The sequence below is a fragment of the Bombina bombina genome, chromosome 2 (assembly GCF_027579735.1).
Source record: "Bombina bombina isolate aBomBom1 chromosome 2, aBomBom1.pri, whole genome shotgun sequence".
Taxonomy (NCBI): domain Eukaryota; kingdom Metazoa; phylum Chordata; class Amphibia; order Anura; family Bombinatoridae; genus Bombina; species Bombina bombina.
The window spans coordinates 1050263953-1050552310 of NC_069500.1; positions in this window are offsets into that span (position 1 = coordinate 1050263953).

A 288358-nucleotide genomic window follows, 5' to 3' on the forward strand; every position below is an offset into this window, starting at 1 on the left:
TAGCTTTATTTAGTGACGGCAATGTGGGTTCCGGCTGTTTTAGATAATTTTGTTTCAGCAATCGCCGGCATATTAGTTATGTTAAGTTAAATCATTTTTTCGGATCCTTTCGTTTTTTCGAATCCATTCTTTATTCATATGCATTATTCTATTCTAAACTTCAGAATAGAATAATACATATGAATAGAATGGATCCGAAAAAACAAACGGATTCCGAAAAAACTATTTAACTTAACATAACTAATTTTCAGAATTTTTTTTTTTTTTAATTTAACTAAACTAATTTGCCGAAACAAAATTATTTATTTAACTAATGAAAACGAAACTAAACTATATTTTCACATGTCTAGAAATTAGTTACTGTTAGTACATTTAACTGTATATTCTATTCAATTTTTTTTTTAAAAAAAAATGGTACAAATACACATGCTTGATTACCTGGTAAGAAGTGTGGAACTGCTTTTTTGATAAGAACAACCATGGTTAGGTTTGGAGGAAGCAATTTTAAGTATGTTTACATTGAAAAAAGTAAAGAATTTTTCATCCACATTCTACTCTATTAGTAAATTATTTTAAAATGCATAACAAATAATCTAGTTAAACAAAAAAACAATACTAATTAGTCATTGGGATTTACATACAGTGGGCTTTACGTCTTTTAAATGTAGAGCAAGACATTGTCTAAAGCACCTTCTAAGTAGTAGGGCTGCTGCCACTGTAAATACTAATATTTCCATTTTCCAAGCCCTAAAAGTTATGTAATTTATTTTTCTGGTCCGACTTATATTCATACACACGTACAGGAAGTCTATTGTTTTCTATGGTAATCGAAAGAAAACTGATGTAAAATTCACATCTTGTTATACACTAGTTATGTTAATTTTTGATCTAGGGTGACTTATTTCATACAGACTTACAGAATATTGTTTTCTACAGTGTTCACAACAAGAAAAGTGCAGAATACACATATGCTATCTATGCAGTTTGTTAGACGTAAGTTATAGACAAAGCAGTGTAAAAACTTGATCAGATTTACCTTTGTATAGAAGGAAAATAGGTTGAATTGATCAGTCACAAATCCACATTTTGATTGAATCTGGCTCCAGGGAAAAAAACATTGTTTTGAATATGGTCCATAGCTTGTTAAATTTTAAAGTCAAATTACGCACGTATTTTGACGTGCGGATATAGGCGGATTGCTAGTTGAAACTTTGATAAATGGATAAAGCCTATGGCCTCTATTTATCAAGCTGTCTACTCACCTGCATTCAACGGCCCCAATATGCTCGCCTAAGATCTCCTAACATCGCCGCCGCGGACCTGAATACGTTTGCCAAATTTATCAAGAAACTAACAGTCATCTATCTCGCTGCTCTTCGGCTTTTTCACAGCTTTCTTGCTATACTGTCACTAAGCACCCACACTTAGTGATGTTGCAAACCTAAAATTTTGTGTTCGCGAATGGCGAACGCGAACTTCCGCAAAAGTTTGCGAACCGGCAAACCGGGCGAACCGCCATAGACTTCAATAGGCAGGCGAATTTTAAAACCCACAGGGACTCTTTCTGGCCACAAAAGTGATGGAAAAGTTGTTTCAAGGGGACTAACAACTGGACTGTGGTATGCCGGAGGGGGATCCATGGCAAACTCCCATGGAAAATTACATAGTTGATGCAGAGTCTGGTTTCAATCCATAAAGGGCATAAATCACCTAACATTCCTAAATTGTTTGGAATAATGTGCTTTAAAACATCAGGTATGATGTTGTATCGTTCAGGTAGTGTAAGGGTATTTTTTTCTTAAATGTACACTACTGTTTTAGCAGATATGACTTGCACTGGTGTGACACTGTGCCCTGGCAGGACCTGGAACGCACACGTGTGAAGGAAACTGACTGCTATTATTTCACAATAAAAAAGGGTTATTTTTTTTAAATGTATGTACACTACTGTTTTAGCAAAAAGTTCAAGCTGCAGCAGCACTGAATAAAAGGATTTTTATTTTTGCCAAAAAGTTAATACAACGTTTCGGACCAACTGTCCTTAATCATGTATAAAATCACACTGACACATACAGGCTTAAAATACCCTTAACCCCTCCCATTCAATTATAATACACACCTGTGATAATCTATCTACATCAGTTAACTCCACCTAGTGTTCACACACCTCTTTTCTTAGAGGTTCTCATATGACTTCACAGTTGATTTATCATTGTGTGTACACAACATAGACATTCTAAATCAAAGATACCTATACTTTTTGTTAGCTCTAAGAACTTTTTAGACCTTTTTTAAGCCTTTACCTCTTATATTAAAGGGACAGTAATCAGAAAATACTCCAATCCATTTCTCTATTCATACCTCCTGGCCACATAGTACCTAATGTATAGATCCAAAACAATTCTTTTTGCTGAAGTTTTTTCTCTCTGTTGCCCCCCCTCCTGGGTTTCTCTACATGATCTATAATCTGAAATCTAATTTGACTCAGACTATGCCCAGCTGTCAAAAAATGGTGAGCCACAGGTGCATCTACATCTCCTGTTCTTATGCTACTCTTGTGTTGGTTCAACCTCTCACGCACCTTACGGGTGGTCTCTCCTACATAGCCCCACCCACATGGGCATTTGATTAGATACACAGCATATTCTGTGTTACAGGTGAAATAACCTCTAATCAAAAATTTCTTGCCTGTACGTGGGTGGCAAAATGTAGAGCCCCGCACCATATTATTACAGTTAGTACAATTTAGGCAGGGAAAGCAACCATTGTTTTTTTTGTCAATATACCTCTGCACTTTCGTTTTACCAGATCCTATATCTGCCCTAGTAAGGGTATCCTTAAGATTTTTACCCCTCCTGTATGCAGGCATTGGCAGTACTTGAAATTCCTTCACTTTAGGGTTACATTCACTTAGTACACTCCAGTGCTTTCTTATAATACCTTGTATTTTATCACTAAGGGGAGAAAAATTACTCACAAATACCATTCTATCTGTTTGGTCCTTTTCTTTATTATTTTGTTGTTCTAACAACTTAGCCCTCGGAATGTCTAGAGCGCTATTTATGCCCTCTTGTATCATTTTAGATGGATAGCCTCTCTTTGTGAATGCATTCCCTATCTCACTAACGGCTAGATTTAGAGTTTGGCGGTAGATGGGTTGCTAACGCCACGCGTGTTTTATGTCTAACGCACGGCATTGTTTAACTCCGGTATTTAATGTTCAAATAAGACCATCTAACGATGCTCTTAACGCGTGTATGTCACACGCGTAATCCTGCCCGCGTTAGACAGTCTCCCATAGAGATCAATGGGAAAGGCAAAAAATAGCTTTTTTCACCTAACACTCGATCTCGCGAGAATACGCACAGCTCGGTCATATGACGCATACCACATCATGCACAACAATAACACGCCGCAAATGTCACAACAACAATCAATCAACAAAGCACACAAGCATTACACATTCACAAGCGGGGGAATTTGTAATAAAATTTTATACGGGGAATACGCATATACTTTAAGATGCGGAAAATCGCAAAATAACAACAAGGATTAAAAAAGATATACATACACTAGAAAAAAAATCGCATTCAATATCACTATATATTATGACAAACATACATATACAACACTTCACGAAGAACACACCATCGCAAATTCACATTTAAAAAGAATACGATTGGACAATGAAAGAGAAAACGACCACTATGACATCATCGCATTCTACACATTCCACAAATACCAACTCTAAATGAGCATGCGCAAATTCACACACTTAATACACATTGCAATAATATTAATTGCTAATAAAGCACACCTGAACACTATTTACAACGGAAATTGGGACATCATTAAACATTTACACAGGGTATATAAACACCACACAAGCAGGGCTTCTTTGACTGTGTTGCTGTTGGGTCTTTGGAGATTGGAGGTTTAAGATTAGAGAGTTTGAGAATTTTTGTTGAGTTAGTGTTAGCGTGAGAGAGTGAGTGAGTTAGTGGGAGTTAGTGGGAGTGGGAGAGAGTCTGTTAGTGGGAGCGTGAGTGAGTTAGTGGGAGTTATTAGTGAGAGTTGTTAGTGGGAGCGTAAGTTACTGGTAGTTAGTGAGAGTTAGTGGGAGTGTTTGTTAGTGAGAATTAGTAGTAGTGTGAGTTAGCGAGCGAGTGATTTTTCTGTACACTTAACACATTTACACGCAAACACATTCAATACATACATACACTTATCAATAACACTACATACACTCCATACCCCCTACCCCCTCATACTACACTCCATACCCCATTCCTTGCAGTCCCATTCCCTTTCATCCCATTTACTCTTATCCCATACCCCATACCCATCCCATACCCATCCCCTAGTTACATTTAGTTTACATATCCTCCTTTTAGTCTTCTTCTTCTTTTCGTTTATTTAAATACTCCTTACCCTCTTTGTTTTTTTACATCCCTCTCACACTTTAAGCACCTTTTTTGTCTTTTTACTTCTTTATTTTGACCCCCTTTCATTTCATCACACTCACTTTTTGTTTGATTATTTGGGGTTTAGTTTAGGGAAGAGATGGAGGCCAGGCAGGGGACAGGTAGAGGGGGGAGGAGAGGGAGGGGGAGAGGAACAGGGCAGGAAGGGGAGCAGGAAGGGGGGCAGGAAGCGGGGGTGGAAGCGGTGGGTGGACCCAGCCACTTGGTTCAAGATGACCAAGTGGCTGGGCCCAGTGGCGGTCAGAGTAGGGCTTCACAGTCCGGGAAACAGAGGGCATCATCACAGGGGAAGGCCAAGGCGACTAGGGAGGAGAGGTTTACGATGGAGGAGAAGGAGGCCCTCGTAGAGGCCTATATGGCCAGGCATAGGAGGCTGCAGCACCAAAAGACAACCCCGACTGACAAGAGGAGGCTCTGGAATGAGATCAGGAATGCAGTCAATGCAGTGGGTGGCCGGAACCGAGATATGGATTCGATCAAACATCGCTACCGGGACTGTAAACTGGAACTCAAAAAAAAGTTAGGTCTGGAGGCACGACATGCCGCAGGAACCGGTGGCGGACCTGCCCTTGAAATAGAGTACTGCCGATGGGAGGAAATGTTGCGGCCCAGCATCTCCGAGGTGGAAGTAGTCGGTATCGGAGGAATTGATACCGGGAACCTGCCACTCTCATCTGACGGTAAGCTCATTGAACAATAATTTCACATACAAATGTATTTCAATGGACACTATACGCAAACATTTACTTTCATGATTGAGGTAGCGAATACAATTTGACAAAACATTCAAATGTACTTAAATTACCTAATTTGAATCCTTCTTGAGATATATTTTAAGGAAGAAATAGCCATGCACACGGTGAAACAATCACAGGAGGCAGCTATATTCAGCTAACAATCAGCATCTTATAAGCATATTTAGATATGCTTTTCAGCAAAGAATATCCAGAGAATTAAGCTAATTAGATAAGAAAAGTACATTCGAAAGTTGATAAAAAATGTATGCTTCTAAATCATGAAAGATAAAACATTGGGTTTCATGTGTTAAGGATCCGATTAATGCTATAACGTTGTTTACACGCATTCAATTACTTTGCGGTTACATCAGTATCTAGGCTATAGGTTAGGTGTGCATTTAAACAGACTGAAAACAAACGCTAAAACATTCACATTGACCACAGATATCACAAACACGGTTTATGAAAAAGCTGAAATAGTATTGATTGTTTGTTAGATTTCTAAGTGGATTAATGATTCTGCATTTGTAATTGTATCGTAAGCTAAGTCATTTAAAGCTTGATTTGCAAATATGCTAATATATACATTTTTATTTTTTTTATTTTTTTAATATACAGAGTCTGGGGAAGAGGCAGCACAGGAAACACAGCCTCATGCATCTCCCCGGGATGAGAGTGGTGGGGTGGAATTTCCACTTCGGAGGGAAGAGGCCCCCCGTGACGAAGAGCGCACGGGAGATGATGAAGAGGCCCCGGAAGCACAGGAGGATCCCGCGGAACCCGAGGCCCCTCAAGGACCCGCACACCGCCGTGCATGGGCACCCCGCCGTGCACGGGTACAACAACAAGCACAACAAGAGGAAATAGCGGAGGTGCGGGTTCTACTGGACTACATAGACCAGATGCGTACCTCCCGGATAGAAAATATCGAAGGACGCAACAGAATACTTGATGGCCAAAATCAAATTATTCAAGGACAAAATCAAATCATCACCATACTGAATCGAATCGAAGAAGGACAAACCAGAATGTTTCAGCTTCACCAAGAAATGTTCACTTTTTTCCGGGAGGCGCATGCTGGTCTACCTCCTGGTCCGCCTCTTGTTGCTGGGCCTCTTGTTGCTGGGCCTCTTGCTGCTGGGCCATCTCCTCCTGCTGGCCCATCTCCTCCTGCCGGCCCATCTCCTCCTGCCGGGCCATCTACTCCTCCTCAGCCATCTACTCCTCCTCAGCCATCTTCTCCTCCTCAGCCATCTTCTCCTCCTCCGCCATCTTCTCCTCCTCATCCATCTTCTCCTCCTCATCCATCTTCTCCTCCTCACCTTGGTCGTCCCAGTACTCTTCCTTCCACTCTTACCACAACAGCTCCAAGGAGAACTCTTCGGAGTCGGCAGTTGCCTCTCCCAGAGCCTCAGCCCCGTGGGAAGAGGGGAAGGAAGAGGAAGTAAGTATTTTTTTTCATCTTTACTGGTTTTTTTAATTTAATGTGTAATGGATAGGTATGTGATGATGTGGTTTTCATACACTTGTGGACCACACTCTGTATATAATCGACTTCTATGGGACCGGGTCCATGGAGGGAGATTGTTTGCAGAGTGTGGGTTATAAGTGTGTGAAAACCACATCATCACATACCTATCCTTGTTCATGATATTGATTGGTTTCTGTGATGTGATGTCCAAACTGTTTCCCGAATCGCAAACAAAATTACCATTACAATTATCCATGATGGCATATTACTGTTTGAATGCCAATAACACAGCTTAAAGGGACAGTCAGAAAATTATTGATTACAAAGAAAACACTGTATTACGCATTATAAAGTTGGAAACAACAAAACATGGAGAAATACGTGTGACTTATGTGCTTACCCTTGTATCTATGACTATGAAAAATGACCACTTATTTGTTGTTCAGACATAACAACATTTTAGATATCAATGATCAATACATGGTCAATAATATGCTGTATGAGCACAAGGTTTTACATATACAAATGCTATCCAAATGCCCTCTAGTGCTCAAATTGTATAATGATTACAAGCACTCTTCAAGATCGAAGAAATGAGCACACCAACCTCATAGGTTTAGCTAGCAAATTTAAATAAACCCAGACAAATGTTCAATTGTTGAGAAACATTTGATATAATTGATATTACATAATTGACTTTTAGAATAATGAAAAACATTATTTGTTTTCGAAACTGTCCCTTTAACAACATTACATATGCTAACACATATTTGAAGCTTGTTGGTATATCTACATGTACTTTGTGAAAAAATAAATATTGAAATCACATTTATATTGACGTGTTAAATAAAGTCTATTTTCTTAAAGAGACATTATTGTGTTAATATTTTATTGTAAAGACATTTGTTTGAACAATGAATATGGTTTAAAGTCCTTTTAGGAGTGGGGGGGGGAATATGCTAACAATAATATATTTGAAGATTAAACAATGTGGATCTCATACATGATACAAAAAACAACATTTGCATTCAAGGGACAGTATACTATATTTTTAACAGAACTGTATGTAATAGACACTACTACAAACAACAAGATTAACATATACTGATATCAATATTACAAAGCTTCAAACACTTTAAAATAAAATAGGGTTAGCTATATTGAAAATATAGATGAACCCCCATTACAACCGTAAAACAAGACAATACCCCATCATTAACATATGAAAAGACCCTTTACACAAACTGGAGAAAGCTGGAGATGGTACTCACATGAAACTCAGAGGCTTTGCGAGGAGTCAGAAAATTACTTACATTTTCGTAGAACAGAAGAAAAAATAAACGTATTGGTTAAACAATGGACTATCTAACTAGAGACAAAATCAAAGCTTTTGATTTATAATGTGAGTGTCTAATGAACCTTTAATAAAATATACAACGAAATTACATTTAGAAGAAGTCGGCATTATATATTTAGCATATGATAAATATAAATGCATATTGATTACTTTATTCAAACACAATAGCGCATATTTATTAATTAGATATATTCAACATTAAACACAACAGTCATTTTTCATAAAAAGGAACATTGTTGACAAACATATTAAACATGGACTATAGAGATTTGCACTTGCCTCGAAATATCATATGCATGAAAACATTTTGCTTTCGTTCGTTTATTCAACCAGACATCCAGCAAAAGAGAATGTGTTGGTCTTTATCAGCTACGGGTCAACAATGTAACATGATGCAAATAATACATATTCGCAAGGTTTTTAAAATTGGCTGCAGTCACAAACGTTTTTAACGTGCACAAATATTGCGGGACTACGTAATCCAATCAGACGTTTTTTTACCTTTGCATGTGACGTCTTAACATGGCGCTTCCTTGATCACGTAAGAACGCCATCCAATGAAAGGCACATTATTGATCACGTAAGAACGCCCAAAAAAAAATGCGCATCCTTGATCGCGTCAAAACGCAATCCAATAAAAGGCACATTCTTGATCACGTAAGAACGTCAGTCAATACAAGGAATCATTGGACAGCCTGGCAGGTGACGTCTTAAGCAACATGGCGCATCCGAGATCGCTGAAAAACCGCAGACAATACAAGGACTCAGTGACATCTTGGCATATCACTAAGAAACGTATTTATATTTTAGGAACTAGTATGTGTCTAGATTGCTATCTAGGAATGTCACCAAATCATGAATCATCTTTTCGGACTTGACTGTCCCTTGAACTATAGCTATGGTGTATATCTTTAACATTTAAAAGATACACATGAGAAATACATATGCCATTGATGTTTTAAGATATCTTTGGATTGTTGTGGAATAACAATAGTTATACATGGATTGATTAAACGTGTCATTTATTCAAGTTTAATTATTGTCAGCCTACCTATAACCATATATGGGAGGATAAGTATTTTGTTAACATCTTTGTTAACAAATATTCATCATCTAAATTATTTGCATTACACACAGAGATTTATTTGGTTACACTTTTACAATAATATAGAATTGAAAATGAAATACATGTGCTGTCAACATTACAATAAGATTGTTTATTAATAAGATTATATGTCCTTGTTCATGTAAAAAGGACAAAAACGCTTTAGAAATGGAAATACATTCATTAACAATTGTGCTCACCATCACTTAAAGGGACATTATTTTGTTTTTAAAAAGAGCATACACATAGACAATACTATTTCAATAAAATCAACACTTTACAGGGATTATATCATTGTATCAATACTCAGATCATTTGGTAAAGGTGCATCAATTCATGCAGAGTTTCTAAATACACACATGGATCTGAACATTAAAATATACATATATACACAAACAACAATCTATATATACATATATAAAACAATTACTATGCTAATCATAATCAGGCAATGATAAAGCTAAGAGAAAAATATATAAAGACAAATAATAAGATTACATTGGAGATGTTAATCTTAAAGTCATTTACTATTGTCTTACATATATGATTTTATTATTACAAATATATTTGGTAGGTCCCTTTAAGGATCAACAACATAAACTAGAGCTTTCAAAAAATAACATGAAGAATCAGGACAAAGATTCGTGCAATAAAATGTATTTTATTAGTATGTAAGAAAACATACACAACGTTTATAAATAATCTTGTAAAAATAAGGAATATATGAGCCATATGACAAGGTAACACAGTGCATCACAGTCCATGAAGAGAGTTGCCAAGGGCCAGCATAGCCCCATTGGAGACATATGACAAGGTAACACAGTGCATCACAGTCCATGAAGAGAGTTGCCAAGGGCCAGCATAGCCCCATTGGTGACATATGACAAGGTAACACAGTGCATCACAGTCCATGAAGAGAGTTGCCAAGGGCCAGCATAGCCCCATTGGAGACATATGACAAGGTAACACAGTGCATCACAGTCCATGAAGAGAGTTGCCAAGGGCCAGCATAGCCCCATTGGAGACATATGACAAGGTAACACAGTGCATCACAGTCCATGAAGAGAGTTGCCAAGGGCCAGCATAGCCCCATTGGTGACATATGACAAGGTAACACAGTGCATCACAGTCCATGAAGAGAGTTGCCAAGGGCCAGCATAGCCCCATTGGAGACATATGACAAGGTAACACAGTGCATCACAGTCCATGAAGAGAGTTGCCAAGGGCCAGCATAGCCCCATTGGAGACATATGACAAGGTAACACAGTGCATCACAGTCCATGAAGAGAGTTGCCAAGGGCCAGAATAGCCCCATTGGAGACATATGACAAGGTAACACAGTGCATCACAGTCCATGAAGAGAGTTGCCAAGGGCCAGCATAGCCCCATTGGTGACATATGACAAGGTAACACAGTGCATCACAGTCCATGAAGAGAGTTGCCAAGGGCCAGCATAGCCCCATTGGAGACATATGACAAGGTGACACAGTGCATCACAGTCCATGAAGAGAGTTGCCAAGGGCCAGCATAGCCCCATTGGTGACATATGACAAGGTAACACAGTGCATCACAGTCCATGAAGAGAGTTGCCAAGGGCCAGCATAGCCCCATTGGAGACATATGACAAGGTAACACAGTGCATCACAGTCCATGAAGAGAGTTGCCAAGGGCCAGCATAGCCCCATTGGAGACATATGACAAGGTAACACAGTGCATCACAGTCCATGAAGAGAGTTGCCAAGGGCCAGCATAGCCCCATTGGAGACATATGACAAGGTAACACAGTGCATCACAGTCCATGAAGAGAGTTGCCAAGGGCCAGCATAGCCCCATTGGAGACATATGACAAGGTAACACAGTGCATCACAGTCCATGAAGAGAGTTGCCAAGGGCCAGCATAGCCCCATTGGTGACATATGACAAGGTAACACAGTGCATCACAGTCCATGAAGAGAGTTGCCAAGGGCCAGCATAGCCCCATTGGAGACATATGACAAGGTAACACAGTGCATCACAGTCCATGAAGAGAGTTGCCAAGGGCCAGCATAGCCCCATTGGTGACATATGACAAGGTAACACAGTGCATCACAGTCCATGAAGAGAGTTGCCAAGGGCCAGCATAGCCCCATTGGAGACATATGACAAGGTAACACAGTGCATCACAGTCCATGAAGAGAGTTGCCAAGGGCCAGCATAGCCCCATTGGAGACATATGACAAGGTAACACAGTGCATCACAGTCCATGAAGAGAGTTGCCAAGGGCCAGCATAGCCCCATTGGAGACATATGACAAGGTAACACAGTGCATCACAGTCCATGAAGAGAGTTGCCAAGGGCCAGCATAGCACCATTGGAGACATATGACAAGGTAAAAGAGTGCAACAGGCACAACAATAAACTTTTAAAAAGGCCAAATGGCAACAATAAAAAAACAAAATCAACATGTGGACGGAGGATTCTTATCTGCCACCATGGAGCATCTCCAGATCCTCCACTTACTGGTCATCCTCTTCATCGTCCTGTGCATGTCCAGCTCCAGATTCAGGCCTTGAACTTAATCTCATAATTGCACGCAGAGTCAAGTCCTGAACCCGGAGCTGGGCCTGCATGGTGTCGTTCATCCCTCTCAGGACAGCTGCATTCCTCAACACGGCCTGCTCTACTCTTGCTATACTTTCTAGCATGAGCCATGCTGAGTCACAGCCTAAAATAAAGAATACATTAAATATTAAGGATAATTACACAACAGACGAAAAAATTTTACAACATACATTGTCATCATAAAGACAAATAATTCTTTACATCAATTAGTTTACATTTATTCTTTACACATGAATTAGGTTATTCAGACAGACAGAAATCATTAAAGGGACATTTTACTCAAACATGTTGTCCCCTTTACTTGGTTTTAGATGATCCACTTATACAGCTTGAGTGTATCAAATCTTGTTAAAGGATTTACATTGTACTTACATTAGCAATTTAAAAATTTCAATTATACTGTGGTAGGCACACCTATCCTTAAACATTTTGGCATTGAGGACAAGCTGTGTAAACATAGCAACCTGAAGAAATTACATTCCCACTGGGTTAGACAAGAGATAATGTATCAACATTTGTACATTAATTGTTGGATCCAAGTAGTGGTGATTGGTATATGTAGTGATATCCAATTAAAGGGACACTGAACCTAAATATTTAATGGACTGATTCAGATAGAGCATGACATTACAAATCTTTAAAACTTACACATATTCATTAAATGTTTGAATTCTCTAGCTAGATTTGGAATGCAAGAATGTTGCTTTTTAGGGAAGCCAATATTTGTTTATCAACTTTGTTTGTCCCTGCTGGTTGATGGATACATTCATCCAACAATAAAGAAATGATGTCCAGAATTTTTTTATTGTTTAAACTAATTATAGGAATTTCTTTGTTTCAATAAAGATATCAAGAGAATGAAGAATAATTCATAAGAGTAGTAAATTATAAATTTGATTAACATTGCATGCTGGATTGGAATCACAATTGAACAAATTTAACTTCACTGTACCTTTAAGTATCTTATAACGTGTATTTTGAATGATACTTACAGCTGTGCCTCGGAAGGACAATCCGACACCCAGGACAATGAAGGTTGAGACAGGGGGGAGGGATGGGATTGGCTTGGGGAGGGATGGGAGTGGCTTGGGGAGGGATGGTAATGGCTTGGGGAGGGGTGAGCTGCCGCTCCGGGGTAGGCCGTACAGCTGGGGAGTGGGGAGTTTGGGTCTGGGCAGCTGTACGGGCCATAATACGGGGAGAGCGGCGAAGGGGGGTGTAGGTGCGTTTTTTGGGAGGGACAGGAAATGAACAATGGGAAGGGCCGGCAGTGGTCTGGGCATGGGCAGGAGTCTGGTCATGGGCAGGGGTCTGGGTCTGTGCAGGGGTCTGGGCATGGTCACGAGTCTGGTCATGGGCAGGGGTCTGGGTCTGTGCAGGGGTCTGGCCATGGTCAGGGGTCTGTGCATGGGGAGGGGTCTGTGACTGGGCAGGGGCGGAAACCAGATGACCAGAAGTGGTGGATCCATCTGAAAATTTAAAGAAAATATATTAACATCTCATACATCCTGACATCAAATCAACGCATTTCAAATTGATTATGTTTTCAATATACTTCAAAGTGTGTTTGAATTTGTAAACAATTCTGAAATGAGGATATGGTATGTATATAGGCACTCAGATGAATATCAATGACTGTCTGTACAATTATAACATTATTATTGTGTTTTGGCCTGGAATATGCATGTGACATAATGATGTCATGAATTTTACATATTTTCTATTCAAAATTTTTCATGCTGCCTGATATAGAAAGGGGGCAGTAGTGTATTTGAACAGACAAATAATATTCCTTTTTAAAGTGCAAAAGCTGTAGACTTTGAATGTCTTCAATTAAATTATTTCAAATAAAAAAACATGTTGGAAACATGATAGATATATTTCACATACCATTAGACTCCAAGGCAGCCTCTTCCTCCTCCGTCACATATGTTAAATCAATCTCTGTAAAACATAACATGTTGTGTACACGTTAACAACAGATATTATAACATATGTTACTGTTGGTCAAAGACACACATCAATGTTGCATTAAAGATATACACACCCAAAGTTATGATTTACATCATTTTGATGGAGCATACAAATTACATTAGATTTGTTATTCTCAATGATTCATATTTTCGATGTATTGTTTGGATTAATGTAAAAATCATAAAAGCATAGTACATAGAACATTTAAGATTTCTCATGTGTGTATCACTTGATGACTGTTGTCAAAAAAGAACATGGAAACAAACATATGTTATACATCTTCTGAATAACAAATGTGGAATTATTAACCGTTCAATATTAAATGAAAATTAATATATAATCAGAAGAGAATTTTTTTTTTTTTCTAATGTTATGCTTCATCAGAATCATGATCATAATATTGATTAGCAATACACCTTCAATTACATATAAATGAGTCAATGGACTTACCAGGAGACCGCAAAGGCGGCTCTATGTCACTGCTGGATTCCTGTGGGCTCACCACACCAACTCTCTCTATGAATGATATAGATATATATTATGAAACACATTTGGGATATCACTAAATCACATCTGTCTCGAATTTTACCATTAATCAACTTTAAAATGTGAAGAATAGAGCAGTCATTACACCAGAAAATGCTTGATTGAATCAAGGGGATTCTGTTAAAAATTCTGTATTGAACATATGTTTAATGTCAGACTATATTAGACATCAAAATCATCTCATACGATGCTATTGCATATCTAAATATACCCATTGATCAATGTTCTTAACCCTTTAAGGACACAGCTTTCAGTTTGCTCAATTGTTTTATGACGGAATAATTCCGTCATATGTCCTTAAGAGGTTAAAAGATTACACACAAACCACATTTTGAAGAGCATCTGTTGACAAATCTAAACAAACACATGTGTCACATCGAGCCATTTGTGCAATGTACAGTAATCTTGTTTAGGACACAACACATATTTATCACAATACAAAACAAAATTGATTATTACAAATATGTAATCATGGTGCTGTTAGAGTATGCAGATATCTATAAAGTAACTCCAACAGAGAATATGTGAATTATATATCAATATTGTTTAATCAAAAGAATGTAAAGATGAATGAATCTATTTTGTCTTAAAGGGACACTGACATGATTAATTTAAATCATTGATTTCTATGTTCAAACTGTTCAAAATGATTTAACATTGACTCCTATTATAATTAGAATGTTGCTAGATTTTAATCTTAAAGGCAGATAAGCAATATTGGATTCAATAAATATTGTTTGTTGAAGGTATCCACCAATCATCAATAAAAACCCAGGTTGGTCAACCAAAATTTAGATGCACATAAACATACTTTCTTGATTTTAAAATACATTTAGCAATAGAATATGTCACATATGATGATAGTATTATATTTTTATGTTTATTAATATTGCATACTGTATCTGAATGACAACATTAATAATTGTAGCTCAGTATCCCTTTAATCTAAAATTAAATTGATTCGACAATGTTGTTGTTAATGAATTATCTACTCCATATGTTGATGTAATGAATGGTATTGAGCATGCAATTCAAATCTAATATGTTATTTAAGGATATCCGAAGAATTATTTAATTTTCATCTATTAAAGAGACATTACATATAAATATTGAACAATGTGGATTTAGTATGTAATGTTCTGTCCATGTTTCTAAGACAAATGTCAATTAAAAAGAGACATACCATACTGTGACAAGCCCTGGCTTGAGGATCCAGCAGCCACATCCATATCTGTAATATATTAAATGAGGATTGCATATCATTAATACTAATCATGCCATGTTTAAAAACTTTACATTATTAACAAATCAATTTAAAACTATTAATCCTTTGGTAGTCCCATGAGTTAATTGTTTCCTCAATTAAATTAATGATAAATATATCCTGGACTCTTATTTTCAATCAGTTGTGTTGTTTACTGTATCTTTAATAATTTCTGGTTGTTATTTCATAATCATCAATTGATGGCCATATGTTATAATTTATTTGTATTCTTGGTTTTTTATTAGCTATAATATTGAAAATAAGAATACTGTATTCTTCACTAATATAAGAATTCACATTTAATTTTGACCAACATGTGTAAAGCAATGCCACTTACAGCAAAGCCATGTTAACGTGGATGAGAAATTCCATTTTCGCGATCATTGCGCAATGATTCCAAGCGGAATTACGCATCCGTCATTTGAACAACATGTATAAAGCAATGCCACTTACAGCAAAGCCATGTTAACGTGGATGAGAAATTCCATTTTCGCGATCATTGCGCAATTATTCCAAGCGGAATTACGCATCCGTCATTTGAACAACATGTATAAAGCAATGCCACTTACAGCAAAGCCATGTTAACGTGTATGCGCAATTCCATTTTCGCGATCATTGCGCAATGATTCCAAGCGGAATTACGCATCCGTCATTTGAACAACATGTATAAAGCAATGCCACTTACAGCAAAGCCATGTTAACTTGGATGAGAAATTACATTTCCGCTCTGTGACGCATATTCTGTAGAGCGCAAGAAACATCATTCCTATTTCATGTGTCACTAATCTAAAATCAGATATCTAAACATCATATGTAGTGTATGTTGTGAGATCTATATAGGTTTAGTATCTGACTATATACACATTTTTTGATTATAAAAAAATAAATAAGATATTATATGAAGTTGGATAATTACCTGGTTCAGATTCTCTATCTCCTCCCAGGCCACCGGACGGAGAAGCATCTGCCCTGTCCCCCGCGTCAGGACTTTCAGATCCCGCAGCTGGGAGGGAAGAAGAGGAGGCCGAGGATGGCGAGGATCGAAATCTTTTGGGGACCCGGAGATTGAGGAGCTCGCATAAAGTCACCTCATAAGGGAGTAGGTACAGTTTCCGCGGGGCCTTTCTTTGGCCCCCTCTTTTACGGGCTTGTACCCAGTCCCTTATGAGGTTGACTTTTTTGGATAAACGCAACCTCATATCTCCGAATCTCCTCATGATCTGATCCTGGGTCCTCTGGACGTCACACACCAATCTAACCGCATTGGTGATAGACTCCCAGAGGGCCTTCTTAACAGGCGCATCTGTCGAGCTCCTCTTGTTCCCAAACAGCTGGGGATAAAAGTCCTTGACGGCGTGGACCAGTGCAGCGCTCTCCTCCTTGGTGAACCTGGGAACTGACACGCCTGCTCGGTTTGATAATAATATAATATATCAATATATCAATATATATACTGCCTGCAGGCATTAGAGAACTGACAAAGATGGCAACGTGTAATGGACTTTTATATGGTGAAGTAAACATGAGATGCACCATGGGACAAGTTATCTGTACATCTAATTGGATAAAAGTTTGAAATATTGTTAGAATGTCTGTGAGACCATCCTGACTCAAGTTGTGTTTGTGTGATGAACTCTGATTGGCCGTTCCTTAATGTTTCATATCTTAGTAACTTCCTTACACATACCGCTTGGTGGTGCTGTTACTTCATTTTTCATGTAGACTTATTTGTAACTCATGGGCCTGTCATGCGGATATGTGTGACGCAGATTTAATATCCGTGATCCGTTAAATATTAATGATTAAATACTCTTTAAAATCTAATACTGTCACATTATTAAATGTTGTCGACATTTCTCGGTTTAATAACGGTCTGTTTCTTTAATACAAATACACATTTAATATTGTATGTCTTTATTGTTCTTTAAATAAATTTATTGACTTATTGTGAAGTATTGACATTGCTCTATTAAATGTATTTATAATGCACATTGATTGTGTGCTATTGCGTGACATTAGACTCTAATGTTTAAAGATGCAAATCTGGTGTTTCAAGATGCGTTTCCCACGCAATATTTCTTAATGTTCAAATTCCGGTTAGAATGTCAGTAAATTTGATAATCTGTTTATAAATGTTAAACTACAGGTTTGTTATTAGCAAATAAACCTTGAGCTTGTATTTCTCTGAAGTGCTCATATATGTTATTGTGCAATGGCGTCTTTAGTTTTAAATAGACATTACAAACAAACAATTGTATCAAATGATCTGTAGAGATAGAAGATTGTTTAGACTTTAAAATGTAAATCAATTTCTCTTAGTATTTAGATATCCTCAACAGAAGAAATTTCAATGCACATGGTTGAGCCAATCACATAAGGCATCTCTGTGCATCCACCAATCTTCATCTACTGAGCCGATCTCGATATGCTTTTCAAGCAAAGTATGTCAAGATAGGAAGAGAAGTAAATACACTATTTAAATCTCTTAAAGGGACACTGTCCAAACAAATTTAGCATTGGTGATTGAGCATGAAATGTTAATCAACTTTATTATTTAATCCGATTATCAAATGTTAACAGTTATCTTGTTATGTTTCTTTGCAAATCAATAATGATATTTTATATTACGGACAATTGTTTAAAAAAAACCTGGGTTGTCCTTGACGATTGTTGGATCAATTATTCCAAACAAAACAAGCAAATTCTGTCCAGAGTACTGAAGCAAATAAATTAGCTATTTAATGCCTTATTTTTAAAGTAATGATAGCAACATCACAAGGAGCATTCATAATATGAGACAAGTTTTAAAGTTGATTAAAATAGTATACTCATTCAGAATGTATAAATCATTATTTTTTTAACTGTCTACCTTTAAGTATATTTTGAGTTCATGTCCCTTTAAAGAAACATTTCACAATAATGCTTAAAATATCATAAACCTAGGCACCTTCCTTTTGCTAAATTAGTCTAACATATGAGTAAAGCAAATTTAGATTAACTTCTAGATTGTTTTACACACTGACTGAAATATATTTATTAAAGGAGGTATTTTGGAGCCTTCAGCTTAGAGGGACATTAAGCTATATGTTATGTATGCATTTTGTATAATATTCTTATATTTGACCAACTTAATATGTTTTGTTATTCAATCATTATATTGTAATTATATATATATATATATTCTTGAATTAAATACATCTCTACATAGGCTATTTTGATGCTGATTGTTGTTTGCATATAGATGCCTTATGTAATTGATTAAGATATGTGCATTGATGTATTTTTTGAAAAGTATATTTAAAGACTGAATGTAATTCTATAGTACTTTCTAAATATGTTGAAATTCTTGTATGATATTTTTAAAAATCTATACACAATATACTTTGTGAATGTCCCTTTAAGGACACAAACATTTGGAATGTTGATTTAACATTGACAAAATAAACTAAAGGGGAATTAAAATTCTATATAGATATTTGATGTCTAACCCAAGAGGTAAGATTTTAAAAAATACATAATATTACTAACTATAGTTAAATGACTCCACTAGAAAATTACATAGATTAACCTGGCATCCAATAACTAGCTTGTGAAAAATATCAAGTTAAATGACCTACCATTTATAAATGTAAAAATTAAAAGAATTTAGAAAATAATGTTTTGAGATACCTAAGGAAGATACAAGATCTTATAAAATTAATTTTACATTCAACAACACTGTCACTTTAATGTAATTGAACCACTTCACCTTCTTAAAAGTTAAAATAAAAAACTTTTGACTACATATCAAAAATTAATATCTACATTTTCAAAAGAAAAGCATCGAAGGATCTCACTCCAAAATTAATGTTATAAAAGATATTTTAATGTAATATTCTCGGAATCAGTTGATTTTCTAATATTAATGCATTATTTGATCTTATGCATGTGCTTGTCAAATAGCCAACTACCAGTCATGGGAGTCCAACTTTTATTTATTGACAGATTATATTGATATTTAGTAGAATCTGTTCAAAAGAATGTATTTAATAATAAAATGTTTATTATTAACATGTAAAAATAAAAAAATTAAAGTTTATCGAAAAACTAAATATATTCCTGGAAGTCATCAGATGCCAATCTGAAATGACAAATAAAAAAATGGAACAAAGTTAATACACACGTTGTCAAATATTCATAAAATACATTTAAAATCATCTTGTGTCTATGCTCTAACTTTGTTCAACATTTTTTAAAGATAATTATTAAATTGATTTAAAAAAATAAAAATACATACACCATTATATTGTTGAATCAAAATTCTATTTAAATATCCAAATTTCAAATTATACATAATAATGTATATCACATTTCAACAATATATGTATGCTGAACATAAATGTAATATTTCATGTCCATTCAAATACCTCTATATCAACTATAATATGTATTCCTTTTTCTGATTGTGATCCCTAAATATCTAATGATGAAATAAGTATGACTAATGTATGTAAGCTAACAATAATCAACATTCTTCCTGTGATTCTTAACTAGCATGCACCAACCTGGATAATGCATGGTCTTTGAAAGTCAATTCAGGGGTAAACAGTTGATCTTCAATAGGTGTCTTATTCATCAGTTCATTAAATTGAGGACTGTGAAATACCATCTAAAAAAGTAAAATCATCTAAGTGTCTGATTGTGATCCCTAAATATATAATTTAGAACTAAATATGACTAATGTATGTAAGCTACTAATATTCAACAGTCTTCACTAGCATGCATTGGTACACCAACCTGGACAATGCATGGTCTTTGAAAGTCAATTCAGGGGTAAACAGTTGATCTTCAATAGGTGTCTTATTCATCAGTTCATTAAATTGAGGACTGTGAAATACCATCTAAAAAAGTAAAATCATCTAAGTGTCTGATTGTGATCCCTAAATATATAATTTAGAACTAAATATGACTAATGTATGTAAGCTACTAATATTCAACAGTCTTCACTAGCATGCATTGGTACACCAACCTGGACAATGCATGGTCTTTGAAAGTCAATTCAGGGGTAAACAGTTGATCTTCAATAGGTGTCTTATTCATCAGTTCATTAAATTGAGGACTGTGAAATACCATCTAAAAAAGTAAAATCATCTAAGTGTCTGATTGTGATCCCTAAATATATAATTTAGAACTAAATATGACTAATGTATGTAAGCTACTAATATTCAACAGTCTTCACTAGCATGCATTGGTACACCAACCTGGACAATGCATGGTCTTTGAAAGTCAATTCAGGGGTAAACAGCTGATCTTCAATAGGTGTCTTATTCATCAGTTCATTAAATAGAGGACTGGGAAATACCATCTACAAATTAGAAAATCATCTAAGTGTCTCCAATAGGATGTCTCCACAGCCTTATTCTATCAAATAGTTGGCACTTACCATGTGAACATGTCTTTGTATGGTTTTCAAGGTCAGCAGAATTGAAAGATAATGCCAGACATGATCCCATTGGTATACTTCAATTTCAATCTTGGCTTTTTCCCACTGTCAGTCTGGGCAATCTTCACTGTCAGGCTTCTAATTGTTCCCTTTCAGTCTTTAGATTAAGTCATCTCCCTAATGGAAGAAATATTTTAAATAAAATTCATACAAGTGTGTGAATCAGTTCTGTACCCCTCTCCCACCCCCCATTTCATAATACATTTCTGTCACTAGCTTACTAAGCCTGTGTATCAACTTGTGTTATTTTGTATCAAGTGTGAAGATGAGTCATATTGAGCAGAACAAACCTCTAATGTGTGACATTGAACCATAGTCATTCTAGAGGATCCCTTTCTGAGTATGTACATTTTAAGTAATGTGTAAACTAAATTCTATTTTTGAAAATGTATGCCATATGATGTATTTGTGTACAATTCATGCCAGCAACAGTCCATACATTTCTACTTACCATCTGATGTCCTCTTTAAAAACCAGGTGGCAAAGACTCGCTACAGGACCCAATGCCCAGAGCATCACCTATATTAATAAATTAAAAATATTTTTAAAATTTGATCAATACTAACATGTTTGCACAATTCTCTACTTGTCATTTCCCTAGAGTTCACATCTATTGAAAATACTCCAGTCTAACTTCTATTCTTTACCGTCTAAAGTGGCGGTTGATGACGTCTGCTCTGACATCAAGTCCCTCGTCCTGGAATTCCCCCTCTAGAACAGGATCATCCTCCTCATCTCTGAGGAGGTCTCTGTCCACCGTGACGGCCTGCAGCATCCCAGCCCGCTGTGCAATATTATGCAGGATGCTACAGGCTACAACGATCTTAGCCACCTTCTTTGGGTTGTACTGGAGTGCTCCTCCAGAACGGTTTAGGCACCTGAATCTCATCTTCAGGAGCCCGAACATCCTTTCAACCACCGCCCTGGTTCTCTTATGAGCCCTATTGTAGCGCTCCTCAGACACATCAGTCGGGCTACGCAAGGGGGTAATGAGCCAAGGCCGGCTCATGTACCCAGAATCACCTATAAATTATGAACAGAACATAATTCAAACAGAATCCTTAAAAGTTTTTTCAGAAACATCCAAAAAAAAAGTTCAATATTATTCTGTATCTTGCCATTTCAGCTAAGACATGCTACATATGCGTATTTCTCCAAAACCAAACCTTGTGTAAAATGCTAACTACATGGTTACATTGCATTCTCTATCTGAGCACTTAAGGTAAGACATGCTACATATCTGCATTGAACTAAAACTACACATTAGCGGAAAGACAATGACATGGTTACATTGCATGAGATAATATCTTGCCATTTCAGCTAAGACATGCTACATATGCGTATTTCGCCAAAAAAAAAAAAAAAAATGTAAAATGCTAAATACATGGTTACAATGCATTCTCTATCTGAGCACTTAAAGTAAGACATGCTACATATCTGCATTGAACTAAAAGTAGACATTAGCGGAAAGAGACAATGACATGGTTAAATTGCATGAGATAATATCTTCCCATTTCAGCTAAGACATGCTACATATGCGTATTTCTCCTAAACCAAACCTTGTGTAAAATGCTAACTACATGGTTACATTGCATTCTCTATCAGAGCACTTAAGGTAAGACATGCTACATATCTGCATTGAACTAAAACTACACATTAGCGGAAAGAGACAATGACAGGGTTAAATTGTATGAGATAATATCTTCACATTTCAGCTAAGACATGCTACATATGTGTATTTCTCCAAAACCAAACCTTGTGTAAAATGCTAACTACATGGTTACATTGCATTCTCTATCTGAGCACTTAAGGTAAGACATGCTACATATCTGCATTGAACTAAAACTACACATTAGCGGAAAGAGACAATGACAGGGTTAAATTGCATGAGATAATATCTTCACATTTCAGCTAAGACATGCTACATATGCGTATTTATCCAAAAAATAAAAATAGTGTAAAATGCTAAATACATGGTTACATTGCATTCTCTATCTGAGCACTTAAGGTAAGACATGCTACATATCTGCATTTAAATAAAAGTAAACATTAGCGTCGGTAAATAACAAATGGTTAAATTGCATCCTATAGATGAACATGACGCTAACATTTTAAAACTACAGGGGCAAATGTCAAACTAATTAAACATGTTGTGCACAAATACTCACCAACGAGATAACCAGGGGGCATTTGTCTTTCCTCAAACTGTCTCCACAGGGACGACAGAGAGAGGATGCGGGCATCATGACAAGCACCTGCAAAATTCGCACACACATGCATAATCCTCATCCGTGCGTCACAAACATACTGCACGTTGAGGCTATGAAAAAGTTTGCGATTTCTGAAGGGCAAGTCATCAATTGGAGCACGCAGCGCAATGTGGGTACAATCTATGGCTCCCAAGACATTGGGCAATTGAGCAATATCAAAGAATTCCCGCTTCAGGCGCCTCCAATCACCATCATTCTGTGGGAATCCTATGTATTGCTTACTGATACGTACCATGGCGTCCAGAAAGTTATCAAACACCACAGAGAATGTACCTTGAGCCAGGCCATGCATGTACAGTTCTCCGGATTGAAAACTCCCGGAGGCCAGGACGTATAGGCAGCTTAGCATCTTACTCATGCCGGGAACAGCAGTCCTTATTTGTATACGTGGCTCCAAATGAGGTTTAAGAAGATCGTAAAGGCCAATGAGCTGTTCGCGATCGAGCCGATACTTATCAAAAACCTCAAAGTCGCTCATGTTTTCCAAGGTGGGTCTCACCCTGTAGACACGAGGACCTTGAACCAGACGACCCCTTCGTCTCAGTCTGAGCCGCCGAGGCTGCCTGATTCGACCAACAGCTAGTTCGCCAATAGCAGCACCAGCAGTGTCTACCATGTCATCGTCATCCATCTTTCAAAACAGCGTAACAAGGTATGCACTTGATCTGATGTGGATCACAAGTGATGCATTGGCCATGTTGTTTGGGGGATTTATAGTACAATTAGTCCAATGGTAGTGAGTTTGTAATGATTGCTAATTGTATTCACTTGTTTGTATGTGAGCGGCGCAAATGCTTTCAAAGTGGGTGTTTTATTTTTTTTTGTCTGAAATGTTTTTTCCCCCAATGAATCTCAATGTGAAAGTGTCAAATATCACACATACAGTGCATGTTTGTAATGTTTGATCATATGCGTAATCAATATTTCTTAAACGCGATCTTATAGTAACAAGCACACGTCCAGGCTAACATGAATGAAAGTGCATAGTTGTGTATAATGTGCATCGAATGTGATCGATCAATGTTGCTGCAATATTGTTTGTAAACGATAAAGTAACATCTGCCATCTGTATTATTGTATATATAAGTGATTGCCGAGATGTCAATATTGTATGCATCCCATTCAAATGGCACTAATACTGAAGCACTTCCGGCTGTCATCTGTAGTATTGTATATATAAGTGATTGCCGAGATGTCAATATTGTATGCGTCCCATTCAAATGGCACTAATACTGAATAACTTCCGGCTGTCATCTGTAGTATTGTATATATAAGTGATTGCCGAGCTGTCAATATTGTATGCGTCCCTTTAAAATCACAATAATAATAACGAACTTTCCGTCTGCCATCTGTAGTATTGTATATATAAGTGATTGCCGAGATGTCAATATTGTATGCGTCCCATTCAAATGGCACTAATACTGAAGCACTTCCGGCTGTCATCTGTAGTATTGTATATATAAGTGATTGCCGAGATGTCAATATTGTATGCGTCCCATTCAAATGGCACTAATACTGAATAACTTCCGGCTGTCATCTGTAGTATTGTATATATAAGTGATTGCCGAGCTGTCAATATTGTATGCGTCCCTTTCAAACCGCAATAATAATTCCGAACTTCCCGTCTGTCATCTGTAGTATTGTATATATAAGTGATTGCCGAGATGTCAATATTGTATGCGTCCCTTTAAAATCACAATAATAATTCAGAACTTCCGGCTGTCATCTGTAGTATTGTATATATAAGTGATTGCCGAGATGTCAATATTTTATGCGTCCCTTTAAAATCACAATAATAATTCAGAACTTCCGGCTGTCATCTGTAGTATTGTATATATAAGTGATTGCCGAGCTGTCAATATTGTATGCGTCCCTTTAAAATCGCACTAATACTGAATAACTTCCGGCTGTCATCTGTAGTATTATATATATATATAAGTGATTTGCGATCTGACAATATTGTATGCGTCCCATAAAACTGGCACTAATACTGAAGCACTTCCGGCTGTCATCTGTAGTATTGTATATATAAGTGATTTGCGATCTGACAATATTTATTAATTGTCCCATTGAAATTTCCATAATAATGCTGTTCCAAACTGTTGTTTACGTATATGTTGTATTGTAGTATTGAGTGTTAAAGTTCCTAAAGGGGCGGTACAGTGGTGAATCTGTGATGTGTATGGTTGAATCTTGTAATGACGTCATGATATTATTAACCTGCCTATGTAGTTGTGAAATTCTCATTGTGTTGTTGTATTGTGCTACATTGTTATTGTGTGCTGAATAAAATATAAATGTGTGCTTTGTGGTTGCGTGATGGGTGATGCGTGTTATGTACATGTACGTATATATTGTGATTGTGTCCCACATATGTTGACTTGTATATAGCGGTCTGGCATTGTTGTTCCTTCCCATAAAGTGAAATCTGTAATCTGGTGTAATGATGTTCTTGTTGTACGTAATTCCTAATGGTTTCTGGTGATGGAATCATGATGTTAAAAGTACAGTAAAATCCATATGTTCTGTTTTGTGATTCCTGTAGAGAATGTCATGTGTTTGTCCCCCATCATTTGAATGCACATGTATGAGTGAATGTTAAAAGTAATATATGTGCATCCATGAGTGATCATGTGTTAAGCCTATGTAGATATGCAGTTGCTGCAAGCATATGAGTTGAATAACAGAAATGCAATAATAAAGGTAAATGAGAGGTGTTTCCCATTGTGTACTGTTTGTGAATCCAGAAATGTTTACTGAATTTGTTTTTAATTTTAAATCAAATTTTATTTAAATAATAATGTGTTACTAGTGATGTGGATTTGTAGTTGATGTAATCTAAAAGTGTGAAACAATTTAATGGTGTTGTGAATATTCAATAATTAAAAAACATAAATCCACCATAGGGAAATAGTCATTTCTTAATCTATTTATCATAGCTGGGTCTAACGCATAAAATCATGTCTTTTCTAGCGCTGGTATTTGGAGTTTTTCAGTTTACGCTATTTGCGTGCGTTAGGGAAATGAGGGTTTCGCGTGCACGAGCACGTCTTCCCAATAGAAGTCAATGGAGGCTCTAAAGATTTCCAAATTTTTTTTTCTAAGACTGGTTTTCCTCGTAAAGTGAGTGACGTCATGAGCTTGTGTGAAAAAGTAACTAAATTGTGTTCTTTTTGTAATAAATAAATATTTTGGGTATGTCATGTGGTGTATATTGTTTGTATGCATCGATGAGTGTATGTTTGTGATAATGTTATTAGTTAGATGTAGGTATATGAGGGTCTTTTCCCGTGTGTCAATGTAAGTCAATGGGAAAATGGATTTGTGTTGTTTTTTTTCAAACACCCGAGATCTCGCAACTTTAATCCTTTGTATTTTGCTGAAAAATTATTAAATATGAAAAATAAACATAGTGTAGTGTTTGTATGACTGTAAGTGTACTTTGTGTAATATTTGTTATTTGATTAGTAGAATTTTATTTTGTTGGTATATGTTTACTACTGGGTCTGAGGTGTCGGTAGAAATTTGAGCGTTAGGTGATTTTGGAGTGGCGGTAAATAAACTCTAAATACCGGAGTGCGTAAGAAACCTGCGTTAGGAGCCTCTAACGCTGGTTTTCACGGCTAACGCCAAACTCTAAATCTAGGCCTAAGTCTCTCCAGTGCCAGACTCTCGTCTGATACTATACGTCTTACACGCAGAAACTGGCTCTTTGGTAGAGATCTAGTGAGAGTGGGAGGATGTGCACTACTGTAGTGTAATAGATTGTTACAATCTGTTTCCTTTCTATACAGATCTACTGACAATGAAGTCCCAGACTTATAAACTTTGGTATCTAGAAAGTTAATGCTTTCTTCACTATGGACAAGTTTAAATTTAATATTAAGGGTAGCGCTATTCAAATCCTTAAAGAACTGTTCCAGGGTCCCAATGTCGCCCAACCACACACCGAACACATCATCTATATAGCGCCACCATGTGGCGCCATATAGAATAAATAAAGGGTGGCTGTACACCACATGCTCTTCAAACACATTCATGAAAATGTTCGCGTATGTGGGAGCGACATTGGAACCCATGGCCGTGCCCTGAAGTTGCAGAAAATAGTCATCTTGGAATAGGAAGTAATTACACCGCAGTACAATACCTAGCAGTTCAACAATAAAATTTCTCTGTATCTCACTTATCTCTGTGCTATTGCTCAGTATTCTATTTACTGCTCCAATTCCTGCTTCATGTGTAATGGATGTGTACAAACTTACTACATCCATACTATACAGAATACCTTTTCCCTCACTCAGATCAAGACTATGTATTTTCTTCAAAAAATCACCTGTATCTCTTATGTAGGAATTAGATCCCACAAAAGGTCTCAGATATTTATCAAGGAAAATGGAGGCATTGGACAGGATTGATCCAATTCCTGCCACTATAGGGCTTCCTCGTGGAGCTACCTTGTCCTTATGGATTTTTGGTAATGTATAAAGGACAGGTGTTATTTCCTCAGTCTCCAATAGGAATTTCACCACATCCTGCCCAATGACTCCTCCTCTCTCTGCTTTAGATACACAGCTCTCTATTTCTTTCTTGATTTCAAACTTAGGATTTTTTGATAGCAACTTATACACTTTCTCATCTGCCAATTGTGCTCTAATTTCTTGAATATAAAATTCTTTATCCAAAAGGACAGTTGCACCACCCTTGTCCGCTCTCCTAATGATAATCCCTTTATTATCATTCAATTTCTTTAAAGCATTCCTATCTTTTTTAGTAAAGTTCACTTTTCTGTTAACCTTAACCTCTCTACCTTTCTTTTCTAGAATCTCTATATCCCTGTCAACCAATTGTATGAAGGTTTGTACACTGGTTTGTACACTGGGGTTAACCTGTGATGGCGTGAAATTACTTTTATTTCTTAAGTTTAACACAGATAAATTAAGTGTTTCAATACATGCATTATTTTTAATTGGTGGCACAATGCAATCTGAGAAAAAACTTTTCAGTTTAACTGATCTGTAAAATCTATGCAAGTCTTTAGAGCTAACAAAAAGTATAGGTATCTTTGATTTAGAATGTCTATGTTGTGTACACACAATGATAAATCAACTGTGAAGTCATATGAGAACCTCTAAGAAAAGAGGTGTGTGAACACTAGGTGGAGTTAACTGATGTAGATAGATTATCACAGGTGTGTATTATAATTGAATGGGAGGGGTTAAGGGTATTTTAAGCCTGTATGTGTCAGTGTGATTTTATACATGATTAAGGACAGTTGGTCCGAAACGTTGTATTAACTTTTTGGCAAAAATAAAAATCTTTTTATTCAGTGCTGCTGCAGCTTGAACTTTTTACTTATTTTTGGGTTTTTTGGTATGGACCCTTGCAGCCTGCACGGATAAATAATCTCAAAAACAGAGTGCTGAACAGTAACCTGCTGTTGGAACTGTTTTAGCAGATATGACTTGCACTGGTGTGACAATGTGCCCTGGCAGGACCTGGAACGCACACTTTTAAGGGAAACTGACTGCTATTATTTCACAGTAAAAAAAAGGTTGTTTTTTTTTTTAAATGTATGTACACTACTGTTTTATTAGATATGACTTGCACTGGTGTGACACTGTGCCCTGGCAGGACCTGGAGCGCATACTTTTGAGGGAAACTGACTGCTATTATTTCACAATAAAAAAGTTTTTTTTTTTTTTAAATGTATGTACACTACTGTTTTAGCAGATATGACTTGCACTGGTGTGGCACTGTGCCCTGGCAGGACCTGGAACGCACACGTGTGAAGGAAACTGACTGCTATTATTTCACAGTAAAAAAAGTTTTGTTTTTTTTAAATGTACACTACTGTTTTAGCAGATATGACTTGCACTGGTGTGACACTGTGCCCTGGCAGGTCCTGAAATGCACACGTGTGAAGGAAACTGACTGCTATTATTTCAAATTAAAAAAAGGCTGTTGTTTTTTTTTAAATGTACACTACTGTTTTAGCAAATATGACTTGCACTGGTGTCACACTGTGCCCTGGCAGGACCTCAAACGCACACGTGTGAAGGAAAATGACTGCTATTATTTCAAATTAAAAAAAGTTTTTATTTTATTTTAAATGTACACTACTTTTTTTAGCAGATATGACTTGCACTGGTGTCACACTGTGCCCTGCAAGGACCTCAAATGCACACGTGTGAAGGAAAATGACTGCTATTATTTCAAATTAAAAAAAATTTTTTTTTTTTTTTAAATGTACACTACTGTTACACCAGATATGAGTGGTGGCACTGGGCAAGTGGGCACAGTATACGCTGTGAGCCTGAGCTGGCAGGCAGGCTGCAATTAGATTACACAGGGAAAAAAAAAAAGCAGACTGATGTTCTAGCCCTAAAAAGAACTTTTTGGGGTGCTGTCCTTACAGCAGAGATCAGATGAGTCCTTCAGGACTGTAGTGGACACTGAATACACTAGCCTAGCTATCGATTTCCCTATTAAATCAGCAGCAGCTACACTGTCCCTCCTCTCACTAAGAATGCAGGCTCTGAATGAATCTAAAATGGATGCTGTCCAGGAGGTGGGAGGGTCTGGGAGGGAGTGTCTGCTGCTCATTGTCTGGAATGTGTCTTGTGACTGTGAGCTACAGGGTCAAAGTTTACTCAATGATGACGAATAGGGGACGGATTGAACATCGCATATGTTCGCCGTCCGCCGCCACCTACATTATACATATTAACCCCTATCCTGCTCCCCCTACACCGCCGCCACTATAATAAAGTTATTAACCCCTAAACCTAAGTCTAACCCTAACCCTAACACCCCCCTAACTTAACTATTATTTAAATAAATCTAAATAATATTACTATTATTAACTAAATTATTCCTATTTAAAAGTAAATACTTACCTATAAAATAAACCCTAAGATAGCTACAATATAATTAATAATTACATTGTAGCTATTTTAGGATTTATTTTTATTTTACAGGCAACTTTGTATTTATTTTAACTAGGTACAATAGTTATTAAATAGTTAATAACTATTTAATAACTTCCTAGCTAAAATAAGTACAAATTTACCTGTAAAATAAATCCTAACCTAAGTTACAATTATACCTAACACTACACTATCATTAAATAAATTAAATTAATTAACTACAATTACCTAACATTAATTACAATTAAATAAAATAAACTATAGTACAAAAAAACCAAACACTAAATTACAGAAAATAAAAAAATTACAAGAAGTTTAAACTAATTACACCTAATCTAAGCCCCCTAATAAAATAAAAAAGCCCCCCAAAATAATAAAATTCCCTACCCTATACTAAATTACAAATAGCTCTTAAAAGGGCTTTTTGCGGGGCATTGCCCCAAAGTAATCAGCTCTTTTACCTGTAAAAAAAGAAATACAACCCCCCCAACATTAAAACCCACCACCCACACACCCAGCCCTACTCTAAAACCCACCCAAACCCCCCTTAAAAAAACCTAACACTAACCCCTTGAAGATCACCCTACCTTGAGCCGTCTTCACCCAGCGGGCACAAGTGGACCTCTAGACCGACAGAAGTCTTCATCCGATCCGGGCAGAAGAAGACATCCAGACTGGCAGAAGTCTTCATCCAGGTGGCATCTTCTATCTTCATCCATGCGGAGTGGAGCGGGTCCATCTTCAATCCATCCAGCGCGGAGCATCCTCTTCCATCGACGTCCTAACGAAGAATGAATGTTCCTTTAAGTGACGTCATCCAAGATGGCGTCCCTTGAATTCTGATTGGCTGATAGGATTCTATCAGCCAATTGGAATTAAGGTAGGAAAAATCCTATTGGCTGATGCAATCAGTCAATAGTATTGAAGTTCAATCCTATTGACTGTTCCAATCAGCCAATAGAATGCAAGCTCAATCATATTGGCTGATTGGATCAGCCAATAGGATTTTTCCTACCTTAATTCTGATTGGCTGATAGAATCCTATCAGCCAATCGGAATTCAAGGGACGCCATCTTGGATGACGTCATTTAAAGGAACCTTCATTCTTCATTAGGACGTCGATGGAAGAGGATGCTCCACGTCGGCTGGATTGAAGATGGACCTGCTCCACTCCGGATGGATGAAGATAGAAGATGCTGCATGGATGAAGACTTCTGCCAGACTGGATGTCCTTTACTGCCCGGATCAGATGAAGACTTCTGCTAGTCTGGAGGTCCACTTGTGCCCGGCTGGGTGAAGATGGCTTAAGGTAGGGTGATCTTCAGGGGGTTAGTGTTAGTTTATTATAAGTGGTTTGTAGGTGGGTTTTCGAGTAGGGTTGGGTGTGTTGGTGGTGGGTTTTAATGTTGGGGGGGGGATTGTATTTATTTTTTTACAGGTAAAAGAGCTGATTACTTTGGGGCAATGCCCCGCAAAAGGCCTTTTAAGGGCTATTTGTAATTTAGTATAGGGTAGGGAATTTTTGGGGGACTTTTTATTTTATTAAGGGGTTTAGATTAGGTGTAATTAGTTTAAAATTCATGTAATTTATTTTTATTTTCTGTAATTTAGTGTTTTTATTTTGTACTTTAGTTTATTTTATTTAATTGTTTTTAATTGTAGGTAATTGTAGGTAATTGTAGTTAATTAATTAAATTTATTTATTTGTAGTATTAGGTGTAATTGTAACTTAGGTTAGGTTTTATTTTACAGGTACTTTTCTCTTTATTTTAACTAGGTAGTTATTAAATAGTTAATAACTATTTAATAACTTTTGTACCTAGTTAAAATAAATGCAAACTTGCCTGTAAAATAAAAATAAATCCTAAAATAGCTACAATGTAATTATTAGTTATATTGTAGCTAGCTTAGGGTTTATTTTATAGGTAAGTATTTACTTTTAAATAGGAATAATTTAGTTAATAATAGTAATTTTATTTAGATGTATTTAAATTATATTTAAGTTAGGGGGTGTTAGGGTTAGACTTAGGTTTAGGGGTTAATAACTTTATAATAGTTGTGGCGGGCTCCGGGAGCTGCGTTTTATGGGTCAATAAGTATAATGTAGGTGGCGGCGTGTAGGGGGGGGGCAGATTAGGGGTGTTTAGACTCGGGGTACATGTTAGGGTGTTAGGTGTAGACATTTCCCATAGGAATCAATGGGATTTCGGGCAGCAGCGAACATGAGCTTTCGGTGCTGTCAGACTCCCATTGATTCCTATGGCATCCGCCACCTCCAGGGCGGCGGATTGAAAACCAGGTACGCTGGGCCGGAAAAGTGTCGAGCGTACCTGGTAGGATCTTGATAACTAACAAAAGTAGTCAGATTGTGCCAAACATGCGCTCGGAACATCTGTAGTGATGTAAGCATCGATCTGTGTCGGACTGAGTCCGGCGGATCGTATGTTACATCACAAAATTCTACTTTTGACGGTCTCTAGGCTTTGATAACTAAGGCGAATCAGGCTCGCCACAAATACGCTGCGGATTTCCAGCGTATTTGCGGTTGACAGCTTGATAAATAGAGGCCCATGGATCATCTTTAGACAGGGTAACTGAAAAGTCTACCCAAGTTCCTCACTGACTGCATTATTAGATAATCAGGTGATACCAGCCATAAAGTCCTATAGATTTATACATAGAAAACATTTTCTTAAATACAAGTAAAAACAAATACTACATAATGCTTTGCTTAAATAGCAGCCATGAAGCATTGATTGCCTATATTAATAATCTATACACTTTGCAACACTTGCTTCTGCTTGTGTTACTTTTCCCAAAACCTATATTGTGATTAAATATTTTAAAAGACTGTTAATGACTAGTAAATATTTTAGTACCCAAACAACTAATTTTCACATGCCTGTCATGTAGGGAATAGCAAAATTATTTGCTGCTTAAGAAAACAAAGTGAAAATTGCATATTCTAGCATTATTATGAAGACTGAAGCAATGGGGACTTAGCTAATATATTATATAGATTTATGGCTTGGGCCCAAATTAAGCAAAACATTAACTAGTTTTAGTAATTAAAAAATATTGACCATTTGAAAATAAATAAATAAATGGTTTGTTGCTCTAAAAATTGGCTTAATGAAAGATATACATAATTTTCCTAAATACAAATGTGGAGGCTGGGAAGTTCTTTCTTCCTTAAAATTAAAAGCTTCCTTCATGGTGAAATAAATATATACTTATAGAGCATATTTTTGTCAAAAATGTTTGGGGTTTACTTTTTAAATCAAAGTAAAATAAACATTCAAAATCAAAAATATTTTAAATACTTATATTGGGCCAGATTTTAACGCTCTCGCTCACACGCTTACTTCACTAGAAATAAGTTTTTTGTGTGCATTGGGTAGTGTTCGTATTACAAGTTGAAAATAAACAGATTTTGCTTGTGTGCTGACCTGATGCAAACAAAAAGCCAAACTGGCGAGTTTGCCCATTTACGGACCCACAATAAATTAGCACTCCACTTATAATCTAGCCCTTTGTATATAGTTATCTTATTAATATTATTAGCGTATTCTTTATTTAAAAAGAGCTGTTTCTTCTTCAGATGCCATCAAGCTGAGGCAAGAATAGACAGGCACGTTCATTCAGGGAAAGACAGACGCAAAACCCTCAGACTCACGAAGAAACACACACACAGAACCACTAACATCCCCCTTATTCCAAAGTGCTTTAAGAAAGAAGTGAACGTATGAACTTACATTGTGGGTTTATGTGATAGATGCAGTTTGTTTAGTGGACTGTAGCAAAGCTACAATAAACAAAGCTACTTCCTTAAATAACTGAACAAGAGGCAGAAACCCATTATATAGTATTCTCACATCTGTTTGAGAGCTGTCAGAGAATTGCATTTACTAGAATACTTAAATCTAGACATTGTTTTTATTTTGTCATAAAGGACTAGAACATCATAACATCTTTCTCCATAAATCATTTTACAAATAGAACGGAATATCTTATAATGTAGCCAAAAAAAAAAATCAAAGAAATATTAACCTTGATAGTTCTAAGCAAGTAAAAGGTATACACAGAAAGCAAACTATTATGTTTTTTTTTTGCTAATGTAGATCATTGTGTTATTGCTCCTTTATGGCCCTTAAAATGCCATGTTTCACAGTAATACACAAAACCCCTAAATAATGCACTATTAAAACCTGGAAATTTAAAGGATTGCACTAGAAACACAGCAGTGTTGTTTTAGATGTCCAGATTGACTGGTGCCTGTGAATCAAAATAGTGTAGGAGAACATGCCTACCACTCATAAACAAAGTGTACTCTGTTATCAGCACCTGGGTCATTTTACAGAAGCCAGTCTCAAAGCGGAAAAGCTACTTTTTTATACTTGAGACACTTTGTATTGGTGGGATTTTAAAGCCCCAGTTTACTACTGACTTTTATATACCTTTAATGGCAAAACAACTCACCACACAACAAAATGTTGGCTAATCCTTAGTGCTCCGTAGATCAGAAGGACTAGTAGCCATTATGCCCCTATTTTAATTTCCCTATTTTTGAGCAAAGCATCCCCAAGTGATTTAATATTGCTAAAACCATCTGGTGGCCAAGACTCCTCAGAAGAGAGCCCATGATCACCACACCCATTGAGGCCTAACTGTTGATGCAGGCCTAACTGTTGATGCATCATATAGAGAGGCAAGGTGTATCAGACATACAGATTTCCCGCTATCCACTGGAGAAGAATGTAGAGCTGTAACTAAAATCGGAGGCTGGACTCATAAGATGCTGCTGAACTACATGAAACAACAATTCTACCCCTGTAACTAAAGCAGATATTAAATCTCTATCAACCTGGGAATATTTCCAAGCTTTCCTTTCCCAGGTAAGGAAACTGACCAAAGAAGACCTGGCAGACTTCAAAAAAGACCTAAGTAATTTTGGGTGAAAACATTTTCAAACCTAAAAAAACATTGTGACAACTATATAGATAGTAATGAACTTCCCTCTAGGATAATACTGGACTGGTGCGTGCCTTATTACTGTTGTAAAACTAACATGAGGGGATGTAAAGGGTTGCGTGAAGGATATATAAAGCTGGTGGAGGACTAAATAATTATCTAGTTAGGCATGAGGGGAACCAATTACTCTGAAAACTGCCATGCTGCCAGTCACAATAGGGCTATAATGCTGCATAGGGTACATTACACTAGTGCATTGTCTAGTATAGCTATCTAAGAGTACACAATTGTGAAGTAGATGACTGTGCAAAAACTACAAATAAAATGAGCACTCTCGCAGTAATTATAAAAACATGAATCCTTGATAACAGGACATATGAAGGTTAACATTAACTCAGAACATTATTAGTGAGAAACTATATGTACTCATATGCGGACACTGGATATGCTACAGTTGTATATGAAGCTATGAAAAGCAATCCTTAATCAAATTAACCCACTTCTAGTCTGACTTGTAAGATATTGTCCAAGGGTGACACCTCTAAGCATAGTCCTCTGTAGCAAACAAATGTCTAACCGAGTGACAACATTAAAATGGAGTAAACATCAGGGGAAACAAATGCATCAGATAATCTGATCACCATAAGGGAGGTAAATCAGCATGGAGATCAAGCTGTAACCTGGGTAGATCCACTGAAGGAAATAGGCAGTTTAAACGCCCTCCCCTGAGCTAGCATGTTAGGGCATGATTAGGAGTACCTTGTAAGAGTATCTATTAGCTCACTCCTGTTCTGGGAGATCTACACTCTCTATCTCTCCATGAGGGACAACGCACTCTCTCGGCCCTCGGTAAACACCCCCAACAGGTCACCTCCAGATATCCACACATATTAGAGCGATGCGCCATGGAGCCAGCAGCTCTCCCCCCGCAGCCGCCCATCTGCATGACTCTGGTGGATCCCATGTTCAGTCCCAATGAAGTCCCAACTCGGGGGTTTTTGTTTGACGAAGGTCCCGTTACCTTCCATAGCGATCATTCTCTGTGTCCAAGGGTTGCCATTCCAAATTGGTGTATTAGGAGCTAGCAGGCAGCTGCCGCATGACTCTATCCTCTATGTCCATCTCCATGGGCAATTGTCAGGTCAGCTCCCACTTCAGCAGGTTTTTCACATTTCACCATCTTTACCTGACTCGTGGGCTGCATGATTATAATTAGTTTATCAATCCTATTACAGAATTTCTTTTTAAAGTCTTCCGTCATGGTCTATATTGCGTTGAATACAGCAAAGTCTTTATGCTGTAATACAGTAGACACCTAAAAACAAAGAGCTCCCAAAAAACTCACAGAGCTGGAATAGGGACATGGGTAAAGATTTAGACTCACAATCATGGAACCAAATTATCACAAAAACTTAGTCCTCATCCTCCTCTAGGATATACAAGCTAAATTATAACATTATTATAGGATGGTGCCTTACCCCCTCCCATATAAAATACCTCTACCCACAATCCTCTGATATATGCTGTTTAGTTGAGTTTTAAGGGGTACTATGATCCACATACAGTATGGTGGTCATGCCCAATGCTAAAGAGCTTTTGGTCTGAAGTCGAAAAGTTGCTACATATTTTATTTAACAACCCTATTTTTGTAATAGACCTCTTTGTGGTTATAATTAAAAAGAGAGAAGCACTCAACCTGGGAACGAACAATAGCATAATAGCTTGTTCTATGGCTAGTTACCACCCAAGAAGCAGCCTCTTTTTGCTCAACATGTGCCTTTCATAGAGAACAACTTTCCTGAAGCATATCAGTCTGATCCTGATTTCACAGTACAGTCCAGCCCCAAAATACCAGGCAATCCCTCTCTGAATGAGAGAAACAGCAAAATCCCAGACGTACGTTTCGGCCTATTGTGGGCCTCGTCATTGAGGTGCAGCCATATCCCTCTAGGCACACTGAGCAACGGGTCCACGTCTGGATTCTTGCATCACACATAGGGAGACTTCCCTAAGAGTCATAATTTGCATAATTAAAAAGAGAGAAGCGCTCAACCTGGGAACAAACAATAGCATAATAGCTTGTTCTATGGCTAGTTACCACCCAAGAAGCAGCCTCTTTTTGCTCAACATGTGCCTTTCACAGAGAAGAACTTTCCTGAAGCATATCAGTCTGATCCTGACTTCACAGTACAGTCCAGCCCCAAAATACCAGGCAATCCCTCTCTGAACGAGAGAAACAGCAAAACCCCAGACGTACGTTTCGGCCTATTGTGGGCCTCGTCATTGAGGTGCAGCCATATCCCTCTAGGCACACTGAGCAACGGGTCCACGTCTGGATTCTTGCATCACACATAGGGAGACTTCCCTAAGAGTCATAATTTGCATAATTAAAAAGAGAGAAGCGCTCAACCTGGGAACAAACAATAGCATAATAGCTTGTTCTATGGCTAGTTACCACCCAAGAAGCAGCCTCTTTTTGCTCAACATGTGCCTTTCACAGAGAAGAACTTTCCTGAAGCATATCAGTCTGATCCTGACTTCACAGTACAGTCCAGCCCCAAAATACCAGGCAATCCCTCTCTGAACGAGAGAAACAGCAAAACCCCAGACGTACGTTTCGGCCTATTGTGGGCCTCGTCAGTGAGGTGCAGCCATATCCCTCTAGGCACACTGAGCAACGGGTCCACGTCTGGATTCCTGCATCACACATAGGGAGATTTCCTTTAGTGTCATAATTCGCATAATTAAAAAGAGAGAAGTGCTCAACCTGGGAACAAACAATAGCATAATAGCTTGTTCTATGGCTAATTACCACCCAAGAAGCAGCCTCTTTTTGCTCAACATGTGCCTTTCACAGAGAAAAAATTTCCTGGACCATATCAGTCTGATCCTGACTTCACAGTACAGTCCAGCCCCGAAATACCAGGCAATCCCTCTCTGAATGAGAGAAACAGCAAAACCCCAGACGTACGTTTCAGCCTATTGTGGGCCTCTTTGTGGTTATACTTAATCTATTCCCTAAATCCTGTTGCAAACTAAAACTCAGACTAATGCAATGTATCCTTAACTCAGCCAAAGTCAGGACTTATTCAGCCGATACATGGCAACCGACGACACCTTTAAGCAGATGAAGGTATGCGGATCACAGCGGTACCTTGTTACTTAGCATTAGTAGAGCTGAGTGAAGGAAGTACTGAGGGAGAGCATTGCAGCCTAATGGTGGTGTCTCGGTTATAAAAATGACCGCTCCAGTACTGATCACAATGTGAAGCGCTCTGACACTATCAGCCCGAATTTATCTGTCACGGCAATACATTTCTGGCTACAGTACTTGGTGAAGCCCTCAGTTATACATTGGAGGGTCAGGGCTCCACTCCGGAGGGCACTCTGTATACCTCACAGATTTTCCTGCACCGCCTGCAGTGTTTACGGGAGAGGAGACACTGTTGACACGATCACACTCTAATTTACAAATAATCTGCAAGATGAGTGAGTATATTGCCCTACATCTCTCTCCTGCCCACAGATGAATCAATACAAAGGCTAGAAAACACCAATTCTGATGTAATAGTATTTGTCACTGGGGCCACTCTGCTGATGCATCATTGGAAAATCTTATTTCACAAGGCCAACTTTTGTATGTTTCTCTTGCTGTTTCTCCACTGCCTGTTTACCACTGTATTGGCTGACTGAACAGACCTTTGGACTATACACTTTTTACATTGTCTTTTATGACTCAATAGGGCTCATAATGCTTGTTAGATCACGCCTGTATGATATTGGCTGAAAGACAAAACAAAGATTCCTTACTACACTTGTAAACTGCTGGCGGCCTTTATCTGTCACTAAAAATATTAAGGTAAATAAAACTCCAGGCCCAGATGGAATACACCCAAGGGTGTTAAGGGAACTTAGCACTGTTATAGACAAACCTTTACTCTTAATTTTTCAAGACTCATTATCCTCAGGCATGGTACCCCAGGATTGGCGTAAAGCTGATGTGGTGCCACTCTTCAAAAAGGGAAGCAGGGTTGATCCAGGAAGCTATAGACCAGTTAGTCTGACATCAATAGTGGGGAAGATATTTGAAGGGATTATAAGGGATTGTATTGATGAGCATATTCGTGTAAACAAGATTATGAGTTCTAATCAGCATGGCTTTAGGAGAAATAGATCATGTCAAACTAATCTAATTAGATTCTACGAGGAAGTAAGTAAAAATATAGATAAAGGGGAATCAGTTGATGTGATATACTTAGATTTTGCAAAGGCATTTGATACAGTGCCACTTGAGAGATTAATGCACAAAATTAAGGGACTGGGAATAGCTGAAAATGTTAGCTCATGGATAAATAACTGGATAAAAGATAGGGAGCAACAAGTAGTAGTAAATGGATCATACTCAGAATGGACAAAGGTAATCAGTGGCGTCCCCCAGGGATCAGTACTGGGCCCTGTTCTTTTTAATATTTTTATAAATGACTTGGAGCAAGGATTAAATAGCGACATCTCTATTGTTGCAGATGATACTAAGTTAAGTAAGGTCATAAGGTCAGAGCAGGACGAACTCTCTTTACAAAGGGATTTGCTAAAATTAGAACTATGGGCAAGTGAATGGAACATGAGATTTAATACGGAAAAATGCAAGGTTCTACATTTTGGAAGTAAAAATAAGCAGGCTATGTATTTTTTAAATGGGACAATACTTAGCCAAACACAGGAGGAAAGGGATTTGGGAGTAGTAATAGATGACAAGCTAAAGATGGGTGCACAATGCAGGGCATCGACTTCAAAGGCTAATAAGATACTAGCATGTATTAAAAGAGGCATTGATTCAAGGGAGGAAAGCATAATTCTGTCATTATATAAAGCCCTGGTAAGACCTCACCTTGAGTTTGGAGTGCAGTTCTGGGGACCAATTGCTAAAAAAGATATTGCAGAACTAGAAAAAGTTCAGAGAAGGGCCACAAAGCTAATAAGGGGATTGGAGAAATTAACCTATGAGGAGAGGCTAGCCAAACTGGGTCTGTTTTCTTTAGAAAAAAGGCGCTTGAGAGGTGACATGATTACTTTATATAAATATATTCAAGGCCCATATACAGAGATGGCAGAAGCTCTGTTTATTCCAAGAAAATTGTTTCTGACAAGAGGTCATAATTTAAGGTTGGAGGAAAGGAGATTTAATCTCCTGCAACGGAAACGTTTTTTCACTGTAAGAGCAATAAAATTGTGGAACTCATTACCAAAGGAGGTAGTGAATGCCAATACCATAGATACATTTAAAAATAGTCTGGATAAATTTCTGTATATAAACAAAATTCATGGATATGATTGCTAGTATTAAATGGGTCACATTTTAATGGGGTTATTTAAGCTTAACTGGAGCTTTTTGTAAGTATTTTAGATTTGTAAGGTTGACCTCGATGGACTTCAGTCTTTTTTTCAACCTTATCTACTATGTTACTATGTTACTAAAACAAACTACATAACCCCACTCTCTCCCCGTTTCCCGCTGTTTGTTGAAACAGCGGGTCATATCCTCCTCCCCTTCCCGTGAACGCTCTGTGAGAGCAAATTCCCTGTAGAGTGGGGCCTATATACCACGAGAGACATTAAAAGTATAGATTCACCTCAGTTGTTGTATAATATTGCAAATCCGCCAAAATGTCACAAAAAAGGGTAGCAAAAAGTGAGAAGTCACAAAAACTAACCCAAAAATCTCAAGAAGCAGTTAATGCCTTTTTTAAACAAGCAGAGAAAGTTAAACAGCAGCCTGGGCCAACTTCCCTGCATCCTGACACAGCGGATTATATAGATACTGACTCTGACAACTCAAGTCGCTCGGCTCCAACTGCTGGAGGTGTGGGAGTCGACACATCTATCACCTATAAAGCAATGGAAGATCTGATAGACCAAGTTAAGTCTTGTATAAAGAGTGTATGTGCATCTCCCAGAAGATGGCTTAGCTAACCTCCAAGGTGACACATCACCAGCAACATTTTGGAAAGTTAGAAGACAAACTGGATGACCTTGAAAATCGCACTCGACGCAAAAACCTGCGGTTCCGAGGTATACCGGAGTCCGTTCAGAGTAATAAGATACAAGATTTCCTGCAGGGGCTATTTTTGGAAATCGCAAGCGCAGCTGACTTGGACCTTTCTAACATCATCTTGGACAGAGCCCATAGGGCCTTACGTCCCAAGCCAGCTGCAGATCTCCCACCATGAGACATAATTGTTTACTTCCAGAGCTATCAACACCGTGAGGATATCTATAATCTAGCTAGGAAGCAACAACCCGTGATATATCAAGGCATTAAACTACAGATTTTCCAAGATCTATCCCCCAGGACCTTGCAGAAACGCAGAGACTTTTCAGTTCTAACTCTACATTTGAGGCATCTAAAGATCCCTTATAGATGGGGATTTCCTACCTCAGTGATTGCCACCAGAAATGGGAATAGATATGAATGTCGGGCATTATCTGAAGTAGAAAAATTCTGCACTACCATGGGCATCCCACATCCACCTACGGATTCCACACAGCAATCTCAAAACTCATCACAAAACCGACCTGCCCCGAAACCACAGATGAGGCCTTGGCCGGAAAGCCATCCAACCAACCTAAAAGGAAACAGATGGACCCAATGGATCCTGAAATACAGCAGCCAGGTTGAACTTCTTTCCTAACTCCACTGTTTCAGCTACCTTTTATTTTCCTTTTTTAAATGGAAGGGATTTCATACATTACATCAAATACTCTTCTTCAGACTGTGAAGCTTTTTGCAGAAGATCCAGTGGCTGGTGGCAAGTATTATACATGACATTACCGCATTGACATTATTGTAGTTATTGTCTAGCCTAGCTGCAGTTATTAAGAAAAGATTATTAATGCTGGTTCTATGTCCTATATACCTAATAGACCTAGTAAGTTTAATTTTATATGCACAAAGTTTAAACTGAAATGCAACGATTCTTATGGTACTTGCATACAAACTATTGGCCCCTAGGCCTGCTCCACTTGCTTATAATGGTGCTACGCACCCCTCCGTTAATAGTATATAAGGAAGTTGGACATTGTGGGATATCACCTACAAACCTCATCAGAATTTACATGACTCGGCAGTATAGATTAAGATCAATCGGTTATTAATATTTCATATGTATGTAATTGTTAATTATGTGACCAATATGTGAACTGTACTACAATTTATATTTTTTCCCCTTTGATGAACAATAAGCTCCAGTTGGAGCTTGGAGAACCACAAGGTCAACAAATCAAGAAACACTAGAAGAGCTGACTAGGGTGACGGATGAATATTTTCAGATAAACAGATCTGAGGATACGTCTGCTGCAAACAATTGGGAGGCGTACAAATGCTATATTAGAGGGTATCTGATAAAACACGCTGCTAAATTACGGAAACTAAGTTTGGCCAAATTCACTTCATTAGTGACTGACCTAGACAGAGCAGATGCCCTTCATAAGGCAGATCCAACTTCCCCTCAAACACTTTCGAATCTCTCCTCAGCACGAGAACACCTTAATAACTATTTGTCCCAAAAAACACATTTGAGAGCTCTTACTACCAAGGCTACATTTTTTGCCGAAAGCAACAAGGCGGGTCGTCTCCTCGCCAGATCACTGAAAAAACAATGTTACAAATCTTTCATATGAACTATCACACATCCCTCAGGTAGATCAGTCAACCAAAATGAAGGTATTGCCGATTCCTTCATTTCATATTACTCTAGGCTCTATAACCTTAACCTTAACATGTCACAGGAAAAAATCAGTAACATAGAGAAGTACCTACACACCTTAAAGACCCCGACACTTACAGATGATGATAGACTCTCCCTAGACTCCCCTATAATGCTCCAAGATATCATAACCACTATAAAAGCTCTCCCTAATGGCAAATCCCCTGGTCCGGATGGCCTAACGGACAATTTTTTTTTAATTATTCCAACTCCAGTTAGGCCCACCATTGCATGTGTTGTTTGCCTCAGTAGATAGAGGTGAAATTTTCCCTAGCTCACTACTGGAAGCTTTAATCACGGTCATTCCGAAGGCTGATAAACCGAGTGACCAGGTGGGTAGCTATAGACCTATTTCATTACTAAATATTGACATAAAGATCTATGCTAAAATACTTGTGAATCGTATGAACAATATCTTACCGAATATTATACATCCGGACAAGGTGGGGTTTGTTAAGGGGGGAGAAGCAAAGGATAACACTATAAGAGTGTAGCACTCCTTACAGGCCTCTCATGATAACAAGACCCCTCTCACTCTTCTATCAACAGACGCAGAGAAGGCTTTCGACGGGGTCAACTGGCACTTTATTTGGGGGGGCCCTGTCGAAATTTGGTTTCTCCAACACTTTTCTGTGTAAAATCCAGACCTTATATTCAAGGACTCAAGCTAGGGTTCAAGTGAATGGCTCGGTCTCCCAATCTTTTCCCATCACAAACGGCACTCGCCAGGGTTGCCCGCTGTCACCCTTATTATTTGCGATGACAATAGAGATTTTGGCCATAAAAATTAGAGAAAACATATATATACTTGGAATACAATATAACCACATTAATCAAAAATGCCTCCTGTTCGCGGACGATATAATATTCACTCTCCAATCCCCCTCCACTTCCCTCCCCACCTTAATACAGACCCTAGAATCTTATGGCCAGGCTTCCGATTTCTCCATTAATATGGAGAAGTCGGGGATAATGTTATTCAACACACCTTCACATGAAGCAGGCTTTATAAGGAGTCACACACTATTTAGGATAACCGACAACATTAAATACTTGGGCCTAACGATTTCCAACAACAATCAACATCTCTTCCAATCTAATTTTATTAGCCTTCAGCATTCAGTAATATCTCTCCTTGAGGGCTGGCACAGACAGGGGCACTTGTCCTGGATAGGAAGAATAAATACTGTCAAAATGTCAATAATACCAAAATATTTATATCTCTTCCAGACTTTGCTGATGACTCTACCGGACTCATATTTGCACACACAACAAAGACTGCTCAATTCCTTTATTTGGTCATACAAAAAACCTAGAGTTTCTCAAAATACTCTTTATCTGAGCAAACAGGAAGGTGGACTGAACGTACCGACTCTCATGAACTATTATAGGGCTGTCCACTTGTCAAGGGTGATCTCTTGGTCCCATTCTTACCCTAATGCACTGTGGTTACAAGTCGAGAGCTCTCTGCTTCGAGTTTCAGATATGAGGGATATAGCATGGCTACCCAAAACCCATAGACCACTTCTGGCATACCAGAATAATTATGTTAAGGCCACTCTCGATGTATGGGACTACGTGGTCACGCATACTAAAGGAATCTCTACTACAGTTTCCCCTCTCACTCCACTTTTAGGTAATCAGATTTTCCTCCAACACCATTCTTTCAGCCACCTGAATGATACAGAACATTTGCACAACTTACCTGTCTATATGTTATTAGACACAGGTGCGTTTAAAGACAGAGTTACATAATGACCTAGGCCCTCCTTTTCATAATTGGTTTGCATACTTTAAGATTAGACACGCACTTAATAACAGTATGCATAAAACTAACATCGTCGGACCATTATCGATATTTGAGCGACTTTGCATGAATCCCGAACTTAAGAGAAAACACCTCTCAACAACATATAAAATCCTTAAAGAGTCCTTTTTTACACAAAGACCTGCATTCATTCTGAAATGGAATGCAGAACTACCAGAGTTCATTGATGATGATAAGTGGAAGCTATGCTTCAAGTCTTCTCATTCAGCCTCAACCTCACTAATTATAGCTGAAATGAATTATAAAATTCTAGCCTGATGGTACCTGACTCCACAGCGTCTCAGATATATCTACCCATCCGCCTCATCGGCCTGCTGGAGGCGTTACGGAGGTATAGGTACTATAACCCATATCTGGTGGGATTGCCCTCTCATTTCTGACTTCTGGAGACAACTAGAAGTTAGTATAAATAGGATATTAGGCTCACAGATAACTCTTGGCCCTAGCCTCATTCTCCTGATCCTTCTTCCAAGACTACATTGTGCATATCGTAAGAAACTACTGCTTCTGATGCTAGCCTGTGCAAAAAGATTAATACCCAGACTCTGGAAAACTCAATAGATCCCTACACACACCCAATGGATATCAGAAGTAGAATACATACTTACTCTTGAGAAAAAATGCTACTATTATATGGGTAAACAAGATTTTATTACAGACATACTTTTTATTTGAGAGCAGGGAAATTTGTTATTTCCTAAAAAAAAGTTAAAATGCTTGGGTAAGTTGGCAACATCCATTGTACTTTCCATTATTGTTTTCAGTTCTTTGTCATCTGTATAAATGTACATTGGATGTCATTTTGTACAATTCATAAACCCAATAAAAAAAATTTGAAGCAAGCATTATGGGTGCTTAAAATGTAATTAATTAGATCAATTAAGTCATTTGTAAAGGGAATGTTTAGGAGAAATTGGACTTTAAACTGACTAAGAAATGAATAACTAGGAGTTTAAATGATGTATATAGTATATATAAGGAGTATAATGGGCCGAATTATCTATAGACCGCTTCTCCATAACTTGTCTGTCTGCTCGGAGGCAGACAGAAATCGACCCAATCAAATACGATCGGGTTAATTGACATCCCCTGCTAGCAGCTGATTGGCCGTGAATCTGCAGGGGCGGTACTGCATAAGCAGTTCCGCTTGCACTTTGATAAATATGCCACTAAGAGAGAAAAAAGGTTCAATATTAGTTTGCAGCATGTTCCACAATAATATAAAGCCAGAGATACTCAAAGATTGTTTCTAATAATTTGTTGCATTCTGTTGGAAGATATTTTTCAGGCTGTTGCCCAATATTACTTAGTTGCCGATATGTCTGCAGGTGTAAAATGGTAAAATTATTCCTACACAAAATCCTGCATGGGCTTTCATTTGCACACACTTTAATGCTTTTTCATTATATTTTACCACTTTATGAAAAACTTGTCAGGTGAAAACTGCAATTTGGTCATTATAGTCCATCAGTTATGCTTATTACAGACATTTTCATATTTATATGTATTTACAAGCCATGTGCGTGATATTTTGCCTTTCTAACATGAGGTCATAGAAATCACAACCTCAACATCTAGAAATGGCATTTAGCACTCTTCTTCTTAAACATTAGATTTTATTCCATACCCTAAATGTTCTGATTGTAATTTAAAGTACTTTCATTTTATTTATTTTACTTTTTAAATGAGGCTTCGATATCCCAAAGCATTTTAAATTCAATTGCGTTCAAACGATTGTGTTTACTTTCAACTTGGAATAAGCACGCAAACAGCTGGGATAAACCCAATATCACTTGTGTGCACGTGTTGGATTCAGATAGAGAATACAGGGCCGATTTAACAAGCGCTTACTGCATACACTGTTGGCATTTATCATTGCACAAGCATTTCTAGAGAAATGCTTGTGCAATGCCACCCCCTGCACATTTGCGGCCAATCGGCCGCTAGCAGGGGTGTCAACCAACCCCATTGTATCAGATCAGGTGGATTGCTGTCCGCCGCTTAAGAGGAGGCGGATGAGTTAAGGAGGAACTGTCTTAAGACTGCTGATTCTTAACTCCTGTTTCCTGCGAGCCTGAAGGCATTCGGGCCTTAATAAATCTTCCCCTACATCTTAAAAAAAAAAATCAATTTACAGTTTTTCTGTTTTTCTTTGTTAAAGAGATATCTAGATAGATAGCGTGCACATGTATGGAGAGCAACATTGTTGCAAAACTGCTGCCATATAATACTGCAGAGACACTTGCACGCTCCTGAGCTTACTGTCCTGCTTTTCAAAAAAGGATAACAAGAAAGCAAAGGAGATTTGAAAATATAAGTAAATTAGAAAGTTGTTTAAAATTGTATTCTCTATCTGAATCATGAAGACAATTTTTTTTTATGTCTCTTAAAGGGGAAGCAGCTGTGTATAGTTTGAAGCCATGTGATATCGGGGACTAAACAGTCTATTATCATTTATGAGGTATTTTGCAATATATTCTAACTTTATACTTATTTGGAAATATATTAGTAATGAGGTGTAGAGTAATAGGGGTCAATTTATCAAATGCCGGGTGGATATGATTCGCTGTAGCATACGCTGTCTGCATTTAACATTGCACAAGCATTTCTAGTGAAATGCTTGCGCAATGCCGCCCCTTGCACATTTGCGGACAATTTTTCGCTAGCAGGGGGTGTCAGTCATCCTCATCGGATTGGATAGGGTCAGAATGATTGCAGTCTTATAACCGCTGCTTCTTAACCTCTGTTTCCAGCAAGCCGGAAATTTTGGGCAGAGATAGCAATATCCGCTGCTTATTAAATCTCCCCCATTGTGTATATTATACCTGGATTATCTGGATATCTCCAGATTAATTTGTGAATAAACTCTGCAGCATTATCTTCACATTGGGATTGATTTTATATATATATACACAACCAGAGTGATACAGCGCTATAAACCTGGACAGTCACAATTTATAAACAAATATACCAGTATTGTCCTATGTGTATAGGTCTCCCTTTCTTTTCTTCCAATAACACCAATAGTGATGTCTGGAGGGAGTCAAAGTTGATTTCTTCCACCTGTAGCCTAATCCCAAAGGTAAGAGAAGTCCCCCTGTATACAGGAAAGCTCCTTAGGACAAGAAATTCTGGAACAGAAGAGGGAAGGGGGCACAGCAAAGGAAAACTCCTGGTGTAGTATATCTAGACACTTGTTAAAAATACTGTAGTGCAGTGACAAATGCAAACTCACGTGTTTCCACCTCAACCTTATGAGGTATAGATAAGACTCTGAGTGGTGAATGTCCACTAAGGAAGGCAATCCAATCCCCTTGCGCTTGCGACCTGTCTTTCACTCCTCATATACAGTCCTCACCTCTCCGGCAGAAACTTAACCACTTCAAGAAAGGGGGGGGCTGTAATATCTATCCTGGAGGAAATCCTTCTCACAAGCGTTGTTAATTTGGGGGATGAAGGAATAGGTGTCGCACACCACAAAGTTCTTAAAAGGGTGCTTTTATTTAAATATATGAGTCATAAATAAAACATGAAAAACTCTCATAAAAAACCGCATGTACCGGTTCAATTAAAATATGTATACATACAAACGGTAGCTATGGAAAACTCACTTATTTATATCTACACATATACATATTTAAACATGTATATGTATGTATCTCTATGTTAAAGTCCTTTGCCTGCCTTTTTTATGACATCTGGGATCTCATACTTTCGTGCCCTTATAACTTTTGTGTGCCATACTTTTTTTAAATAATTTTTATTATATACTGTTATTATGAGAGTAACTTTGTAATGTATTTCTGTTTTGTGACACATTTTAGTTTTGTGAAAGAGTTAACCAGAGCTCTGAGGATGCTGTAATCATTTTAGTGTGAATCAATATTGCACTCACGCAATCGCATTTACTTTCAACTTGTAATGCTAGCAATAAGCTCTGTGAGCTCAAGCACACACTGTAAACCCCTTATCGCTCACGCGCACAGATTTTGCACTCCACTCATAATCTTGCCCATAATGGGTCATTTCTCCCACCACCTACCTGTCTGGTCAATAGTAACCCCAAAGATTTTCCGAGTCACACTCCTTTTTTAAGGTGGGCATAGGATCTGAAACAAATTGTGGTTACTGTTTGGACAGACAGACACCTGTTTAAATTATCCTTTATATTCTATTTTTGTTTTTTAATATTTTATTAATAGTTTATTGGATTTTCAAATATTACACAAAAGAGGAGCAAGATATTTGATACAGATTCCAAGGTAGAAAATGCAAACATCTAGAAGTTTAGAATAATATAGAAAATATTACCTAAATCACTATCGGCTAGATTTAGATTTTGGCGGTAGCCGTCAAAACCAGCGTTAGAGGCTCCTAACGCTGGTTTTGGGATACCGCTGGTATTTGGAGTCAGTCATTAAAGGATCTAACGCTCACTTTGCAGCCGCGACTTTTCCATACAGCAGATCCCCCTATGCCATTTGAGTATCCTATCTTTTCAATGGGATCTTTCTAACGCCGGTATTTAGAGTCGTGGCTGAAGTGAGTGTTAGAAATCTAACGACAAAACTCCAGCCGCAGAAAAAAAACAGGACTTAAGAGCTTTTTGGGCTAACGCCGGTTCATAAAGCTCTTAACTACTGTGCTCTAAAGTACACTAACACCCATAAACTACCTATGTACCCCTAAACCGAGGTCCCCCCACATTGCCGCCACTCTATTAAATTTTTTTAACCCCTAATCTGCCGACCGCACACCACCGCCACCTACGTTATACTTATGTACCCCTAATCAGCTGCCCCTAACATCGCCGACCCCTATATTATATTTATTAAACCCTAATCTGCCCCCCTCAACGTCGCCGACACCTACCTACATTTATTAACCCCTAATCTGCTGACTGGACCTCACCGCTACTATAATAAATGTATTAACCCCTAAAGCTAAGTATAACCCTAACACTAACACCCCCCTAAGTTAAAATATAATTTAAATCTAACGAAATAAATTAACTCTTATTAAATAGATTATTCCTATTTAAAGCTAAATACTTACCTGTAAAATAAACCCTAATATAGCTACAATATAAATAGTAATTATATTGTAGCTATTTTAGGATTAAAATTTATTTTACAGGCAACTTTGTATTTATTTTAACCAGGTACAATAGCTATTAAATAGTTAATAACTATTTAATAGCTACCTAGTTAAAATAATTACAAAATTGCCTGGAAAATAAATCCTAACCTAAGTTACACTTAAACCTAACACTACAGTATCATTAAATTAATTAAATAAAATACCTACAATTATCTACAATTAAACCTAACACTACACTATCAATAAATTAATTAAATACAATACCTACAAATAAATACAATTAAATAAACTAACTAAAGTACAAAAAATAAAAAAGAACTAAGTTACAAAAAATAAAAATATATTTACAAACATTAGAAAAATATTACAACAATTTTAAGCTAATTACACCTACTCTAAGCCCCCTAATAAAATAACAAAGCCCACCAAAATAAAAAATGCCCTACCCTATTCTAAAATAAAAATAGAAAAGCTCTTTTACCTTACCAGCCCTTAAAAGGGCCTTTTGCGGGGCATGCCCCAAAGAATTCTGCTCTTTTGCCTGTAAAAAAAAAAACATACAATACCCCCCCCCAACATTACAACCCACCACCCACATACCCCTAATCTAACCCAAACCCCCCTTAAATAAACCTAACACTAAGCCCCTGAATTTAATAGAGTAGCGGTGAGGTCCGGTTGGCAGATTAGGGGTTAATACTTGAAGTTAGGTGTCGGTGATGTTAGGGAGGGCAGATTAGGGGTTAATACTATTTATTATAGGGTTAGTGAGGCGGATTAGGGGTTAATAAATGTATTATAGTAGCGGCGAGGTCCGGTTGGCAGATTAGGGGTTAATAATTGAAGGTAGGTAGCGGCGACGTTGGGGGCGGCAGATTAGGGGTTCATAAATATAATATAGGGGTCAGCGGTGTTAGGGGCAGCAGATTAGGGGTACATAGGTATAATGTAGGTTGCGGCGGTGTACGGAGCGGCAGATTAGGGGCTAATAATAATATGCAGGGGTCAGCGATAGCGGGGGCGGCAGATTAGGGGTTAATAAGTGTAAGGTTAGGGGTGTTTAGACTCGGGGTACATGTTAGGGTGTTAGGTGCAGACTTAGGAAGTGTTTCCCCATAGGAAACAATGGGGCTGCATTAGGAGCTGAACGCTGCTTTTTTGCAGGTGTTAGGTTTTTTTTCAGCTCAAACTGCCCCATTGTTTCCTATGGGGGAATCGTACACGAGCACGTTTTTTAAGCTGGCCGCGTCCGTAAGCACCGCTGGTATTGAGAGTTGCAGTGGCGGTAAATATGCTATACGCTACCTTTTTGGAGCCGAACGCAGCCCTTCTGTGAACTCTAAATACCAGCGGTGTTTAAAAGGTGCGGGAGAAAAAAAGCATGCGTAGCTAACACACCCCTTTGGCCGCAGAACTCTAAATCTAGCGGTTAGGGTTTATTTTACAGGTAAGTATTTAGTTTTAAATATGAATAATTTAGTTAATGATAGTAATATTTATTTAGATTTATTTAAATTATATTTAAGTTAGGGGGTCTTAGGTTTAGGGTTAGACTTAGGTTTTAAAGTTATTAGTTAATAACTTTAATATAGTGGAGGAGACGTTGGGGGCAGCAGATTAGGGTTTAATAAATGTAGGTAGGCGATGTTAGGGACGGCAGATTAGGGGTTAATAATATTTAACTAATGTTTGCGAGGCGGGAGTGCGGCGATTTAGGGGTTAATATGTTTATTATAGTGGCAGCGACGTTGGGGGCAGCAGATTAGGGGTTAATAAATATAATGTAGGTGTCGGCGATGTTGGCGTCAGCAGATTAGTGGTTCATAAGTATAATGTAGGTGGTGGCGGTGTCCGGAGCGGCAGATTAGAGGTTTAAAATTTTATTTTATTATTTGCGATGCGGGAGGGCCTCGGTTTAGGGGTTAATAGGTAGTTTATGGGTGTTAGTGTACTTTTTAGCACTTTAGTTATGAGTTTTATGCTATGGCGTTGTACCATAAAACTCTTAACTACTGACTTTTAAATGCGTTAGGACTCTTGACAGGGTAGGGTGTACCGCTCACTTTTTGGCCTCCCAGGACAGACTCGTAATATCAGCGCTATGGAAGTCCCATAGAAAAAAGACTTTACGAAGTTTGCGTAAGTCGTTTTGCGGTAAGGCCAAAGAAATGTGCGGTACACCTTCAAGACTCGTAATACCAGCGGGCGTAAAAAAGCAGTGTTAGGACCTCTTAACGTTGCTTTTTTACCCTAATGCACAACTCGTAATCTAGTCATTTGTATATAAGCATAACCATACCAGTAGTTCATTTAAATAGTTAATATACTAACTTGTTTCCTTCTATATTCATAACAATGTAAAAGATAAAGGAAGATGCGCTCAAGAAAAAAAGGGACCCTGCGGCCACTAAAAGTATCCATTCCAAGATAAATCAGGTTAAGTATTTAGAAAATAAAGAAAGTGACAGCGCTAATAAGCACAGGTCAGATTAATATATACAAGTATAACCGCAATTAGGTAGAATAATTAAAATCAAGTACTGAAAATAAGGCTAACAAATATAAGCTGAGGCTAGGATATATAAAACATATAAGACCTTTAATAGTGTATATTTTATAATGGGATTATAGGTGAGTCGTAGTACCTGGTTATGATTGACAAATATCTCCTCTCGTACTCCTCTTGGTGGATCACCCTGCGTTTTAAGGGATTGCTAAAGGGAGAAATAGAACTTAGATGAATACCTCCTGGTAAATGCTTTGGCTGTTTCTCAGCCAGTAACACCGCGTCCAGGTGGGTAGTGCCATTAGCTGTCCTCCTCGTGTACGCCTGTGCCACATGATCTGCTGTAAGTCATCTTGGTCATAGGTCACCGGTGTCAATTTGGATGATTGTAATAGCGCTATTGTAATTCCTTTGTTTTGTAGGTAATTGAAGCCACTTGTAGTGGTTAGTAAATAACCAAATCTCTTGTAAGATGGATATTGGTATTGGTTCCAGATGAAGGTTCTTGTTCACATATACCTCACTCCATTCAACCTTGGAACACCTCAGGATGGGTGTGCATTCAAACACTATAGCAAAGCAAAATAGGGACCTGGTCAACGCGTTTTGCCCACTTGTGGGCTTCATTAAGACATACATCCTTCTATGTTCATTCTGTACGGTCTACCTGTATTTAATGTGAAAATCCAAAAAGCTTCCTTTTTAATAATTCCCTAATCCTGTCTCCTCCCCTTGGTTTGAATATGATGAAATCAATGATCATCCATGAGAAGGATCTGGTAACTTTCTGATGTTCATATATGAAATTCTTTGCTGCTCCAGTGACTGCTTTATCACTTTCTATGTCATTGAGGTGCTATCTTATCCTCACTCGAGTCTCTTGTGAGGTAAACCCTATACACTGTACCCCTCAATCTGTACAGGTTATCATATATATGGCATATTCTGACTAAGAGACTTTAAACCTTGCTTGAGGGATAAATAGTCTCAATATGTCCACATGCAGTTTTTATTCATTACTAAGTTTGGAGGATACCGAAAAAAGCAAACCCTCATTAAAGGATACCTTTAATCCTGACAATGAGTCCAAGGATATTTCTGAAGTATTTATGTGTATGAAAAAAGCATTGATAAGAGAATATAAGAGCTGGAGGGATAAGAGATCTCTAGATAAATATGTGGATATCAGCATGGTACCAAGGGGGCTCAGAATAAGGAAGAGACCTTACTTTATGGTAACAGATGAAGCATTCATATATGAGTGGAATGATATATTGACAGAGTGTTCCATCAAGCTGATGTGTCTTATAATCAAGCATAAATAGCAAAAGCTAGAAGAAGCCAGAAATATTATTAGGGACATACAGAAAGATTTTAAATTATTTGTGGATCACAAACAATATGAGCTATTGGACAATCTGCTTAAGCAAACAGTGGATAACATGAAGAACAACATAGACCGATTGAAGTACAGGAAGTTTGCTAGAGACTCTGAGGATTACACCAATAACAGGGTCTACCAATCAAACCCTCCGCAAAATAGAAGAAATAGGCAACAGAGAAGGCAAAAGAAGGGGTCTGGTTCCAATAAGAGGGAACAACAATCAGACCTGACCTTAAAAAAAACAAGTGTCTTTCTCAGATACTGATCCAGATTCTAATGAGATAGGGGATGTTCAGGACTTTGTGGACTTCATGTCAAGTCGTCCCTCCGCATATGATGGAGGTCACAATGATGATTCTTATGAATGATCTGGTACAGATTCCTTAGTAGTTATTCCAAAACCTCCCACCTCCACATTACTATTGGTGAATACAGGAGGCAAATATAAGAACAGCAATAGATATATGAGAGTAATGGATAGTGAAGGAACCTCATGCCCCTTGGTAACTGAAATAGAATCCCAGGTTTTTTCATGAGGGAGAGGCCAGAGGACAGGGTGGAGGAGGAAGAGGAGTGGTAAGAAACAATGTTCAAGTAGCACAGGGAGAAAAGGAACAACATAGACAGAAGAAGTGTTATCCGCTTAGAAAGGGCAAGCATAACAGGTACAAGAGAAAAATATCAATGGCACTCCTATGATTAACTGGACTCTGTACCCATGATATCGCCTCTAAATTCGGCCAGGAGTGGGTGCTGTGTATTAATTTAATTAGAACAGTTCGAGAGAAAAAAGAATACACTTGTAGCACTCCGGGGTCACAATGAGTAAATGTGTAATAAGAATAAATTATCACTAACTAATCATTGAAGATTGACCAAAAAGATGGGTGTAGCAAAAATATTAAAATATAACATTTATTGGGTTCTAATAAAATTAGGAAAAATAACTAAAAACACTTTTAGGTACCTAACATTCGGCTAGATTACGAGTTTTTGTCGGTAAGGTTTGCGGTGCTAACGAGCAGTTTATGCTCACCGCTCACCTACAAACAATGCTGGTATTACAGGTTTTTACAAACCTGGCGTTAGCCACTAAAAAGTGAGCATAGAGCAAAATTTAGCTCCACATCTCACCTCAATACCAGCGCTGCTTACGGTAGCGGTGAACTGGCTAAACGTGCTTGTGCACGATCTCCAAATAGGAATCAATGGGGCAGATCCGGCTGAAAAAAACCTAACACCTGCAAAAAAGCAGCGTTCAGCTCCTAACGCAGCCCCATTGATTCCTATGGGGAAAGAAAATTTATGTCTACACCTAACACCCTAACATGAACCCCAAGTCTAAACACCCCTAATATTACACTTTTTAACCCCTAATTTGCCATCCCCAACATCACCGACACCTGCTTTATATTATTAACCCCTAATCTGCCGCACTGGACACCGTCGCCACCTACATTATACTTATGAACCCCTAATCTGCTTCCTCCAACATCGCCAAACCCTACATTTTATTTATTAACCCCTACTCTTCCGCCCCCAATGTCGCCGCCACATAACTACACTTATTAACCCCTAATCTGCCGCCGCCAATGTCGCTGCCACTATAATAAATATATTAACCCCTAAACCTAAGTCTAACACCCTAACTTAAATATAATTTAAAATAATGTAAATAAAATAACTTTAATTAGCTAAATTATTCCTATTTAAAACTAAATACTTACCTATAAAATAAACCCTAAGCTAGCTACAATATAACTAATAGTTACATTATAGCTAGCTTATGGTTTATTTTTATTTCACAGGCAAGTTTGTTTTTATTTTAACTAGGTACAATAGTTATTAAATAGTTATTAACTATTTAATAGCTACCTAGCTAAAATAAATACAAATTTACCTGTAAAATAAAAATAAACCTAAGTTACAATTACACCTAACACTACACTATAATTAAATTAATTCCCTAAACTAGCTACAATTAAATATAATTATCTAAATTATGAAAAAAAACACTAAATCACATAAAATAATAAAATCATTACAATTTCTTTAAATTAATTACACCTAATCTAATCCCCCTTATAAAATAAAAAAGCCCCCCAAAATAATAAAAATCCCTACCCTATACTAAATTACAAATAGCCCTTAAAAGGGCCTTTTGCGGGGCATTGCCCCAAAGTAATCATCTCTTTTACCTGTAAAAAAAAATACAACACCCCCCAACATTAAAACCCACCACCCATTCACCCAACCCTACTCTAAAACCCACCCAATACCCCTTAATAAAACCTAACACTAACCCCTTGAAGATCACCCTACCTTAAGACGTCTTCACCCAACTGGGCAGAAGTGGTCCTCCAGATGGCCAGAAGTCTTCATCCTATCCGCGCAGAAGAGGTCCTCCAGACAGGCAGAAGTCTTCATCCAGACGTCATTTTCTATCTTCATCCATCCAGAGCAGGGTCCATCTTCAAGACATCCGACGCGGAGCATCCTCTTCCTTCCGACGACTAACACTAAATGACGGTACCTTTAAGTGTCATCATCCAAGATGGCGTCCCTTCAATTCCGATTGGCTGATAGAATTCTATCATCCAATCGGAATTAAGGTTGAAAAAATTCTATTGGCTGATGCAATCAGCCAATAGGATTGAGCTTGCATTCTATTGGCTGTTCCAATCAGCCAATAGGATTGAGCTTGCATTCTATTGGCTGTTCCAATCAGCCAATAGAATGCAAGCTCAATCCTATTGGCTGATTGCATCAGCCAATAGGATTTTTTCTACCTTAATTCCGATTGGCTGCTAGAATTCTATCAGCCAATCGGAATTGAAATTACGCCATCTTGGATGATGTCACTTAAAGGTACCGTCATTTAGCGTTAGTCGTCGGAAGGAAGAGGATGCTCCACGTAGGATGTCTTGAGGATGGACCCGCTCCACTCCGGATAGATGAAGATAGAAGATGCCGTCTGGATGAAGACTTCTGCCCATCTGGAGGACCTCTTCTGCCCGGATAGGATGAAGACTTCTGGCTGTCTGGAGGACCACTTCTGCCCAGTTGGGTGAAGATGTCTCAAGGTAGGGTGAACTTCAAGGGGTTAGTGTTAGGTTTTATTAAGGGGGGATTGGTTGGGTTTTAGAGTAGAGTTGGGTGTGTAGGTGGTTGGTTTTAATGTTGGGGGGGTATTGTATTTTTTTTTACAGGTAAAAGAGCTGATTACTTTGGGGCAATGCCCCGCAAAAAGCCCTTTTAAGGGCTATTTGTAAATTAGTATAGAGTAGGTGTAATTAGTTTAAAAAAAATTGTAATTACTCTATTATTTTCTGTAATTTAGTGGGGGGGTTTTCTTCGTAATTTAGATAATTGTATTTAATTGTAGTTAGTTTAGGGAATTAATTTAATTTTAGTGTAATGTTAGGTGTAATTGTAACTTAGGTTTATTTTTATTTTACAGGTAAATTTGTATTTATTTTAGCTAGGTAGCTATTAAATAGTTAATAACTATTTAATAACTATTGTACCTAGTTAAAATAAATACAAAGTTGCCTGTAAAATAAAAATAAACCCTAAGCTAGCTACAATGTAACTATTAATTATATTGTAGCTAGCTTAGGGTTTATTTTATAGGTAAGTATTTAGTTTTAAATAGGAATAATTTAGTTAAAGTTATTTTATTTAGATTATTTTAAATTATATTTAAATTAGGGGGGTGTTAGGGTTAGGGTTAGACTTAGGTTTAGGGGTTATACATTTTATATTGTTGCGGTGACGTTGGGGGCGGCAGATTAGGGGTTAATAAATGTAGGTAGGTGTCGGCGATGTTAGGGACGGCAGATTAGGGGTTAATAAAATTAAACCAATGGGTTTAGGGGTTAATATATTATTAAAGTGGTGGCTTCAAAATTTTATTTAAGTGTTTGTGAAGTGGGGGAGGGGTCTCAGTTTAGGGGTTAATAGGTAGTTTATGGGTGTTAGTGTACTTTTTAGCACTTTAGTTAAGAGTTTTATGCTACGGCGTTAGACCATTAAACTCTTAACTACTGACTTGTAAATGCAGTATCAGTCTTGACAGGAGAGGCTGTACCGCTCACTTTTTCCAAGATTAGTAATACCGGCATTAGGAAAATCCCATTGAAAAGATAGGATACGCAATTGACGTAAGTGGATTTGTGGTATGTTCGAGTTGCGGAAAAAAAATGAGCGGTACACATGTACCTGCCAGACTCGTAATACCAGCGGGTGTTAAAAAGCAGCGTTGGGACCTCTCAACGCTGCTTTTTAACCCTAATGCAAGACTTGTAATCTAATTGTTTGTGTTTATACTAGTTCAGTTGCAGGGTAATCAAAGTGTGCATCTGAGTGTCATCCAGATTGTGTGTTGCTGGGTGTATCTTTGCTAGTGCTATCAATTTATTGATATCAATTGTAAGTAGAAATCTGGAGTGTGTGGCCACTATTATGTACCAAGTAATAAATTAATTATACACAGACAAAGATTAGACTGGTATACAGCTAGTGTTAGAAATGAGAACTGCTATAACCACTCCTAGTCACAAGTGAAGTTAAGATAAGACTGGTACTGGGATCTAAATAGATATAAAATGACTATAAATATATATGATTACCCTGCAACTGAACTAGTATAAACACTATCTGCTAGATTTATAGTTCTGCGGCCAAAGGGGTGCGTTTTTTTTCCCCCCGCACCTTTTAAATACCGCTGGTATTGAGATTTCACAGAAGGGCAGCGTTAGGCTCCAAAAAGGGAGCGTAGAGCATAATTTACCGCCACTGCAACTCTCAATATCAGCGGTGCTTACGGACACGGCCAGCTTCAAAAACGTGCTCGTGCACGATTCCCCCATAGGAAACAATGGGGCCGTTTGAGCTGAAAAAAAGCAGCGTTCAGCTCCTAACGCAGCCCCATTGTTTCCTATGGGGAAACACTTCCTAAGTCTGCACCTAACACCCTAACATGAACCCCGAGTCTAAACACCCCTAACCTTACACTTATTAACCCCTAATCTGCTGCCCCCACTATCACTGACCCCTGCATATTATTATTAACCCTTAATCTGCCGCTCTGTACACCGCCGCAACCTACGTTATCCCTATGTACCCCTAATCTGCTGCCCCTAACACCGCCGACCCCTATATTATATTTATTAACCCCTAATCCGCCTCACTCCCGCCTCAATAACCCTATAATAAATAGTATTAACCCCTAATCTGCCCTCCCTAACATCACCGACACCTAACTTCAAGTATTAACCCCTAATCTGCCGACCGGACCTCACCGCTACTCTATTAAATTTATTAACCCTTAAAGCTAAGTCTAACCCTAACACTAAAACCCCCTAAGTTAAATATAATTTTTATCTAACAAAATAAATTAACTCTTATTAAATAAATTAATCCTATTTAAAGCTAAATACGTACCTGTAAAATAAACCCTAATATAGCTACAATATAAATAAAAATAATTTTGTAGCTATTTTAGGATTTATATTTATTTTACAGGCAACTTTGTATTTATTTTAACCAGGTACAATAGCTATTAAATAGTTAATAACTATTTAATAGCTACCTAGTTAAAATAATTACAAAATTACCTGTAAAATAAATCCTAATCTAAGTTACAATTAAACCTAACACTACACTATCAATAAATTAATTAAATAAACTACCTACAATTATCTACAATTAAACCTAACACTACACTATCAATAAATAAATGAAATACAAATAAATACACAAACTAAAGTACAAAAAATAAAAAAGAACTAAGTTACAAAAAATAAAAAAGAACTAAGTTACAAAAAATAAAAAAATATTTACAAACATTATAAAAATATTACAATTTTAAGCTAATTACACCTACTCTAAGCCCCCTAATAAAATAACAAAGCCCCCCAAAATAAAAAAAATGCCCTACCCTATTCTAAAATAAAAATAGAAAAGCTCTTTTACCTTACCAGCCCTTAAAAGGGCCTTTTGCGGGGCATGCCCCAAAGAATTCTGCTCTTTTGCCTGTAAAAGAAAAACATACAATACCCCCCGCCAACATTACAACCCACCACCCACACCCCTAATCTAACCCAAACCCCCCTTAAATAAACCTAACACTAAGCCCCTGAAGATCTTCCTACCTTGTCTTCACCACGCCGGGTATCACCGATCGCTCCAGAGGAGGCTCGGAAGTCTTCATCCAAGCCCAAGCGGGGGGCTGAAGAGATCCATCATCGGGCCGAAGAGGTCCATCATCGGGCTGAAGTCTTGATCCAAGCGGTGGCTGAAGAGGTCCATCATTGTGCTGAAGTCTTGATCCAAGCGGCGGCTGAAGAGGTCCATCATCGGGCTGAAGAGATCCATTATCCGGCTGAAGTCTTCTATCAAGCGGAATCTTCAATCTTCTTTCTTCCGGATCCATCTTCATCCTGCCGACGCGGAACATCCATCCTGGCAGATGACTTCCCGATGAATGACGGTTCCTTTAAATGACGTCATCCAAGATGGCGTCCCTCAAATTTCGATTGGCTGATAGGATTCTATCAGCCAATCGGAATTAAGGTAGGAAAATTGGTCGTCGGCCAGGATGGATGTTCCGCGTCGGCGGGATGAAGATGGATCCGGAAGAAAGAAGATTGAAGATGCCGCTTGATAGAAGACTTCAGCCGGATGATGGATCTCTTCAGCCCGATGATGGACCTCTTCAGCCGCCACTTGGATCAAGACTTCAGCCCGATGATGGACCTCTTCAGCCGCCGCTTGGATCAAGACTTCAGCCCGATGATGGATCTCTTCAGCCCCCGCTTGGGCTTGGATGAAGACTTCGGAGCCTCCTCTGGACCGATCGGTGATACCGGCATGGTGAAGACAAGGTAGGAAGATCTTCAGGGGCTTAATGTTAGGGGTATGTGGGTGGTGGGTTGTAATGTTGGGGGGGTATTGTATGTTTTTTTTTACAGGCAAAAGATCAGAATTCTTTGGGGCATGCCCCGCAAAAGGCCCTTTTAAGGGCTGGTAAGGTAAAAGAGTTTTCTATTTTTTTTTTTTTTTTTTATAATCGAAGTTTTTTATTGAGGTAATATCAAATATACAAAACATCAAACAGTATACATTCAGCGACTTGCTATAATACATAGTACATATGTTATTAATAAAACATTGGCTGCAAATACGAAATACAACTTTTACATTCTGAGTTTACCTCTTTTCTATTTCGTTTCCTATGTCATAACACAAAAAGAGTCTTTCAGTAATTCAAGCATCCTGGATAACTTATACATCCGATAGAGTGATAGATTAAACATAATATGAAGGTGTATTTATTATCTAAAACTATACATAATATAGGAAAACATAATATGTTGCTCCTATTTAATATATACGGTAGGTAAACAGGTTATGAAATATGTAATAAACCGTCATCAGATTCTAGATAAATAAGGAAAAGGTATAGGAGCAACTTATGACAATATAATAACGACAGCAGATAAATACCGCTTATTTGTTCACAAAGAATAGGGGTGAACAATAGCCAAGTAGCTGAACTTTATATAAACAGTTTAAATAATAATTGTTATCTACTTCTTGGTATGTGATGGGGGGGGCGGAGCCATGTGGGATACCTGGATAGTGGCATGTTGCAGGCAAGACCATTAATATACTAGTTTCTGGTCATAGGTTTTCAGGTTATAGGTGAGAAAAGGAGAGGCATAGACTAAAGATGACAAATATATGTATACATTGTCACCCTGTAGGAGTATGGCTATAATAGTATGATTATTATTGGTTATAGATTTACCTGAGTCTATAGAGAATTAGTTTTAATATCTAATTTAACTCTTAATTGTGCTTCGCCCCTCTTTGTTGGAAAGAGGTAATACCAAATCCGCTGGTCCGGCCGCAACCAGCAGAACAGGCTTAGGTGACTATATAAAGCAGTGAAGGCTTTGTTACACACAATACCCACTACTAGTAGCAGGGGAAGCACGAAGCTATTTCCTTTGTGAGGGTTCAGGGGGACCCATGGGCAACTGAAATCTAAAGTTGTCCCAGTGAACAGTACAATATATACCCATCTTTTACAACGCATAATGTTCAGAGGGCCTAAGATACTAATCTCCTATAAGGCCCAAAGTGTACAAGTTCTAAAATATCTAAACGAAGTAGGGGTGACAGATATTTCTAACTTTAGGCTAAGAATGTCAAAATAGGGCTGCAAATGATAATGGAGTCTAGATGTAACGAGCCAGGGTCCCTCTTTCGAGTGATTGGGGCTTCTAAACATGAGAACTTTGTGTCTAGAAGGACTTGAGAGCTAGTAATTCCATGTGAGGACTTAAATGCAGAGGTTTATATACAGATGCAGGCTGATTAGTATAATACACATCTAAGAGCTCCAATCACATATAGTAGCCAGGACCCTCTAAGAGATTAGAGGGATAGTATAACATACTCCACAAGGTGTAACCTAAGGCCACTTAAACTTTAAAGTTGTGAGTTATAACTGTTTATGTCACATCCCCAAAATACTAGCGTATAGTCAAGGTTAGTATACGGGCATCAAGGTGTCTAGGGGATATGAAAAGGAAGTATTAAGGTAAGCACAAAAGCTATGTCAGAAGCTCTGTATAGCAAAAATATGCTACTCACTTCTATCCATGCTAGGAGGGATTTAGGCTACAGCTACCTGTCAAATGGCCAAGGGGAGCGTTCATAAGGTAGAGGCATGAGTACCAGGACTAAGCCCTTTGTTCTCAACTGGAATAGAAGTCCATATCTGAGTGAGAATTAACGCTAATCCATTCAGAACAAATAAACACACACTTATACACCTGCACTCAGACACATATACACATATAGACACACATGTAAAGTAATAGCTATCACTTAGGCTGCTATCTCTAAAACATATATAGATACATAGCATAGCCTGTCACCAATGATTATAGAGATAAAATAAGAAAACACACACATGTCAGCATAGGTGCATTAAACTATGCAGTAATAGTTCCATACAAGAGTACAAAATGCTCAGGGATTTAACTTTGCAGATATGGGTATATCATTGAAAAGAACTATATGCATAGATCTTATATGTGGAATTTAAAATTTAAGAAATATGAGAGAGAAAAAAAAAACAAGATGTGACCATTTAAACTCAAAAGTGATGATATAACCTGCATATTAGAGATTGCATTTATGCACATAAAAAGAAATAATTTACCATCCTGTATATAAATCCTCTAGGGATGGCATGCAATTGATAGAGATGAGTATACAGTAATTTACAGTGACAAAGTGAACTTAATATATACTGTTCATGAACCTTTGGCAAACCTGAACTTTAGCAACAAGTCTCTCTGAAAGTAAGAAGACAAAGCTAGTTATATGAGGGGGAGTGTAACCCAGCTTTCAGTTCCAGCATAGCAACTGAGGCACAGATAAAGGATATTGTATATATCATATGTTAAACAGTAATAGAAGATAACCCTAATAAAACACAAAACTTGTCTAGATTATTATAGAGCTGGCTTGACAAACGTTCCACAACATGCGATATAAACAATAATAAGTGTGGCTTTATTATCCTTTATTTCCAATATGCCACCGTGTGTGTAACAGTCATCCCAATAAACAAACATTATAACTGCGGTGGCCAAAAAGAGGGTAGGTAGTAATGTTATAAAAGTCATGGACTTAGCGTTTTTCTTAGTGAACTAGACCATCTGATATATGCGGACCTGCTTGCTTCTCTGTCTCAGCCAACTCCCGATCTCCTCCGGCCTCGCATGGAATCCCGTAGAAGCAGTTCACATTGTGGCCCAATGCCAAAGTTATAGTCTTGAATGGTCCGGAGAACTCCGGACACTCTTGTAACCAGGACCAGTGAATGTTCTTGTCTGCTTAGAGCCAGATGAATTTCAGTGCGCTGTGCGATGGTCAGAAGGCTCAGAGTATCCTGCAGCGATTCCAACACTGATTGAGCCTCACATGGTGTAAGAACCAGTACCGCCATGATGTATGTGTGTTTGAGGGGATTATAGAGAGAAATGCTGCAGTCATGTTCTAAGACATCTGTAAAGCTCTGCACTTATCGGTTAGACTTCATCTCTATGCAGAGATCTCCATCAACCAAAGTTCCGGTCCCTGGTCTCGCCGTGATAGGTCACTTCTCCACAGAGTCTTGTAAATTTGCGATAGCCTCAGGCAGTTTGTCCACCTTCCTATCTAGATGAGCCCAAAGGGGCACTTGAAGGTACTTCCCCTCAGCCCGCACTATCGAATCAGTAGGCCTAGTAAAAGACCGGGTGTCAGATAGTTTTATAGGATCCGGTGGCGGCATGCCAGAACTTTCCACTGAAGCAGGGAGAGAGACTGATCGACATTCGCCCTGGCTGGGCATATCTGGTGTTTCAGACCGTAAAAGAAGGATATGCTGCATTAGGTCTTTATAATGAAAGTCCATAGTGCGCTCTAGCATAGAAAGCGCATTAACGATGTTCGCCGCCATCTTAAACCAAAAGATTATGTGCGTCTGAGGGTTGATTCTTCTCACATGTCTCCTAAGGGACACAATTATGGCAAAACAGGCTTCTCTTCCAAGTCAGTGTCCTCAGAGACGATTAAGGGACTTAGGGATTTCAGACAAAAGTTAAAAATCTAACAGATAGACTGCATTATTGAAATTTAGAGCTGGGAGCTCTCCTAGACTAGGTCTTGCTGCTTCGGCAGTTGGCTCCGCCCCCCCCGAGTTTTCTATTTTTATTTTAGAATAGGGTAGGGCATTTTTTTATTTTGGGGGGCTTTGTTATTTTATTAGGGGGCTTAGAGTAGGTGTAATTAGCTCAAAATTGTTGTAATATTTTTATAATGTTTGTAAATATTTTTTTTATTTTTTGTAACTTAGTTCTTTTTTATTTTTTGTAACTTAGTTCTTTTTTATTTTTTATACTTTAGTTAGTGTATTTATTTGTATTTAATTTATTTATTGATAGTGTAGTGTTAGGTTTAATTGTAGATCATTGTAGGTAGTTTATTTAATTAATTTATTGATAGTGTAGTGTTAGGTTTAATTGTAACTTAGGTTAGGATTTATTTTACAGGTAATTTTGTAATTATTTTAACTAGGTAGCTATTGTACCTGGTTAAAATAAATTCAAAGTTGCCTGTTTAATAAATATAAATCCTAAAATAGCTAAAATATAATTATTATTTATATTGTAGCTATATTAGGGTTTATTTTACAGGTAAGTAGCTTTAAATAGGATTAATTTATTTAATAAGAGTTAATTTATTTTGTTAGATAAAAATTATATTTAAAGGGACACTCAGGTTAAATTACATTTTCATGATTCAGATACAGCATGTAATTTTAAACAACTTTCCAATTTACTTCCATTAAAAAAAATGTGCACAGTCTTTTATATTTACAATTTTTGAGTCACCAGATCCTACTATGTGCAAGAATTCACAGACTATACGTATATGCATTTGTGATTGGCTGATTGCTATCACATGGTACAAGGGGAGTGGAAATATACATAACTTTGAAATTTGTTATAAAAAAATCTACTACTCATTTGAAGTTCAGACTAAGTGCTATTGCATTGTCTTGTTATCTTGAATTTGTTGATTATGTAAATATAATGTGTTGACTGGTCCTTTAACTTAGGGGGGAGTTAGTGTTAGGGTTAGACTTAGCTTTAGGGGTTAATAAATTTAATAGAGTAGCGGTGAGGTCCGGTCGGCAGATTAGGGGTTAATACTTGAAGTTAGGTGTCGGTGATGTTAGGGAGGGCAGATTAGGGGTTAATACTATTTATTATAGGGTTATTGAGGCGGGATTGAGTCGGATTAGGGGTTAATAACTTTATTATAGTAGCGGTGAGGTCCGGTCTGCAGATTAGGGGTTAATAATTGTAGTTAGGTAGCGGCGACGTTGGGGGTGGCAGATTAGGGGTTAAAAAATATAATATAGGGGTCGGCAGTGTTAGGGGCAGCAGATTAGCGGTACATAGGGATAACGTAGGTTGCGGCGGTGTGCGGTCAGCAGATTAGGGGTTAAAACTATTATTAGAGTGGTGGCGATGTGGGGGGGGGGGGCTCGGTTTAGGGGTACATAGGTAGTTTATGGGTGTTAGTGTACTTTAGAGCACAGTAGTTAAGAGCTTTATGAACCGGCGTTAGCCCAGAAAGCTCTTAACTCCTGGCTTTTCTCTGCGGCTGGAGTCTTGTCGTTAGAGTTCTAACGCTCACTTCAGCAAAGACTCTAAATACCGGCGTTAGAAAGATCCCATTGAAAAGATAGGATACGCAAATGGCATAGGGGGATCTGCGGTATGGAAAAGTCGCGGCTGCAAAGTGAGCGTTAGACCCTTTCCTGATTGACTCTAAATACCAGCGGGCGGCCAAAACCAGCGTTAGGAGCCCCTAACGCTGGTTTTGACGGCTAACGCCAAACTCTAAATCTAGGCGTATGTTAGGTACCTAAGAGTGTTTTTAGTTATTTTTCCTAATTGTATTATAACCCAATAAATGTTATGTTTTAATATTTTTGCTACTCCCATTTTTTTGATCAATCTTCAATGGTAAGTTAGTGATAATTTATTCTTATTACACATTTACTTATTGTGACCCCAGAGTGCTATAAGTGTATTCTTTTTTCTCTCGAACTGTTATAACAGGTACAAGATCTAAAGGTGATAAATTTGTCATCAGTATCACTGAGTACAGAAGAGAAGGATGTATTTATATTGGGCCTGAACTTCTTTCCTTCCATGGATTTCAATGTTTTTTTTTTTTTTTAAACATTCTTTGATGTGAACAAATTTGTTTGATCACTCACCTTGAAAAAGTTCCTCTATAATGAAGAAAGTGAGAGTGAGCAATAAGAGACATTGGAACACATGGAGAGAACAGTGCTACATGACCATTTTCAGTTTAGAGATGCACTAGATTTCTTGACACTATATCAACTTGAGAGGGAGAGTCTGCCACTTTATAGGGCTAAGAGCATACACAGGGGCTTTAAGCCAAAATCAGTCTTTTATCCCATTCAAACAAGGGGGAATATTTTGGAACAATTCCACAGAAGAATTGAGAAAGGCCTAGTAAAACTAAGAGTGGAAAGTAAGACCTTTAGGAATAAGCTTACATCAAGGGAAAAAATAAGCCTAAAAAAACTCAAAGACAGGGAAGAAATAAAAATTAAAAATTCAGATAAAGGGGGCTCAATAGTAGTCATGGACAAAACATCCTATGTGCATGAAGCACAAAGACATCTCCATGATAAGGATGTGTATGAAGTATTGGAGTATTGACCAAAAATCCTACGTACTCCTTCCAGGTGGAGCTCAAAAATCTGTTAGATGATGAGTTGGAGCAGTGGGTGATGGACCTTATGACCTTTGAATATTTATTTGTTGATAAGCTGGTAACCGATTTTTCATCACTTACTGAAGGTACAAAAGGCCATCATCAATGTTAAGGGTAGACCAATTGTATCAGGGATTGGTTTTCTCTTTGAAAACCTTTTTAATTGGATTAAATCTCCCTACTCCAACCTTTTTTGTGGAAACTTCCACCTTTTCTTAAAGATACTAAACATTTGTTAAATCTAACCAAAGAATTTGCATGGCTATATTGCTACAGATGGTTCACAGTAGATGTGGTGGGCTTATATTCAGCCATACCTCATGCTGAATGTATAAAAGTTTTAGAATACATGATGAATCTTCTAAGTGATTATGATGAAGCACTAAAGTCCTGTGTATTAAGAACCGTAAAATTTCTGTTGACTCACAACCTTTTTGAATTTGAGAATGTTTTCTACCTGCAGAGACGTGGGACAGCCATGGGGGCAAAATTTGCCCTAGCATATGCTAATCTCTATATGGGATGGTGGGAGCAGAACATCTAAAATGAATAGTTGAAAATGACTGTTGCTTTGTTTCAAAACAAAATATAACAATAGACAATTTGGTATCACCTAGTGCACTTAAGAAGACTAAGAGGGCGAGTAGTTGACTAATATGCAAAGACCACTATAGGTGTGGAGTTTGCAGTTGTATAGCATGTGAATGTACACAAATTAGCAAGGTGTTTCAATCATATCATACACAGGGGGTGTACAATTATAATTTTTGCACTAACTGTAGGTCAGAATATGCCATATATATGAAAACCTGTACAGATGTGGGTTACAATATATAGGATGTACCTCACAAGAGACTTGAGTGAGGATAAGAGAATGCCTCAATGTCATAGAAAGAGGTAAAGCAGTCACTGGAGCAGCAAAGCATTTCATATATAAACATCAGACAGATACCAGATTCTTCTTGTGGATGGTCATTGATTTGATCATATCTAAACCAAGGGGAGAAGACAGGATTAGGGAATTATTAAAAAAGGAAGCTTTTTGGATCTTAATATTAAATACACGTAGATCATGCAGAATGAACATAGAAGGAGATATTATTAACTATTGGCAGTGACAAGTTGGTATATTAACTATTTAAATGAACTAGTGATATGGTTATGCTTATATACTTACAGCTAGATTACGAGTTTGGCGTTATGAGTGAAAAAGCAGCGTTATGTAGGTATAGGTGTACCACACACCTTTTTGGCCATCACGCAACGTCAGTACCGCACTTTTAAAAAGTCCTTTTTCAATGGGACTTCCATAGATCCGGAATTATGAGTTTGCCTGGGAGGCCAAAAAGTGAGCGGTACACCCTATATTGACAAGATCCATACCCCCATCTAAAGTCAGTAGCTATGAGTTTTACGTTACAAAGCTGTATGATTAAACTCATAATTAAAGTGTTAAAAAGTACACTAACACTCATAAACTACCTATTAACCCCTAAACCGAGGCCCTCCTGCATCACAAACACTATAATAAATGTATTAACCCCTAATCTGCCACTCCGGACATCACCTCCACTATTACAATTTATTAACTCCTATAACGCCGCCCCAGACATTGTTGCCACTATAATAAACCTATTAACCCCTAAACCACTGCCCTTCCACACCACTACATAAATATATTAACCCCTAAACCTAACCCTAACATAACCCTAAGCCTAAATCTAACCCTAACACCCCCTAACTTAAATATAATTAGAATAAATCGAAATAAACCTTAGAATTATTACCTAAATAATTCCTGTTTAAAACTAAATACATACTTACCTGTAAAATAAAACCTAAGCTAGCTTCAATATAACTAATAGTTATATTGTATCAATCTTAGGTTTTATTTTTATTTCACAGGTAAATTTGTATTTATTTTAACTAGGTAGACTAGTTTATAAATAGTTATTAACTATTTACTAGCTACCTAGTCAAAATAAATAGAAAGTTACCTGTAAAATAAAACCTAACCTGCCTTATTCTAAAACCTAACATTAAAATAAAATAAATTAAATGAATAAAATACAATTATCTAAATTACAAAAAAACCCCACTAAATTACACAAAATAAAAAACAAAAGTATCAAAAATAAATAGAATTACTCCTAATCTAATAGCCCTATCAAAATAAAAAAAGCCCACCCAAAATAAAAAAAAATACCCTTGCCTACACTAAACTGCCAATGGCCCTTAAAAGGGCCTTTTGTGGGGCATTGCCCCCAAAAAATAAACTGTTTTACCTGTAAAAAAAAATACAAACACCCCCCCAACAGTAAAACCCACCACCCAATCAACCAACCCCCCCACATAAAATGTTATCTAAATAAACCTAAGCTAAGCAATGCCCTGAAAAGGGCATTTGGATGGGCATTGCCCTTAAAGGGGCATTTAGCTCTTTTACGGTGCCCAAACCCTAAGCTAAAAATAAAACCAACCCAATAAACCCTAAAAAATACCTAACTCTAACCCCCGACGATTCACTTACAGTTTTCGAAGACCGGACATCCATCCTCATCCAGACGGCAGAATTCTTCATCCAAGCGGGCATAAGTCCTCATTGAAGCCAGCAGAAGTCTTCATCCAAGCAGGAAGAAGTCTTCATCTAGACGGCATCTTCTTCCATCCGGCACAGAGCGGGTCCATCTTCAAGACACCCAGCCCGGAGCATCTTCTTCTTACGATGGTTGTTGTAGAATGAAGTTTCCCTTTAAGTGACATCATCCAAGATGGTGTCCCTTACATTTTGATTGGCTGATAGAATTCTATCAGCCAATAGGAATTAAAGGGGAAAAAATCCTATTGGCTTTTGCAATCAGCCAATAGGATTGAATTTTCATCCTATTGACTGATCCAATCAGCCAATAGGATTGAGCTTGCATTCTATTGGCTGATTGGAATAGCCAATAGAATGCAAGCTCAATCCTACTGGCTGATTGCAACAGCCAATAGGATTGTTTTATCCTTTAATTCCTATTGGCTGATAGAAGTCTATCAGCCAATCGGAATGTATGGGACGCCATCTTGGATTTAAAGGGAAAGTTCATTCTACAGCGACCATCACAAGAAGAGGATGCTCCACGCCGAATGTCTTGAAGTTGAACCCGCTCCGTGCTGGATGGATGAAGATAGAAGATGCCGTCTGGATGAAGACTTCTGCCCGCTTGAACGAAGACTTCTGCCGCCTGGATGAGGATGGATGTCTGGTCTTCAAAAACTGTAAGTGGATCGTTGGGGGTTAGTATTAGTTTTTTTTAAGGGTTTATTGGGTGGGTTTTATTTTTAGCTTAGGGTTTGGGCACCATAAAACAGCTAAATGCCCTTTTAAGGGCAATGCCTATCCAAATGCCCTTTTCAGGGCAATGGTTAGCTTAGGTTTATTTAGATAGAATTTTATTTGGGGGGTTGGTTGTGTGGGTGGTGGGTTTTACTGTTGGGGGGTGTTTGTATTTATTTTACAGGTAAAAGAGCTGATTTCTTTGGGGCAATGCCCCACAAAAAGCCCTTTTAAGGGCCATTGGCAGTTTAGTGTAGGCTAGGGTTTTTTTATTTTGGGGGGCTTTTTTATTTTGATGGGCTATTAGATTAGGAGTAATTCGTTTTTCTTTTTGATAATTTCATTCTTTATTTTGTGTAATTTAGTTGTTTTTCTTTTGTAATTTAGATAATTGTATTTTATTAATTTAATTTATTTTATTTTATTGTAATGTTAGGTTTTAGTGTAAGGCAGGTTAGGTTTTATTTTACAGGTAACTTTGTATTTATTTTAGCTAGGTAGTTATTAAATAGTTAATAATAACTATTTACTAACTAGTCTACCTAGTTAAAATAAATACAAACTTATCTGTGAAATAAAAATAAAACTTAAGATAGATTCAATATAACTATAAGTTATATTTTAGCTATCTTAGGGTTTATTTTACAGGTAAGTATGTATTTAGTTTTAAATATGAATTATTTAGGTAATAATTGTAAGGTTTATTTAGACTTATTTTCATTCTATTTAATTAAGGGGGTGTGAGGGTTAGGGTTACTTTAGGGTTAGGGTTAGGTATAGGGGTTAATATATAAATGTACTGTTAGTGATGTGGGATGCCAGAGGTTTAGGGGTTAATAACTTTAGTATAGTGGCAGCGACATTGGGGGCGGCAGATTAGGGGCTAATTAGTGTAGGTAGGTGGCGGCGATGTTAGGGCCAGCAGATTAGGGGATAATAAATTTATGTAGGTGGAGGTGATGTTGGAGCTGCAAGATTAGGGATTAATGACTGTAATGTAGGTGGCGGCAATGTTTGGGGCAGCAGATTAAGGGTTAATAACTGTAATGTAGGTGGCGGCGATGTTAGGGGCAGCAGATTAGGGGTGAATAACATTATGTAAGTGACGGCGATGTTGGGGCGGCAGAATAGGGGTGTTTAGATGTGGTTTTTATGATAGGGTGTAAGGTTTAGAAAATCAAAAGAGAAAAGAGAACAACACACCTGTTTGTGGGGCACAGAGTAAGATTTGCTAAATCTTGTTAATCCAAATATTCATACATCCAAAGCACTCCAGCCACCAGAAGAAATCTTTGTTTAAAAGACCTTTATTTACATTAGTTGGGTCCAAAAGTTTACAGGAACAACGTTTCGAACCTACAATAGACTCTTAGACATGACCACAAGCCTATTGTAGGTTTGAAACGTTGCTCCTGTAAACTTTTAGACCCAACTAATGAAAATAAAGGTCTTTTAAACAAAGATTTCTTCTGGTAACTGGAGTGCTTAGGGTGTAAGGTTTAAACATAACTTTTTCTTTCCCCATAGACATCAATGGGGCTACGTTACAGAGCTTTTGTTTCCGTGATCGCAGGTGTAAGGCTTTTTTTTGCTGACTCTCCCCATTGATATCTATGGGGAAATTGTGCACGAGCACATCAAAGCAGCGCTTGTATTTGGGTGAGGTATGGAGCTCAATGCCACCATATCGCCCCCACAAGCCTGCTTTTTGTAAACCTGTAATAGCAGCGCTATAGGGAGGTAAAATACAGCTGCTTTTGTGGTGATCATTAATTTCCCTATAGCGCTCAAAACTCATAATATAGCTGTTAGTTAGGCAAAAATGATGTGTATGGAATTCTAGCACCTCCTAAATGACTTAGATCTTAGGACATATTTAGAAATTGATACAGATACATATTGGATGTATCAATTTTTTAATGTCTCAAATGTTCCCTTTAGTTAATATAATTTCCTTATATCTGTTACATTTAGTAATAGATCCTCTAGGTATACGAAATTCATTTGATAAATTTTGATATAGCAAAGTTGTATAAGTCAAACCAATATATAACCTATTGAACCAGCAAAATACAGTTGCAAGAAAAAGTATGTGAACCCTTTGGAATGATATGGATTTCTGCACAAATTGGTCATAAAATGTGATCTGATCATCATCTAAGTCACAACAATAGACAATCACAATCTGCTTAAACTAATAACACACAAAGAATGAAATGTTGCCATGTTTTTATTGAACACACCATGTAAACATTCACAATGCAGGTGGAAAAAGTATGTGAACCCCTAGACTAATGACATCTCCAAGAGCTAATTGCAGTGAGAGTTCAGCCAACTGGAGTCCAATCAATGAGATGAGATTGGAGGTGTTGGTTACAGCTGCCCTGCCCTATAAAAAACACACACCAGTTCTGGGTTTGCTTTTCACAAGAAACATTGCCTGATGTGAATGATGCCTAGCACAAAAGAGCTCTAAGAAGACCTACGATTAAGAATTGTTGACTTGCATAAAGCTGGAAAGGGTTATAAAAGTATCTCCAAAAGCCTTGCTGTTCATCAGTCCACGGTAAGACAAATTGTCTATAAATGGAGAAAGTTCAGCACTGCTGCTACTCTCCCTAGAAGTGGCCGTCCTGTAAAGATGACTGCAAGAGCACAGCGCAGACTGCTCAATGAGGTGAAGAAGAATCCTAGAGTGTCAGCTAAAGACTTACAAAAGTCACTGGCAAATGCTAACATCCCTGTTAGCGAATCTACAATAAGTAAAACACTAAACAGGAATGGATTTCATGGGAGGATACCACAGAGGAAGCCACTGCTGTCCAAACAAAACATTGCTGCATGTTTACAGTTTGCACAAGAGCACCTGGATGTTCCACAGCAGTACTGGCAAAATATTCTGTGGACAGATGAAACCAAAGTTGAGTTGTTTGGAAGAAACACACAACACTATGTGTGGCGAAAAAGAGGCACAGCACACCAACATCAAAAACTCATCCCAACTGTGAAGTATGGTGGTGGAGGCATCATGGTTTGGGACTGCTTTGCTGCGCCAAGGCCTGGACGGATTGCTATCATCGAAGGAAAAATGAATTCCCAAGTTTATCAAGACATTTTGCAGGAGAACTTAAGGCCATCTGTCTACCAGCTGAAGCTCAACAGAAGATGGGTGTTGCAACAGGACAATGACCCAAAGCATAGAAATAAATCATCAACAGAATGGCTTAAACAGAAGAAAATACACCTTCTGAAGTGGCCCAGTCAGAGTCCTGACCTCAACCCGATTGAGATGCTGTGGCATGACCTTAAGAAAGCGATTCACACCAGACATCCTAAGAATATTGCTGAACTGAAACAGTTCTGTAAAGAGGAATGGTCAAGAATTACTCCTGACCATTGTGCACGTCTGATCTGCAACTACAGGAAACGTTTGGTTGAAGTTATTGCTGCCAAAGGAGGTTCAACCAGTTATTAAATCCAAGGGTTCACATACTTTTTCCACCTGCACTGTGAATGTTTACATGGTGTGTTCAATAAAAACATGGCAACATTTCATTCTTTGTGTGTTATTAGTTTAAGCAGACTGTGATTGTCTATTGTTGTGACTTAGATGATGATCAGATCACATTTTATGACCAATTTGTGCAGAAATCCATATCATTCCAAAGGGTTCACATACTTTTTCTTGCAGCTGTACATTTACAGAGGACTTCCTTTACTTGGGGGCTGCTGTCTCTTTAAATATCAAGCATAGGAACTAACACAGACATTGCATGAACCAATGAGATTGTGAGGAAGTGTATGAAAGCTCCACCACAGGTGATCTAGCTAATTAAGTCTATGATTAACGCCTAGCAAAATAACCTCTTTAACGTATATGGAAGTCATAATTAAACTTAGATGATTCAGATAGAGCATGTTTTTTTAAGACACATTTAAATACAATGCTATGTTCAAATGTACTTTTTTTTCTCTTGATATCCATTGTTGAAACATATTATGTACATATCCTACATTAGTGGGGTCGAGCTGGTGTTTGTTGCATGCACACATTTGTTTCTTGTGATTGCCTGACTAGATGTGTTAAGATAGCTCTCTGTTGTCCATTGCTGCTCCTTCAGCAAAGGCTATTAAGAGAATGAAGCAGATTTAATAAAAGAAAAAAAGTGTTTTAAAATTCTTTAAAATGATATGTTATAACTGAATCCTCAATGAAAAAAATGGGTTTTATGTCCTCAAACTCTTGCAGAAGGTTAAGCAAGGAGCTACTATTTGTGCTTAGCTGAACTTATAGATAAGACCTAAACAATATACACTCACTGGCCACTTTATTAGGTACACCTTGATAGTACCGGGTTGGACCCCCTTTTGCCTTCGGAACTGCCTTAATTCTTCATGGCATATATTCCACAAGGTGCTGGAAACATTCCTCAGATATTATGATCCATATTGACATGATGGCATCCCGCAGTTGCTGAAAATTTGTTTGCTGCATGTCCATGATGCAAATCTCCTTTACCATCACATCTCATAGGTGCTCTATTGGATTGAGATCTGGTGACTGTGGAGGCCATTGGAGTACAATGTCATTTTTAAGAAACCAGTTTGAGATGATTTGAGCTTTGTGACATGGTGCATTATCCTACTGGAAGCAGCCATCAGAAGATGGGTACACTGAAGTCATAAAAGGATATACATGGTCAGCAACAATACTCCGGTAGGCTGTGGCATTTACATGATGCTCAATTGATACTAAGGGGCACAAAGTGTGCCAATACAATATCCCCCACACCATTACACCACCAGCCTGAACTGTTGATACAAGGCAGGATGGATCCATGCTTTCATGTGGTTTATGCCAAATTCTGACCCTACGATCTGAATGTCGCAGCTGAAATTGAGACATCAGACCAGGCAACGTTTTTCCAATCTTTTAATGTCCAATTTTGGTGAGCCTGTGCAAATAGTAGCCTCCTACAATTTCCTGTTTTTAGCTGAAATGAGTGGCACCCGGTGTGGTCTTCTGCTGCTATAGCCCATCTGCTTAAAGGTTTGACATGTTGTGCTTTCAGAAATGGTATTCTGCATACCTTGGTTGTAACAAGTTATTTGAGTTATTGTTGCCTTTCTATCATCTCAAACTAGTCTGCCCATTCTCCTCTGACATCAACAAGGCATCATCGTCCACACAACTGCCGCTCACTGGATATTTTTCTTTGTAAACTCTAGAGATGGTTGTACATGAAAATCCCAGTAGATCAGCAGTTTTTTAAATACTCAGACCAGCCCATCTGGCACCAACAACCATGACTCGTTCAAAGTCACTTAAATCCCCTTTCTTCCCCATTTTGATGCTCAGTTTGAACTTCAGCAAGTCATCTTCATAACATCTAGATGCCTAAATCCATTGAGTTGCTGTCATGCGATAGGCTGATTAGCAATTTGTGTTACCAAGCAATTGAACAGGTGTACCTAATAAAGTGGCCAGTGAGTGTACATGTATTATTTGAAACATTTGTGTATGTGTCTATCTATCTCTCTATAATGTACACACATATATTGTTTGAATAAACACTGCATAGCTTCAGATTATTGACCATAAGCAGACTATTCTCCACAGAAGTAGGTAGACAATATGTAGAGCAAACTTCTCCATAAACTTAATGACCAGCTTTCTACTGCATCTTCTATCCAAGCTTTTTATAGTTGGCAACTGAGAGGACACTCTGAACTGTCCACAGGGATTATTCTACCATGTAGTAGAGGAAACAGAGCACTCCATATAGTATGCAGCAAACCTCTCTGCATACTATATCAAGAAGTGATCAATGGATTGTAATAGTGTTAGGGTTTCAGAGGTGATCTTCTTCTTAGCTCAAAAAGATCAAATATAAGTAAAAGAACATATATGAAGTTAGTGCATATTGTCAGCACTCCTGCGAGGTCAGACAGACAACCTCACTAAAATCAAATAACAATAGTCATACAGACTTGTTCCTGAGCTTCTACTGGTGAAATATAGTTGTTAAACGTAAACCGACAGACACCTAGTAGAATAGGGACATGGCGTTACTCGTCAAGAGTACAGGGTTTTGAGTCTGCACTCATCCACTGCCTGGAAGTTTAACTTTTTATTGTATTTAAAGGGACAATCTAGTCAAAATTAAACTTTCATGATTCAGATAGGGCATGCAATTTTAAACAACTTTCCAATTTACTTCTATTATCTAATTTGTTCAATTCTTTAGATATCCTTTGTTGAAGAAATAGCAATGCACATGTGTGAGGCAATCACACAAGGCCTCTATGTGCAGTAACCAATCAGCAGCTACTGAGCATATCTAGATATGCTTTTCAGCAAGTGATATCAAGATAATGAAGCAAATTAGATAATAGAAGTAAATTAGAAAGTTTTTTAAAATGACATGCTCTTTCTAAATCATGAAATAAAAAAATGGGTTTCATGTCCCTTTAAATATTGTTTTATGTTTTTTTATATTTATTTAAAACATTTCTTAACTATTTATTCGTAGTCTTCAATATTCAATATTATAGACCTGTTTATTGAGAGCTAGATTTCAGTGTTTCTAACCAGACAAAGTGTCATTGTTTTGCTTACATTTCTTGGATTATTTAGCTCTGAATACAGTTTTACCTTGTACTACTATAGGCAGGTATCCTGGCGTTAAAGCTGCCTAGGGTAGCACTGCAATGACATGTGAGAGTCCATGTTTAAAAATAAATTCTGAAAGCATAGAGGCGAGGCATTCTTTACCCAGAATAATCTGCTCCAGTTGAGACTCTGGAAGCTGAGGTTTTCTATGGAGCAGATGTGCTGCACAATGCTTTTTTTGTGCATAATTACACTAAAAGTAGACTTTTTTCTTTTTCCTCATTTCTTTTTCTCACCATTATTTAGTTTGCGACTGTTTTTATATCTTGTAGAAAGAAAGCATATGTTAACATGACATGTAGAACATATCTTGCCAACCACATTATTTAATTATATCAATTCTACAATCCTATTTTATGAGACTAGGAAGAAATTCTCATGATTTTAATATATATATATATAAAACTGAGCATAGTACTTGTATTAAACTTTATTTGACTGCAGGGAACAGCATTTAAAAAAAAAAAAAAAATAGGTTTTTACTAGTTTCAAGGCTTAGTCAAAGACCGGATTTATGAAAGCTTATTTTTAAAATGTGCTGCTACTGTTAACATTGTTTTATTTATTTTGTGATTTATATTTTATATATTTTAAATGTGAATGCAAATTTAAAAGGACAAATAATTAATGAATAAACTATTCTATTGGCTAGAATAATTAATTTTAATTAACGTTCCCTGCCCTATTTAACTGTTGCTAAATGGATAGATACATAGGGAAAAGTCAACTTCTCATGAATCGAAGGGTATGGGGTATCAGTCAATCAGTACTTGTAGTAGGTCCCTTTGCAGATGTTTATTGACTGATCTGTCCATATCCTTTAATAAGTTTGTCATTGGATAACAGTTTTCCCATATGTTTACCATTTAGCATTGGCTAAACACATAAATCAGGGGGAGTCAATCAACAATATACTGCTGTAGGAAAATGCAGTCATTTATTTTGTCTATGTTGTCCAATTAAAAATTATATCAGGTAAATTAATTGTCGGCCAGATTACGAGTTTTGCATTAGAGGCTATGCTAATGAGCAGTTTTCTCTCACCGCTCACTTTCCTACAGCGCTGATATTATGGGGTTTTTACAAAACCAGTGTTAAAAGACAAGAAGTGAGCGTTGAGCAAAATTGTGCTCCTTACCGCACTCCAATACCAGTGCTGCTTAAGTCAGCGGTGAGCTGGTCGTACGTGCTCATGCACGATTTCCCTATAGGAATCAACGGGGAGAGCCGGCTGAAAAAAAGTCTAACATCTGCAAAAAAGCAGCGTAAAGCTCAGTAACGCAGCCCCATTAATTACTATGGGAAAATAAAATTTATGTTTACACCTAACACCCTAACATGAACCCCGAGTCTAAACACCCCTAATCTTACACTTATTAACCCCTAATCTGCCGCCCCCAACATCACCGACACCTGCATTATATTTATTAACCCCTAATCTGCTGCTCCGGACACCTCCGCCACCTACATTATACTTATGAACCCCTAATCTGCTGCCCCCAACATCGCCGACACCTACATTATATTTATTAACCCCTAATCTGCTGCCCCCAACATCGCCGCAATCTACCTACACTTATTAACTCCTAATCTGCCGCCCCCAACGTTGCCGCCACTATAATAAACATATTAACCCCTAAACCGCCGCACTCCCGCCTCGCAAACATTAGTTAAATATTATTAACCCCTAATCTACCGTCCCTAACATCGCCGTCACCTACCTACATTTATTTACCCCAATCTGCCGTCCCCAACGTCGCCGCCACTATACTAAATGTATTAACCTCTTAACATAAGTCTAACCCTAACCCTAACACCCCCTAACTTAAATAGAATTTAAATAAATCTAAATAAAATTGATAGTATTACCCAAATAATTCCTATTTAAAACTAAATACTTAACTGTAAAATAAACCCTAAGCTAGCTAGCTTAGTTTTTTTTTTATTTTACAGGCAAGTTTGTATTTATTTTAACTAGGTAGAATAGTTACTAAATAGTTATTAATTATTTAATAACTACCTAGATAAAATAAAGACAAACCTAACCTAACCTAAGTTACACTAACACCTAACACTACACTACAATGAAATAAATTACCTAAATTAAATACAATTAAATAAATTATATACAATTAGCTAAAGTACAAAAAACCCCCACTAAATTACAGAAAATAATAAACAAAGATATTTAAACTAATTACACCTAAACTAAATACACCTAATCGAATAGCCCTATCAAAATAAAGAAGCACCCCCAAAATAAAAAACCCTAGCCTAAACTAAACTACCAATATCCCTTAAAAGGGCCTTTTGCGGGACATTGCACCAAAGAAATCAGCTCTTTTACCTGTTAAAAAAATTACAAACACCCCCCAACAGTAAAACCCACCACCCACACAACTAACCCACCAAATAAAAACCTAACTAAAAATACTTAAGCTCCCCATTGCCCTGAAAAGGGCATTTGGATGGGCATTGCCCTAAAGAGGGCAGTTAGCTCTTTTGCGGCCCAAAGCCCTAAACTAAAAATAAACCCACCCAATACACTCTTAAAAAAAAACCTAACACTAACCCCCTGAAGATCGACTTACTGTTCTAAAGACCTGACATCCATCCTCAAGGAAGTGGCAGAAGTCTTCATCCAACCGGCCCGAAGTCCTCAACGAAGCCGGAAGAAGTCTTCATCCAAGCCAGGCGAAGTGGTCCTCCAGACGGGCAGAAGTCTTCATCCAGACGGCATCTTCTATCTTCATCCATCCAACGCGGAGCGGCTCCATCTTGAAGACATCCGACACGGAGCATCCTCTTCATCCAGAGTCTTCTTACTGAATGATGGTTCCTTTAAATGACATCATCCAAGATGACGTCCCTTAGATTCCGATTGGCTGACAGAATTCTATCAGCCAATCGGAATTAAGGTAGAAAAAATCCTATTAGCTGATGCAATCAGCCAATAGGTTTGAAGTTCAATCCTATTGGCTGATCCAATCAGCCAATAGGATTGAGCTCGCATTCTATTGGCTGTTCCAATTTCTATTTTAATAGGGCTATTAGATTAGGTGTAATTAGTTTAAATATCTTGTCATCTGTTTATTATTTTCTGTAATTTAGTGTGGGGGGTTGTACTTTAGCTTATTTAATTTAATTTATTTAATTGTTTTTAATTTAGTTAATTTATGTAATTGTAGGGTTAGGTTAGGTGTTATTGTAACTTAGGTTAGGTTCTATTTAGCTAGGTAGTTATTAAATAGTTAATAACTACTGTATTTAATTACTATTCTACCTAGTTAAAATAAATACAAACTTGCCTGCAAAATAAAAATAAACCCTAAGCTAGCTACAATGTATCTATTAGTTATATTTTAGCTAGCTTAGGCTTATTTTACAGGTAAGTATTTAGTTTTAAATAGGAATTATTTAGGTAATAATATTAATTTTTATTTAGATTTATTGTAATTATATTTAAGTTAGAGAGTGTTAGGGTTAGACTTAGGTTTAGGGGTTAATACATTTAGTATAGTGGCGGCGACGTTGGGGGCAGCAGAATAGGGGTTAATAAATGTAGGTAGGTGGCGGCGATAATAGGGACGCCAGATTAAGGGTTAATAATATTTAACTAGTGTTTGCGAGGCGGGAGTGCGGCGGTTTAGGGGTTAATTTGTTTATTATAGTTGTGGCAATATCCGGAGCGGCAGATTAGGGGTTAAAAAAATTATTTTATTGTTTGCGATGCGGGAGGGCCTCAATTTATGGGTTAATAGGTAGTTTATGGGTGTTAGTGTACTTTTTAGCACTTTAGTTATGAGTTTTATGTTACGGCATTGTACCATAAAACTCTTAACTACTGACTTTTAAATGCGTTAGGACTCTTGATGGGGTAGGGTGTACCGCTCACTTTTTGGCCTCCCAGGACAGACTCGTAATATAAGCGCTATGGAAGTCCCATAGAAAAAAGGGTTTATGAGGTTTACTTAAGTTGTTTTGCGGTAAGGCCAAAGAAGTGTGCAGTGCCTCTAAACCTGCAAGACTCCTAATAGCAGCAGTAGTGAAAAAGCAGCGTTAGGACCTGTTAATGCTTCTTTTTCAGCCTAATGCACAACTCGTAATCTAGCCATTTATTTGCTAAGCAAAACAGGCTTGCTCAACGCTTTCCTGTAGTGTGAAATTTTCTTATGAGTCAAAGTGGAATGCAAAGAATTGTCTTTTTGTTATCACAAATAAAAATCTGGCAAGTTTTCCCGACTAGATATTTATCCCTCATGACATATGGTGTACAGGGTACAGCATCTGTCATTATGTCCTTAAGGACACTCACCATACCTTGTACGGACTGTGCCCTGGGCTTTCATAAAGTGAGACATTGCAGAAATAGCATAATGGAGTCCACTAGAGACTAGTAATTGCAGGGACATGGTATCCATGTGATTGCATGCCTGTAAGTCATCAGGATCGTTGGTGGGGGGGGGCTCCATTACACCAGTGTGATAGCAACTATATGTGATTGAGATGAACTTTTTAGATTAACTAATATGCTGATTGTTATACTGAAATAGAGAGAATATATTTAAAAAAAAATACCTGACTATCTAGATTTCCTACGAAAATGGGAGAGTGGGGCGTGAGGGCGCTAGTGAAAGCCTAAGAAATCTAATGAGTGAATGTTTCACACAATATGTGTCTGTGTAGTCAATGTCTGCTCGACTAATTACTCTGAATATATAAAACCAATTTTTCAGTGTTTATTTATATGAGTATATAGTTTGTGTTGTTTAACGTTTTAAGATATAGTATGACCATAAAAAATGTGAATGAAGTGCACTGTGTAATGAATCTTATGCACCCAAAATTCTTTGATTATTAATATACAATACTATATAGAATCAATGCTACTCCTGGAAATTTCATACGTCTTAGATTTCGTGTTCCAAAATGTGTTCACCTACAAATTTCTAAATATATCGATGTTCCAAAGTATCTAAATTCAAATACTCTATAGGTATCTCTATTTCATACAAATATATACCAAAAAACAAAGAGGAGATTAAATCTTAATAAAAGTTATTTATTATAACAATATAAAATCAGATTTAATAAAGGGACGTCTCCCCAAAATGTAAAAAATAAAAACTAATATCTAATAACAATGGAATCTAAATCCTTAATAATTTCTTGCAGCTCTGTATAACAAGGGAGTCTTTGCCATCAGATTTCTAAGAATTTCCAATTGCCGTATTTTCTTGACAGAAATATTTCTTGTTATGGCAATTTAAAGTTGTTACAAAGTCAGTAAGGTTGTATAGTATGCAGTCCCAGACTTAGCGGTTCAAAGTAAGGCTAGATGAATGTTATGATACTTAGCGTATGAGTTACCTTCTCCCTTACAGCCGGTTCAGTCACTGCTGTTTTCCTCGATGCGACTGCAAACTCAGACCCGCCGCGTGTAGTCGGCGTCTGACGTCACTGCCTGGTCTTTGATCTTCTGAATCCGTTACTAAGTAACAATTTGGCTCTTTCACTTTTCAGAGCCTCTGTGTTCCAACAAGATCCTGCACTTAGTGTTGTACACGCAGGAAAGGGATGCTTGAGAGATGTTATGTGGTAGTTGTTAGTAGTAGAAAATAACCCGGGCTATACTGTCATAACAGTTTTCCAATTGCTTAGAATACAAAGCTTTTTGAACAGTCACTTAGTACCACTGAGGGTCACAGGAATCACTGGAAGCCACCAAGGGTCACAAGGGTCGACGCGTTTCGCTCTTCTTCAGAGCTTTATCAAGATACTTGTGAGTCCTGAGTGTTGATATTTATAGTTGATACTTAGTAAAGGATTCAGAAGATCAAAGACCAGGCAGTGACGTCAGACGCCGACTACACGCGGCGGGTCTGAGTTTGCAGTCGCATCGAGGAAAACAGCAGTGACTGAACCGGCTGTAAGGGAGAAGGTAACTCATACGCTAAGTATCATAACATTCATCTAGCCTTACTTTGAACCGCTAAGTCTGGGACTGCATACTATACAACCTTACTGACTTTGTAACAACTTTAAATTGCCATAACAAGAAATATTTCTGTCAAGAAAATACGGCAATTGGAAATTCTTAGAAATCTGATGGCAAAGACTCCCTTGTTATACAGAGCTGCAAGAAATTATTAAGGATTTAGATTCCATTGTTATTAGATATTAGTTTTTATTTTTTACATTTTGGGGAGACGTCCCTTTATCAAATCTGATTTTATATTGTTATAATAAATAACTTTTATTAAGATTTAATCTCCTCTTTGTTTTTTGGTATATATTTGTATGAAATAGAGATACCTATAGAGTATTTGAATTTAGATACTTTGGAACATCGATATATTTAGAAATTTGTAAGTGAACACATTTTGGAACACGAAATCTAAGACGTATGAAATTTCCAGGAGTAGCATTGATTCTATATAGTATTGTATATTAATAATCAAAGAATTTTGGGTGCATAAGATTCATTACACAGTGCACTTCATTCACATTTTTTATGGTCATACTATATCTTAAAACGTTAAACAACACAAACTATATACTCATATAAATAAACACTGAAAAATTGGTTTTATATATTCAGAGTAATTAGTCGAGCAGACATTGACTACACAGACACATATTGTGTGAAACATTCACTAATTAGATTTCTTAAGCTTTCACTAGCGCCCTCACGCCCCACTCCCCCATTTTCGTATAAACACAAAATTAGTCTGAAGGACTCATTTACTGTGAGGTGTTTGGAATCACTGTTTCCAGCGCTCTACTTACTCCACTCACACCTAGAATATCTAGATTTCCTACACTCATATTGGGTAAACACGTGAAAACCTTTATTGTAACAGATATTTTCTCAGCTTTTTCTCAGACTAACAAAAAAAATTATCAAATAAAATAGAGCCAATAAGAATGAAGCTTAATTTTCAAAAATATTTTATTATTGCAGGTAACAAAGGAATAAAGTGTAAAAGCAGCTGGTGCACAATCACACACAAACACACACAAACATACACACTGTCATGAGATTCAGGACATATGCAGGACACAGCAATGATGGTACAACTCTATTTTATTACAGAGCATGGAAACATACATCTAGTCAGGTTGATTTCACTAACTATCTGCGACACAGACTACCGGGCCTAAGCCCTGCCCCAAACTAGTGACATCACTTCCTGCTCTCATCACATCTTCCCCCTTTTCAAAGGGCGAAGCATACAGGGTTTACAAAGAGCAAACCGCAACATTTTTGAACAGTATATAGCAAATTGGTTACAGAAAAATTAAAAACATTAATTACAGCTTGACTTGGACATCAGGGTAGACTACTCTAGTCCACAGTGACCATGGGATTATTCTGCCCATACTTACGGTTACTGTTCTAGCTAAAGTCAGTCCCTATATCGGGCCGGAAGTTTCACCACTCTTCCTCTTGATGTAACTTTGCATGAACTGTCCTCTGATACAGAAGAAGGTGAATAAGAGTCCGCTGGAGGCAAAGACATATCCCCGCTGTGATCTTGCTGAGGGGAAGGCACCTCTCTTAGAACAGGGGATCCCACCGGCGGTGGTACTGAGGCATCCAGTTCCAGACTCTCTGGTACAGGCTGAAGATGTCTTTGGTTACGGCGTGTAACCGTCCCTCCATCAGTAAGGACTGCATAAGACCTTGGTTCTGGAGAGCCTCCAATTACCGTAGCAGTCGTCTTTCATTTCTTCTCATCATCCAGTTTAGCTCTGACACTTTGCCCTGCATTTAGTTCCTGTAAGGGCCTGACAGAATGTCTCCTGTCGTAGAAGAAACAATAGCCCTTTTTGGCCTCTTCATCCCTCCTAAGGGGACTTCGTCCCGAGGAACAGAGCCAGTCAGCTTGAAGACACCCACTGAGGGTAAAGTGGTGCGAATCTTGCGTCCTAGCATCAGCTGTGCCAGGCTAAACCCGGTGGCTTGAATGGGCGTTGCCCGGTATGACAAGAGGGCTAGGTACGGCTCAGATTGCTTTAAAATGAACTTTGTTGTTTGAACTGCCCTTTCAGCCATCTCGTTGGCCTGCGGGTAATGGGGACTTGACGTGGAATGTACAAAGTCATATTCCCTGCTGAAAGCACTGAACTCTGTAGAAGCAAACTGCATGCCATTATCACTCACCAGCTCCATCGGAATGCCCCACCGGGCGAACAAGCTCTTCAGACGAATGATAACGGCTTGACTTCTGATATCATTCAAAGGTGCAATTTCCAAATACCTGGAATAGTAGTCGATCACAACCAGGAACTTTTTCCGTTGCAATTCACACAAATCAGCAGCTATTTTCTGCCACGGCCCTGCAGGCAGCGGAGTAGAAATCAAGGGCTCCCTTCTCTGAGTAGGCCGGCGTTCCCGGCAAAAGGCACATTTAGACATGTGATTTGCAATGTCGGAGCTGATCCCAGGCAACCATACAGCTGTAGCTGCCCTTTCTCTGCACTTTGTAATGCCTAAGTGGCCATCGTGAATTCTGTTTAACATCTCCTTCCTCATGTTGAAAGGAATAATGATGCGGTCTTGGAACAGCACCAACCCCTCCAGCTCTGTGAGCTGCGACCTCTCTGACTGGTAAGAACTTAAAGACATCCAGACTGCTCTTGGGCTTGCCTTCTTTTATGTACTTTATAACCTCTTGCAGATCTGTGTCCAAATATGTTTCTTTCTTTATTTCTTCCAGTTTCCTTGAAGAAATGGACTATGAGGCCAGAACCTAATCAACATACACTTTCACATCAGATTCGATTGAGGATTCTTCAGCAGCAGCCAGCGGAAGCCTGGATAGTGTATCTGCCACAACCAGTTGTTTCCCCCCGCACATGCACTGCCTGAACATTGAACCTGAGTAGTCTCATTAAAAGTCTCTGGCATCTTAAGGGTGTTTTGTCGATATCATAAGAGTTGATTAGAGGGACTAGCAGTTTATGGTCAGTCTCCAGACTAAATTTCTCTAAACCCACTAGATAACGCTGAAAGCGCTCACAGGCCCAAACTGCAGCCAGGTACTCTTTCTCAAATTGAGCGTATTTTGACTCAGCAGCCATCAGTATGTGGGAACAGTAGGCAATGGGCTGTAGTTTATTTTCATTTAACTGCAGGAGAGCAGCCCCCAACCCATAACTGCTTGCATCAGCACTAACCACAGTCTTTTTGAAAGGGTCATAGAACCCCAGCACTGGGGCAGACCCCAGCAGGGACTTGGCCTGCATAAAAGATTTTTCTTGTGAAGGTCCCCAGACCCAGGCAACGTCTTTCTTTAGCAACTCTGTGATAGGGTGTAGAACTGTTGATAGATCTGGAAGAAAATTGCCCACATAATTTACAAGGCCCAATATCTGTCTCAGCTCATGTACATCAGAAGGACTTTTCATCTGTTCAATAGCACAAATTTTCTCGGGGTCTGGTTTGATGCCATCCTCATTGATAATATGCCCAAAGTAACATAATTCAGTTTTCCTAAAATTACATTTTTCTTTATTTAACTTCAGCCCAGACTCTTTGATAGCCTGCAGCACACAATTTAAACGCTGATCATGCTCCTCCACTGTAGACCCAATCACTAGAATGTCGTCCATGATGACAGCCGTGCCCACGTGGTCACTCAGGAGAGAACTCATTTCCCTTTGAAAGATTTCAGGAGCAGAGGATATCCCAAAGGGGAGTCTGCAGAAGCAAAACCGACCTACCGGTGTGATAAAGGTAGTCAGTTTGCAGCACTTTGGATCTAAGGAGATCTGCAAAAAGCGTCCAATGTAGAAAAGAACTTCGACCCAGCCAACTTTGGAGTTATATCTTCTAATGCCGGCAGCACAAATCTCTCTCTCTTCACTGCCTCATTCAACCTTTTCAGGTCCACACAGATGTGCACCTTTCCGTTTTTCTTTGCAACAGGAACAATGGGGGCAGACCAATCAGTTGCTTCAACAACCTCTTCAATAACCCCCATAGACTTCATGCGCATAAGCTCCTTCTCTACTTGAGGCATGAGCGGGAACGGAATTCTACGGGGAGTAGAAATACTGTATGGGACTGCGTCACTTTTAAGTGCTATATATTTCTGCTCAATAAATTGCTAACACAATGACCTCGAATCACATGCACCCACATGGTGAATTTCCTTTGCTTGTACTCACAGCTGGCAAGAAATTTGCCCGCACAATCAATGCGGCCACCAGGACTATGGACATTTGTAGTAACCTTCGCCAGCTGGGGCTGTCGAGGCAGTTTCATAAATGCAGCGAGAGACATTACAGTGATATCTGCTCCTGTGTCAATCTTAAAATCAACTTTGGCTCCCATTACAGTAAAAGTAACCTTCCAATCTTCCTCTGAGCTTGGCCGTTCCACAACAGACCCCACAAAAGACACTTCTTGACCCGCCTGGTCACTGTCCACCTGCATCTCCTTAATGTATTCAGTTTTACACACCACTTCAAAATGGCCCATTCTGTTACATTTTCTGCATCTTTTATCTCTGGCCGGGCATATAACACTCTGATCATGGGCACGGTAGCACTGTGTGCATTGGGCATGCTGCGCCCATCCACTTCTAGGTCTATCCATTATTTTAGATCTACCGCTCACACTGTGCCTTTCACTAGCAGTTTTCATGGACTGTTGCACTTCATCCACAATACTCTCAGACCTCAGATCAGCACTTTGCTTTTTCACCAGTTCACTATGGCGGGCCATCCTAATAGCCACATCTAATGTTAAATCAGGCTCTAACTGCAGCTTCAGTGAGACTTCAGCATCTGCAATTCCAATAACTATTCTGTCTCTGATTTGCTCTTCTTTAGCAACACCAAACTCACAGAATTCAGCTAGTTCATACAGGCTGCTCACAAATGACTCCACAGATTCTCTCACACGCTGATTACGTTTGTGAAAACAAGCTCTCTCATGAATCACATTTCTTTTGGGCACAAAGTGGGCACTGAGTTTATCCATAACTATATCAAAGTTAAATTCTTCCCCTTCTTGGAAAGTAAAAGCATTGAACACTGGCTCCACATCTTTCCCCATAGAGTATAAAAGAGAATTAACTTGTACTTCACCACTCTCCTTGTTCAGTTTGGAAGCAATCCTGAAGCGCTGAAACCTCTGACGTCATGTGGGCCAAGCTGCAGGCTGAGAGAAGTCAAAAGGCTCAGGTGGGGTAAACTTTGATAACGTCATCGATCAGGAACAAAAGCGCAGGCAAGAACTTCTGACACCATGTCATGAGATGCAGGACATATGCAGGACACAGCAATGATGGTACAACTCTATTTTATTTCAGAGCATGGAAACATACATCTAGTCAGGTTGATTTCACTAACTAACTGTGACACAGACTACCGGGCCTAAGCCCTGCCCCCAAACTAGTGACATCCCTTCATGCTCTCATCACACACACAAGCAAACTTATACACACACACAATTAAACCCCTTTAGTCACAAAAATATACATGTCATAAGACTCCAGTTTAGGTACAATTGGCAAAAGTGTATTGTTAAATGTAACTGTTCTTTTTACAAGGTTCATATACTGCTGTCCGTCATTAAAGGGACATTGTAGTCATTTTCAAGCACACGGTTAATCAAAAGCTCGTTACACGTTCCAATTTTCATCAATATACATCTAATAAATATAATTTAAGTTTTAAAGGTATTTGTCTTACAAATATTTCTTGCTTCCACTGCCCACTGAAATCTACGATTTCACATCCAATTAATCTCTGAGTCAGACGACCAGCATGTAGGTCGGAGCCTGCGCATTCCAGCATACAAGCAGCTCCTCTCCCTGTCTTCTTTTAAGCGCAGGTTGCAGCATTAAGGGAAAATGCCTATCAAAACCTTATCATGTTCCTGCAAGTTCACGAGTGAGCGGCTCAGCAATGGTTACTATAGCAAACTTTGAAGCAGACTGAAAGCTGATAATGCTCTGCATATAAGGAGCTTCATGGAAAGAAACCGTGTAGAGCTTGCCAGTGTTTCATATATTGCACTTACCTCTCGACATATACTTTTGTTTTGGTTCGTGCTGTATTATAGTTTTGTTTATTTATTATCAGAATCCCATTGTAGCAGTTTGCTGAAACAGACACGCTATTGTGTACACACTCCCGTGTTTTATCAGCAAGCCAATGCTGATTGGACATGGGAAAAGAAAAAAACGCCCATTTTTGGGGCATTTTGGAAACCTTGTCTTTGGACTATTTTATGAATATTAAAGTAACATTTTTATTATAAAACATATTTATTTAAAAAAAAAAAACATGCAAAACTATTAAATAAACCTTTATGAATTCTAATATATGTAGCATTAGGACTATTATTATGGACCTTTAAACATTGTGATTACTTATGCACACAAATTGATTTACTATCTATAAAGACAGAACAAGCTTGGAAGGAAGATAGTATATAAGAAAATAGGTGTACACAGCAATGTACAGAAAACTAAAATGTGCAAATGGAAAAGGAAAAATAAAGCCAGAGAGATTCAATTAGCTAATAATGTGAAAACAAATATAGAGCTTATATTATACGCTCAGGTAAACAAGAGTGGCATAACTATAACAAAGCAAAACATGAGAGAGATATTTTTCTGAAACAAAAAACAGCCAATGAGGAACTTAGACAGAAAGCAGCATATGGGGGCTACCCAGGGCTCTCAACCAAATATATAGCACAAATAACTAAAAAAAAAAAAGCTAATAAGGGAATTATGGCAGTAACTGTAGGAACTAATAGATATACTAATAATTCTGATATTAAAAATGTGAAATTGCATTTTTACCAGGAACTATATGCTTCGAGGCCAGTAAACTTACGCCTAGATTTAGAGTTTGGCGTTAGCCATCAAAACCAGCGTTAGAGGCTCCTAACGCTGGTTTGGGCTACCGCTGGTATTTAGGGTCAGTCAGGAAAGGGTCTAACGCTCACTTTCCAGCCGCGACTTTTCCATACCGCAGATCCCCCTACGCCATTTGCGTATCCTATCTTTTCAATGGGATCTTTCTAACGCCGGTATTTAGAGTCTTGGCTGAAGTGAGCGTTAGAAATCTAACAACAAAACTCCAGCCGCAGAGAAAAGCCAGGAGTTAAGAGCTTTCTGGGCTAATGCCGGTTCATAAAAATCTTAACTACTGTGCTCTAAAGTACACTAACACCCATAAACTACCTATGTACCCCTAAACCGAGGCCCCCCCACATCGCCGCCACTCTATTCAATTTTTTTAACCCCTAATCTTCCGACCGCACACCGCCGCATCCTACATTATCCCTATGTACCCCTAATCTGCTGCCCCGAACACCGCCGACCCCTACATAATATTTATTAACCCCTAATCTGCCACCCCAACATCGCCGCTACCTTACCTACAATTATTAACCCCTAATCTGCCGACCGCACACCGCCGCAACCTACATTATCCCTATGTACCCCTAATCTGCTGCCCCTAACACCGCCGACCCCTACATAATATTTATTAACCCCTAATCTGCCACCCCAACATCGCCGCTACCTTACCTTCAATTATTAACCCCTAATCTGCCGACCACACACCGCCGCAACCTACATTATCCCTATGTAGCCCTAATCTGCTGCCCCTAACAACGCCGACCCCTACATAATATTTATTAACCCCTAATCTGCCACCCCAATGTCGCCGCTACCTTACCTTCAATTATTAACCCCTAATCTGCCGACCGCACACCGCCGCAACCTACATTATCCCTATGTACCCCTAATCTGCTGCCCCTAACACTGCCGACCCTTATATTATATTTATTAAACCCTAATCTGCCGCCCCTAACGTCGCCTCCACCTACCTACAATTATTAACCCCTAATCTGCCGACCGGACCTCACCGCTACTCTAATAAATGTATTAACCCCTAAAGTCTAACCCTAACACCCCCATAAATTAAATATAATTTAAATCTAACGAAATAAATTAACTCGTATTAAATAAATTATTCCTATTTAAAGCTAAATACTTACCTGTAAAATAAATCCTAATATAGCTACAATATAAATAATAATTATATTGTAGCTATTTTAGGATTAATATTTATTTTAGAGGCAACTTTGTATTTATTTTAACCAGGTACAATAGCTATTAAATAGTTAATAACTATTTAATAGCTACCTAGTTAAAATAATTACAAAATTACCTGTAAAATAAATCCTAACCTAAGTTACAATTAAATCTAACACTACACTATCAATAAATTACTTAAATAAAATACCTACAATTATCTACAATTAAACCTAACACTACACTATCAATAAATTAATTAAATACAATACCTACAAATAAATACAATTAAATACACTAACTAAAGTACAAAAAATAAAAAAGAACTAAGTTACAAAAAATAAAAAAATATTTACAAACATTAGAAAAATATTACAACAATTTTAAGCTAATTACACCTACTCTAAGCCCCCTAATAAAATAACAAAGCCCCCCATTTTTACCAGGAATAATTTATTTAATAAGAGTTAATTTATTTCGTTAGAATAAAATTATATTTAACTTAGGGGGGTGTTAGGGTTAGGGTTAGACTTAGCTTTAGGGGTTAATACATTTATTAGAGTAGCGGTGAGGTCCGGTCAGCAGATTTGGGGTTAATAAGTGTAGGTAGGTGACGGCGACATTGGGGGCAGCAGATTAGGGGTCAATAAATATAATATAGGGGTCGGCGGTGTTAGGGGCAGTGGATTAGGGGTACATAGGGATAACGTAGGTGGCGGCGGTGTACGGAGCGGGAGATTTGGGGTTAATTATAATATGCAGCGGTCAGCGATAGCGGGGGCGGAAGATTAGGGGTTAATAAGTGTAAGGTTAGGGGTGTTTAGACTTGGGGTACATGTTAGGGTGTTAGGTGCAGACATAGGAAGTGTTTTCCCATAGGAAACAATGGGGCTGCGTTAGGAGCTGAATGCTGCTTTTTTGCAGGTGTTAGGTTTTTTTTCAGCTCAAACTGTCCCATTGTTTCCTATGGGGGAATCTTGCACGAGCACGTTTTTTAAGCTGGCCGCGTCCGTAAGCACAGCTGGTATTGAGAGTTGCAGTGGCGGCAAATTATGCTCTACGCTCCCTTTTTGGAGCCTAACGCAGCCCTTCTGTGAACTCTAAATATCAGAGGTATTTAAAAGGTGCGGGGGAAAAAAAGCCAGCATTAGCTATGCGGGTCGTTACCGACAAAACTCTAAATTAGAAAATAAAAGCCAATTTTGGCAAAAAATAACAACTCCAAAAATATCCTCAGAATAGTTGCTAGAACTAAATTGTCCAATTTCTATACAAGAACTAACAGAGTGCATTAATAGAGTTAAATCAAATAAAGCGCCTGGACCAGACTTTTTACCTGTCAAAATTTACAAAATGTAACAGGAACAAGTTACACCAGTCTTAGCCCAATTATATAACAAATATTATGTGCAAGGGAAAAGCTGCTCTGCAAATTTTGCAGCTTTAAATATCTCACTAATTTAAAAAAGATAAAGACCAGAAACCCCTGCATCGTACTGGCCTATATCGATACTTAATGTAGATTATAAGATATTGACATCTATCATCTCAAAAAGTTTACAAACATATGTAGACCCACTAATACATAAAGATCAGGTAGGCTTCATGACAGGCCGTAGCTCTGTCAAAAATATACGTAAAATTATATTAACTATAGACTGGTTTTGGAACAAAATTAACCTTAAAAAAACACACCACAAAACAGATTTAGCTCTATTAACAGTCGACACAGAAAAGGAGTTTGACTCAATAATATGGCTTTTCAGATCAAATTACAGAATTCATTTGTATTATATATAAGGATCCCTTCTCTTCTCTAATTATTGATGGTGAGGTAACGGACAGGTTTAAATTAAATAGGGGGACCAGACAAGGATGCCAGCTTTCTCCATTGCTTTTTTTTTTTAGAATATTTTTTTTTATTGAGATTGGGAAAAATTGTAACAACAGATAACCAGTTTACATAGGTTAAATACATAATATCGTGAAACATTAGATATTTCAAACAGCGAATATAAATTTTTCAGTTTAGTATCAAATGGTGTCTAATAATAGAGCTAAAGTTAAAGTAAAGAGAAATAACCTATGTAAAGATATTTGGAACCTCTTTTTCTGTGAACCATATACTACATAAAATAATAGATTATAATATGCTATAGGAGCATAGATTTGGAGAACCTGTTAAAGGGACATATGTCATACAGATGGCTCAAGGTTTTAAGATAATCAGTTACCCAAACAACAGCCAAAGGGTTAAATATATGGTAAGCACACCTACATGTGTGAGTAGGTAGTAATATGATTTAAGTTGTAGTTGGGATGAATCAGTGGGCAAGAGACACTATTAATTAGGGGGGAGGTAAAGTTGGGGGGCGGACCATTGTGATGGATATATGTTATGAAAGCTAGGGCAACACTATATGCTATGGCCTGAGCTAAAGTATGATAAAAGCCTCATCCTGCTTTTGTCTACAATAATCTGACATATTGTGCCATCTTATGTCCCTGTTTGATGGGTCAGGTGAATGAACTAGAGTGTAATAAGCCGAGGCATTACATGCCATGCTGATACAAGATATATTGTTAAGTCTGGGTTATAGTAGCCTTATAAGGTAAAAGAAAGTAAAGAATAGGTATACATCCAAATACTATAAAGGGCAAAAAAACATACGCAGATAGAGTAGGGTATGTTTTATCCGTATTTGGTTTGTAATAGGTATTGTAATAGGTATATTTTATACATAGTAAGAGCTGAATTACATAGATGAATGTATAACACATCATAAAGTAAAGAAAAAGACAATGCAATCAGCAGGGCTGTCAACTAGGTACTATCTTATTTAAAAGATAAACTGTTGAATAGAGGGTCCACATAACCTATATCAGGTCTCTGCAAAAAGTGGAATATAATAATGTAGGGAAACTATATGAGTAATAGATTACTAGACGTCATTCAACTTTATCCTGTTTGGAATCAGACAGATAACGTATAGTAATAAAGTCCCCCCAAGTATGTAATAGACTATGTGGAAGAGGGTGAAAAATATGTTAAGAACTCTTAAAATAGTAGTATATAAACTTAACAGTATAGGGGGATCGCAATGTACCAAAGTATTTAAGGGCCGATTGTGTCAACTTGAACCTACAGGGAGTGCAGAATTATTAGGCAAATGAGTATTTTGACCACATCATCCTCTTTATGCATGTTGTCTTACTCCAAGCTGTATAGGCTCGAAAGCCTACTACCAATTAAGCATATTAGGTGATGTGCATCTCTGTAATGAGAAGGGGTGTGGTCTAATGACATCAACACCCTATATCAGGTGTGCATAATTATTAGGCAACTTCCTTTCCTTTGGCAAAATGGGTCAAAAGAAGGACTTGACAGGCTCAGAAAAGTCAAAAATAGTGAGATATCTTGCAGAGGGATGCAGCACTCTTAAAATTGCAAAGCTTCTGAAGCGTGATCATCTAACAATCAAGCGTTTCATTCAAAATAGTCAACAGGGTCGCAAGAAGCGTGTGGAAAAACCAAGGCACAAAATAACTGCCCATGAACTGAGAAAAGTCAAGCGTGCAGCTGCCAAGATGCCACTTGCCACCAGTTTGGCCATATTTCAGAGCTGCAACATCACTGGAGTGCCCAAAAGCACAAGGTGTGCAATACTCAGAGACATGGCCAAGGTAAGAAAGGCTGAAAGACGACCACCACTGAACAAGACACACAAGCTGAAAAGTCAAGACTGGGCCAAGAAATATCTCAAGACTGATTTTTCTAAGGTTTTATGGACTGATTAAATGAGAGTGAGTCTTGATGGGCCAGATGGATGGGCCCGTGGCTGGATTGGTAAAGGGCAGAGAGCTCCAGTCTGACTCAGACGCCAGCAAGGTGGAGGTGGAGTACTGGTTTGGGCTGGTATCATCAAAGATGAGCTTGTGGGGCCTTTTCGGGTTGTGGATGGAGTCAAGCTCAACTCCCAGTCCTACTGCCAGTTTCTGGAAGACACCTTCTTCAAGCAGTGCTACAGGAAGAAGTCTGCATCCTTCAAGAAAAACATGATTTTCATGCAGGACAATGCTCCATCACACGCGTCCAAGTACTCCACAGCGTGGCTGGCAAGAAAGGGTATAAAAGAAGAAAATCTAATGACATGACCTCCTTGTTCACCTGATCTGAACTCCATTGAGAACCTGTGGTCCATCATCAAATGTGAGATTTACAAGGAGGGAAAACAGTACACCTCTCTGAACAGTGTCTGGGAGGCTGTGGTTGCTGCTGCACGCAATGTTGATGGTGAACAGATCAAAACACTGACAGAATCCATGGATGGCAGGCTTTTGAGTGTCCTTGCAAAGAAAGGTGGCTATATTGGTCACTGATTTGTTTTTGTTTTGTTTTTGAATGTCAGAAATGTATATTTGTGAATGTTGAGATGTTATATTGGTTTCACTGGTAAAAATAAATAATTGAAATGGGTATATATTTGTTTTTTGTTAAGTTGCCTAATACTTATGCACAGTAATAGTCACCTGCACACACAGATATCCCCCTAAAATAGCTATAACTAAAAACAAACTAAAAACTACTTCCAAAACTATTCAGCTTTAATATTAATGAGTTTTTGGGTTCATTGAGAACGTGGTTGTTGTTCAATAATAAAATTAATCCTCAAAAATACAACTTGCCTAATAATTCTGCACTCCCTGTATTACTATGTTACACATTTGAGAAAAGGATGAATATTATAGCCTGAATCTAGAACCCAAATCCTAGTAGAGGTAGGAAATATGTATATCTAACTAGGTAATTCCTGTAAACATTAACAGCATCAAAGCTTATATATATAATACAGGTTACTATGTAGAACAGTACTATTCTCCTAAAATCATCTGTATTAAAACATCTATAAACGACCTGAGAGATATGTATGGTATATTTAAGATTTCACTAAATACGGTCCTAGCTATAGGCATTGAAAAGGTGTATATCAGGGCACTGGTAAAAAGGATGTGACTCACTTTACCTCAGTTCAGGCTCAGTAGGTGTTAGGATAATAATAGGTAAAATATAAAACAATACTGTTAGATCAATTAGATTGTGATGTAATAGCAACTCATATATGCTAATGAGTCTTAGCTTAAAGGGTTATATAGGTAGTACTAAAGACAATATAAGACATATAGTAAAAACTGAGTTGCAGTAAAAATAAACCCCTGAGCTATTAAACACAGTGTACACTGCATTGAACATATCAGTGACAATCAGTTATGAGAACTAAGCACAGGAAAATGGTTAGAAAATAATTAAAACCAGCAACTAGTACTTTACAGATTCTATAGATCCTTTGCACATAGATTAACAGTCTAAAATCTGTTCACTTGTGTTACAGAATGAGAGTGAAAAATAAGTTATGCAAATGCCTAGGCTATAATTGTAATAAAACGTAGCGGGTTATGTCAGAGTTCTGAATAGTACAAATACCAGTCAGATCAGCGGAGACATACTCAATTTGAACTAAAGATATTCCCTTTTTCTCTCATTTGAGAAGTCTACTAGCTTATGTCATGTGTTTGGGAAATATTAAATATATAGATTCTCTATATTCTAGAGTTCCAGATGTATATGTGCAATAGCAGACCATCATTGCCGATAGGGCCTAAGATTACACATATCTCAATTTAGGGCAGTAAGCGATTACCCACACCAGTTCTTATGAAGATTGCAAGATTTAGCTTAGCGATCCAAGGTAGACCACATAGGGCCGAAGTCGTTTAAATCTAGGACCTGCATTGATCTGTGGGACAAATTTTCGATTTTTGTAGGTTAGTACAGTCTGCCTGAGGGCTCCTAAGATACTCACCTCTCTTCCTGACTATGGTGCATTGTTGGGGATGCTGCTCATTTCCTACACTTCCTTTTATGAGACAGGATGCAGTTTCAGAATTGTGATGTCATCACTTATTATTTAAAGGGCCTCTGTTCAGTATGCTTTGCCTTTGCGTTGTCTCAGACCTGTTTGTGAGAGTTCCTGTGTATTACCTGGCTGCCTGACGTCCTTCCTGGTTCCTGACCCCTGGCTTGTTCCTGACTCTGCTGTTTTCCTTGTTCCTGATTCTGGCTCGTCTGACTATTTGCTTTGGCTCCTGACTTGGCTCGTCTAACTATCAGCTCTGGTTTTGACTCCTGGCTTGTTATTTGACTTGTGGACTTTTTATTATTTTTTGCTATGAATAAAGGTGTGATTATTTTTGCACTTCTCGTCTCAGTCTGATTCCTGGCACCCTGTCAGAGATCTGGCAAAGTTTCTGTGGAGTTGACAAGTTTAAGATCCACTGGTATTATTGCCTTCCTCTCTGTCACAGCCTCTCTAAGCTCAGACTCTTTTCTCTGTGAGTTGTGACAAATAGTTGTACATGCTGCAGCTGGAGGTTGATGCTGGGGCCCTACAGTGCATCTCCGAATAATCAGAGCATCTTTGTTGGTGGTATGTAAAGCTTCGGTAGTCACCGCAAGCAAGGGAGAGCCCATGGCAGATTTCAGAGAACCCATGCAGTCTGCGTGGTGACGATATAGTCGGATGGCCAAATAGTTTAATAGAAGCATTATGGACTCCATAGTAAAATGAAAATCAGGTGCTGGATTTGCTTTTAGAAAAGTAAATAATATACGGCTGAGTTACGAGTTTTGTGGTATGAGTGAAAAAGCAGCGTTAAGGCTCTTTTTCACTACCGCTGGTATTATGAGTCTTGCAGGTTTAGGGGCACTGCACACTTTTTTGGCCTTAACACAACGTAATTACCGCAGCTTTCAAAAAGTCCTTTTTCAATGGGACTTCCTTTGCGCTGGTATTACGAGTCTGCCTGGGAGGCCAAAAAGTGAGTGCTACACCCTATACCGCCAAGATCGATACCGTAAACTGAAAGTCAGTAGTTATGAGTTTTGTGCTACAAACCTGTAGCATAAAACTCATAACTAAAGTGCTAAAAAGTACACTAACACCCATAAACTACCTATTTACCCCTAAACCGAGGCCCTCCTGCATCACAAACACTAAAATAAAATTATTAACCCATAATATGCCGCTCCGGACATCGCCGGTACTAAAATAAACATATTAGCCCCTAAACCGCCGTACTCCAACATCGCAAACACTAGTTAAATATTATTAACCCCTAATCTGCCGTCCCTAACATCGCCGCCACCTACCTTCATTTATTAACCCCTAATCTTCCGCCACCAACGTCGCCACCACTACATTAAATTATTAACCCCTAAACCGAACCCTAAGTCTAACCCTAACCCTAACACCCACTAATTTTAATGTAATTAAAATAAATCTAAATAAAACCTACTATTAATAACTAAATCATTCCTATTTAAAACTAAATACTTACCTATAAAGTAAACCCTAAGCTAGATACAATATAACTAATAGTTACATTGTATCTAGCTTAGGTTTTATTTTTATTTCACAGGCAAGTTTGTATTTATTTTAACTAGGTAGAATAGTTAGTAAATAGTTATTAACTATTTACTAACTACCTAGCTAAAATACATACAAATGTACCTGTAAAATATAACCTAACCTGTCTTACACTAACACCTAACATTACACTACAGTTAAATCAATTACCTAAATTAAATACAATTAACTAAATAAATAAAAAAAACACTAAATTACACAAAATAAAATAATAAATGATCAAATATTTAAACTAATTACACCTAATCTAATAGCCGTATCAAAATAAAAAAAGCCCCCACAAAATAAAAAAAAAAACATAGCCTAAACTAAACTACCAATAACCCTTCAAAGGGCCTTTTGCAGGGCATTGCCCCAAAGAAATCAGATTTTTACCTGTTAAATAAATACAAACAACCCCCCAAGAGTAAAACCCACCACCCACACAACCAACCCCCCAAATCTAAAAAAACCTAAGCTCCCCATTGCCCTGAAAAGGGCATTTCGATGGGCATTGCCCTTAAAAGGGCATTAGGCTCTTTTTCAGTGCCCAAACCCTAACCTAAAAATAAAACCCACCCAATAAACCCTTAAAAAAAACCTAACACTAACCCCCGAAGATCCACTTACAGTTTTTGAAGACCCGACATCCATCCTCAACGAAGCCTGCAGAAGTCCTCAACAAAGCGGCAGAAGTCTTCATCCAACCAGGAAGAAGTATTCATCCAACTGGGCAGAGGTCTTCATCCAGACGGCATTTTCTATCTTCATCCATCCGGCGCGGAGCGGCTCCATCTTCAAGACATCCGGCATGGAGCATCCTCTTCAATCAACGTTTTTTTCCCGAATGAGCTTTGCCTTTAAATGACGTCATCCAAGATGGCGTCCCTTAGATTCCAATTGGCTGATAGATTTCTATCAGCCAATCGGAATTAAGGTTGAAAAAATCCTATTGGCTGTTGCAATCAGCCAATAGGATTGAGCTTCAATCCTATTGGCTGATCCAATCAGGATTGAGCTTGCATTCTATTGGCTAATTGGCCGGGTTTTTGCAAACCTGTAATAAGAGCGCTGTAGGGAAGTGAGCGGTGACAATAACGTGCAAGTTATTACCGCACCCCTTATAACGCAAAACTCGTAATCTAGCCGAGTGTAAATAATGTATTATATCAGCCGAACAAGAGCTGCTTTAACCCGGAAAGGCCGGGAGGGGATGTTATAAGCGCAAATAAAGGCCTTCACCTAAACACACAATAGTTGGATCCGGTCCCATAAGTTATAAATGGGATAAAATTGGTATAATTTGGTCCCTCCGAGAGCAAGGCAGACGGATTTCAAAAGTACATAATGTGATAGGATTTGTCCTCTTAGATTTCCCAAAAAGTATCAGGAATGCTCTGGGAGCTTCATAATATGCATTCGATCATGGCCACTTCCAAGCCACGTTCCCTCTAGTGTCCCTTTTGAGTGGGGGGGTAAACCGTGGAAATGTGCCTCAGTGTAAGGGTGTATTAGCGTAGGGTCAGACGTTAGGGCCCTGTGATAGCAGGTATAGGTTTCAATGTTGTTGGTGAGGCTAAATTGCCATTGCTAGTAAAAGTTGTTCGTGTTTGTAAGTGAGCACGTAGTGCAAAACAGAAAAGTTCCCTTACCTTGGGACTGCGAGAGGAAATGCTCTGATCTGCAAAGTTTAGGCCGTACAGGCCTCATAGGTACTCTTGGTTAGAATAAGATTTTTATTAGAGCTGTCCAGCTGATACCTTCTTGTGTTTAGGTACGAGCTGGGTGGTGGCCTGTTATCAAGGCTGAGTCGATTCAGGCTGGAGAGTGAGGCTGATCGGTGCTGCAGCAGGTAGGTTGTCTTCACTTTACTCGCAATAAATGGGGCTTAAAATCAGTGGCCTCCCCACCAGTTAAAGTAAGGCTGCAACAAGTGTCCTCATGTAGTTAGTGAACCGAGTTGTTTGTGCCATGGGACTTTCCATTAACCAGGGTATGCACTTTGGGGGGGTTGCTAGGCCTGACCTGTCCTTGGGAGTGCAGTGATTCTGATTAGGAGCTCGGGTGTGATGGAGGAGCCTGCTGTTTTGCTCACCAGCAGTGAGTGCTCCTATGTTTTTCTTTGTGCTGGAGCAAGTATTGGCTGGCAGGGGAGTCGGATGGCAGCTGCTGGGCTGTTGAAAGTGGATCTGTGGGGAACTATGTGTTCTTTGGGGAATTGTCCGCCTGCCGTGCTTGATAGGAGGTTGATTATGCCGTGGGTCTCCACTGTCACATTGCTCATGATATTTACTTGTTTTGGGGGCTTACATGCTGTTTATTTGCAATTATATTGCCAAGGGGCCTAGGAGCTCTAGCAAGTTGCTGCCATCTGCTTGCGTTGCCAGGCTCCGCCCCCACTCTCCATTGCTTTTTAATTTGTCCCTGGAACCACTGGCCATTTTTTAAGACAAGAGTTGAAAGGGATTTATTTTGGTAAAGAAATATCAACACTGTTACTTTACGCAGATGACCTTCTTTTATTTTTGTGCAATACTGCACAGGCTATACTGTTAGTAATACAAAATATAAAAATGTATAGCTTTATATCAGGTTATAAAATTATTTTAACTAAATCAGAACTCCTTTGGATTGCCAAATCTCCTAACTCAATAATTAACCACCCATTTAAAGAAGTGAAATATTTTTAAAATTTAGGTGTAATGATTAGTAATAACCCTTTACAGTAGTATAATCTTAATTGTCCCTCTTTTTTGAATATTGCAGACAGAAACTAGATAAGTGGAAATCATTACCACTTTCTCTTACAGCGAAAATTGCAATAATAAAATTAACTTTATTCCCTAAACTGTTATACTTGCTACAAAATCTACCACTTCTTTTATCTAAAAAAGACAAAAACTTGTTCAACAGTGTGTGCTCTAAGTTTATTTGGCAGGGGAAAAAGGCTTGCATGTCGTTATTAAAATTGTCATTGGGTAGAAGGGATGAATGGAGTAATAAAGGCCTACACTATATTACGCAAATGCTAGAAACAACCACGCTATATATTAAACCTTTCCATCAATTAGTAGATGAATATCAAATTTCTAGATCAGATTTCATTGCACATCTTCAAGTAAAACACTACATCCAGTCTCTAAAGATCAATTTTGGTTTAGAATGGTTTTCACATGGTTTATTAAAAGAGTCGAAACACAAGTGATAATAGAACAAATTAATTTGGTAAGTCTGGATGATAAATACATAGAACAATTTTTGTGCAAATGGCTAAAGGTCATTTGTGCAATGTATATGGAAAAGCAGATACAAGTGATTTGACACTTTCCCCAATCTGCTTATTTCCAGTTGGGTATACTGAGTGGCAGATTTCCAACAACATTGGCAATTTTAACGGCTTGCCCTCATTTTCTCCTTTTTTTTTCTCCTTTCTCCCCATTACTTTTAGTTAAGAGTCAACTCTGATTCAATGCCAATTGAGTATTCTGTGAATGTATCATAGATATTATGATATAATTTAGAATTAGAATATTGTCTTTTTTATATACAATACAAGGAAATAGAATCTTGAAATGGTTGTATGTATAGAATTAGAATATTTTCTTTTGTTCCATATGATGTTTATATATATATATATATATATATATATATAACTTGGCTTGAGAAAGGGCAGAAGCCCGAAACGTCACCTGTATTTCACTGCTTGTAATAAATCTCTAAAATAATATTTGGAGTGCTGCAGCCATTTCTATTTTGTGTATATATGAAGGCAGAAATTATAAACTGAATACCCCTTAGTGGGTAAATTCTATGGGTTAAACACATGTATACATTATAAACCAATAATATGGAAATATTTATAATTTTCTCTGTGATATCTGAGAATGTTGTTGTACATATTCATTTTCCCTTTCCCCTCCTTTTTTTATTTATGTACCCTGCCTGATCTATAAATAAAGATTAAGAAATGGAAAAAAAAACTGTTTTAAAGACATATCAAGGAATAGGAAGCAGAAGTGCATATAATTAATTGCATTGCTTGGAACAGTAGGTAGGCTTGTAGGAATACTACAGAGCAGGTTTACACCATGCCCTGCTGTATGTTGACATCATAGGTGACAATGATCCTATTACAATGAAACGCAGCCCTTCAGCAAGAGAGCACTTAGTGGTACTGGTTTAACAAATGCACCTGCCTTCTGCTCCAAACATTGTGAAGTGAATGTCCAAAATTGATCTTAGTGATTAGAATAGAGCCCCAGCTTAAATGTGGGTTAATTAAACAGTAAGTGCAGTTATCCCAGCCAAACAGTGAGTAAAAGTAATGTTCTAGTTAAATTAAAAAATAGTCCTTTGAGGTACTTGGCTGAATCAATAATAAAAACCAGGGGCGAGATGACATATGTGGCGACGGATGCAAAACTCAGGGTCGCCAAATTTTAGTCGAATTGAGTGATCACATATACTGCGCAGTACACACAAGTTACACGTGTATATTTTACCCGTCGCCAGCAGATTTTACTCCTATAAACTATCATAGAACCAGCATCACCAGTCGGTATCATATTTTCAGTGCAAGGACTTACTCATGCAGAATGAAGAAATGTTACTCCATTTTCACTTCGCCACACATAGGCATGCGCAGCAAGTCTTGCGCTGACTATAAAAGTACCGTAAATCCCTGGAAGCCTTAACAAACACCTAACACATGCACAATATCAACCCCTAATCCACCATCCCCCCACATCGCAATAACTAATAAAAGTATTAACCCCTAATCTGCCAACCCCCCACATTGCAAACTACCTAATAAACATATTAACCCCTAAACCGCCAACCCTCCACAATACAAACACCTAAGTAACCTATTGACCCCTAATCCTACAAAGCAAAATATCTAATACATCTATAAACCCCTAATCTGCCAACCCCCACAATGCAAACTATTAACCTAATAACTAAGACCCCTAACCTAACACCCCCTAAGTTAGCCATAATTAAAATACACTAACATTACATTAAAAAAAAAACAACCTAACATTACAAAAATAAAAAAGCTAAGATTACAAAAAATAAAAAACCTAGCATTTTAGTAATTAACAAATGAAATTATCCAAAATAAAAAAGTAATTCCTAATCTAATACCCCCTTAAAAAAACTCCCCAAAATTAAAAAACCCTTAATCTATAAATAAATTACCAATAGCCCTTAAAAGGGCCTTTTGTAGGTCATTACCCTAAGTTTAACAGCTCTTTTGAAGAAAAAAAAATACAAAGTACCTCTAATATCATCCTATTGGCTGATTTGATTTTTTAAGCCAATAGGTATGCATGGATACCCCAATATAAAAGAGGTATCTTGCATTCAATCTTCAGTGCGCGGTAGACACCGATTTTGAGGTTAGTGATAGTTTTTTTTGGGGGGGTTTAGACTAGGTATATTTTTATTTTTATGGGCTGTAAAAGAGTTGAATGCTCTTTTAAGGGCAATGCACATACAAATGCCCTTTTAGGGGCAATGGGCAGTTTTTTTAGTTAGTTTTTATTTTATTTTGGGGGGTTGTAATTTTAGGGGGTACTATGTATTTTGTTTGCCAAAAGAACTGTTTAATTTAGGGCAATGACCTACAAAATTATTGGTAATTTATTTATAGATTAGGTTTTTTTTTATTTTGGGGTGTTTTTTTAAGGCTGTATTATATTAGAAATAACTTTTTTTATTTTGGATCATTTTTGTAATGTAATGTTAGGTTGTTGTTTTTTTATGTAATGTTTGTTTTTTTAATTTTGGGTAATATTATTTTTTTTTTAGTAATTTATGTTTTTTATTTTTTTGTAATTTTTTATTAATTTTTAATGTAGTTAGTATTTTTTTATTTTATGTAAGTGTATTTTAATTGGGGTTAACTTATGGGGGTGTTAGGTTAGGGGGCTTAGTTATTAGGTTAATACTTTGCATTGTGCGGGGATGGTGGTTTAGGGGTTAATATTTTTATTAGATACTTTGTGTTGTGGGGGGTTGGCAGTTTAGGGGTTAATAGTTTTATTAGATACTCTGCATTGTTAGGTGTTGGCAGTGTAGGGGTTAATACGTTTATTAGACATTACAATGGGGGGATGGCGGATTAGGGGGTCAGAATGGTGTTTTGACCTGTAGGTTTAATTTTTTGGGTCCGGTTTAGATTTTTACGTGCAAATGTAACTTATTTTTATTTTTTTGGTACATGCCGCAATATGCTATACTGCAGAAAGTTACTGGCGATGCCAGAAATGTGTAGTTGAGCACATTTCTGAACCTCCCCAGTGTATCTGACTTACTGCAGTATAGCATCTGCCAGCATGATTTATATGATTTACCCGATGTGCAAGGTGAACTTATGGGCGACGTGCGTTTCAACAGTTGTGCTGAAACTTACGCCACATATGTAATCTTGCCCCTGTTTTTTTGATGGAATAAATTTGATTGTTTCAGTGCATACCACCAACAGAAAATGTATTCAAGCGTATTGCAATTGTATTGTCAAAATACTGAAGAACTTAATTTGATAATCATTGTTCTATTTTCTGAATAAAAAAAAGTAAAATCGGGGGGCGGAGCCAACAGCCATGTAGAGAAGTTGCATTTGCTCTGGGCTCTGACCACAGTCTAAAGAAATAAAGGATAAAAACCATGAAACTACCTTTATATGGTATACCATCTGCGCTCAAGAACGGCAGGGAGGTGGATAAAACTTTTGCTTTACTCGTTGGGACCAAGTATCCTCTATAACCTACACATAACGGAACTGAACTTTGAGGCCTAAATGATATCCACGTGGATAGTTTCTACTGAAGGAGATATAGAACTCTGAAACCTTTTTGGCAACTGACCACTGCTACCCCAATATAAGATCAAGCTAAGCTGCAGCGGTACCATTGAGGTCTCCCATAATATGGCTTGCCAGATGATTACTCCGCAGCTATTTGCATCTCTCCTACAAACTATTTCAGCCCGCCTAGATTATCATCACACAAGCTGTATAGCCGTGCTGCGGGCTTCAGTCAGCTCTCCCTACCCCTTACCCACTGAAGCTTTCCCTACTAAAAGCCCCTCAGATGCCTCGAGACCACCGCACAAACTGCAGAGAGAGCATGGACTCCGGGAGGTCCTGAAGTGGAGCTCAAGGTCGGATAGTGGAGCTCAAAGTAATACGCATGCGGTGAACATACCAGCTATGAGGAGGGAGCCGCAGAAGCCTAGAAAGACGCAAGCAGCTAAGACTGTTGCCGGAGCGTTTCAGAAGTCACTTCTATACAGCCGCGCATCTGCTCAGAAGCTGAGAAAACTTGGAACGGTTGTCAGCAGAACGGCAAGATCACTACTGCAGCATACAGTGCGGGTGGGTGCTGGCAGGAGGCTGTGGTCCAGAAAAGGTTGCTTTTCCCTCAGGGTAGATCTGGGTCATCGGTATAGGAAAACAAGGCTTCCAAGGGATGCAGAAGGCATATCCATCCAGGGCAGACAGCGGAAGATGAGTACTAAAAATGACAGGCACTTGGGTTCCGTGGTGGCACCTCGATATAACGGGGTTTGGATGGCCTATAACCCTGCACAAGGTACTTTATACAAGCGGCCTATTCTAGGACTCCTGTGGGTCCAGCAGCCGCTAGTGGATAAGACATTTCTCTCCCACATTTCTAAGACTGGAATCGGCTAGATCTGTGTTCTCTTTCTCTCTACATACCAGGCTGTTGCTCTTATATGAGACTTCACCCCTAGATTTATAAAGAGAAACTACAGCATTTGATTGTACTTTCATATACTACATTAATGTTACTAAAGACACCGGACAGAGACTTTCTAGTTCCCCAAGTCATCTGTAGATCCCTAACATGAAGAGACCTAATCCCCTATTGTTATACTTGTATTTACTCTTGTAATTAGATGTCCTCTTACATTTATAGGGTGTTTCAATGCTAATGTCAATAGATCTGAACTGCTTACACAAGCCCTTCAATTGATAGGCAGGCTTATCTTTGGTGTATGAGTTTTCACATGTATTGTTTTTTTTGTTTGTTTTTTTTTTCTTCTATAATGCATCTAGGGCACTCTAATCATTGTATGTCTGTTGCAAATTTATAGCCTGTGTCTGAGCCTGAATAGTGGCTATGTTTTATTACTGATTAGTACTAATTTTCTCCAAAGGATCTAATTGCAATGTTTCTGTATTGTTTATGTTTTACTAATCTCTACATATCTACACACACCCACAGAGGGAGTAATGTCTTACCCTACTTAAAAGGTCCTGCAGCCTGCACATTTTGCAAGTCTGACTAAAAGTACTAACTTGGAACTAATTTAACCTGGCCAAAACCTGCTTATATTTCATATTCGGACCTATCTCCTACCACTATTGGTGTTGGAGTATAGTTGGCGGTTTAGATGGCACACTTACTTTAATTAGTATGCGAATCGCAGACATGGGCACTCTATGTGATTCTGCTTCCTTGTTGCCACTAGCGGGAAAGAGGGAACGTCGTTAAGGCCCCCAGCCATGTCATGATGGTTGTATTTGAAAATAGCAGGCAAGACTTTACGTACTGTACGGTGTTATCCACATAATGCATATACTTGATAGACCATTTAGCTATGATATCTTTTCCTTCTTGGGGTCCTTGTTTAGACCGCTATAGATAGCGACAGACATGTTCGGGTAATCCCATAATATAACCTCTAGATAAGAAGCACTCTGCCACTACCTAACCTCAGCTAACACATATTTATAGGGGGTCTTTAAATTTAAATTGAAACATTCCAGTAATCTACCCCCTCTATAATACAGCCCTTGGGGTCATGTAAAATACTAAGGAGCGCCATCCATGCATTTTGTATGGTGCCAAGTTAGACACCCTAGCATAATTTGTTTCTCTCAAGTTTGTGGTTTCAAGATCTTAGAATATACTCATGGGGAATTTCCTCTATAAAGCTTATATTATATGTTCACAACTACTAGACAAGTCTACTGAACCCATATTTATAACCTAGCCATCTCACCATCTCAGGTTCCCCAGAGGATCTGAGCTCACAGTAGAGTGATTCACTCTTAGACTAGCAATTTAGTTATGGCACCCATATTTTAATACCCCCGCCCTATATCACCTAATATGTCATCCGCCCGTTCTCTACTACACAACTTCATCTGGGGTGCGAATAGTGTGTTCGGCCCCCCTCCCCCCCCCCCCTCTACAACTATAGATATAACTTCCTTCACCTTATAAATATACATAGCACATGAGAGGTTTAAAACAGCCCCCTACTTGGGTCACTATTCTATTCACACCAATAGCACACATGGTCCAATGAATAAGTCCTCCCTGGTCACAGTTGGCTCCGCTCTCCTTACTTTATCCTTCCCCTCCCCTTCCCTCCCCATTATTCGAGTGGCTCTTGCCCACTGCTACACCTCTTCCTTCCCGTTCTCTACGACCTACTCAAGGTCATTTACAATGCTAAATCCCCACCCCATGATAAGAATTCCCACTTTAGTCATTTTATAGGTGTGGAGACCAGACTCCAAGGGGCCCATTTATCAAAGGGCTTGCGGACCTGATCCGACACTGCGGATCAGGTCCGCAAGACCTCGCTAAATGCGGAGAGCAATACGCTCTCCGCATTTAACATTGCACCAGCAGCTCACAAGAGCTGCTGGTGCAACGCCGCCCCCTGCTGACTCGCGGCCAATCGGCCGCCAGCAGGGGGGTGTCAATCAACCCGATCGTATTCGATCGGGTTGATTTCCGGCGATTCCTGTCCGCCTGCTCAGAGCAGGCGGACAGGGTTATGAAGCAGCGGTCTTTAGACCGCTGCTTCATAACTTGTGTTTCTGGCGAGTCTGAAGACTCGCCAGAAACACGGCCCTTCAAGCTCCGTAAGGAGCTTGATAAATGGGCCTGCAAGCATTAAAATACAAAATTAAGTTATACCTCAGTTTGCCCAAACATATATTCGACACCCCTCTAGATGTAACATAGGTCTTCAATCATTAAGACCGTCTTTGTAATGTCACTGCTGCTATGTTTATCTCTACAAGCTCTAATATTGACTCTCTTGGATACTGTGAACAGTTATCCCACTACTAGCTGCATAGATAACTTACATGTTACAATATTATGTGTCGCATTCATGTTAATTTTATAGGTGGGCAGACTTTGTGTTTTGTATTGTGTATTGTTTTTCTTTTTGAAACATCAATAAAAAAAAGCTTAAAAAAAAAAAAGTAAAATCAAACAAATATCTTATGTACATGCATATTTAAAATGACAGTGTAGAATGCTTAAAGGGATACTCACCTCACAGATCATTCCTTTCCATTTCTATAAAGTTAAAAACAAATTTGGTCATCTAGACTGAGGATTTTCCAGTAAATGTAAGTATTGATAAAAGTGCTAATACTACTAAAAATAGAAATGCATTACTAAAATGTTGTATTATTTCTGTTTTTCCTGCTTTATGGGAACATGTCTGCATCCTTCCATTATACGGCATTTACGTTTGAGTCAGCTAAAAGTTACATTCCACTAAATACATAAGTACATACAGTATATGATTTCTAAGGCTGATAAGAAAATGTGGGGAATTTCTCCAGATGAAGGGACATAAAAAAATAATACAAAAAATTTTGTTATATATCCATTATATATGTGTGTGTATATATATATATATATATATATATATATATATATATATATATATATATATATATATACACACACATACATATATATATATATATATATATATATATACACACACACACACACACACATACATACACTGTACCTATATATCAAGTTTATTGTTTACTTTCATATTAATTTCAATCTTAATTAAAATATTTTTTCCAGTGTGCTTAATTGTATTTGAAAAACTTACAGCATTTGGCTCAGTGCTGTGTTGCATTCAACTACAACATTCCAGATGGACATTTCTAGAATTGTTGTTTTTAGTCTTCAACTTAATAAATTATAGTGCTAAACATGCTTGTTATGTAAACAAAGCTGCAAAATGCAGCACTGTATTGCACCAATGTGTTTTATACCAATATTCATTTTCAAAATGTTTTAAGAGAATATGTAATGGGTTTACAACAAGATTAAAATTGTATTTAGAGGTTGCACTGTATTGTATTTTGATGGGATAATCTTCTTAAAGTGATGGCAAAAAATGAAAATGACTTTTTATATGATTGTTTAATTTCATAATGAATTTTAATTCCAGATAATATCAATGTATTTTAGACTAGAAAGCACAAAAGGCTTTTTATCATGTCTAACAATAACCATATTAACATGATTCTATCAAACAACTCAATTTAATAAGTAGTGTTTAAGAGATTTACTATACAGTGGCATTGAAAATTAATTCTGCAGACACATTGAAGCTTAATTTAGGCACACAATCCCCAAGTTCTCATTACATTTAGAAAATACCTATTTATGTATACTAGGTAAAGAATACTGCCCTTGGAAAAAAACTAAAACTAGCTCAGACTTCTTGAAGCCCTGAGGGTTTCATTAGAGTATATATAGGTAATTGTTAATGTGTTTTGTTTCCTACTATGGTACCATTTGTTCTTTTACCCCTAAAATATGTTATATTGTATAAGGTTAGAGAAGACAAATATGTTCACAGCATATTTCAGGTATTTTACCCATTGATTCAGCAACACACAACAACTGTCCAGTACAAGGTCAACTATAATTGCCTCCCTCCAGTTTTCAAGCCTTCCCAAGGGAAAGTTCAAGTGAGATCTACCTTACCTTGCATGTCCTTCTCTATAACCATTACTATTGACTAACACTGCTGGGAAATGAACTGCAACATTTCATATGCTTTACATTTTCATGCAAATGCTTAGCTTTCACAAACCATTATCAGCAAAATTATATTCTATTAATAACATGCTCATTTTAATGATGAAATCTTCCTAATATATTTTATACTTATGTGTTTACATGTCACCTCCTTGATAGTCTAACAACAATCTGCTATGAATTAAATTAAATCAAAAGGGGCTAAATTACAGGTGGAACCCAAATTTAGCGTGCGCCCACAAATGTGCAAATGTACCCGTTTACGGGTCCACTTTAAATAACCAGCCATTACTAGCTTGCGGTAGCACTTTGCACTCAATGAAATTAACCAGATGCCAGAACTCTGGTTAATTAAAGAAAATGGCCCCAAATTGCCCCCCCCCCAAAAAAAAAACAAAAAACAAAGAGTATAGTTCCTTTTTAAAAATAAAATTAATGAACATTTTTTTTTTTATTTTTTTTTTTTTAATATAACTGCACGAAGCAGTTATAAACAGTTAAAGTGAGCGGATGTTGGGTTAAAACTCCACTAAGAAGTACTTTACATTGAGGTGAATGGGGGATTGAGCTTTAACTGTTAATATAAATGTATATGCTTATGTACATATTTATGTGTTAATCTGTGTAAATACACATATAAACACATACATTTATTTGTATGTATTCATATACATATATATTTGATTCTATGTTGTTTCTATCGGAATCAGAACAAGGCTCCCATTGGAACCCATGAAAGTGCGCTCTTGTGCATTGTGCTTGACTTCTAGTGTAAATCATGCATTTTTGTGCGCTGGTATTACTGGCGGAGCACAAAGCCATTTTCTCGCTCCTCTCGTAATCTAGCCCTAGATGTTTAATTTCAAGTCTATTTGAAAGATCATCTTTTGATTTATCTAATAAATCTATTTTGATGATTTTTTTTACATAAAACATCTGTGAATTTTGAAAACTAAAATCATACAGACGCATTCAGAGTAAAATCTGTTGTTATTATATAAGTTAATAAATGAGACATTTCATGCTAAAGTTTTAAATATTGGAGCTAGTTATTTATTGCTGCATACATATGTTTCAGACATTTATCCCGATAAACTAAATTTGGAAGGTACTCTCAAGTCTATCAAGCCTTACCCATTAAACACTTTTTTTAATTTAGTTTCTTAAGAAAGAAGAGATGTGTGAGTTGGAGTGAGAGTCCACTTTAAAGGGATAGTTTACTCCAGAATTTTTATTGTTTAAAAAGATAGATAATCCTTTTATTACCCATTCCCCAGTTTTGCCTAACCAACACTATCATATTAATATACTTTTTTATCTTTGTGATTACCTTGCATCTAAGCTTCTGCAGACTGCCCTCTTATCTCAGTGCTTTTGACAGACTTGCATTTTAGCCAATCAGTGCTGACTCCTAAATAACTCCACACTTTGTAGCAGTGAAAAACTGTAAAAATGCACTAAGGTAAGAGGATACCTTCAAGGGCATATACATTAGCATATGAGCCTACCTAGCTTCAGCTTTCAACAAAAAATGCCAAGAGAACAGAGCAAATTTGATGATGAAAGTAAATTGGAAAGTTGTTTAAAATGGCATGACCTGTCTGAATCATAAAATTTTAATTTTAACTAGACTGTCCATTTAATCTTAGATATTAAAACCCTTTCATTTGCAATATCTTGTTTATGTTATATGTTTTATGTAACCCGGATGGACCAGGATCAAATGGGCTTATTAATTGTGGTTGACAAAGATTGTGATTAGTTTAATTAATGGAGAAGAGGCAGGCTCTCAATAGATTAATTTGCATGAGGGCAAGGACCACAACTAGGTTAATTGGTGATTGCGGGCATGATCATGATTAGTGTTAATTGCAGTTGGGGGTGGCAATTACATTTCTTTATATGAGGCATGTGTTACTTTTTATTTTTATTTTTCTTAATTACACAGTGCAACTATTTTAAAATTATTAATTAAGCTTACTTGATCACAGTCCTGCTGCTGCCATTAAGGAATGCCATTTTTTTTATTCTTTAATGATTTCAAATTATGGCTAACAGGAAGCCTGGCCACACAGCCAATAGCTTTTAATGGAAACAAGCTCAAGACTCACAGCAAAGATAAAGAGTCCTATTTATCAAGCCATCAACCGCAAATATGCTGGAATTCCGCAGCGTAATTGTGGCAAGCCTGATTCACCCTATTTATCAAAGCCTACAGACCAGCAAAAGTTGAAATTGGTGACGTAACATATGATCTGCCGGTCTCAGTCCGACACAGATTGATGCTTACATCATTACAGATGTTCCGAATACAAATTCGGCACTATCTGACAACTTTTACAAGTTATCAAACTTCTAACAGGTGCACTCGCTGCTATTCCGGCCCAGCATACCTGCTTTCAATACGACACCCTGGAGGCCGCGGATGCCATAGGAATCAATGGGAGTCTGAAAGCAGTGAAAGCTCATGTTCGCTACTGCCAGTTATCCCATTGATTTCTATGGTATAATAAAAGGTACGTTTACACCTAACACCCTAACATAAGACCCGAGTCTAAACACCCCTAATCTGCCGCCCCGACATCGCCGCCACCTATATAATGTTATTAAACCCTATCCCGCTGCTCCTGCCCCCCCCCCCCCACTATTCCGCTGCTCCTGGACCCCGCCATCACCTAAATAAATATATTAACCCCTATCCCGTCGCCCCAGGAACCCACCGCAACTAAATAAAGTTATTAACCCATAAAACCCTGGCCTCCCACACCACTACCACTTACTAAACCTATTAACCCCTAAACCAACAGCCCCCACATCGCCATAAACTAAATTAACCTATTAACCCCTAAACCTAACAACCCGCTAACTGTACATTAAAATTACATCATCCCTATCTTATAATACATTTTAACTTACCTTTAGAATTAAATTAAACTAACTATATTAAACTATTAATTAATCTACCCTAACTATTATACTAAAATTATATTAAAATATATTAAACTATTAATTATCCTACCTTAACTATTATTCTAAAATTACATTAAACTACGTTAAACTAATAATTAACCTACCCTTACTGCTATACTAAAATTACATTAAACTACAAATTAAATTAACTATATTATATATTTAAAAACCTAACCCTACTCAAATTATTTAAAGAGACAGTAAAGTAAAAAAAAAATCTTTCATGATTTAAATAGGGCATGTCATTTTAAACAACTTTCCAATTTACTTTTATTACCAATTTTGCTTTGTTCACTTGGTATTCTTAGTTGAAAGCTAAATCTAGGAGGTTCATGTGCTAATTTCTTAGACATTGAAGACTGCCTCTTATTTGAAAGCATGTTGACAGTTTTTCACCACTAGAGGGCGTTAGTTCATGTGTTTCATATAGATAACATTGAGCTCAGGCACGTGAAGCTCCTAGGAGTCAGCACTGATTGGCTAAAAATGCAAGTCTGTCAAAAGAGCTGAAATAAGGGGGCAGTTTGCAGAGGCATAGATACAAGGTAATCACAGAGGTAAAAAGTATACACTAAATTACACAAAATAAAAAATAAATGATCAAATATTTAAACTAATTACACCTAATCTAAGAGTCCTATGAAAATAAAAAACCTCCCTAAAAAAAAAAAAAAAACTAGCCTACGATAAACTACCAATGGTCTTTAAAGGGCCTTTTGTGGGGCATTGCCCCAAAGAAATCAGCTCTTTTACCTGTATATAAAAATACTAATAACCCCCCAACAGTAAAACCCACCACCCACACAACCAACCCCACGAAATAAAATGCTATCGAAAAAACCTAAGCTCCCCATTGCCCTGAATAGGGCATTTGTATAGGCATTGCCCATAAAAGGACATTTAGCTCTTTTTCTGCCCAAAGTCCCGTCCTTTTTTTGCTCAAAGTCCCGTCCCTAATCTAAAATTAAAACCCACCCAATAAACCCTTAAAAAAAATAACACTAACCCCTGAAGATCCACTTACAGTTTTTGAAGACCCGACATCCATCCTCAACGAAGTGGCAGAAGTCCTCAGCAAAGCTGGCAGAAGTCTTCACCCAAGCGGGCCGAAGTCTTCATCCAAGCCGGCAGAAGTCTTCATCCAGACGGCATCTTCTATCTTCATCCATCCAACGCGGAGTGGCTCCATCTTCAAGACATCTGAGGCGAAGCATCCTCTTCTTCTGATGTCTTCTGGAACAATGAAGTTTGCCTTTAAATGACGTCATCCAAGATGGCATCCATTACATTCAGATTGGCTGATAGAATTCTATCAGCCAATAGGAAATAAATTGGAAAAAATCCTATTGACTGTTGCAATCAGCCAATAGGATTGAGCTTTCATCCTATTGGCTGATCCAATCAGCCAATAGGATTGAGCTTGCATACTATTGGCTATTCCAACCTACCTCATTTTAAGCACACAGCGTATTGATGAAGAAAATATACACTTACACTGTGATGCAATGTGCAATTGAGATTATGAACAACATTGGATTTTGCTACTTAATTGTCTAATTGCTCCGGTTGCTTGTCTGGTTTGTTATCTAGCTTCCAACACTTAAGCTTTTAAATATCAAGAAAATAATTAAAGGGACAATACAATCAAAATTAAACTTTCATAATTTAGATAGAGGATGCAGTTTTAAGAGACTTATCAAATTAATTCCATTCACCAAGATTACGTGTTTTGCGCTATCCCGGATGCGTAAAGAACGCAATAAAATAAGCAGTCCCGCACTTTCCATAGTGCTGCCATTATGAGTTACTGAAAAACCTCCTTGTGCTGTGCATTATGGTGCGTTAAGCTCCATACCGCACCAAAGCCAAGGACTGAGTTTACGTGCTTGTGCACCCTTTCCTCCATAGACATAAATGGGGAGAAAGTGTTAGAAAAAAATTAACACCTGCGATCGTGGAATGGCAAATCCCTGTAATGCAACCCCATTGATGTCTATGGGGAAAAGAAAATTACATTTAAACCTAACACTCTAACATAAACCCCTAGTCTAAACACCCCTAGTCTAAACACCCCTAATCCGCCGCTCCCCGACATCGTCAACACTAAATAAAGTGATTAACCCCTAAACCACTGCCCCTGACATCGCCAAAACCTATTAACCCCTAAAGAAAGAAAAAACAGAGTACTAATGGCACTACTAGAATAATATTGTTAGGATTGTCTATCATACACTGGGTATAGTAATCAGTAATAAATAATAATCCAGAATCACTGTAGTTGTGAGGGGCAGAGGTGCTGTGTACTGTATAAATACAGATAGAGAAGAGATATCAATCCTAGGATTGATGATTTGTACACCTGTATAGCACTTGAAATTAGAATTGGGCAGAAAGAGCCATAGGGAAGGGGTCTGTTGAAATGGTTAAAATATAACCTTTATTAGGAAATTTAAAAATTATATATGTCCACATACAAACATAAACATTAAAAACACAGGGTAGTTGTCTGGTTATGTATTTCAACGTAATGGATATAAGTATTAAAGTGGTGTTATACGTGGTTAAATCTTGAAACCTAGGATGTATTAATCCATAGTTTAAGAATTTATATTAGTCTATAATAATATAGAGTTCAAATAAATGCAGGAATCCCAATAAAGATTTGTAGTTAAAGCTCGTTAGTAAGAGCAAACATTTCCAACAACATTTCCTTCTGGTATAGACACTATGCACTCAGCACTTAATATAAAATTCACATAAAAATTTTTATTGAATGAAAGTTTAAAAAGTTCACACAGGGGCTGCGATAAACACAGTCACTCACGGTAAGTAGAAAGACAGGGAGGCAAATGACGTCAACTGACGCGTTTCACGCCGGTTGGCGCTTTTTCAAAGACAGTTTGGGAGGTGACCATTCTGGGGTTAAGTACCCAATACTGCCTTAGGTCACTCCCTCAAACCAAATGTCATTGTATTGTTGTTGCAGCAAGTGAGTATATGTATGAGCCAATTATAAAAGCCAACAGCTCTTAGTAATATATTACAGCTAGATCTAGACGCAAGCATATGTAGCTCATTAAATATATTCCTCAATCTGCAAATTCAATACCAGACACAGGCGAGACAAGGAAAAAAAGAAATGAATTATACTTAGTGTATAAATATCAACAAACTTCCGCTAGTATGACAACTAAAACAGTTACCAAATCGCAATATTGAGTTTCATCAAATACAATAACTGAAACAAACTAGCCAATTTGAGAGTTAATACATGTTGATAACAATATAATAGAGAGTAAGAGAAAGAATACAACAGTAAACAAAAGAAAAGAGACTGTTACAGTATTGAAAAAACTCATGTACAAAGATATACATAAAATATTATTATTAATAAAAGCCAGTTCAGTTTGTTTATATGAAGAGAGGTATTCTATAACGATTCTGAACTCAAATTGATTCACGGTTAATACATTATATAGATATTACAGGGCGGATTGTATGTGCACATATTACAGGGCGGATTGTATGTGCACATTGCAAAATAGGGGAAACAATTGTATCGACTTCTAATAGGTATACACACAACATAAAATACAGGTTAGACTGTTGTTCTAAATATGTCATTTATGTAATGACATGTGAGGTCTGTGGAAAATAATACACTGGATCCACTAGCAGAAATCTGAAGGATAGAATACGTGAGCATTTAACATCAATTGAAAGGGATCCCCCAAAAACTCCAGTGGCCAAACATTTTAATTTGCACCCAGAAAATAAAAAAGCTTTAAGATTCCAAGCCATTGATTATATCCCTGCAGATAAGAGAGGAGGAGACAGATACAAAAAATTGTTGGATGTTGAAGTACAATGGATTTTTAGACTAGAAACAAAAGAACCCAAAGGTATTAATCTTAGGTGGGATCTAGACCTATATCAGGGTATGTAATCCTGTGAGATACAATGTAACTGATCTGTGGGGAAGAAAAGGTTAAGTTTAGACAAAAGCTAATCGGAATCTATATAATTTCTCTATGTATTAAAGGGCCATATTATTTGATATTTAATATATATCGATTATGATTGTAAATTAGATATTTTATGCCAATAGGCCATTTTAGATCTACTCAATACAAGTGCAATAATGCACTAAGGGAACAACCTCCTGTGTGTCTATGAAAACGTATGACACAAACTAACAGTTTTGTACATATACAATGGGATCTTTCCCAAAGTAATCCGCCCTGTAATATCTATATAATGTATTAACCGTGAATCAATTTGAGTTCAGAATCATTATAGAATACCTCTCTTCATATAAACAAACTGAACTGGCTTTTATTAATAATAATATTTTATGTATATCTTTGTACATGAGTTTTTTCAATACCGTAACAGTCTCTTTTCTTTTGTTTACTGTTGTATTCTTTCTCTTCCTCTCTATTATATTGTTATCAATATGTATTAACTCTCAAATTGGCTAGTTTGTTTCAGTTATTGTATTTGCTGAAACTCAATATTGCGATTTGGTAACTGTTTATGTTGTCATACTAGCGGAAGTTTGTTGATATTTATACACTAAGTATAATTCATTTCTTTTTTTCCTTGTCTAGCCTGTGTCTGGTATTGAATTTGCAGATTGAGGAATATATTTATGAGCTACATATGCTTGCGTCTAGATCTAGCTGTAATATATTACTAAGGGCTAGATTTATTAAAGCTGAGGCGTACAGGGGCACGTATACACGCCCCTGTACGCCTCAGCTCGCCTGTGGCGGGGCGAAAACACCCGCAGGTATTCGGTATTGCACACAAGCGTAATTTTGCGCTCGCCTGCAATCCCGCCCCCTGCCTGCGCACAGCCAATCACGCGCGGGCAGGAGCTGTCAATCTCCTAGCTCTGACTAGACCGAGGAGATTGAATTTCACTACATTAGAGGTGGCGAAGAAGCTAAGGAAGCAGCGGTCTGGTGACCACTGCTTGATAAATGACGGCGAGCAAGTAATTGAGAGAACTTGCTGCCGTATGGCCTTAATAAATCTAGTATTAAGAGCTGTTGGCTTTTATAATTGGCTCATACATATACTCATTTGCTGCAACAACAATACAATGACGTTTGGTTTGAGGGAGTGACCTAAGGCAGTATTGGGTACTTAACCCCAGAATGGTCACCTCCCAAACTATCTTTGAAAAAGCGCCAACCGGCATGAAACGCGTCAGATGATGTCATTTGCCTCCCTGTCTTTCTACTTACCGTGAGTGACTGTGTTTATCGCAGCCCCTGTGTGAACTTTTTAAACTTTCATTCAATAAAAATGTTTATGTGAATTTTATAATAAGTGCTGAGTGCATAGTGTCTATACCAGATAGGAAATGTTGTTGGAAATGTTTGCTCTTGCTAACGAGCTTTAACTACAAATCTTTCTTGGGATTCCTGCATTTATTTGAACTCCATTTTCAGCTGCTCCCAGTGTGTTAGCTTCACGCCGTGTGGACGACGGCGCTTGGTCTCCCAAGATAAGTGTTTTTTTACCTATCTAAACTTAACTATTCTTGTTATGTATAATAATATAGAGATCAAGAAATTTTAGTATACTAATAAAACTGTCAGTATCCATATAAAGTAAGAGTCATATTGGAATATAATATAATGCTATATTATGTTGTTAACACACAACGTCAAGTTGTAATCTTTGCTCAATCTGGATATAATAATATTGTTTGCAACTATTAGATAGTGTAACATATATTCTTTAAATAGTTTGTGTCCCAACTCTGGTAAACGTAGTGGATTCAGATATTAAATGCTGATAGTAATCCCTGACCAAGTCAGGTATAATTCAAATAAATAAAAGAACCTTATTGTTACTTTTTTCTTTGTCTCCACCTCTTATTCCAAGATTAATCTTTTGTACCCCATAACACTGTAATCCATCAGTTTTTCCTTGATGGTATCTATAAAAATGTTGTGCTAGGGAGGTAATGGCTTGACCTTTAAAGTCGTCAATCCCCGGCCCAACATAATAACGTTTATAAAAAACTTTGGTATAAAATTGGCCGCAGCCATTTTATTAAATATAATAAAATATCTTTAAACATTTTAAACAGAACCTGATGTTCTTAATTAACATTAAACATTAAAACATATTGCCAATGCCCCACAGCGGTGCTAGTTCCCAAACCCACAAAAAACAACATGGCCGTCATTCAAAAAACTGGACTCAACTATATCTACATTGAGTCCATACCAAGCACACCTCCACTTTAATAGGGAACCCCTTGTCCCTATAATAAACCAGTTGCCCGCTCACCCCATGGAGAGGCAACTTCTTATAATCCTCCAAATCACTTGGCCATATTGCTTAAAATATTTGTCTGGGAACTAGCACCCCGCCTTGCTGCGACAATCACAAAACAAGGAAGGAACACCACATATTCAGGGAGGGAGCACTTTTCCACACAAATTTTACTAACAAGCTGATAACAGATTCTCCCGCTCTTTTCTTAAGTACGCAGTAGCACGTGCTAACCCCGCCCATTACCCCTTAGTACCCAATCAGAACAAACCAGGCCTATTCCTCCAACGGTCAAGGCCCCTTTCCATTACTTTGCACTCCCAGGGGCTCCTTGACCTTTAAAGTCGTCAATCCCCGGCCCAAAATAATAACGTTTAAAAAATACATTACTTATATAAATAAGACTTACACACAAAACTTTGGTATAAAATTGGCCGCAGCCATTTTTTTAATAACATAAATTAAATATTAAATATAATAAAACATCTTTAAACATTTTAAACAGAACATACCTGATGTTCTTAATTAACATTAAACATTAAAACATATTGCCAATTCCCCACAGCGGTGCTAGTTCCCAAACCCACAAAAAACAACATGGCCGTCATTCAAAAAACTGGACTCAACTATATCCACGTTGAGTCCGAACCAAGCACACCTCCACTTTAATAGGGAACCCCTTGTCCCTATAATAAACCAGTTGCCCACTCACCCCATGGAGAGGCAACTTCTTAAAATCCTCCAAATCACTTGGCCATATTGCTTAAAATATTTGTCTGGGAACTAGCACCCCCGCCACCGACTGGTCTGCTCAAGCAGCCCAGTCCCGCCAAACCCAAAAATTTTTCCAAAGCTTCTTTTATGTCAAACAAGAATAGCTGCAGCCCGAATTGATTGAAATGAACCCCATCCTTGAGATAAAATTCCTCAGCCCCTTCAACTTCAAAATATGGGTGAAAAACACCCCCCCCCCAACCTTCTTACAAAGGAACTAATTATTTTATTAATTTTTTTACGGCTCCTTTCAAGCTTTTCATAATCCCATGCTGATTTCCACACTAGTCGTGGAGTAATCTGTGACCAAATTATCTTTATCTCAGGATAAAGATCTTTAATATTGCCCAAATCTCTTTTTATTCTTCTGACTAGTTCCTTTTGAGGAATAATACCCAAGTCATTCCCACCCAAATGCAACACTAAAACATCAGGATGATGGAAAACCTTGCTGTACTCAACAAATACTGGAAACAAAAGCTCCCAACACATGCCCCTAATCCCGAACCATTTGACTTCCCATTGACCAACTGGACACCCGAGCTGCAGGCCGCCCATTTTCTTACTGGCCTCAGCATTGGCCCTATAAAAAAATGAATGCCCCATCACCCATACGATCCTCCACCTGAAAATACAAGGATGCTATTTGCTCAGGCATTCCCACAACATTCTCCCAAATTTTTTTTTTTTTTTTTTTTAAACTCTCAAATCAGGCCTAACGTAAGATTTATAACGATTTGAACCCCATCTACCAATCTTTTTAACTATATCTTCCTTCAAACCTAGAATAGAAGCCTCAGTAGCGGCCCCTATATGGAATGAATGGGACCCAAACTCTAATGGATTAAAACCCAATAACCCAATTGATCCCTTCAAAATGGCTCTAAATTGATACTGTGACAAAAAGGAACCATCGGAATGAATCAATAACGGTCCATCTTGCGAAGGCCGTATAGACCCATAATGCATCAATACCTGACAAGGACATACCACTGTCCCACTAGGGAACTGAACTATATTCTTGCCTTTTTTATAAATGTCAGTTTTACTACTTCTCAATAAAATTTCCACCCTATTTTCATCCCATATCACATCTTCTTTTTGTAAACCCCCAGAAACCCTCCTGCTAGGGCTTACTAATTCAGATATCCTGAAGGCCCCAAAAAAGGCCAAAACAAAGGCTGTTCGAAACAATGTTATTTCAAATGCTGATGAACAAATATAAGCCAGTACCACCCAAATCTTTTCCAGCAATGTAAATGTAATAGGCCTTCTCTTATCTATATTCTTCGCCTTCTTTTTCAAACCCTTAAGGACCTGACAAACCCAAAAAACCTTTGTAATGTCACACATACCCAATAAACGGAATCTAAAAGCTAAGGCCGCCAATCTTTTATCCATATTAGATGCTGACAAACCCCAAGTTCCCCAATGCCACATCCATTCCAATAAGCAACCTGTGACATCATCAGGCCCTTCCTTAAGTTCAGCCTGATCTAACCACGTTTCCCATTCTCTCCAGACTGATACATAATAAGACCAAGTACCTGGAGCCAAAGAATTCTTAACTAACTCAGCCAATCCTCCTCCCCAAGCCTCCATAATTGTCCGGGAAATTCGCTCCGACTGCATCTGCCTGAGGCGCAAGCTCCCGAAAACGGCTCCACTGTGAACGAGATAAAGCATCTGCTATCAAATTACACTTACCAGGGATATGTTTAGCCCTGACAAAAACATTCATACTCAAACATTTCAAAACCAGTACTCTCAATAAACGCAAAACTGGCAATGAGGACGCAGATAACGAATTGATAGCAGAAACAACACCCATATTATCCGTGTGGAATAATATAGATTTATTAATCAAGTCACCCTCCCAAACAAATAAAGCTACCAATATCGGAAATAGTTCAAGAAATACCAGGTTTCGAGTTAAACCGAGACCCACCCAATCCTGAGGCCACACATCCGCACACCAATGACCCTGAAAATAAGCCCCAAAACCAACACCACCAGCTGCATCAGTTACCAAATCCAACTCAACATTGGAGATCCGAGCTTCCATGAAGATCGCAGCTCTATTAAAATTTTTAAGGAACTCTAACCAAACCCTCAAATCATCTTTGTGTCCTTTTTTAACCCTCACAAAATGATGAGGCTTGCTTACACCAGATGTGGCCAATGACATTCTCCTTGAAAACACTCTCCCAATGGGAATGATTCTGCAAGCAAAATTCAATTTCCCCAACAGTGATTGAATTTCACGCAAAGTCACCTTACGAACACCAAGAAAACGCTGAATCATTTCCGACAAATCCACAATCTTTTCCCTCAGCAACCTACATTCCATCTTAGCCGAATCAATTGTGATCCCCAAAAAATTAAGGGCCGTAACTGGACCCTCAGATTTTTCCATTGCAATAGGAACCCCAAATTCAGATGCCATTAAATAAAAACAATCCTTCAACTTCAAACAAACATCCGACTCAGGAGGACCCACAAAAACAAAGTCATCGAGATAATGTACAATAGAAGAAAATCCTGACTTAACTTTAACTACCCATTCCAAAAAGGAACTAAAACACTCAAACAATGAACAGGAAATGGAACACCCCATCGGAAGGCAAAGGTCCACATAAAAAACTCCATCAAGACAGCAACCCAAGAGATAGTGGGAAGAAGGATGAACCGGAAGCAACCGAAAGGCTGCCTCTATATCAACCTTAGCCAGCCAAGCAAACTGACCCGCTTCCCTAATCATCTTAACCGCCAGGTCGAAAGATGCATAAGACACTGACGATAATTCCTCCAGAATGCCATCATTCACAGACCCACCCTTTGGAAAAGACAAGTGATGAATAAGACGGAATTTACCCGGATCTTTCTTAGGGACCACACCCAAAGGTGAAATACGCAAATGGGGGATTGGGGGAACTTTAAAAGGCCCCGCCATTCAACCCAACAAAACTTCCTTCTCAAGTTTACTCTTAACAACATCTGGCCATTCCCTAGCTGACTACAGATTGCCTCTATAATGAACAACTCCACCAGAAGATGGAATTTTAAAACCATATTCAAAACCATGAAACAATAACAAAGCTTTCTCCCTAAAACCACATATTCAGGGAGGGAGCACTTTTCCACACAAATTTTACTAACAAGCTGATAACAGATTCTCCCGCTCTTTTCTTAAGTACGCAGTAGCACGTGCTAACCCCGCCCATTACCCCTTAGTACCCAATCAGAACAAACCAGGCCTATTCCTCCAACGGTCAAGGCCCCTTTCCATTACTTTGCACTCCCAGGGGCTCCTTGACCTTTATAGTCATCAATCCCCGGCCCAACATAATAACGTTTAAAAAATACATTACTTATATAAATAAGACTTACACACAAAACTTTGGTATAAAATTGGCCGCAGCCATTTTTTTAATAACATAAATTAAATATTAAATATAATAAAACATCTTTAAACAATTTAAACAGAACATACCTGATGTTCTTAATTAACATTAAACATTAAAACATATTGCCAATTCCCCACAGCGGTGCTAGTTCCCAAACCCACAAAAAACAACATGGCCGTCATTCAAAAAACTGGACTCAACTATATCCACGTTGAGTCCGAACCAAGCACACCTCCACTTTAATAGGGAACCCCTTGTCCCTATAATAAACCAGTTGCCCACTCACCCCATGGAGAGGCAACTTCTTAAAATCCTCCAAATCACTTGGCCATATTGCTTAAAATATTTGTCTGGGAACTAGCACCCCCGCCACCGACTGGTCTGCTCAAGCAGCCCAGTCCCGCCAAACCCAAAATTTTTTCCAAAGCTTCTTTTATGTCAAACAAGAATAGCTGCAGCCCGAATTGATTGAAATGAACCCCATCCTTGAGATAAAATTCCTCAGCCCCTTCAACTTCAAAATATGGGTGAAAAACAACCCCCCCCCCAACCTTCTTACAAAGGAACTAATTATTTTATTAATTTTTTTACGGCTCCTTTCAAGCTATTCATAATCCCATGCTGATTTCCACACTAGTCGTGGAGTAATCTGTGACCAAATTATCTTTATCTCAGGATAAAGATCTTTAATATTGCCCAAATCTCTTTTTATTCTTCTGACTAGTTCCTTTTGAGGAATAATACCCAAGTCATTCCCACCCAAATGCAACACTAAAACATCAGGATGATGGAAAACCTTGCTGTACTCAACAAATACTGGAAACAAAAGCTCCCAACACATGCCCCTAATCCCAAACCATTTGACTTCCCATTGACCAACTGGACACCCGAGCTGCAGGCCGCCCATTTTCTTACTGGCCTCAGCCTTGGCCCTATAAATAAATGAATGCCCCATCACCCATACGATCCTCCACCTGAAAATACAAGGATGCTATTTGCTCAGGCATTCCCACAACATTCTCCCAATTTTTTTTTTTTTTTTTTTTAAACTCTCAAATCAGGCCTAACGTAAGATTTATAACGATTTGAACCCCATCTACCAATCTTTTTAACTATATCTTCCTTCAAACCTAGAATAGAAGCCTCAGTAGCGGCCCCTATATGGAATGAATGGGACCCAAACTCTAATGGATTAAAACCCAATAACCCAATTGATCCCTTCAAAATGGCTCTAAATTGATACTGTGACAAAAAGGAACCATCGGAATGAATCAATAACGGTCCATCTTGCGAAGGCCGTATAGACCCATAATGCATCAATACCTGACAAGGACATACCACTGTCCCACTAGGGAACTGAACTATATTCTTGCCTTTTTTATAAATGTCAGTTTTACTACTTCTCAATAAAATTTCCACCCTATTTTCATCCCATATCACATCTTCTTTTTGTAAACCCCCAGAAACCCTCCTGCTAGGGCTTACTAATTCAGATATCCTGAAGGCCCCAAAAAAGGCCAAAACAAAGGCTGTTCGAAACAATGTTATTTCAAATGCTGATGAACAAATATAAGCCAGTACCACCCAAATCTTTTCCAGCAATGTAAATGTAATAGGCCTTCTCTTATCTATATTCTTCGCCTTCTTTTTCAAACCCTTAAGGACCTGACAAACCCAAAAAACCTTTGTAATGTCACACATACCCAATAAACGGAATCTAAAAGCTAAGGCCGCCAATCTTTTATCCATATTAGATGCTGACAAACCCCAAGTTCCCCAATGCCACATCCATTCCAATAAGCAACCTGTGACATCATCAGGCCCTTCCTTAAGTTCAGCCTGATCTAACCACGTTTCCCATTCTCTCCAGACTGATACATAATAAGACCAAGTACCTGGAGCCAAAGAATTCTTAACTAACTCAGCCAATCCTCCTCCCCAAGCCTCCATAATTGTCCGGGAAATTCGCTCCGACTGCATCTGCCTGAGGCGCAAGCTCCCGAAAACGGCTCCACTGTGAACGAGATAAAGCATCTGCTATCAAATTACACTTACCAGGGATATGTTTAGCCCTGACAAAAACATTCATACTCAAACATTTCAAAACCAGTACTCTCAATAAACGCAAAACTGGCAATGAGGACGCAGATAACGAATTGATAGCAGAAACAACACCCATATTATCCGTGTGGAATAATATAGATTTATTAATCAAGTCACCCTCCCAAACAAATAAAGCTACCAATATCGGAAATAGTTCAAGAAATACCAGGTTTCGAGTTAAACCGAGACCCACCCAATCCTGAGGCCACACATCCGCACACCAATGACCCTGAAAATAAGCCCCAAAACCAACACCACCAGCTGCATCAGTTACCAAATCCAACTCAACATTGGAGATCCGAGCTTCCATGAAGATCGCAGCTCTATTAAAATTTTTAAGGAACTCTAACCAAACCCTCAAATCATCTTTGTGTCCTTTTTTAACCCTCACAAAATGATGAGGCTTGCTTACACCAGATGTGGCCAATGACATTCTCCTTGAAAACACTCTCCCAATGGGAATGATTCTGCAAGCAAAATTCAATTTCCCCAACAGTGATTGAATTTCACGCAAAGTCACCTTACGAACACCAAGAAAACGCTGAATCATTTCCGACAAATCCACAATCTTTTCCCTCAGCAACCTACATTCCATCTTAGCCGAATCAATTGTGATCCCCAAAAAATTAAGGGCCGTAACTGGACCCTCAGATTTTTCCATTGCAATAGGAACCCCAAATTCAGATGCCATTAAATAAAAACAATCCTTCAACTTCAAACAAACATCCGACTCAGGAGGACCCACAAAAACAAAATCATCGAGATAATGTACAATAGAAGAAAATCCTGACTTAACTTTAACTACCCATTCCAAAAAGGAACTAAAACACTCAAACAATGAACAGGAAATGGAACACCCCATCGGAAGGCAAAGGTCCACATAAAAAACTCCATCAAGACAGCAACCCAAGAGATAGTGGGAAGAAGGATGAACCGGAAGCAACCGAAAGGCTGCCTCTATATCAACCTTATCCAGCCAAGCAAACTGACCCGCTTCCCTAATCATCTTAACCGCCAGGTCGAAAGATGCATAAGACACTGACGATAATTCCTCCAGAATGCCATCATTCACAGACCCACCCTTTGGAAAAGACAAGTGATGAATAAGACGGAATTTACCCGGATCTTTCTTAGGGACCACACCCAAAGGTGAAATACACAAATGGGGGATTGGGGGAACTTTAAAAGGCCCCGCCATTCAACCCAACAAAACTTCCTTCTCAAGTTTACTCTTAACAACATCTGGCCATTCCCTAGCTGACTACAGATTGCCTCTATAATGAACAACTCCACCAGAAGATGGAATTTTAAAACCATATTCAAAACCATGAAACAATAACAAAGCTTTCTCCCTAAAACCTTTTTGTTTAGCGTAAAGGACGATCCACAGCTCCATCCCACTTAACCTCACTGGAGTTACTCCCTTTTTCAGACAACTCCTGGGCTCCACCCAATTTGTTCTTTTTGAAACACTTGGAGAATGGGTGAGCACCCCCGCACCCTGAACACTCATGTCTGAATTTACAAGCAGATCCCCATTTGCAAATCTTCTCATTAAAAGCAAAGCAGAAACCTTTTTTAACTGTTGCCGACGACCCACTCTGGAGCGACCCACCGGCTCCCCCACGAAAAGGCTGCAAAGACCTTAACGGGGTCATTATCTTGAGCCAAAGACCCATATCCCGATCATCCCATTTCATCTCAGTCTTAACCGACAAACGTTGCCTAAATTGCTCATCATAAACCCACCAAGCCATACCCCCATATGTTCTCTGAGCAGCAGCAACTTCATCTAAATAACAAACAAGAGCCGCTCCCTGTTCAGGAAACTTACCAGCAAATACACTGGCATAAATAACAAAAGCTTGAAACCAATTAGTAAAGGTTTTCGGTAGCTTTCTGTACTGTTTTTTCCTCTCCTCTTCCTCCTTTTTTGACGCATCTTTCTTTGAATCCTCAGGTATCTCAAAAGATTGGTCAAGCGGTAACAGAGAAAATAACTCAATAAATTCTCTCTTCCATATCTTTTCCCTTAACTCAACCATCAAGTGCATACCTAAAGGCCTGATAGAACACAAACAAGACCTAGCCAAAGCCGTATCAGCAATTTTAAGTTCAGGGCCCCCCAACCCTTTATACTCAACATTAACCACTTTTGACTGGGGCAATCCAATTGTTTGAACCTGAATTGCTGACCCTTCACCTTTAGTTCCCACAACAGAACTCCCAACTGACACATTTTGCAATGCAGATCCAGGAGGAACCCAAGAATTGGTGACTCCTCCTGGTATTTTAGCACCTTCTAACTTAGCTAACAACTCCCTTAAACCCGCTACAACAGTTACTGATATAGGATCAACATTCACCCCAACTTTTTCAACCACAACATTCAATTCCACGGCACTAGATCCCCCATTACCTGTTCCAAGATCCTGAGCCACAGGAGACTGATCCACTTGAGATGCAGCCGTGACCTTCTCCCTACTTTGGAACCCAGAAACCCTAGGTTCCGTAATAGCCATCTCTTGTTGACTTCTTTCATCCTGTAAAACAGAAACATGTGACAAACCCCCCGATGGTGCCCAAACACCAATACCCTTACTAGACATACCCAACCCGCTATCAACCAAAACCCCTCTACCCTTCTTAGGAGCTGTAACCTCAGACACTTCCACCCTTGAGTCCCCATACCTCTTGCGCTGTCTACCTCTACATTGTATTCTCCCATTCCCAGACCTGTTTGGACGTTGAACAGAATTAACCGAACTATTAAATGTATTGCTATGACCCCTTCTCAAATTCCCCTGATGGCCAAAATTAAAATTGTTGGCCATACTCACCCCTGCTTCTTCTCCCCTCGAATTAGAACGTCCCACCATCGGAACGCCGTCCTCTATATCAAGCCTGATATTATCCGTTCAGGATTCCTGTAGGCCATACGCTTCCCCACTCAGGCCATCATTTCCCACCACCAGAAAACCAGGAGGACTCACAGGCCGTGACCCAATCTCATTCCCTTCTAAAAGATAAACATTATTAGAAACAGACAAATTTTCAACCACATCAACATTCCCGCCCCTCAAATTTCTTAACTCACCCCTTAAAATTAAATCTCTTAATGCCCTAACTGCTGGCTTAAACTGGCAAAGAGAACCAACCGTACAAGGAGAAGAAGGTATAAAATCCTCCTCAGAGGAATCTAAATATAAGGTTAATTCCTCATCGCCATTACAAGCTTCCGCATCAGGCTGATTCTCACTTACTTCAACCCCCTTAACTCTTTCATCTAATACTCGAGAAGTCTGCCCCTAAAAACTGCTACTAGGCCTCAAAACCTGGGCCGTCCTTGAAACTTTATGTACCTGCGCCTCTACCACCTGAGATAAAACAGACAAGCCTGGAACCCCTGCCTCCCTTTTATCCTCGCCTCTGTGTCTTTCTAATACACCTACTGACCTAACACTACATACTTGCTCATTACCAACACCCACTAAGCTAGGCCTCAATGAGCCGTCACCTTTATTAACTTGCCTCCTTCCTTTACTAGCCTCTTTCTGGCCTACAATGGCCGTCTTACCCTTAGGCAAAGAATCACCCTCCTTTTCAGACACTCTCACTTGCTCCGGTACAGAAACACTGCTGCTGGATTGTATAGCAGGATGCCTGGTCTCCGCTTCAACCTGCCGACTCCCAGAACCGGAACCTGTTCTCTTCTTCATGGTCGACTTTACCCCCGGACTGGGGCTGGATCTCCTGCGGCCACCGTTACTTCCTTCAGAATCCGGATCCAGACGAACCGGAGGCCTAGAACGCCTTACCGGTCTAGGAGAAGCAGCCTCTTTATCCGCCCTCTCTCCGGTATCCGGAACCAACAGTGGACGTAGCTTTTCTTCGAGCCAGGTAGGGCCCCTTTTAACAGCTTCCTCCTTAAGCTGCTCTAATAGAGCATCAAACTGCGCCATAGCGATAACGCAAACAACGAGCACTTTTCCACACAAATTTTATTAACAAGCTGATGACAGACTCTCCCGCTCTTTTCTTAAGTATGCAGTAGCGCATGCTAACCCCGCCCATTACGCCTTAGTACCCAATCAGAACAAACCAGGCCTATTCCTCCAACGGTCAAGGCCCCTTCCCGTTGCTTCGCACTCCCAGGGGCTCCTTTCTTATTGTGTAAGTACTTAGTTGCATTTTTGATGTTCCGCAGATGTTCCTGCAATCTTGCGCGTAATTTGCGTGTAGTCATACCTACCCAGGACATACTTGAAAACAAGAGAAATCTCAATGTATCCTTCCTGGTAAAATATTTCATAAATAAATAAATAGATTTTGGAGCACTTGCAGTGCAAGACATATATCACTCCTGTGGTGTTGCAGTTGATAAATGATCTGATTGGATGTATCTTGTTGAATCTGTCTTTGACTGATACTGTTCATTTCAGAAATTTGCAACTAATACAATTCCCACAGGGGTATGATCCATTTGATATGCTACTGTTAGTGGTCTTTTTATTTTTCCAAGCATAGTGACTTGGACTCACTAAGTCTTGCAGGTTCTTGGTTCTTCGGTTGCTCACTTCTATTTTAGGTCCTATTAGCTGTCTTAGTAATGTTTGTGCATTGTATGTTAATACCAGTCTGATTTTTCCATCACTTTGATGAGACTTAGGTTTCAATAGGTTCTGTCGTTTTTTTTTTTTGGCTCTTTGGTTGTCCTTTTTGATTCAAGATTTACTATACCCTCTCTGGCTCAATCGATCAGCTGTTTCTTTTGCTCTGGTTAGGTATATCTCATCTTCAGAGCAGTTTCTTTTAGTTCTTAGGAATTCACCTATCGGGAAGGACTTAATTGTGCATGGTGCATGAGCACTTGTGCTGTACAAGATTGTGTTGGTTGCTGTTTATTTTCTATAAAGATCAGTTCCTAGAATGCCATTGTTTTTCTTGAATATTCTCAAGTCCAAGAAGGAGATCTCGGTTTGGCTGCATTCGTATGTTAGTTTTATATTTAAGTTATTTCTATTCAGAATTGTTAGGAACATATCCAGCTTTTCTTTTGGTCCTTTCCAAATCATCAAAATATTGTCGATATATCTTAGCCAGAGAGGGATGTGTTCATCATTATTTTCAGTGAAAACTGTATTATGTTCCCACCAACCTAAAAATAGGTTGGCATACGTTGGTGCACAGGTTGTCCCTCTTGTTTGCAGATAGAATTGGTTATTAAAGACAAAATAGTTCTTTTTGAGTACAAATTCAACTAATTTCATCATAAAGTTATTATGATTATCATCTTCATCAGTTGCTAAATTCAGATAGTATTGTACTGCTTCAAGTCCCAAATCATGTTTAATACTACTATAGAGTGCTTCCACATCAGCGGTGACAAGCCACGTAGAGGGTTCAAGTTGGATATCTTGGAGTTGCTGGAGTGTCTCCATAGTGTCTTTTATATAGGAGGGTATTTCAGTCAGAAACTCCCTCAATCGTGTATCAATATTCTTGCTAGCTTTTTCTGTAAGGTTTTCATTACCTGACACTATGGGGCGTCCAAGTGAGTGCTTTTGGTTTTTATGGACCTTAGGGATTAAATAGAAGGTAGCTACTTTAGGATTATTTACAGTTAAGAATATTTTCTCTTTTTCAGTGATGATATTGTTGATCTTAGCATATGTGATTAATTCTTTGTATTGGGTGAGAAATTGTTCACTTGGATTACTCCACAATTTTTTATAGCAAGTCTAGTTGGTTAACTGTATATTGGCTTCTTTTAAGTTCATCTCTATGGGCCAGATTACGATATTGCCTCCTTTGTCGGCTTTGCGAATGATCACATCATTCCATTTTTCTATTTTTGCTAAGGCATGTTTTTCTCCTTTAGTTAAATTTGTGGGAGGGGATCTCACTTGTAAGTCTGATATTTCTTTACAAACAATATTATTGAAAATCTGAACACTTGGGCTTTTGGATGACTTGGGTATGTATTTAGATTTATTTGTCAGGTTATTACGCCAGTTTGTACCAGCACCTGGTTCATTCTCCTTTTCTCCCATATCCTGTAGAAGCGACAGATCTTCTATGGTCCAATTGCTATCTAATCCTGACTCTTTCTGATTTTGTATATCAATATATTGTCTTCTTAAAAGTAATTTTCTTAGATATAGTTGTATATATTCAATATTTTCAAACTTATCAAGCGAGGTACTTGGGCAAAATGATAGGCCTTTGGATAATAAAGCAGTATGATCTTCTGATAACATTTTTTTAGATTAATTCAACACTTTCATTGTTTCATTTTGATTTTTGAGAAGGGACTGGGGCTCCTTTTGTAAGGTTTGTTGCCATGTCTTGTTTCCCTGCCACTTCTTGTTCTTGTGGCTTTTTTGTTTGCCCCCCCCCCTACCTCTTCTGGTGGATCTGAATTTAAATTGGTACCCTCCTCTAAAAAACCTTTTCTCTTTTCTATTTTCTGACTGCACTGGGGTTTGATTAAGTGGTGTGTGAGATATTGATTCATCATTAGGGTTATCAGATTCCTTGCACTCTGTCTCTGTGTCACTTTGTATAATAGTAACTCTTTGGTGGTTTGTAGGAATATTGGGATTACATTTTCTTTTCCATTTGTAAACCCTATTGTTTTGAAAATCCTCCACATCTATGTTTAGTTTCCCCATTTTAGTCTGTTTAATATCTGCCTCATATTTGTCTAGTTCTTTTTGGTACTTTTTATAGGAATTTTCAAATTCTTTAAGTGTTTTGAATTGTTTAAGTTGTTCATTTTGAGTTTTTATTAAATCTTCTAGCCTATCATATTCTGCAATGTCGTGCTTTATTAGAATATTCATCAATTTATTAGAGCACTCAGATCATTCTTCCTCTCATTCAGTAGTTAGCTCTTTTTGTTTGAATTCAAATGCTGGGAAGAGTTGTATTCTGAGTCCTCTTGAGATCAGTTTTCTTTCAATATATTTGTCAAAGAAATGGTGATTCCACCATACTTTATCAAGTTTAAAAAGATTTTTGTGGAGTTCACAAAGTAATTGGTCCAACCTGTCAGAAGTAGGTTATGTGCTGTGTGATTGGGGTTCATTAAATACATCTTAAAAGTCAGTTAGACGTTTGTTGTTTCTAATTATTCTGTCCTGTTCTAATGTATTAGCCACTCTAAGTTTATTCAATATATTGTGCTCTATTAGTGTGACCTAGAGATCTAGATTGAATATTCAGCAAAGAAAAAAACAGAGTACTAATGGCACTACTAGAATAATATGGTTAGGATTGCCTATCATACACTGGATATAGTTATCAGTAATAAATAATAATCCAGAATCACTGTAGTTGTGAGGGGCAGAGGTGCTGTGTACTGTATAAACACAGATGGAGAAGAGATATCAATCCTAGGATTGATGATTTGTACACCTGTATAGCACTCAATTTCCTAAAAGGGGGGGTGGCTTTCCTAAAAGGGGGGTGGCCTAAATCTCCAACCCCCCACATCGTAACTAATAAAATAAACCTATTAACTTCTAAACTGCTGGACCCCCACATTGCAAAACACTAAATTAAACTATTAACCCCTAAACCAAACACCCCCCAACTTTAAATTAAAAGTAAAATATAAATTTCTTAAAATAAATAAAAACTTTCCTGTGAAAAAAAACCCCCTAAGATTAAACTATAAATTATCATAAGTATTCTAATAAAATAAAATAAAAATACCAATTAAAATTCTTAAATTACAAATTTAAAAAATCCTAATACTACGAAAAAATAAAAAAAAATCTAATATTACAAAAAATAATAAACACTAAAAATAAGAAAAAATAAAAAAACTCTAAGATTACAAAAAATAATAAATGAAATTATCAAAAATAACAACAATTACACCTAACCTAATAAAAAAAAACTAAATATAAAAAAATCCTAAACTAAAGGGCATACAGCTTTTTTACTGCCCTTAAAAGGGCATTCAGTTCTTTTACAGTGCCCATCCTAATCTAAAAAAAAAACCCACCCAAAGAATTAAAAACAAAACCCATAAAATCTACTCACGGTTCCTGAAGTCTGGACATTCATCTCCATCCAGGCGGTGAGAAGTCTTCATCCAGGCAACGACATGTTCATCCATGACAGGGGCATCTTCTATCCTCATCCCTGTGGAGCTGAGCAGATCTATCCAGGACTGGCGAAGACATCCTGTGCGGAGCATCCTCTTCATACGATTAACGTTGTACACTGAAGTTGAATGCAAGGTACTCTTTTAAAAATGGCTTACCTTACATTCCTATTGGCTAATTTGATTCCTTAAATTCAAATAAGCAATTAGGATAAGCACTTCTGAAATTCTATTGGCTGATTTGAGCTAGCATGAGAACTAGCACATTCGGCTCATAATAGAGTGCTTCCATATGCTCCAATGGGAGCCTCATTCTCATGCCGTGAGACCTGGCATGAGAACTAGCACAGCGAAGGGGGTAAGTAGCACAGCAATGGAAGCAAATGTTAAATTTAAATATATATATATATATATATATATATATATATACAAATATATTTATCAGTTTATATGTGTATATACACATATTAACACATAAACACATAGATATAATACAATCAATGCTGGGGCCAAACAAGTTATTGCCCTTAAAAGCTAGGGTTAAATGTCTAGACTTCGATACCATGTTGGCTAAACACAACTTCAACCAGTATTTTTTGCATTAATGCAAATGATCTAAATAACAGCATCACAAATAAAATAAATAGATGCATTCCTGAATATCATCTAAAGATGATTCTTCTGAGACTAGGTCATTTAAGAAATCACATTACAGAGAAGCAGCTATATCTATTATCATGAAACAACTATCCCCTAATAAGAAAGCCTTCCGAAGGAAACCCTCTAGTTTCCTGTCCATAGGCTCTTTAAAATAAGTGCTGTCCTGCAGAGAAATAGTAGTTATTTTAGCCAAGGTAGATATAGCACCATCCACTTTCGGATCAGTTGCCGATAGTTCTAGATTAGAATCTGGTATAGGAAATAGCTTTTTGAAAGAAGGAATAAAGGGATCTCCAGGTTTGTCCCATTTCTTAGAGATAATTATTGTAACTAAGGAAGGAACAAGAAAAGTTTAAACTACTTTGAGCTTGAAAATTATATCACATTTTTTTACAGGTTTGTTCGCAACCAGCCTAGAGTACTGAACTCCTAAAGTCTTCAAGACGTCTTTAAGTAGAGAATGCAGATGCTCTAGCTTCAACTGAAAAGTTGTATCCTCCGATTCTTTCTCTGAATCTGAGGATACATTTTTAGAAGAAAAGATGATTCATCCGAATCAGAAGTATGAGTTTGTCTAGAAATAGAAGAACCAGTAGGTAATTCCCCCATAGTTGAAATACCTGAAGAAGTAGACTTCTGTTTACGCTTGATTGGAGGTGGCATACGAGCTATAGCCTAAGTAATAGCTGACTTTAATGGCTTTTCAAATCTGGGGAAAAATCAATAATGCCACCCTGAGTAACATAGACAAGTGGCGGCAAGGTGTGGTTACAGAATTGAGATTAACTAATTAAGACTGTAGAACAGAACTCAGGCACGTGCTGCAAAGTTGCACTGGTGGGTAGACAGTGACCAATTTTCAAAGTAAACATTTATTTATAGAAAGTATAAAATCAGTAGAATTTCCCTCAGGTGGGTCAAGTTTGGCAACTGCAGCACCTGTCTGCTCCATTACACCCAGAAAGGGATATTGAACACAAAATGAAATATAATCACTTAAAGACTATCCCCTAGATTGCATGTTTTGCGTTCGTCTTTGAAAGCTGAAAAAAATGGTAATTTCAGCATTAAAACAGCACCGCAGCCATTACAAGTCTTGTCGGTGTAGCTGTACCGCAAGCCTTTTAGCCTGTAACACAACGTCAGTTCTGCACTTGTAAAAATTACGTTTTTTCATGGGTATTTCCATAGCGCAGCAATTACGAGTTTTGTGGTGAGGCTAAAAAGCTTGCGTTCCAGCCTATACCGTCATGATCCATTTTACAATTTGAGAGCAGTAGTTATGAGTTTTACGCAACAAAACTGTTACATAAATCTCATAGCTAAACTGTCACAAAGTACACTAACAACCATAAACTACCTATTAACACCTAAACCGAGGCCCTCCCGAATCGCAAATGCTAAATTAAATGTATTAACCCCTAATATGCCGCTCCCGATATCGCTGCCACTATAATAAAGTTATTAACCCCTAAACCGCTGCCCTCCCACATCGCAAACACTATTTAAATATTTTTATAGTACATCACTAAAAGTATGTGGCATACCGCTTCATAGAAAACCCACAATTTTATAGAACAACATTTAAAATCCTATGCTCAGTCTTGTAGTCAGAACTGTTTTTACTTAAAGGGACATTAAACCCACGTTTTTTCTTTCATTAATCAGATAGAGAATACAATTTTAAACAACATTCCAAATTTACTTATATTATCTAATTTGCTTCATTCTTTAGATATCCTTTGTTTAAGAAATAGCAATGCTCATGGTGAGCCAATCACACAAGGCATCTATGTGCAGCCACCAATCAGCAGCTTCTGAGCCTATCTAGGTATGCTTTTCAGCAAAGGATATCAAGAGCATGAAGCAAATTAGATAATAGAAGTAAATTAGAACTTTGTTTAAAATTGCATGCACTTTCTAAATCATGAAAGAAAAAAAAAATTGGGTTTAATGTCCCTTTAATCATAATATAAAACTGTGACAGAACTTCTAAGCTGTATAAATACACCAATAATCAATACTCTATTGCTGAACACTATTAAAATATCACTGACAGTAATCTACTAAATACGTAACATACCAGTTAACATACTAAAGGCTAGATTTAGAGTTTTGTCGGTAACGACCCGAAAAGCTAACGCCGGCTTTTTTCTGGCCGCACCATAAAAATAACTCTGGTATTGAGAGTCCACATAAAGGCTGCGTTAGGCTCCAAAAAAGGAGCGTAGAGCATATTTAACGCAGCTTCAACTCTCAATACCAGAGTTGCTTACGGACGCGGCCAGCCTCAAAAACGTGCTCGTGCACGATTCCCCCATAGAAAACAATGGGGCTGTTTGAGCTAAAAAAAAAACCTAACACCTGCAAAAAAGCCGCATTCAGCTCCTAACGCAGCCCCATTGTTTGCTATGCGGAAACACTTCCTACGTCTGCACCTAACACCCTAACATGTACCCGAGTCTAGACACCCCTAACCTTACACTTATTAACCCCTAATCTGCCGCCCCCGCTATCGCTGACCCCTGCATATTATTATTAACCCCTAATCTGCCGCTCCGTAAACCGCTGCTACTTACATTATCCCTATGTACCCCTAATCTGCTGCCCTAACATCGCTGACCCCTATATTATATTTATTAACCCATAATCTGCCCCCCACAACGTCGCCTCCACCTGCCCACACTTATTAACCCCTAATCTGCCGAGCGGACCTGAGCGCTACTATAATAAAGTTATTAACCCCTAATCCGCCTCACTAACCCTATAATAAATAGTATTAACCCCTAATCTGCCCTCCCTAACATCGCCAACACCTAACTTCAATTATTAACCCCTAATCTGCCGACTGGAGCTCACCGCTATTCTAATAAATGTATTAACCCCTAAAGCTAAGTCTAACCCTAACACTAACACCCCCCTAAATTAAATATAATTTACATCTAACGAAATTAATTATCTCTTATTAAATAAATTATTCCTATTTAAAGCTAAATACTTACCTGTAAAATAAATCCTAATATAGCTACACTATAAATTATAATTATATTATAGCTATTTTAGGATTAATATTTATTTTACAGGTAACTTTGTAATTATTTTAACCAGGTACAATAGCTATTAAATAGTTAATAACTATTTAATAGTTACCTAGTTAAAATAATAACAAAATTACCTGTAAAATAAATCCTAACCTAAGTTACAATTAAACCTAACACTACACTATCATTAAATTAATTAAATAAAATATCTACAATTATCTACAATTAAACCTAACACTACACTATCAATACATTAATTAAATACAATATCTACAACTAACTACAATGAAATAAACTAACTAAAGTACAAAAAATAAAAAAGAACTAAGTTACAAAAAATAAAAAAATATTTACAAACATAAGAAAAATATTACAACAATTTTAAACTAATTACACCTACTCTAAGCCCCCTAATAAAATAACAAAGCCCCCCAAAATAAAAAAATGCCCTACCCTATTCTAAATTACTAAAGTTACTTTTACCTTACCAGCCCTGAACAGGGCCCATTGCAGGGCATGCCCCAAGAAGTTCAGCTCTTTTGCCTGTAAAAAAAAAACATACAATACCCCCCCCCCAACATTACAACCCACCACCCACATATCCCTAATCTAACCCAAACCCCCCTTAAATAAACCTAACACTAAGCCCCTGAAGATCATCCTACCTTGTCTTCACCTCACCGGGTATCACACCGATCCGTCCTGGCTCCGATATCTTCATCCAACCCAAGCGGGGGCTAGACATCCACTGAAGAAGTCCAGAAGAGGGTCCAAAGTCTTCATCCTATCCGGGAAGAAGAGTAGATCCAGACCAGCAACCATCTTCTTCCAAGCGGCATCTTCTTTCTTCATCCGATGAGGACCGGCTCCATCCTGAAGACCTCCACCGCGGACCCATCTTCATCCGGCGACGTCCAACTGAAGAATGACGGTTCCTTTAAGGGACGTCATCCAAGATGGCGTCCCTCGAATTCCGATTGGCTGATAGGATTCTATCAGCCAATCGGAATTAAGGTAGGAATATTCTGATTGGCTGATGGAATCAGCCAATCAGAATCAAGTTCAATCCGATTGGCTGATCCAATCAGCCAATCAGATTGAGCTTGCATTTTATTGGCTGTTCCGATCAGCCAATAGAATGCGAGCTCAATCTGATTGGCTGATTGGATCAGCCAATCGGATTGATCTTGATTCTGATTGGCTGATTCCATCAGCCAATCAGAATATTCCTACCTTAATTCCGATTGGCTGATAGAATCCTATCAGCCAATCGGAATTCGAGGGACGCCATCTTGGATGATGTCCCTTAAAGGAGCCGTCATTCTTCAGTTGGACGTCGCCAGATGAAGATGGGTCCGCGGTGGAGGTCTTCAGGATGGAGCCGGTCCTCATCGGATGAAGATAGAAGATGCCGCTTGGAAGATGATGGTTGCCGGTCCGGATCTACTCTTCTTCCCGGATAGGATGAAGACTTTGGACCCTCTTCTGGACTTCTTCAGTGGATGTCTAGCCCCCGCTTGGGTTGGATGAAGATATCGGAGCCAGGACGGATCGGTGTGATACCTGGTGAGGTGAAGACAAGGTAGGATGATCTTCAGGGGTTTAGTGTTAGGTTTATTTAAGGGGGGTTTGGGTTAGATTAGGGGTATGTGGGTGGTGGGTTGTAATGTTGGGGGGGGGTATTGTATGTTTTTTTACAGGCAAAAGAGCTGAACTTCTTGGGGCATGCCCCGCAAAGGGCCCTGTTCAGGGCTGGTAAGGTAAAAGAGCTTTGAACTTTAGTAATTTAGAATAGGGTAGGGCATTTTTTAATTTTGGGGGGCTTTGTTATTTTATTACGGGGCTTAGAGTAGGTGTAATTAGTTTAAAATTGTTGTAATATTTTTCTTATGTTTGTAAATATTTTTTTATTTTTTGTAACTTAGTTCTTTTTTTATTTTTTGTACTTTAGTTAGTTTATTTCATTGTAGTTATTTGTAGGTATTGTATTTAATTTATTTATTGATAGTGTAGTGTTAGGTTTAATTGTAGGTAATTGTAGGTATTTTATTTAATTAATTTATTGATAGTGTAGTGTTAGGTTTAATTGTAACTTAGGTTAGGATTTATTTTACAGGTAATTTTGTTATTATTTTAACTATTTTAGCTATTAAATAGTTCTTAACTATTTAATAGCTATTGTACCTGGTTAAAATAAATACAAAGTTACCTGTAAAATAAATATTATTCCTAAAATAGCTATAATATAATTATAATTTATATTGTAGCTATATTAGTATTTATTTTACAGGTAAGTATTTAGCTTTAAATAGGAATAATTTATTTAATAAGAGTTAATTAATTTCGTTAGATTAAAATTATATTTAATTAAGGGGGTGTTAGTGTTAGGGTTAGACTTAGCTTTAGGGGTTAATACATTTATTAGAATAGCGGTGAGCTCCAGTCGGCAGATTAGGGGTTAATGTTTGAAGTTAGGTGTCTGCGATGTTAGGGAGGGCAGATTAGGGGTTAATATTATTTATTATAGGGTTAGTAAGGCGGATTAGGGGTTAATAACTTTATAATAATAGCGGTGTGGTCCGCTCGGCAGATTAGGGGTTAATAAGTGTAGGCAGGTGGAGGCGACGTTGAGGGGGGCAGATTAGGGGTTAATAAATATAATATAGGGGTCGGCGGTGTTAGGGGCAGCAGATTAGGGGTACATAAGTATAACATAGGTGGCGGCGCTTTGCGGTCGGCAGATTAGGGGTTAATTATTGTAGGTAGCTGGCTGCTACGTTGTGGGGGGCAGGTTAGGGGTTAATAAATATAATATAGGGGTCAGCGGTGTTAGGGGCAGCAGATTAGGGGTACATAAGTATAACGTAGGTGGCGGTCGGCAGATTAGGCGTTAAAAATTTTTAATCAAGTGGCGGCGATGTGGAGGGACCTCGGTTTAGGGGTACATAGGTAGTTTATGGGTGTTAGTGTACTTTAGCGTACAGTAGTTAAGAGCTTTATGAACCGGCGTTAGCCCAGAAAGCTCTTAACTACTGAATTTTTTCCTGCGGCTGGAGTTTTGTTGTTAGATTTCTAACGCTCACTTCAGACACGACTCTAAATACAGGAGTTAGAAAAATCCCATTGAAAAGATAGGATACGCAATTTACGTAAGGGGATCTGCGGTATGGAAAAGTCGCGGCTGAAAAGTGAGCATTAGACCCTTTTTTGAGTGACTCCAAATAACGGAGGTAGCCTAAAACCAGCGTTAGGAGCCTCTAACGCTGGTTTTCACGGCTACCGCCAAACTCTAAATCTAGGCCTTAGAGTGCGAAAAAACAGCACATATTAAGACTTTTTCAAAATTTGTTAAGTCAATAAACTCCAACAAACTCTAGCGCCTAGATTTAGAGTTTTGTCGGTAACGACCCGCGTAGCTAACGCTGGCTTTTTTCTGGCCGCACCTTTTAAATACCTCTGGTATTGAGAGTTCACAGAATGGCTGCGTTAGGCTCCAAAAAGGGAGCGTACAGGCATATTTACCGCCACTGCAACTCTCGATACCAGAGTTGCTTACGGACGCGGCCAGCTTCAAAAACGTGCTCGTGCAAGATTCCCCCATAGAAAACAATGGAGCTGTTTGAGCTGAAAAAAACCTAACACCTGCAAAAAAGCCGCGTTCAGCTCCTAACGCAGCCCCATTGTTTCCTATGGGGAAACACTTCCTACATCTGCACCTAACACTCTAACATGTACCCCGAGTCTAAACACCCCTAACCTTACACTTATTAACCCCTAATCTGCCGCCCCCGCTGTCGCTGACCCCTGCATATTATTTTTAACCCCTAATCTGCCAATCCGTACACCCCCGCCACCTACATTATCCCTATGTACCCCTAATCTGCTGCCCTAACATTGCCGAGCCCTATATTATATTTATTAACCCCTAATCTGCCCCCCACAATGTCACCTCCACCTGCCTACACTTATTAACCCCTAATCTGCCGAGCGGACTGCACCGCTATTATAATAAAGTTATTAACCCCTAATCCGCCTCACTAACCCTATAATAAATAGTATTAACCCCTAATCTGCCCTCCCTAACATCGCCGACACCTAACTTCAAGTATTAACCCCTAATCTGCCGACTGGAGCTCACCGCTATTCTAATAAATGTATTAACCCCTAAAGCTAAGTCTAACCCTAACACTAACACCCCCCTAAATTAAATATAATTTAAATCTAACGAAATTAATTAACTCTTATTAAATAAATTATTCCTATTTAAATATATATACTTACCTGTAAAATAAATCCTAATATAGCTACAATATAAATTATATTTATATTATAGCTATTTTAGGATTTATATTTATTTTACAGGTAACTTTGTATTTATTTTAACCAGGTACAATAGCTATTAAATAGTTAAGAACTATTTAATAGCTAAAATAGTTAAAATAATTACAAAATTACCTGTAAAATAAATCCTAACCTAAGTTACAATTAAACCTTACACTACACGATCAATAAATTAATGAAATAAAATACCTACAATTACCTACAATTAAACCTAACACTACATTATCAATAAATTAATTAAATACAATATCTACAAATAAATACAATGAAATAAACTAACTAAAGTACAAAAAATAAAAAAGAACTAAGTTACAAAAAATAAAAAAATATTTACAAACATCAGAAAAATATTACAACAATATTAAACTAATTACACCTACTCTAAGCCCCCTAATAAAATAACAAAGACCCCCAAAATAAAAAAATGCCCTACCCTATTCTAAATTACTAAAGTTCAAAGCTCTTTTACCTTACCAGCCCTGAACAGGGCCCTTTGCGGGGCATGCCCCAAAGAATTCAGCTCTTTTGCCTGTTAAAAAAACACATACAATACCCCCCCAACATTACAACCCACCACCCACATACCCCTAATCTAACCCAAACCCCCCTTAAATAAACCTAACACTAAGCCCCTGAAGATCTTCCTACCTTATCTTCACCATACCAGGTTCACTGATCGATCCAGAAGAGCTCCTCCGATGTCTTGATCCAAGCCCAAGCGGGGGGCTGAAGATGTCCATGATCCGGCTGAAGTCTTCATCCAAGCGGGAGCTGAAGAGGTCCATGATCCGGCTGAAGTCTTCATCCAAGCGGGAGCTAAAGAGGTCCATTATCCGGCTGAAGTCTTCTATCAACGGCATCTTTAATCTTCTTTCTTCCGGATCCATATTCATCTTGCAGACCTCCGACGCGGAACATCCTGCTGGCCCGACGGACTACCGACGAATGAAGGCTCCTTTAAGAGACGTCATCCAAGATGGCATCCCTCGAATTCCGATTGGCTGATAGGATTCTATCAGCCAATCGGAATTAAGGTAGGAAAATTCTGATTGGCTGATGGAATCAGCCAATCAGAATCAAGTTCAATCCTATTGGCTGATCCGATCAGCCAATCAGATTGAGCTTGCATTCTATTGGCTGTTCCTATCAGCCAATAGAATGCGAGCTCAATCTGATTGGCTGATCGGATCGGCCAATCGGATTGAACTTGATTCTGATTGGCTGATTCCATCAGCCAATCAGAATTTTCCTACCTTAATTCCGATTGGCTGATAGAATCCTATCAGTCAATTGGAATTCGAGGGACGCCATCTTGGATGACATCCCTTAAAGGAGCCTTCATTCGTCGGTAGTCCGTCGGGCCAGCAGGATGTTCCGCGTCGGAGGTCTGCAAGATGAACATGGATCCGGAAGAAAGAAGATTGAAGATGCCGTTGCTAGAAGACTTCAGCCGGTTCATGGACCTCTTCAGCTCCCGCTTGGATGAAGACTTCAGCCGGATCATGGACCTCTTCAGCTCCCGCTCGGATGAAGACTTCAACCGGATCATGGACATCTTCAGCCCCCCGCTTAGGCTTGGATCAAGACATCGGAGGAGCTCTTCTGGATCGATCGGTGAACCTGGTATGGTGAAGATAAGGTAGGAAGATCTTCAGGGGCTTAGTGTTAGGTTTATTTAAGGGGGGTTTGGGTTAGATTAGGGGTATGTGGGTGGTGGGTTGTAATGTTGGGGGGGGTATTGTATGTGTTTTTTTTACAGGCAAAAGAGCTGAATTCTTTGGGGTATGCCCCACAAAGGGCCCTGTTCAGGGCTGGTAAGGTTAAAGAGCTTTGAACTTTAGTAATTTAAAACAGGGTAGGGCATTTTTTTATTTTGGGGGTCTTTGTTATTTTATTAGGGGGCTTAGAGTAGGTGTAATTAGTTTAAAATTGTAATATTTTTCTGATGTTTGGAAATATTTTTTTATTTTTTGTAACTTAGTTCTTTTTTATTTTTTGTACTTTAGTTAGTTTATTTCATTGTAGTTATTTGTAGGTATTGTATTTAATTTATTTATTGATAGTGTAGTGTTAGGTTTAATTGTAGGTAATTGTAGGTATTTTATTTAATTAATTTATTGATAGTGTAGTGTTAGGTTTAATTGTAACTTAGGTTAGGATTTATTTTACAGGTAAATTTGTAATTATTTTAACTATTTTAGCTGTTAAATAGTTCTTAACTATTTAATAGCTATTGTACCTGGTTAAAATAAATACAAAGTTACCTGTAAAATAAATATTATTCCTAAAATAGCTATAATATAATTATAATTTATATTGTAGCTACATTAGTATTTATTTTACAGGTAAGTATTTAGCTTTAAATAGGAATAATTTATTTAATAAGAGTTAATTAATTTCGTTAGATTAAAATTATATTTAATTAAGGGGGTGTTAGTGTTAGGGTTAGACTTAGCTTTAGGGGTTAATACATTTATTAGAATAGCGGTGAGCTCCAGTCAGCAGATTAGGGGTTAATGTTTGAAGTTAGGTGTCGGCGATGTTAGGGAGGGCAGATTAGGGGTTAATACTATTTATTATAGGGTTAGTGAGGCGGATTAGGGGTTAATAACTTCATAATAATAGCGGTGCATTCCGCTCGGCAGATTAGGGGTTAATAAGTGTAGGCAGGTGGAGGCGACGTTGAGGGGGGCAGATTAGGGGTTAATAAATATAATATAGGGGTCGGCGGTGTTAGGGGCAGCAGATTAGGGGTACATAAGTATAACGTAGGTGGCGGCGCTTTGCGGTCGGCAGATTAGGGGTTAATTATTGTAGGTAGCTGGCTGCGACGTTGTGGGGGGCAGGTAAGGGGTTAATAAATATAATATAGGGGTCGGCGGTGATAGGGGCAGCAGATTAGGGGTACATAAGTATAACGTAGGTGGCGGTCGGCAGATTAGGGGTTAAAAAATTTAATCGAGTGGCGGCGATGTGGGGGACCTCGGTTTAGGGGTACATAGGTAGTTTATGGGTGTTAGTGTACTTTAGCGTACAGTAGTTAAGAGCTTTATGAACCGGCGTTAGCCCAGAAAGCTCTTAACTACTGAATTTTTTCCTGCGGCTGGAGTTTTGTTGTTAGATGTCTAACGCTCACTTCAGACACGACTCTAAATACCGGAGTTAGAAAAATCCCATTGAAAAGATAGGATACGCAATTTACGTAAAGGGATCTGCGGTATTGAAAAGTCGCGGCTGAAAAGTGAGCGTTAGACCCTTTTTTGAGTGACTCCAAATACCGGAGGTAGCCTAAAACCAGCGTTAGGAGCCTCTAACGCTGGTTTTCACGGCTACCGCCAAACTCTAAATCTAGGCCTTAGAGTGCGAAAAAACAGCACATATTAAGACTTTTTCAAAATTTGTTAAGTCAATAAACTCCAACAAACTCTAGCGCCTAGATTTAGAGTTTTGTCGGTAACGACCCGCGTAGCTAACGCTGGCTTTTTTCTGGCCGCACCTTTTAAATACCTCTGGTATTGAGAGTTCACAGAATGGCTGCATTAGGCTCCAAAAAGGGAGCGTACAGGCATATTTACCGCCACTGCAACTCTCGATACCAGAGTTGCTTACGGACGCGGCCAGCTTCAAAAACGTGCTCGTGCAAGATTCCCCCATAGAAAACAATGGAGCTGTTTGAGCTGAAAAAAACCTAACACCTGCAAAAAAGCCGCGTTCAGCTCCTAACGCAGCCCCATTGTTTCCTATGGGGAAACACTTCCTACGTCTGCACCTAACACTCTAACATGTACCCCGAGTCTAAACACCCCTAACCTTACACTTATTAACCCCTAATCTGCCGCCCCCGCTGTCGCTGACCCCTGCATATTATTTTTAACCCCTAATCTGCCAATCCGTACACCCCCGCCACCTACATTATCCCTATGTACCCCTAATCTGCTGCCCTAACATTGCCGAGTCCTATATTATATTTATTAACCCCTAATCTGCCCCCCACAATGTCGCCTCCACCTGCCTACACTTATTAACCCCTAATCTGCCGAGCGGACTGCACCGCTATTATAATAAAGTTATTAACCCCTAATCCGCCTCACTAACCCTATAATAAATAGTATTAACCCCTAATCTGCCCTCCCTAACATCGCCGACACCTAACTTCAAGTATTAACCCCTAATCTGCCGACTGGAGCTCACCGCTATTCTAATAAATGTATTAACCCCTAAAGCTAAGTCTAACCCTAAAACTAACACCCCCCTAAGTTAAATATAATTTAAATCTAACGAAATTAATTAACTCTTATTAAATAAATTATTCCTATTTAAAGATATATACTTACCTGTAAAATAAATCCTAATATAGCTACAATATAAATTATATTTATATTATAGCTATTTTAGGATTTATATTTATTTTACAGGTAACTTTGTATTTATTTTAACCAGGTACAATAGCTATTAAATAGTTAAGAACTATTTAATAGCTAAAATAGTTAAAATAATTACAAAATTACCTGTAAAATAAATCCTAACCTAAGTTACAATTAAACCTTACACTACACTATCAATAAATTAATTAAATAAAATACCTACAATTACCTACAATTAAACCTAACACTACATTATCAATAAATTAATTAAATACAATATCTACAAATAAATACAATGAAATAAACTAACTAAAGTACAAAAAATAAAAAAGAACTAAGTTACAAAAAATAAAAAAATATTTACAAACATCAGAAAAATATTACAACAATATTAAACTAATTACACCTACTCTAAGCCCCCTAATAAAATAACAAAGACCCCCAAAATAAAAAAATGCCCTACCCTATTCTAAATTACTAAAGTTCAAAGCTCTTTTACCTTACCAGCCCTGAACAGGGCCCTTTGCGGGGCATGCCCCAAAGAATTCAGCTCTTTTGCCTGTTAAAAAAACACATACAATACCCCCCCAACATTACAACCCACCACCCACATACCCCTAATCTAACCCAAACCCCCCTTAAATAAACCTAACACTAAGCCCCTGAAGATCTTCCTACCTTATCTTCACCATACCAGGTTCACTGATCGATCCAGAAGAGCTCCTCCGATGTCTTGATCCAAGCCCAAGCGGGGGGCTGAAGATGTCCATGATCCGGCTGAAGTCTTCATCCAAGCGGGAGCTGAAGAGGTCCATGATCCGGCTGAAGTCTTCATCCAAGCGGGAGCTAAAGAGGTCCATGATCCGGCTGAAGTCTTCTATCAACGGCATCTTTAATCTTCTTTCTTCCGGATCCATATTCATCTTGCAGACCTCCGACGCGGAACATCCTGCTGGCCCGACGGACTACCGACGAATGAAGGCTCCTTTAAGAGACGTCATCCAAGATGGCATCCCTCGAATTCCGATTGGCTGATAGGATTCTATCAGCCAATCGGAATTAAGGTAGGAAAATTCTGATTGGCTGATGGAATCAGCCAATCAGAATCAAGTTCAATCCTATTGGCTGATCCGATCAGCCAATCAGATTGAGCTTGCATTCTATTGGCTGTTCCTATCAGCCAATAGAATGCGAGCTCAATCTGATTGGCTGATCGGATCGGCCAATCGGATTGAACTTGATTCTGATTGGCTGATTCCATCAGCCAATCAGAATTTTCCTACCTTAATTCCGATTGGCTGATAGAATCCTATCAGTCAATTGGAATTCGAGGGACGCCATCTTGGATGACATCCCTTAAAGGAGCCTTCATTCGTCGGTAGTCCGTCGGGCCAGCAGGATGTTCCGCGTCGGAGGTCTGCAAGATGAACATGGATCCGGAAGAAAGAAGATTGAAGATGCCGTTGCTAGAAGACTTCAGCCGGTTCATGGACCTCTTCAGCTCCCGCTTGGATGAAGACTTCAGCCGGATCATGGACCTCTTCAGCTCCCGCTCGGATGAAGACTTCAGCCGGATCATGGACATCTTCAGCCCCCCGCTTAGGCTTGGATCAAGACATCGGAGGAGCTCTTCTGGATCGATCGGTGAACCTGGTATGGTGAAGATAAGGTAGGAAGATCTTCAGGGGCTTAGTGTTAGGTTTATTTAAGGGGGGTTTGGGTTAGATTAGGGGTATGTGGGTGGTGGGTTGTAATGTTGGGGGGGGTATTGTATGTGTTTTTTTTACAGGCAAAAGAGCTGAATTCTTTGGGGTATGCCCCGCAAAGGGCCCTGTTCAGGGCTGGTAAGGTTAAAGAGCTTTGAACTTTAGTAATTTAAAACAGGGTAGGGCATTTTTTTATTTTGGGGGTCTTTGTTATTTTATTAGGGGGCTTAGAGTAGGTGTAATTAGTTTAAAATTGTTGTAATATTTTTCTGATGTTTGTAAATATTTTTTTATTTTTTGTAACTTAGTTCTTTTTTATTTTTTGTACTTTAGTTAGTTTATTTCATTGTAGTTATTTGTAGGTATTGTATTTAATTTATTTATTGATAGTGTAGTGTTAGGTTTAATTGTAGGTAATTGTAGGTATTTTATTTAATTAATTTATTGATAGTGTAGGGTTAGGTTTAATTGTAACTTAGGTTAGGATTTATTTTACAGGTAAATTTGTAATTATTTTAACTATTTTAGCTGTTAAATAGTTCTTAACTATTTAATAGCTATTGTACCTGGTTAAAATAAATACAAAGTTACCTGTAAAATAAATATTATTCCTAAAATAGCTATAATATAATTATAATTTATATTGTAGCTACATTAGTATTTATTTTACAGGTAAGTATTTAGCTTTAAATAGGAATAATTTATTTAATAAGAGTTAATTAATTTCATTAGATTTAAATTATATTTAACTTAGGGGGGTGTTAGTGTTAGGGTTAGACTTAGCTTTAGGGGTTAATACATTTATTAGAATAGCGGTGAGCTCCAGTCAGCAGATTAGGGGTTAATGTTTGAAGTTAGGTGTCGGCGATGTTAGGGAGGGCAGATTAGGGGTTAATACTATTTATTATAGGGTAAGTGAGGCGGATTAGGGGTTAATAACTTTATAATAATAGCGGTGCAGTCCGCTCGGCAGATTAGGGGTTAATAAGTGTAGGCAGGTGGAGGCGACGTTGAGGGGGGCAGATTAGGGGTTAATAAATATAATATAGGGGTCGGCGGTGTTAGGGGCAGCAGATTAGGGGTACATAAGTATAACGTAGGTGGCGGCGCTTTGCGGTCGGCAGATTAGGGGTTAATTATTGTAGGTAGCTGGCTGCGACGTTGTGGGGGGCAGGTAAGGGGTTAATAAATATAATATAGGGGTCGGCGGTGATAGGGGCAGCAGATTAGGGGTACATAAGTATAACGTAGGTGGCGGTCGGCAGATTAGGGGTTAAAAAATTTAATCGAGTGGCGGCGATGTGGGGGACCTCGGTTTAGGGGTACATAGGTAGTTTATGGGTGTTAGTGTACTTTAGCGTACAGTAGTTAAGAGCTTTATAAACCGGCGTTAGCCCAGAAAGCTCTTAACTACTGAATTTTTTCCTGCGGCTGGAGTTTTGTTGTTAGATGTCTAACGCTCACTTCAGACACGACTCTAAATACCGGAGTTAGAAAAATCCCATTGAAAAGATAGGATACGCAATTTACGTAAAGGGATCTGCGGTATGGAAAAGTCGCGGCTGAAAAGTGAGCGTTAGACCCTTTTTTGAGTGACTCCAAATACCGGAGGTAGCCTAAAACCAGCGTTAGGAGCCTCTAACGCTGGTTTTCACGGCTACCGCCAAACTCTAAATCTAGGCCTTAGAGTGCGAAAAAACAGCACATATTAAGACTTTTTCAAAATTTGTTAAGTCAATAAACTCCAACAAACTCTAGCGCCTAGATTTAGAGTTTTGTCGGTAACGACCCGCGTAGCTAACGCTGGCTTTTTTCTGGCCGCACCTTTTAAATACCTCTGGTATTGAGAGTTCACAGAATGGCTGCGTTAGGCTCCAAAAAGGGAGCGTACAGGCATATTTACCGCCACTGCAACTCTCGATACCAGAGTTGCTTACGGACGCGGCCAGCTTCAAAAACGTGCTCGTGCAAGATTCCCCCATAGAAAACAATGGAGCTGTTTGAGCTGAAAAAAACCTAACACCTGCAAAAAAGCCGCGTTCAGCTCCTAACGCAGCCCCATTGTTTCCTATGGGGAAACACTTCCTACGTCTGCACCTAACACTCTAACATGTACCCCGAGTCTAAACACCCCTAACCTTACACTTATTAACCCCTAATCTGCCGCCCCCGCTGTCGCTGACCCCTGCATATTATTTTTAACCCCTAATCTGCCAATCCGTACACCCCCGCCACCTACATTATCCCTATGTACCCCTAATCTGCTGCCCTAACATTGCCGAGTCCTATATTATATTTATTAACCCCTAATCTGCCCCCCACAATGTCGCCTCCACCTGCCTACACTTATTAACCCCTAATCTGCCGAGCGGACTGCACCGCTATTATAATAAAGTTATTAACCCCTAATCCTCCTCACTAACCCTATAATAAATAGTATTAACCCCTAATCTGCCCTCCCTAACATCGCCGACACCTAACTTCAAGTATTAACCCCTAATCTGCCGACTGGAGCTCACCGCTATTCTAATAAATGTATTAACCCCTAAAGCTAAGTCTAACCCTAAAACTAACACCCCCCTAAGTTAAATATAATTTAAATCTAACGAAATTAATTAACTCTTATTAAATAAATTATTCCTATTTAAAGATATATACTTACCTGTAAAATAAATCCTAATATAGCTACAATATAAATTATATTTATATTATAGCTATTTTAAGATTTATATTTATTTTACAGGAAACTTTGTATTTATTTTAACCAGGTACAATAGCTATTAAATAGTTAAGAACTATTTAATAGCTAAAATAGTTAAAATAATTACAAAATTACCTGTAAAATAAATCCTAACCTAAGTTACAATTAAACCTTACACTACACTATCAATAAATTAATTAAATAAAATACCTACAATTACCTACAATTAAACCTAACACTACATTATCAATAAATTAATTAAATACAATATCTACAAATAAATACAATGAAATAAACTAACTAAAGTACAAAAAATAAAAAAGAACTAAGTTACAAAAAATAAAAAAATATTTACAAACATCAGAAAAATATTACAACAATATTAAACTAATTACACCTACTCTAAGCCCCCTAATAAAATAACAAAGACCCCCAAAATAAAAAAATGCCCTACCCTATTCTAAATTACTAAAGTTCAAAGCTCTTTTACCTTACCAGCCCTGAACAGGGCCCTTTGCGGGGCATGCCCCAAAGAATTCAGCTCTTTTGCCTGTTAAAAAAACACATACAATACCCCCCCAACATTACAACCCACCACCCACATACCCCTAATCTAACCCAAACCCCCCTTAAATAAACCTAACACTAAGCCCCTGAAGATCTTCCTACCTTATCTTCACCATACCAGGTTCACTGATCGATCCAGAAGAGCTCCTCCGATGTCTTGATCCAAGCCCAAGCGGGGGGCTGAAGATGTCCATGATCCGGCTGAAGTCTTCATCCAAGCGGGAGCTGAAGAGGTCCATGATCCGGCTGAAGTCTTCATCCAAGCGGGAGCTAAAGAGGTCCATGATCCGGCTGAAGTCTTCTATCAACGGCATCTTTAATCTTCTTTCTTCCGGATCCATATTCATCTTGCAGACCTCCGACGCGGAACATCCTGCTGGCCCGACGGACTACCGACGAATGAAGGCTCCTTCATTCCATCAGCCAATCAGAATTTTCCTACCTTAATTCCGATTGGCTGATAGAATCCTATCAGTCAATCGGAATTCGAGGGACGCCATCTTGGATGACGTCCCTTAAAGGAGCCTTCATTCGTCGGTAGTCCGTCGGGCCAGCAGGATGTTCCGCGTCGGAGGTCTGCAAGATGAACATGGATCCGGAAGAAAGAAGATTGAAGATGCCGTTGCTAGAAGACTTCAGCCGGATCATGGACCTCTTCAGCTCCCGCTTGGATGAAGACTTCAGCCGGATCATGGACCTCTTCAGCTCCCGCTCGGATGAAGACTTCAGCCGGATCATGGACATCTTCAGCCCCCCGCTTAGGCTTGGATCAAGACATCGGAGGAGCTCTTCTGGATCGATGGGTGAACCTGGTATGGTGAAGATAAGGTAGGAAGATCTTCAGGGGCTTAGTGTTAGGTTTATTTAAGGGGGGTTTGGGTTAGATTAGGGGTATGTGGGTGGTGGGTTGTAATGTTGGGGGGGGTATTGCATGTGTTTTTTTTACAGGCAAAAGAGCTGAATTCTTTGGGGTATGCCCCGCAAAGGGCCCTGTTCAGGGCTGGTAAGGTTAAAGAGCTTTGAACTTTAGTAATTTAAAACAGGGTAGGGCATTTTTTTATTTTGGGGGTCTTTGTTATTTTATTAGGGGGCTTAGAGTAGGTGTAATTAGTTTAAAATTGTTGTAATATTTTTCTGATGTTTGTAAATATTTTTTTATTTTTTGTAACTTAGTTCTTTTTTATTTTTTGTACTTTAGTTAGTTTATTTCATTGTAGTTATTTGTAGGTATTGTATTTAATTTATTTATTGATAGTGTAGTGTTAGGTTTAATTGTAGGTAATTGTAGGTATTTTATTTAATTAATTTATTGATAGTGTAGTGTTAGGTTTAATTGTAACTTAGGTTAGGATTTATTTTACAGGTAAATTTGTAATTATTTTAACTATTTTAGCTGTTAAATAGTTCTTAACTATTTAATAGCTATTGTACCTGGTTAAAATAAATACAAAGTTACCTGTAAAATAAATATTATTCCTAAAATAGCTATAATATAATTATAATTTATATTGTAGCTACATTAGTATTTATTTTACAGGTAAGTATTTAGCTTTAAATAGGAATAATTTATTTAATAAGAGTTAATTAATTTCGTTAGATTAAAATTATATTTAATTAAGGGGGTGTTAGTGTTAGGGTTAGACTTAGCTTTAGGGGTTAATACATTTATTAGAATAGCGGTGAGCTCCAGTCAGCAGATTAGGGGTTGATGTTTGAAGTTAGGTGTCGGCGATGTTAGGGAGGGCAGATTAGGGGTTAATACTATTTATTATAGGGTTAGTGAGGCGGATTAGGGGTTAATAACTTTATAATAATAGCGGTGCGGTCCGCTCGGCAGATTAGGGGTTAATAAGTGTAGGCAGGTGGAGGCGACGTTGAGGGGGGCAGATTAGGGGTTAATAAATATAATATAGGGGTCGGCGGTGTTAGGGGCAGCAGATTAGGGGTACATAAGTATAACGTAGGTGGCGGCGCTTTGCGGTCGGCAGATTAGGGGTTAATTATTGTAGGTAGCTGGCTGCGATGTTGTGGGGGGCAGGTAAGGGGTTAATAAATATAATATAGGGGTCGGCGGTGATAGGGGCAGCAGATTAGGGGTACATAAGTATAACGTAGGTGGCGGTCGGCAGATTAGGGGTTAAAAAATTTAATCGAGTGGCGGCGATGTGGGGGGACCTCGGTTTAGGGGTACATAGGTAGTTTATGGGTGTTAGTGTACTTTAGCGTACAGTAGTTAAGAGCTTTATGAACCGGCGTTAGCCCAGAAAGCTCTTAACTACTGAATTTTTTCCTGCGGCTGGAGTTTTGTTGTTAGATTTCTAACGCTCACTTCAGACACGACTCTAAATACCGGAGTTAGAAAAATCCCATTGAAAAGATAGGATACGCAATTTACGTAAAGGGATCTGCGGTATGGAAAAGTCGCGGCTGAAAAGTGAGCGTTAGACCCTTTTTTGAGTGACTCCAAATACCGGAGGTAGCCTAAAACCAGCGTTAGGAGCCTCTAACGCTGGTTTTCACGGCTACCGCCAAACTCTAAATCTAGGCCTTAGAGTGCGAAAAAACAGCACATATTAAGACTTTTTCAAAATTTGTTAAGTCAATAAACTCCAACAAACTCTAGCGCCTAGATTTAGAGTTTTGTCGGTAACGACCCGCGTAGCTAACGCTGGCTTTTTTCTGGCCGCACCTTTTAAATACCTCTGGTATTGAGAGTTCACAGAATGGCTGCGTTAGGCTCCAAAAAGGGAGCGTACAGGCATATTTACCGCCACTGCAACTCTCGATACCAGAGTTGCTTACGGACGCGGCCAGCTTAAAAAACGTGCTCGTGCAAGATTCCCCCATAGAAAACAATGGAGCTGTTTGAGCTGAAAAAAACCTAACACCTGCAAAAAAGCCGCGTTCAGCTCCTAACGCAGCCCCATTGTTTCCTATGGGGAAACACTTCCTACGTCTGCACCTAACACTCTAACATGTACCCCGAGTCTAAACACCCCTAACCTTACACTTATTAACCCCTAATCTGCCGCCCCCGCTGTCGCTGACCCCTGCATATTATTTTTAACCCCTAATCTGCCAATCCGTACACCCCCGCCACCTACATTATCCCTATGTACCCCTAATCTGCTGCCCTAACATCGCCGAGCCCTATATTATATTTATTAACCCCTAATCTGCCCCCCACAATGTCGCCTCCACCTGCCTACACTTATTAACCCCTAATCTGCCGAGCGGACTGCACCGCTATTATAATAAAGTTATTAACCCCTAATCCGCCTCACTAACCCTATAATAAATAGTATTAACCTCTAATCTGCCCTCCCTAACATCGCCAACACCTAACTTCAAGTATTAACCCCTAATCTGCTGACTGGAGCTCACCGCTATTCTAATAAATGTATTAACCCCTAAAGCTAAGTCTAACCCTAACACTAACACCCCCCTAAGTTAAATATAATTTAAATCTAATGAAATTAATTAACTCTTATTAAATAAATTATTCCTATTTAAAGCTAAATACTTACCTGTAAAATAAATCCTAATATAGCTACAATATACATTATATTTATATTATAGCTATTTTAGGATTTATATTTATTTTACAGGTAACTTTGTATTTATTTTAACCAGGTACAATAGCTATTAAATAGTTAAGAACTATTTAATAGCTAAAATAGTTAAAATAATTACAAAATTACCTGTAAAATAAATCCTAACCTAAGTTACAATTAAACCTTACACTACACTATCAATAAATTAATTAAATAAAATACCTACAATTACCTACAATTAAACCTAACACTACATTATCAATAAATTAATTAAATACAATATCTACAAATAAATACAATGAAATAAACTAACTAAAGTACAAAAAATAAAAAAGAACTAAGTTACAAAAAATAAAAAAATATTTACAAACATCAGAAAAATATTACAACAATTTTAAACTAATTACACCTACTCTAAGCCCCCTAATAAAATAACAAAGACCCCCAAAATAAAAAAATGCCCTACCCTATTCTAAATTACTAAAGTTCAAAGCTCTTTTACCTTACCAGCCCTGAACAGGGCCCTTTGCGGGGCATGCCCCAAAGAATTCAGCTCTTTTGCCTGTTAAAAAAACACATACAATACCCCCCCAACATTACAACCCACCACCCACATACCCCTAATCTAACCCAAACCCCCCTTAAATAAACCTAACACTAAGCCCCTGAAGATCTTCCTACCTTATCTTCACCATACCAGGTTCACCGATCGATCCAGAAGAGCTCCTCCGATGTCTTGATCCAAGCCCAAGCGGGGGGCTGAAGATGTCCATGATCCGGCTGAAGTCTTCATCCAAGCGGGAGCTGAAGAGGTCCATGATGCGGCTGAAGTCTTCATCCAAGCGGGAGCTAAAGAGGTCCATGATCCGGATGAAGTCTTCTATCAACGGCATCTTCAATCTTCTTTCTTCCAGATCCATATTCATCTTGCAGACCTCCGACGCGGAACATCCTGCTGGCCCGACGGACTACCGACAAATGAAGGCTCCTTTAAGGGACGTCATCCAAGATGGCATCCCTCAAATTCCGATTGGCTGATAGGATTCTATCAGCCAATCGGAATTAAGGTAGGAAAATTCTGATTGGCTGATGGAATCAGCCAATCAGAATCAAGTTCAATCCGATTGGCTGATCCGATCAGCCAATCAGATTGAGCTCGCATTCTATTGGCTGTTCCGATCAGACTTCAGCCGGATCATGGACATCTTCAGCCCCCCGCTTAGGCTTGGATCAAGACATCGGAGGAGCTCATCTGGATCGATCGGTGAACCTGGTATGGTGAAGATAAGGTAGGAAGATCTTCAGGGGCTTAGTGTTAGGTTTATTTAAGGGGGGTTTGGGTTAGGTTAGGGGTATGTGGGTGGTGGGTTGTAATGTTGGGGGGGGGTATTGTATGTGTTTTTTTTACAGGCAAAAGAGCTGAATTCTTTGGGGTATGCCCCGTAAAGGGCCCTGTTCAGGGCTGGTAAGGTTAAAGAGCTTTGAACTTTAGTAATTTAAAATAGGGTAGGGCATTTTTTTATTTTGGGGGTCTTTGTTATTTTATTAGGGGGCTTAGAGTAGGTGTAATTAGTTTAAAATTGTTGTAATATTTTTCTGATGTTTATAAATATTTTTTTATTTTTTGTAACTTAGTTCTTTTTTATTTTTTGTACTTTAGTTAGTTTATTTCATTGTAGTTATTTGTAGGTATTGTATTTAATTTATTTATTGATAGTGTAGTGTTAGGTTTAATTGTAGGTAATTGTAGGTATTTTATTTAATTAATTTATTGATAGTGTAGTGTTAGGTTTAATTGTAACTTAGGTTAGGATTTATTTTACAGGTAATTTTGTAATTATTTTAACTATTTTAGCTATTAAATAGTTCTTAACTATTTAATAGCTATTGTACCTGGTTAAAATAAATACAAAGTTACCTGTAAAATAAATATAAATCCTAAAATAGCTATAATATAAATATAATTTATATTGTAGCTATATTAGGATTTATTTTACAGGTAAGTATTTAGCTTTAAATAGGAATAATTTATTTAATAAGAGTTAATTAATTTCCTTAGATTTAAATTATATTTAATTTAGGGGGGTGTTAGTGTTAGGGTTAGACTTAGCTTTAGGGGTTAATACATTTATTAGAATAGCGGTGAGCTCCAGTCGGCAGATTAGGGGTTAATGTTTGAAGTTAGGTGTCGGCGATGTTAGGGAGGGCAGATTAGGGGTTAATACTATTTATTATAGGGTTAGTGAGGCGGATTAGGGGTTAAAAACTTTATTATAATAGCAGTGCGGTCCGCTCGGCAGATTAGGGGTTAATAAGTGTAAGCAGGTGGAAGCGACGTTGTGGGGGGCAGATTTGGGGTTAATAAATATAATATAGGGGTCGGCGGTGTTAGGGGCAGCAGATTAGGGGTTAATTATTGTAGGTAGCTGGCGGCGACATTGTGGGGGCAGGTTAGGAGTTAATAAATATAATATAGGGGTCGTAGGTGGCGGTCGGCAGATTAGGGGTTAAAAAAATGTAATCGAGTGGCGGCGATGTGGGGGGACCTCGGTTTAGGGGTACATAGGTAGTTTATGGGTGTTAGTGTACTTTAGAGCACAGTAGTTAAGAGCTTTATAAACCGGCGTTAGCCCAGAAAGCTCTTAACTACTGACTTTTTTCTGCGGCTGGAGTTTTGTCGTTAGATTTCTAACGCTCACTTCAGACACGACTCTAAATACCGGAGTTAGAAAGATCCCATTGAAAAGATAGGATACGCAATTGACATAAGGGGATCTGCGGTATGTTAAAGTCGCGGCTGGAAAGTGAGCGTTAGACCCTTTCCTGACTGACTCCAAATACCGACGGTAGCCTAAAATCAGCGTTAGGAGCCTTTAACGCTGGTTTTGACGGCTACCGCCAAACTCTAAATCTAGGCCTAGGAGAGGATCAGAACTACTATTGGATTTAATACAAGCGCAACCAGCTCATTACTGTGATCCATATAACCAATATCCTATTTAAATTTTAACTACATGCTGACACAATTGTTACAAGTTGAACAAATACATCCGTAAGTGGGCACACTCACTTCGCAAACGGTGTGAATACTCAGCTTACAGTGTTATATAAAAACATATGAGACATAATATAGTTGCATTGATTTTTAAATTAATAAAAATAAAACTTATTAATTAGTAGATAAACAGCTACCCGGCATAATATGACTCTAGACCACATTACAGGGGTTCTATTTTAATGTGATACAATATACTTAATAAAATCACAGGCCTTAAATCTGTTAAAGAATATTAACCTGTACATTAAGAGCCCCCCCCCCTACTGTATAAAAGTAGAATTTTGTGACGTAACATACATAAGATCCGCCGGTCTCAGTCGGACACAGATCGATGGTTACATCACTACAGATGTTCCGAATGCAAATCTGACTACTTTTGCTAGTTAACAAAAATCTACCAGGTACGCTCGCCACTATTCTGGCCCAGCGTACCTGGTTTTCAATCTGCCGCCCTGGAGGCGGAGGATGCCATAGGAATCAATGGGAGTCTGAAAGCAGCGAAAGCTTATGTTCGATGCTGCCAGATATCCCATTGATTTCTATGGTATAATAAAAGTTATGTTTACACCTAACACACTAACATAACCCCCGAGTCTAAACACCCCTAATCTGCCACTCCCTACACCGCCACCACCTACATTATACTTATTAACCCCTAATCTGCCGCCCCCTACACCGCCGCCACTTACATTATACTTATTAAACCCTATCTCGCCACTCCCTACACTGCCGCCACCTACCCTACACTGCCGCCACCTACCTAAAGTTATTAACCCCTATCCTGCCACTCCCGGAGCCCACCGCAACTAAATACATTTATTAACCCCTAAAACACCAGCCCCCCACATCGCCATAAACTAAATTAACCTATTAACCCCTAAACCTAACAACCCGCTAACTTTATATTAAATATTATCTCATCCCTATCTTATAATAAATATAAACTTACCTTTAGATTTAAATTAAACTATATTAAACTAATAATTAACCTATTCTAACTATTATAATAAAATTACATTAAACCATTGGCCACATTGGGTGATATAGTAGAGTGTGCCTATAAAGAAGGTATAGTAAATAAAAAAGAAAAAAATTATTTAATTCCAACTGAACCTAACAAAGCCTTTTATTACCATCTCCCCAAGTTGCATAAAGACTCCAAATGTCCACCCGGTCGCCCGATAATCTCGGGAATAGGGAGTTTAACAGATAATGCTTCATCTTACGTTGACTTCTTTTTACAGAAGTACGTAATAGGTCTAGCCTCCTATATACGAGACTCATCGGACTTGATTAGTAAACTTGAAAAAATTAACATCACTTGTGACCTAATTTGGATCACATGTGATGTACAAGCCCTTTACTCAAACATTCCACATACAATGGGTATCCAAGCTATCTCTGAAGTTCTGGAGACAGACATGTATCTACCAGATACCCAAAAAGAATTTATTCTATCATTAATTTCTTTTATTTTACACCATAATTATTTTATTTTTCAAGATGAATACTATCTTCAGGTTAGAGGAACGGCCATGGGTACCAGGTTCGCCCCTAGTTATGCCAATTTATACATGGGATCATTCGAACAACAGTATATATATGACCCAAACTTTGGGGCGAACCTGGTATACTATGGCCGTTTTATAGATGATTTGATTATCGTCTGGAAAGGCGACAAATTATCAGCAGAAAACTTTGTAAAGCATCTAAATAATAACAATAGAGGCTTAAAATTCACTAGTACAATAGATGATAGTGGTGTGGTTTTCTTGGACTTATTAATACGTTTCGAAAACAATAAAATTATTACCAGCACACACTTTAAGCAAGTTGACTGTAATAGTTACTTAGACTATAGGAGCAATCACCATCACCCATGGAAGATAAATGTACCCTACGGGCAGTTCAAACGAATCCGTAGAAATTGCAGTAACATAACGGATTATGAGTCCCAGAGCAAAATCCTCAAAAAAAGATTTAGAGAAAAAAGGTATCCAGAATATATCATTAATAGTGGATACGAAAGAGCTAAAAATGATGACAGAAATTTATATTTCTTAAAAAATTCTAATAGATCTCAAGAGAGCCGAGAAAATCAAGTCATGTTTATTACAGAATATAATTGCAATCATGATATGATCAAAAGAAGTATAGATAAACATTGGAAAATCCTTAAGAAGGACCCTATATTAGGTCAGTTACTTGATACAAAACCAACAGTAGTCTTTAAAAAGGCACCAAACCTAAAAAGGATTTTAGCACCCAGTAAAATTGTTAAAAATAAAATCAAAGTTATGCAAAATAAAAATAATGAAGAAAGACCGAATCAATTTGGAAATAAAAATATCAGTGAACGACTAAGAAAAGGGAGTTTTAAATGCAATAATAAGAAATGTAAGATGTGCAATCACATTACTCATAATGTAAACACATTTCAATCAAAGGTCACCTCGAAAACATATAGAATGAATAGTCGAATGACATGTGCATCTAACTATATAATCTACATGTTAACTTGTATTTGTGGATATCAATATATAGGTCGCACTTGCAGACGCCTAAGTGTAAGATGGTCCGAACACTTTCGTAACGTTAAAAAGAACTATAAATTACATAGTGTATCCAGACACTGTAATGCAAAACATGACGGAAATCCATGCTGTTTAAAAATAACTCCAATAGAACATATCCCTAAATCTGATCTTTACAACCGTTTTTTCAGATTGAGACAAAGAGAGACCTTTTGGATATATAGGTTACAAACCTTACATCCATTAGGCCTCAACTTGAATATAGATCTTGCAGCCTTTAATTAATCAACAAAATTAAATAATCAAACCATTGAATAAACAAAGTAAATACATTATTACATATAGAGAATAATAATCAATACAAAGACAAAAATAGGAGATAAAGACAATAAGTCTTTCTGGTCTATTAAATCATAGCCAGCTCTATTATGACACCAGTTAAGAACAATTAACCTATATCAACTGATGGTCAAATACATATGTATGAACATGCAGATTATGAACAAATATGTCCTTTTGGTCAAATGGTTTAGAAAACATAATAATTGATTTTATTGATACATAATTTTATGATACTTAATAATTATAACATAGAATTATAAGAAATAAATTCATAACCATTATTTGTTATTTTTAACGCTGTATAGCATAATGTCAGAATGTGTGTATTTTATATAAGATAATGGCATAATCATTGAGACCAAGGTAAAATTTGGGCACATTTTATATTGAGATTACATTGGAATATACTGTAGATGTATTATACATGGAGCCCTTTTTAATATAGTTTATGATAGAAGAAATAGAATAAATAATAATTATTGAAATAATCAACGAGAATTAGTCACGCAAGACAGTATAATTAAATGAAATAAGATCGAAATAAAATTCAAATTTGTAACGGATGTATATTAGCATTGTTATGATACAATACAAAGTTGAGTATAATAGCATGATTTCCAATGTGGTCTGAAATAAACGTGCTCATTGAGAATAACATATCCGCCCTCCTTAAGGGTGTGTGAGGCTTTAGATGTTGTGATTGGTTAGAAGAGGTACATAAGCAGCAGGAATATCATACTGTGTATTTAAGCCTGATGAAACGACCTTGCATGGTCGAGAAACGCGTTGCTGATTTTAAAACATTTTAAATAAATTGTTTTTAGTGTACCTTGTTTGGAGTGGGTTTTACTTTCACTCTAGTACTGTTACAAATCAACATCTTGAAATCGCAGTGTATGGGACACCTGGTTTGTCTATACTGTGATCCTACTATTTTTTGAACCGGACGTCTGCAAGGAAGGTGTGTGAGCCCAAAGAACCGGTGATTGGCTACAGCATTCACGTGACTGCGGGAGTTTGGTGCATGCCATTGGTTGGTCTTCCGGGCGACGGTTGAGGTCCCGGTCTGTCTCACTAGGCACGTTTTGGTGCCGTTTCGTTTGTAAGTATTCCATCTATATGTTACTTGAGCGTGTCTGCAGATTGTAACAATATTACCCTATGTTTGGCGCCTTCTTACTTTCAATCTAGATTCGCTCATCGTTAACAAAAATCTACCAGGTACGCTCGCCACTATTCTGGCCCAGCGTACCTGGTTTTCAATCTGCCGCCCTGGAGGCGGAGGATGCCATAGGAATCAATGGGAGTCTGAAAGCAGCGAAAGCTTATGTTCGATGCTGCCAGATATCCCATTGATTTCTATGGTATAATAAAAGTTATGTTTACACCTAACACACTAACATAACCCCCGAGTCTAAACACCCCTAATCTGCCACTCCCTACACCGCCACCACCTACATTATACTTATTAACCCCTAATCTGCCGCCCCCTACACCGCCGCCACTTACATTATACTTATTAAACCCTATCTCGCCACTCCCTACACTGCCGCCACCTACCCTACACTGCCGCCACCTACCTAAAGTTATTAACCCCTATCCTGCCACTCCCGGAGCCCACCGCAACTAAATACATTTATTAACCCCTAAAACACCAGCCCCCCACATCGCCATAAACTAAATTAACCTATTAACCCCTAAACCTAACAACCCGCTAACTTTATATTAAATATTATCTCATCCCTATCTTATAATAAATATAAACTTACCTTTAGATTTAAATTAAACTATATTAAACTAATAATTAACCTATTCTAACTATTATAATAAAATTACATTAAACTATATTAACCCCTTAATGACCACAGCACTTTTCCATTTTCTGTTCGTTTGAGACAAGGGCTATTTTTACATTTCTGCGGTGTTTGTGTTTAGCTGTAATTTTCCTCTTACTCGTTTACTGTACCCACACATATTATATACTGTTTTTCTCGCCATTAAATGGACTTTCTAAATATAACATTATTTTCATCATATCTTATCATTTACTATAAAATAATTATAAAATATGAGGAAAAAATGAAAAAAAAAACACTTTTTCTAACTTTGACCCCCAAAATCTGTTACACATCTATAACCACCAAAAAACACCCATACTAAATAGTTTCTAAATTTTGTCCAGAGTTTAGAAATACCCAATGTTTACATGTTCTTTGTTTTTTTTTGCAAGTTATAGGGCCATAAATACAAGTAGCACTTTGCTATTTCCAAACCACTTTTTTCAAAATTAGCGCTAGTTACATTGGAACACTGATATCTGTCAGAAATCCCTAAATATCCATTGACATGTATATATATATATATATATATATATATATATATATATTTTTAGAAGACATCCCAAAGTATTGATCTAGGCCCATTTTGGTAAATTTCATGCCACCATTTCACCACCAAATGCAATCAAATAAAAAAAATTGTTCACTTTTTCACAAATTTTTCCACAAACTTTAGGTTTCTCACTGAAATTATTTACAAACAGCATGTGCAGTTATGACATAAATGGTTGTACATTTTTCTCTGGGATCCCATTTGTTCAGAAATAGAAGACATATATGGCTTTGATGTTGCTTTTTGGTAATTAGAAGGCCACTAAATGCCACTGCGCACCACACGTGTATTATGCCCAGCAGTGAAGGGGTTAATTAGGGAGCATGTAGGGAGCTTTTTTTGGGGTAATTTTAACTTTAGTTTAGTGTAATAGACAACCCAAAGTATTGATCTAGGCCCCTTTTGGTATATTTCATGCCACCATTTCACCGCCAAATGCGATCAAATTAAAAAAAAAGTTAAATTTTTCCAAATTTTAGGTTTCTCACTGAAATAATTTACAAACATTTTGTGCAATTGTGGCACACATGGTTGTAAATTCTTCTCTGGGATCCCCTTTGTTCAGAAATAGCAGACATATATGGCTTTGGCGTTGCTTTTGGTAATTAGAAGGCCGCTAAATGCCACTGCACACCACATGTGTATTATGCTCAGCAGTGCAGGGGTTAATTAGGGAGTTTGTAGGGAGCTTGTAGGGTTAATTTTAGCTTTAGTGTAGTGCAGTAGACAACCCCAAGTATTGATCTAGACCCATTTTGGTATATTTCATGCCACCATTTCACCGCCAAATGCGATCAAATTAAAAAAAATAGTCAACTTTTTCACAAACTTTAAGTTTCTCACTGAAATTATTTACAAACAGCTTGTGCAATTATGGCACAAATGGTTGTAAATGCTTCTCTGGGATCCCCTTTGTTCAGAAATAGCAGACATATATGACTTTGGTGTTGCTTTCTGGTAATTAGAAGACCGCTAAATGCCACTGCGCACAACAAGTGAATTATGCCCAGCAGTGAAGGTGTTAATTAGGTAGCTTGTAGGGCTCTTGCAGGGTTAATTTTAGCTTTAGTGTAGAGATCAGCTTCCCAACTGACACATCAGACCCCCTGATCCCTCCCAAACAGCTCTCTTCCCTCCCCCACCCCACAATTGTCCCCGCCATTTTAAGTACTGGCAGAAAGTCTGCCAGTGCTAAAATAAAAGGTATCTTTTTTTTTTTTATCTTTTTTTTAAGCATAATTATATATGCTGCTGTGTAGGATTCTCCCCTTAGCCCCCAACCTCCCTTACCCCCCAAAACAGCTCTCTAACCCTCCCCCTCTGCCTTATTGGGGGCCATCTTGGGTACTGGCAGCTGTCTGCCAGTACCCAGTTTGCAAATAAAAAATATTTTATTTTTTATTTTTTTCATTTTTTTCTAGTGTAGTTTCCCCCTTCAAGACCAATCCCCCACCCCCTCCCAGATCCCTTAGATGGATTTTCTCCCCCTTTCTCCCACTTATATAAAAAAAAAAAATCTGTAGTGTAGCGGATCCCACCCGCTCCCTCCCCGTGCACGCGTCCACCCACCTCCTCCCGTGCGTGCCCCCGGTGTTACCCTCTCTGACTAAGAAGCCATCGATGGCCGCCCACCCACCTCCGACTTCAGCTCCCACCCATCAACAAATGCGGCCATCGATGTCCGGTGCAGAGAGGTCCTTGGTCGTTAAGTGACTTTTTTTAGAAGACGTACCCTGCACGTCCTCGGTCGTTAAAGGGGTTAAACTAATAATTAACCTACCCTAACTATTATAATAAAATTACATTAAACTATCTTAAATTAATAATTAATCTAACCAAACTTTTATACTAAAATTACATAAAACTATAAATTAAATTAACTATATTATATATTTAAAACCTAACCCTACTCAAATAATTTAAATCTACACAAAAAATTACTAAGTTACCAAAAACTAACAACTAAGTTACAAAAAATAACAAATACTAAGTTACAAAAAAACAAACAAACACTAAGTTACAAAAAAGAAAAAAGAAATTATCAAAGCTTGGAACTAATTACACCTAATATAAGGGCCCTATGAAAATAAAAAGCCCCCCCAAAATAAAAAAACCCTATCCTACAATAAACTACCAATAGCCCTTAAAAGGGCCTTTTGTGGGGCATTGGCCCAAAGTAATCAGCTCTTTTAACTGAAATAAAAAATACAAACAACCCCCCCAACAGTAAAACCCACCACCAACACAACCAACCCCCCAACTAAAAAGCTAACTAAAAAATCCTAAGCTCCCCATTGCCCTGAAAAGGGCATTTGGATGGGAATTGCTCTTAAAAGGACATTTAGCTCTATTGCAGCCCAAGTCCTAATCTAAAACTAAACCCACCCAATAAACATTTAAAAAATCCTAACACTAACCCCCGAAGATTCACTTACAGTTTTGAAGATCTGACATCCATCCTCCAAGAAGCCGGCAGAAGTCCTCAACGAAGCGGCCGAAGTCTTCATCCAAGCCTGCAGAAATCTTCATCCAGACGGCATCTTCTATCTTCATCCATCCGGCGCGGAGCGGCTCCATCTTCAAGATATTCGACGTCGAGCATCCTCTTCTGACAACGACTACCGACGAATGAAGGTTCCTTTAAATTACGTCATCCAAGATGGCGTCTCTTAGATTCCGATTGGCTGATAGAATTCTATCAGCCAATTGGAATTAAGGTTGAAAAAATCCTATTGGCTGTTGCAATCAGCCAATAGGATTGAGCTTTCATCCTATTGGCTGATCCAATCAGCCAATATAATGCGAGCTCAATCCTATTGGCTGATTGGATCACCCTCACACGGATTTTATTTAATTGAGTCCAAAATAAAAGTTATGTTTTAATTTATGAATCCTACCTTTTGGTTTTCCATTTAGTATGATGCCATCTAATTTAAGGGGTGTTAGAAGTGCTACATAAGTGCACCCTTTGAGTCCAAATCCCTCAGAGATTTTGACTAAATACAAAAAATAACTAACAAAATTATATAAAAAAAAGAATTACACCTAATCTAATAGACCTATAAAAATAAAAAAGCCCACCCAAAATTAAAAAAAAAACCACTAGCCTACAATAATCTACCAATAGCCCTTAAAAGAGCCTTTTGTGGGGCATTTCCCTAAGTTAAACAGCTCTTTTACCTGTAAAAAAACCACAAACACAAAACCCGAGTCTAAACACCCCTAATCTGCCGCCCCCATACACCGCTGCCACCTACATTATACATATTAGGCCCTAATCTGCCACCCCACACCGCCGCCACCTACATTATACTTATTAACCCCTAATCTGCCGCCCCCTACACCGCCGCCACTACATCATACTTATTAACCCCTATCCCGCCGCTCCCTACACTGCCGCCACCTACATAAAGTTATTAACCCCTATCCTGCTGCTCCCAGAGCCTACCGCAACTAAATAAATTTATTAACCCCTAAAACACCAGCCCCCCACATCGCCATAAACTAAATTATCCTATTAACCCCTAAACCTAACAACCCGCTAACTTTATATTAAATATTAGCTCATCCCTATTTTATGATAAATTTAAACTTATCTTTAGATTTAAATTAAACTATATTAAACTAATAATTAACCTATTCTATTATAATAAAATTACATTAAACTATATTAAACTAATAATTAACCTACCCTAACTATTATAATAAAATTACATTAAACTATCTTAAATTAATAATTATTCTAACTTAACTTTTATACTAAAATTACATAAAACTATAAATGAAATTAACTATATTATATATTTAAAAACCTAACCCTACTCAAATAATTTAAATCTACACTAAAAAATTACTAAGTTACCAAAAACTAACAACTAAGTTACAAAAAATAACAAACACTAAGATACAAAAAATATAAAAGAAATTATCAAAGCTTTGAACTAATTACACCTAATCTAAGGGCCCAATTAAAATATCCCCCCAAAATAAAAAAACCCTAGCCTACAATAAACTACCAATAGCCCTTAAAAGGGCCTTTTGCGGGGCATTGGCCCAAAGTAATCAGCTCTTTTACCTGAAATAAAAAATACAAACAACCCCCCCCAACAGTAAAACCCACCACCCACACAACCAACTCCCCAACTAAAAAGCTAACTAAAAAATCCTAAGGTCCCCATTGCCCTGAAAAGGGCATTTGGATGGGCATTGCTGTTAAAAGGACATTTAGCTCATGTTCAGCCCAAGTCCTAATCTAAAACTAGAACCCACCCAATAAACCTTTAAAAAATCCTAACACTGACAATAGGCTAGCCAGCAACAGGAGCAGAAGCAGTTTGCAGCAGCTCTGCTCAAATAATACTAAGAATAAGCTACAAAGGTGATATTTTCATTAGAATCTGTCCAAATCCCAACCTTTGGGCACCTGTGTATTGAGGAGGATCAATTTTCACAAAAATTTGCAAAGTTTGAGGAAGATTGTGGCGGGCCGGTTCACAGAACCAGAGAAAAAGTAGGAAAGGCCGGGGCTGCGGCCTACACCGGACCCCAGATCACAGTTCGTCACCGGCGAAAAAAAAAAAGAAAATTGGATTGTCTCAGATCTAAGGGCTTCAACGGAAATACACCAGAGGATTGGGGTAAGAACCCACTATTTTTATTCCCAATTTTTGACTGAAAAAGACATAACAGCTCAGAGATCACAGAGTTAAGCTGCGGTTCTCTAACAGCAAATAGAGGTTAAATACAGTTAGGATACACTTGGGGAGACTGCTGGCTTGTTCTGGGGACTTACAAATCATAACTACTACATAGACTGTGTGGCAAGAGGATACAGGAGAGGGGCTTGTGGCGGGAAAGTCGCCATTTTCTATCTGTCCTGTACATATCACTTCATCATCAAAGCCCAAATAATTTGCAAGAGTATTTATAGTATCTGGAGTGCTAACCTAATAGAACTTTTTATATTCTCACTAAAAAGACTGCTAATCTGATAGCTTGTGCAACATTACAGCGTAACACAGTACAACAGCTTTGAGTTTTTGGAACTTTGAAAACAACTAGATTTTTATCTCTCCCCCCCCCATTTCCTGCCATCCTCTGTGGTGGTGGGTCATATCCCCAATTCCTTTTTCCGTGATCGTCCTGTGAGTACAAAGCTCCTGGGGAGAGAGATTATATGGCAGGACAAGCTTAAGTAACTTGCAATACCTGAGAGGAGTGTTTGCTACAGTTAAAGGACTTTACAGACACTGGTTGCCCCTTCCCTAGCCCACAGGAGTTAGTTGGGCCTGGGATACCAAGGGAGCAGCATTCAATAAGCCTCAAAACTGGCACCCTCTAGGTACATGCTGATTTATAAGCTGCAACCTGTTCTACATATTGACATGAAGCTGAATTAAAAGCATATTCTACAAGCGGACTAAGTGGGAACCCTTTCCTATGCATTTATTATAACTGCCCTAAATATTGTGGTCTGCCAGTGCTTTGTCAATAATTATTGATTTCCAGTTTTTGTTATCTACTGTAATCTATCTAGTTTGCTATGATGAAAGGAAGAAATCAGTCAGTCAAAGACTGTCTCTCCAGATCTCAGCTAAAAAAAAAACAAAGTGCTGGGGAACTATCTATAGACGCAGAGTCCCAACCATCCTCCCCAAAAAGCCCCCACACAGCTGCAGAGGGGGGTTCACAGAGTAGTGATCTCCTATTACAGATTAAGCAAATGTTTAAGGAAGAGATGAGGGCAGCTCTCTCAGAATTAAAACAAGATATATCAGAAATTGGAGATAGGACGGCAACTTTGGAGGATAAAATGGACGATATTGCAGAAGAAATACCTATTTTGCAAAACACTATACAAACACAGCAGGAGCAAATACAGAAGTTGGAGGATGCATTAGAGGATCTGGAGAACAGATCCAGAAGATCCAATATTAGAATTTGAAACCTGCCAGAATCATACAACAACTTACCCGATACATTACTAAAAATATTTCAACAATTAGTACCGGATACAGATCCTTCATTGTTTCTGATGGACAGAGCACACAGAGCACTGGCCAGACCACCCACAACAGCGACAGCAAGAGATGTGATCACCAAGTTACATTATTATCATATCAAGGACCAAATCATGCAAGCAGTACGCAATGTTCCTAGAATAACATTTGAAGGTCATGCCTTGCAGCTTTTCACAGATCTTTCGCCAACTACCCTCAGGAGGAGAAGAGAGCTCAAACCAGTGGTTTCAGTGTTGATCAAGGCACAGATCAAATATCGTTGGGGTTTCCCATTCAAGCTTATTTTTATGTATGAGAAGTCATGATACTCTTGTTCATCTCTTTCAGAGGGACAAAGCATTTTGGAGAAACTAAAGCTAGAGAAAATAAATGAAGCAGAGTCCTCTTCCCCAAAGCCTCAACGTAAAGCGATTACGAAAGAATGGACATCTGTGGGCAAGAACAGCAAAAATGCTCGGCCTAGTAGAAATCAGGAGAGTCCTACTTGAGGAGAGCAGTTGGGGACACCCCTGATATCCATTTTTGATACTTCAACTCTAATTCTTCATGAGTGGAGAAACCAATAAAGAGTGGCTAATGTCATTATTCTTCATTCAGTTCACTGGTTCAGCTTGGAGTTCCTGGCGGACTTCTTTTCATGATAACCCTCTTGCTGGACCTTTCCCCTTGTCTTTCCTTTCCCCTTTCCCTTCCCACTGAGTCCACAAACAGTTTTCTTACAGGTTTTTTCCTGGTTGTTTTTTGTTATCCTTTTATTATGTTCTCAAACCCGGATGTCGGGGTACAAATAATGTTGTTTGTATATTCAGTTCTACAGTTTTATGTTACTGTTGGCAATGATTATTGTCTTTTCCTCGGCAGGTCAAGGTCTTCTAAGTCGTTGGTTTTCAGGTACCGAATGTATCAGAATGTGTTTAGGGTCCAATCCTTATCTTGTTTATTGTATGCAGGTTCACGTCTCCTGTCAGGGAGAGGTGCACTATGGTTATTTAAAGAAATGTATAGCAATATACACATGTTGAAAGCAGATATTAATCGTTACACATATGTCACTTAAGGTGCTTACGCATAATGTTAAAGGTCTTCATTCCAATGTAAAAAGATGCAAAGCCATTAGCATGTATAAATCCCTAGGGGCACACGTTATTCTCATGCAGGAGACACATTTCACCAAGACAGCAACCCCTAAATATTGGGACAGAGCATATCCATTACAGTATCACGCCACTTGTAGTAAGAAAAAGTGTGGGGTCTCTATTCTTATGCACAATAGTATCAATTTCCAGGAAGAAGAGTCTTTTATAGATACACAGGGTAGATACATAATTCTCAGAGGTAAGATTCATGACACCCCAGTGGTAATAGGTAATATCTATGCTCCTAATGAATCTCAGGCCCCTTTCTTGGCTAAACTCAGTAAGTTACTAACGTACTGGAAACAGTATAGGCTAATCATTGGGGGAGATTTTAACACGGTGGTAGACCCCAAAATGGACAGATCAGGGACGAGGTCAGCTTCTCAAACACAGAAATTTAGAAAAGTACTATATGATTTTTTGTTAGATCACAACCTATTAGATAGCTGGAGAGTTCACAATGGAAATAATAGAGATTATACCTTTTATTCCTCAGCCCATAAGGTTTATTCACGAATTGACCATATTCTTGTGAGCCAAATATTGGCACCATTAATTATGAAATCAGACATAATAGTTAGCACTTGGTCAGACCATAATGCGGTTTTGACGACACTTTCAGGCTTAATAGACCCGCTTAGAAACAAGAGTTGGCATTTGAACCCTACCCTATTCAAAGATAAATTGTTCTTAGAGTTTTTGAGAAGGGAAATTGGAGTTTTTATTGGCTCTAATCAACAGTCAGTAGAATATCCTTCATATGTATGGGGGGCGCTTAAGGCCTTTACAAGAGGCATATTAATTAGAGAATCTAGCTCCAAATTAAAAGCGGCACATGCTTATGGTGAGAGGCTAAAGGAAGAAATTAAGCAATTACACAACCTTCACTGCACCACTCAGAGCGCAAATACACTTAAAAGGCTAAATAGTAAAAGGGAGGAATTGGATAAAATGTTATCTCAGGAAGCATCTAGATCTTTAAAACTTATTGATACACAATATTTCATCCACGCTAACAAGCCTGACAGAATGTTGGCTTGTAGGCTGAAAGATATGACAAGGCTCACAACGGTCCCTCAGTTGCAGAAGCCAGATGGTTCTACCACTAACCATCCTCAAATTATAGCAGATACCTTTGCATCATATTACCAATCATTATATGCACTCCCTCGGGGAGACAGGAATCCCCGACAATTTGAAAACTACCAGGAATTTTTGGGCCATGACGATATGCCTAAGCTTGACGCAGATGATGTAGATGGGCTAAACGCACCTATCACATTAGCTGAAATTAGACAAACAATCAAACAACTAAAAATCAATAAAGCACCTGGTCCGGATGGATACACTGGTATTTTTTATAAGACATTTCTAGACGAATTAGGCCCCTTATTAGTGAACACCTTTAACCATATGTTAAAAGGGGGATATATCCCGAAAGAATTCTTACTAGCTCGAATTTCAGTAATTCCGAAGCCGGGCAAAAACAAGCAACACTGCAAAAATTATCGGCCTATATCTCTAATTAACCAAGACATAAAGATTTTCTCTAAAATTTTAGCCACCAGACTCAACAAACTAATGCCTAAACTAGTCCATCCGGATCAGGTGGGGTTCATAGCAAACAGGGAGGCCCTGGACAATGTGAGAAAGGTGATTGATTTGATTAATCTTGCGTCGGTTAAAGGGATGCCTTCTCTGTTCCTTTCCTTGGACGCAGAGAAGGCATTCGACCGCATTTACTGGGACTACCTCGATAAGGTGTTAGATGCATTTGGCATAACGGGAAACTTTAGAAAAGCGATTGCCACGATATACTCTCATCCCTCAGCATTTGTTAAAATTGCAGGGTATAAGTCAGGACCCATTGAAATAGCAAATGGTACTAGACAGGGATGCCCTCTTTCCCCGCTTCTATTTGCCCTGTGTATCGAACCCTTAGCAGCCAGCATCAGACGAAATGTAGATATTACAGGCATACATATAAAGGCAAAAGAATATAAAATCAGTCTTTTTGCAGTTGACATTATTCTTTCGATCACAAAGCCACTTATTTCTCTTCCAGTACTGTATTCCACTATAGATAAGTTTGCAGCAATATCAGGTTATAAAATTAACAATGACAAGTGTGAGGCTGTTAGTGTAAATCTACCAGCACACACTAAAAAACTCATGGAGATTAATTTCTCTTTCTCATGGGCTGAGAAGGGAATGAGATATTTAGGAGTGATACTTACAAATAGGACTGAAGATCTGTATCATTTAAACTACACGCCTTTGATATCACAGATTAAAAACTTGCTACAGAAATGGGAAAAGTTGAAAATTTTGCTATATGGCAGAATAATTGGAATTAAAATGACAATTCTCCCAAAAATATTATACCTATTTAGATGCTTACCAGTCTCTGTGCCATCCAAAACACTCACACAACTCCAGAAATATGTAATTTCGTTTATTTGGCAAGGTAAAAGAGCAAGAACTAATAGACAAACTCTCTGCAGAAGTAGAAGAGGGGGAGGGATGGGATTGCCAGATTTTCTAGCATACTACCATGCGGCCCGTGTGGCTCAGACTGCGTTATGGCATAACAAGACTGATAATATTCAGTGGGTACAACTGGAGTCAGATATGGCTGGGGTGGAGCCAATTTATAAACTTCTATGGACTAATAGAACTCATAGGCCTAACATATGGAAAACTTTTGCAGCAGTAGCACACTCCGTCTCGCTATGGGACTCTTTGTCTACTAAATTTAAGCTAATCTCAGATACTTCTAAGGCAATGCCATTAATAACGCTGTCTACTACACTTGACGTGGGGCTTCAGAATAAGTGGGCCAATAGGGGGCTGTACAGAATTGCTGACACTTTAAGGGGACAGAACTTTATGGACTTTAACACATATGCTAGCCTTAATGAACAAGATAGACCCAGTTGGTATCAATATCTTCAGTTGAAGGCAAGAGTTTGCGAGGTGATAGGTAACTCATACAAAGGGAGCACCACATACTTAGAACAAATTTGCTTAGCTGGACAGAGAATGAGAGGGACCATTACTGGACTGTATGCCATTTTTAACTCTCCACCAAAGACTCATAAGCTTCCTTTTATGCACAAGTAGGAAGAAGAATTTCAATTTACTTGGTCTCTAGAAAAATGGAATGATGTTTTGTTTAGGGGACCCTCCTTTTCCATATGTGCTCATTTAAAAGAAAATTACATGAAGACTGCTTTTCGTTGGTATTTTCACCCATCGAGATTACATAAATTGGAGATAGGTAATAGAAAATGTCTAAGAGGGTGTGATGAGTTAGGTACTTATTCGCACATGTGGTGGGACTGCCCACGGGTAGCAAATATCTGGTCACAAACCTTCAGTCTGTTGGGCAACATTTTTGGGCACACTTTAAGAGTGTCAGCCTCTCAAGCCCTTCTGCATGAGCCTATTCCAGGGTTTAACAGGGCACGAAACAAGTTTATTTTTACCATCTTTACTATAGTAAGATTAACAAAAGCCCAGTATTGGAAAGTTGAGATCCCTAACTTTCAGATTATTCTAAATAAAATTGGTTACTACTACCAAATGAGTAATAATGCAGCTAACATGCTTGACACTGAAGAACAATTTGTTTCTGTCTGGGAACCATGGATTAGGTTTTCTGAAGCCAGAGTTGTTAGTTAACAACCTAAGTTTCCGAGAGTATTTTTTGCTTAATGAGTATTGGTTTATAATGTGACCTGAAATGTATGGTAAAATTTATTGATGTTTATATGACATGCTGACCTGCCGAGATATACCTCAATATGTTTCAAGTTATGTTGATGTAACATTTGCATTTACTTTGTTATGTAATTAAGAAGAAAAATTCAATAAAAATATTTTCAATTAAAAAATCCTAACACTAACCCCCGAAGATTCACTTACAGTTTTGAAGATCCGACATCCATCCTCCAAGAAGCCAGGAGAAGTCCTCAATGAAGCGGCCAAAGTCTTCATCCAAGCCCGCAGAAGTCTTCATCCAGACGGCATCTTCTATCTTTATCCATCCGGAGCGGAGTGGCTCCATCTTCAAGACATCCGACGTGGAGCATCCTCTTCTGACGACGACTACCGACGAATGAAGGTTCCTTTAAATGACGTCATCCAAGATGGTGTCCCTTAGATTCCAATTGGCTGATAGAATTCTATCAGCCAATCGGAATTAAGGTTGAAAAAATCCTATTGGCTGTTGCAATCAGCCAATAGGATTGAGCTTCCATCCTATTGGCTGATCCAATCAGCCAATATAATGCGAGCTCAATCCTATTGGCTGATTGGATCACCCTCACACGGATCTAATTTAATTGAGTCCAAAATAAAAGTTATGTTTTAATTTATGAATCCTACCTTTTGTATGATGTCATCTAATTTAAGGGGTGCTAGAAGTGCTACATAAGTGCACCCTTTGAGTCCAAATCCCTCAGAGATTTTGACTAAATTACAAAAAATAACAAACAAAATTATATAAAAAAAAATAATTACACCTAATCTAATAGACCTATAAATATAAAAAAGCCCACCCAAAATAAAAAAACCTAGCCTACAATAATCTACCAATAGCCCTTAAAAGAGCCTTTTGTAGGGCATTGCCCTAAGTTAAACAACTCTTTTACCTGTAAAATCCACCACCCAACCAACCCTCCAAAATAAAAAAAATCCTAACTCTAACAAAAACCTAAGATACCCATTGGCCTGAAAACCTAAGCTACCCATTGGCCATTTATATGGGCATTGCCCTTAAAAGGGCATTTAGCTCTTTTAAGAAAAGTCCAAACCCTAAACTTAAAAAAACCCACCCAAAAAACCACTAACCCCTCTTTAAGTACTCACAGTTGCTGAAGTCTCGCTTGAAGGATCTTCATCCCGGCATCTCCATCTTCATCCAGGTGGCATATTCATCCAGACGGCTTCATCTTCATCCATCGAAGGGCCGGCATCTTCTTCAGCCCTGCAGAGGCGGAGCGGCGATGCGCAGATGTGGAGGTCCAGGCGAAGGTCCAAGGCAGAGGTCCAGACGAAGGTCCAAGGTATAGGTCCAGGCGGAGGTTCAAGGCTGAGATCCAGGCAGAGGTCCATTGATCCGACGTGGAGGTCCTCTTCATGCGATCGTCAGCCATACATTGAGGACTGAAATGCAAGGTACCCCTTTTATTCTGGGGGTACCATTGCATTCCTATTGGCTGAAAATTTTGAATCAGCCAATAGGATTTAAGCAGCTCTCATTCTATTTGAATCAGCTAATAGAATGAGAGCTGCTTAAATCCCATTGGCTGATTTAAACAGTTTTTTTTTATTTTAGGGTAGTTTTTTTTAAATGGATGTTAGAATAGGAATAATTTTATTATTTTTGATCATTTTTTGTAAATTTTTTTTTTCAATTTGGGGTGGGTTTTTCTTTTTAGAATAGCATTTTTTTATTTTTAATGGGCAGCAAAAGAGCTGAATTCCCTTTTAAGGGCAATGCCCATACAAATGCCCTTTTCAGGGCAATGGGTAGATTAGGTTTTACTTTTATTTTGTGGGTTTGGGGGATGGGGGTTTGTATACTGTTAGGGGGTGTTTGTTTTTCTTTTGTAGAAAAAGAGCTGATATCTTTAGGCCGAAATCCTAAAAAAGCCCCTTTTAAGGGCCCACAAAAGGCCCTTTTAAGGGACCTTAGTAGTTTATTATAGACTAGGATTTTTTATTTTGGGGAGATAATTTTTTTTTTATAAAGAGTAGGATACTCTTAGAATAGGAATATTTTTTATTGTTTTGGATAATTTCGCTTTTGTTATTTTTTGTAATGGTAGTTTTTTTAATTTTTTTGGTAATTTTAGTGGGTTTTTTTTTTTAAATTATTTTTTCTTTAATTTTTCTTGTGCTGTGACTAAAGTAAAAAGTTTGCAAGGCTGCAGTTAAACATTCCAGATACTCCCTCCCATCTTCATTAACTATGGCATTCTTCTCACAAACTCTTTGGGGCTAGAACAGCAATAATTGCATCATAATGGTTTCCATGAATTCAAGTTTTATAAGAAAACTGTATAATAAAATAATTAAAAAACAAACAAACAAAAAAAAAAAAAAACATAACCCCCCACAAAGTACAAATCCTGATTTGAGTAGATTAGGTTATAAACAAATAGCACGTAACTGATAATTGATGGCAATTATTCATGAGAGGGCACCTGTTTTCCAATACTCAAATAGGCACGACTTCAAGCAGTATTAAACACAAGCAAAAGTGATTTAACCCTTAAAATAAATATTCAGGAGAACTTTTCTCTACATACATGTGATAGATTATTTAACAATTTCATGCTAGGAAAAAAAAAAAAAAAAAGAGAAAAGAAGACTTTGTTCATATAAGCAGCTGAAATCTGCTGTTCCAGCCCATTGTTCCCAAGCTCAGACGGGAGCACAAACACAGTTGACTACTTGTAGCTCACTATCTTATGGCCTTTTTTTATATATATATATTTTTTTAAATTGAGACATCAGTTGTTATGTCGTTTATTAAGCTTTTTTTATTATTATTATTTTTAGTGTTTTTTTATTTTTTGTAATGTTAGGTTTTAGTGTAAGGCAGCTTAGGTTTAATTTTGCATGTAAGTTTGTATTTATTTTAACTAGGTAGTTAGTAAATAGTTAATAACTATTTACTAAATAGTCTACCTAGTTAAAATAAATACAAGCTTACCTGTGAAATAAAAAACTATTAGTTATATTGTAGCTAGCTTAGGTTTTATTTCACAGGTATGTATTTAGTTTTAAATAGGTATTATTTAGTTAATAATTGTAACTTTAATTTAGCTCTATTTTAATTATGTTAAAGTTAGGGGGTGCTAGGGTTAGGTTTAGGGTTAGGGTTATGGATAGGTTTAAGGGTTAATATAGTTTAATTTAGGTTGTTGCAATGTGGGGGCTGGTGGTTTAGGGGTTAATAGGTTTATTTAGAGGCAGTGATGTGGGAGACCAGAGGTTTAGGGGTTAATAGCTTTATTTAGTGGCAGCGATGTCGGGGGCAGTGGAAAAGTGGTTAATAGATTTATAATAGTGTGGGTGATGTTTTTGGGGTGCAGGGGAATAGGGTTTAATAACTTTAGTATAGTGGTGGTGATATCGGAAACGGCATATTAGGGGTTTATTGTTTTATTTTGGTGGCTGTGATATCAGGCACGGCAAACTTTGGGGTTAATAACATTATGTAGGTGGTGGCGAAGTTGGGGGCAGTAGATTAGGGGTGTTTAGACTTAGGCATGTATTTATCAAGCCATCAACCGCAAATACGCTGGAATTCCGGAGCGTATTTGTGGAGAGCCTGATTCGCCTTAATTATCAAACCCTACAGACCGGCAAAAGTAGAATTTGGTGACGTAACATACGATTCGCCGGACTCAGATCGATGCTTACATCACTACAGATTTTCCGAACGCAAGTTCGGCGCTATCTGACTACTTTTGCTAGTTATCAAATAACTAGCAGGTACGCTCTGCACTTTTCCGGCCCAGCGTACCTGGTTTTCAATCTACCACCCTAGAGGCAGCGGATGCCATAGCAATCAATGGGAGTCGGAAAGCAGCGAGAGCTCATGTTCGCTGCTGCCCAATATCACATTGATTCCTATGGTAATGTCTACACCTAACACCCTAACATGTACTCCGAGTCTTAACACCCCTAATCTGCCCCCCCTACACCGCCGCCACCTACATTATACTTATTAACCCCTAAACCTCCACTCCCAGACCCTGCCGCAGCTAAATAAAGTGTTTAACCCCTAAACTGCCGCTCTGCCACCTACATTATATTTATTAACCCCTAATCTGCCCGCCCCCTACACCGCTGCCACCTACATTATATTTATTAACCCCTAATCTGCCCCCCTACACCGCTGTCACTATATTAAATGTATTAACCCCTAAACCTAAGTCTAAGACTAACCTTAACACCCCCTAACTTAAATATAATTTAAATAAATTGAAATAAAGTATTTCTATTTAAAACTAAATACCTATAAAATAAACCCTAAGATAGCTACAATATAACTAATAGTTACATTGTAGCAATCTTAGGATTTATTTTTATTTTACAGGCAACTTTGTATTTTTTTTAATTAGGTACAATAGTTATTAAATAGCTATTAACTATTTAATAACTACCTAGTTAAAATAAATACAAAAGTACCTGTAAAATAAAACCTAACCTAAGTTACAATAACACCCAACACTACACTATAATTAAATGAATTACCTACATTAACTACAATTATCTACAATTAAATAAAAATAAATAAAATTATCTAAAGTACAAAAAAAACAAAAACACTCAATTACAGAAAATAATAAAATAATTACAAGTTTTTTAAACTAATTACACCTAATCTAATCCCCCTAACAAAATAAAAAAGCCCCCCAAAATAAAAAAGCCCTACCCTATACTAAATTACAAATAGCCCTTAAAAGGGCTTTTTGCGGGGCATTGCCCCAAAGTAATCAGCTCTTTTACCTGAAAAAAAGTACAATACACCCCAACATTAAAACCCACCACCCATCCCACCCAATCTCCCCTTAAAAAAAAACTAACACTAACCCCTTGAAGATCACCCTACCTTGAGACGTCTTCACCCAACCGGGCCGAAGTCCTCAACGAAGCCGGACGAAGTGGTCCTCCAGATGGGCAGAAGTCTTCATCTGAGCCGGTGCAAAGTGGTCCTCCAGATGGGCAGAAGTCTTCATCCAGGTGGCATCTTCTATCTTCATCCATCCGGCTTGGAGCGGGTCCATCTTCAAGACATCCGATGAGGAGCATCCTTCCTGGCCGATGACTAACCAACGAATGAAGGTTACTTTAAATGACGTCATCCAAGATGGCGTCCCTTCAATTCTGATTGGCTGATAGAATTCTATAAGCCAATCAGAATTAAGGTAGGAAAAATGCCTATTGGTTGATGCTGATTGAAGTTCAGTCCTTTTGGCTGATCCAAACAGGCAATAGGATTGAGCTCGCATTCTATTGGCTTATAGGAACAGTTGCAGTAATCAACTCCGTTAGATCTCCTGAGAGCTCTCCCTGCTTAGACCGAGGAGCACTAACCATGACAGTGCTGAGTGGCAATAATTTAAAGGAGCTGCAATCTGAAATACCTCAACAAAACTAATGATATCATAAAAGCATCCAACAAACCACATACACCAGTCATAGTAAAAAGTATTTCCCCACAAGGTCTTCTATCTCAAATCAAAACTTTTACCCAGTGTGCACAAACCTCCAGCTAAGCAACCTGCAGCTGTGCTCATGTGGAGATAACTGCAGGGGACCTTATTATTGCTGATGAAGGGCTAGATTACGAGTGGAGAGCTATTTATCGCTCCTGCTCATTCTGGAACTGTGCTTATCTTTGGCTTTTTGACATTAAAACATTTTTGCCTGCACGCTAACTTGACACACAAAAAGTTGTAGTTATAATATTGTGACCATGTTAACGTATTCTCCCAATGGAACGTGAAAAGTGGAAAAAACCTAGCACCCAACAAGTCGTGCATACCTGATTGCATTTTCTCAAGTGCACTAAACTGACATGAAATATTAATATTTCACATTCCAATGTTCTTCACATAGAAGAAAATGTTCTATTTATTCTTAAATACATATTTCTATATATGTCTAATGTTTTCTTGTTGTAAAATATATATGTATACATACATATATAAATATATATATACTGTATGTATATATTTATATATATATATATATATATATATATATATATATATATAACACCTGTCTGGGGTTAACTGCTTGTGGCTCTGGGGACAGCACAGCTTCCTGTGAGTGCCAGTGGCACCCAGGGTTGAGCATGTTGCAGGGTCATGGAATGTGTACCCGGTCCGGTATGAGAGTGCAGTTCCCTTCCGTGTTTTGTATATGTCTAGGGTGATTACATATTCCTGTGCACCCTTCCCTTGTTTTCAGTTTGTTTGGATTTGAAAGCTTGCATTGTGTGGCTGTTTTAGGGTCTCAGGTATTGGAAAGGACCTTGACATGGTACCTGAGCTTGTCCCATTTGGCCAGATGCGGTGACTAACCTTTCCATTTTTGCTTTTAAATCTTAGCTGAGAGCTTGTAAGTGAGTGCTGGGTTTTCTCTGTGTGTTGTATTAATTTGTTTTGTAATTTTCCCTATGGTTCCTGCACCCAGACCTGTCTGGGGTTAACTGCTTGTGGCTCTGGGGACAGCACAGCTTCCTGTGAGTGCCAGTGGCACCCAGGGTTGAGCATGTTGCAGGGTCATGGAATGTGTACCCGGTCCGGTATGAGAGTGCAGTTCCCTTCCGTGTTTTGTATATGTCTAGGGTGATTACATATTCCTGTGCACCCTTCCCTTGTTTTCAGTTTGTTTGGATTTGAAAGCTTGCATTGTGTGGCTGTTTTAGGGTCTCAGGTATTGGAAAGGACCTTGACATGGTACCTGAGCTTGTCCCATTTGGCCAGATGCGGTGACTAACCTTTCCATTTTTGCTTTTAAATCTTAGCTGAGAGCTTGTAAGTGAGTGCTGGGTTTTCTCTGTGTGTTGTATTAATTTGTTTTGTAATTTTCCCTATGGTTCCTGCACCCAGACCTGTCTGGGGTTAACTGCTTGTGGCTCTGGGGACAGCACAGCTTCCTGTGAGTGCCAGTGGCACCCAGGGCTGAGCATGTTGCAGGGTCATGGGATGAGTACCCGGTCCGGTATGAGAGTGCAGTTCCCTTCCGTGTTTTGTGTATATATATATATTTAAACATACTTAGAACATATTCCCTTATGTGTGGAACATTGAAATGTGAAATATTTACAGTACAAACACAGTTTAACACCTTTATGAAATATGAATATTGCATAAAAATATTTTACATGTTTTCAGCTACTTAAAGGGACATGAAACACAATTTTTTTCTTTCATGATTCAGACAGATGGAGCATACAATTTTATAAAATGTTCCAATTTACTTCTATTATCTAATTTGCTTCATTCCTTTGGTATCCTTTGTTGAAGTAGCAGCAATGCACTACAGGGAGCTAGTTAACACATTAGGTGAATCAATAACAAGAGGCATATATGTGCAGCCACAAATCCACAGCTCCTGAGTCTACTTAGGTATGTTTAAAATCAAAAGCTCTATCTGAATCATGAAGGAAAAAATGTAGGTTTCATGTCCCTTTAACTGCAAAGTACCCCAATGCACTTATGTAGATATGTCTATCAGTGTTCCCGCAGTTAAATAGCTAACAAAAACTTGCTGTCTGCATTGTGTTGTGTTTGCTAACTGTAAGGTGTGGTTCTCTAATTAACTGTTTCACTGCTGGGCCACTCACAAAATGTGACCTTAGAGTGAACACTGGTTGTATACATATGTATGTGTTTCTATGTGTAGATATGTCTTTAAATATATATATATATATATATATATATATATATATATATATATATATATATATATATATATATATATATATATATGTATATATACATATATATATATATATATATATATATATATACAAATCCAATGATTGCACTCTCTAGATTTAAGACACAGCAAACTTTAATGCGTGACGTTTCGGGGCATTCACCCCTTCCTCAGACAACCATAAAGTGACCAAAACAGTATTTAAATAATATAACAGGCTCCTCCTACTTCCTCCACAACCAATCACAAAGGTATTTTACAGGATACTATCATCATAGAGCAAAACTTATTAAGCATAATAACATGTAATATTAATGTGTGATAAATATCATAAGTGAACAAATACGTTTCAAGATATAGCCCCTGTACACATTGTGTATAAACTATGGCCAAACATATATAGAAACAATGGAGATCTGCATTTTAAATATATATACACACCCCTAATTAGATAGACTAAAATTTCAAACCATAATTAATAATGCCCTATAAACATATATCATAACCCTCTCTCTAACTCTTTCTATTTACATATGAACATGAAAACATAAACAGTGTCAATACATCATAAACGCCATTACCAAACTCTGGCAGCGTTTATACATCCGATAGTGAGAGATGGGGGGCGTGTCCAGTCAGGTCTTACTCTGAATCACCAGGATCAGTCAAACAGATGGCTGTGTTTACGATCATGTGTCACAATCCCCATCACACACACTAGTATGCTATGTGTTCTGTCTATTATATGCTTATTATGTTCATGTTGATGACATCCGGTGATTTCATGTTGCAATTACAGCTTAGTTCCTCTCAAGAATAAAACAGGAAGTGTTAATAAAGTTTGTTAATAAAAAGTTTACTTTCTGTTTCTCAGCAGTCATCTTAGCTTCAAGAAGCATGGAAATCAGCTCTTAATATTTGCCTCTAAACATACATATGCCTGTAAGTTATTGTTTGCTAAGAGTTCACTGTACATTTGAATTGCATTGCTATTTGCTGTAAGGATTAAATGTAAGTTCTCTGTGTTAGAAACATGTATTATTTATTGTATGTATTGCAAGCACCACATGTAACTACATATTGTAATTTCAACTTTTCTTATTGTATTGCAGTTTTACAAAATAACTATTCAGAAGTAAAATCAGTTTGGAATAAACACAAAGCTATTTCTGTCTGGTTTGTTAACTAGCTGTCTACTTATCAGTTAATGAGGACAGTACACTATGAGTAGCACCAAATAGTTATGGCTGGCTATGATCTATACTCACTGTACATAACATAGATAATCACAGCAAGTAAACAACATCAGCTATATGTGGTCTCTAGCCTTGAACTTATACAAAGTCTAGATGACATTGATATACATACTGTGAACAGATGTAAGCAAAGGTTGATGAATCTCCACCAGAGAATCCCTATTGAGTCCATTGGCACAGTGGGTTGACTACTATTTACAACCACTTGTGAAACAGATGAAGTCATGTGTTCGAGATTCCACGGACATCCTGAAGCTACTGTCTGAATTTTGTGAGTCTGTACATGATCATCCCACACCAGGATGGGATGGAAGTGGTTTGAAAGGCCCTATATGTGGGACCTGATACTGAGTAGATCATAAAGATTTTGCAACTCTGTTTGGCCTATAATTACTTTAGGTTCAAAACAAGGTACTTCCAGCAAATTACAGGAACGGCGATGGGGTCGAACATGGCCCCCTTGTACGCAAATCTGTACATGGAGGATTACGAAACTAATGTAATGAGGGTCCATGTAAATACTAATATCACCATGTACAAGTGGTACAAGCGGTACATCAATGATGTCCTTCTAATCTGGAGAGGCGAGGAAGAAAATCTTAATGTGTGGTTTAATGTATTGAATAACCAAACAACACCTGTGAAGTTTAAAATGACACACAGCATAAATTAAGTGGATTTCCTCAAATTAAGGTTTTATAAGAAAAGTTTAAGGTTGGAAAAGACAATGTATCACAAACCCACTGACATAAACTCTTTGCTTTCTTCAAGCAGCTGCCATCCACCATCCCTGCTCAGAGCTATACCTAAGGCAAAGATGTATAGAGTGGTAAGGAAGAACTCTCAGAGAGATGAAACATAAACACAACTACAGGAGATGGCAGCCAAGTTCTCACAGAGAGGATATACCTTTGATATCATCAAGGGAGCCAAGACAGCAGCCAAAGAAAGTGTAAGATCTGAATTATTGGCAAACCAACGGCAAAGGAACGCTGAAGAACGGATGGCATTTGTCACTATCTATACTTCTGCAACAGATGTGTTGGCTAAATCGATAAGGGAACATTGGAAATTACTGACATCTGATACAGCGCTCCCATTCCAGAAATCGGAGCCTCCAAGGATAGAATATAGGAGAAGTCCTAACCTACAAGATCTATTAATAAAAACAGATCCTAAACATGCTTATACCAAAGAAGGATGGCTGCAAACCTGGAAATCAGGATGTTTCAAGTGCATTAGTTGCACAACTGCAACTCCATGATTCAAAGTACCACATTTCATCATCTAATCGCAGATAGAAGATTAAACTTCATCTCACCTGTTCCTCTAAATATGTGGTTTATCTACTTAATTGTGTCTGTGGTAAACACTATGCAGGTAAAACCGATGATGATATTAAGAAGAGGATGCCATTAGAACAGCATTGGATATAAAGAAGACTGACTAACCAGTGGCAAGACACTTTTTGGAGAGGAACCATATGGTGAAGGATCTGCGTTTTGTGTTGATTGACCACATACCCCCCCCTGGGATGGGGTGGAGATAGGAAGAAGAAACTATTACAGCTGGAGACGAAATGGATATACCTTGGGGATTGTACAGCCAGGTGGACTGAATAATAATGTGGACTAACACTGCTTCTTGTAAACAGGAAACATAAGTATGAAAGTTCACTATGTAAAAATACATGTTTAGAAATCTATATGTATCTATCTTTATGTTTAAGCTCTTCACAGACTTTTTTTCTAACTCCTGAGACCCCATATTTTAAAGGCCTTAGAACTTTGTACTGAAATTTAAAATATATATATATTGAGGGGCGGAGCTAGCCGGCACCTAAGATGGTTGCAGGCTCCTAGAGCTTCGAAGTGAGGTCGGCCTAATGTTTTACTCTGAAGATGCTGGAATGTGAATTAAGGGGCAAGAGTTCCAGCATTTACCATCCAGAAACCAGGGGACCCTCTGAGTCTCTTGTGAGCCTGCACTGGAAGGGCTACTGAGTGATAGCAGTTCGCTACGGCAACAACCTGCAGCCTGTTATGAGGCCTCAGTGCACCTTTACAAGCGCCAGCAGACGGATCTACACGACACATTGCCTGTGGGCTCACGGGATCGCTGATACCAACTCGCAACTGGATGAGCACTGTCACAGACTCCCTAGCAGCGCAATGGAGTACTGACTCGGAAAGAGCAACTGCGCAGCAAAGTTTACCCTCTACACTTTGCCCATATTGGTTGTGGGTACCTAGCACACGTGGCCCACAGAATTAAATAAGCCCAGTCAAGGTGGAACATGAACACCATTATAATCTGAGGTGGCCTCTTACATATATATTACCTGTTGGGGGCAAAAATAAGCAAATTAAGACCCATAACTCTGCATGCGCTATAGCACAAAATGAAGGCCTTGTATTACTAAACTGCATAATATGCTCCTACATCTGAGAACGCTCTTTTTCACTCTCACCTACAGCCCATTAGCTGCATCCACATTGCCTGCAACAATAGGCTGAACCTCCTGACATGCTAGCAGACACTAGGTACTACATCTACAGTCCTAGGCCTTGTCCTCATAACCAACAGCTCGGTATTTTGCACTACCAAATGACAGACCTAGGTGTCCCAAGAGCATAGTAGTACCCCATGGCATTCAAGAGAGCCCCCAGGTCAGACAAATCAGGTAAAGGTCCTGCAACAACAACCCCTAAGGTACACTCCTTCTTCAAGGCAATGGATAATATTTCCATGGAAACATCTCCTCCATCAGGAAAGACACCATCTCTGACCACTGAAGCTGAGACAGTAGCCGGAGCTGAAACCATGCTCACTATAGCCGACATTCAAGGCCCTTCCTTCAAAGGAAGACTTTGCTAATTTTATAACTCAAGTGAGCTTATTGATAAAAAAAAGTCTTTCCAAAGTGAAAAAAGAGATCAACAAAATTGTTAACAGAATAATGCAACTTGAAGAGGATGTGGAACAGACAGACAGACTCCTGGATCAACAGACCCGCCAAACCTCTCATAATTCTACACATATCCAGCAACTCCAAGATCAGGTTGAAGACCTGGATAACTGGAGGAGGCAGCAAAACATTAAAATTCGGGGGATCCCAGAGAACATTAAAACTGCTGAATTGCTCCCTTTTCTCCAAAAAATATTTAATAGGCTCATGGACAATGAAGAAGTGGTTGAATATCCCCTTGATAGATACCACTGCGCCATGAGACCACCTCCTAAGGACACAGCTCCTCCACAAGATGTTGTGCTCAAATTTACAAGCTTCAGAGATAAGGAAACATTTTATCTGCAGCTAGGAAGAAATCACTTGTTACACTTGAGGGCTGCTCTCTACAATTTTTTGCTGACCTCAGTCAGCTGACTTTGTCTAAAAGATGGGAGACTACATTCCTAACACAGCACCTAAGGGACCTCAGTATTTCATACCACTGGGGATTCCCCTTTAGCCTCAAAGTGACCAAAGACAACCTTAGGGCCCTGTACAGATCACCAGAGGATTTTGATACCTTTTGCTCTCAGCTGGACATAAGGCACCCTACACTACCACTTACTCTTGACACCTGCCAAGAAACCCGGATGTCTAAACTAAAATGCCAGGAATGCATGCAGGCTACTCGAAGAAAATGAAGCAAGGCCTCTACAAAGAGCCCATAGTCCACTCTATAAGAGGGGTCTGAACTGACCACTTGAGATGGGACTCTCTTTCTTTTAACTATCATTGATTATGCTTGGAGGGAGGCCCCTCTTGCTATGTCCTTTGGATGCCACCACTCTTACTATAGAGTCTGGCCTTGTAAGGTTGGATCAGAGAGTGATACACATGGGTTTCTCCTAATATCTTTTTCCCCCCAAAACTTGCACTAACTAGAAAAGAGCAAAAGAAGTTAGTTAAGTTAAAATATTGTGAATGCTTGCTTAAAATGTGAGTCTTTTTTAGAGAGCCACAGGGGAGGCTATTACTACAGGTCCCAAGTATATATGCATATGTCTGCCCTTTCTCTAGGAAACACATTCCCTCTAGTTAAATTAGACTATAGCCGACCTGCTACCAAAAGCTGTAGTAATCACTTTTACCCCTCTCTACCTTACTCTTAAGAGTAATTAATGGTTCCTGTTACAGTTTATGTTGTATATATTGTATTACATGTTGTAATATTAATATGTGATCTTTGTTATTACAGATTTGTTTTATTATGTTCTTCTTCTACACCCTTCTTCCCCTCTCCTTCCCTTTCCCAGTCCGGTTGGGGCATCATCTCTTCAGAACATAATTACCAGGTAAGCCTGATACCTCACAAGCCATTATGTCTTTGCACCGACACACAGACCTCAATGCGACACACTTTTACCTCTTGCATAGCAGTTCATCCACTCAGTTCAATAGACCTTTCTTCATACTGTACACATGGGGCCTCACATTCACCGACAAAACGTTCAGTAGCCCTTGCCTGGTTCAAGAAAACTAAGGCCAATATAGTCTTTGTGCAGGAGACCCACTTCCCTAAAGAGTGTCCACCTAGATTTTCCAATAAAGAGTTTTCCATAAGTTTTTTGCATCCAGTATGAGAAAGGTTGGGGGCTTTGGGATCTTAATTCCTAGAGCGGTGTCCTTCTAAATGTACACTGTTGAGGCAGGCACTGGAGGTAGATGGCTCATTGTTACAGGCCTCCTCTATAATTGTCCTATTACATTAGTAAACATTTACGCGCCTAACACCAAACAAGCTCCTCCAGAGCATTACACGCAAAACTCTCCAGATTCAGAAAGGGTCCTAAGTTTTGGCAGGAGATCTTAACACTGCACTGGAACCCACTGTAGACTGCTCTGTGGGCCGTAGTGGTATTCCTCCCAAAACCCTTATGGATATGACGTCTCATATTCATCGTCTTGCATTGCTTGACACATGGAGGGTAAAACACCCTGGGCAATGAAATGTTACCTTGTATGGAGGGTAAAACACCCTGGGCAATGAAATGTTACCTTGTATTCTAACCCCCACAAGAACTACTCTCATATAGACTATGTTTTTGTGGATCAGTTCACATACAGTATGACTAGGGCCTCGGACATTAAGCCAACCAGCTGGTCGGACCATGCTATGGTCTCGGTCACCCTGAATTGGGTAGATGGGCCTTTATCCCCATTTATGTGGAAGATAGATGAGTCCCTGCTTAAAAACCATACCATAGCTACGCGATTGGCGGAGACCATACAGTAATATTTTAGCTTCAATGACACCGCTGATATACATTATGGGAGGCACACAAATCAGTGATATGGGGAGAGCTTATCAAACACAAAGCACACTGCGCTAAACAATACCGGGAAAAACATACGAATATTCCGAATATATCCGAAATGTAGAAACACAACATAAGGTAGTCCCACAAGATTGCTCCCTATTCACTAAATTGAGGCAGTTAAAGGGACAGTCTACACCAGAATTTTTATTGTTTTAAAAGATAGATAATCCTTTTATTACCCATTCCCCAGTTTTGCATAACCAACACAGTTATATTAATATACTTTTAACCTCTGTGATTATCTTGTATCTAAGTCTCTGCAAACTGCCCCTTTATTTCAGTTCTTTTGACAGACTTGCAGTTTAGCCAATCAGTGCCTGCTCCCAGATAACTTCACGTGCACAAGCACAGTGTTATCTATATGAAACACATGAACTAACACATGAACTAACACCCTCTAGTGGTGTGGTATTCAACTAAAAGAACAAAGCAAAATTTGTGATAAAAGTAAATTGGAAAATTGTTTAAAATTACATGCCCTATCTGAATCATGAAAGTTTATTTTGGCCTAGTCTGTCCCTTTAAGGAATGAATTGAACCAACTATTATATAAAGAAGCCCAGAACAAAGTGCTCTATTTAAAAAAATCGTACCTGGCTAACTCAAATAAAATTGGCCCCTCCCTAGCTAGAACTCTTAGGGAACAAAAGCTCAGCACTTATACACAAAAATTAATAGATGCATCTGGACATCAGGTAGTAAGCAGTGCCCATATCGTGGACCAATTTAGGCAATTTTATAGCAAACTATATAATTTACCAGAGCCGCCCTCTGCAGCTATCCCTGTAGTTACAGAACAATACATTTCGGAGGCCAAACTCCCTACTATTTCCAAAGAGCAGACTGGGGCATTAGATGACCCTATTAATGCACGAGAAGTACTTATGGCTATTAAATCTTTACCTCTGCACAAAAGCCCAGGCCCAGATGGTTTTCCTAATATATACTACAAACAATTTCGGAGCCAGTTAATACCTCACCTCATGTTTCAATCCATTGATAATGAGGCGTCTTGGTCCAAATATATCTCTGAAGCACACATATCGGTCATACCAAAAGCAGATAAGGATCCGACTAAAGTAGGAAATTACAGGCCCATATCCCTGCTAAACACTGACCTTAAATTATATGCCAAAATACTGGCTACATGCCTCAACACAATTCTCCCCCAGGTCATACACATTGACAAAACGGGCTTCGTACCTAGGAGAGAGGTGTGGGACAACACGATCAGAGTAATACAACCGTTTGAACAGTCCAACCGGTTGAACACACCCTCTATCTTAATCTCGACTGACGCTGAAAAGGCATTTGACCGGTTGGACTGGAACTTTCTAAGAAAGTGCCTGGCGGCCTTTGGCATCGGAACTAAAATGATTCACGGAATATTTAGCCTTTGCATACAACCTACTGCTAGGGTCAGAGTTAACAGCTTTTTATCAGATAGCTTTGAGATCCAGAATGGCATGAGACAGGGGTGCTCTCTGTCTCCGTTACTCTTTGCAATCTCAATGGAAGTGTTGACCTCCCATGTCAGGAATAACCCTAAAATTACCGGTCTCCAGCTGGGCCCTAATAATGATAAAATATCCCTATATGCGGATGATGTATTAACTTTACTTACCTCTCCGCTCAACTCCCTTCTGCACCTGTTAAGGGAATTTGACAAATTTAGTACCCACTCCAATTTTTTAATTAATGCTCAAAAATCTGAAATCCTCAACGTCAATATGAAAAAAGAGAACTTTAAGGCTCTGCAAGCGTACTGGCCATATAGACTACATAGCGACAAAATTAAATACCTAGGAAACTACATTACCCCATCTAGTAATAAACTATTCAAATATAACTATCTTCCTATCCTGCACACAATCAAGAAAGAGTTTCACACTTTGCAACATAAACCCTTGTCCTGGTGGGGAAGGATACAATCAGTTAAGATGACTATTCTCCCCCAATTACTCTATATCCTCCAGGCTGTCCCAATCTATCTGCCAATGACTTACTTGAAACAAAAAGAAAGGGCGCCTCCTAGTGTAGCCAGTATATGTAGGAATGAATAGAATGAGATATAGATTTTATACTCACATATAGTTAACGCAAAGATAATGCCTAGATGAGCAGTCTGGAAACTTATCAGTGTCCCAGTTGACTGTGCATTAGAATGCAAGGGAAGCTCCTCTTAGTAGATTCCCAAAATCATCTGAAAAGTAGAAAGATATACAGAGGGTGACTCCTAGTGCAGATTAGTAAGCAAAGTGTGTACCCACCAGCTTAACCCTTCAGAGATATACTCACAAAGTATAAAGCACAATGTAGTGCTAATGGAGCAAGCTGGGTATATTAAAGTGGCCCAGCGCACATACCACTCCGGTGAAGGATGGTCCAATATGTTTAAAAAAAAAAAATATAAAGGAGAAAAATATAACAGTGTACAATAGAAAATCAGTAAAATACGCTACGCGTTTCTCATAGCTGACCACTCTGTTTCCTCAGGCAAGTAATACTGATCTAAAACTGAAGTCTCCTATTTATACATCCTCAAATAAATTAAAACATTGGTCACACCCATTTTACCAATTATTTATGCAAATGTTGCTATGGTGACCTTCACAATACAAACTGACTTTTCTTAATACCAGTATATAAATATATAACACATTTTGTGCATAGATCTACTTTAACATATTTAGCTAGTATCAAAACAGGTGTGTAGCAGATAATACAATGTATCTCATAGACATTTTGAAAGAAAACATATACAATATCCACAATAACATTTCAACAAAAAAAAAACAAAAAAAAAAATATAGCACCCATATAGTTGGTTCATAACTTATCAACGATCTCTCTTTATGAAAGTGGATGCACTATTTATTTATACTTCATATGGTTGATAGCTTCTTTATTTTCTGAGGATTTTTTTCCCCTTTGTTCATAATGCAAGGTTTTATTTATTTATTAAAAGCATCTAGCTACTTTATTTGTATCATGTATATAGCTGTTAGCTTGTGGGTGTGTATCGTTAGCCTATCCCACACTTCCATATATATGGGTAATGGCTAGTGGGCGTGTATCATTTATCGCCGATCTTTAAGTACAATTCCTCAACTCTATTTCTAATATATTCTTACCCCTTTTGACATAGTCTCCTACAGTGAACTGTTTCTACGTTACCTAAGTTGTTGTATTGTGCTTATTGTAAGCTGATGTCATGAAGGGCTACGTCTATTTGTTTAAGCTCCCTCTCTGATTTCCCAATGCCATATGTTTAGGGGGTGGCTCGTGGGCGTGTAGCATCAACCAATCCCACATCACTATGTATGTGAGTCACAGCTTGTAGGCGTGTGTCGTCTATCGCCATAAAAAATAAACAATCTCAACTCTATTTAAAAAGTAAAAAGTCTCATTCCCGGTTCCTCACTACAACTCCTCAAACCTCCTCAAACTACCAACTATAATTAGTTATTGGGTTTTGTGGTTGCACGTCTATGATTTCACATGCCCGGCAGCTGATAAATGAACTACATTACTATTGTGGTGTATGAACTACTTTACTATTGTGATGTATTGATATCACCCTATAGCTATGTTTGAGATAACATCAGCCAATCTGTGCGGCCCTATGATACTGCTTCTCCAAAATGAGGCAGATCCTATCTTCACAGTACTCGGCAATTTATGCTAAGTTGTCATGTTAAAAATAATGCCAATCTCGTTATCGTTGTGCTTCAATCTACTAAGTGCATATACACATATGCCAATGAATCCAAATTCAATGTAATTATTATATATTAATAACCTATATAGTGTTTATGAATCAATGTTATACGTGAATTCTATGTGTGACTAGTGTCTAGTGCTCTAACTATATGTTACTTTATGCAAGTGGATGTGATAGTATAAAGACCTAAAATAATAAATATTCTATGCAATGATATCAAATGATATTACTATTATCTACTGAAATAAAGAATATAAATAATGAGATAAAGATAAAAAATAAAGATGAAAAAAATAAAAAGAATGGTTCCTATGTGACTCAAGTGGTTGTATGTGTATAGTATAACTATAATAAAATAAGTGTGTATGACAAATAAAAATAAATTGGTTCCTATGTGACTCAAGTGATTGTATGTGTATAGTGTGACAATAATGAAATAAGTGTATATAACTTATAAAAGGAATGATCTATGTGAATAAATATAAACTAAGTGTATGTCCTTAGTAATCTAGATATATATACCTCCATATATAGTGAATGTAAGTGTTTAATAGTGATATGATGCTTAATTAATATGTAGATGGAATGTGAAAGACTATATATAGTAAAAAAAGAATTGACTATAAACTATGTGTGAAATACAACGTTACTAGTTGGTTTGGTTATATACTAGGTGGTAACCTGAGATAATCTATACTTAAATTCCTTCTGAATGATGGGTATCAATATTAATATGGATATGATCCATTATGTATTTATGAGTATTAAGTGTATTACTAATGTGAGAGGAATGATATATAGCTTGTGTATCAGGACCCATGGAATAAAAGATAGAATGAACTAACTGTTTATGCTACATTGGTCTAAAAGGCTGCTGTATCTATTACTTCGTTGAGGCCTTCTGGATGTAAAGATGAAATTTATAGATCCAGAAGGTCTCTCTTTGGTGAAGTTTAATCATTCTATTTTAGGAATTACCAGTATTCACTACCTCTAATTGGGTTATCTTCATAAGGCATTTGTTAGTGCCATGTAATTCTGTATGATGTCTAGAGGTGCTGTATTTATCCAATCCTTTCGTAATGCATCTGAGATGTTCAGACCATCTCTGTCTTATCATCCTGCAGGTGCGGCCTATATAATGCAGGCCACAGATGCAGGTGATACAATAGACAACATAAGTAGAACTGCATGTTATTTTTTGTGTTAGTGTAAAAATTTCCCCTGTGTTACTTGCTTTGATGGTCTTTTGTCCATTAATTGTATACTTACACATACTGCATCTATTTTTGTGACATCTAAAAAAGCCTATTTTTGCACCTTGAGTGCTCCCTTGTGTGCTCCCTCTATTGAATGGTGCATTTGTTTCCCTTTTGCACATCACTATCTTACTAGGTGCAAGTTTTTCTTTTATTGTTGGTGCTCTCCTAAAAGTGCATATTGGTTTCTCCCCTAAAATAGATCGCAGAACGGGGTCTTTTTTTAATAATGTCCAATGTTTAGATAAGATATTTTTAATCTCCCTATGGTTGTCATTGTATCTCGTAATAAATGTTGATTCATATCCTGAATCAAATGTAGATTCTTTCTTCTTTTTACTAGTGAATAATTCATTCCTATTTTGGGCACGTGCCCTATGGTAACTGTGTTCAATGAGTGATGCAGGGTAATGTTTTTCCTTAAACCGATCTATGAGGGTCTGACTTTGGATATCAAATGTATTAATATCTGTACAGTTTCTTCGAATTCTTCTAAACTGGCTGTATGGTATGTTTATTTTCCAACTGGAGTAATGGTTACTGTAATAATCTAGTAAATTATTGCTATCGACTGTTTTGAAAAAGGTGCATGATTCAACCTTATCATCTATGCCCCACATTAGGGAAACATCCAAAAAATCAATTTTATCTACTTGTATGTTCCATGTGAACTTAATCCCAAGAGAGGGAGCTTAAACAAATAGACGTAGCCCTTCATGACATCAGCTTACAATAAGCACAATACAACAACTTAGGTAACGTAGAAACAGTTCACTGTAGGAGACTATGTCAAAAGGGGTAAGAATTTATTAGGAATAGAGTTGAGGAATTGTACTTAAAGATCGGCGATAAATGATACACGCCCACTAGCCATTACCCATACATATGGAAGTGTGGGATAGGCTAACGATACACACCCACAAGCTAACAGCTATATACATGATACAAATAAAGTAGCTAGATGCTTTTAATAAATAAATAAAACCTTGCATTATGAACAAAGGGGAAAAAAATCCTCAGAAAATAAAGAAGCTATCAACCATATGAAGTATAAATAAATAGTGCATCCACTTTCATAAAGAGAGATCGTTGATAAGTTATGAACCAACTATATTGGTGCTATATTTATTTATTTTTTTGGTTTTTTTAAAAAAAATGTTATTGTGGATATTATATATGTTTTCTTTCAAAATGCATTTTGTCATCAGTATTATCTGCTACACACCTGTTTTGATACTAGTTAAATATGTTAAAGTAGATCTATGCACAAAATGTGTTATATATTTATATACTGGTATTAAGAAAAGTCAGTTTGTATTGTGAAGGTCACCATAGCAACATTTGTATAAGTAATTGGTAAATTGGGTGTGACCAATGTTTTAATTTATTTGAGGATGTATAAATAGGAGACTTCAGTTTTAGATCCGTATTACTTGCCTGAGGAAACAGAGTGGTCAGCTCTGAGAAACGCGTAGCGTATTTTACTAATTTTTTATTGTACACTGTTATATTTTTATATAAAGTGTTTTTTATATTTCTGGAGTCTCCTTTATATATTTTTTTTTTTAAACATATTGGACCATCCTTCACCGGAGTGGTATGTGCGCTGGGCCACTTTAATATACCCAGCTTGCTCCATTAGCACTACAGTGTGCTTTATACTTTGTGAGTATATCTCTGAAGGGTTAAGCTGGTGGGTACACACTTTGCTTACTAATGACTTACTTGAATCAGATTCAGTCATTGATAAACGCATTTGTATGGGGTAACATTAAACCATGTATCAGCAAAAAGGTACTGATGACACCGCTAGGCAATGGAGGCATGGGCATACCATCGATTCTCCAATATTACAAAGCAGTAGCATTGTGAAGGGTACTGGAATGTCATGAACTGACATACACTAAAGCATGTGCGTCTATTGACTCCTTCCTGCTAACCACACCCACAATAGGCCCACTATGCTGGATAAAGCAAATGAGCAGACCCATCCTTGCTAGAGCATTGCCGACATATGCCCATGTCTTCAACACCTGGGATACTGTTCGCACTAAGGTAAAGGGGATTTCAACGCCTATCCCCCCAATGACGCCAATACCCCTAAATGCAAAATTTACAAGAGGAATCATCCCTGTTGACTCTGGCCCCAGAGACATAGGCTATTCCATCCCATTTGCTAACTTGACAGAGAGGGGGACACTACGACCACAGTCACAGTTATCTGAGACTGCCAGGGTTTTTTCTCTAAATGGCTCAAGTACGCATAGTTAATACACTTAGTAGGAGTATCACCCCACAAACAGGATTTGCTGAGGGATTTAACAAAGTCTGAGCATTTATGTTTTGGGGGAATGCCACCGCGGGGGTCACTTTTGATCGCGAAAAAGATGCTAGATGAATCTCTTTCTTTGCCACCTTCCTCTTACGATTTACACTGGCAGGTGGATCTGTGTTCTCCTATTACTAAAGAGCACTGGCAGAATATATTTCACAACACCGCAAAATCATCTTCCTCCCCTAGGATTCTTGAATTAAACCATAAAATACTATTTAGGTGGTACCTTACACCTGAGAGAAAATATACTCCAACGCTAATGTCTCCTGTTGGAGGGGGTGTGGGTCTCCTGGCACAATGATACACATTTGGTGGCGTTGTCAGATACTGCATCCTTTTTGGGAAGAGCTTACAAATCACTTGAAAATTGTCATGTGAAACTCATTTACACTACCGCCTACCACTGCACTCCTAAACTTTAGGCCAGACAAAATGTGTAAAATTAAATGGAAAATGTTACAATTTAGCCTTAATAGTGCGAGACAGCTAATAGCGCGCAAATGGAAAATATCAACAGTTCCCACGCATCATGCGTGGTTGCACAACCCAACTGAACTCCTTGCAATAGAGGAATATTCATATTTTAAAAATGGTAATCTGAAATTCTTCCATGACGTCCAGTTTTAATGGGAGACTTTACTAAACTCTCCATCCCAAACAAGTACTACATAGTAGTACGCTGTAGTTCGACAACACTTAACCCATCCAGACTCCCCCCCCCACCACCTCTCTTTCTCTTTTCATTGATACAACCATATTAGACTACATGGTGCTTTGTTTGTTCGAGACATATATCTTGGATCTGTTTCAATTGTTAATCTGTTGATTTACATGATCTTTCTAATACCGGTGATTAATTTTGTACTCAGTTGTAGATGATGTTTATAAGAGGTTATTTTCCTTTTCTTCTTTTTGTATGTGTGGATTGACAGAGTATGCTGTACAATTCAGGATGATGTAAGGACTTCTGTGTCCAGCTGATCTTTTGAACATTGTATCGCTATGGTTATTCAATAAAATGTTAATAAAAAAAAAAAATATATATATATATATATTTATATATTTTATTTAGATACTGTTATTATGAGTGTAACTGTTCTTTTAAATTTATTTTTAATGTTTTTCGTGCAACTATTTATTCAAGTGTAACAGTTAACTAGAGCTCTGAGGTTGTGCTAACCTGATGTTATATTCAATTGCGCTTGAGCAAATGTTTTTAATTTTAACTTGTAATACGCATGCTACTTCCGATAAACACAGACAGCTGTGATAAACCTGATATTGCTAGTGTGCAACAGTTGACGTGCCACTCAAAATCTGGCCCAAAATGTGTAGGCCCAGAAGTACATGCTGTATGTAGATTCTATAAGCCTGTGGGCTGTGTGAGATAAGCTATACTCACCAATACATTGTCTCCTCCACTGATCTTACCCAACTGTCCATTCAGCTGATACAGCAGAGAGCACATCCTTTACTGTTACCAACAGTAACGGATATATCAAGGGAGTACATTAGGAAGAGGCTGAATGAACTGTCCCAATGACACCCACAGATGGCTTGTAACCACAAGTCCCACAAGGAGATTTACATTGTACAGCCAGTACTCTCCTACATCCCTCTCTTCCAGGAACTTTCCATTGAGGGAAGATGGGATTAATATCCCTGAAATTCTTCTATAAATCCAGAACACCTCTATCCTTGCCTTCTCCTTGACAAAGCAAAGAACTACTGGGAGGGAGAGGGAAGAAGGAGGAATACTTAAAGCTCTGATGAAGGTTGCCTTCGCCTCCTCCTCACGGTGAAATTAACTTCTCAAAAGTAAGGTCTCGTGAACTCTCCCCACATTAAGAAAGAAAGGAAAAAGTTTATAAAATTAATCATCTAAAGATATAGTGCCTGTATATCTGCCTAATGGTCATTTGTTGTACTACATATAACAAAAAATCATAATTTATTAACAAACTTGTTTGTCTCAATGCTAAAAAATAAGATAATGGAAATAACAGAAGTTATCTTAAAGCACAATATATAATTTGTTTAAGCTATCATTGGTTCATTGGTTGATTAAATCCATCAATCCATCAGCTTCTGGTTGTGGTATATTTTAATTTAGTTACAGCAGAGAAATAACCAAAGCCTCCAATAATATACATTCTACGGTAGCACTTTGTCCTAGTTAAGGGGTTAAAATGGGCACAATATTTCTTGCTAGTTGATGATGACTAGCAATCTTTTTGAGGAAGAAGGCCATTAGTGGCATGTACACAAATGTGAGGGCTACAAAGTATTGCCAGACTATGTGATGTTGTGCTGTGAACAAGGATATTAACTGATCAGTGGCAGGAGGGGCCAAGCAGCAATAAATTAGCATGCTTATGTTACAACTTTAGAAGCTGAAGTTGGAATTTAATTTTGATTGTATTTAAACTCCCCATAGTGAAAATACACTTTATAAAGCATTTTTATTGTCCTCAGGTAGTGCAGTAATTTCTTTGTAGTAATAAACAGCTTAGAGAATAGGTTATATGTAGATTAAGGTAGAAAACACTACTGACATCCTATAGTATAATCAGCTGTGGAAGAAGATAACAAGAGAAAACACATATATTCCCACGGTATCTCTGGGTCCTTACCATATAAACTCACTTAGTAAGTTTTTTTTTTAATTCTATTTCATCTGTAGCTTGAGTAGAAAGACTTTCTAGAGGTCTTAGAATTAGAAATAGATTGTTAAATGCTTAATTATTTATGAGGTGTCCCAAATTTGGGTGTGTGAGGTGTCCTGGGTTCGAGACTAGGAGATGGGTCACCTTAATAGTTAGGTTTTGTGTGTCTTTTCTCCTATACATGCTCACAATATTATCTAAACTCATACAATTACAGCATCTAGGTGAAATGAACCCCTTTGCCAAAACCAATGTACATCTATATCATACGGTACAAGGCTCAGTGTACCACATGATGTCCATGCAGTCTCGGTTGCCAAGTGACAACCAATACTTGCTCTTTGTGGGCTGCTGGCATCTGCCTTCACATGGTAATGAAGCACTCATCATGCGCCGTTATCATATGAAGCCAGCTTATCCGATCATTACAGACAGTGAAACTGTTTGTGTCACTGTCTGTAATGATCATCTGTTGGTACCGGTGGGAGGTGTGGGAGGGAGAGAGGCAGGTAGGTGGACCAACACAGGAAGGAGAGGCGGGCCCCTACACTACGGAAAATAGTTTTGAAGTAAGAATCAGGAATATGTCACTACAATATGGTAATATATATAGGTGGGAGGGGGATCCCTACATTACTGAAATATAGCAACCACTTAGAGGGCGGAGGAGGGAATCCCTATACTACAGAAAAAAGTAAAATAAATAATAAAAAAATACATATATTTTACTGTTTCACTGTTTCTGGACAGGGGATCATCCCTAGAAACACAAATAACTAGTGAATGTGGTTCCTTGCCATGTGATCACTACAATAGGTTATTGTGACCACATTGGGTAAACTATAACAAATACAGAAAATAAAGTAACAATTCCTGTAAAGGTTTCCCACAGAAATTAGTCTCAAAGAAGCAAAAGGTATGAGAAACAGCAGCTCTACAGAATAAAGAACTCCTAACACCAAATTTAGTAACAGAAAAGCTGTTTATATATTAACAACTATACACAATGAGAGAACTAAGGAAATTACCTCCAGGGATGACATGAGACTGCTGCACCCAGTTTACATTATAGAGTACAACAAATACATGGGTGGAGTAGACCTCTCTGACCAGATATTGAAGCCATAGCTTGATGCAAGGAAAAGCAAAGCCTAGTATAACAACGTGCTGTCCATAAGATTTATATGGCAGTTTTAAATCTTACATCTTCATCTGTAAAAAAAAGCCCTCTTTCCTAAATTACCACATAGAAGTAATTGAAAGCCTTTTATTTGAGAATACAAAAATGCTGCCAATCCTTTAATGTGAGAAAATAGTGAGACTAACTGGCAAACATTTCACCAGTTCTATTTCCCTTACAGCATGTTTTTTTAAAATAAATTATCATGTGTGTCATGAATACAGACAGATGGTTGTAAAAGCTTCCCAGGGAAGCTTTTACAACTCTTTGTCTTATAGCTGCAAAATCCTTTTGTACCCCAAGAAATTTTGGCCTGCGATGAAACATTGCAAGTGGCGATTGCAGGCGAACCTGTCCGCATGCAGGGATGTTAAATGTACCCCTCTATTTCTGTTTAAAGGGAATGAAAGCAAAAATGCTAAAATAAAATCACTGGTCCTTTGAGTTTTTATCTAAAATTCCCAGAGTGAAATGGTTAATTGTTTGTTCTATACATACTTTAAACATTAAACATTGTCATTGGTTTTCTATCTAAGGAAGGTAACTGTGGTCTTCCAAATGTTATAATAATTAGCATTACTGCAAAATTCTAAATTCATTTATTTCTTCACGCAGATGGTTGAAATAATTTCTAGAATGCATCTATTCTTGCTTTAATGATGGATAGATAGATAGATAGATAAATAGATAGATAGATAGATACAAATAAATTTTAAATGCATTTAAACCAATTCACTATACTAGTTGAAAGGTTTGTTTATCTCCATCTAATTAATCTGAAAAACTGAAAGTTGTTTATTATTGGGCTTTGAACTTACACTAGAGTTTTAATATCAACAACATATTAATAAGAGGATTAATTTATTCTGCCAACTGAATGTTTTTTACATTTATGTAATTAGTTGAAGATTGAGATACACATTTATTATTCATGTGACAATTGCTATAAGCTAATGATTTATTCGTTTGATCTTAATTGTTTGCTTATATGAGTTATTATATACTGATTTTTTATTCAGTTTGATAAGCACAATGATAATGAATTTTCTATTTTTGAACATTCAATTAGATTAGCAAAAATGTCTTTATGCTGTTTGAGAAAGGTTTGGCTACTTATTTTCCTATTCAAACTCAAAACTTAATTAACCAATAAATATTAATTATGGGCCAGATTACAAGTGGCACACTAATGATAACACACACGATAACCAGTTTTGCTTGAGTGTGTTACCTTAGAGTGCAACTTTGAAATTACAAGTCCATGGTAAAACCCTTCTTTGGTTAAAGCGGCAAACTTTCCTCAAGCACATCCTTTACTTTCAATAGATATCATGTATACGCTAATTTGCGCTGGTATTTCAAGTTAAAACTTATAGTTTGCGCTTGAGCAAAAGCCGAAAATGCACTAGAATATTTAGCTTGAATTCAGACCTGAGGTAATCTGCAAGGGTTAAAAAGAAAGTTGCACAAAACACATCCAAAACACATTAAAACAAAGTATTGCACACATATATAGACTTTTAAAAAAAGGGATAAAAGGGTGTTGGTGTGGAGACTGTTACACAATTAATTTTCCTTTGAGAATAAAATATATGGACAGCAGATTGGCAGAGCGATGAGGTCTAGTTTAGCCCCATCCTATGCCCTTCTTTTTATAGCTTGGTACAAGGAACAGTATGTATTCAAGGTGAAGAAATATTATTATACATGCAATATATAGATGACCTCTTTGTGGTCTGAGGGGAAAGGAGGTACAACTTCTAGAGTGACACCAGACACTGAAAAATAACAACACATGTGGATCTAAAGTTGGAATATAATAGGGATAAGATACATTTTTTTGGACCTATGTATATATAAAGAACCAATAAATGAGCAGGTTAAACTCTATACTACATTATACTCTTAGCCTACTGACCTCAATTCCATGCTACAGGCTAGGAACTTTCACCCTCCATTCCTCAAAAAAAGCATCATGAAGTCACACTTTCTCAGATTAATAAGAAATAACTCAGACAAAACCAATACTCTTAGACAATTATAGCAGATGAAAATCAAGTTTCTACTGTGAGAACCGTTAAAGTGATATACTTTACCATTGGGCACCCTATTTTCTCTTTTGTTAATGTATTAAATTACTTTCCATCAGAAAAGTTCAAAGACCAATTCCTCTGCTAATACTCCTGGATCTACGTGCAGCTTTTAACTAGTGAACAGTCACATCTTTTCTAATTGATCTCCTCATCTGGTATCAGTGGCAATCTCAAAGTTCTCATAATTCTATTAGATCTGCTTAACCATTTTTGGTAAGATATCCTTAAATTCCCTAATCAGCTCTTGTGAGATTTATATAATCTTTATACTGAAGTCTCTCATCAACATTTTTAGTATCTCATTCTAGATTTCCTCTAGTAATCTATAGCTCAAGATCTGTACATTTGTGTTCCTGCTCTTACAACTTGGAGAAACTTACACAGAGCAAAAAAACACTAACCCACCTTCAAATCTCATTTACTGCTGAAAATGCTATTGTGACTGCACCTCTCTGCTGTATTGAGTTCAAAATCATCTTTGAACTGACAGTTACTCTTAATATTCAGTCCTTGTCAAAAAATAAAAATAAATAAAGAACTTAAATTCCAAACCTATTATACGCACTACCTACTATTAGGTCATCACCAATACATTACATTTTCTTCATAACTATTTCAAGAATATGTGAACTAATATACTAGTTCCTTGCAGTTTCCTTTCTCCAAATGTAAAACAGATCGTATTATTATTATCATTAGTATTATTTTTTTGCTATTTAATTGTTTTTTGTTTTTTTTATATAAGACACTTTATTAAGAATCCAACAAACAAAAATTAAGTCATTTTGCGAACAGAAATAGTGAGAAATGCAAAAAAAAAAAAAATAACCACATCGTATACAATTTCCAGGTAAGTTCTCAGAAATAAATATTGCAAATACCTTTGCACCTAGTTTATATCTTATTTAAATATACAAAGGAAAAAAAAACAACCAAGAAAATTTTCCCAATTCGAATTATCAAAAATAATGGATCCTATTTATCTACCTATTCACCTACTGAGTAAACCTGAAAAGGTAGATGCCAAGTGCCCTCGTCAAAGAGGGCACTCAACATCCACCAGTGCGTGCTAACCCCACTGATTCGACACAAGAAAAAAGAGAGAGGAAAAAAAAAGAAAATAAGGTTAAGAGGGGGAATATACCAACCACAGAGAGCCATTACCTCCCTCCTTGAATATTTATAACCACTGTTGGGGCAATATCTCCTCTACCACCAGCGTGATTAAGAAAAGCGAGCTCCTTAAAGGTGCAATGAACTGAGTCTGAGTTTCGGAAGGCCATGACAAAATTATATTCTTCCACTTGTTGAAAAACGATCTAAACTGTTTTTCCGACGCTCGAGCTAAGCCTTGTCTTTCTATTGTCATTTGTAGTTTCATATTGCTTATAAATTCTGCTAGCCTAGGGGGATCAGGGGATCTCCACTTCTGACATATTAAGTTATGTGCAGCCAAAATGGCCATGTTTACAAGAAGTCTATCTCCTCTTAGTCTAAGGTCTTTATCTAGAAAGAATATTTTCCACGGGGAAATTTCAACTATCTCCTGCAAAAATTTGTTTAACCAATATTGTATTTTACCCCAGAATTGTTTAATTTTCAGCACTCCCAAAGGCAATGTTTCAGGTCTACCATCTCTTGCTTACATTTTGAGCAACTCACATTTTGCCCTCCCTGCCCCCATTTCCCTATCCTATAAGGTGTAAGATAATAGTTATTCATCAGTTTAAACTGCGATTCTCTCCAGGTCACCAATAGTGTTGCTTCCTTGGCACGCTCGAAGGTCTTCAGAATTTCCTCCATTTGAATTGACCCAAAATATCTTAATATTGTCTCTTTCATCTTATTCAGATGATTTTCTCCCGACACGGCCTGTATCGCCTGATACCAGTAAGATAATGCATGCTTCCCTGCCTTATATAGTTTAAGTCCTGACTCAATTCCTGGGTCCCAAACCATTCTATGCTTCTGTAACAGTTCTGAAAGAAAACTTCTAACTTGCAAATATGCAAAAAAAGTCCTTTGCCGGTAGATGGAAATTCCTTGCTACTTCCTCATATGTTTGTATTGTCCCTCTATCCATTTGCATAATCTGTGAAAAATATGTTATCCCTTTTTGTCTCCAGGTTCTAAATACTGCGTTGTTTGACCCTGATGTAAAATCTGGGGTTCCTATAATTGGCAATTATTTTGATAATTGAAAATCTTGGCCTCTAAGGTCACAGTATTTTTGCCATGCCTGAACAACATTAGCAAATATAAGTAGATTGCTTATATTACTTGGTAATCTGCCATATGGATGGTGCAAAATTGCCTTAAGATCAAATGGGGCTGTTAAAGCAGACTCTATTCTGTAATATGTAACATAATTTGCCTCTAAGATCCAATCTATGCCAAATTTGATGTGTGACAATATTATAATAGGTAATATTTGGTAACGCAAGGCCTCCATATTTTTTGCTCTGTGTAAGTTTCTCCAAGGCTAACCTATGTCTCTTCTTTCCCCATATAAAACTCGTACATGCCTTTTTGTATTTGCCCACATCCTGTTTGGAAATGAATAATGGTAAATTCTGCATCAAGAACAATAATTGGGGAAACACTATTGTTTTTATCAACATTATTTTTGCTGATAAAGATATGTAGTGTATATTCCATCTTTCTAATTTCTCCTGAAGGTTATTAAAAAAATCACTGTAATTTAAATAGTACCAGTCCTTGGGGTTTTTACTCAATTTGATACCTAAATAATTGATATGTCTCACTTCTCTAAATATATGCTGAGTGCAACTTCTCCTTGTTTTAATAATCCAGAGTAGCTCTGATTTCTTGGAATTAATTTCATATCCTGAGAATTGGCTAAAGCTCTTAATAATTTCTAAACATTTAGGAATACTTACATTAGTTTCTTGTAGGAACAGAACAATATCGTCTGCATAAAATGAAATGGTTACCCTCTGGCCTCCCAGCGGGATCCCTTGCATCTCCTGTCTTAGCAGTACTGCCAATGGTTTGAGAGCAATGTCAAATAATAATGGTGATAAAGGGCAACCTTGTCTCGTCCCCCTTTGAAGTGTGATATAATTGGATAATTCCTCATTTACTAGGAGTTGAGACCTGGGCCTGCTGTATATCTTTTTTATCAGATTTACCAGATTCCCCTCTATACCAAATTTATTTAGAGCAGTGAATAGGTGATCCCATTCAATTGAATCGAATGCCTTTTCTGCGTCGATTGTTAAAAGGGCAAAATCCTTTTCACTGTCTATGTTACAATCTTGGTTCCTGTTGTAATAATAGTCTAACATAACTAGGACCCTTCGCATGTTATGTACCAAATTTCTTCCAGGTATAAAACCTGTCTGGTCCGTATGTATCAGGTCCCCTACTGCTCTTTTTAATCTGTCGGCTAAAATTGATGTGAAAATGTTATAATCCTGATTCAGGAGTGAGATGGGGCGATATGACCCCATGTCCTCCAGGCTTTTGCCTTTTTTATGGATTAGAGATATTATTGAGTCTGTAAAGTATGGCAAATCCAGTTTGCCTTGCGTGTAATAACTATTGTATAATCTGGCCAGTGTTCCTGTTACTTCGTCCCTTATCATTTTATAGAATTCCGCCGGGAGACCATCTGGCCCTGGCGCCTTATTAGCTTTAGTTTTATCTATCATGTACTTAATTTCTTCTCCTGTGATTTCTTGATTAATTAGTTGAAGAGCTTCTCTAGATATTCTTGGGATATCATTTTTTTGCCAGAATTTAGATTTCTCATTCTCGCTAATTTCCTCCCTAGAATATAATTTTTGGTAAAACCTGAAAAAAGCCTCCCGTATTTCAGAAGATTGTGTGAATGTTTTGGTGCCTTCCTTGATTATGGGAATCATATTCCTCCTTTTCCTGAATTTAACAATTTTGGCTAGGTATTTAGCGGAGATCCCCTGATACCCCTGGCAGAACGCTCTCATCTACATGTCTTCCCATGCCCAGCACTCTCTCATATACAACTCTCTCTCACTTTTAGCTTGCGTATACTTTTTCCATGTGTCTGATTTAGGGTTACAAATGTATTTACCGTAACAGTTTTTTAGCTGGTTAGCTAATTGTATATCTCTGGCCTTCCACTTACGTTTTCTTTTTATCATGTATGATTTAATTTCCCCTCTCAGGACTGCTTTCCCTGCTTCCCAGAAAATTTCTACTTTGGATCTATGCGCCTTATTTAGTTCATAGTAATCTTTCCATTTCTCCGAGAGCCACCTATGAAATTTCTCGTCAAATATCATATATTTAGGAAAGAAAAAAGAGTTCATATTGCTAGCGTTCTTATTTATCCTTCCATCTACCTTTAAAGTAATTATTGCATGGTCAGAAATTAATATTTCTGCTACTTGTGACTCTAGGTCACTAGAAAGAATATTTTCCTCCACCAGGAACATGTCGATGGCTATGCACAAATTTTTTTTATGTCCTTTTGATTCACATGAGAAACTACGTTCATCTGGGTGCTGTAGACGCCAGATATCTTTCAATTTAAGCTTTTTGCAAATTCTCTTAAAACTTTTGCCACTCTCAGATGTTGTCTATTACCTTTAAAACGAAATCTATCTAAATATGGCTGCATCATTGCATTTAAGTCCCCGGCCAAGATTATATTTTGCCCCAAATAAGGAGTTAATTTATTCGTCATTTTTACCCAGAAATCTCTATCTAGTCCGTTTGGACCATATACATTACAAAGTGTCCATATTCTGTGCTCAATCTCTAATTGCACGATAACAAATCTCCCTGCTGGATCTAGTTCCTGCTTATTAATCTTATATTCTAATTTCTTATTGAGCAGTATAGCCACACCGCATTTCCTACTATTGCAGGGGGTCGCTAGAATTTCCGAGATCCAGTTAAACTTTAATTTTACTAACTTTGAATCCTTTAAATGCAACTCTTGTAAAAAAATAATATCCGGGTGGTGCCTTTTGAGCAGTTTAAATATATTTTTTCTTTTAATAGGGGAGGTTATACCTCCGACATTCCATGAGGCAAAATTCAACATTTATTACTTAAAATAATTTTATTAAAACTTTTTTTCCTCTTCCTCTCTATCCCTTTCCCCTCCTACCTTCCTGGGGGGGGGGGGGGTTAAGTCTACGACCTCCATGGAAGGGGGGGGAAATGGGAAAAATGAAATAAAAAAATAAATAAGAAGGAAACACCCATATCTATCCATATTATTTCAAAAAGAAAAAAATCTGTAACAGTTACAGAACATCTCTTCCTACCGTGTGTCCTTGGACACCTCTATACCTTTCTCTATACCTTTTTCCTATACTGGCTTAATATGATCACTTTGTACTGAAAATCAAGGTACTTTATCAGAACCATTCTTGGGCGTGAGGACCCATCTGAATACTTTTTAATACTCCCAATTCTGTGTGCCCTCTCTACTCTCATTTTTTTCTGAGGTCATATTCACCCCTAATAAGGATGGTAAAGTAACTGATCCAAATAGTACTAGATCCTCAAACTCCTTGCTTTCAGGTAATCCAACTATACGGATATTATTCCTACGGGATCTATGCTCTAAATCCTCAATTTTCAATTGCATTAATTTAATCTTCTCTTCATAGTTCAACCAGTTTACATCATGAGTATTGAATCTATCTTCAAGATCAGAAACTCTTTCCTCTACCTCAGATAATCTGTTGGAGAACGACCTGATTTCCGCTGACAGAATAACAATCTCTTTTTTAATAGAGTCAAATTGAGGTAATATTAAATCAGCTAGTTGATTGTTCGATAATTGCTTATCTGTAGTAATTGTGGGAGCCTCCATTGTTCCCTCTGATCCTATCTCTAACAAAGCCTTTGCTTTTTTATCTCTCTTTGTTGGCATGGCTGGGGACCTTGTCTTAAGATTGGGTATATATTTTTCCATATATGTGACTGAGTGCAATAATGTTTAGAGAGAAAAAAAAAACAAAAACAAAAAAAAAAACCCTGAAAGATTTGACTACTCGTGCGCGGTGTGTCTCAATATTTAATTGTTATGTTGTATTTGTTATGATCAAACAATGACCATCTTTCCTTATTGAGGAAAGGTTTTATTTTCCTTTCTTTCTGTAACTATTTTTTTTATTAAAAAAAAAAAAAAAATACAAACTTCTAAAAATACTATACCAATATTAAAGTGATGGTAAATTCTCTAGCATAAAGTCACATATAATGAAAGCTTCTGTGCTAACTAGCATATCGATCTGCTTTTAGCATTAAAATGTCCAATCTACCTTTAATAATTTTCCCGGCTCCGGTAACTGCTGTAATGCAGCCTCTGTCACAGAATTTCTCTTTGGCTTCCTTGACTGGCAGTTGTTTTAGCCAATCAAAGCCTCATCATGCACACCATGTAAAGTATTGACAGCATTCTCCTGTGCTTGTAACTCTGACTGCAAGAAGAACTGCGCAACTCGCCACACCGTTTGCGCAACAATCACTGTTTACTGTTTCTGATGCGCAAACAGCTTCTTGCACGACAGTTATACTAGCAGTCAAAGTTACAAGCACGGGAGCATGCTGTCAATACTTTACATGGCCGCATGGTGAGGCTCTGATTGGCTTAAACAACTGCCAGTCAAAGAAGCCAAAGAGAAATTCTGTGACAGAGGCTGCATTACAGCAGTTACCGTAGCCAGAGAAAAACCTTAATTATTAAAGGTAGATTGGACTTTTTAATGCTAAAAGCAGATCGATATGCTAGTTAGCACAGGAGCTTTCATTATATGTGACTTTATGCTGGACAATTTACCATCACTTTAAATGTACAAATGTACTTTGTCTTTAAAAAAGTTATCATTAAAAAATATGTTACATACAAATAAAATGTGAAAAAAATATATGTATCCAAAACTGTAACCTAAAACCTAAAGTAATAAAAATACTAAATAAAATAATGTAATATTGCTCAGCTATAGAACATATTCACCTAACCATCGCAGTTAATGTTATCTAAATAACACAAATAACAGGTGCTGAGAAGAGAATTCGGGTGAAGGTCAGTTCCTATAAATGCTGTGCCAAACAAACATCTGTAAGAGCACAGGTCTACATTTAGTATTTAATGTGTTTAGTGCCACTGGGACATTAACAGATTACTATACAATGGTTATATGCCCCCTTGGGTACAGAAGTAGTTTATAGTCAAGATTATAAAAACGATCTTGCATACACCAAATATTTAAGGATATTTAAGTTTATTTTTACTTAACTCAGTGTCATGCATATAAAAACAAAGTACTTACAATTTACTTGGCTAGATTCTAAATATACAAAGTAATCTCTACAGAGAGTATTTTAAATTATTACTATATTACCCAAGGTGTTGAATTTGTTTTTCTTTTTAATTTTAAGTGAGCCTAATAACAAAAAAAATGTATCATTAGTATCATTAGTTGCATAAGCAAATTTTATTAAAATATAATATTCAGAATATATTTGAAATAAATATTATTAACTAATTGTTGTTCATCTGATGATCTGTTATTGATTGTTTTGCAGATTAAGAATATATATATATATATATATATATATATATATATATACATATATACAGTATATGTGTGTGTGTGTGTGACAAAAAGTTGAAGAGGCGCTTCAAGAGCTAGGGGGCACATTATTATAAATAACCAAATAGAATTGCACAAAAGCAAATGAGTAAAAATAAAAATAAATTAGAATAAACGCACAGAATGGTTACAATTTCAGCAAATTATGTCTCTGAGTATTTATATATGTGGAAATCTAATAAGGTGCCCATGTGGGGTTCCTACTTACAATTCATTACACCAATCTTATGAGGTAAATGCTGTGCAGTGTAGGGAGAGCCTTAAGAGGCAACTGGATATCTACCCTTCACCACTTCCTTGAGTATGGTTGTATTCTTGCCCGGTGTGGTTTCAATCATAGAAGAGAACAGAAACATCATCCAAATAGTGCAAAACTGTATAGTTATTGCATCATTAAAAACACATTTGAATTTAGCAACAGTTCTGCTCACATTTCATAACCTCAAAGAATATGAGGTATTTGTAGCGCACAATTAATCAGATACGTGTCTTTCAGGAAACATATGGTTGTGGTGCCCTTGCAATTATCCTGATGTGTTTTGAAAGTTCAAATTGTATATTGTTTCTTCATCTACATGTGCACACACACACATAGATATAGGTATAGATACAAATATTTAATAAAATGAGTACATCCTTTTTGAAAAGTACAATTTTAATCAATATCTCAATGAACACAAGAATTTCCAGAATTTTTACAAAATCTTCAGGTTTACTCAAAGTAGGTGATGCACAAATAAATACACCCCACAACAAAAATTTGTATTTTGTATGACCTCCATGATTTGTAAGGACAGCACCAAGTTTTCTAGGCATGGAATGAACATTTTGGCAACAGATTGCAACATCTTTTTTCATTCTTCAAGCATGACCTCGTTAAGGACCTGGATGCTGGATGGAGAGTGATGCTCAACTTGTCTCTTTAGAATTCCCCATAGGTGTTCGATTGGGAGGCATACTTGGCCACTGCATCACCTTTTCTTCTTCAGAAATGCAACAGTGGCCTTAGTGTGTTTTGGATCATTGTCATGTTGTAAAACTGCATGACGACCAAGGGCACAGAGTGATGGTAGCATCTTCTCTTTCAATATAGAGCAGTACATATCTGAGTTCATGATACCATCAATGAAACAGCTCCCCAACACCAGTAACACTCATGCAGCACCACAGAAGGACACTGTAACCACCATGTTTCACTGTAGGCACCATGCATTTTTCATTGCACTCCTCACCTTTGCGACACCATACAGTTTTGTATTATCTTGGTCTCATCACTCCAGAGTACAGAGTCCCAGTAGTCTTGTTCTTTTTCAGCATATGTGCTGGCAAATTCTAGGCAGGCTTTTCTGTGCATGGGCTTTAGGAGGGGCTTCCTCTGTGGACGATATTCATGCATGCCATTCCTCTGCAGTGTATGCCGTATTGTGTCACCCCAGTTTTGCTTTCTACTTCTTTAGCTAACTGCAGTGAACTTGCATGGCAATATTCTTTAGCCCTTCTCATCAGAAGACACTCCTGTTGAGGTGCTAACTTCCATGGATGGCCTGGACGTCTCTGTGAGATGGTTGCAGTTCCATCTTTGTTACATTTCTGTATCAATTTTAATAGTATTCTGATTGATAAGTAAAGTTTTGCTGATCTTCTTGTAGCCTTCTTGTAGAAATTATTTTTTTTCTCAGGCCTTGTGACATTTCTCTTCCATGTGGTGTTATTGCTGACAGCATGACATGGGAAGAGGTTTTCTTTGATAAGTAAGGCCCTTGTATAATCAACTGTCTGCTGGACACCTGTTTAATTAATAATTAGACTCACCTGTAGTGGAATTCTTGTTAATAAGGAATTTGTTGTCAGACATTTAGCTATGCTCCTATTACTTTCATTGGGGTGTATTCATTTTTGCAACATGGTCTTGAATTAATTTATTAGGAAAAATACTTTGTTGTGGGTGCTGCAAATTAACTAATCTTGGTTGCAATCAAAGGCCTGCATTTTTGGGAGTATTTTGTATTATAGTGTCTCATAGAATATGTTGTTTCTGAAAGGTAAGTAAAGGTTTTTTGACAAATCTGTTGGGGTGTACTCATTAATGCTGAGCACTGTATATGTATATATATATATATACTTAAGAGACTACGTGAGAATAGCCTGTTTTGCAAACTCGAGAAATGTTAGTTCCATCAAACTCAAGTAACCTTCCTTGGTTACTTAATTGCCGTTGCAGGGTTCTCCATGGAACCTGACAAGTTATCGGCAGTTCTGCAGTGGTCTCGCCCAGTTGGTCTTTAGTCCATTTAACTTTTTTTGGGCTTCGCCAATTACTTTACACCAAGATTACAAGTTGTGCACTAAACCCGGTGCGTAAATTATGCAAAAAAATGAGTGGTATCACACTTTCCATAGCGCTGCCATTACAAGTTACAGAAAAACCTTATTGTGCTGTGCGTTATGGTGTGTTAAGCTCTTTTCCGAACAAAAGCCAAGGCCTGACTTTACGCACTCGTGCACATTTTCCCCCATAGACATCAATGGAGAAAAAAATAAATGAAAAAAATCTAACATCTGCGATAGTGGAATGGCGATCGTTATAACGCAACACCATTGATGTCTATGGGTAAAAGAAAGTTATCTAAAAACCTAACACTGTAACATAAACCCCTAGTCTAAATACCCTTAATCCACCGCCCCCAACATCGCAGACACTAAATAAAACTATTAACCCCTAATCCGCAGCCCCCTGACATCGCCGACACTAAATAAAACAATTAACCCCTAAACTGCCACCCCTGCATTGCTAACACCTAAATAAACATATTAACCCCTACACTGCCGGCCCCCCACATCGCAACAACTATATGTGGGGGCCCAGCGGTTTAGTGGTTAATAGTTTTAGTTTAGTATTAGCAATGTGGGGGGATGGCGGTTTAGGGATTAATAGCTTTATTATAGTAGTAGCGATGTAGGGGGAGAGCAGTTTAGGGGTTAATAGGTTTATTATAGTAGTAGCGATGTGGGGGGGTGACGATTTATGGGTTAATAGGTTTATTTAGTGTTGTCGATGTGAGTGGTGGTGGATTAGGGGTTAATTGGTTTAATATAGTTTTGCAATGCGGGGGATGGCAGTTTAGGGGTTAATAGGTAGTTTATGGGTGTTAGTATACTTTGTAACATTTTTGTTATGAGTTTGTGAAACATTTTTGTTTTGCAAAATCCATAACTACTGGCCTCAGATCGCGGTATGGATCGCGGCGATATCAGCTATAACGCTAGTGTTATAGCTGAACCGCAAAACTTGTAATACGGGAGACCTCAAAATTCCACACTCAAAAGTCATTTTTTAAATGTGCGGAATGGAGAGTTGTGTAAAGGCTAAAATGCTAGCAGTATAGCTGTACCGCCGCAACTTGTAATACGGGAGACCTGCATATTCTGCGCGCAATGGACAATTTTTCGTTGGTATAGCTGTACTGCAAAACTTGTAATCTTGCTGATAGAACGTTTATTAAAAACTTTTCTTACTTGGTCAAACCTATCACAGACATGACCCGTAAGGAGAGTGATCCACTCCATTGGTCAGCTACTGAAATGAAGGCCTTTGAGAGTCTTAAAACTGCTTCTGCTGTCGCCCCGGTTCAGGCTCATCCTAACCCTGCTCTGCCTTTCATTCTAGAGGTTGATGCACCTAAAACAGGAGTAGGCCCCCTCTTGTCTCAACTTCCTATGTCTGAGAGTTCCTTGCATCCGTTGCAGTTTCTGCTCTAAGAAATTATCCCCAGAAGAATGCAATTATGAAAATTGTTGACAGGGAATTACTGGCCACAATTTTGTCACTCAAGGAATAGAGACATCTGTTTGAAGGTACTAGTGCACCAGTGTTCATCCTGATTGACCACAAGAATTTGACTTAACTATCCAAAGCTAAACATTTGTTGCCCCGACAGGCCAGATGGGCGCTTTTTTTGTCTCAGTTAAATTATGTGGTCTCCTACCTGCCTGGTAGTTAGAATGTTAGGGCTGATGCCCTCTCTCAACAATTTTCACCTCTGTCCAATGAGGAGTCTATACCCACTCCATTTATACCTTCTGACCATATTTTGGCCACCATATGTACTCATTTGGGGGAGGAAATCTTGGCTGCACAAACCAGTGCCTCTCCAGATAAACCTAGTGGCAAGTACTTTGTACCTAAGAATCTTCATACCAAACTATTGCACACTTACCACTATCCTAAAGCTGCAGGTCTCTTGGGCAAGAACCAAATGATTTGGTCTGTCACTCTACAATTTTTGTGGTCAGGTCTCCGTTCTGATGTTGCTGCGTATTTTTCTTCCTGCTCAGTCTGTGCACAGAATAGGATTCCTGTCTTCTCCAACCTATTGCTAATGGTGAGCATCCTTGGACACATTTATCCATGAACTTCATTGTTGAAATTCCTGTTTCCAATAGCAATACTGTTATCCTGATGGTTATAGACAATTTTTACATGATGTCACATTGCATTCCCTTGAAGAAGCTGCCTACCGCTCAGGAGCTTGCTTCAATTTTTGCCCGGGAGGTCTTTTATTTACATGGGTTTCCCAAGGAGATAATCTCGGATTGGGGTAGCTAGTTTGTCTACAGATTCTGGCACTCCTTTTGTGCCCAAATGGGGATCTAGCTTTCTTTTGTCCTTGGCATATCATCCTCAATCCAATGGGGCTGCGGAACAGTCTAACCAAGCTCTGGAACAGTTCCTCCATTGCTATGTCTCAGATCACCACAATAATTGGTCTGACCTGTTACCTTGGGCAGAGTTTGTTCGTAATGGTGGTATCAATGCTTCTTCCTAGTTGTCATCGGTCATGGGGAATCATGGGTTTTAACCACCCTTGTTGCCTGATTCGTTCATGTATCATGGTATTCCGGCTTTGAATGAGCATCTCCGGCAACTCCGTTCCACTTGGGTGCAGATTCAGGATTGCCTTTGTCAGTCCATGCAGCACTAAAAGTTCCAGGCTGATCATAGTAGTCTACCTGCACCTTCCTACTAGGTTAGGGAGAGAGTTTGGTTGTCATCTCACAACTTGAACCTTTGTGTGCCTTCCAGTTAATTGTCTCCCATTATGTTGGTCCTTTTTGAATATTTCGACGGGTCAATCCTGTTTGCATACACTCTTCACCTTCCTCCTTCAATGCACGTCTCCAATGTTTTACACGTCTCCCTCTTGAAACAATTGGTTTGTAATGGGTTTACCACTGTGTTGCGTTATCCCCATCCTATTTCTGTTAACAAACATGAAGAATATGAGTTCAACAGCATTATTGACTCTCGTATGTCCAGAGGTCGCATACAGTATTCGGTTCACTGGAGGGGTTACGATCCAAAGGAGCGTTCCTGTGCTCCCTCCTCTGATATTCATGCTCCTGCCCTCCTCTGTGCCTTCCATGCCCATTTTCCGAATAAGCCTTTTGTCCTCCTGCAGGAGAGGGCTCATTGAGGGTAGGGTACTGTCAGGGTTTTAAAAGGGATAAAGAAAATAAATAATTATCTATTAGACACCAGTATTGTTTTTAAAAACAACTTTGTAAATTTATTTAAAATTAATAAAATATCAAAATGATATACAATAAAAATTGTCTTGATTTCTCTACTTAATATTGTTCACCCCTTATTGTAAATCCGTAATTGAACTGGTGGCAATATGTGTTATTTCAGTTGAATATAAATACTTAAATGTGCAGTAGTGCTCAATTCATAAACTTGTGTTAACAGCGTGATATATTTACTAAATAAATCTTTAGGGTGAAAATATAAGTATTCCCTTAGAGTGTCCGTTTATTTTGTGATTTATTTTAGGGTAAACAGTGTAGTACGGTTATAAACCTTTATGTGAAATCAGGTTTGTGTACCTCTATGTCAAAATAGTGTCTATCTGACCAATCTATATAAATATAAATAAACCCGTGTGGGGGCTATATTTCCTAATAGTAAATCCTAACCAATTATATACTTTGCTTAGTGTTTGTGGGCTATTGCTCCTAAAACTTATAGTATACAGTACTCGGTTGGCCAACCTTAGTCTGGTAAAAACGTCTCAGTGTCTCTCAGATCGTAACAAGTGCACTATATATATATATTTCTGACCTTATATTTCTTTTTGTTTCTTATTGAGGAAAAAAAAGGAGTTCTCTTTTTGATCTATATGTGGGAACTGATTTTTAGGTCCTCCTGTCGCTTTCACAAATGGATCCCTCAGAAGGATGTTATACCAAACTTTATGACCAGTGTTCCTGGTCCCTATTTCTTTTTTTTTTTGTGCCCAGAAATGATGTTTTTTGGCAGCCCTGAATGGAGAACGCTGAAGGAAAGAAACACTCCAGAATTGGCAACACTAGTATTCTAACCTGAGGACTTCAAACGGACTCAAGACCGCCAAAGAAACATCATTTCTGCACACATAAGTGTTTCATCTTCACAATATACTTTTGGACTTTTTGTGTTATTTTTAAATAAAGGTTTGATTATTTTAGTATTTAACATCTCTGTCGGATTCCTGGTAACCTGTCAACACAATATGGCTGTTCTTCTTGGTGAGCAGAGGAGCAGCACTGTCACAGAAAGCCACAGTACCACAACAATGGCAACTCTAGCAGGAGCATTACCAGCCAAGAGAAAGGGCAAGCTTCAACATCTTCTAGCCTCCCAAAACAGTGTTAGAGGGAATGGCAGCTCTGGGGAGTTATCATCATCAGCACACCCTTGAACAATTTTGTGTTTTGCATTCAAGGGAATATCAAAACAGCAGTTCAATAAGGTGACTAAGCTAATTGGACAGCATATCACTGTAGGAGGTGCTTCCTTTTTAATGATTGAAGGTGAGCCCTTCAAGCAGCTAATAGGGACCAAGATGTCGTGACATAGTGGAATTTCACTTTGGAAATGCTGGAACGGTCTTGGAATAGCATAGGGTACTAAACTCCATATCTTCAGAACAGAACATTGGGGTAACATGCCCTCTCAGTAGAGAGCAATGGACGACAATCGGGCAGTCCTCAAGTCATTCAGAGACATCACTGAAAACGTCAAGCTACTGCAAGCATGGGTCAGGTAGTACCATTCTTTACTCACTTGATAAGCAAACTTGAAAAGGGGTATGTTGAGAAAGGGAGAAGGAAACTCCTTGTTGCAGCATCAGCAGCATTGCTATACAACTTTATTCCTCTTTGTATTCCATTGATCATCCTCACGGATATGGTGAGACCCTACAGACTGGATAAGCAGCATTTTGAGCCAAGGTCCTTAGTTCTTTGGTCGTGATCAGCCATACCCCTTTAAGCAAGAGTAGTGCTTCTGAGATGGTGAAAGCCTGTCTCACTGAAACTCCATTACCTCATACTTGAAATCTATTAGTATATTGGGATAAGAAGTCTACTGTTTTGTATGCCCTCCCTTTAATTACTCATGAGCTGCTTTCATGTCCATCTAGCAGTGTCCATAGTTTCTCTATTACTGAAAACATCCTCAACCCTCAGAAGTCACAACTTGACCCAATCCTTGTCGAGCATATGAACTTCTTGAAATTCAATCTGTCCAAACTGGAATACCCGCATTACATTTCCAGACAGAAATAATAATACAAATTTCTTTGTGGACCGCTTGTGTCCAGTCAAATATTCTTAATCTTTTTACCTGTGCTGCATAGGAGATAGAATCCGAAGTTTTGTTGCATTTTTGTAAGAGATAGTTTATTTTATCTTTCTGAAAACCTATGTAGTAACAAATAGCTGTGGCTGGCTGCAATTCCTTAAAACAAAGGTATTGGGCTCCATTTACAAAGCAGCATACGCTGCTCCGGAGCACTTGTGGGACTGTTTTGCACATGTAAGCCTGTTTCCTGCAATGTAAGAAGCAACCAACCATCTAATTGTGTCAAATTAAATAATTCTATATATTATCTTGAAAATGCAATTGTCATATGCCCATTGTCTGGTCTAAGGCTGTGCCTGGACCCTGCATTATCATTTGGCTTGACCTCATCATCACTTTTCATCTGTTTGTCTCCTCTCATGTTATAATATGGGACACAATGACAAGAAAGCAAGCTGAACATATGATTGTAAATGTAACTAGCTTTGTTCTTTTGCTTTATTTTTTATTTTTGCTTTGCTGCAACTTTTATACTGAGATAATAAATAAAAATATTGATTTATTTTTTTCTTAATAGTTCACACAATTGTACAGCCATTATCCTCCTGTTACAGGAGTCTGGTCTGAGGCAGCCCATGTGCCATTATAGGCTAGGCCTCACTCATATTATTATTTGTGTTATTATTTTTATCTTTGTGTGCTGTCATGCTACAGGGTATTTTAGGGCGTATGTCTTGTAGTAAAATGGTAAATGTCCTAGAAGGCAAGAAAAAGAGAGGCGCTCTTGGTGCAGCAAGTTCCAATCAGCAAATAACAGTTATCCAGAATGGTGGTAGAATACTCACAAACTAACGTGCACATGCAGTGCAATAGTGGGCGGACCGAAACTTCAGAGCCGTTCAGCTGACTCCCCAATGGCGATTCTGCCGGGTGATGATACAATGCTTTACTCTTGACACAGGAATTCAAACCTCCGTGACGCCCAGTGTTGATCAGCTGGGGATCCTGAAGTTTCAGTCCGCCCACTATTGCACTGCATGTGCACGTTTGTTTGTGAGTATTCTACCACCATTACGGATAACTGTTATTTGCTGATTGGAACTTGCTGCACCAAGAGTGCCTCTCTTTTTCTTGTCTTCTAGGACATTTATTATTTTTGTATACATCATGGAGAGAGCTGCCTGTCACTTTTCCTCCATTGATCATTACTAGTGAGGATACCCGTTATAGGACTTTAACAAGTATTGTGATCCCCTCCTTTTTTTCCTTTCCAAAAATTACTTTATATTGTTACCAATTTTACAATTTTATTGTTACCATCAATATAATTTTACATTGTGTGTAATCAATATTGAACATACTGTATTTACAGGTTTATTGTTTTTTTTCTACAATATACAAAATTTGTGATATAGTGGATTGGCGCACCTCTGGTTTTTGGCAAGCACAAGAGTTGTACTGTGCTTATCCTACACATTTCTTATGTCTTGTAGGAAGGGCTAGTTCATTGATTTGCTTCTTTAAACTCTATTCCCACCAGTAATTCAGCTCTAAAATAACAACAATTTTCCTAGTAATCTATGGATAAAAAACAAGATTTAAGGTAGTAAATCACTTTATTAAAAAGCCCTACTGCGCAAATAATATGCACTTACAGGACGGAAGTAAAATTTTGCCTTTAAAATAATACTTTAAAATGAAATCTTCAGCTCTTATATAGTCATTTCTGTAATAACCTTCAGGTCCTCAGGTTATCAGTTCATGGACAGTATATGATGAGCCTATAAAACCGCCTGAGTTGGATGTGATGAATGCAAATTCAATAAATGATCGTACCGGCTCCTCTAACCCCTTTGCCTCAACACGTTTCTTCCGCACTAAGCAGACTTTATCAAGAGAAATTTGTAACGTGGCGTATACTTCTTCCCTAGCAAGCCGGTATAAAAATGGTACAAAGAAACACACCCCATATTGTCATTGGGCAATCCATGTAACAAATCAGCCAATAATCTTAGCAGAATTGGGACACACCGACAGAGCATGTCCGTCACTGTAAGCCGTTTTGCGGTCAATCTGAACTCACAGAATTTAGTGTTCGTTGCCACATTACATAAAAAGATTAGTCTAACTTGTACTCAATGTCTTATGGAATATTGTACAAAATGGCAAACTGCCCATAAATTCACAGATACTCCTCAGACAAAAAGTGGGGTGCTAATATCGGTTGAGGCAGTGTGCTGAGACCGCACATAGCTGGGTATCTGTGTAGCTATATCATGGTATTGCAATGAATACATCCCTTGTTATCATTGGACAGTCTATGAGACAACAAGACTACACTTAAATAGAATACACTGTTAGGACATAGTTTTCCTGTTAACGGTTTTGTGGTCAAAATAGGCTGATTGATAATAATGTTTAGTGTTGCATGTATCATTTAGTTTATCTGAGTTATATTAGATAACTAATGGCATAAAAATGTACTTGATAAGTAAAAACCTAATTATGCATAATAACCTAATGGTTCATAGATTACCCGATAATAGGGTGTGGGGTACTAGTATTGATCACAAAAATATGTGAAACCACAAATATATAAAGTTTACATAAAGATACCCTAAAAAAAGAAGAAAGGACTGGAAATAGGCCTATTACCAACTTCAATCCATAAAGGCTTGATGGTCTAAATCTATATTTAGACCTTGTGTGGAGAGAGACTACCCAACTTGTGTATCCATTTTGTCTCACACTTTCTTAGATTTAGTAATCTCTGCTATTATTTTTCACCTAAGGGATGGTCTCTATTATCATGACTTTAAGAGTATCAATCTTTTTTATCGTGAAACCTACGAAAGTGTTCAGACACACTGTGATTTTTAAAACCCTTTTCTATGTTGGTCATATGTTCATACACTCTCTTTTTAATTTTCCTTTTCGTCCTGCCAATGTAAATCAAATCACAACCACACATTAATAGTTATACTGCATAGGTAGAATTGCAGTTAGTACAGGTTTTTATCTTGAAACTTTGTGATTTATCATGGTTAAAAAATACCTGTCCTGGTTTAATGCATAGATATAAGCAACAGTTCATTCTATTACACTTGTATAGACCATTACTTACAGATAGCCACCCTGACAGTGAACTATCTTTCTTCATATTTTTGGCCTGTGGGTACCTAGTAGTTTTTAACTTAGAAGGGGCTAAAATATTTTTTAAATTTTGATTTTTCTTGAAAACCACACTGGAAGACTCAGGTCTAATTTTAAGATATTCCAATGTTTATACAGAGCTGATTGAATAGATTGGGCTCCTACATTATAAGTCGTGATGAATTTGGTATCTTTATACTGATTTTTGTTTCCAATGTGTTGTTGTAACATAACTTCTCTAGGGATATTGGCTGATCTCTCCCTTGCCTCAGACACTAAAATATTATCAAAATCTTTTTGTAGGAATTTCTTCTCTAGTATATCCGCTTCTAATCTAAAATCACTATCTTTGGTGCAATTCCTGCTGATTTGTCTAAATTGCCCATAGGGAATATTGGAATTCCAGCTTGGTAGATGGCTACTTTTGGCATTTAAAAAGCCATTGCTATTGGTCGGTTTCCTATAGTTTTTTACTGCTATTCTGTTAGTACTATGATCGTTAAACTTAAACTTAAAATCGTTAGATCAAGGAAATCTACTTGTTCATTATCTATTGTATATGTGAATTTTAAATTAAAATTATTCACATTAATATGATTACAAAATAATTTTGTTTGATCCTCATCTCCTCTCCACACCATAATAATATCATCAATATACCTATAGTAACTGACAATATTCTCTCTAAAAGGGTTGTTGTCCCATATGTATTGATTCTCAAAGACAGCCATATATAAATTGCCAGGAATCTAACTTGACTGGGAGGTAACTCCCCTGTCTGACAGTAACCATGAATTGCTTCTACACCTGCCCAACGTAGAATGCTGGTGTATAATGCCTCCACATCACACGTAATCCACTTGTAATCTTGACTCTAATTAAGTTTTGTGCAACTTTTTATTAGAGAGTAACAGTTAACTAGAGCTTTGAGGTCATAGTAATAGTAAATCGCAATTGCACTCATGCATTTGCATTTAATTTAAACTTGTAATATGAGTGGAATTTAACTTGCGTGCAAACGTCCTCAAAAACCTAATATCACGTGCGCAAACAATAGCGCTCCACTTGTAATCTAGCCCTTAATTAGTGATCATTAGCAAATGTTTGGTATAATTGTTTAATAATACACCTTACTATGGTCTAGATTATGAGCAGAGCAGTAATTTATTGGCTGATTTGAATAAATGAAAATCAGCAAATAGAAATTCCTGTTTGTTTATCTATGGATGCCAATGTGGTAATTAAAATCTCTCCCTTACTTTACCACTCATGTGGATACCCCACACAGGGTTATAGTGGATTGTTATACTCGCTCTCATAGTGACGCTGCATGCTTTTGTAGTTAATGCCTGTTTGAGAACTTAAGCTTGAATACTACATGACTGGCTTACTTTTTCATGACTGCTTTGCTACTTGTTACTTGTGTTGCTTTGTATGTCTGAAATGGCAACTAACTTTCATTGCTATTAACTATAACTGGTGAATTCATCATTGACCCAGCAACCAAGTGCTCTTACATGGATTTACAACTATAGCTGTTAAGTAGCCCAGTTTAATATTTTTTACCTTTCACTAATACATCTAGTATTGGACATTTTTTCTATTGCCGGCATAGTCATTTTTGAGCTGAATGAGGGGCCCATGTGTTGTCTTTTATGTGTGTCTCTGTGCCTTATGTGTATATTTGTACATGTATATACTATAATTGTATTTATTTTTTAAGTCATATAAACTTTGCTATTTGGTATAATATATTTGCTGTTCTTTATTTAAGGAGGGTGCCACTTTTCTATTTTGTTTTGTTTTGATTAATTATTAACCCATGTGAGCTGAATGGATTATGCCGTCTTTGAATTAAATTGCAGGAATTCAATGCTAAGGGTATTTTATAGACACCCAATAAGTAACTCTTAACGTATTCTACCTATAACGTCAGATAGGCTGTAACACCATACAATATCATCATATGAGATTGATAAAAGTTGATTAATATAGTTGCCAGAATTATTTGCTGTTATGTCTGTTATAGGATCACTAATATCAGATCGCTATAAACTAAATGTTATCATAAATTCACATGCACCCACCAGCCCAATGTCTATATATAGCATTGAATACCAGTGTTATTTATCTACTTATTGCCATTAAGTTTCAATAGCATTAAACATTATAGTTCTTAAGTATTAGCCAATTAGAGGATGCCACAATGTATTATAAGTAGCTTAAAATTCCCTGGAATATACTCAGTTGTTACATTCCAGGTAATTGTTACTGAGGCCACATTTCATTAGATATAGGAAATTGCTGCTGTTAGTCTTAAAAAACAGCATTTACATAAGCTCCCTTCCCTCCCATGACATGTTTTGTGGACAATTCGGCTTTATCAAAAGGTGAGGCTTCTTATGATGTTGGACCCACCTCTTCATTTACATATGCAAATCAAATTCTTGGGATAGCGTAGCCATCCTAAGATTGACATGTTGCCTAACAATATATTAAGTAGTAGCTGGGTATTTAAGACAGAAATGTATATATATAGCTTCATCTTTTATTATTTATTACGGGAAATATTAATGGATGCTTATAATTCACTTTTATATGTTACATGGCTAAATAATTAACAGAGTGTGAGTATCTTATAATGTGAAGAGTAAGTGGTATGTATAATATCACCCCGGTCTTTAGATCACATTTGATTTGTGTGAAGAAAAATTAATTGTGTCAAAAAATAATATTCTACATATGTTAGTATGAAAAGTGCTAGATGTGTAAACATTGTGCCTAGCTTCCATATCTATGCAGGTAATTAAATATTTAACTTAAAGGTTTTGTGTATATAGGAAATTCATACATACAGTTTGTGTTCCAAATAGATAAATACATTAAGACTCCAGTGTTATTCATATTCTAGTGCATGATCTGAGTTTAAAATGAACTCTAACAGTACTCAAAATTAATGTTGAAAAACAAATACATTGTTCATAAAGAATAAACAAGTGCATTTATAGTGTTTATAAGTGTTAACTTTATATAATCCAGTCATATTCAGGTATATATATATATATATATATATAATATATATATATATATATATATATATATATATATATATATATATATATATATGTAGGAAAAAAGGCACTCACTGGTTCAGAGTAAAAAATAACATTTAATGCACTGAGGGTGATAGAAAGTCATATTTAAAAGTCATTGATGGTGGATATGTTTTATGGTGGGATGAACAATTGTAGTCCATATAGAGAGGTTAGATCAACTCGCAGTATAGAATGGCGAGAAATCCAGCATAGTATTCAATCCCCTAGGTGCTATGGTATCCAACGTATAGATCCATCTTGTCTCCATTCGTAGGAGTCGATTGCCCCTGTCACCTCCCCTTGTCAGCGGTGGTACTTGATCAATCAACATGGTTTTTAAACTCGATACACCATGGTTATGTCTGGCGAAATGGCGTGCTACTGGCTGATCAGAGTCACCATTTTTGATGGCTTCCCTGATCGCACAGCGATGATTGGCCATACGCTCCCGAAATGTGGTGACCGTTTTCCCTATATAGACAAGGGAACAGGGGCAAATCAACATATAAATCACATGGGTACTCATGCATGAGAGTCTGTGTTTGATTTTGTAGCGCTTGTTCGTATGTGGATGCTGGAAAGTGTCACCTTTAAGCATGCTATCACAAGTGGTACAGGCGCCACATTTAAAGCAGCCTTTTTTGTTGGATTTCAGCCATGTAGTATTCTCATAGCACCTAGTTGGATCCGCTGACAAGGGGAGGAGACAAGATGGATCTATACGTTGGATACCATAGCACCTAGGGGATTGAATACTATGCTGGATTTCTCGCCATTCTATACTGCGAGTTGATCTAACCTCTCTATATGGACTACAATTGTTCATCCCACCATAAAACATATCCACCATCAATGACTTTTAAATATGACTTTCTATCACCCTCAGTGCATAAGTCCTCAGATATTGTCTGCCATACTCCAGGAGACACCAAGAACACACAATTTAACTAACTGCAGACATATATGTATATACCAATCATTAACCAGGATTTGAGATGGTTAGCGATGAGTTTTTACCCATTTTCCATAATTTTTCTCATATAATTGTTTATAGATGGTAATGTGGTATTGCATGTGTGTCTGCTGTTGGCTTAGGTTGCTGTATGTTTGCCATATTCATGCTTTTATGTTGTTACACTCGATCGTCTATGATCGAGTACCTTTGTTGTTTTTAATACACTGGCATTCTGACCTATGGCTAAACTGTGGTATTCTATAGCTTATTTTAATGCTGACAATAGGATTTCTTTGTTATTGTTTAACATAAATATTTGTACCCTGTTGATAGACATTTCCTTATTGTCTGAGAATATCGTCAGACAACAAACAGTTGTCACCATGACAACCGACGTCACCACGTGGTTCACGTGGATGACGCGATTTCCGGTCACATGACTTCCGGTTTAGCACCATGCAAGCCGCGATTGCGGCTTGGCGCCATCAGATGCCACAGGGTTATTTAAGGTGAAGGGGTAATGTATGTGTTAATCGTTTTTTGTACATTCAAACTGTCTGTATTTTGCATTTGATAAAGGGGGTGGAATGCCTCCGAAACGTCATGCATTTTTAACTTAAACTATTAAATGTTATTTTTTACTCTGAACCAGTGAGTGCCTTTTTTCCTACATATATATTCGATGATCTCCTCGAAGTGCACCCTGGAAGTTGCCACATTTTATATGGAGTGCCTTTCTCATTGACTTCTAGCTATCTACATTTCCTGATTGTGCACCCTACCTATGTTTACACTGCTGAACTGAATCAATTTAAAATATTGTACTACAACTGCTTGGATTTTACAAAAAACGGACTTATCTGAAAAGGTTTTTATCTTCTAATTTTTTTCTAATTTTTTCTTTACCCTATCTTACTTGAATATGGAGGACTACCCGGAATTGACATCTTTACCGGAGACTATCTCAGCTATCCAGGATGGAGATGAAGTGAATACAGATATATTTGTATACACAGATGAAGACGTGAACAGGATTCTTGTTGCAGCAGACCTGAGTGAGTTGAGGGGTGAAACCCCCATTAATGTATATCACAAGTTACTTAATTTGAGGAAAAGGTTAACTGATTTTCACTTACATGCAGTCTATCTCTCTAACTATCACAGGAATAAACAAATCCCTAGGGGTTTCAGAATGAAAAATGTTCCCACTATTGGTCGCTCCAATCCTGAGTTTTGTCGCAGGTGGTGCTCCATTTTAAACAAATGTTCCTATGACCTCATATTATTGGTCATTGAGGAAGTAACCAGATTAGAAAATAAAATGAAAATAGAGATTGATGCCATTAAATCAAGTAGTTTGGAGATCATGACCGGCGACGAAACTCAGGATTGGGTCACTAAACTAGAAACACAAATTAAGAAATATAAAAGTGCTCTTGTGAGTTTTAAAAATAGAAAATTAACATCTGTTGAAAGTGACTATAGGGAAAAACGTGTGTATAGATGGCTGTATGGTAAGGATCAGGATATATCTCGTGGCAGACGCAGATTCAATAGGACTAGGAACACACTTGGTACTATTGATACTAGTGGTGGGGACTCATCAGAGGGTGACACAAATGATGATAAACAGAATAGACAAGCACCAGGGTCAAACGCGGCTTCTTTTTCTGGGGTAACGACCAGAGCAGTCACAAAACCACCACTAGGATCGAATATAAGAAAAGACACAAGAGAACCCACATTAGACGGGGGGGATACCACAAAAAAGAGAAACCTAAAGAAAAAATAGACATTGTGTTTAACCTCAGTGACCGTTGTCTTACTGAGGCTGAACATGGTGTATTGAACCGTGGCCTTTCATTTGTACCGACTCCCAAATGTAACAAATTTGATAAAATTGTAGATACACATAGTCTACAGAGGAAATTAAAATTAAAGGATTTCTTTAAGCATAAAGATATAACCACCTATGATGAATCTGTCTTTAAACCTAAATCTACCTTTGAACCGGCTAACACTCACCCAACTATCAAAGGTTACACACGTATGATCTGTCATGACATTGATTTAGACCAGGCCACACCAGGCTTTTCTAATTTATCCCCTGATGAGTACAGGGCCATTAGGGATTTGAATGATGGCAAGTCAATTATCATAAGACCTGCAGATAAAGGGGGAGGGATTGTCCTTATGAATTACCATGACTACCGGCAGGAGGCTCAACGCCAATTAGCTGACAACAAAGTTTATGTACGTTTGAGGGGCAACCCCACTGCCACATTTAAAAAACAAATTGATCAGTCCCTGAGGTCTGCAAGGGAGGCATGTGTCTTAAGTGATAAGGAATTTGATTTTTTGACTGTAAACTTTCCCATAGTCCCAGTACTCTACTTGTTACCCAAAGTGCACAAGACACTTGATCAACCCCCTGGCAGACCGATTGTGTCTGCCAGGGGTTCATTGTTCTCCAATATAGCCAAATTTATTGATCATCACCTTCAACCAGTTGTTAAGGATACTTTCGCTTACCTACAGGATTCCCCTAGTCTAATTAGAGTTCTGAGAGCTTTTGATTCCCTGCAGGCAGGTGACATCCTGGTCACCATGGACGTTGACAGCCTGTACACTTCCATCCCTCATGAGGGAGGTGTGCAGGCTGTCAGGTCCATGGTGGTGGGATCTCATCTGTATAAGGGACCTCCCATTGAGTTTCTGTTGGATTTACTGCAGATTTGTCTAGAAAAGAATTATTTTAAATTTGAGAGGGACTTCTACTTGCAGATCTCAGGGACTGCCATGGGGTCAAACATGGCCCCCACGTATGCCAACCTCTACATGTCCTGGTACGAGTGTATTTTAATGCGTCCTCAGGACATAGTAGAGGTGGTATATTACACAAGATATATTGATGACATCCTTTTGATTTGGCGTGGGACCCCGGAAACTTTGATATCCTGGGTAAATGGACTAAATAATCTATCTAGCCCTATCAAATTTAAACTTGAATTTGACATTGACAAAGTACATTTTTTGGACCTTAATATTTTTAAGGTAATTGACAAAGAGGTATGTAGGTTTGGCACATCCCTTTACACCAAGCCCACTGACCGTAATTCTCTATTAGATGCACGGAGCTATCATCCCACACACCAGAAAAAAGGGATAGTAGCCTCCCAGCTCACTCGGGTTCTGCGCAACAACACTGAGGCACACAATAGAACAACACAACTTAATGAGATGTCAGAAAAATTGATCACACGTGGATATGATAGAAAGATGGTTATGGACATTAAAGAAGAAGCCACAAAACGTTTTGAGGGCAATATAACCAGAGCAACGGAAATTAACAACTCAGAGGAGAAAATCAACTTCATAACTACATTTGATCCAATGCACCAAAAAGTTGCTGGAGCAATCTCTAAACACTGGGACTTGGTACACTCAGACAAGTCTTTACCATTCGTGAAACAACAACACCCTAGAATGGTTTATCGATGAGCGAGAAACTTGCGGGACCTGCTAGTAAAAACGGATCCAACTAGGTGCTATGAGAATACTACATGGCTGAAATCCAACAAAAAAGGCTGCTTTAAATGTGGCAACTGTACCACTTGTGATAGCATGCTTAAAGGTAACACTTTCCAGCATCCACATACGAACAAGCGCTACAAAATCAAACACAGACTCTCATGCATGAGTACCCATGTGATTTATATGTTGATTTGCCCCTGTTCCCTTGTCTATATAGGGAAAACGGTCACCACATTTCGGGAGCGTATGGCCAATCATCGCTGTGCGATCAGGGAAGCTATCAAAAATGGCGACTCTGATCAGCCAGTAGCACGCCATTTCGCCAGACATAACCATGGTGTATCGAGTTTAAAAACCATGTTGATTGATCAAGTACCACCGCTGACAAGGGGAGGTGACAGGGGCAATCGACTCCTACGAATGGAGACAAGATGGATCTATACGTTGGATACCATAGCACCTAGGGGATTGAATACTATGCTGGATTTCTCGCCATTCTATACTGCGAGTTGATCTAACCTCTCTATATGGACTACAATTGTTCATCCCACCATAAAACATATCCACCATCAATGACTTTTAAATATGACTTTCTATCACCCTCAGTGCATAAGTCCTCAGATATTGTCTGCCATACTCCAGGAGACACCAAGAACACACAATTTAACTAACTGCAGACATATATGTATATACCAATTATTATTATTATTATCAGGATTTGAGATGGTTAGCGATGAGTTTTTACCCATTTTCCATAATTTTTCTCATATAATTGTTTATAGATGGTAATGTGGTATTGCATGTGTGTCTGCTGTTGGCTTAGGTTGCTGTATGTTTGCCATATTCATGCTTTTATGTTGTTACACTCGATCGTCTATGATCGAGTACCTTTGTTGTTTTTAATACACTGGCATTCTGACCTATGGCTAAACTGTGGTATTCTATAGCTTATTTTAATGCTGACAATAGGATTTCTTTGTTATTGTTTAACATAAATATTTGTACCCTGTTGATAGACATTTCCTTATTGTCTGAGAATATCGTCAGACAACAAACAGTTGTCACCATGACAACCGACGTCACCACGTGGTTCACGTGGATGACGCGATTTCCGGTCACATGACTTCCGGTTTAGCACCATGCAAGCCGCGATTGCGGCTTGGCGCCATCAGATGCCACAGGGTTATTTAAGGTGAAGGAGTAATGTATGTGTTAATCGTTTTTTGTACATTCAAACTGTCTGTATTTTGCATTTGATAAAGGGGGTGGAATGCCTCCGAAACATCATGCATTTTTAACTTAAACTATTAAATGTTATTTTTTACTCTGAACCAGTGAGTGCCTTTTTTCCTACATATATATTCGATGATCTCCTCGAAGTGCACCCTGGAAGTTGCCATATTTTATATGGAGTGCCTTTCTCATTGACTTCTAGCTATATATATATATATATATATATATATATATATATATATATATATATATATATAAATATATATATATATATATATATGTGTGGAAAAGTACATATCCGTAGTTATTGAGATTGTTACTCTCTATAAATAAGTGAAAAACTATTATTTTAATTTAATACATTAGGTTGAATTGATTTCAGTTGATATATCCAGATACTTTCTTCACATAATAGTGATTGCTCAATGTCTCCTCCTCTTATTCCTAGCCTAACTGAATGGACACCAAAACAGTGGAATTCAGAAGTGTTAGCTTGATGTTTTTGGAGAAAATGAGATGCTATTGTAGTCAGAATGTTCTCTTTAAGATTTTTGTTGGCATTTCTAATATTACTCAGATGTTCCAATATCCTTGTTTTAAATTTACGTGAGGTCATCCCAACAAAGATCACCTTACAGTTACAGGAAATTCCATAAATTACTGCCTCGGTATTGCAGTTAATATGGGAATTATTTTTATGTAATTTACCAAACCTGTCAGTAATGTTTTTAAGTGGTGTTAAGTGCTTACAGATAGAGCAGTTTCTAAACTTGAAATTGCCAAGTACAAGATGATTAATTGTCCTCTTTCTTTTCTCAAAATGGCTTGGGCTTAACATATCCTTAAGAAATTTTTATCTCCTATATCCAACTTTTATTTTATTCCCTAGAATTTTATCTAGTGCTGGGTCGGATTTGAGTATTCCCAAATGTTTTTTCAGGATATTCACCATCTCCTTAGTTTGGGATAAATAGGTCACAATTAATCTTGTATGTTCATCCTTAGTTTTTTGTTTTTGTATAGCAATTTCCTCCTATCTGTAGCTTCACCTCTTTGTTTGGCTTTCTTGATGCTTCGGTTGCTGTAACCTCTCAGTTTTAGTCAGTTTTGTAACTCTTTGTTGGTATGTTGAAACATCAGAGCAATTTCTTTTTGTTCTGAGCAATCCCCCTATGGGGAGGGATCTTACTATATGAGGGCAGTGAGCACTGCTTGAGTGTAAGAGACTGTTAGTTGCAGTCTCTTTTCTGTATATGTCAGTACTGATTTCACCTTCATTATTTTTGGAAATTTTTAGATCTAAGAATGTTATACTCTCCAAGCTTTTTTCCCCCAGGTTAATCTAATATTAAGGGATTTTTTTAAAGTAAATTCAGAAATTCATCCAGTTTGCCCTTCCCATAGAAAGAACACGTCGTCAATGTATCTTAGTCAGAGTGGGATGTGTTCAACATATGATACATTAGCATCTGAAAAGACAATGGGGCCTATTTATCAAAGGTCTTGCGGACCTGATCTGACAGTGCGGATCAGGTCTGCAAGACCTCGCTGAATGCAGAGAGAAATACGCTCTCTGCATTTAACATTGCACCAGCAGCTCACAAGATCGGCCGCCAGCAGGGAGGTGTCAATCAACCTGATCGTACTTGATCGGGTTGATTTCCAGCGATTCCTGTCCGCCTCATCAGAGCAGGCGGACAGGGTTATGGAGCAGCGGTCTTTAGACAGCTGCTTTAAAACTGCTGTTTCTGGCGAGTCTGAAGACTCACCAAAAACACAGGCCCACAAGCTCCATTCGGAGCTTGATAAATGGGCCCCAATGTGTTGCTCCCACCAGCCAAGGAACAAATTGTCATATGTGGGAGCACATGCCGTCCCCATCACTGTTCCTCTTACCTGCAGGTAAAACTGTTGATCAAATACAAAGTAGTTGTGGTACAATAAAATTTCAGTAACTTGATTATAAATTCATCATGGAGTCTGTCCTCATTGGACGATGCACACAAAAAACTTTTTACTGCTTCAATTCCTAATTTGTGATCGATACTTGTTTATAGTGACTCAACGTCTGCTGTTATTAGTAATGTGTCAGAATTTAATTTCAGATTTTACAAACATTGCAGCACTCCCATTGTTTCTTTCACATAGGAAGGCATTTGTGTTACAAATTCACTCAGCCTGAAGTCTATGTATTGGCTGATTTTTTCTGTGATGTTATTAAATCCCTGACATAATAGGCCTATCAGGTGGAATGGTGGCATTCTTGTGAATTTTGGGTATTGTATAAAAGGTACTATCATGAATTTCTATTCTTTGGGTGTTATTAAGTTGTTACTTTTTATTTCTAATATAATTCTGTTATACTAAATCTTAAATAGTTCAGTAGAATTAGAGAACAGTTTTAAATAACACACCTTTAGGCCATATCACCACATTCCCTCCCTTATCTAAATGTCTGATTATTACATCATCCCTTCTTTCATCTCTTTAAGAGCTTGAATTTCTCTGGTAAATAGATTTTAGAATATAGGTTTGGAGGTAAGATTTGATATGTCCTTACTGACAATTTCATTAAACACTTCCATATGTTTGGAAGTGGACATTTTGGGTACATATTTAGATTTATTTCGTATTTTTGTTCTCCAACTCTCATTGGTAGATTCCTCATTATTTTCTAATAATTCCTCCATTATTTGTACTGTACTGTAGTTACTTTTTCTTCATTTGACCAACTTGAATCATTTTCATTATTTTCATTTGGTGCCTCATCATTTCTCATATATTGATTTTAAAAAGTAGTTCTCTTAAGAATAATTGAATATCTTTAGTGGTTTCAAATTTGTCAAGTTGACCAGTAGGACAAAAAGAGAGACATTGTGCAAGAAACATAATTTATGTAAGAACTTACCTGATAAATTAATTTCTTTCATATTGGCAATAGTCCATGAGCTAGTGACGTATGGGATATACAATCCTACCAGGAGGAGCAAAGTTTCCCAAACCTCAAAATGCCTATAAATACAGCCCTCGCCACACTCACATTTCAGTTTAATGAATATCCAAGTAGTGGGGTGAAAAAATGAAGAGTAAAAAAGCATACAAAAAAAGAGGAACTGGAAATATAATTGTGCTTTTATACAAAAAATCATAACCACCAGAAACAGGGTGGGTCTCATGGACTCTTGCCAATATGAAAGAAATTAATTTATCAGGTAAGTTCTTACATATATTATGTTATTTTCTTTCATGTAATTTGCAAGAGTCCATGAGCTAGTGACGTATGGGATAGAAATACCCAAGATGTGGAATTCCACAGAAGCCATTTTCCGCTGAAAAAATTAAATCCACAAAAAATAAGTTTTTTCAAAAATAGAAAGAAAAAAAACTTAAAACATTAGCATAAGAATCAAACTGAAACAGCTGCCTGAAGAACTTTTCTACCAAAGACTGCTTCAGAAGAAGCAAATACATCAAAATGGTAAAATTTAGTAAATGTATGCAAAGAAGACCAAGTTGCTGCTTTGCAAATCTGATCAATTGAAGCTTTATTCTTAAAAGCCCAAGAAGTGGAGACTGATTTAGTAGAACGAACTGTGATCCTCTAATGTGGGGACTGTCCCGCCTCCAAATAAGCTTTATAAATCAAAAGTTTCAACCAAGATGCCAAAGAAATGGCAGAAGCTTTCTGCCCTTTCCTAGGAACAGAGAAGACAACAAATAGACTTGAAGTCTTCCTGAAATCTTTAGTAGCTTCAAAATAATATTTCAAAGCTCTTACAACATCCAAAGAATGCAAATATTTTTCAAGAGTATTCTTGGGATTAGAATACAAGGAAGGAACAACAATTTCCCAACTAATGTTGTTAGAATTCACAACCTTAGGAAGAAATTTAAATGAAGTCTGCAAAACAGCCTTATTCTGATGGAAAATCAGAAAAGGAGACTCACAAGAGAGAGCATACAATTCAGAAACTCTTCTAGCTGAAGAGATAGCCAAAAGAAACAACACTTTCCAAGAAAGTAGTTCAATATCCAAAGCATGCATAGGCTCAAAAGGAGGAGCCTGCAAAGTCTTCAAAACCAAATAAAGACTCCAAGGAGGAGAGATTGATTTAATAACTGGCTTGATACGAACCAAAGCTTGAACAAAACAGTGAATATCAGGAAGCTTAGCAATCTTTCTATAAAATAAAACAGAAAGAGCAGAGATTTGTCCCTTCAAAGTACTTGCACACAAACCTTTATCCAAACCATCCTGAAGAAACTGTAAAATTCTAGGAATTCTAAAAGAATGCCAGGAGAATTTATGAAAAGAACACCATGAAATATAGGTCTTCCAAACTCGATAATAAATCTTTCTTGAAACAGACTTCTTAGCTTGTTGCATAGTATTAATCACTGAGTCAGAGAAAACTCTATGACTAAACACTAACCGTTCAATTCCCATACCTTCACATTTAACGATTTGAGATCCTGATGGAAAAACGGCCTTTGAGACAGAAGGTCTGGTCTTAGAGGAAGTGGCCAAGGCTGGCAACTGGACATCCGAGCAAGATCCGCAAACCAAAACCTGTGAGACCACGCTGGTGCTATCAGAAACACATACGGTTGTTCCATAATGATCTTGGGGATCACTTTTGGAAGAAGAACTAGAGACGGAAAGATATAGGGAGGTTGGTAAAACCAAGGAACTGTAAAAGCATCCACTTTTTTCTTGATTAGATGAGAAGTCATCAGATCTATTTCTGGAAGACCCCACATCTGTACAATCTGACAAAATACATCTAGATCGAGAGACCACTCCCCCGGATGTAAGGTCTGACGGCTGAGATAATCCGCTCCCCAATTGTCTACACCTGGGATATGCACCGCAGAAATTAGACAAGAGCTGGATTTTGCCCAAGAAATTATCCGAGATACTTCTTTCATAGCTAGGGGACTGCGAGTCCCACCCTGATGATTGGCATATGCCACAGTTGTGATATTTTCTGGCTGAAAACAAATGAATGGTTCTCTCTTTAACCAAGGCCAAATCTGAAGAGCCCTAAAAATAGCACAGAGTTCTAAATATTGATTGGTAACCTTGCCTCTTGAGGTTTTCAAACCCCTTGTGCTGTCAGAGATCCCCTGACAGCTCCCAACCTGAAAGACTTGCATCTGTTGTGATTACAGTCCAGGTAGGATGAACAAAAGAGGCCCCCTGAATTAAACGATGATGTCCTAACCACCAAGTCAGAGAGAGTTGAATGTTGGGATTTTAGTATATCAATTGTGATATCTGAGTATAATCCCTGCACCATTGATTAAGCATAAAAAGCTGTAGAGGTCTCATGTGAAAACAAGCAAAGGGGATCACGTCCGATGCTGCAGTCATGAGACCACATAGCCACTGAAGGGAATGATTGAGACTGAAGGTTTTGACAAGCTGAAACCAATTTAATTTGTCTCTTGTCTGTTAAGGAGAGAGACATGGACACTGAATCTATCTGGAAACCTAAAATGGTGACTCTTGTCTGAGGAATCAAAGAAACTCTTTGGTAAATTGATCTTTCAGCCATTTCTTTGAAGAAACAACACTAGACGCAACCTCATGCAAGGAAAACCTGGTGTCAACTAAGACACCGGTGTAACATGTGGTTAAAAGTTGGTTACTTTTTGTTATTTTCTTATGTTTAATTAATCTGTGAATCTTGAATAAACCAGCAAGCAAGTCTAATGTGAATGTCTCTAAATAAGTTTGGAGTATGTTTCATATTGAACTATAGGCAGTTGCAAATATCTTAAGCAATTCCTATAACCTCTCATGCATTTAATGTTTAAAGTCAATATGGAAGCTTGAACTATGTAGTTATTAGGATTAACAGGAAGTTCAAAACAAATAAAGACTTTTTACAAAAATATGGGTATAACTGCAGTAGATTTAAGTAGGAGACAATATATATATATATATATATATATATATATAAATACAAGCTGAACTAGTTTAGGCAGCTTAACGGTGTAAGATTAAGCAGTTCCAATCTTTGAAGAGAGAGTCCTGGGGTCTCTAGGTTCGAAGGTGAGGAGGAGTTCAAACAGGCAAGTGAACGCTGGAAAGCAGGCTGTTATCTGGAGCAGAACACACACACAGAGGAAGCAGCTCATTGGAGTGACATCACTCTGCAGGATTCCTGTATGCAGGGAGAGTACAGCTGATTGCAGCAAAGGTCAGAGATCAGCTGTAATGGCTTCTGAGTTGGAAGTAGCTGGAGACAAAGTAAATTATGCCAGCAAGGTGAGAAGGTGATTCGAATGAATATAAATAATTCAAAAAGGTTAAGGCAATGGAGACAGAATACGGTTCAATTCTGTTTAGGACACAAGGAGCAAAGGTAGTTACGGCTGGATCAGGAGTGTATTTAGGTTTTGTGCTGCCCTAGGCATTTAAGATTCTGCTGCCCCCCCCCCCCCACACCACATGTTTTTAAGCCTTTTTCACATTAATATTTTTTGGGTCAAGGTGTAAATGTATTATTGTTTTTATTTTGTTCATAAACAAAGTAAATGTAAAGGGAAAAAAAGGAAGGGAGGGAGATAAGGGAAGGAGATATGGAAGGGAATGAGATAAGGGAGGGAGAGAAGGAAGGGAGGGAGATAAGGAAGGGAGGGAGATAAGGAAGGGAGAAAGAGAAGGAAGGGAAGGAGGGAGAGGAGTGAGAGGAGATGAGGGAAGGAGGGAGAGGAGGGAAGGAGGAAGGGAGGGGAGAGGAGGGAGGGAGAAGAGAGAGGAGGGAGGGAGAGTAGAGAGGAGGGAGGTAGAGGAGGGAGGGAGAGAGAGGAGAGAGGAGGGAGGGAGGGAGGGAGAGGAGAGAGGAGGGGGGAGAGGAGAGAGGAGGGAGGGAGGGAGGGGGAGAGAGGAAGGAGGGAGGGAGAGGAAGGAGGGAGGGAGGGGAAGGAGGGAGGGAGAGCAAGGAGGGAGGGAGAGGAAGGAGGGAGGGGAAGGAGGGAGGGAGGGAGGGGAAGGAAGGGAGTGAGAGAGAGGAGGGAGCCAGGTAGAGAATGGAAGGAGAGATAAATAAAATAACCAGTGCAGGGACACAGCATATTTTTAATTAGTAATAAAGAGAAAGAGTAAGGGTCCCATCTTGCTGCAGTCCTGCTTCCCCTCAGCACTCTCTGCTTACTGGACTGGTAGTGTGACACTGTGGCTGCCTATTGGCACAGCACGAGAAAAAGAGCCAGTCTCAGATCAGTGTACTCTCTGTCTGTAATCAAACTGATATCAAACTATAAGCCGCAGCAGTGGAGCACCATAAGAAAAAAATGAGTGGCTCCCATTCCCGCCTCCAGCAAAGGGAAGAAGAATCATCAAACTATATAAAGTTAAAAGTAAGCGTTTATTCAAGTACAGCTCTGTTCTTGAATAAACGCTTTCTTTTAACTTTATATAGTTTCTTCCCTTTGCTGGAGGTGGGACCGGGAGCCACTCATTTTTTTCTTATGGTGCTGCACTGCTGCGGCTTACAGATTACAGAGAGAGTAGTTAGTTACAGTACATACACTGACCGGCTCTTTTTCTCGCGCTGTGTCGATAGTAGGCACAGTGTCACACTACCAGTCCAGTAAGCAGAGAATGCTGAGGGGAAGGACTGCAGCAAGATGGGACCCTCACCCTGCGCCTGGTCACTGGTGATATAAAGTTAAAATGAAGCGCTTATTCAAGTACAGTCTGTACTTGAATAAACGCTTCATTTTAACTTTATATAGTTTCTCACTTCTTCCGTTTGCTGGAGGCGGGACCGGGAGCCTTCTGCAATCTGCGGCTTACAATTTGAGTACAGAGTATACATCACTGATTTTCAATATATAGACACTTGGCCAGGGGTTTAATTGCATGCACAGTAGCGTCTCTCTCTCTCCTGCTTGTGTGTCCGCTTCAATTTATGTTACAGTTTATGGGTTATTATGGCTATGCAAAATCATCATGAGAAATAGAGCTGGTGTCAGATCAGTCTGACCTGACACCGGCTCTATTTCTCGTGATGATTTTGCATAGCCATAATAACCCATAAACATAAATTGAAGCGGACACACAAGCAGGAGAGAGAGGCACTACTGTGCATGCAATTAAACCCCTGGTCAAGCGTCTATATATTGAAAATATATAGCTTCTGCGTAGCAAGCATCTACAGTTCCAGCATGCAGAATTATAAATGGAGCCAGTAGTTTGCTGGGCAGTATGGCGGTATGAAAATAAAAGCTAATGCCAGCAATAAAGTTCCCAAATAGAGTGTGTGTGTCTGTTCAATAAACTACTCACTGTCTCACTCCATATGCTGCCGACTCAAGCACTCTGATGAACTTCTTCCATAGCCTCATGCATTAGCACGCCGTGGACAGTTTTTTCCATCTGCTAAGCGTGAGTGGCATCCACTGCTGGATGCACTGCTATAATGACTGCCTCCAAAAAGTGCCGCCCCCCAAAATTTGCTGCCCTAGGCACGGACCTTGTTGGCCTATGCCTTAATACGCCCCTTGGCTGGATACTTCAATACCAAGCAATAATATGAAGTATCCAGTGTAATTTATAGGCCTGGTGAAAGAAGGAACCTCCCCTTAAAGGGGTAGTATGTTACAACCAGAAATGATGAACTTATGTCATCAAAGACGTACCTTTGCGGCAAAAAAATGATTGCGCCAAGAATGACGCAATAAATAACAGCATTGCGCGCCCTTGCAAGACTAATATTGCCCTCGAAAGAAAAAACAGTCAATTTGAAAAAAAAGGACTATACCCCAGGTAAGCCAAATAACTTCCTAAACATGCTTCCCAAACTGAAACTGACAGTCTGCAAAAGGAAATATACATAGACCTGACTCATGGCAAATATAGGTAAAATACATATATTTAAAACTTTATATAAATACATAAAGCGCCAAACCAAAGCTGCAAGAGTCTTAAATAAGAAAAAACATACTTACCGAAAGATACCCATCCACATATAGCAGATAGCCAAACCAGTACTAAAAAAGTATCAGCAGAGGTAATGGTATATAAGAGTATATTATCGATCTGAAAAGGGAGATAGAAGATGAATCCCTATGACCCATAACATAGAACCTTTGAAAAGATTTCCCGCGAGGAAAACCATAACATCAATAGGCGATACGCCCTTCACATCCCTCTGACAAACACTGTACTCTGAGAGGAATTGGGCTTCAAAATGTTTAGAAGCGCTTATCATAGAAGAAGTCCTAGAAATCAACCACAAACTTACTTCACCACCTCCATAGGTGGCAAAGTTTGTAAAACTGAATTGTGGGTGTGGTGAGGGGTGTAGTTATAGGCATTTTGAGGTTTGGGAAACTTTGCCCCTCCTGGTAGGATTGTATATTCCATATGTCACCAGCTCATGGACTCTTGCCAATTACATGAAATAAATATCTCTGTGTTCTTGGGATAAGATTTTATTTGATAAATTAATTACTTGCATTAGGTCATCCTTATTTGGGAGAATGGGCTTGCAGATCTCATGTAAGGTTTCCACCTCTTGTTCTCCTGTTAGTGTTTGTCCTTGTTTCTTTTTATTTTTAGATTTGCCCCTTCCTCCCCTTCTGGTGGGTCTCTTTGTACACTTTGACTCTCTTCTAAAAAATCCTTTATTTTGTGTGTATCTTGCCTTGTTCTCAAATGAGTCAAGGTAGTTGGTGTTTGTGATTCACTATCATTGTTATCTGACTCACTAGTTTCTACTTCAGATGCTTCACTGTTTATTACATGAGTTCTAGGTAACCTTGGTGTTTCTTTTTTGGGAATGCCTTTGCTAAATTGTCTTCTCCATTTGTATACTCTTTTATTTTTGAAGTCATTAATGTTTCTATTGAGTTTAGTTTCTTTTGTTTGTTTGATTCCAGCTTCATATTTATCTAACTCATATTGATATTTTTTATATCTTGCTTCAAATTCTGTAAAAGTATCATAGTTTTTTAGTTTTTATTTAACCCAATATTTCCCGTAATAAAAGATGGAGCAATATATGTACAGTTCTGTCTACAATACCCAGCTACAACTTAATATATTGTTAGGCAACATGTCAATCTTAGGATGGCTACAATATCCCAAGAATTTGATTTGCCGTATGTAAATGAAGAGGCAGATCTGACGTCATAAGAAGCTGCCGCGGCTGTGGTGCCTCACCTTTTGATAAAGCCGAATTGTCAGCGAAATATGTCAAGGAAGGGGAGGGAACTTATGGGAGCTCTGTAAATTTTGTTTTTTAAGACTTGCAGCAGAAATTTCTTATATTTAATAAAATGTGGCCTCAGTTAATGTAACAACTTAGTATATTCCAGGAAGTTTTAAGCTACTTATAATACGTTTGTGGTGTCCTCTAATTGGCTAATTCTTAAGAAATATAATGTTTAATGCTGAATGGCACATTAGCCTCACAGCTACATAATAGAACAATAGTTAGTACCGCCAATAGGACAAACTCTGATCCATATTATACAATGCTTATGTTTATACCGATACAGCTCCTCGATCTTAGAGCAATATATATCTACTAGGAATCATTTGTTGTTTCCTAGCGTAACTCTTTGTGGCAATAACTAGTTACAGTGTATCATAATCAGATACATACCTTTAACTTTTAGCCTATTGAAACTTAATAACAACAAGTCGATAAATAACACTGGTATTCATTGCTATACATAGACATAGGGCTGGTGGGTGCATGTGAATTTATGATAACATTTAGTTTATAGCGATCTGATATTAGTGATCTTATAACAGGCATAACAGCAAGTAATTCTGGCAACTATATTAATCAACTCATCAATCTCATATGATGATATTGTATGGCAGTACAGTCAAAATTATGTTATAGGTAGAATACATTGAGTTACTTATTGGGTGTCTATTGAAGACCCTTAGCATTGAATTCCTGCAATTTAATTCACAGACGGAATAATACATGCAGCTCACATGGGTTAATAATTAATGCCCGGATTTAGCAGTTATAACGTGCATACTAACTGGATTTTTTTAACTGATAATAATTCCAGCACTTTGTCAGTTGGTCCTATTATCAAACAGAAGTGGATTTCTATACTTATTTAACATACTGCTTATAGTCAATCACTGGATCAGTAAAGGTTCAAACTGTGACCTCTATTACTTTAGCTGGTACACCACCAGGGTCATTGCTGCTAGCATTTTAGTTTTAATCTACCCATTAATTTAATATTTACTAATAAAGTTTTATGTTTTAAATTTGTCATGATGTCAATACCCCAGTTCTAATAAACATGTGAGGGCCCTACTTGAGTGCTTAAATAGTATCACCTTTTTTCAGTTTCTTTGATATTGGGAATGCTCTTTTTTTTCCTGAGATTGCTGATCTCTGTGTTCCTGACTCTAACTTGTCTAACTACCTGCTTTCGCTCCCGACCTGGCTCGTTGGACTACCCGCTCTGGGTTTGACTCCTGGCTTGTCATTTGGCTTTTAGACTTGTTATTATCATGGTTATTTTTTAATTTTTTTAAAAAAGGTGTGATTAATTTAGCATTTTATGTCTCTGTCTGATTCCAGGTACTCTGGCATTACACCTCCTCATACACTCAAACTCACTTGAGGTTCACCCGTTTGATGTCACACGGATACTTCGGAAACTACATGAGAACGGCCTGTTTTGCAAACTCAAGAGATGTAAGTTCCAATCAGAAGCTATCAATGCTCTTTCCCAGATGTCCCTGTTCATGGCGAACTATGGGATTCAGCCATCCATGTTGCTACAGGGTATTCCAGCTTTGAAGGAGCATCTCCGGGAAGTCCTTTCTACTTGGGCACAGGTTCAGGATTGCCTTTGTTGGTCGATGCAGTGACGAAACTTCCAGGTAGACCATAGATGTCTACCCTCACCTACATACCAGGTCGGAGAGAGGGTTTAGCTGTCCTCCCACAACTTGAACCTTTGTGTTCCTTCCAATAAACTGGCTCCACATTATGCTGGGCCTTTTTGAATACTCCATCAGGTCAATCCAGTTGCCTACGATCTTGACTTTTCTCCCACCATGCGCATCTCCAATGCATTTCATGTCTTCATATTGAAACCATTGGTTTTCAGCCATTTACTACAGTGTTGCCTCATCCCCATCCTATTTCTATTAACAACCATGAAGAATATGAGGTCAGCAGCATTATTTACTATAGAATGTTCAGAGGTCACTTACAGTATTTGGTTCACTAGAAAGGTTACAGTCCTTGGGTTCCCTCCTCTGATGTTCAGGCTCCTGCACTCCCCCATGCCTTAAATGCCTGTTACCCCAATAAGCCTTTTGTCTTCCCGTTAGGAAGGGTACTTTTAGGGTTTCACCCTGACTTCGCTAGTTGTGTGCAGCTTTCTGTCATGGCTGTTATTTCAAACTCACCTGTGTTTTCTCCTTGCCTGAAGCACAGTGTTTAATGCTGCTCACTACACCCAGGCTCCCTCTTTTGGCCAAACTGGAGAACATCATCAGAGAGAGACAGGTTGCAGTCCCAAAATGGTTATATTATAATTTCCTATTTAACTAACTCAGTCCAGTCTGCCATTGCCTTTGTGTGGTCTCAGACCTTTTTGTGAGTTCCTGTGTTCCTAACTCCATGTATGACCTGGCTTGTTTGATGTCCCTTCTGGTTCCTGACATTGCTGACAACCTGCTTTGGCTCCCGACCCGGCTCGCCTAGCTACCTGCTCTGGATTTGACTCCTGGCTTGTCATTTGGCTTTAAGACTTGCTATTATTTTTTGTTATTTTTTCATTTTTTAATAAAGGTGTGATTCATTTAGCATTTCATGTCTCTTTCTGATTCCTGTTACTCTGACAGAGGTAATTTGTAATGTGGTTGTGTGGTGGTTTATGGGTTAATAGTGTAGAGGGGTAGTTTGTGATGGGGGTGTGTGGTGGTTTAGGGGCTCATAGAATAGGTTAGTTTAACTGTTTCCTCTGGCCAAACTCAGGTTTGAGCGTTAAATGCGATTGCAATCGTATTTACTTTCAAATTGTAAAACAAGCAAACTAAGCCACTCAACGCTGCCCAAATATAATATGGGGAGGGTAAATTACTGCAAATTTATGTAAACAAATTTGCTGTAATTTAAACAGTGCACCACTTGTAATATGGATTTGAGCGTAAAAAACAATCTGATCTCGCCAATCTGCAAAATGCCTACAAAATCCCTGCCTTTGTGCAAGTGTACTTGGAAGAATTAATTATATTTTGAAGGCAAAAGGTGGTCACACCAAATATTAATTTGATTTAGATTTTTCAATTTTGCTAATTAATAATAAATATATATATATATATATATATATATATATATATATATATATATATATATATATATAGGGATGCTCAAAAAACAAAGTATTGCAGTATGCAGTGATACCTTTTTTATTGGACTAACATAATATTTAAAAGACAAGCTTTCGAGAGTTTTCCTCTCTTCCTCAGGTCTGAAGCAATACGGTATCACTGCATACTGCAATACTTTGTTTTTTGAGCATCTATCTACTGGACTAACACGGCTACTCCAATCTTCACTATATATATATATAAATATATATATATATATATATATATAATTTTTTTAAAGCATTCTTACTTTACAGCATTTTTTCACACTTGCCTAAAAGTTTTCCACAGCAGACACACATATACTTTATGTAAACTCTGAAAATCTGAGTTAGCTAAGTAAATACACAGAACTAATAATAGTATAAGTTTAACAAAGCAATTATACTAAGGTGTTCATATGGTTCTAAACACCCAACAAATTTAAGTTACATTAAAAACTTTAATGAGAAGAATCTGAAATTTCTTTGATAATAAAAGTTTCACTAAAAATGTGAGGATATGGAATTAGCTTAAATTGGGATGCCATATGGCCATATAATGAAAATAATAAATACATGCATACATTAGGCAGAGAGGATTAATTATGAAAAAGGAGGTAGATTATATTAAACTAAAGATATTGATGTTTATTCATGAGAAAAAAAAAATCCTGTGCATAGCATCGAGTATGCAGAAACAGGTGTTGTATAATTTTTATAGAAAATACACATGGTTTGTGTTGGGGACCTTTCCACTCTGTCTAGTGTTACATGAATTACATAATTTCACTTTAAAGGGACATGAAACCCAATTTTTCTCTCACATGGTTTAGAAAGAGCGTGCAATTTTAAAAAACTTTCTAATTTACTTCTATGATCTATTTTGCTTCATTCTTTTGATATCCTTTGCTGAAGAGCATATCTAGATAGGCTCATTAGCTTCTGATTGGTGGCTGCACATAGATATCTCGTGTGATTGGCTCACCTATTTGCATTGTTCTTTATTCAACAAAGGATAACTAAACAATAAAGCAAATTAGATAATAGAAATAAATTGGAATGTTTTTTAAAATTGTATTCTCTACCTGAATCATGAAAAAAAAAGTTGGGTTTAGTGTCCCTTTAAATTTCAAATTCATATTTTAATTTATAGCCCATCCCTTTTATCATCATCCTTTCAGATTGCCCAGAGATTCTCTCTAAATAATAAATATATAAACTTAAATGAATTAAATATTTTTTACATCTTTGTTTATCTCATTTGAAATATATAGTTATGTCTATGATGTTGCACCTTCACATTAGTTCTGTATAAATTAAAGGGATATCAAACCCCCCAGAAATCTGTCATGATTCAGATAGAGCATACCATTTTTACAATTTACTTCTATTATCAAATTGTCTTTGTTTTCTTGGTATCCTTTGTTGAAAAGCAGGAAGATATGTTCAGGGGTGTGCACATGCCTGCAGCACTATATGGCAGCAATTTTGCAACAATATTATACATTAGCACGAGCACTAGATGGCAGCATTATTTCATGTTATGTAGTGCTTTAGACATGTGCATGCTACCTATCTAGATAGCTCTTCAACAAAGAATAACAAGGAAATGAAGCAAATGTAATAATAGAAATTGTATTCTCTATCTGAATCATTAATGGAAAATGTTGGGTTTCATGTCCCTTTAAATAAAACAAAAATAGTATTAGAAAAAGCATGTATATTTGTTGTCTTCTTTAAGGCCTTTATCATTAAATCTCCTGGGAGCTTAAGCACTATTTCTATCAATTCTAATTCTATCTTTTAAAGCATATTTTTTAAATAACTTCATTTTAACACCACTGGCTTTTTCTTTCAAATTGACCAGAGATACTGAAACATTGAACGCCAGCTGTGACCTAACATTTTAATCTTGAACATATGCTTGCCTATTGTCTTGGGACTTTAGACCTAGATTTGGAGTTTGGCGCTAGCCGTGAAAACCAGCGTTAGAGGCTCCTAACGCTGGTTTTAGGCTACCGCCGGTATTTGGAGTCACTCAAAATAGGGTCTCACTTTTCAGCCGCGACTTTTATTTAGAGTCGTTTCTGAAGTGAGCGTTAGACATCTAACGACAAAACTCCAGCCGCAGGAAAAAAGTCAGTAGTTAAGAGCTTTCTGGGCTAACGCCGGTTTCTAAAGCTCTTAACTACTGTACTCTAAAGTACACTAACACCCATAAACTACCTATGTACCCCTAAACCGAGGTCCCCCCACATCGCCGACACTCAAATAAATTTTTTTAACCCCTAATCTGCCGACCGCCACCTACGTTATCCTTATGTACCCCTAATCTGCTCCCCCTAACACCGCCGACCCCTGTATTATATTTATTAACCCCTAATCTGCCCCCCTCAACGTCGCCTCCATCTGCCTACACTTATTAACCCCTAATCTGCCGACCGCAAAGCGCCGCCACCTACGTTATCATTATGTACCCCTAATCTGCTGCCCCTAACACCGCCGACCCCTATATTATATTTATTAACCCCTAATCTGCCCCCCACAAGGTTGCCTCCACCTGCCTACACTTATTAACCCCTAATCTGCCGAGCGGACCGCACCGCTACTATAATAAAGTTATTAACCCCTAATCCACATCACTAACCCTATAATAAATAGTATTAACCCCTAATCTGCCCTCCCTAACATTGTTCCGATCAGCCAATAGAATGCGAGCTCAATCTGATTGGCTGATTGGATCAGCCAATCGGATTGAACTTGATTCTGATTGGCTGATTCCATCAGCCAATCAGAATATTCCTTCCTTAATTCCGATTGGCTGATAGAATCCTATCAGCCAATCGGAATTCGAGGGACGCCATCTTGGATGACGTCCCTTAAAGGAACCGTCATTCTTCAGTTGGACGTCGCCGGAAGAAGATGGGTCCACGGTGGAGGTCTTCAGGATGGAGCCGGTCGTCATCGGATGAAGATAGAAGATGCCGCTTGGATCAAGATGGTTGCCGGTCCGGATCGCCTCTTCTTCCCGGATAGGATGAAGACTTTGGAGCCTCTTCTGGACCTCTTCAGCCACCGGATGATTGATCGCCAACCCCCGCTTGGGTTGGATGAAGATTTTGGAGCCAGGACGGATCGGTGATACCTGGTGAGGTGAAGATAAGGTAGGATGATCTTCAGGGGCTTAGTGTTAGGTTTATTTAAGGGGGGTTTGGGTTAGATTAGGGGTATGTGGGTGGTGGGTTGTAATGTTGGGGGGGGTATTGTATGTTTTTTTTTACAGGCAAAAGAGCTGAACTTCTTGGGGCATGCCCCGCAAAGGGCCCTGTTCAGGGCTGGTAAGGTAAAAGAGCTTTTAACTTTAGTAATTTAGAATAGGGTAGGGCATTTTTTATTTTGGGGGGCTTTGTTGTTTTATTAGGGGGCTTAGAGTAGGTGTAATTAGTTTAAAATTGTTGTAATATTTTTCTTATGTTTGTAAATATTTTTTAATTTTTTGTAACTTAGTTCTTTTTTATTTTTTGTACTTTAGCTAGTTTATTTAATTGTATTTATTTGTAGGAATTGTATTTAATTAATTTATTGATAGTGTAGTGTTAGGTTAATTGTAGGTAATTGTAGGTAGTTTATTTAATTAATTTATTGATAGTGTAGTGTTAGGTTTAATTGTAACTTAGGTTAGTATTTATTTTACAGGTAATTTTGTAATTATTTAAACTATTTTAGCTATTAAATAGTTCTTAACTATTTAATAGCTATTGTACCTGGTTAAAATAAATACAAAGTTACCTGTAAAATAAATATTAATCCTAAAATAGCTATAATATAATTATAATTTATATTGTAGCTATATTAGGATTTATTTTACAGGTAAGTATTTATCTTTAAATAGGAATAATTTATTTAATAAGAGTTAATTAATTTCGTTAGATTAAAATTATATTTAACTTAGGGGGGTGTTAGTGTTAGGGTTAGACTTAGCTTTAGGGGTTAATCCATTTATTAGAATAGCGGTGAGCTCCGGTCGGCAGATTAGGGGTTAATAATTGAAGTTAGGTGTCGGCGATGTTAGGGAGGGCAGATTAGGGGTTAATACTATTTATTATAGGGTTAGTGAGGCGGATTAGGGGTTAATAACTTTATTATAATAGCAGTGCGGTCCGCTCGGCAGATTAGGGGTTAATAAGTGTAGGCAGGTGGAGGCGACATTGAGGGGGGCAGATTAGGGGTTAATAAATATAATATAGGGGTCGGCGGTGTTAGGGGCAGCAGATTAGGGGTACATAGGGATAATGTAAGTAGCGGCGGTTTACGGAGTGGCAGATTAGGGGTTAAAATAAAATGCAGGTGTCAGCGATAGCGGGGGCGGCAGATTAGGGGTTAATAAGTGTAAGGTTAGGGGTGTTTAGACTCGGGGTACATGTTAGAGTGTTAGGTGCAGACGTAGGAAGTGTTTCCCCATAGCAAACAATGAGGCTGCGTTAAGAGCTGAACGCGGCTTTTTTGCAGGTGTTAGGTTTTTTTTCAGCTCAAACAGCCCCATTGTTTCCTATGGGGGAATCGTGCACGAGCACGTTTTTGAGGCTGGCCGCGTCCGTAAGCAACTCTGGTATTGAGAGTTGAAGCTGCGTTAAAAATGCTCTACGCTCCTTTTTTGGAGCCTAACGCAGCCTTTATGTGGACTCTCAATACCAGAGTTATTTTTATGGTGCGGCCAGAAAAAAGCCGGCGTTAGTTTTTCGGGTCGTTACCGACAAAACTCCAAATCTAGCCGTTATTTTCTCTACTGATTTCCTCTCACAAACCTTACAGTACAACTGAGCCAGTGTAGAAGCCACAAATGATGGCTTTAGTCAATCATTCCCACCATGGATCACTACTGATAGCACAGGGAGCACTATCCATATCACAACCCTGCCCTAAGTATAGAGCACAATGTGCTATTGCAACTTACAAGTCAATAATTAAAGATATTACCGGAAGAATGTTAGAATGGACAACTATTTTTTAGCTCACTCTATGGTTTTAAAGGATCAAACATTGCTCATATTGCAAGTGGTGAGCTTTGTGTAGCACTCAAGCCTGCCTGAAGACCTGAAGTAAAGTGTTAATGCTAGAATAAAAGTTAACAAAACACATGTATAATATATTAAAACAAAGTATCTCACACATACACACACACACAGTACATACATAATAAATGTAAAATATATATTTTTTTATTAATAAAAGTGCAGTGATTAAAAGTGATATGGTATATGACAAGGTGTGGACTGGGAAATGCTCAAAGTTGCAAAGTCAAACCATAGCATTTCTAGCATCTCTAATTTTATCAAGATCAATGCATTTTGTTCTTGAGTATTGAAAATATATCTCGGGTCTGCATTTGCTGGATACAGATTGTCCCATATTCCAGTCCATTTCTGCATTAATGGAAGCTTTAGATATCCTGTACAATGGCCCTTGCATACATCTCTAATACACACTGTAAGTTGATGAATCTGAAAAGACAGTTGGAGCTTTTCTATTCTAAGCGGCTGATTTATTAATGTGTAGACGGAAATGATCCGCTGTAGTGGATCATGTCTGCCGCATATCGATAAATGCCGACAGCATACGATGTCCGCATTTATCATTGCACAAGCATTTCACTAGAAATGCTTGTGCAATGCCGCCCCCTGCAAATTTGCAGTCATAGCAGGGGGTGTCAATCAACCCGATCATATGCGAGCAGGTGGATTGCTGTCCGCCACCTCAGAGGCAGAGGAGAAGTAAAGGAGCAGACCACTGCTTCTTAACTCCTGTTTCCGGCGAGCCTGAAGGCTTGCGCAGAAACTGGTGCATTCGGCACAATGTGGGCCTTAATAAATTGGCAAAAACGGATGTACAGCAGCACTGTAATTTTATGTAATTTTATTGCCGATTGTTACAAAATCTACAACGTTTCTGATCTAGCGATCCTTAATCATGTATGAACAGATACAAACTAAGCAACTTTAAATAGCCTTTACATAGCACCTGTAACATCATACAGATGTGAAAATGTAATCAACTATTATACATTGAGATTTAACCCATTAAAGTGCAGATAATTAGAGAGTACCAATTGTACTTTTAAATCAATAGAAAATGTATATAAACAGAGGAAATACAGATATAAAAATATTCACATTATGCTAGTTTCAATAGAGCAGAACCGGCAGTTATGTTACACATTTAAGGTACACAACATAAATACAGAAATTTCCCAATCCTTATTCATACCTAGGGGGCCTTTGGTTTCTAAATGGTAAATCCAAAATGCCTCCCTCTAAGTTTTTTTTTCCCTATACCCACCTCTCCTCTCTATTGGAATATGCTCTATGATCTAATATCTAAGTTGGGTTACCAGATGCCCTGCTTCCTTAAAGTGGCAGGCTACAGGGGATTTTAAATTGCCAGTCCTAATATTCAAATTGTGTTCCGTGATCCGGTGACGGACCCTCCTGGTCGTCTCAACCACTAAACCCAAAATCTTTCTTTCATGATTCAGATAGAGAATAGAAATTTAAACAACATTACAATTTACTTCCATTATTTTTTTTGCTTCATTTTTTAGATATCCTTGGTTGAAGAAAAAGCAATGCATATGGTGAGCCAATCACACGAGGCTTCTATGTGCAGCAACCAATCAGCAGCTACTGAGCATATCTAGATATGCTTTTCAGCAAAGAATATCAAGAGAATAAAACAAATTAGATAATATAAGTAAATTAGAAAGATGTTTAAAATTGCATTCTCTTTCTAAATCATAAAAGAAAAAATGTGGGTGTCATGTACCTTTAAATAAATTGTTGCAATTACTGCAACCTAAACATAGGAAGCAACCATTAAGTTTGGGGCCTAAAAATGTTTGTCTCGATATCCTTTCTGTACCTATGTCAGATTTGATAAGTTGTTCTCTCAAAATCTTGCTCTCATATAAACTGCCATAGGGTTTTTTTTTGTTTTTTTTTAAAACTCTGATACATTAGGGTTACTCAATTTTAATATATCCCAATGTTTGTTTAATAACTTTGTTATCTTCCCAATCTATTTGTTATACTTAGATACACAAATTAATTTATCTTTTCCCTTCCCATCCATTTTTTTCATTTTTTACTTTTAATATTTTATTATCATAATGTTCAAGGATGCGATGAGTTTCACACTCTAATAATTCATTGGGATAACCCCTCTCCTGAAATAGTCCAGCCATTTCCTATAGTCTGGTTTTGAGTCTGTCTTTTTTAGTAACAATCCTACTTACTCGTAGAAACTGACTACGTGGTAAAGAATCTTTTAAGGGTTTTGGGTGTGCACTATCATATCGCAGCAAATTGTTGCGGTCTATGCTTTTCTTACATAGATCAATCTGTAACCCCTCATCATCTTTATATATCCTTGTGTCAAGGAAATTAATGCTTTCCTCACTGTATTCCAAGGTAAACTTAATATAGTCAGTGGCCTCATTCAATTGAGAAACAAATTCCATTAGGGTTCCAACGTCGCCCAACCAGATTCCAAAAATATCACCAATGTAGTGCCACCAGTTGTGGCACCACATTGAGTAAATAGTTCATTTTCATAAACAAAAAGTTCTTCAAAGGAATTCATAAAAAATATTTGCATAGGTTGGGGCAACGCTGGAACCCATAGCAGTTCCCTGTAACTGCAGGTAAAATTGGTTTTGCAAAAGAAAATATTTATGGTACAAAATAATTTCCAATAACTGTAGGATGATGTCACATTCTTGTTGACCATAGAGCTTGGATTCAGTTAACACCTTATTGATAACCCCTAATCCACTGGTGTGTGGAACAGAAGTATATAAACTTGCTATGTCCAAACTATATAGGATATACTTATTAGTAGGAATACTTAAATCATGCGATTTACCCAGAAAATCTCCAGTATCTTTTATGAAAGAATTGGACTTCTTCACAAATGGCCTCAGAATTTTGTCTAGGTAAATAGCTATATTTGAAAAATCAGACCCCACCCCTGACACGATGGGGCATCCAGGGGGTTCTGTTTCATTTTTATGCACTTTGGGTAATGTATAAAAAATAGGTGTATTTGGATATGAAAAAGTTAAAAAGTTTATAACTTCATCAGGAATAATACCAAATTAGTTTGCTTTGTGAATGCAAGCTTTGATTGCCTGTTGAATCTTGGACAGTGGATAACTGTTTACTGGCAAATATATATTCTTATCAGACAATTGTCATTTAATTTACTTAATTTAGTAATCCCTGTCAAAGATTACAACAGCCACTCCTTTGTCACCCTCCTTCAGCATAATCATTTTGTTGTTTTTAAGTTCATTAACAGAGAATATCTCCTGTTTGGTAAAGTTAGATTGTCTCATGTCCCTAGCAGTTTCTCTATTTTTGCATAGTAATTCAAAACCATTTTACTGAATACATCAATGCCAGCATCATATTTATTAGGTGTAAAATAACTTTTGTTTTTTAACCCAAACATTTTCAAAGACAGATTACCATCAACCTTTTATTTCTGTTTTACAATTCTATCTGACTGCTGTAGTTCTATATCAGAGAAAAAAATTTTTAGTTTTAAAGTCCTGAAAAAACAGTATAGTTCTTGTTGTAACAAAAAGAAATTGCAATAAGACTCCGGGCAAAATGATAGACCTATATCAAGAGTCTCAATTTCATCTGGTGTTAGTGTTTGCTGGGATATATTTACCACTAACATTTCTGCTGTTATCCAGTTTGTGCCATTTGTTGGCAGCCTTTTCCTTTCTGGTGTCGCTTCCCCCCTCTAATTATGTGCTTCCTTGTTCCGAGTCCCCTGAAGATGTGTCAGTCATAGTGTTTGGTGACTCCATGTTCTTACTGGCACGCTGATAGCGTCTACGAACTGGACCATAAGTGATCTGTCTATGACTTCGGGTATCTCCGGTCCACAACCGATAGACTTCCCTGGATGCATAATAAGTTTCATCACGTTAGAATTTAGATCTCTTTCAATCTTCCCTTGGCACTGTGTTTTATTTCTGGACTGATTTCCTGGCAATTGATCTTGGCTAATACCTGATATTTCCTAAGGACTACCTCAGAGTTCCAGTTAGGGCTGGATTGGCCTACCAGGATACCAGGAGATTTCCTGGTGGGCTGCAGCAGCTGGGGCTGGAAAGCTACAATTTAAAGGGGAAATTAATGGATGCAATTGGGTTGTAGGGCTACTATATAGCATCAATCTGACATTTGCATTTAATACAAAGTAATATAATTTAATTCTGAAAAAATATTAGGGAAGAAGTGACCCAGTAATTTCCTTTGAGAAAAATGGGACATGTGCAGTCTATCGACTCAATGGAAAATAGGGCTAGTCTTCATATTTTTCCAGGGCTGCTTTTTATTCCCTGTCCAGCCCTGGTTCCAGTCTACAGCATATGCAAGTATCCTGCCTGTTATTACAAAGATCTGCATTCCTGCCTGTTACTACAGAGTTCCAGTCTACAGCCTATAGTTCCAGTCTACAGCATATATAAGTATCCTGCCTGTTATTACAAAGATCTGCATTCCTGCCTGTTACTACAAAGTTCCAGTCTACAGCCTATAGTTCCAGTCTACAGCATATACAAGTATCCTGCCTGTTATTACAAAGACTGCATTCCTGCCTGTTACTACAGAGTTCCAGTCTACAGCCTATAGTTCCAGTCTACAGCATATATAAGTATCCTGCCTGTTATTACAAAGATCTGCATTCCTGCCTGTTACTACAAAGTTCCAGTCTACAGCCTATAGTTCCAGTCTACAGCATATACAAGTATCCTGCCTGTTATTACAAAGATCTGCATTCCTGTCTGATACTACAGAGTTCCAGTCTATAGCATATGCAAGTATCCTGCCTGTTATTACAAAGATCTGCATTCCTGTCTGTTACTACAGAGTTCCAGTCTACAGCATATGCAAGTATCATGCCTGTTATTACAAAGATCCGCATTCCTGTCTGCTATGGAAATCCCATGAGAAAACATCAATTTTTTTCTAGTGCGGGACTGGCTAAAAGGCTTGCGATACAGCTATACCGACAAGACTCATAATGACTGCGTTGCTGTTTTTACACTGAAATGACCATTTTTTCAGCGTTAGAATGCACAACTCGTAATCTTCCTGAAGCGAATTACTAAAGGAAATAATTAAGGTTACAGTTTTAGTACCTGTAGTAAGAATTGCTTAAAATGGCATCAGGAATTGCAATGGCTGTCGGTATAAACTGCAATGAATAATGCAGCTGTATTTTGTCAAATGAGCATATTATTTTATTGAATCCCATATTGTTAAAAAATGTTACCACAATTAAAGTAATGTTTCAGTTGAACACTTCTTTGTGTGAGTGGATACACACTCTACTACCCCTCTGGTGTTCCCTATATGTGGAGGTTCTGTGCCAGACAAAAATTCTTTCTGAGCCCAATTTCCCTACCACTGCTCCAGTCTTTGGAGACAATGTATACCGTAATTACACTTCATCTTTATTAGGTAGAGTCAGGAAAAGGGATGTTATACCTGAAAACCAAAAAGAATTATTTAAAAATTGTATTAAATAAAATGTGTTGTTGAATCTAATTAGTATTTTACAATTTAGCTTATAGACCTTTTTAATAAAAACCTTTTAGTTTGTGTCTTCAACAATATGGTCAGGTCTCCTTCCCCTCCTGTCTCAGTCTCAGCCTATTTTCAATAACTGTTACACTTTATATACTTTTCTTTCACTTTCATTCTGTGTGGCTCTAATTTAGTGTTGGAAATGTGTATCCTTATTATATAAAATCATTGTTATACTATTGGTTGGTGTCACTAAAAGATATGCTGTTAGTTATGCTCTAAACCTTTGCAGATTTTTTGTTTTATCCAATAGAATGTTTGGAGCTTTCAGATAGTGGCAAAAGTTTTTTTTCTAAGAAGTTGGACTGTTTGATAGAAAGGATGATTTATATTGCAAAAGAAAATGCTTAGGCATTTTATGTGGCTAAAAATAAGGTGCTGACACTAAAGAGTTAGTGTTTGAAAACCGTCTGATGAATTCTATAAATGCTAAAAATTGTGCTTAAATTTTACATTGTAATGGCTTGAAATTTGAATTGGGTTTATAGGAAAGCATTCTCATCCGATTAGATGATTGCAGACAGCCGTTGTCAAATATTGTTTACAACACTCCAAAACAATCACCTGAACATAAGGAATTGGTAATAAATTCTATGTATTTTGTTTTATTATGAATATTTTTTTTATGTATTCAATCCTCATACCGTTGGGATGGAACTATTAAAAAGATATTTATTCATCGAAAAATCTTGTTTTATATTTAAATGAAAAGTGACACCCAATCTATTAAAGTATATTATAAATCCATTAAGAAAGAATTGCTTTCTTTTCTTGGGAATTTGGACAAATAGGAGAATTGCTATTATTTAATCTATTACTCCATTTACCTTTTCAGAAACTTATTTGTAAATAAATTGCCCATCAATTTCATTCAGAATCTTCAGCTAAGAATAAACTCCTGGAAGAAATAGCCATGCTAATAAAGGAAACTCTTGTTTTACAACATATATTTTTAGCATTGATTTATTGGAGGTATATTTATATAGAATATACCAAAAATATGTTCAATATAGTTAAAATGTTCTGGACTGAAAATGTTACGTATTTTTTATTCTCTTTAGTACTTAAAAATATTTTTAATTGAAAAATAAAACTTTAATTGATAAAATAGTAAAGAAATGAGTAGACATTTGCACAGACAAAAAACGTTTTTGACATATTTGTCATGGAAACAAAAACACACACATACAAATATGTATGTATGAATATATACACTGGGGTCATTCAGTTTAAAAACATTATTTGTTAATTAATGTAAATTTTCTTAATCACTTATTTCCTGTGGTGAATGAGTAGCTAAAAAACAGCTGAATGGAAGCTCAAACTTGAATAAAGCTAGTAGCAAATAGTGCTACTGCTACATGGCAGCAGCAACAAAATATTTTTTAAATGTATTTTTTATGGGTTCAGTATTAGTTAAAGTGATGGTAAATCCTAGCATTTCTGTAACGCTAGTATTTAACATTGGAACAAATAATGAGGACTGTTTTATACTTCATGAATGAAAGTCCCCTTTATTTGTCCCAATGGTCAATTCTATCGTTTCATAAACACTAGAATTCCCCATCACTTTAAGATGAAAAGTGAAGCTTACATGGCTGGTATAGGAATCAATCAAATAACAATGATATTGCTAGATATCATTATTAATTGGTATAATTCTTAACAGATGAAACCTACCACATAAATAGTGTAAATCTGAAACTATGAGCCATTTCTGCCTCTAGAATAAAGTATTTAATGGCCTGAACAAGTGAAGTGATGTTATGTTTCACCATCACTCATTCCTTCATTTAATCAGTAAAAAGGCTAATCAATTTTTGTTTTGGGATTCATCTAAACAAATGCACATGTCTAGAAATTAGTATTGTACAAACGTGTTTTATTTAGGGACACATTGGAAATGTGAATTATATATTTAGAATGCTATTCTATTTTGACACTGAACTACCAGCGTAGTAGAGGTTTACTACCAGTGTTATACCATTATATGGCAAAACAAACAGCATAGTTATCTCTTATCCCCAAGAATGAACTTTCGGTATTTTGAGGCTGCTCTTCATTTAAGGTGAGATTAGACTCATATAATTAAGGTTCTCTTTGTGAAAAGCAAAACTGGGTGAAAAGAGGATGCCTTCATGTGCTTACCCACGGAGGAACAAACTACTGAGACATTGTTCGTTCCTAGTTGAGTGCTTCTCTTCCTGCTAATATGTGCTCAGAGATGATTTCTTAATGGTAGAAACATTTTCAAAAGGAAAACAGAATGCCTTTAAATGGGGACCATGACAAAGAATTAGGTGAAAGGCGTCTTTTGAGGAAGGGGAAAAAAACCTTATATCTTCAAAAAAGCCTCTAAAACTAACATACTCATATGTATATAGTTCAAACCAACCAATGTCTTCTGGTTATAGTAAGCAATAACATTTAGTGAAGAAAGAGCAGAAAAAGCATAAAGATTAAAGCACTATGCCATACATTTAGAACCAGTTTGGCATGAAGCTTTAAGCAATGCTAACAGACAACTGCTACTCGCACCATATTACATCATACATTAAAGAGAAATGAATGGAACAATTACACACCATACTATATATCTATTTATCTCTCTCTTTCTCTTTCATTCTCTCACTGTTTGTTTTATGTATTCTTAACACAGGTGTCCGCACTACCTATAAAACATTATACCTATAAAACATTTTTTGTCACTAAAGTGCCAAGTGGTATCTTCCCCATATTGGACGGCCAATAGTTTCCAGTATTGGTAGTCTATGTGAACTTTCTAGTCCGTCTTTGGATTTTTACTTGAGGGGAATTTTGTGGATATTGCCATCTTTTGTTAGGGATACTATAGATGTCCTCAGTAAAATTGAGGGCATTTGTTTAGAGGAACATACATTATTAATAACTTGTGATGTAGCATCACTCTATACCTCAATTAAAACATGACAAAGACTGCCAGGCGATAGAATAATTCTTTGGTATGGAATCAAATGAAAAACAAGAAATAACTTTATAGTGAAGCTACTGAAATTTGTTTTGGAGCATAACTTTTTTGTGTTTAATTATCACTTTTTTCTACAGATACAGGGGATTGCAATGGGTCCTCTTGCACATCTACATATGCAAACATATATCTGGGGTGGTGGGAGAGAGAAATAGTGTTTGGGGATACCCTATCAGAATACACAGATAACATTTTGCTCTGGATTAGATATATAGATGACCTATTTATAATTTGGAATAACAGTGAGGTCTTATTTAAAAGTTTAATTGACACAGTGAATGAGAATGACCTAAATTTCAAATGAAAGGGACTCTGAACCCAATTTTTTTCTTTCTTGATTCAAATAGAGCATGCAATTTTAAGCAACTTTCTAATTTACTCCTATTATCAATTTGTATTCATTCTCTTGCTATCTTTATTTTAAAAGCAAGAATGTACGTTTAAAAGCCGGCCCATTTTTGGTTCACAACCGGGGTTGTCCTTGCTGATTGGAGAGCACTAATAAACAAGTGCTGTCCATCATCTGAACCAAAAAATTGCCAGGCTCCTTAGCTTGGATGCTTTCTTTTTCGAATAAAGATAGCAAGATAACGAAGGACAATTGATAATAGGAGTAAATTAAAAATTTGCTTAAAATTGCAGGCTCTATCCGAATCAAATTTGGGTTTAATGTCCCTTTAACATATCAAATTAGCAACATTGAAGTGGAGTTTTTGGATATAAAAATATATTAAGATGATGAAGGCCAACTAAACACAGACCTGTATAGGAAGACAACTGCAACAAAAACCCCTAAGATACTAGCCAGTTTAGCCAATGTAAAACACCTATTTGTGGAGTAATTTTCTAATATTGTTTTTGTTTTATACCAAAAATGTAATATTGCTACATACAATAATAAATTAACAAAAATAATTGCATATCAATTAGCAACACTAACGAGGGATCTGGGGAAGACAACAGCTGGACAGAAAAAGGAAGTTGTTGAATTGAGAGAAAACAGAGAGTGATGACATTAATATGAGGTAAAAGAAGACCTGGAAAAATTGTTTTATAATTATTGACTCTCATCTATCTTTCTTCACTCCCTCCTCTCTTCAATCTCTCCTTTTACCCCCTCCCTTCTCTCTCAGGCCATATTTTATCTTTACACTCTTTTTCTCTTCTCTCTTTTTTTTCTCCACCCTTTCTTAATGCTTTCTTTTTCTCCACTCACTCACAGGCAGCTGCATTTGCCCCCCAGTGACTCAGGCAGCTAACCTCAAACAAGCTTGGGTGCAAAGTCCATAGGAAGAATTTCATAACAAACACACACACATAAAATCTAGCACTCACTTGCATGCTGTTTAAATGATGCTCCTTTTCATGGGCGCATACTGAAAAAATGATTAGGAGCATGCACACATCTTTAGCATTTTATGATAGTAGTGTTTGCATTACTGTTTGTATCAATATTATGAATACAGTGTTCAAGACACATGTTCTACATCAGTATTCCCACAAGAAAAGGATAGCAAAAGAATGGTACATTTCATAATAGGAATAAATTGGAGGGTTTAATTTTGACTTTTATTCACCTTTAATCTTTTATGGATTAAGAGATCCCACTGAATTTGAACTGAACCAATAAATAAGTATATGTCAAAAAAGATAAGGTAATATAAAAATAATCTATAAATATATACATGCATAAAAATAGTATATGCAACTTTTGTTACAGTATTTTATTTACGTGAAAGGATTTTCAGTTTTTTTTCATGTAGCCCTAATTTAATTTCTTTAATAACCTTTAAAGAACTTCATATGAAAACATCACATAAATCTTTCTGTTTAGAAATGAAATTGTTGTAGATTTATATTTTTATTGATTTAATGATAATCTGGAAATGATGTCAGTATTGCAGTGCATTTCCTCAAACAACTAAATTGCTTCTCTGAGCTTACACAATAATACAGCCATAGAATGTTTATTAGCGTTGTCTATTTCACATAGTATATGCAGATATGCTGATGTGTTGATTTAAAATGAAATACTCACATAATGATGCAAAATCAATTAATCTGCAACCTTAAAGGGACATGACACCCACACTTTTTCTTTCATGATTTAGAAAGAGAATGCAATTTTAAAGATCTTTCAAATTTACTTATATTATCTAATTTGTTTTATTCTCTTGATATTCTTTGCTGAAAAGCATATCTAGATATGCTCAGGAGCTGCTAATTGGTTGCTGCACATAGAAGCCTCGTGTGATTGGCTTGCCATGTGCATTTATTTTTCTTCAACTAAGGATATCTAAAAAAGTTAGCAAAATAAATAATAGAAGTGAATTGTAATGTTGTTTAAATTTCTATTCACTATCTGAATCATGAAAGAAAGATTTTGGGTTTAGTGGCCCTTTAAGTCATTAGCATACCTTATTATTAGCTTTTCTGTGGGGCCTGAAATATTTTAGTTTTTTTTAGATGTTATTCATATCTATGATGAGAAACAGAAAAAAGTTTCCTTTGTATTTCCCAACTGGACATCCATCAATCAATCTCCCTGCAGACAGATACAAAAAATATTTTCCTTTATTTTTCATTTTTTTTTCTTTTTTCAAAATAAAATACTTTAAATTATGATTTAATGGCATCAGAACCTAAGCGCAGTGAAGTGGGTAAGTCGTGCAGCATTTTTAAATATGTATGTATACACATATTAACACATAATTATTTATGTATATGAGCATATACATATATATTTACTGGGAATACACAGTTCCCATAGACCTCAATGCAAAGGCACTTTTTATTGCCGTTTCTTTTCTAACACCCACCCCCGCCAACTTTAAAGCTCCAAAATTTCCTAGTGCAGTTGTTTTTTATTAAAAAAATGCTATATTTAAAAAAAAAAAAAAAAAACTAAGATGCCCTATATTTTGAGGGCATTCAAGACTTTCAGAAAATTGTTAATTTTCTGAGTGCTAATTGCTACCATGAGCTCGCGGTAGCAATAACCATCCATTTGTAACAGAGTAACATAGTAGATGAGGTTGTAAAAAGACGGAAGTCCATCGAGTTCAACCTATACAAATCTAAAATAGTTACAAAAAGCTCCAGTTAAGCTTAAATAATCCCACTAAAAGGTGACCCATTTAATACTAGCAATCACATTTTTGAATTTTGTTTATAGACAGAAATGTATCCAAACTATTTTTAAATTTATCTAGGTTATTGGCATTCACTACCTCCTTTGGTAATGAGTTCCACCATTTTATTGCTCTTACAGTAAAAAACGTTTCCGTTGTAGGAGATTAAATCTCCTTTCCTCCAACCTTAAATTGTGGCCTCTTGTCACAAACAATTTTCTTGGACTAAACAAAGCTTCTGCCATCTCTGTATATGGGCCTTGAATATATTTATATAAAGTAATCATGTTACCTCTTAAGTGCCTTTTTTCTAAAGAAAACAGACCCAGTTTGGATAGCCTCTCCTCATAGCTTAAATTATCCAATCCTCTTATTAGCTTTGTGGCCCTTCACTGAACTTTTTCTAGTTCTGCAATATTTTTATTTGAGATCGGTCCCAAGAACTGCACTTCATACTCAAGGTAATGTCTTACCAGGGCTTTATATAGTGACAGAATTATGTTTTCCTCTCTTGAATCAATGCCTCTTTTAATACATGCTAGTATCTTATTAGCCTTTGAAGCCGCTGACCTGCATTGTGCACCCATCTTTAGCTTGTTATCTATTTCTACCCCTAAATCCCTTTCCTCCTGTGTTTGACTAAGTCTTGCCCCATTTAAATACTATGTTGCCTGCTTATTTTTACTTCCAAAATGTAGAACCTTGCATTTTCCCGTATTAAATCTCATTTTCTATTTACTTGCCCATACTTCTAATTTTTGCAGGTCCTTTTGTAACAAAAGTTCATCCTGCTCTGACCTAATGACCTTACTTTACTTAGTATCATCTGCAAAAATAGAGATGTCGCTATTTAATCCTTGCTCCAAGTCATTTATAAAAATATTAAAAAGAACTGGGCCCATTACTGATCCCTGGGGTCTCCTCTGATTACCCTTATCCAATCTGAGCATGAGCCATTTACTACTACTCATTGCTCCCTATCTTTTATCCAGTTATTTATCCATGAGCTAACATTTTCAGCTATTCCCACTTGTAATGGCTGTTTTTTTATCGCACAACCCGAAACGGGCAAATTTGCTTGTTTGTGGGTGCTTGATAATTTAGTGCTCCACTTGCAATTTAGCCCTTTAATGGCACATACTTACCACACAATAAATTAAAATTCCAAGATTCAAATAAATCCATGCAACCAATTCTTAGATCAATTGTCTCGATACTCCAATGTCAACTTTATGGCATTTTCAACTTATACCCCTGTTTTATAAATATAAATATCTCAAAAACTACTAAACCTAATCACTTTCAATTTCAGTTTTGTAGTGATTCCCAGACCGGATCTAGCTGCCAAATTTGAACCAGATATGTAATTCCAATCCAAAGATATGAGCATTTGAAAACCCAAATTTATAATGGAAAGCGGTTCTGAACTTAAACTATGTGGTCACGACTGTGTCCTCATAAAAATATATATATTCATGTTATGTGTTCTCCACAGAACATTTTGCTAGCTGGTTAGCTATATAAAGTAGCTGGGTGGGAACATACACACACACACACACTATGGCAGGGTGGATAAAAATTAATGATTTTTTTAGAAAAATAAAAAAAAATCTCATTATTTTGATTCAAATCTAATTTTTTTTATTTGATTCAGGTTTATTTATTTAAACGGGATAGGAATACTTTATATTTAAGATAAATTATAATCTAAAAGTTATTCATCCTAAAATATAGATTTGTTTTTAATTATATAGCAAGATGTTGTATATTCTTGATATCCATGTATGCTCTCTTTGATCTTGAAACCAAGCATACTTACCTTGATACCCACGTATGCTCTCCTTGATCTTGAATCCAATAATGCTTACCTTGATACCCACATATGCTCTCCTTGCTCTTGAAACCAAGCATACCTGCCTTGATACCCTTGTATGCTCACTTCATCCTGAAACCAAGTACCCTTACTGTGATACCAGTGTATGCTCACTTTATCCTAAAATTCGAATCCTCACCAACAGTGCCTATTATTTCTTTGAGTATTTTTTTCCCTTTTTTTCCCAAACCAATATATTGTTGTTTATACTTTTCCTTCAGTAAAGTGTTTAAAAGAAAATACTTTCTTTGTCCTGTGTATTATTCCTGCATTCTGGTTCCATACACACACCCAAAACCTGATAGAGGACAGAATCATGACACACATATTATTAGTTTTGTATTTATCAAAACTGTTAATTTGTGTCTGCCTAACTAACATGCCTCTTTTTCACAGCAAAAAATTATAAAATAAACATAATTGAGAAAAATACCATAGAGAGGCATAATCACGAAAGAAAACTTTTGGGTTTCAGATAGAGCATACAATTTTCAGATTTCAGATGATCTTATTAGCTTCATACTCTTGATATCATTTGTTAAAGGAGAGCAATGTTTTACTTAGGCCTAGCTGAACACATAAGGTGAGACAGTGACACGCAGCTGGCTCATAGTAGTGCATTGCTTCTGAGCCTACATATGTATGCTTTTTAACAATGGATACCAAGAGAATAAGAGAAGTAAATTGAAAAATTGTTTTAAATCACATTCTTTCTGAATCATAAAAGCTTAATTTTGACTTTACTGTCCCTTTAATGCCATTGCTCCCTTGCAAATCCATGTACTCAGAATCAACCCATACTTAGTTTCAAAAAGCTCACTGAATATTTACACAAGGACCTAAGTTTGGAGGAAAGGCTAAGCATTAAAATGAAATATAATACTATAATTTTAGTTAAATAAAACTATATAAGTTCATTATTATTTAGGTAATCATTATTTTTCTCCTTCCAATAAAGTACAGCTGAAAAGTTAATCAAATATGAATGAATAACCTATTAAACTGGAGCTAATTCAACTCCCAATAATTTCATTCATTTCAATGATCTATCAATGCATATTTAATGATAAATAACCAAATCAGTAATGGTCTGCTATAACTGGAAAATAATCTGAAAAGTTATTCTAAAAAAACATGATTTAAATTGGTCTTACTGACAAGTGATTTAAGTTGTAATTTAAACAATGATTCAAATACATTTAATTTAAATCAAATTCACCCTGCCCTATGGCCAACAGTATGTTGACACTTGACTATCATGCCAATATGAATTTGTTAGACATTTCATTCCAAAACCATGGGCGTTAAAGGAATAGTATACACCAATTTTCATTTAACTGTATGTAATAGACACTACTATAAAGAATAATATGCACATATACTGATATAAAAATCCAGTATAAAACCTTTTAAAAACTTACTTAGAAACTCCTAATTTAGCACTGTTGTTGAGGTTAAGCTGGGACACCCACTGAAAGGGGCTGGGAATTCAGGAATGGCAGACGACCCCCTCCCCCCTTCCCTGCATATGAAAAGACCCATTAGACAAACAGAAGCAATCTAAAGTATGTATACATCAGTATACATCTAAAACTTTGGGGCTTGGTTAGGAGTCTTAAAATCAGCACAATGTTATTTAAAAATAAGCAAAACTATCCATTTTTACTAAAAGACCCCCAGATTGGCTATAAAAAATGGACCGTCTACAAAACATTTATGTTAGAAAAATCTAGTGTATAATGTCCCTATAATATGGAGTTAGTTCTCCAACTTTGTGGCTATAATAGCTGCCATTCTTCTGGGAAGGATTTCCACAAAATTCTTCTACTACCAAATGCTCCTACGGAGTATGCATCAACTTTTATTTTAAACCTTTTTTTAACAACTACTGATTGATATTAATAATAAAATACCTAACAGATAATAAAATATTTCTGTATTTCATGATCATTTGGTTCAGGGCTTTTTGCTATACATTTAGCGAATCATTTAAACTGCATCCCTCTTGTGAAAGAATTATTCTTGCAGTAGGTTCTTTATTACCATTTAAAATAAGCCAGGAACTGAGCTGTTATTGACACTATTATATGTTGTATTTCTTAAAACAAAATATAGATTGTATTCTCATGCCTGCCTTTGTTTCATGTATGTGAGTAATTATTATGTTATGGACAGTCATCTGTCCAGTGGGGTATATTCCCCATATACAGAAGTTGCACTGCAATAGTAATACATGTCTCAATCTCCCAACTATAGTGGAGGCTTAGAATTCCTGTCAGCAAGAGAGGTAAGTGTAACTTCTGCTCACTCCTCTGCACCTCCAAGAACAGGAGAACAAATGGTTATATAAGATTAAAGTAAAGCCCTTGTTTAAAACTAAAATGTTATATTTATGTGTGTTTTCAATTTATAAACAAATGTCATTCTAATACTAGGTATTTAACCCTTTACAGAGATTTAATGCAGAGGATTATATTCCAATCCATTTGAAGAACCATACTAATTGCCTTTCTCACAGGATTATTAAATGCAATAGTCCCAAATTATTATTAAACTGTTGGACAACTACATAACCTGCCCCCCACTCTTTGTTGCAAGTTGGCAATATACGTACGGCCGCTGCTTCTTAACTTACACTAAGTTGGCTTACAAGCCTGCACCACAAAGGCTCCAAAGCAGCTTCTGCTGCTTAATACATGGAGCCCTATTTATATCCATTACAAAACTATGAGAAAACATAATTATTATGCAGTTTTCCATTAGACAATAATCTTTATTATGTAATAAATTATACATATTTTACTTTCATTTTGTCCATTCATATTTTGTGCTCATGAAGGTCTGTGAAAACCCTACATGTCTGACCCCTGATCAATCAGGTTTTTACCCGAATCACTCTACTACAACTGCCCTCCTAAAAGTTTGCAACAACATCTAAACTGGCATGGAACAAGGAGACCTAACTGGAGCTATTTTCCTTGATTTTGCAAAAGCCTTTGACACAGTAGACCACGACATACTACTGCTCAAACTAAAAAACTCAGGTATTGCTGATCGTCCACTAACCTGGGTACGATCATATGTATTGGATCGATCACAATATGTCTCTATTTCTGACAGCGACTCCCCCCCTCTCCCAGTCACGTGTAGTGTTCCCCAAGGTTCCATTCTCGGCCCCCTACTATTAACATTATTTATAAATGATCTACAAAATTTCTGCAAATCCTCAACTGTACACATGTAAGCAGATGACACAGTAATCTATGCAAACAATTCCTATCTGCTGCAGCTTGAAGCAGTGCTCCAAGACCAGTTCACAGAGGTAGAAAAGTGGATCTCAAAAAACAAACTCTTTCTAAACACTAACTAAACTGTCACAATGATCTTTGGAATGGGACCTAAATTACACAAATTACAAAATTCCCATCTACGCATAAAAAGAAATCCAATTGCACACTGACCGTGTCCACTCTTTCAAATACTTAGGTATGTTGTTAGACCCCAATCTCTCTTTTGGCCTCCACATAGAAAAACTTGCATCTAAACTTTATCCAAAACTAGGTGTCCTGTACAGAAACAAATCTTGCCTCAGCCCTACAGTAAAGGAAAAGATTGTACAGCAAAACTGATGCCTATCATGGATTACGGGGACGTAGTATATACACCTGCACTGCAAACTCACCTTAATAAACTTAATACATTGTATAACTCAGTTTTCCACTTTGTGCTACAATGTAACTACATGACCCACCATTGTGACATGCTAAAAGAACTAAACTGGCTGTTGCTGGAATCCAGACGCACCCTCCATCTTTCCTGCCTTGTGTTTAAGAGCTTTTCTGGGAAGCTCCCACCCTACCTGAGCAGAATGCTCTCCCCACCTATTCCCACCTCCTATAACCTCCGATCCAGTACCAGCACATTATTTAGTTTGCCTCAATACAAAAAGAAAGCAGCTTGATCCTCCTTTTCCTAAAGAGCACCACAATTATGGAACGACCTCCCGCACACTTTAAAACCTTCCCCAAGCCTAATATTCTTCAAGAGATCCCACTCTACATATCTAGAACAGAATGCACCTGTCATGGTTGATTATATATTTCCTACCTGTTCTATGTTAAATGTTTGCATATAGTGTGTATTATTATTGTTTTTGTATTGTATGTACCCTTTTGTATCAATGCAATGTTTTGTGGACCCAGGACATACTTGAAAATGAGAGAAATCTCAATGTATCCTTCCTGGTAAAATATTTTATAAATAAATGTATAGAAATAATTTCCTGTCATATTGTATATGTAAGTTGAATAGTCTTAGCAATTCAAACCCAGGTTTGTCAACAGATTAAAAAAGACAATAAAATAACTAGAGCTTGCATGTTATGTTTTCTCAAGACATTTCTGATGGATTGATATGAGTGCCAGTATATGAAAAAAGTATTTAAATAAATAAAAAGGCATTTATTTTTAATCTTGGAATGTCCTTTTAAATATTAATGGAGTGCATTCTCATTTATGACCATGTTTATGTTACACCAAAGTGGCACTGTATGGTATACTCACAACAGCATAATATTGCATAAATTAAGAAGATGCACTTTTTCCCCTAACACAATATATATATATATATATATATATATATAAAAAGAGATGCACTCGCAGGACATCCACTAAAACCTTTACTATAGGAACGTTTTCGGGGTTCACAACCCCTTCATCAGCATATGCTGATGAAGGGGTTGTGAACCCCTAAACGTTCCTATATTAAAGGTTTTTGTGGAAGTCCTGCGAGTGCATCTCTTTTTCTATATATGCCTTTTATTTTTGCACCCAGGCTGTTAACCTTTGGTGGGCTGAGCTGGAAATTGTCTTGTATATATATATATATATATATATATATACACACACACACATACCTGTACATACAGTCATGGCCAAAAATATTGGCACCCCTACATTTCTGTCAGATAATGTACCACTTCGCCCAGAAAATTGTTGCAATTACAAATGTTTAGGCATTCTCATGTTTATGTATTTTTTATTTGTATTGGTATTACACAAAAACTTGGAGAAAAAAAAAGTCAAATCTGACACATTCCACGCAAAACTCCAAAAATGGACTGGACAAAATTATGGGCACCCTCAATTTAATATTTGGTAGCACACCCTTTGGAAATAAATAACTGAGTTTCTTACACCTATCTACTGGAATTTTGGACCATTCTTCTTTCGCCAACTGTTCTGGGTCTTTCAGATTGAAAGGGTTCCTCTTCCCAAATGCTATTTTGAGATTTCTCCACAGGTGCTCTATGGGATTGAGATCTGGACTCATTGCTGGCCAGTTCAGTACTCTCCAGCGCTTTGTCTTAAATCATTTCTGGGTGCTTTTTGACGTTTGCTTTGGGTCATTGTCCTACTGTAAGACCCATGACCTCTGACGGAGACCCAACTTTCTGACACTGGGCCCAACATTGCACCACAGAATTCTTTGGTAGTCTTCAGATTTCATAATGCCATGCACACAGTCAAGACATTCAGTGTCTGAAGCAGCAAAGCAACCCCAAAACATCAGTGAACCTCCACCATGTTTGACTGTAGGGACTGTATTCTTTTCTCTAAAAGCCTCATTTCTTTTCGGAAAACAGTAGAATGATGGGCTTTACCAAAAAGCTGTAATTTTGTTTTGTCTTTCCACAGCACATTCTCCCAAAAGTTTTTTGGCTTCCTCAGGTAAATTTTGGAAAACTCCAATCTGGCTTTTTTAAGTTTCTGTGTCAGCAGTGGGGTCCTCCTGGGTCTTCTACCATAGCGTCCCTTTTCATTCAGATTGTGACATATAGTGCGAGTTGACATATTTGCACCCTGTGGCTGAAGGTCAGCTTGAATTTCTCTGAAAGTTGATCGAGGTTCTTTATCCATCATTCCAACAATCCTTTGATAAATTTTTCTCTTTCATGCATGTCCAGGGAGGTTAGCTACAGTGCCATGGGTTGTAAATTTCTTGACAATGTTGCGCACAGTGGACACAGGAACATTAAGATCTCTGGAGATGGACTGAGATTGTCCATGCTTTTCCACAATTTTTGCTCTCAAATCCTCAGACAATTCGTTGCTGCTCTTTCTCTTTTCCATGCTCCCACAGAGACACATAACAGAAAGGTTAAGTACATTTTTACCATTTTAACTGGTTACTGGTGTAATTTCTATATTGTAAGCACCTGCTAATTAATACAAGGGAGTTTAATTACAAATTACTGGAGCATCACAATCTTGGAATGCAATTATTTCTTACATTTTTGAGAAGGTGGTAATCATTTTGTCCAGTCCATTTTTGGAGTTTTCCGTGGAATGTGTCAGATTTGTTTTTTTTTTTCCCTCCACTTTTTTGTGTCATACCAGTACAAATAAAAGAAATAAACATGAGAATGCCTAAACATTTGTAGTTGCAACAATTTTCTGGGTGAAGCGGTGCATTATCTGACAGAAATGAAAGGGTGTCAATATTTTTGGCCATGACTGTATATACATACACACATATATCATATATACTTATTAAATAAAGAATTAAGAAAATGACAAATAAGGAACAATAATAAATATATTTGTATACATTTTTCAGTGGGCAAGTTTATTTCGATATAGTAAGAAAACATGAATTTCTAGCATACAGCAGCAACTTTTTTTATATATATAGATGAAGGTTATTTGTTTTATTCACTGTCATAAGGACTATGATTTAGTATTGAAACTTGAAGTTTGCAGTCTAGAGACTTTTGTCCAGTAATGAAATGTCTTCAGTTTTGAAACATCAGCATCAAATGTATCCACTACATTGGTTGGGAGCCATTTATTCCTGTCAGATTTTTGAATCAGTATTTTTAATTGAAATAGTACAAAAGGCATTTACAAGCAACACCAAAAGAATTGTTGTTACAGAACATTTTGCTTGCTTCTTTTGTTTAAAGTTCTTAATTTTTGCCAAATCCATACTATAAAAGATAAATAAACAGACAGAACACTGAGAGCAGGAATTTAACCTTTAATAAAAATAAGGTATCTTTAAACAGATCATTGGGGGGCAGGTATACAACCTGTAATTAGGTATCTTTATATAGAACATGAAATGCATTGCTGTGGGACATAGGCCCTGATGACTGAAGCATCATCACAGTAGCACTATATTCAAAAGAGAGCTGTTGCAGGATTGAGATTGCATGTGAAATTTTCAAAAGGGCTGAAATCAGTGTTTGGTGGCAGTCTCACCGCTACAATAAGGAAAGTGAAAGTGGAAAGTGATGTGGGAAGTGAGTGAGTGGGAAGGAGGGAGAGGGTGATAAGATTTGGGAAAGGGATCTGGGAGGGGAGCGGGGTAGGTTATTGAGGGGGGGCAGCTACACTACGGTAAAAACTGGTTTATTTAATGTTTTTATTTCTTTTTACTGGAAACTGGGTACTGGCAAACAGCTGCAAGTACCTAATATGGAGGCGAGGTAGAGAGGGGAGGGTTAGCTGTTTAAGGGGGATCAGGGAAGTTGGAGGGTAAGGGGGGATACTACACTGCAGAAACTATATAAAAAATGCTAAAAAATAAAAAAAGCATTTTATTTTAGTACTTGCAGACTTTCTGCCAGTACCCAAGATGGGGGTGACTATTGTGGGGTGGGGGAGGGAAGAGGGCTGTTTGAGAGGGATTAGGAAGGGATCAGGGGATGGGATGAGTCAGGTGGAAGGCTGATCTCTACACTAAAGCTAAAATTAACCCTACAAGCTACCTAATAAACCCCTTCACTGCTGGGTATAATACAAGTGTGGTGCGCAGTGGAATTTAGCGGCCTTCAAATTACCAAAAAGCAATGCCAAAGCCATATATGTCTGCTATTTCTGAACAAAGAGGATCCCATAGAAGCATTTACAACCATTTGTGCCATGATTGCACAAGCTGTTTGAAAATAATTTCAGTGGAAAACCTAAAGTTTGTGAAAAAGTTAACAATTCTTTAATTTGATCACATTTGGCGGTAAAATGGTGGCATGAATATGCCAAAATGGGCTTAACTCTACTATATATATATATATATATATATATATATATATATATATACACATGTAAAGGGTTATTCAGGGATTCCTGACAGATATCAGTGTTACAATGTAACTATCACTAATTTTGAAAAAAATGGTTTGGAAATAACAAAGTGCTACTTGTGCGTATTGCCGTATAACTTGCAAAAAAAGCAAAGAACATTGGGTATTTCTAAATTCAGGACAAAATTTAGAAACTATTTAGCATGGGAGTTTTTTGGTGGTTGTAGATGTGTAACAAATTTTGGGGGTCAGAGTTAGAAAAAGTGTGTTTTTTCAATTTTTTCATCATAATTTATAAAAATAATTTATAGTAAATTATATGATATGATGAAAATAATTATATCTTTTAGAAAGTCCATTTAATGGCAAGAAAAACAGTATATAAAATATGTAGGCACAGTAAATGAGTAAGAGGAAAATTAAAGCTAAACACAAACACAGCAGAAATGTAAAAGTAGTGCTGGTCCTTAACGGTAAGAAAATTGAAAAATGGTCTGGTCACTAAGGGGGTTTAAGCACTGTCCTCGGACTTGAATGCAACTTTACAGCCATATAAGTCTTGTTAGTTTTTCAGTGGCAATAATTTCCATTGTGAGATATCTAATGAATGTGCAGTGAAACTTAATTTACATATGCATTATTTGAACTGTTACTACACAGAAACCATTTTTATGTTTCAGCAAACACACAGTCTATAGTGTATACAAACACTTTAAATACAGTTTCCTTCTGGTTGAGATTGCAGATAAGTTCCAATGCTGTCAGACTTTTGCAGAAGCAGCAATCCCTATTATTTCCTAAGGGAGACACATTGCCACTCATTGGAACAGAGAAGCTCAGCTCACTTTCTTTCAATATATCGCCAGATCCACGGATTGTCAAAATGGCAATTTCTGATGATGTTTTGTTAATCAGGGATTAAAGAGACAATGTTCTTAGGTAAGCAGCTGATAATCATTATATTCAAATCAGCTGCAGGAACACTTTTTAAAATGGCCTGGTCTCTCTCTTACCCCCTTTGTTCTTTTTGCTGGTTTATCCTCGCGGTTTGATCTACCGCTACTACGGCACTCCAGACTAGGAGAGAGTTTTTGTGCTTCTTTCAGTTTCCCTTCCAGTACACCCGGATTTGCTACCCTGTCTTGTGGGACTTATATTTCTGGAGTTATAAGTACTCAAGTCTGCACAGGTTTGTCAACAATATCAAGTCTGCACAGGTTTGTCAACAATATCAAGTCTGCACAGGTTTGTCAACAATATCAAGTCTGCACAGGTTTGTCAACAATATCAAGTCTGCACAGATATTGCTATGTGTGCATATACTTGGACAGGGTATAAGAGTTGCACTACTCATACAGCCAATGTGCAGGGATAACATGGTATACTATAAATATACTTTGTATTACATTTAATATTATTTTTTTCTTACAATAGCTTCTCAGCATGCACTTGCAGGCCCATATGAGCAAGCCTGCACTATAAGAGCTTTGAAGCTGCATCTGAAACTTCATATGAGGGGTCTTATATGTTTAAAGGACATTCTAATACAACATTTCCATACTCATACTCATTACTGATCCTTGCTAATTTTTTAAGAAGTTCAATGCATAGGCTCATAATTTCAGGAAACTACCAGTGATTGGCAGATATTTCTGACTAACTGGTTCTTTTCTGGCATCCTATTCAGGAGCTGCAATAATTGTGGCTCCCAAGAAGGACTTCACCTATGTGTTTATCTAACTTGCAAGGTGTTAAACACATAGGAGTTGATTACAATCTGTCAGAGATTTATTCCCAAAACAGATTTTTACTTTCCGCCTAAGCTGGTTGTCTAGTTCTCGGATGATCACAATGCAAAAGGGATTTATTTCATAAAAGCCTACAGCTGTTAATGGTTTTTCAACAGAAAAGTGTTTTAAATACCTGTTTTTGAAATAGAATCTTTTAAGTCACCATAAATTGACAGATACCGATACAATAGCCCTTTCAAATAAGCACCACTGCTAACCGATCTGGATGCCAAATGTATCTTGGCGTGATAAGTATGCTAACCACACAATTTCTATTCCTATATTGTCACTTAAACAATAATTTTAGAGGATACAAGATACAATTGTCATTCAGATGTTTTAGCAGTGGTGTGGATGGAAACAGATTGCAAAAGGTCCTTATGGAATTATCAATTGTGTGATCACGTTTTAAAGCCCAATTATAAAGACTCCTATACTTTTAGTAATAATGACAACAGTGTGAATGTGACTTAGAATCAAACATTCACTTTAAGAGACACACTATTTGTATACATTTGGGTTATAATGTGACCTTTCCTGCATATTCTCTTAGCTTTAGAAGATATCAAGACATATACATATCTGTTTTTAAGATCTGTACATTTTACTGTTGCTCTATTTATTTTAAAGTGTTTTAATAAATTGGGTTTTATTGAAAATAGTGTTTGATTCTCACATCTACAATCTTGATGGTTGGTCAGCAGGTTAGCAGGGAGTAGGCGAATCCACACCTGGGGGCCGATTTAACATTGTGCGGGTGGACATCATCCGCTGTAGCGGATCATGTCTGCCGCACATCGATAACTGCCGACAGCTATTTATCATTTCACAAGCATTTCTAGTGACATGCTTGTGCAATGCCGTCCTGTGCACATCCGCAGCAGGGGGTTTCAATCATCTCGATCCTATCTGATCGGGATGATTGCAGTCTGCCTGAAGGCTCATGCGGAAACTGCTGCATTTGCAGCATAATAAATCGGCCCCATGTATCAGTGAGCTGGGACACTGAGAGATACCAGCAGGCTCTAATAAGCACATTTGGTGCTGCACCGTTTGTGAGTATAATTCCTTCACACTTGTATTGAATTCACATTGTGGAATCCTATTGCACTAGAAGGCGCCTTCTTTATTTTTAGATTGCTTCAGATGTTCATTGGAAGAGCAGTCATTAAGAACAGAGATATTGGTGTTTTCATTGTGATCTCGATTCACCTTGGATCAAACAGGATCCTTTTGCTTGGACTGTGCGCCCCCTACGGAATCCTATTGGGGAATCCTAGTGGTAACCTTATGTGCCCTGTTCACTGTAGAGGCCTATACTATAGTGATGAATATAGCTTTAAAGAATCAATACCATGAATGTAAATACACCTCTACAATGTCTCCTGTGGCCATTTAAAAGTGATTCTAAGGAGAAGGTCCTATAGCACAGGCTCTGGGACCTGTCGTATTAAGTTTTCTATTAACGTGACCCTGAATACAGTGAAAAAGGATTGAGATCAGTGTGGTTCCCCCAGCGAGCTAGAGGTAAGTATAATTTTTTCAGGCATTTAAATGAAACAAAAACTGAATTGTGCAGCATATGAATATTCTCAAAACTAATGTTTTGAAATATTTGTTACAAATAATTTGTTTGAAACAAATAATTTGCTGCTGCAAATGTCTAGTAATTAACCAAACTGATATTATTCAAAACTTAAAGTGTTGTGTTTACCATGGCATGTGAGAATATGTTGTTTGATGTGTAAAAAAGGCTATTATTTAACTCCTATTTGCCTGTTGTTTCAATGAGTAATATGTACTGTACATGACTGCAATGTCCTACTAACTAGCTTGAATTTTCAGTTCTCCTTTCATGTTCATTGCTTAACACACTCTCACGCAACCACTTTATCAAGTAGATGAGTTCATTTCAAACATCACTGAACCTGTCTCTTTAAATAACCAAACTAACAAAAGCTTAGTAAATACATTGGTACTGTTATAGCCCTATAACTAAATAATTTAATTTGTACTGTGTCTCTTCATTTAACTAGTTATTACCTAAGGGTTATTACCTAAGGTCCACAATTTCTTTAAATCATGAACAATTTATTTCTAAAGTTTGTTTTTTATTTCTCTGTATTCCTTTTAATAGAACCTTCTAAACACATTGGAAAGCATATATGTCAAAATAAATATGCTCAGCGGTGTAACCAGCTGTTAAACAAGTGTACTGGATAGGAGTCCAATGAGGATAATGAGCATATTTCATTATTTATTTATTTTTCTTGAAAGTTAATATTTTTAATAAACCATAAGCAGATTACGAGTCTTGCGTTAGGAGCTATGCGGTGCTAACGAGCAGTTTTTTCTCACCGCTCACTTACCTGCAGTGCTGGTATCTGGGTTTTTACAAATCCGGCGTTAAAAGGCAAGAAGTGATCGTTGAGCAAAATTGAGCCACATACCGCACTCCAATACCAGCGCTGCCTAACCCTAACACCCCCTAACTTAAATATAATTACAATAAAGCTAAATAAATATTAATATTATTACCTAAATAATTCCTATTTATAACTAAATACTTACCTGTAAAATAAAGCCTAAGCTAGCTACAATATAACTAATAAATACATTGTAGCTAGCTTAGGGTTTATTTTTATTTTACAGGCAAGTTTGTATTTATTTTAACTAGGTAGAATAGTTACTAAATAGTTATTAACTATTTAATAACTACCTAGCTAAAATAAATACAAAAGTACCTGTAAAATAAAACCTAACCTAAGTTACACTAACACCTAACACTACACTACAATTAAATAAATGACCTAAATTAAATGCAATTAAATACATTAAATACAATTAGCTAAAGTAAAAAAAAAACCCCCACTAAATTACAGAAAATAATAAACAAATTACAAGGTATTTAAACTAATTACACCTAATCTAATAGCCCTATCAAAATAAAAAAGCCCCCCAAAATAAAAAAAAAACCTAGCCTAAACTAAACTATCAATAGCCCTTAAAAGGGCCTTTTGTGGAGCATTGCTCCAAAGTAATCAGCTCTTTTACCTGTAAAAAAAAATACAAACAGGGGGGAGGAGCCTGGCCACGCAGGGAGATGGCCGCACACTGAAAGGGCTCTCACCCCCGAAAAGTAAAACCTACCACCCACACAACAAACCCCCCAAATAAAAACCTTACTAAAAAAACCTAAGCTCCCCATTGCCCTGAAAAGGGCATTTGGATGGGCATTGCCCTTAAAAGGGCAGTTAGCTCTTTTGCGGCCCAAAGCCCTAACCTAGAAATAAAATCCACCCAATACACCCTTAAAAAAAAATAACAATAACCCCTTGAAGATCGACTTATTGTTCTGAAGACCGGACATCAATCCTCAAGGAAGTGGCAGAAGTCTTCATCCAACCGGGCCGAAGTCCTCAACGAAGCCGGGAGAAGTCTTTATCCAAGCCGGGCGAAGTGGTCCTCCAGACAGGCAGAATTCTTCATCCAGACGGCATCTTCTATCTTTCTTTCTTTTTTTTTTAAATTATAAACATATTGTCTTGCATTATAGAATTGAGTAACTTATGTTTCAATCTTCAAAAGTCCAAGATTTTAATTGTATAGTACAAACAAATTGTGAGGTAAAACTAATGTTGTTGCTTCGGGCTGTTACGTAAAGAAAGTTGTTTGTGGTTGACAGAAGAGATAGGAAGAAGAGATGAGAGAAAGAAAAGGATGAGAGGAGAGAGAGAAAAAATAATAATAATAAAAAAAAAATTCTAATTAAATAACAATGGGGGGGTAGGGGGGAAGAAGAGAAGGAAGGGGTACAGGTCAATTTAAATAGTACCGTTCCAGATTGCTTGGATAATCTCATGAGTATCAAGTTTGTTTATCTTAAGATAGTGGTATCTCTCAAGGGTAATTAGTTCCAGAACCTCCAACCTCCAATCCTCCACTGATGGTACTACTTGGGTTTTCCATCTTTTAGGAATACGTTTTTTTGCTCCCGTAATCATTATCAACAGAAGGGCTATTTTAGCTGGTTCTTTAATGGTGGGTAGGGAGCAAAACAGTATACTTTCTGGGGTGTTTGATATAGGGGTATTCAAAATGTTTGACATGATAGGGATAATATTTGCCCAGTAATTGTTCAATTTGGGGCATGACCACCATATATGTGACAATGAACCCTCACCTCCACATCCTCTCCAGCAAGAGCTGCTCAACGAGGAGAAAATTTTGTGAAGCCTAACTGGAGTGAGATACCAACGACTCAAAAGTTTAAAATGAGTCTCCTACATAGTGGAGGAAACCGAGGAGCGCTTCATGAGCTTGAAGGCCTTCAGCCATGTATCTGCTTCTAATTCTCGAGGTAACTTCTTATTCCAAGCTATAGTGTAAGAGGGGAGTGGGGACTCTGCATTGGAGGAAATTATTTTATATATGATGGATATGAGGTGTCGTGGTATGTTCAAGAGGGTACAGAGAACTTCGAAAGATGTGAGCTCTCTGCCTAGGTTTTCCCTGCTTTTGTGATGGGAGATATAGTGGAGCAGTCTGCTAAAATTAAGCCATGAGGAAAAAATCTCCTTATGGGCCTCGGCCATTTGACCCTGCGTTTTAAATGTGTTATTTTCCTTAAAGAAACACATGGATCCCTCTCCTATACTGTAAGGGTGCTTTAAGCGATAGCCCATCCTCCAATATGGGAGGTCTGGGTTTTCAATAATCGGCGTGAGAGGCGAGAATCTGGAGGAAATGTGAGTGCTCGTTGCCAGAGTTTTATCCCATTCTGTTAGCATTTCTGTGGTTATTAGGTATTTGGACAATTGCTTCGGCCTGTGAACGGGGGGGGGGGATCCACGCCATGGTCCCCATGTTATTCAGTGTGAATATTTGCCTGTCTAGGTGAATCCAGGCTTTGTTTGTTTTGTTGTGAGACCACTCTACTACCCTTTGTAAAAGAATCACTCTTCTATATGCTACCAAATTTGGCAACCCCAGCCCCCCTCTATTCCTAGGTAGATACATTGTCTTCCTCGGAACCCTGGGTCTAGTGTTTGCCCAGATATAGCGCTCTATTGTGGCTTGCAACTGTTTAATGTAGCTCTCTGGTAGTGGTATTGGAAGTAGAGAATTCTGGGGAGGATATTCATCTTAAAGACTCCTATCCTCCCCAGCCAGGAGATAGGTTTATTCTTCCAACTAGAGAGGTCTCTAACGATGTAGTCCCTCAGAGGAACATAGTTTTGTTTAAAAAGATCCTGAACACATGGAGTAAGATGAATCCCCAGGTACTTAAGTTTAATTCGGGCTATTGGGATTGAGTATTTTTCATGTAGGGCAGTGATATGTTGTGGAGGAGCATTAATGTTCATAAGTTCAGATTTGTTTAAATTAAGGAGGAAGTTGGAAACTGCACCATAGGAATCTAATTCCTTCAATAATTCTGGAATAGATGTTTCAGCCTTAGTTAGAGTAAAAAGTACATCATCAGCGTATAAGGCTTGTTTACTCTCTCGATCTCCTACTGTGATACCTGAGATTTTGTCATTTAGCCTAATTTTTTGGGCAAGGACCTCTATAGATATGGTGAATAATAAGGGTGAGAGTGGGCATCCCTGCCTTGTACCGTTGCTAATGTGGAAAGTGTCAGACAGCGTTCCGTTAACCCGAACCCTTGCATTCGGGGCTGAATATAGTGCCATTGTCATATTTAAAAAGGCTGTTGGAATACCCATTTCGCTCATTGCCCTTCGAAGGAAAGGCCAGCCTACCCTATTGAAGGCCTTCTCCGCGTCTGTTGCGAACAAGACCATAGGGGTGCCAGAGACCTTTGCATAGTTAATCAGTTGGACAACTTTCGTGATATTATCTCTCACTTCTCTACCTGGGATAAATCCCACTTGATCCCTATCTATCAAATCTGGAAGAATTTTGTTTAGCCTATTGGCTAGGATCTTGGCCAGAATCTTCATGTCTGTATTAATTAGGGAAATAGGTCTGAAATTACCCGGGCTTGTAGCTTGTTTACCCGGTTTAGGAAGTACCGATATATGTGCTTCTAATAGCGTTCTAGTTAAGGTGGGGTCGTCTCTTAATTTATTGAACAGCTGTAACATATGTAAGGCCAGGACTCCTTCACATTTTTTGTAATAGGCGGACGTAAGTCTGTCGGGACCGGGGCTTTTCCCGGAAGGGATATCTTTTATAGCTTGTTGCAGTTCTTCTATCGTTATATGGGCCGCTAGGGATTCGGCAGTTTGTTTATCGACTGTAGGGAGTTGCAACGCTTGAAAATATTGAATCAGGCCTACTTCTGGTGTGGAGTTGTCTCTGGTACAACTGCCACCCAGGTTATATAGTTTTTTATAATAAGTTCGGAAGGTTTCAGCAATCTTATAGCTATCTTTCACTGTTTCACCCTCTGGTGTCTAGAGGGAGTGTATATATGTATTCAATTGCTTCCTTTTTAGATTTCTAGCTAGGATTTTCCCTAGTTTGTTTCCCCCTTCAAAATAAAATTGTTTTAAAAATAATGCCTTGCGTTGATAAGCTTCAGTCAGGTGTTGTTTGAGCTGTTGTCTACTGTCTGTGAGCTCAGCTAATATTTGTTCATTGTTTGGGTTTTGTTTGTGGGCTGTTTCTAGAGCAGTAATCTTTTGTAAAAGTGAGGAGTGTTTCTCCCTAGCTGACCGGTTTAATTTAGACTTTTGTTTAATAAATAGGCCTCTTATCACAGATTTGTGTGCCTCCCATTCTAATTGTCTAGAGGATGAAGAATGCGAGTTTAAAGTGAAGTATTCAGAGATTTCTTTTTGTACAGAGTCCAAAAATATTGGATCATTCAATAAGGAGTCCTCCAACCTCCAGATTTTTTGAGATATTGGTATATCTGGCCATAGGATGCTACACGTGACAGGGGCATGATCAGACCAAGTGATGGGACCGATGGAACAATCCCCAATGATAAAGAGGCCCTGGGAGTCAGTGTATATATGGTCAATTCTCATATAACAAGTATGTGGAGTAGAGTAGAAAGTGTAGTCCCTGTCTATGGGGTGTAGAGTCCTCCATATATCGTGGAGTGTGAGGCTATGTAAGATATTTTTAATGGCTCTAAGTTTCCTTGAAGCCACACTTGAAATCCCTTTTGATGAATCCAAGTGGGGTTCTAGCAAAAGGTTAAAATCCCCCGCCAAATATACTACGCCTTGAGAATGGTCGAGGATTAGGTTAGCTAATTTTTTGAAAAACCCAACTTGCGGCTGGTTTGGGGCATAAATGTTAATCAGTGTTATGCGATGGCCATACAAAGAGCCTTTTATCAGGATGTACCAGGGTCCTTTTCTAAATGTAAAATTTGCATGGGTAGAGATCTATGGAGTAGTACCCCCACACCCGCTTTTTTGTTTGGCCCGGAGGCGAAGTATGCAGAGGGATATTGTTTATTGTACCATTTAGGTTCTTTCCCTTTTTGGAAGTGGGTTTCCTGCAACATGATTATATGACTGTTAATTTTATTCAGGTCTCGGAAGGCTATAGAATGTTTCCCTGGACTATTTAACCCCCTGGCATTGATAGTAGTTATCTGTAGGGTATGGTTTTGAAATTTACTGATTTTGGGGGGCATTTTGGTACCGGGGAGGAGGAGCGGGGAGGAGAGCAGTAACAACGAAGAAAAAAAAAAAAAGGAGGGGAAGGGGATCGAAAGGAAGAGGATTAGAGAAGACCGTCAAGAGGGTTGGAGGAGGAGAATAGCAGAATGTTTAACAAGGTTCTTAGAAGGAGAAAAAGTCTGAATAGTAGTTAAGATTAAAGAGCAAAGATTAGACTTTCTTTCTCGTATATACTATACCAATTAGTTAGGCGTATTACTGAGAGTTCCTTTGCAACAATAACAACAAATGAAAAAATAACAAAAAGAACAATAACAAGTGGGGGTAATACACCCAAGCTCAGCAAACAAAAAACATGAATACATCTCGCAATATTAAATGAATTCTCACTTCTATATTAAATCTGTAAAGCAGCCAAGGAGGGAAGATAGGGGGGGGGTTGGATTGGTGGATTTCGATTTCGTCATACGGGGGTGGGAAGGGTACAATAGGTCGGGTTAAGGAAACAAGGGAATCCTGGAGGCCTGTGGGGCGAAAGGAAGGAATAGGTGGGGGAGAGGACAAGTGTGGGAGAGCGCCTAAAGAGGGGGATTAGGAGAAAAGCATCACATTTAGATCAGAGAGACAGTTCTAACATTATTTTTGCAAGGTGTGCATAATTCCCAACCCTCCCTCTAAACACAAGGTTTTAACACTAGGACAACCTGCAAAAGTCAGCATAAATCTTGAAAGTCACATAGGCATCCTAAGGATACCAATGCATTGATGGGCAAGGCAGAAAAGAGGGGGGAGAGGTAGAGAAGAAGGGGAGGTAAGGCAGATTTCAGTGAAAAAGAGGGGGGGAAAGAAGGGGAAGGGTATAGTACAGGGTGAGGTGGAGAAAGAGTAAAATTAGGAAATTGAGAAAGGGAGAGAGGAGGAGGAGGATCCGGGGAGAGCATGAAATGAGGGGGGGGGGGGAGAACAAGACGAAGCGCACAGAAGGTGGGATGTAACATTTGGTTGCTAATAAAATATAAAACCCCTGACCAATAAATCTGATAACCATCAACATGAGATGCAGCCTCCCGGCTACTGAAATTACATTGTACAATAAAATATTGTTCTAGGTTTCTGTAGATTCATTATGCATCTTCGTCCCATCCCCCCTAGATAAGGAGAGAATGCATGAACACCTTTCAGAGCAGAGCTGTTTTAATACCATAACATTAGTGAGAGGAGCATATCCCAGCTTGCCCTGCGCTCTGTGTGGCTGGGCTATCATCATAGAGAAAACCATGCTAGTCCCCAAACCCCCTAGGAGCTAGAAAAATGTTAACAGCAAACTCACTGTATAAAACTCTATCATATACACTTAGATTCATTCCCACTTCTGAGGTAGGTTTATCCCAGGGGTAGTGGAAGGTGGGTAGTGGAGGGGTGGGGTATGGTAGAGATGGAGGAATGGAAGGAGCATAGGGTATGATGAGGGTGTGAAGAGATGATAAAGGGGTAGGAGGGGGAAGAGGGGTGAAAAAGGAGGAATAGATTAAATGAAGAAGGGGTAAGAGGATGGGAGGGAGCGTGAGTGGGATGACGTGGAGGAGAGCATTTGATTACTTAGTAATTCCACCAAGCAAATATGTATTATACCTTGTCTCTAGTGAATGAAAAAACAGACTCATACCAGGTGTGTTAACATTACATAGTGAATAACTATTGTAGGCCTGTGCGGGCCCAATATTTATGTGCTTCCCAACATACCTAATAGAAAGAAAAATACATAGACATTCAGCAGATTATGAATGCAAAAGGACTGACTTTTTGGTGGGTAATACAAAACCCCTTTGTCCCTTATGTGGTTAAGATACAGTTCCCAAGGGGGTCAATTCAGCTCTCAGTCCCCCTAAATATCAAACCCATAGTGACAGTAAAAACAGTTTCTGGGTCAACATATTGGGTAACCAGATAAACTACTCATCTGTGGTGGGTCTATCCGTGGGCTCTGTAGATCTTGATGCATCTCCTCCAGTTGAGGGCAAGGGAGACCGCTCCCTGCTTCCAGGCAAATCCAGATCCTTGAAGAACAGCTGTGGGTCGGATCCTGGTCTGTAGATAAATACTTAATTATTGTGAGTCACAATGACAGACACAGGGAAGCCCCATCGATAGGAAATTTTGTTCCTACGAAGGTGTGCAGTAATATGGGATAGCTCTCGCCGTTTTTTGCAAAGTAACTGGGGATAGGTCAGAGTAAATTTGTATGTCCTCTCCTGCATGAGAAATTTGGTGTTTGGCCCTGGCGCCTCTGAGAATGTCCTCTTTATCTTTATAGCTTAGGAATTTCACTATAATGTCCCTGGGAGGGGCCTTTGGAGATGGCTTGGGCCGGAGTGCCCTGTGAGCTCTTTCTATCGGAATCTCCTTAGCAGAGGGGGAATCCTTTATTACCCTAAAAAGGGCCTGCAGGTAGCCTTCTATTGCAGGGGGGTGCACAGATTCAGAAATCTCTCTGAACCTGAGATTGTTGCGCCTGCAACGGTTATCCAGGTCCTCCATTTTATCTGTTAAATAAAAGACTTGTTCTGCTTGACTCTTTAAATCTTCAGCATTGTGTTTGACTTTATTTGTAATATTTCCCTGCTGTTCTTCTATCTTAAGCACCCTGTTATCTAAGGCAGAGATGTCTTTCCTAAGATCCCCAAACAGTGATCTCATTTCCCTGAGCACCCCTTGTATCTCTTCTTTTGAGGACAAATGCTTCAAGTCATTTTTTGTGACATAGGATGTCTGAGAGGCATCAGCTTGTGCATTCTGCGCCATAGTGATATCTTGTCTTTTGGTCAAACTTTCACTATTGTTTTCTGATCTGGGTTCCACTGGTTTAAGATATTGGCTTAGGGGATTAGAAGGCCCAGGCTGTCCAGTTTTATTCTGCCTTTTACAAGGCACCCCATATGGTAATATCCCTTATAGATTGCTGATGTGAAATTTGGTTAAAGAGATTGTATTATTTCTGCGCAAGGCGCCTCCAGGCCTGAGGAAAAAGAAAGCGGTGGAAGGTGTTAAGTGATCCCAGGGCCCTTATTCTAGCTGCCCACTTGAAACCTTAGGGGGAGCCCAGGTAAACAAGCCTGGATCTGCTGGATGAATTATATCTTAGATATACAGCTGTATTTGGCTCGCCTCTGAGTTATGTCTATCATCCGTGTGGGCTCAAGGCCTCTGCTAAAACTCCCTCCTCCGCTCTCCTGCTCCCTGAAAGAATGCCTGTGCTCCAAATCTTGCTGAGCTAAAGTGATCTGTATTAGGGCTGCATAGTCATTTTCATGGGCTCCAACTACAATTAAGCCCTGCGATCCGGTTTCCAGAGTCTCTCCGATTGCTGGGCCTAGGAGTGCCCTGCCTCGGTAATTAGCGTTACAAGTGGCCAGCTTCGGTCCGCAACCCGCCCGCAACTATAACCCCACCAGAGGTCCAATCTTACCAATGATCCGATCGGGTGGGTGAACAGGTTACTCAGCCTCAGCTCCGGTCTGGATATGTAAGTAGTGCGGCCTTCTTAAGCAGGGATCCATGCTCTCCTTCTCATGCAGCCCCCAGTCCTGCCGGGTGTGTTAGAGCTCCCGCTGTCTGACACATCGCACAGCGGATTTTTGCCTAAGTGTCAGGGGATGCTTCTCAGTATCTGCCCTCCTCGGCTGGTGTTAAGAATTATTTCTGCGAGAGTTGGAATAAAATTAATGCTGTTTTTGCTGGCTTGGGAGATGAGAGCCCTTTCAGTGTGCGGCCATCTCCCTGCGTGGCCAGGCTCCTCCCCCCTGTTTGTATTTTTTTTTACAGGTAAAAGAGCTGATTACTTTGGAGCAATGCTCCACAAAAGGCCCTTTTAAGGGCTATTGATAGTTTAGTTTAGGCTAGGGTTTTTTTATTTTGGGGGGGGCTTTTTTTATTTTGATAGGGCTATTAGATTAGGTGTAATTAGTTTAAATATCTTGTAATTTGTTTATTATTTTCTGTAATTTAGTGTTTTGTTTTTGTACTTTAGCTAATTGTATTTAATTTATTTAATTGTATTTAATTTAGGTCATTTATTTAATTGTAGTATAGTGTTAGGTGTTAGTGTAACTTAGGTTAGGTTTGATTTTCCAGGTACTTTTGTATTTATTTTAGCTAGGTAGTTATTAAATAGTTAATAACAATTTAGTAACTATTCTACCTAGTTAAAATAAATGCAAACATGCCTGTAAAATAAAAATAAACCCTAAGATAGCTACAATGTAGCTATTAGTTATATTGTAGCTAGCTTAGGGTTTATTTTATAGGTACGTATTTAGTTTTAAATAGGAATAATGTAGTTAATGATAGTAATTTTCTTTAGATTTATTTAAATTATATTTAAATTAGGGGGTGTTAGGGTTAGGGTTAGACTTAGATTTAGGGGTTAATACATTTAATATAGTGGCGGCAATGTTAGGGGCGGCAGATTAGGGGTTAATAAGTATAATGTAGGTTGCGGCGATGTTAGGGGCGGCAGATTAGGGGTTAATAATATTTAACTAGTGTTTGCGAGGCGGGAGTGCGGCAGTTTAGGGGTTAATATGTTAATTAGGCGATGTCCGGAGCGGCAGATAAGGGGTTACAATTTTTATTATACTGCTTGCGACGCGGAAGGGCCTTGGTTTAGGGGTTAATAGGTAGTTTATGGGTGTTAGTGTACTTTTTAGCACTTTAGTTATGAGTTTTATGCTACGGCGTTGTAGTGTAAAACTCATAACTACTGACTTTAGAATGCGTTACGGATCTTAGAGGTAAAGGGTGTACCGCTCACTTTTTGGCTTCCCAGGACAGACTTGTAATACCAGCGCTATGGAAGTCTCATAGAAAAAAGGGTTCACAAAGTTTACGTAAGTCATTTTGCGGTAAGGCCAAAGAAGTGTGCGGTGCCCCTAAACCTGCAAGACTCGTAATAGCAGCGGTAGTGAAAAAGCAGCGTTAGGATCAGTTAACGCTGCTTTTTCAGATTAACGCAAGACTCGTAATCTAGCCGCCAGTGACGTGCGGTGAGGTCAGAGGCTGGTGAGGCACTGGCCATGATACGCCTGAGAAACACTCTATAATTTAGATAGACCATGCAATTTTAAACAACTTTCCAATTTACTTCTATTATCTAATTTGCTTTGTTCTCTTAGTATCCTTTATTTTAAAGCATACCTAGGTAGGCTCAAGAGCTGGGGAACTAGCTGCTGATTGGTGGCTGCACATATACACCTTCAGCCTATGGCTTACCATTGTTTTCCGATAGCTCCCCACAATGCATTGCTGCTCCTTTAATAAAGGATACCAAAAGAATGAAGCAAAATGTTAATAGAAGTAAGTTGAAACGTTTGAAATTGTATGCCGTTTATAATATTCAAAGTGACATATGGCAGCACTATTTTACCATTAAAAAGAGACATGAAAAAGGTGTATAGGGTCTATAGTCTTATGCAACATGGAGCAAAATGAATGGAATAACTGAAAGAAAGAAAAACACTCCCTCAAACACACATTCTCTGTCACACTCCAAAACACACACTCTCCCCCACTCTCTCACATAGACATACTCTCTCACACACACAAACTCACTGCCTCACAGTTCACTTACTTACACAAAAGCACACATGCACTCTCCCTCACACACACACTCTCCCATAATATATAATATTGCCATTTTCATCCCCCCTAGCATTATACATGCTGTACAGTGATTGGCTGATATGTGCTGTGGCTCATTTATAAATTTTCCTAATTGGCCATATAAAAGTAAATAAACTTTCAGGAGTATTTTCTAGGGGTGTGTACATGGACTGTAAAATAATTCAGGTTTTTCTAACAAAATGATAGCTTTCATATGACTGACAGACCTCAATTGTAACTTATATGGTCATCATCACTGACACTGTTTAGAGAAGAGATTGAGAATAGTAATTAAATATACCCATTACCCAGTCCCTCCCTGTGCATATATGAGATCATCTTTGAGATTCTGTGTGCTATAGGGGCACCAGCATCAAAGATCAAGTAACCCAGCTTTGCTTTTCACCCTCACACTTTTTTTATATTTTTTCTAATAAATCAATATGTATCTACAATTAGAGACTATTTACTGATAAAAAAAAGCAATTTATTAAGTACTACAACTACCTGCACAGTGAGAAGCCACTCAAAAAGTATGTAATGGTTAGGTTATCTTATAAATCTAAATGATCTTAAACTCACTTTGCACAAATCATCTAATGGATTAGGCCTCAATACATAAAAATGAAATTAATTTTGCATAGAGTTCAAAAACTGTCAGCCAAGGCTCAGAAGTGAAAGTGTTAAAATGTAGGGTTTTTTTATCATATGAGCCACTTTCTCATACTTCTCAACTGTCCCTATTTTGCTAGGACAATCCCAGTATAATGGCTTCCTATCTGTTAGTACAATTGTCCTGGAAGTAAAAGTCTGCCCTGAGGTATGGACTTGGTAATTAAGTATAAAAAATGCATCAGCAAAGGGCTGAATATAGGCTCAGAAGTAAAATGTTGAAACACTTTATTCATACTTATAAACTGTCCCTAGTATTTTCCTGGGAACATTCCAGTTTCTGATGTGCTATTTACAATAGGTGTTTAGAGGCAGAGCAGATTAGGTAAAGCTTTGGAAACATAGTACTCCAATAAACTGCTTACTTGTCTGTTCTACTATAACTGCTCTACTGTAATGTGCTTTTTTTTACAGTGATACTGAAATTGCTGCCATATTGCAAGAAATAATAGCACACACAGAATGTTAAAAAAAAGTGTGAGGGTGAAAAGCAAACCTGGGTTACTTTTTCTTTGATGCTTGAGTTAGTGATAGCATCAGAGGCATTATAAGCTGGAGGTTCCCTTTCTTGTGGTTATGGAATGACCAGCAAATAAAAGCCTGTGCTGTAACTCCAGCTATTCTGCACTAAACCTTACCACATATACTGTTGCATTTGTTGTTACATATGGCAGACTGGCAAGGATGCAGTAGGGCAAAATGCAGAAAGAACCTGGTTATGTGTTTTCTGCATCTGTTTTCAAATGAAATAAATTGTGATGTGTGTTGGGAGGGGGGGTAGCAGCACAGCATGTATAAAAATGCATTTCAGTGGGAATTTAACTTACATTATTTAGTGCTGTTAATTTAAGTTAAATTCCCACTGAAATGCATTTTTATACCTGCTGTGCTGCTACCCCCCCCCCCTCCCAACACACATCACAATTTATTTCATTTGAAAGCAGATGCAGAAAACACATAACCAGGTTCTTTCTGCATTTTGCCCTACTGCATACCTGCCAGTCTGCCATATGTAACAGTGCAATATGTGTTTAGTGCAGAATGGCTGGAGTTACAGGCTCATTCACACCCCATTCTGAGGCTTCCTGGCACAATCAATCATAGCAGATTTGCAGTGTCTCAATACTAGGCATTTAACACCACCTGCAAAATATGTCCCATGCTGCAGGAAGAAAATAACTGTTAGTGCGGCCAGCCCGGTATCACATGAGTGACAGCTGCTCCACCGGTCCCCCTATAATAGCGCCGCCGCTGCCCCTGCCACATTTTATGAACTTACCTGAGAAAGAATCCGGTCAGGTCGTCAGTGTCACACTGACTGTCTCACAGCCTCAGGCACCCACGTGGCACTGGCTCCGCTCCTCCGTCCACCACCATCCTCCTCCTCAGTCCTCTGAGTCTCCTCCAGGCTCCAGGCAGCACAGTCCTGTCCTCCAGGGCAGCCCTCCTCCACAGACAGCCACAACACAAGGCCCATAACTAAATTAGTTAGTTAGCTAGCTAGGCTGCGGCAGCTGCAGCACCGGGTCTTCCCGCCAGTCTGATGTATCGGCGCTACGTCATGACCCAGTCCCACACCTGTCAATCAGCAGCCCAGCAGGCACGCCTCCCCGCAGTGCTGCTGAACTCCTGGTTGGCTCATGTGATGTAGCTCATCATGGAGGCGGTATTGATAACCGCCTCCAATGGAGCTTGTGTGACAGCCCTGTAAGTCACCAGCGGGTGGCGCAGCTCTGTAGTGAGCAGCAGACAGTTATTTAGATCCATTGTTGCGCAATTAATGGAGGGCAGCGGACCGGCTCACTGCCTCCTAATTGCGCAACAATGGATGTTGAATTTGCAGCGCAAGCGCACAGCGCATAGTAACTACATTAATGAGTAATCACCATCGGGGGTGGGGGGGTACCCTTGGGGTGAGGGTGGGCGTGACCAATAAATTAATAAGATGAAAAAACACTTTTTTTTAAAAAAATAAATATTATTTGAAAACATTTTTTCCCCTCATTGGACAGGGGCGGCACTGCCTCCCCTGCCTCCTATTACTGCACGTCACTGCTAGCATGTTTTTTTCAGTTATTTATTAAAACGCATTTAAATTCACAACACAGAACTGAATAATAATGTAACAGACATTTCAACAAGTTCAAACATTTAAACTGCATTACATCATACCAAAATCCCTAGATTAGGATGCTTTAAAATTAAATCATGCTAAATTTAGGTTTATATTTAATGTGTATTTTCATGGCATTTTGTTTATCAGGTGCTTGTGGCTATGGATAATGTCAAAAAAAATTCTTTAAAATATGGCAGTTTTGTGGGAAATCACAATGACTGGAAATGCTGAAAATTTTAAATACATCTAGACCTAGATTTGGAGTTTGGCGTTAGCCGTGAAAACCAGCGTTAGAGGCTCCTAACGCTGGTTTTAGGCTACCGCCGGTATTTGGAGTCACTCAAAATAGGGTCTAACGCTCACTTTTCAGCCGCGACTTTTCCATACCGCAGATCCCCTTACGTCAATTGCGTATCCTATCTTTTCAATGGGATTTTTCTAACTCCGGTATTTAGAGTCGTTTCTGAAGTGAGCGTTAGACATCTAACGACAAAACTCCAGCCGCAGGAAAAAAGTCAGTAGTTAAGAGCTTTCTGGGCTAACGCCGGTTTATAAAGCTCTTAACTATTGTGCTCTAAAGTACACTAACACCCATAAACTACCTATGTACCCCTAAACCGAGGTCCCCCCACATCGCAGACACTCAAATACATTTTTTAACCCCTAATCTGCCGACCGCCACCTACGTTATCCTTATGTACCCCTAATCTGCTCCCCCTAACACCGCCGACCCCTGTATTATATTTATTAACCCCTAATCTGCCCCCCCCTTAACGTCGCCTCCATCTGCCTACACTTATTAACCCCTAATCTGCCGACCGCAAAGCGCCGCCACCTACGTTATCCTTATGTACCCCTAATCTGCTGCCCCTAACACCGCCGACCCCTATATTATATTTATTAACCCCTAATCTGCCCCCCACAACGTCGCCTCCACCTGCCTACACTTATTAACCCCTAATCTGCCGAGCGGACCTGAGCGCTACTATAATAAAGTTATTAACCCCTAATCCGCATCACTAACCCTATAATAAATAGTATTAACCCCTATTCTGCCCTCCCTAACATCGCCGACACCTAAATTCAATTATTAACCCTTAATCTGCCGACTGGAGCTCACCGCTACTCTAATAAATGTATTAAACCCTAAAGCTAAGTCTAACCCTAACACTAACACCCCCCTAAGTTAAATATAATTTACATCTAACGAAATTAATTAACTCTTATTAAATAAATTATTCCTATTTAAAGATAAATACTTACCT